Source organism: Meleagris gallopavo, chromosome 6 (genome assembly GCF_905368555.1).
Source record: "Meleagris gallopavo chromosome 6, MGAL_WU_HG_1.1, whole genome shotgun sequence".
In the NCBI taxonomy this organism is placed as follows: Eukaryota; Metazoa; Chordata; class Aves; order Galliformes; family Phasianidae; genus Meleagris; species Meleagris gallopavo.
The window spans coordinates 25,719,005-26,007,089 of NC_139409.1; the positions used below are offsets into that span (position 1 = coordinate 25,719,005).

The 288,085-nt window shown below is 36.3% G+C and overlaps 3 protein-coding genes and 1 long non-coding RNA gene across 4 annotated transcripts; 3 read left to right on the forward strand and 1 right to left on the reverse strand.

Annotated features, from left to right (window-relative positions):
- Positions 1-29,038: 29,038 nt before the first annotated feature.
- Positions 29,039-32,829, reverse strand: COXFA4 (cytochrome c oxidase associated subunit FA4). The gene is made up of 4 exons (XM_010712540.3): positions 32,517-32,829; positions 31,952-32,040; positions 31,559-31,619; positions 29,039-29,256 (listed from the first exon to the last, which is right to left on the reverse strand). Exons 1-4 carry the CDS (start codon positions 32,556-32,558, stop codon positions 29,200-29,202), a joined length of 249 nt encoding a protein of 82 aa, XP_010710842.1. The 5' UTR covers positions 32,559-32,829; the 3' UTR covers positions 29,039-29,199.
- A 2,514-nt stretch (positions 32,830-35,343) lies between these two features.
- On the forward strand, positions 35,344-38,012 carry LOC146544111 (uncharacterized). The gene has a single exon (XM_085227506.1). The coding sequence runs from the start codon at positions 36,138-36,140 to the stop codon at positions 38,010-38,012; it is 1,875 nt and encodes a 624-aa protein (XP_085083632.1). The 5' UTR covers positions 35,344-36,137.
- A 7,038-nt stretch (positions 38,013-45,050) lies between these two features.
- On the forward strand, positions 45,051-219,285 carry PHF14 (PHD finger protein 14). The gene is made up of 20 exons (XM_085226963.1): positions 45,051-45,189; positions 66,197-66,598; positions 66,994-67,104; positions 75,564-76,210; positions 80,715-80,859; positions 88,294-88,453; positions 94,127-94,238; positions 96,191-96,328; positions 98,108-98,254; positions 101,957-102,227; positions 102,767-102,873; positions 103,884-103,979; positions 105,500-105,603; positions 106,919-107,050; positions 112,882-113,050; positions 126,568-126,618; positions 126,785-126,906; positions 165,622-165,739; positions 185,503-185,616; positions 218,423-219,285. The coding sequence occupies exons 1-20, from the start codon at positions 45,051-45,053 to the stop codon at positions 218,495-218,497; spliced, it is 3,360 nt and encodes a 1,119-aa protein (XP_085083089.1). The 3' UTR covers positions 218,498-219,285.
- A 42,327-nt stretch (positions 219,286-261,612) lies between these two features.
- Positions 261,613-278,897, forward strand: LOC146544112 (uncharacterized). The gene is made up of 3 exons (XR_014884107.1): positions 261,613-262,159; positions 263,730-263,846; positions 278,466-278,897. It is a non-coding gene; the product is annotated as an uncharacterized LOC146544112 (long non-coding RNA).
- The last annotated feature ends 9,188 nt before the right edge of the window (positions 278,898-288,085 follow it).

Genomic DNA, 288,085 nt, shown 5'->3' on the forward strand with positions numbered 1-288,085 from the left:
GATTTACTTTAAACAGAACTGCAGTACTTCAGGTTTAAATCACACTAACATAAAAGTATGTTTCCTAGCCCATTAAAGCTTAAATTGTGCAGATTAATATACTTCTACTGCTACTGCTCTGTTTTGGAAAGTAATCAAATTGAAAATTCAGTTCAGTTTGAAACAAAAATATTTTTATTGTCATCATTGATACAACTGGTCTTGTTACTAACAGTATGTATTGCCAGTGTAATTTGAAGCAATTGAAACAAATGAGGAAATAGTTATGAGAGATAAAATATAAGACCTTTTCATTTCCTCTGTGAAATGTCAAAGTTTATAATTCTGGTGTCTAGAATAGAATAGAGTTGAGATAACCACAACACACACACCAGTTTCATTTGTGGATTAGAGACATTTCTTGATCTGTGCCAATAGATTACAGCAGTGTATTTTTAAAGGGAGTATCATTTATATAAAAAGACAAGAGTTGAAATGAAAATGTGTAGTGGAAAACAGTTCTCATAAAGCGAAAGAGCCCGAGATAGCTGAAAGGTGACATAACATCTATCAGTAAAATGAAACAGCTGTCTCAGGAAAGGCAGATAAAAAGCAAATGACTCCAAAGCAGAGAAAGTCAGGTCTAACCCTGGGTTCCTCTGTCCTGAAGAATTTTTGCAATGAAGAAAGGCTCTTTAATATTGAACATAAGATTTAAAAATCTTCTCCATATCTAGCAGGTATTGGAAGGCTATTGGAGTAGATATTGCTTTTATAGATTCAGTAATTTTTGCCATTATTTGTGTTCTTGGTATCCATAAGACATTTTTAGAGATGATTTAGTTGTACTATAGAATGATATTTCTAATGTTTCTGAAATCTTTTTTTTTTCCACAAAAAGGATTTGTTAATTACAAAGCGATTAAAAAAAAGTTATCTGTCTTACGCATAAAAATTCATTATAAAAAGTTGAAAAGTAGTGTTGAAAGCTGAAGTTGAAGTACTTTTGAGTTGAAAATATTGACATTCCAATTAAATGAGAAGTAGTGCTTGTTTCCTTAAAGTTTCCCTTGAAGTTAAGCAAGTGAACAAGAACTAACATAGCCTGGTTCTGAAAGGAAATATAATTTTTAATGCTCTGCAGCAGATCAAGGAAAATAATCCTATTTCAAACACTATGTCATTAGAGTTGATCAGGATGATTAGTTTCAACTGGGCAAAAAATAGCTTAACACCAAAGTAGATTACATATTCAGATGGAATAATGAAGAGAGCTTTAAAATTGTTGTTGGGTGCTGGGTATTATTTTTATGCAAAATGAAAATCATGCACTCATAATTTAGCTGTAGCTTACATTTCTCATTATCTGAAATCTTACTTCCCTCTTTTCACATGTGAACTTAAATTTCTTGTGTAGTTTTGAACACCTAGTGGCATACATGTTTATCATAGCCTGTATAAATAAAAAATGGGGTTCTTGAACTCTGCATAAAGTGAAGAAATATTTTGTTTATTCTGTTCTTTTCTTGTGTTTGTCTCAGTGGTGTCTTTTTCCAGTTAGATAGGTCCAAAAAACTTTCCATAAATACAAATATAATTTGCAATATTTAAGAAGTGTGATATATTCACATATAGAGCCAGATCTTACAGACTACCATATATGTATGTATTCACACCATCTGTCACATGGCCAATGAAGTCCTTAGTTCAGCACCCTCTCAGTCTAGATTTAATTCAGGCCAGGGAGCAGTACCAACCAGTAGAGTGGATGTAGCCAAACTGTTCTGAAATTTTAGGTTAGCCACAAGGATGTGACTCAAACCACACAGATGCTTTGACATCAGTGTGCTGTCTATAGTCTACTTTATTTATGGGTATGTTTTGCTATGCATCATGAAAGCATCCCTGAAAAATTCAAGTTAGGAATACATTGCCTCCAAAAGCAAAGTCTCCATGGCCTCACACCAAACAACGACCCCTTTTCTCTAGTCTCCATCCTTGGTTGTCTTGAAGGTGATGATGATGATTACAATGTAACTGTTCAAAAAGAGATACCAAGAGGGCACGCTGTAAAAGCTTTACATTAGGCAACTGTTTCACGAGCCAAACAGCAGCTTTGCTCCATAGTCAGCTTCCAAAAAGTCAATTGACAATCCTCCAGCCTTTTAATGCTCTGTGAGGTATGCTGTCCCTATGTGTTTAAACTGAATATTTAGGAAGTCCCTGCATGCGCCATCAGCATGTTAATCCTTAGAGGGAAAACTGCACCCCTTTTCATCACTCAGCTGCTTCATCAACATATCTGGGGCAGTCAGAAGAACTGGACATTAAATGAGCTTTGATGAACTCCTAAGCAACAGATAAAGGAGCAACATAGAGCAGGTAGGTCAGTTGTAGCGAAGCTCTACCTGTAGTAGAGCAGGTCATGCTGACTGACACAGTAGGAAACCTAGGATAAATACATTCAAAACCTAACTATGATTAGTTTTCTATGTGTGTATCATGGGAAATGAGAGAGTTGAGGAAGATTCTGAAGATCAGTGAACCGGTTTTAAGAGCACTGACAGAAATCACTCTTCCAGTTTGGAGGGAAATCTTCCCTGGTTCAATGAACCTAGACTTCTATGTCTTCCCTGAAAGATGATCACAACAGACATCAACAAATTTACTAGAAAGTACACTCCACTGAAATATTAAACATGAATTTTAGATGTAGACACAGGGTCGCTTCTCCCAGATTACTTCATGCCTATATGAAATGATGCATCAAAATGACGCAAGGTTACTGGGGACCCAATACTGGGTTACAAAGTATAACTGGAGATCCAGTTATATACTTCTTTTTCAGATAAAAAATAAAAAATTTCAGTGAGGCTTTTGCCATAGAAATACTAGAACTGAACCCAAAAATACTAGAACTGAACCCAAAGGGCATATAGTGAGCGAGAATTTTAATGACAACAACTTTATTACAGGCAGTAGACTATCCTGTCATTCATGCTCCTTGAAACAGAAAATAGTCTTCAAATTGTTACTGAATTTCAAGATTCTTCCATCAGATAAAAGACTGTTTATTTACCATCATGTTGTTTGCTAATGTCTTTCATATCCTGAAGGACAATTCATTGTTTTAATGCATGATGTAGTGTAATTCATCATGTAGCAAGAGCAATACTAATCACCCTGTTTGCATCAGCCATCACTCTTCAGCTCCTCTTCTATCTGAATCAATCTGAGCTCGTTTATATTAATCACAAATTGTTTATATAGAGAAAAGCCAGTTGCCCAGGTAGCATACTGCAAAGAAATACAGAGTTGAGAATTAGAGAAGATAAAAAGAGAGGATGAATAGCATGCCTTCTTTTCTTAGGTTTATAAAGCAAATAAACAGATTAAGCAAAAAGCACGTAATCAAATGTTACAGAGTAAAAATATTCAGAAAACTCTGATGTGAAACTCAGATAAGCTCATTTAAAAGAAATTGAAGAACTATCAAACTATCAGAACAGACTTAAAAACTCCCTTCTGATTTGCATTCTTGCAGTAGAAGCACGATGAATTGTTGTAAATACTTTTTCAATGGTCTCTAACGTATAGCTCTGTACTGAGTTAGATGCATTTGCATTGAGATTTATTAACTTTCTCTCCTACGAGGGCAAGCTGGACATTTATTTATTATCATTTCCATCATTAATGGCTTCTTTCCTTAAACCTCAGCTGCTGGGATGAGTGGGATATTCTATTTTTTTTTTCTTTGTCTATTTGGTTTACAATCGAACCACAATTTGGTTTACAATTGAAAATAATTAAATTCTTCTAATGTTTACTTATTACAAAAAAACATGCGTAATTTTATAGACAAAAATATTTTGCACTCAAAATAGTGTCATTAAAATTGTGTGCTATATCAGAAATGAACTGTATACTTAAATAATCCTCTGACTCATGGCTGCTATATTTTTTTGTGGACATAAATGACAGAATATGCCACTGTGTTTTAAAGATGACAGCACAAAATAACCCTACATAATATAAAATCAGAGTGAAAAAAAAGTGCTATATCACTTAGAATTAACTGCATAAAGAATTCTTTTTTTGTTGTTGTTGCTTAAATTTTTATATTTATTCAATTGTCAAATTAGATGCAAGTCAAGACTGCTATCCACATTTCTGCTAATGGCTAAGAAATTTTATTTATTAGTCTTGAGCCTTATAATGAAAGAGCTGATAACAGTTTCAGACAACAGTAGGAGTAACCTAAAAGCAGAGTTCAGCTACAGTCATACCTTTTCCTGAACAATCCCATTTCAACGAGTCAGTTCTCTTATATATTCAGAAATTCCATCTAATGCTAATGTCTGTTAGACATTTTGAAACCAAGAGGAGACTATAAGAAATCTCAGTTTAAACACTATGTATACTGATAAGCTATTGTAATGTGTAATGGAATATTAGCGTAAAAATAATTGCAGGGAACACAAGCGAGAAAATGCAGTATTTTGGCTGACATTTGGGTAATTAACTCTGGTAGTAGGACGTTAAGCACCTTGAAGATATTTTGATTTTCTTCACTTTTTGTTCACCAAATTCTCATAAGATTTTGTTCTTTCAAAGAATATATTTAATAGAATCATAGAATTGTTTGAGTTGGAAGGGATTCTTAAAGGCCATGTAATCCAACTCTCCTGCAATGAACAGGGGCACTACAGCTGGATCAGTCTGCTCAGCGCCTGGTCCAGCCTGACCTTGGGTGTCTCCAGGAATTGCTTCTCTAGGCAATCTGTTCCTGTACCTCACTACCCTTATTGTAAAAAACTTTCTTTTTATATCCAAACTAAATCTCCTCTCTTTTAGTCTGAAGCCACTTCCCCTTGTCCCCTGTCTGGTCACAACAAATTCTGCTAAAAGGCAGTTCTCCTCTTTTTTATAGCCCCCCAGCCTATTAATGTGCAAATATATGCAGCTAAGACAAGAATTCAAACTGGGGAAAATCAGAAACTGTTTACACTGAAAAAATCCTAGTGCTGCAAGTCTCATAATTGTATTTTAAATATTCTATGTATTTTTATGTTCTTTTTTTTAGTAATCTTCAACACAGGAAAAAAAAAATTACTCAGGTTTGTACAAAGCTGAAAAGTACTAGCAGCTGCCCTGAAAATGAGGTAAATGTGCTCAGGAAGCATTTAGACATTGTACTAGAGGGCATGGATTAGTGAGGAAATATTGGTAATATATGAATTGTTGGACTGGATAATCTTGGAGGTTTTTTCCAACTGCACAGATTCTATAATTCCACGATTCTAAATGCACCAGACTTGGATTTTAAGCTGAAAGTTTAGGAAAGCAAAATGCAAAAGAATTTTAGTCACTGCAATAATGTCAACTATAGGTTTCTGGACATTAATTACAGTTATTTTTCAGGCTGTTGAGAGCACTGTTTTCTTTTAGGAATAGTAAAAGCAGACTTTCTTCAAGTGAAGAAAGACCATTCGAAAATACAAATTATTGAACAAATAGGTGAATCATTAGATTGTTGCAAGACCCTAAAGTGTCTTTAAAGAGTTCATCCGTCTGAAACTGAATTGGAAAAATATTACTCAAGACATCCTTCTTGGGCTGCAAATATGTTCTGCAGTGTGATTTATGGAACAGGAATTCCATCATACTCTTTATTTTTCTGCTAGCTAAAAAAAGTCTCTGAAATGGCAGTTTTCTTCTAAAATTAAGATTTATTGAAGAGATAATCAGAAAGATTAGACTTGTCAATGTCTGCTGGATGTATTGTCTGGGTAACTCATTTTTCATTTTGCCAAACAATTCTTTTAGCTCGTAATAAGTTTTCTAAAACACACCCCTCTTTGCATGAAGCCTTTTTTTTCTCTTTTTTTCCCAAGAGTAACAATTCTGAGACATCAGAATTAAGCCAAGATTTCAAATTGCCCTATTTCTTTCAGGATTATAAAGTGAAAAATCACAACCTAATTCAGTTATTTTTCTATTTATTGTTTTATTCAAATGATTTGTACATATATATATATACATATATATATATAAAGCCTTGATGAAAAGCACATGCTGTATTACTCAACTGGAAGGAAATTCTACTGTTAGCCCTATTATCTGATTTGTTGTATAAATTACTAAGTCTAGTCACGTAGCAGAAACCCTGAAACATGACAGGGAAGTAAATCTCTCTATATTGTAGGTGATAGAGTATTTACATATTTGTCCAATTTTTCCTCCCATCTATAAACATATTAGTGCTTTATATGAATTTTTTCTGCTTTACAAGTTGCACATAATGTTTCTGCCTGCACATCAGATAAAAGATTATAGGAAGGCTTGGTGTTTTAAAAGAAAACTTTTCTTATGTAGCAGCAATTCATAATCCAAGCCTAAGACCTGAAAGCAGCTGCAAAGAAAGCAGTGGATGCTCTTTCTTTTCACTTGTTTTCTAGCTGTCATTTATTTTATTAGCAGCACTACAGGGGGGCAATTTTAACAAGAATAAACACGATACCTATTGGGTTTTTTTTCTTCTTTATTTGAATGCTGCATCTCCTTTCCCTCAATTTGAGTTTTTCAGCTGAAAACACTCCATGGTTTTGCCTACAAACAGGATTTTGAGAGCATACTTAGGGTGACAGTATTCAATGGTGCAGAATAAACTCAATCATAATGTTAAAATGGGTTTGTGTCTGCACAACTGCAAGACTTGGTGAACTTAATTCTGGACACAAGTTACACTACCTTTAAGAGAGTAATTGCAGTATTGCCATGTTTTGAAGACTTTGCCAGAAAGGAACAGCTTTAGTCAGTGGTCCCCTATAGAACTCTCATGACATGTACTTGAAATAAATAATAGCTGTGTCCATGTGTCTAGGTCCATTTTGTCAAATTTACACCCTCTGTCAAAGGCAGGGCCAAGGCTTTTCTTTTCTTGAACCATATGAAACTTATCTTGAATACTCTTACAGCATTTGTCTCACTATAAAAAGTTGGTGAAGAAGAAAAGCATCTGCTACAAATGGGAAATTTTATACCGTGCTACTGTCATTTAGCATTTATTCCTTAACATATTTAAAGACTTACATTGATCAGTTCATTTGAGTCAACCACAGATGATCTTCAAGAGGTTTAAAAAAACATAAAGTTGTTGTACCTAACTTGCAAGAGAAATGGAGTTATATCAGGTGAAGCCACAGGCTAGTGTGCATGAAAGCTTGGTGAAAAACCCATAGGAATGAATTGAATATATTAATGCATTTGATACTCAAAACACAACCCTAAGATTTGCCCTTGTCAGAATCACTCCTCATGGTTATGATTCAAGATGTTATTTTCTACTAAGCCCAAATACGAAACAGTATATTAAGTGAGCTGAGAATCTGGGAAATCATTCATACATCTATTCATATTATTTAACACTCTAAAGGATCTGTGAGAGTCTTATCTTTGTGCAGAACTTCGTATTTCTACTTGCATCTTTGTTTTTATTTTGTATGAAGTTTTCCTGCCTTTAATGCTTACATTCCCCAAAGTAATGTGCCACAGCTGCCTTACATTTCTGTAATAATGAAATATCTTTCTATTTCTTGTAGAATGCCAGTGTACCTTTCATCTGAGTATCAAAAAACAGTAAGTAATACAATGAGTTTTTGTCCTTTTTAAGTGGTATATCTTTTCCCTTTTCTCTGGAGGTATTCAAAGCCAGGTTGCATGGGGCCTTTGGTAACATAACCTAGTGGGTGGCAACCCTGCCCAGGGCAGGGGTTTTGGAACTAGGTGGCATTTATGGTCCCTTCCAATCAAAGACATGCTATGATTCCATGATTCTATGATTTCATATTTTATATGAAATTTGTATTTTATATAGATTGTATGCCCTCTGGGCAAGAATCCTTTCTCAGTCTGAAAAACAATGAACAGCACTATAAGTACTGTTGAAGCTATATGGTTTTGAATCAAAACTGGGCAGGAATAAAAGTGCAGATGGCATCATGGGTGTGGTCTACACATCACTGCTTTGAGTATAATCTTTTTCTGATGGTGTGTATGTTAGTATGCTAACACACACAGTTAACAATGTAGGCTGACAAATTCTGTGCTGATAATTGTATATAGGAAGATGATAGTCTTGCGTATTTTAGTATATTCAGCTGTTAGTTAATTTGGCACTTGCTTGAAAATGTCTGATTCTTTTCAATTTATTATAGTCATAAAAATATACTTTTTTCATACAAACTTCAGTACAAACAAGTGTTTCTATGTTAGTTATTTTTAAGTAGAATTCACATCTGTGTTACACAGGTAGTACCTCCTCACTTTCCAAAAACTAGAAAAGAGTACAGTGTTTCAAATGGTAGTTATTGCAATTTTACTTCCCTAGAGAATGAAGTACAAGGAAATTGATGACCTGCACTCCAAGTTAAGAAAAAAATAAGGGGAAGAACTTCACACGGTGAATTTATCAGATCCTTGATGATTAATTGTAGTTGAAGTTCTAGTGCACAGTGTTAGAAAATACACCATTTGGATTTCAATTCGTCTTTGGATTTCACCTAGTATCAGTTAGTCTAAGAGTGTGGTTAGGCAGCTAAATCTATACAATTGTGATACCGTGATCTTTTTTTTTTTTTTTTTTTTCTCAAGGAAATAAGCCACCAGCCTGATTTAAACAAGCAGAATTTTTTGCTTAATAAGTCTTCTTCATATATTAACAATCTCACCAGATGTTATCTTTTCGTGAACTTGGTAAGAGCATAGAAATGTAGTCACAAAGTCCACTTTCAGCTGTATTTTTATTGCACATATTTATGTTGTTTGTCTGAATCTTAGTAATTTTATAAAAGATTCAGATGATTAAATATATTTATGCCTAATAATTTATTATAAGTAAGAATGAAGAGATATCTGAGGAAATCTATGCAAGCTGTACTGTTGACTATAATCAATCCACTACAGGACTTTACAGAAGTAAATAGAAAGGCTCATTAATGAGTTCATTCATCATTCCCCAAAAGGCCCTGAGGTTAATACTGAGGAACTGCTTTTCACTATCTGGGTCTGCACGTGCAGTGCCCTGTGTAACTCCATCTTCTCCCTCAGTACAAAGACAAATCCCGATACAGAAATAGGAAATCTTCCCATGTACCTTACAAAGAGAACGAGCTAGATAAAAATGGCTATTTTTTTTTTAACAAAACACAGAAATGTAATTTAATACAAAAATACATATAATACCCTGTATAATGACTGTAGTTGACATCTATTAGACTTATTACAAAAAGTGGATTCATACTAACTTAAATACTAGGTAGCGACCCAGGAGATGATGTTTGTCTAATAAATACCTCTCAGTGGTCTTCTACACCTCTGTCACCCAGAAACTTATCACTGGCATGATCAGACAATTTTGGAATTGGCCTTCCTGTTTATATTTGCTTTTATACATCTGGCCATGCTCTTTAAAACCTCAAAGTTTCAAGAAAAGTACCTCTCACACTTTTTACTTATTTCAGAAAGAACAGCAGAACATTTAATTTGGTGTGGATGACTCCATGCGTTGCTTTCTAAGAAGATTTTAGCATTCCTTGGCTGATTTTGTTACTCTTTTATCTTAAACCTCTCATCTCTGAATTCTAGAAGTCTGTCTCACCTTAATATATGTAGTCTCAGGCTTGATGCAAAATATTTAGTTCATTTAGCATGTAATGCTTTTATTTCTGTCATTTCCATACTTCTCATTTTTATACTTGACAACAATTGCTACAGAAAACACAAATAAATGGTGTCTGATTTGATGACAATAATACTTGAGGCTTGCAATTTGCAACTTAGGGCAACTCAACCAACCAAAATTTCTTTACAGCCTGTATTTGAAAGTTCTTCACACTCAGTACAAGGCTTTAGTCAGACAATAATTAAATGAGAAAAATGTATTTGGTTTTAGTTCATTTTTCGCCAGTTTTTGTCAATATTACTTTATATAGAAGAGAAAAGATCAGTTCTGCTAAGGACATAAAAGACAAAGCAAAGGCTGTAATACACTGGCAGAAATCTAGAAAGCAGGAAATAATAATCTAAAGAAATGGGTCAGTGAAAACTAATTAATTAGTGTAGATTAGTTCAGACCATAACTTTACCAAGTTCTTTGAACTGCTTTTGCTCAGCTTCCTTAGTCCACAGTATTTTCCTGTCATTCTGGTATTGAGTTCACAGTGGCCTTTTCTGTGAGCATAACTAAAGTAGGAGTACTACTAAAGTCACCCTTATTTTATCTTATCCTAACTTAGTGCCTAGGAAGCAAGATTCACATGGTCCATATGATAAATCTAAAATATTATAGGTCTAAATTACATTTTTTTCCCATTTTCCTTTCAGTATTTCTTGAAAGAGGAGGAGGTTTGGAGAATTAAAAGCTCTGTACTGTCATGAGAATGAGATTTTGCAGTTTTTCATCCTTGAAAAATTCACAATAGATATTTTTAAAATTGTGTTGATTCTTTGAAAAAGAAAAGAATAAAGAAGTTATCTGAACACTGAACATTAAAAAAAAAAGCCTCTATTTGTAGTGTGGGCATGGGGTAAACAGAGATGCAGGGAATTAAACAAATGGACTTGGCAGTGCAAAAATGATAGGGAGTTATTCATTTAAATATGAACGTTTATTGCTATCATATAACACACGAACAAATTGCTCCTGGAATAAGTGAGCTTTAATAGGGTACTTTCAGAATCACGGAAAAAGTCAATTCTAACAGAGAATGGGGAAATGCATTAAAGTAAAAAAGGTGTTATTTTCCCAGAAACTAATTCTTTGTCTCCTCATCTCACTGCTGAAGTTCTGACTGTAATCTTTCCCACACCTCCTTCTCCCTGGATTCTTGCAGCAGTCTCAACACAGAGATACTCTGACTAAACTTGTTTGACATGCACGTCTTCTAGGAAAAATAATATATTTGAGAGAAAAAAGATAAATTTTTTTTAGTAAGTTTGGGTACTATTGCTAATATTGTTATTACCATTATGACTGCTTCATGCAATTTAAGAACTGAATAAATAGTAAAATAATGTCTAGGGAAAGGGAATAGCTGGAGAAGTACCAGGAAAGTATTTAGTCTTGCTTACTAAATGTTTTGTTTTTTTCAAATGATTCTATAATTTCTTACATTTTTTCTGATTTTTTTCTGATTTTTACATCAGTACATATAGAATGTCTATTTACTTGTGTTGAAACTTGAAATTCTGTATGTTGTGGTTTCGACTTTTCTCTTTCTTCTTTCCAAATGCTAAGATTTTTTTAATGAAGCTACTCTCATCTTCCTAACATGTTCTAATATAATATTATCTTCATTAACAAAAACTGGGGATTTCTGCCATAATGACTAAACTTCCAAAGAGTTACTTGGGATTTAGAAACACTGCTTTCATTGACTTTAACAAGATTAGTGAGACTTTACTGCGTGCAAAGCTTTGAAAATTTAGGTGGAACAGTTAAGAATTAATGACTATAATGGTTTGACTCGAATAAATTAAAACAATTGAGCTAATAACACCATAATGCCTCAGTAGAATTTTATGATAGATTTTTATTAAAAAAAGAATAACTCATCAAGGATTTTTTTTGTTCCTTCCATCCAATCTTTCTTTTTGATGTTTCCTGTCAGCCATGACAAATGATTCCCACAGTAGTGCTGCTTACTGTATCAGTGCTGTAGGGCTGGGTAAGCAGCTTTTTATTTTCTGTTGCTGATAGATAATTACAGGGCTTTTCAAACTCTTATAAGTTACTTGCCATTGTGGTATTATAGCCAGTTCCAGAATATCATACACAATTCATATATGCATACGTACATCTTGAACTCTGAGGAGACAAAAGCAAAAAGCAAAGGAAACATGAAAACTGTTAAATTTTTTCTGATAATACAGTATTTGTCCTAAAGTATTTTAGTGATGCGAATGGGAAAAGAGGTAAAGAAAGGATACTAATATTCAGGGCAGATAGAAAAAAAAAAAAAGAAATACTAACAAAACTGACCAGTTCTGATATACAAAAAAATAATGAATAGACTTCAATAGCTGAGAGAAGACCTTAAGTGATAACATCTGGAATAAGAGGTTTCTTGTGCAGAGATGCACACATCTCCCTGCATCATGGAAGGGACTAAGGCAGACTCCAACTAAGCTAGTGAGGTGAGTGTAAAAACCATGTTAATTCTCTTTTCTCTTTATCTCTACCAACTATAATTCTCTACCAACATTCCTATTTCACAGCCCATCTGGGAATATCTCCAGTAAAACCACGGCTATCTGCTGGAAGGCTCCACAGCAGAGAGCAGGAAGGCTCTTGTGATTTCTGCTGTTGTGGAAGACCATGTATGGTATCAAACAGTCTTCAGTAAATGTAGTTCAAGCAAAAAGAAGAAGACCATGACTGCTGTGCTAGTGTTTGCTCAGGTCTCCATTCTCTGCTGAAAGTATCACAAGCTCCTAATTGCTGCTCCTCCAGAAAGCTTTACACACACCTGTCCTACTGTCTCAGGCGAGTGTGAGCAAGCACAGCTTCATGTGCTGCTGACCAATGGAACTGTGAATTACTGTGAAGGGTGGAGAGAGTAGAGTCAAAGGAAATTTTCTTGGTGAGCTGTCAAAACACTTGGAACTGGCTGATAGAATGGAAAAGTCTACACACTGTATTATCACCCAAATCAATCATATATCCTCTGTTTTCTGAACTTTCCTTAAAAGGCATCTTAGCATTAGCTTTTGAAATAACCATAGAATGTTATACTGATAAAGTGCCTACAGGCTATGTCTTCTGCAGTGCACAGTGGCAGGCAGTTAGCAAAGATAATTTGGGGTGAGTAGTAAGACTGAGTTCTACACCATTTCAAGTTTCCATACTAAATGATCAGCTTTCTTAGCCTGTAATTCACAGCAAACCTCTATGAATACTTGTGATGGAATTCATTTGTGATCTACAGAGTGACTGATGAGATTCATGGTGCTTCACATTAAAACAGACTTTTTTATTCACTAATTTTGGGTTGGACTCAATGATCTCTGGAGGTCCCTTTCAGTTCATAACCCCTATAGTTCTGTGATTCTTTAAAGTTTCTAACTTCCCCTCTGTTCTTCAGTAGTTGTCCTTTAAATAAATAAACAAACTAACTAACAAAGAGCTTTGCTTTTGGACTGAATTTTTCTGTGATTTTTTGTCTTGAGACGCTTTTCTTAAAAAATGAGTTAAATTCTCCTCAAAAATCTTCTGACAGACATGCTGATGCAGTTATAACTGCAGCTTTGATAAGGAGACTCTAATTGATGGGGATGGATGGCTGCAAAACTGTCAGCTTAGCTCTATGGCATTCACTAAGCAGACAAAGGAGTTTCTATGTAAGCTATAGTACAAAGCAGTTTATATGTCAATTATTTCTTTTCTGGTTAGTTTCACGCTGACATTTATTTCCATTTGTACTCATTTTGTTTCTCACTGATTAAATTATTTCCCAAATCACCTTGTTTTTTTCCATCCTTCCTTATAGTTAAGCATCACTACCAAGTCCTTTTTTGCTCAATTTACGTACTAAATGCAGTAAAATGTGTTATCGCACAAGAAGTGCATGCCTCTGAATGTGACAACCTGAAAACATGTTATTTTCCATGTTAAAGTGGATTTAACAACTGCGAAATATGTCTCATTTTGTTTCTTGCTAGGCAGATAAATTCACTCTATTTCTAGTCTGCCCTGGTCAGTTTTTAAAGCAATTTCTTAGCATTTAGCTCACAGCAGGATAAATGCTTTATTTTACAAAAACTATGTGCATATGAAAATCCCTAAGTCCAAAGAAGTGCAATCTTATACAGATTAGGTGGTTATTCAAAATATTCTAACAAGTCTAATCTATTCTAATAGCAGTGGTGAAATTGCACTGACAACAAAGCAGCAATACTTTAATTTGGTTAGAAGCTGAAGAGAAAACTATGGTTTTTCTATAGATGTTAATGCAAGCTCTGACCTCCAAGTAGAACTCCCAATATTTCAGCTCATGTTAGCTAATTTGAGGCAAGTAAAAGAATTTAAAATGGGTAAAGATTACAGCCCCTTTTGCCTTGTACATGCATCTCAAGCAAGCTGCACTGAGACAGAGCCGAGATGAACAAGGATGGAGTGTGATGGATCTGCAAGGGTCTGCGTACAGGAAGAAGGAAACATACCATAGCAAAGGTATCGTGCATTTGCCCTGTTCTTCCATATGTTCTTCCATGCTTCCTGTGTTCTCCAGTGTTAATCCAAGTACCTAAGTTAGAGAAGAAAAATGGCATTTTGTATTAAATAGGCAGTAACTTTAATTTAGAGATATGTTCTCTCTTTAAACAACATGCTTCCTTATGCATTTGTAGAACTGAGGCCAATCTGAACCTCGGCTCCCTCTCTTTATCCAGGATCCCAAATACTGTATTCACCCTGTGTTCCTTAATAGAAATATGACCTTGCATAGTTCCTATAGTGGTAGTTAGAGTTTAAATTGAAAGTTAACAGAATACATCTACCATTTTCATAAATGCTATTTCTAATAACAAAATGGACATTAATAATGTTAACTCCTTTCACTGATTACACTAACCTTGGAGGCATTTAGTAGATCAGCAAGTTTTAATATAACAAACCAAGAAATATTTTATTGAGTCACACAGAACTACAAGCATGTGCTGAATTGATGAATATGGAAAACCTGCTCCAGGCAGACACTAATCACAGAATACACATATACTCAAGTAATAAATATCAGTAAGTACTAAAACCTAAAAAGAAACAAGAATGTTGAGTTTCTGAATAAAATGATTTATAGAGATCAGCTTTATCATAGTCCAACTGCTATTTAGAAAGAAAATTTAAATACGGTTACTTTTAGTACGGGATTATTTTGAGTTTAATCACATTCAAAATGCTTAACGTGCTTCATACAATTTATTAAGCTTTTGTGCTAACGTTATATTAGGAATATAGTTCCTTCTTCTGTATGAGATTAAAAAAAAAAAATATTTATTTAAACAACAAAATAAATTCTTGAAAGTTTTAATGTTACTTTCCTTTAAACCAGCATTCTTATCAAGAAGAAGTATACCTAAAAGCATTGCTTAATTAAAATTCAGTGTGGGATTCCTTGGGGATCACTCAAAGGAATGAAAATTCACCAAACACCTTTCAGTTTTTTCCATTTCTTTTACAAAAAGAGTCATTGAAATACAGTTTATCTGTTTTTTCCTTCCACACCTTGGTAGCTAGAGGAGATGGAAGAAAGCTCCTGAGCCTGGTTGGATGTCCAATAACATTTCTTACTCTGCAGTTTTCTTCTTTATTCTCTCCTTCTAGCAGCAGATAAGAGTAAAGACTATCCTCACTCATTTAGCATCTTTGGGGATTTCTTGTAGTGACTTTAGTTTTGTGCACCTTGTGTAAGGTACTTTAGGCTTACTATTTCTACTGAATGCTTGAAAAATTGCTCCCAGTTTTTCCCTCCATTTATTAACTTCTCCAGTTCAGACCCAGCAGATGGCATAGATGCTACAAGAAATTTTTCTTCATTGCTGGAAGACTTTCAAAAATCTCCATGTTCAATAACCATATTCCCTAATTTTTCTGCACTGATAACTGCATTGCTCTATAATGTAACAAGGCTTAGAAGGAAAACAAATTGCATTTTAGTACTTGAACATTTTGTGCTGGACAACATATAATTGTTTTCATTTTCGTCACAGAAGGACTTACTGTGGATGGGAAATATTGCAACAGAGGAAAAGCAAGTCTATACGAATATTTGCGGTAGAAATATATAAAGTTCTTTGTATGGGATTGTGGCTCTGTGCTCAGATATCTCTGGTTAAAATATGTTTGCTCTCATTTGACCTTCCATTTCCATTTACTCAATTAATTTAATTTATTTTATAAACTATTCAACTTTTGGTTTCCTCATTAGTACCACTGTCAGTAGTTAATTCCACTTAATGAAGCAGAGACAAGAATTTTGACTGCATACAAACCTTTCTCTTGATTTGCACTGTTAAGCTTGAGAGACAGTGACATCCTCAGAGTGAGATGCCTTTGTTTTCTTCTGTTGCCTCCAGTATTTCCAGAGGAATGGCCTTTTTCAGTGTTAGTAAATTGATAAAGAAATAAAATTAGTCACTCTAGCCTGAAAATCTATTATGTTTCATAAAATCAGAAGAAAGACAGGAATAAAAGTCACATCTGGATTATTCTAAGAACATGTGAATTTATTCTGCATTAGAGACTCAGCCATAGAACATGTGGGTCTTACGGAGATGTATGTATAGGCCACAGAGTGTGGCAACACTTAACATTGGGTAAGGTTTGTTTCCATCTAACCTTCACCTCAAAGGGCTTTACACAGTCCCATTTTCTCAAATAGCATCCCTTCTTATTCCTCCACAAATCTAGAAACCTTGTTTATCATCTGTGTTTTTTGTTGGATTTTGGTTTTCTGGTGATTCTGAAACAGCTTAAAATCAAGTTCAGAATAATAAAATACTTACTGGTTTCTTCTCTATTTTGTTTTCCCTTTTCCAAATTGGTCTGTATAAAACCCATTTCAATGTATCTTCCCAGCTCTTTTCATACATAATGTGAACACATCGTTTAGGGTTAAGGTTATTTTACAAAGATTTATCAGTTCCAAAGTTGAAAATAAATTGGAAAAACTTGATGTTTTCAACTTCTTGAGTTCAAAAGTGAGAATTATAACCAGCTCTGCTGGGGACCACAGATTCAGTGAACTCTAAGCTTTTCTTTGGGCAGGAGAAGCTATACTCGTGCTTGTCAAGGAGATTAACGAGAAATCTGATTGTGTCTGGAAGACTATTGCAACAGTGGATTACAAGTTTGATCTTCTTTTTTTCAGGGATAACTGCCTCAAGGGCTAGGACACGGGTACAGCAAAGCAGATAATATCACTGGCTGTGAAGAAAAAGTGTGGCCATATGGCTGGTGAAGCAACCCATTCGATGAAAGTATGGTTATGTTCTGCTATACAAAATTGTTACTTATATTTTTGCGTTTACAGATTAACATGTACCCTTTCTCCAACTTCCTTCTATCTTATTTATTTGGACTGCATATTCCTTGGGAAAGGGCAATCTAGTATTAGGAGTACATACTGAATTCTGGAGCTATTGTACTGCAAATGTTTAAAATCGACTCTTCAAATAATCAGATTAGAGTAAACATAGGGATGAAGATTTATAGTGCTGGTGGAGTGTGGAATTTCTAAAACTGGATAGTATACTACATAATAGGGAAGGAAACTCAGCTCGCGAACAGATGTATCCTCTAACTCTTTGATCTCAAGGACCACAGGAGTATTCAGAGAATACCAAACCAAAAATTTATTTAAAAAATAGAGGTTCTCACAAGCAGTCATTCTTCTTTAGGCTGCATATGCTATTGTTTCTTATACAGGCCAAATATGCAGGATTTCAAAGTTCATCTTTATAATATTTTATCATATTATAGAGATATAGAAAGACACATCATCCTTATATAAACACATTCACATATATATTATAGTCAATCTACCTACCTATACTAGAATAATAGTCCAAAAGTAGATTACAAATCCAAAAACATCAATTTCTGTGATAGCACATCTGCACTGAATGCAGCTTTCTCACTTTGCAGTGAATGCTTCCTGAGAAAGATCAAGCGAAGGGTTCTGATGGTTTTAACTCTGTCCTAAAGCAAGATGATCACTGAATCAGATAAACTATTAATCTCTTTAAAGCTTGTTTCTTTTATTTTGCCAAGGCTGAGATTCTTTGCAGCAAAAAGCAGCCAAGATGTTTCCTGCCAAGAAGCAGACATCTCATGCATGTTTCATAAATATTTTTCTCTGCTGAAAATAAAAGGATTAAGCAAACACCAGTTCAGTCTGCAAAAGTTTCCCCTAATGATTTTTAAATGACTCTGGAAGAAATCTTGTCCCTATTTAAATCAACCAGAAATTCTTATTGTCTTCAATACATCCAAGATTTTACTTCTAATTTTTAGTCATAGTGCAAACCCTTTCAGTTTCAAAAGAGACTAGTAATACAAGTACACTGAATATGGTGTGGCAATTTTTATTACAGTTTTTAAGCTTCTGAACAGCCAAACAGATGTCTTTTTACTGTTAAGTTAATTTTTATTAATATTTTTAAAGGTGGATTAAGCCAAGCTTATGCCTGCATTGCATTCATTGTAAATATTAACCAAGAGAAACTAAGCTGTATTATTTGTAATATCACATCAACACATTAAAATTTTGTGTGGAACAGATCAGTCCTGAAGGAAGCCCCTTTCAATGCAAGATTAAAGAGATTTCAACAAGCTAGCAATGTTGTATCTACAAGGCTGTTGATACAGAGTCCTTCTTTGCTTAGAAAAACAAACATTAGGCTGGAACAGAACACAGCACTCAGCCCTGGGTGTCCTGCCTGCTGCAGCCTGGTATGTCGGCCTCTCCCTGAAGGACCCTCAGCTGTACAGATTCATTGTGGGACACACCTAGGAGAAGAGCTCCCTAGGAGAAGAGCAAAGGCTATTAAATGTCACTGGAGTGGCTGCTCACACTGCAATATGTGTGAGTATATGTGTAACATACTGCCTGAATTGCAAATATTCAAAAGTATTTCATCTGTATATACTATACGTGCGTATAGGGCATGCACTGTGTGTACATGTATGTGCATACTTCAGTAGAAAGCATTTGTATAGCTGTACAAAAAATCACTTCTTATTCATAATGCCCATATTTCCACCTCTTTGTATTTTGCAGTGTGCAAGCACAACAAAGATATCCTCAGGCTTTTGTTTTCTCCAAAAAATCAAATGGTATCAAAAAATACCATATAAACAGTCTAAATCCTTTAGTCATGTCTTTTAAAATCTTTAAGTGTGTTTTAGTCCTTCTGCAGTGATGAGGCAGAGGGCAGTGCTGCACAGAAATAGCCATCCCAGGGACAGACAGCCGTCCTAGCAGCATGTAGCCGCTGCTGGCCCAGGAGTTACACTGTACTGTGTTCTCATGGCTATGCTGCTGGGTGTGAAAAATAGATCTGCTTGCCCTAAGTTGTACTACTGCAGAGCACAGCATTGTGTTGAACGTTTTTTCTTAAGGCTGAGGACATCCTTGAAAACATATCGTGTGGTCTGACACAAGCTGGAAGATCCAAGCACACCTCTCTTCAGAAATCAGAAATTAATTTTTGAATTAATTTTTGTTCTCTGTTGGAAGTTGCATGCACTAATTAGTGCTAAGAAAATGAACATAGCAAAGATTTCTTATAAAGAGCAATGTTTATTTGACTTTGGACACAGCATATAGTGATGCTTTAAAATCAAATATATTTTTATTATAGTCTGTGTGTAATGTGCTAGCATTTTTTTTGTTGTTGTTTAAATATCATATACTCAAATAATTTTTATTTTTCAATACTCAAACAACTCATCTTTTTCATATTTACTGCAGACTGAATTCCTAGTTTTTATTATTGTATTTGCCAGCATGCGATACAGAATCATGGAATTGTTTGAGTTGAAGAGACCCTTAAAGATAACCAAGTCCAACTCCCTGCAATGAACAGGGACACCTACAGCTAGATCAGTTTGCTCAGAACCCCATGCAGCCTGACCTTGAGTGTGTCCAGATGCAGGGCATCCACCACCTCTCTGGATATGTTCCAGTGCTTCACCATCCTTACTGTAAAATAAAACAAAATGAAAACCAAAACAAACAGAGAAAAAAAAAACCCTTCTTCTTTATGTCCCCTTCTTTCTTGTACCTCCCCTTTAGATACTGATATGACTCCTTTTTCAGAGACATCAAGCTTCCAACAGTGACCATGAGTCTATTGGTAGGAATTTTTTAAGCAAAACAGTTTCCTATAGCAAAATGTACAAAGTTTTATTTTGGTCACATAACTATCCTGCTTACTCAGAAAGCTGGTGTCACAACTGTAACAAGATGTTGATAGGAAAAGGCACTATTTCGTTTGAACACAAAAGCAGCTGATGACTGTAGCATGTCAGGAAATAGCAGAGCCCAGCAGAAGGAAGGCTTCTGACAGGCAGAAGATATATGATGGAAGAGGATTTCTCAGGCTAGTAAGCAGAAACCTGACTATCTAGCTGTGGAGAGGATGAGAGAATAAAGACTGAAGACAAGAAAAATGAAGACCATACACAACATATCTGTACAGATTTATATACTGCTGTCACTGAGCTTTTTTCATTTTCAATAAATGCATCACACAAACAAACAAAAATCCATCCAATTTTCTGTGTCAAAATTCATGTACGAAAACATTTTCCTGTGACAATAATTTGTAATGGAGGAATTCATTATGCTCCCTCTGTATATTTTACATCCTCTACTTTCCTATGCCTGACTGAGCTTACCACTTGTTTCTGTCTCTTCATTCTCCCTGCTTCCGATGTAACAAATCTTTTTTTACTGGGTCTCAGAAACCCAATTCTTCTCTCCTATACAAGCTCTCTGTAATGGCTGAGAAATGCAGCAAAAAACATCAAAGAAGAATTTCAGATGCACTATTTATTTTGCGTTTCATGTGCCCACAGGTAGATAATGGAATGTTAAGCTTAATATAGGATGGCTCTGTTGCTTCTGAAGTACAACCGTTAAAGATCCACGTGTGTGTGAATGCAACTGCATAACTCATTTGACTGCTGGGGCAAGTCTATTGCTATGTAATGTACTCCACAAATCAGATCTTCCTGTCTGATCCTTGCATGTTATGCTCCTTGGAGGAAATATTCCTTTTGCAAGATAGTCTGATTATGAGGATCACATTTTAATTATGTATTCCTCTATTCATTATCAGCTCAAGCTCAGGTTATTAAACAGTAGAACTTAAAAAACTTGATCATTCTTTACTCATCTACCAGGACAGTTTTGAAATATTTGATGTGATGGAGGAAGCAGGTGAAACTGGAGTCATCTTTTTGACCTCCCATGCAAGGCAGTCTAGTCAAGTTCAGTCTTCCATTACGGAAGAATGAACAAGTTTACTTCTTCAGTACCAAATAACAGTTCACTGATAAACCTATCAGTTATGCAAGCATCTAATTTTTATACATGACAAGAATAAAATGAGATTTAAAATTGAAGATTTTGTGAAATTCTTTCACTGTTTGAAAGTTTAGGATTATCTGCATTCAGGAACAGTGATGCAGGGTGAGGTATAAAATCTTAAGATTTTAAACAAGTAATACCAAATTAAAAAACATGCAGCTGATCCACGATTCATGTATATATTTTACATTACTTGAAACCCATTGGAATGCTTTTGTTTTTATTCTTCCTCAACCTAATTCTCACTGCATCCTAATAAGCCAAATATGAATATCACCTGTATCTAGTCACAGTATAGGAAATGAACAACTTTTGCATTTGCCATATACTTGTAGAAATGGCTGGGCACAAGCAGAGAAAGCTCCTGCAGTAAAATCAAGACCTTGCTGTAAGAGTTTAAGTACTGACATACCTCCTATCTATATCATCACATTCCTTTTTTTTTCTGGAATAATTCTTGAACTGATCTGGACTGTTACAAGTGGGAGGAAGAGGTGTGATTTGCACATACAAAAATTCTGACAATTATCTTCAGTTGTTTTAAGCACAATGTCTCAAGTGCAGAGATGAATTTTCTTCCCACAAGCCTACAAAATTCTAGTTAGTTAAATGTTTGACACATTATAAAGATAAGAACATCATCTGAGGAAAATTATCCCCTTAAGACTCCATCAAAATCCTGTAGACTGTCATGAGATGTAAGTAATAATAGAGTAAGAAGCTTGAATTTGGGACAAAATTCAGTTTATTTCCTGCTGGTAATGAGTTCTGCTGTAGGGAAAGGGAAATGGAAAGAGAAAGGGAAAGAGAAAGGGAAAAGGGAAGGGAAAAGGGTAAAGGGAAAGGGTGAAAGGGAAAAGGAAAAAAGAGAAAGGGAAAAGGAGAAAGGAAAGGGAAAACAAGGAAAAAATTATGAGTATGGAGGAAATCTTAATAGATTCAACCCATTTTTAAATGGCTAGGACAAAAATCTTCATTCAGACACATTGGTGCCACCCCATTAAATTCCAGCACTGGCACCACTGGTAGATAAAGAATGGCACACAGATTTTTCACCATTAAGTAATCTGTTTTCATTACCTTCTCAGCAGTTCGTTTCATTTGCCTGCAGAAAGGAAACTAAAATTAGAAAACATTTCATGTTCATAGTTAGTTTGCTTTCAATATGAAAAAAACACAAGTCTATAATTTTTTATTCTGGGTTATGTCTTGTGCAGTTCTACTAAAATGTTGTCTTTACATTATAGTGATGAACTGTGAATGGCGCAGTGCATTATTCTGTCTAAAGTAATTCAAATTAATGACCCTAGAAATATTATTTTAGGTGTCTAAGTTACAAAGCATTTCCAATGAACATTACCAGTAGAATTTTTATTTTTCTTTCTAATGTGTGCAGTGCTATGTGTTAATAAACTATTTTCTGATCATTTCCAGAACTTGCTATCTATTGCAGGAATTCCACATACCAACCTTGTATCAGATTCAGTAGGAGAGGAATGTCAGGTAAATGCTGGCAGCAAACTAACGAGAGATTGAATGCATTATTCTTGCATACTTAGTTCTCATTTCATATTACCTAAAGTGATACTGGTTTTGACTGAACTGAAAAGAGAGTAGACAAAAAATGGAGTAAGTCAGAGTGGTGATCTCATAGGATCTTCTGTGATAATAATATCAGCTTAGAAAGCAGGCTACTGTCCTGTCTGGGGATTTCAACCACTAACATCTGCTGGACAAATAGCAGAGCGAGCTGTGGACAATCCAGGAGGCTCCTGGAATGCACTGGTGGTTACATCTTGAACCAAGTAATAGACAGCTCCACTGGAGGGGGACACAGCGCTGGACCTGTTACTCACCAATCCAAGAATTGAAAGCTGCAGGGGCTGTCAGGACCATGTAATGGTGGAGTTCACACTACCAAGGAATATGGTACAGACAAGGAGTAACATCAGGACGCTAAATTTTGGAAAGTCAATTTCCAGCTCTTCAGGAAGTTAGTCAACAAAACCCCTTGGGAAACTGTCCTCAATGACAAGGGAGCAGAGCAGAGCTGGCAGATTGTCATGGATTTAACTAGATCAATCTATGCCCGCGATAGGGGAAAATGGGAAAAATGGGAAGGGAAAGGGAAAAGGGATAGGGAGATGGAAGCTGGGCTCAAGGAAAGAAGAAAAAACAGCGGCAGTGATCCATGGAGGAAAACTTATTTTACTAACTATGATATTGGCATGCAAGATAACACAATATAATACAATCTAATTGAAATTGAGACTAATAAATCAAATAAGATAGGAGAGAGAGAGAGTTCATGAGACCGAATCAAACCTGAAAAGCTTGGAATGGCTAGGAAAGCACCCTCCAGCACCCACTGCAAGGCAGTAAGAGACCGCCCCACCCGGAAGGGCCAGATCCCATGACTTCCATAATGTATAGGGATAGGTACCTGGAATTGGAGCATTAACACTTTAACTCCCAGTGCACTACATGATGTTATGATGTGGAATAATGAAAACCAAAAAACACAAAACTGTGACATGGCTTTCCTTTGGGCATAAGAGCTCTCCATACCCAGATGTAGCAAGTCAGTAAGGCAAAGGACCGGCATAGCTGAACTGGGACCTACTGGTCAAATTAGAGGGAGAAGAAAATGCACAGGCAGTAGAAGCAGGAACAGGTGCTCTGGGAATAGCATAGGGATGCTGCTAGGTTGTGTAGTAATGGGGTCAGAAAGGCCAAGGACCAATTGGAATTAGACTTGGCAAGGGGTGCAAAGAATAAAATAGGCTTCTACAGATACACAAACCAGAGAAGGAAAGTACAGGAGGACATACTCTCCCTAGTGAGCAATACAAGCAGGCTAGTAACAAAGGACAAGGAGAAAACTGAGGTATTCAACAACTTTTTTTGCCTCAGTCTTCACTGGTAACTGCTTTTCACACACCTTCCAAGTTGGAAAGGCAGGGGACTGGCTAATTTCTCTCCTGATGTAAGCCAAGATCAAGTTCATGATCATGTGAGGAATCCAAGCATCCATAAGTCTGTGGGTCTCAAGGAGGCCTGAGGGAACCGGCTGATACAATTGCTGAGTGAATGGGGCTGCTGAATCGTGGCCTGAACCTCTGATTGATCACCTGAGGCGAGCAATGAGTCAGCCATGGAGCATAGGTGAAGGCAATTCACCTGTGCTACAGGAAGGGGTGGAGCCTGGCTCCACCTCTCTTAGACCCATTTAAGAGCTGATTGCCAGTGGGGAAGGGTCTCTCTAGAGATCTGTTCCACCAGAGCCTGGGATAGGGTGAGTGTCTTTCTTTTCCTACTCCGATATAATAATTACATCAGCCAAGCTCCTGGATATGCTATACTATCTATATATTCATTGATTGTACACCAAGCCACTCCAATGATACTTGATAAGTCAGGAAGTCAGGTGAAGTCCTTGGTGACTGGAAAAGAAGGCAATTTTGCATACATTTAAGAGTACAGACTTAAGATAGGACAAGGGACAATGTCTTTGAAGTAAAACTGAAGATTTAGACTAAATATGAAAAAAAAGCTTTTTACAATATAGTTAATGAGGCGGTGAAACAGGCTGCCTAGAGAAATGGTGGATGCTCCATTCCTGGAGAAAATCAAGGTCATTCTGGACAAGGCTCTGGGCAACTTGATCCATCTGTAGATAGATGTTCCTGTTCAATGCAGGGGAGTTGGACTAGATGGCCTTTAAGGGTCCCTTCCAACTCAAATGATTCTATGATACTATGGAAGTATAAAAATTACTTCTTAGTTTGTTTTTAGTTTTTAAAGTTTACATGAAACTTTTAAAACTGTGAAGTAAGCAGAGAACTAGAAAATTCACTTAAGAACTTTTCTCTTCATTGAACACATACATACCTCCACAAAAAGTGGCAGCATTTCAGAACACTCATTCATCCTCTTACTCCCACGAGGAACAAACAAAAGATATTCTTCAAACTCTGAACTTCTAATTTGTAGATCATAACATAGATTGTTGGAGTTTTTTTAATTTATCCTGTTGTAGTAGAAAGAAAAGCTCTTCATTTTTCTTGACATACAATGTGTAAGCAGAAACCTGTGTAGAGATAATGTTATCAAGAAAAATGTGAGATTTATATGAATATTAGGCTGAATGCTAAAGAATGTTTCTCAAGAATGGTAAGAGAGGCTGTTTTCCACCACTGTACGAGCTGTTGACGTACTTCCTAAGAAAGTAGTAACACTTACAAATCACAGATACAATATTTCAAAAAGATTTAAAGTAAATAAAAAAAAATGAAAATTAAAGTCTAGCCAAGATTGATGGCACTAGGCAGCAATAGAGTGAATACTCTTTTGAGAAGCATGCCGTGATAGTGGTATCTAGAGACACAAACTCGTAAGAAGCTTAGTGATCAGAGGAGATTAAACTGTTTGGACTTCACAGGAACTTCTTATGACTAAACTCCAATCCCAAGATCACTTCTAAGTGAAAGCATGAAATCAACCAGCTTCTGGATTTCAAGAAAGTGGACTGAAGAGTAAACTTTTCTACAAAATAATTAAAAAAAAAAAAAAATCTATTACCTGTGGTAAAGATAAAATTGAACACGTTTGTGTTTTTTTTTGTCTTATTTTTCTGAGTTCTCACACATTTTCTGTACTTCACTTTCCTTAGTCCTGCAGGAAGGATTTCCAAATTCATACAGCTGCTGTCATAGTAAGGCCAGTCTTATCACCAGTGAGTAGAAACAATAACTGTGTGTACTTTCTTTCAAATATCTGATTTTTTTTCCAATAATTTTTTATTTCAAAGTATCTTTTTAAAAGTCCTGAAATAAGTTTTCAGCCTTTCTTTCTGACACAGTATTACAGTCCAATCAAAATTAAACATGTTTGCTTAGTTTTAAAGGTCATTCAATAGCCATGCACCAATCTATCCTTAAAGGTAAAGCGGATCTAAAATACATTTTCTCATATGACATTTGGGTAGAAATCCTATGCAAAATTTAAATTCTTTTAATATCAGATACACTAATCTAATTTCTTACTATTGGTTATTTTGAGCTAATTAAGAACTACGACATGAATTGTATTTATTGACTATACTAAAAATATAAAAAGAAACAAATTATGCTGTATGCAATACACGTTCACATGCAAAAAATATAGAAATACGTAATTCTTTCTATTCTAGGTGGACAGAACTAACTTCAGATTTGATCACCTTGCTTCTTATCTGGATCATTGATGAGGAGGTGCAGAATTACTGCATTAACAGAAATCTACAGCTGGATTCTAAAAATAATGGACAAAACTCCTGTGTGTGGCTCATCAAGAAGACAGAGGCCAGGCTTACAGTGATCACTCTGAAAAAAATCTACCTTGAAGAGAAGAACAGCAGCTGCATCAATCTTAGCTGAAATGTCTGACAGCAGAATATCAGTCTCTTTCGTATAATGTGGTATCTGCCCAAGTGAAGTTACATATCATGACATTAGTGAAAGACCTCAGTTTTCCTACTAATGATGGGATGTAATTATTTCAAAAAAGTCGGTAGCTAAAGACAAACACCAGTAGCTAGAATCCTAAAACCAACAGTACAGAAATCCAAACTGCAGTTTCTTTGTGCTGTCTTCAGGGAATACCATCTCTGCCTTTATGAAGAGGAAAGAGGAACTTTAAAGAAGATAGTTCAAAATTTTAATAGAGTATTGTCAAGCTGTGAAAAATGGTTCTCTTCTAACAAAATAGAAAGAAATGCATTGGCAATTGATAGGCCTCTAGCAAGCAGCAAAAAGAACAAAGCAAAGCATGTGCTTTAGTTTTATCTGGAATAAACGTTTCTTCTGTGCCCATGGGGAAACTCACAGTGGGTAGAGGTAAGCATACACTTAAGCCTTTGAACAAATGGAATTTCAACAATAAAATCAATACATGTGAAATATGAAAAGGGAATAATGAAGTATGTTTTTATGATTTAAAATAAAATCTGGAAGTAATAGTAATTTAATAAAACTGAATTACTGATAGATCCATTAATGAATAAATAAATTAGAAAATATTAAAAATCGTGGAACTTTATTTTAACAAAGATTTCACATTCTAATAACACCAGTAAGGTTTGTGGATTTTAATGCTTCTTTGTTCCAATGTTGAAGACTTAAGTGCTTTTATCCACAAAAAAATTGAATACAGACTTAGACTTGCTAGTGCAGCCTGAAGTTTACGTAAGGGTGAGTTCAACTCTAAAACACCTGCACAAAGTAAACAGAATTCTTCATTTCTTTCTGAAAATTACCCAGTACTTTCCAATTAATGAGCAGTTTAAGCATTAGAATGGAGAAAAAAATTCTTACACTTTATTAATTATAATTTTGGCAGGCAATTACAGCTACTGTCTGATTCTATTTAAAGTCTGATGGAAACATGCCCCAAATGCTCCAGAAGCATTTGCTCTTTTCTTTACTGGCCTTCAGAATGATGTTTTTAGTTTCAGCAGCAAGTATGCGACCATTAAGAAACAGAGGAAGTAGCACTGAATTAATGGCCCTCTTGTTTTCTAGTAAGTTCATGTTTAAAGCTCTAAAGAGCTTAAATATCTCTTAAATGTTTTAAAATGTATCAAAGGGCAGACATTTGGAAAAACAGGAACACATTCTTTTCAGCTGTGATGAAGAAGACCCTTGTCTCACCTTACAAAGAAAGAGGCTTATCTCCCATATATTAGTCTTTCTGAATATCCACAGAAATTATCTGTATTTGATGAATAGTAATATTAGTAAAAGCCTAAAGAACTACCAACTAGTGAATTACTAAAACATTTCCCATTTTTACATAACATACTTTTAAAATAGAGAACAAAAAGCATTGCAACAAAGTATTCTACTTCCCAACAGTACTTAAATATCAACCTTAGTCTCTAAGGACACTTGCACTTTGCCCATCACTGTATTAATCTCTGTTGTAATGCTCACCACACACTATGAAAGCCTTTCAAATAAGCAAATGAAAAAAGCAACTGAATCCAACGAAGAAGTTCACTAACAAAAAGGAAAACATTTTAAAGCACTGCCGAATTAACCACATCCAATTGACTTGCAAGATTTACTGCATAAAACATGAAATCTTTGCAGATATTTGGCATTTTGGAATTGCCACAAAATAATTTTTCTTCTCCAGTGAACATTCTTGCTGCTCAGGTTGAGTCTGCCCTTATTATATATTTACACTAACGGCTAAGGTTATCTGGTTAACTCCATTGTCAGTAGTTCATCTATTTCAAGAACTAGAAATATACCAAAATAAGGACAGCTGTATTAAGTTCAGATCCCTGATCCAGGGAAATACCAGCTGTGTAGAGAAAAGAACCCACCATAATAAATTACAGATGTGCAAATACTTTTTTTTCCTGCCTCTCCATAGAAAGGCTCAGCCAATTACCAAAACAAGGACACACTCTATCTGGAACTTTTCTGTAGTAATACAAAAACTGTAATAATTTCTTGAATCCTGTGCCTTTTTCTGCTGATTGTGTGCTTTATGACCTTTAAAATAATGATCCATTGGAAATTTTAATTACGTTTCTAGAATATTATTTTTTAGGTATTTAAGATCGGCTTCTTTCTTATTAAGAAACTATGAGTTAAACAAACAACAACTTCCACAGAACTTGGCTTTTTTATTTTCAGGAACATATGGCAATATCTGTTGCTTCACTGTTGGGCAATGACTTATTAGCACTGACTTGTCTGCTACATAAAGTAGGAACTGGAAAAATTTAAGTGCAATTAGAAATATATACATATGCACATTTAACTATTTGCTCTCAGTTCTTGTAGAGCAAATGTGAATTGGTGTTTGTTAATGTCAGGATGTTCTTATTTAGAGAAATCAAAGCAAACAGAAGACACTTCAAGTTTCAGACGTTTATTGAACCCCATCAAAACACTTTCAAACACATAACCAAGTGCATGAGGCATGTTTGAATATTTCCTGGATGATTAAGCATGGTAGTTGTGCGGACAGCTTCCGGAAGACCTTTCTGTGCAGCTCATGAAGACGTGCATGTTCTTTAGAAGTCAGGACGGTCCTTCTTGAGCTTACTGTAGTCTACATTAACTGAGTAGAACTGGCAAGAGAGATAAAATATATATATGTATATATATTGACCAGAATGAGAAACTCAATGATATGATATGTTCCATGGCATTTATTAAAAACATCTATCACCTGAACTTGTTAGAAAGCTGAAATAATTGAGTATCTATAATAAAGAATAATAAGTCTTTCAAGAGCATAACTTACGAAACTATCTTCATTCTGCAAACAGTACTAGAAACTCTAAATATAAGATGAGACAGTGCTGGAATCAAAAACTGAAGAAACACCCCACAGAATCTCTTAATTAATATCCAGAATTAGAAGTCCATACACTGGAAATTCAGACAGTACTGCTTGGTTTATCCTATCTTCCCCAAATTTCTGTGTTCTTATTTGCTGAAGGCAACATCTGGCTTGCCAAGTAGCATAAAGGATTGTAAGTGTGAAAAAGCAGCATCACAAAGGAACATTTAGAGCAGTGCTGCTAAAACCTAGATTGGATTAAGTAAACTTAAGTACTTTAGGTAAACTTAAACTACAACTGCAAAAAATAACTTCCTGAAGGGAGGTTGTAGTGAGCTGGGTTTCGGCCTCTTCTCTCGTGTCATTAGTGATAGGACCAGAGGGAATGGTTTCAAGCTACGGCAGGGGAGATTCAAGCTGGACATTAGGAAGTATTACTTTTCAGAAAGGATGGTCAGGCACTGGAATGGACTGCCCAGGGAGGTGGTGGAGTCACCGACCCTGGGGGTGTTCAAGGAAAGACTGGATGTTGTGTTGAGGGACATGGTTTAGTGGGAGCTATTGGTAATAGGTGAATGGTGGACTGGATGATCTTTTAGGTCTTTTCCAACCTTGGTGATTCTATGATTCAATGATTCTATGAAATAGCAATGAAGAAAGAAGGTAAGAGCAGGCATAAACACTTATTTTATATTAACAAAGTTGGATCCTATTACAGACCATTTAAAACAGTCCAAATAGTTACTGAACACAGTGAATTTACAGAGCAAAGGTATATTTTGGCCTCCAAGCCTGAATTAACATCAAGCACATGACTGTAAAGAAAAGCCCAGAACTGAAAAAGAAATTAAGATTCTTTTAATACGTTTAAATTATATTTTTTCTCTGCAACTCACACAATAATCACCAACTCTTTTCAACTCTTTTCTTTATAATATTGACTTCCTCAGTCTTTCCAAAGAGAATTTTACTAAGAAAAGAAAAAAGCAATTTCATCAAAAGCTAAAGCTTGCTGTTTTACCAGAGCTTTTTACTGAACTTTTGCCTCTTCATTTCCCACAGTACAGCCTTGGGAAAAAAAATCCACAATGATACACAAACCCAAATATGGTAAATTCTGAGGTTGTATTTGTATGCTAAGGCAGATGGGAATGCTAAGGCATGCACTTCTTAAAAGAATTCATGCTGCGCACTGCATTGAATTTGCCTCTTTTAGATATATAGGAAACAGCTACATTCCAGAAACGATAATAAAAATAATGTATTACATTCTTCTTAGAATTTTAAGGGAATCGCAACATATTTTATTCTGAAATGTTTTTTCACTTATCTGAATGACTGGCATACTAAGATACAGTGCTAAGTAAACACTAACAGAAAACAGTATGTTTGCTTTCTTAGCAGTTTGAGGATAGTTTTAGAACTGTTCTTAACAGAAGTCTTTAGTACATAGAGTGCCACTTCTGTTAAGCACAAAAAGCTTTACACATCCTCATCTGTTCCCTCACTAGTTCCCTGAAATAGGTTAAATATCACTTAAAGAAGCATCTTATTGCATCCAATACTAACAAGTAGTTTTCAAACAAGTTTTTTCAAACTGTACAATTGCCAATTAGAGTTTACATTAAAATTATTAGTAATAATTACTGGAGTTAATATTAGAATTATATTAAAAACTGACATTATTCTACTTTGCTCCCCAAGAGTAAAGGCCAACAGTTTAGAATTCTGAAAGCTTTAGTTCAGAACTTCAGAGATTTTGTCCTCCTCCCTGTAATCTTCTTCTCCATGCATTATGGAACTTGTATAACAGAGAGAGAATATACAATTCCTCTTTCTTACACTGCAGCATATATCTGACTAATTCTGTGCAAAGACTTTGTTTGCTCCACCATCAACTAATTGAAGACAAGGTTATGAAGCTCAAACAACTCCATCTGTTATGACTTTAAAAGACAAATTGTAAGTTGCACAGCAGAAGAAATGCATCACTCATTCAGCTGCTTTCTAATAAACTCAAATGTCCTAAAGCAGTAAGCTACATTTTTGGTACTATGTTTCCTACAAGTCTGTGGTTTTCATTTTACCTTGTACTGGTCATTGGGAGCCAGTTTATTCCAAGGTTCTGGATTATTTTTCTTGTCCCAGCTATTGAGAGAAATACAGAACATGAGAACATACTCAGAAAACCGCACTACCTTCAAAAGAAATAAAATTTATCTGTATACTATGGTTATTAGCCATGGACAGTCATCTATCTAAAGTTTCTGTAGAACAAGCTGCAGTTCTTTGTCAGCAACCTCTAAGTATTGTAACGTAAAGTAACAAGCAAACCTCCAAAGCAAGGAAATCTTGCAATCCATGGCAGTAATACTGGAGCTAGGTATACTAAGGCCTCCAGAAATAAAGACCAGCATTCTGAAGTGTACTTTCACATAAGCAGCAAGATGACTGAGCACAATAAGTAACTGTTTACATACCAGACATCAGGGTTGAACACTGCCAAACGCATGACGTACAGAGCTGCGCCAATGCCTCCTGAGCCAATGATCAGAAACAGAGGGATCAACTAGAACGAGAAAGACTTCAGATGACTGCAATGTAACAAGACAGTATTATTATGGGAATTTCTGATAGCAGCAATGACAAATCAAACAGCCAGCTTCTGTGCTCTCAGCTGTAGCACATGGCCCTCTAAAACCCTGCAAAAGGGCTCTGTGTGCTGGTTAGAAAATAACACGGAAAAACTGCTACTACATCACAGTCACCAAACATACTGTAATAACGCATTTCTCAGAAACACTTGTTCGCTAGGGAGAGAGAGAAAGACAAAACCAAGAAAGGAAGAGGTATCTCGCGTCATACTGGCACAAGCCCACACACAGCAGAAAAAGGCAGAAAAAAGCGACTGGGCCGCGTCCCGCCGATCAGCGGGAGGTGCCCACCCCGAGGCCGAGGCACGGCGGGAAAGGAGAGGGCATGGAGGACAGCGGCCCGGAGGGGCACAGGCGGCGCCAAGCTGCCTCAGCGACCGCGGGTACTCACACTGGGATGCCTCCTGGCGTGACTGACGATAACACGAAACATAGCTGCAGCGGGCGAAGGTCTACCCTCGCTACCCGGCTCCAGAGACCGTCCTCCCCCTTCTGCGGCCGAGCCCCAATGTCACCAGAGGCCCCCGGCACGGCAGGTGCCCGCTGCCCGGATGTAGCAGCTCCGGCGGTTGCCTGTTCGCCTGCCGCTAAGCCCAGCCCGGCCGGCGCCCCGCCGCAGCACCCGCGCTAAGATCGCCCATCGTGCCCTGCTTTCATACAGCCCCCGACCGCCAGGCAAGTAAGCAGCGCCTGCCGGGCGAGCAGGCACCTCCCGGGACACCCCGCGGAGCCCCAAGCTGAGGAGAGCCGAGCAGGCGCCAACACCGCCCCGCCCCGCTGCCGGGGAAGGTGTGAGCAGCGCCTGCGCCGGGGCCGTGAGGGCATGGCGGGAGGCGCCGCTAAGGGCCCTTGGGGGCCGCCTGGGGCCTGACCCGTGCTAGCCGTCTTGCGGCGTGCGGCGCTCCGCGCCGGTGGGTGTAGGGGCCGCCTGAAGAGGGTGTTGTGGAGGCTGCACGGTTTTGCTTGTGTACCTATCTCCCCAGTTATGAGGTTAGGAGGAGGTTAAAGTATGGAACAGGATGGGGTTTCAGCGCCTCGAAGAAAAACTATAAATTCGGCATAAAACGGCTGTGTTCGTGATTCCGCTGGAGTCGCCGTGGTGAAAACCAGCTTTGTACGCAGCTTTGATGGAGAGCTTTAACACTGAACGTACACATGATACGCTTTGGCAGGGATGTTTATAGCGAAATGGTACATGTATTGGCTGAGGTTAGGCTGGATTTTGTTCTTTGTTCCTTTGTTAGGTAAACAATTCCAATTAAACTGTGGGGCTGCTCGCATCGTAGCAGTAAGCGTTCCTACCTTGGCCTTGTGCTGTATTATCTTATGCTACAGAGAATCAAGACCCGAATGCCTATCATTGGGTGAGAGCACCAGTCCCTCTGACATATGGTTTCTTTCACAAAAGATATATCCAAAAGATAAATTTTTTTACACATACGTGTTAAGGAGTTTTGATTTGCTGGTTTTTTTTTTAGGTAGCAGGGCCATTGACATTTCTGGAACCTAAGAAAATGGGAGCGCATTTCCCATGTTAGAAGCAGGGTAACTTCAGGTGAATGCTAATGGTTTGTGTGAATGTGTACCAAAGTAGAATTTTGAAGTTAAATATGAATGAAATGATGGAGAACAAATATATTTAAGCACACGTATCTTTTATTTCACTTACTAGTTCCAGTTACTCACTTAGCATCTTACCATGAATCATCTTGGATTGTCCCAGTCACAACAAATTCTAAAAAATGCCAGGGTTCCTCGTCCATCATGCTGTAGTCCAACCCTTTCCAGTTTGCTAGAATCCGTTTAATCTAGCAAACAAATAACCATGCACAAAAACAGATGCTGGATGTTGGCCATGTTCAGTGCCTATAAAATACACTGGACAGATCACTGAGTCAATACAAGTCATGCTGTCGGTACAGTTCAACTGTTTTCCTTGGTGCAGTACGTTACTTATCTGCCTCATATGTTTCAGAATTGATAAAATAGGAAAGACCATAATTAGTGTACATCAAGATTTTTTTAACTACTTCATTGCATAGTGGGGGCAGAATAATTTGTGTCAGAAATAGTGTAGTTGGCAGGACTAAGGACTAAGAAGGTTTCTCTCTGTACTTGGCACTGGTGAGACCACACCTCAGGTACTGTGTTCAGGTTTGGCCCCTGACTACGAGAAGGACACTGAGACCCTGGAGTGTGTCCAGAGAAGAGCAGTGAAGCTGTGAAGGGCCCAGGGCACAAGTCTTATGGAAGGAGCAGCTGAGGGAGTGGGGATTGTTTTGTCTGGAGGAGAAGAGGCTCAGGGGAGACCTTATCACTCTCAACAACTACCTGAGAGGAGGCTGTAATGAGGCGGGGGTCAGCTTCTTCTCTCACGTAAATAGTGATGAGAGAGAATTGCCTTAAGTTGTGCCAGAGAAGGAAAAAATTTCATCTCAGGAAGAGTGAAGAGGAATTGGAGCAGTCTGCCCAGAAGTGATCGCTGTCCATGGAGGTGATCAAAGAAAGGGTTGTAGTGGTACTGGTTCAGTGGGCATGGTGATGATGGATTGATAGAGCAGATGATCTTACAGGTCTTTTCCAACCTTAATGATTATATCCTCCATGATTTTCAGGTTTTCCCAATGAAAATATCAGTTTGTCCATGCAGTTAAAAGTATTGAAAATAAATTGTACTGCTATTTCTTGTATGTCACAGAAATACCTGAAACCTCCAGGGTTGGCCTGGAAGGTTATGCAACTCACCCTTTAGTTCAATTTTGCGCAAAAAAAATACCATTTACTTAAGCAGCTGCAGAACAACCATGCAGAGACCAGGAAGGTACTCGGTAGACAGTCATTAGCCACATGGGGCTACTGAGCAAAACTTGCCTCACATTACAACAGTTTGCTTTGGGCTGTATGTCTGACGTTTGTCTAAGCAGCCAAAGCTCAGAAACTTTGAGAAGCCTTTTTTCTGACTTGCTAAGATCAGGACTACATTATTTCCACTAGGCATGTCTCAGGCAACTATTTTTAGGAAGTACATAATGTATTTTACGTGCTTGTCAGGATGACTTTTTAAGGATTTATACTTTTTGAGCTTTTATGAATTTAAAACCAATGTGTAAAATGTGTTATGCTTTTTATCTTTTCTTTGTATAGATTTTAAGCGTTGTATATGTCAGCTTTTAATGCCTGGGCCTGTACAACTCAGCTCGTTCATTGTTCATATACATACCTTGCTATTCATGTGTCATGGTTTTATATATTTTTTTTTGTTTTGGTTTGGTTCTCAGTATTCCGCATCAATACATCATGTAGTATACTGGGAGTTAAAGTGTTAATGCTCCAATTCCAGGCACCTATCCCCATACGTTACAGAAGTCATGGGATCTGACCCTTCCGGGTGGGGCGGTCTCTTACTGCCTGGCAGTGGGTGCTGGAGGGTGCTTTCCTGGCCGTTCCAAGCTTTTCAGGTTTGAATCGGTATCGGGAACTCTCCCTCTCTCTCTCTCTCCTGTTTTATTTGATTTATTAGTCTCAATTTCAATCAGATTGTATTATATTGTGTTATCTTGCATTCCGATATCATAATTAGTAAAATAAGTTTTCCTCCATAGATTGTTGCCGCTGTTTTTTTTTGTTTTCCTCCCTTCCTTCCCATTTTGTGGGCTGGGAAGGGGAGGGCAGGGGCCTACCGCCCCCCTGTCACGGGTGTAGATTGATCTCGTTAACTCCGTGACAGATTTTGGTGGAGAATGCGGGCATAGTTCTATTTCTTAGCTTTTAGAACGAATCTCTCTCTCTGCTCTTAGAGAGCTTCGTTAGGGAGCATTATCAGTAGTTTAGGTTTCTGTGCTGGAAAACTTGACCTTGAAAGACTAGGCGTGCTGCCAGTGTTCTGGGATATTTGTAAACTTTGAGCACTGCTCAGTCTGGGTAGTGCCTTTTTCTTTTTTTTTTTTTGCCTTTTTCCTCCTTCTTCTTGTCAGTTTCAATTCATTAACCCCTGTTTTAATAGACACCAGCAATGAACCCACTTTTCATTGTGGGGGTGTTGAGTAAAGGCTTACAAACCGTCATGTTACTCTCAACCTATTGGCAAATTGTCAAGGCCATAATTACTTGTTGTGGAATTATGTTCATATATAACTACTTAAGGGCATTGACGGAGACACCTGCATGGTACCTGTATGCAATGTGGTATGGTCTGAATTTTGACATTCACATCCCAGATGGAATGGCTAATTTTACAAACAGCACAACGTTCAGACCAGTCTCCAGGCTTCCTTATCGGTTTGTCAGACGGTTTTCGAATTCTGAATTAATACTCATGGGCGCGCTATTGCTTTCCTGGATTGTGATTATATTCCTTTACAAAGGGAAGGAGTCTCCTCCAGAACCAGAGAGTGCTGACTGGCAGGGAATATGGAGAGGTTTAGGAAAGATCTTAAAAGCAAGGGGACCCGCAGTGTCATGGGATTTTACACTTGAACATCTGTGGGATCCTGAGAAACTAAGTCAGTATTTGAGTCAGGGACAGCGCGGCTTACATAACTCTAAGGAGGTACAACTTATTTGGGGTTTGGCTTGTGCTTACCGCGCCCTATATAATACTATTCTGGAGAGAGAGAGTTTCCGAGCTGAGGTTCAGGCCAAAGTGGAGAATCTCCAAGTCAAATCTGATCAGTTACAAGAGACACCAGTAACAATATCAGTTGCTCCTGTGGAAGGCAAGAAATGGAAACGAGTGTCCACGCGTCTAGAACGGAAAAAAGAAGAAGCGGAGGAGGAGGAGGAGGAAGATCCAGGCGAGGGGCCCTCCTCAGAACCACCACCATCGCGAAAAGCAAAAGGAAAAACTAAGAGACATGCAGAAGAGACTGATGATGAGGACATCCTTATTACTATTCGTCGGCCCCTGAAGATGACTGAAATCCAAGGTTCAAGAAAGGAGTTCACACGGGGCCCGAATGAAACTATTGTTTCCTGGTTGGTTCGTTGTTGGGACCGCGGGGCCAATAGCTTGTTTCTAGATGGTAATGAAGCTCGCCAACTAGGAGCCATTGCCAGAGACCCAGCTATTGACCGAGGAATTGGTCGATGTTTGGATGAGTCTGCCTCCCTTTGGGAACGAGTGTTAATAGCCGTGAAAGAAAGGTATCGCTTCAAAGACGGCTTGAAGCCTGTGATGAAAAGATGGGATACAGTTGAAAAGGGTATCCAGTACTTGAGGGAAATGGCTGTGGTGGAAATGCTGTTCGACCCTAACTTTGTTCCTAACCACCCACGACAAGAACGCGATCCTGAGAGAGTGAGGACGACGCCTGAGATATGGCAGAGACTCATAACAACAGCACCAGACAGATATGCCGGTACACTACTGTCAGCTAATGACAGATACCGGGAACAAGAGAGAATACCCTTAGTTTTTGAATTGATTCTTACGCTCCAAAACTACGAACAACAGCTACCCCCAACTCACGCTTCCATTGCTGCCATCTCACAAGTAACGAACCAACTGAATGAAATGCAGGAGCAAATATCTCAACTGATTAATCGTGACAAACCTGTGCCAGTATCAGAAGTGCCCAGTGAAGATCAGGATAATCAAAAGAGTCTACTGAAGGAGCTGATCAAACTAATGCGAATCCTAACTAACGACGATGAACCTCCCTACTCATGGGCACCATCAAAAATCTCAGCTATTAAAAGCAAACGCTTTCCGGCTCCAGTGAGGAACAATACATCGCGAATTGCCTTGTGGCGTTACCTACGTGACCATGGAGAAGACATGAGAAAATGGCACGACCAAGCTACTCCTGTACTACGAGCACGGGTGAAAGAATTACAAAGCAGATCAATCACCAGTGCAGTTGCTCCACTTATCACAGGTAATGAATAGAGAGGCCCTGCCTTCAGCCAGGGGGGGGAAAGGGATAATCGAGTATATTGGACTGTGTGGATTCGATGGCCTGGCACGTCAGAACCACTGAAATATAAGGCACTGGTGGATACTGGTGCACAGTGCACTCTGATGCCCTCGAGTCATGAAGGGACAGAATCAATCCATATTTCCGGGGTGACTGGAGGCTCTCAAGAATTGACTGTGTTGGAGGCTGAGATAAGCCTCACTGGTAAGGACTGGCAAAAACATCCTATTGTAACTGGCCCAGGGGCTCCATGTATACTAGGTATCGATTACCTCAGAAGGGGGCATTTCAAGGATCCTAAGGGGTATCGGTGGGCCTTTGGGATAGCTGCTGTGGACACAGACAACATTAAGCAGCTGTCTGTTTTACCTGGCCTATCAGAAGATCCGTCTGTTGTGGGGTTGCTGCAAGTAAAAGAGCAACAGGTACCGACTGCCACAAAAACGGTGCACAGACGGCAGTACCGCACCAATAGGGATTCCTTGCTCCCCATTCATAAGTTGATTCGTCAACTAGAGGATCAGGGAGTGATCAGCAAAACTCACTCACCCTTTAACAGCCCCATATGGCCAGTACGTAAAGCCAGTGGAGAATGGAGACTGACGGTGGACTACCGTGGCCTGAATGAAGTCACACCCCCACTGAGTGCTGCTGTGCCGGACATGTTAGAGCTCCAATATGAACTAGAGTCAAAGGCAGCCAAATGGTATGCCACCATTGACATTGCTAATGCCTTCTTTTCCATTCCTTTGGCCAAAGAATGTAGGCCACAGTTTGCTTTCACATGGAGGGGCGTTCAGTATACTTGGAACCGTTTGCCCCAGGGGTGGAAACACAGCCCAACCATTTGCCATGGGTTGATCCAAACTGTACTGGAACAAGGCAGTGCTCCTGAGCACCTGCAGTACATTGATGATATTGTTGTGTGGGGCGACACAGCAGAAGAAGTCTTCACGAAAGGAGAGCGAATAATCCAAATTCTTCTGTGTGCTGGTTTTGCTATTAAGCGGAGCAAAGTGAAAGGACCTGCTCAGGAGATTCAGTTCCTAGGTATAAAGTGGCAAGATGGCCGTCGTCACATCCCAACAGATGTGATTGACAAAATCAGTGCCATGTCTCCACCCACTAATAAGAAAGAGACACAATCGTTCCTGGGCGTAGTGGGTTTTTGGAGAATGCATGTTCCAAACTACAGCCTCATTGTAAGTCCCCTTTATCATGTGACGCGAATGAAGAATGAGTTTACATGGGGCCCGGAGCAGCAGCAGGCTTTTGAACAGATTAAACAGGAAATAGCCCGTGCCGTGGCCCTAGGGCCAGTACGAATGGGACAGGGTATAAAGAACATCCTCTACACTGCTGCTGGAGAGAAAGGTCCCACTTGGAGTTTGTGGCAGAGAGCCTCAGGAGAGACCCGAGGCCGACCCCTGGGATTTTGGAGTCGAGCTTACAGGGGGTCAGAAGAGGGCTACACTCCAACTGAAAAGGAGATCTTAGCCGCGTATGAGGGGGTTCGGGCTGCTTCTGAAGTAATCGGTACTGAAACGCAGCTTCTTCTGGCACCTCGGCTGCCAGTGCTGAACTGGATGTTTAAGGGAAAGGGTTCCTCCACCCATCATGCTACCGATGCCACTTGGAGTAAGTGGATTGCGCTGATTACGCAGCGAGCGCGGATGGGGAATCTCAACCATCCAGGAATCCTAGAGGTGATCATGGACTGGCCTGAAGGCAAAAAGTTTGGAACATCACCAGGAGAAGAAGTAGCACGTGCAAAAGAGGCCCCACCATACAATGAACTACCAGAAAATGAAAAGAAATATGCTTTGTTCACAGATGGATCATGTCGTATTGTGGGAAAGCATCGCAGATGGAAAGCCGCTGTGTGGAGCCCCACACGACAAGTTGCAGAGGCCACTGAAGGAAAAGGAGAATCGAGCCAATTTGCAGAGGTAAAGGCTGTCCAGCTGGCCTTGGATGTTGCTGAACGGGAGAGGTGGCCAATGCTTTATCTTTACACTGACTCATGGATGGTGGCAAATGCTCTATGGGGATGGTTACAGCAGTGGGAGCAAAATAACTGGCAAAGAAAGAGTAAACCTATTTGGGCTGCTGAATTGTGGAAAGATATTGCCGCCCGAACAAAGAATATGGTTGTAAAGGTGCGCCATGTAGATGCTCATGTGCCCAAGAGTCGGGCTACAGAAGAACAGCAAAATAACCATCAGGTAGACCAAGCTGCCAAAATTGAGGTGGCCCAAATAGACCTGGACTGGCAGAACAAGGGTGAATTATTTTTAGCTCGATGGGCCCATGAGACCTCGGGTCACCAAGGGAGAGATGCGACACATAAATGGGCTAGAGACCGAGGGGTGGACTTAACTATGGACGCTATTGCACAGGTTATTCATGATTGTGAAACATGTGCCATAATCAAACAAGCCAAAAGGATGAAACCACACTGGGGGGAAGGGCGATGGCTAAAGTATAAATACGGAGAGGCATGGCAGGTTGATTATATCACCTTGCCACGATCTCGCAGTGGTAAATGTTATGTGCTTACTATGGTGGAGGCAACAACTGGGTGGCTTGAAACCTATGCAGTACCCCATGCTACCGCCCGAAATACCATATTAGGTCTTGAGAAACAAGTCCTGTGGCGACATGGTACCCCAGAAAGAATTGAGTCAGATAATGGGACTCATTTTAAAAATTCTCTTGTAAATACTTGGGCCAAAGATCATGGCATTGAGTGGATTTACCATATTCCCTACCATGCACCAGCCTCTGGTAAAATTGAACGATACAATGGGTTGTTAAAAACTATGCTGAAAGCAATGGGAGGCGGTACATTTAAACACTGGGAGAAGCATTTGGCAGAAGCCACCTGGTTAGTCAATACCAGAGGATCTATCAATCGTGATGGTCCTACCCAATCCAGCTCCCTACTTACTGTAGACGGAGATAAAGTCCCTGTTGTACATGTAAAGAACATGTTGGGAAAAGCAGTTTGGGTTCTTCCAGCTTCTGGAAAGGGCAACCCACTCCGTGGTACTGTTTTTGCCCAGGGACCTGGGACCACTTGGTGGGTAATGCAAAAAAACGGGGATGTTCAATGTGTACCACAAGGAAACTTGATGCTGGGGGAGTGCAGTCGATAATTCTATGTATATGTATATAGACGTGTGTGTAATGCATTTTAATCATCTTTTTCGCTTATATATGTATATAAATTAAGCATGATGTAGTGATGTAGAATAAGGGGTGGAATGTCATGGTTTTATATATTTTTTTTTGTTTTGGTTTGGTTCTCAGTATTCCGCATCAATACATCATGTAGTATACTGGGAGTTAAAGTGTTAATGCTCCAATTCCAGGCACCTATCCCCATACGTTACAGAAGTCATGGGATCTGACCCTTCCGGGTGGGGCGGTCTCTTACTGCCTGGCAGTGGGTGCTGGAGGGTGCTTTCCTGGCCGTTCCAAGCTTTTCAGGTTTGAATCGGTATCGGGAACTCTCCCTCTCTCTCTCTCTCCTGTTTTATTTGATTTATTAGTCTCAATTTCAATCAGATTGTATTATATTGTGTTATCTTGCATTCCGATATCATAATTAGTAAAATAAGTTTTCCTCCATAGATTGTTGCCGCTGTTTTTTTTTGTTTTCCTCCCTTCCTTCCCATTTTGTGGGCTGGGAAGGGGAGGGCAGGGGCCTACCGCCCCCCTGTCACGGGTGTAGATTGATCTCGTTAACTCCGTGACATCATGTTATGTAGATTATTGTATGTCATAATTAATTTTACAGTCAAAGAAGTAAATTGTGAAAGCAAGCAGAAAATAATTTTTCAGTATCATTTTAGAAACAGTGAGGATATTCTGAAAGTACAGCCAGACTAAGCATTGCTGAAAATGCAGTTTCACTATTGCTTGGTTTGGTTAAATTCTGAGTATAAACACAAGCAGCCTCAGACTGCCTTGGTGCAGGATCTGTCGTTCATAGAAATACTTGCCTGGCTTGTCAGATTTGTGTGCCTGGGCTGTGCACTTATATGCTTACGTGGGTACATACATGCAGTGTGAGTCTATGTATGTATTAATTTATAGTAATGAGGTCATTATATTGGTCTTAGTTGAAGTCTAACAGTTTTCTATTGTACGTAAAGAATCCACCCATTCCCTTAAAGAGAGTATATGATAAATAGAAATTTTAACCACCCTTTCATCTGCTCATAGAATCATAGAATTGCTATGATAACTAATCTGTTGCTTACCTACTCAGTCAGAAAGTAAATACATTTGTCTTCTTAAAGTTTAATGTCTTTGTTTTCATAGCTGTCAATCAATTTTATGATGCTTTAGTTAGACTAGTTACCTCCTTTATTCTGTCTAAAGTTACTTTGTGTAGGTTTCTGGTGTTTAAATAATCCTCAGATGTTTCAACAAGTCATTGTGATGAACCAGTCCATTAAGTTCAGCAGTGCAGAGAATCAAGTCCTTGGGTTATTTTGGTGCTTTATCATTTATTTTTTCTTCTGTACAGCCTCATTCATGCTTTCTGTCTACTGCTTATCTGTCTTTGCTTGCTCTTTATGTTCCTGTCCTTAGACTTAGGCTAACTTTATCTTTTGGTTTCAGGACTTTTTCCAGATGCTTTTTCTATTCTGTGGTCTTCCTGTTTCTAAAAGCTTTCTTTCCTAAACTTTATCTGTTACAATGAATCATAATAGATCATAAGAGGTTCCACAAATTTCTGGTGTATTCCATTAGTTCTGGCTTTATTGTTATTATTATTTTTTTTATGCTAAAAGTGATCAGTTTTAGCCACATCTGATCTCCAGAAGAATAGGAATATGAAGTCATAATAAAATCAAAGGCTATCTGAAGAATTGCACCCTTGAAGTTTGACAGAATCAGTTGAAAAAAACACAATTAGAGTCACGTTTGAAGTTACATATTTTAATTGGAGGAAAATAGGAAGGAAAGACTATTACATATGGTCACAGGTCAATTAATTATGTATTATTCTGTATCATCAAGAATATTTCTCTGTTAATCAGAACAATGAATAGACTGAAGATTTTCTGTGGGAGATAACAGTTCTGGTAAAAAGGCAAAAGCTTTTTGACAACAATTCTTAGAGAAAACAAATTTTAACTGTTGTAGTTTCCGTGGAAATAAATAGGAGGCATTACTTTTGGAGCAGTCTACATATATGGTAAAGAAATGTTCTGTTTCTTCTTTCGTTTAGGCCTGTCAGCAGTACAAGATGATAAAGTTTCTTGTCTCTATGCATTCATTAAAAGTACACAATAACCCTGGTACTTTATAAAAAGTAGGAAGGAATTTATTTATGTTACATAGCATAACCTACTAGTAACCATAGAAGTAAAATGTCTGTGAAATAGAGTGCTAGAGATATGGAAAAGAAAACAATTAATGACAGAGGTTGTATGTTCAATTACTAACGGAATAATAGTTTTAAAGAATTTGTAATCTGGTCAGTAGCTCAAAGAATAACATTAACACTGAGAACAGAAAAGCATTTTTTTAGTTCACTTGCTTTTCTGTCTATAACTTAAATCATTAATTTATATTTCAAAAATACAAACTGTTTCCTGGATTTTTACAATGCTATTTGTAAACTTAAAGTTATTAACCTTAATTTACAGGTTTCACATTGATACTCTTACTATTAAATAATAATGAAAGCTTAATAAAAGAAGCTATATAGACTGCTTTAGCATTAATGTAATTATAATTACTTTAAAGCAAGTAAATCTTCTCTTTAAAATAAGGACTTTTATTTTAAAGCGAAAATGCATTTTTACGTTTTACATTTTAAAGTGAAAATACATATCGTTTTTATACAAAGAGTGAATAAGTGAATATGTGCTACTTAACAAAAGTAAATTATCAGCAATAAAATGAAGTGAGGATTTCCTTTCTTTCCCTTTCTTGAAGTTAAGCATTTTCTGATGGGGAATACTTTTAAAATATTTAAAATTCTGAATTTGTGCCTGAACAGAATTTGTATAAAATCACATTTCCTTGCTGTCATAAATAGGTATCAGTGAAACTGCATTAAAAATCTAGAGGGAAGTTCTTTGTTTATAAAAAGAATCAGTGGGCAGGACATTTCTTAGACTAGAAAAGCTATTAGAGTGTATATTTCACAGGAAACCATGGGGCTATCTAGGTTGTTCATTATAGAATATTGAACTGTTTTACTTGTCAGCAAATAGATTCAAATCTGGCTCAATCCAATAATAAATGGAAGTCATTTCCTTCTCTGTAGAGAGAGATGGAGCAGCGTGGGCTGAGGCAGCAGCTCAGGTGACAGATCCCATAGGAGCAACTGAGTTAAAACACCTGTCACCAGCAAGGGTTGTGCTCAGGGAAAAAAAATACTTGAAAGAATTCCATAGTTACAAGATGAAAGGAAAACAGAAAACAGAAATAGAGATGTATAGGACTGATGGGACGTTTCAGAATGGATGAAAATATTCAGGTTTAATATACCAGTATTCATAAAATGTATGGTTTGTATGTTTGTTTAAAATGTAAAATTTCCTGACTGTAAAGAAAAAAACACAAAGCAGGAACAGGAATGACATAGCAAAAGCATAACAGCTGAGAATCAAACATCTAAAAGAAATAAATCCTGGTCTCTGCTCACTCTCTAGAGAGCATATCTCAAAAATAGCAGATCTTTCAAATGTATTGTAAATTTTTAACTTGACAAAACTTAGGATGCAGAAGCACAAATTCCACACAGCTTGCATCCTGTCTGACCTACGACCCCAAGAAGTCATTAGAACAATTTTCCTATGTTTTGCCAATTGAAGGGGTCAGAAGGAAGGGCACAGACACCAACAAAAATGATAGGCTTATTTTACTGTCTGTTTCAAAATAATATGAAAATAAAGCTGTACCTATAGTCAAAAGATAAGCTTAACAGTAAAGAAAATAAGCAAGGTAATGCATCTAATCATTACTATATGAGGTTAGCGATAATGATTAAGAAAGACATCACCAATTCCCTTATTGCTTTACCATCATACAGATTCACAGTTGCTGGTGAGCTCTGCTTGCAGCAAGGATCTGGAGAACGCATCCTAGCAATTGGGAAGTCTACAGCAGTGTGTCCACCCTGTAGGTGAGGTCTCCAAAGTTGCTGCAAACAGGTCCAGACTTTATACTGCTGAATGACCAGATCTATGTATCAGTCAGGTGGAACATCTGGTTTCCTCTTTCTCCTATTGGTTTTCCCCCAAAAACATGGCCAGTGTTCAAGGAGGAACCAAAGGAATTGTGCTATCTTTTTTGATGTACCATAAGCCTCTTTGGCCATCCAAATGTCTGCCCAGACCCCATGCAACATGCTTAAACGGGTAACAAACATTACAGCAGAGTTGCCTTATGATGAAGAAAGATACAGCATTAATACCGCATAATAAGCATCATAACAGAGCTTCTGTAGATAAACACCAGAATATACATTCTCATACTGACATGGCAAAATGTGGATAAATGGCATCTTATATGTGCAATTAATGCTGTACATTAGATACACTGTGAGGTTGTGTGGTTCATCTATAGGTCAACTTTCATTCAGAGCCTATTTCAGGCCCCAGAATTTCTCCCTAAAGCTATGCTGAATCACTGTTCTTTTACAGATAATTTCATACATACAGTTGCATCCATAGGTCGCATTGCCCTTTAAGTTGCTGTTGTTTGATTTCAAAAACTAGCAGACCTTTATAAATAAAAGTTCAATATATCAATTCCTAAAGCAAAAATCTTCACTAAAAAAACTTAACAGAACTGGTACTTCAAAGTGTTAAATAGCTGCTACATCAATTATTTAACAATATTTTAGACAAATTGAAAGTGTTTCTAGTGCTGTAAATGTCTTGACACTTTTGATCCATCATCTTAATCCGGGGGGTTAAAGGATTCTTTTTTATTTCTGCTGTGGAGTGAGGGGGATTAATGCTTCCTGGGCCATTCTGTGCTGTTTCTTCTACATATGCTTGTGAAGAAATAGTCCTTACAAGTCCTCTCCTCTGATATTCCAAATCCAAGCTAGCCTTCCTAGGTTCATTTTTTGTTTGCTTAGAGTTTTACTCAATTCTGATTTTTATGCGGGGGATCCATGCTGACTGGGATAACAGAGATGACAGATTTTCAGGGCTGGCCAGACAGTCAGGCTCAGTCTACTAAAAACTACTGTATATCATCTGCAGTTGCTACTTACAAAAAGCTGGTCAAAGGTTTGTTTGTTTGTTTGTTTGTTTTTTCTTCCCTTAAAAAAAAAACAAACAAACTATTATTTTTCACTGGAAAGAAATAATGTGGTATTGGCAGCCTTTACCAGGACATATTACTGCCTTTACCAGGACATATTGCTGCTTAGGAGAAATTGATGCAGCTGGAGTGACTTAAGCAGATAGTCTGGGAGCAGCACAAGCAGCTTATAAGTAGCTTCTAAAATGTGACAGTACAAAGAAAATGCATAATTGACTGTGCAACAGCTGTAGGAAATGATATGTGAGATTCCATGTTCACTATGTATCCCAAACATTAAAGAGAACAATTTAATGTTAACAAAGAAACATGAAAGCAGCACGCTTACAAAGTATAGTCTTACTGCTGTGGCATTAACTGCACAAGCTGTGTGTCAACAAAGGATTGCACAGTTAGAACAGTATAAATACATTTTGTACCGTAATTTATTTTTCTGTATTTTTTTTCTTTAACGGAGAATGTCAGTATTTTAATAGAAATACAATTTATAGAAAGAATAAGGCTCCAAATCTAACAGTTTCAGTAAGCCAAAGCTTGTTCTCATTTAAGACAATGACAGAACCCTTTGAGGACAGGATTAGATATCATTCGGAGCAAACTATTTTCTACAAACCTAGATTGGAGAAAATATCATCTGTCTTCCACTAACATGAGTCATCTGCTTTTGTTTTCTTTATGGAAAGGGTAGACAGGGATTTTTCGTATTTATGATCAGGAGGGCAGATACTGCTGTTTCAGAGGTAACTGTCATTTGTGTAAATTCCAGAGAAAATGTTATTTGCCTATGTTTTCTGCTGTAGTTTTTAGAGGAGAGTTGGTGTTTACAAAGTAGAAATGTTTACTGAGTACAAATTGGAAAAGAGTGTTTTGCAACTGTTCATTAGTTTTATGCACTGCAGCAAGGAAACTTCAATCCAGCTGCTAATACTAGATGACAGAATTATTATTGATTACTTTAATAGTAAAAGGATGGAAGTGAAGCGTGTTTTGCTGTGATTCAGTGAATGCAAGTGTGGGGGAAATGTATTTCACCAAATGTTTGACATCCAAATGTAGGGTTTAGTTTTAGCTGAAATCAGTAGAAAGATACAGGCAGCTCCCAGATGCAATCTAAAACAGAGCTAGAATGAATCGTTCTTTTAGGATGTCATCTGCAGCCTTTGCCAAATCACTTGAGATGCAAACTGATACACAGGGACAGACTTGCCTTGTATTTCAGAAAATGGTTAAAATTCAGACTGTCATTACTCCTCAGAACAAAACCAGGCTACCTGCAGTATCCTGGTGTGGAACTGGTAAGACAAGGCCAGCTTGTGCGGATCTAATGGTATCTGTTTCTTGATATTCTTCCATGGTTCACACTGTGCAAAAGTGTCAGTCTTGGGGTTCCTCCTACAAGGAGGATCATGATCTCAGACCCTGCAAGAGGTGATCATTTTTGTGAGCAGCCTGATGTTGCAGGCAGCTGCGTTTATAAATTATGGACAACTTGGCAGTGGTTTAAACGCTTTTCCTGGCTTTTCTATCTGAACTACAATTTAGACATAAGCAAAATCTCTATGGAGAGACATAGTGCCAGGTTCTTGTAAAGAGGCATGTAATGCATCTCCAAGGCATCACTTTTTTCACACTTACACTGTCTCCAATTATCACATTCACTTGAATCATTAGTACTTTCTGCAGGTAATTTCTAACAAAGCAGAATGTGAAATCTAGTCCCAGCTTGTCTCCTTTCTGGAATTTGGACACTAAAGGAATATACTGTATTCACTCCAATTGGGAGAAAGAGGATGGAACATGTTTTAGTCTGGACAAAGATTGGAGTGCTGCATTTTATGCTAACACATCTGCCACAAATTTTGAGAAATAATATTTTTGTCTTTATAATCATTTATCTAGAAAATATAAAATGTAACTGATGAAAAGATAAATTAATTGCTTTTCCTACTCTTGAATTTTACTCGGATACTTTTTGGAACCTCATGCTCTGTTAAAAACTATGAATTACTACAAGAGTTAGTATTCCCACATTATCATTTCTCTAAATGCAGTTTCATTTAATTGTAGAGAATAATATTACTATGCTTATGAGAGAAGGATAATAGCATATTTTGATGTGTGACTAAGTCCATCATCCTTTTTTGAAGGATATATATAGTATATCTCTTAAATTCCCATCACATGATGTCGTGAAATGTATACCTCTAATAAGACTTCTGAGAAGGAATTTCTTATGTTATTTGGATAGCAGTCTAGTCTGAACTGAAAATTATGTGAAGGGAAAGCTACAGAATATTTTGATATTATTTTTTACATGCATTAAGACAACAAAAATGTTCTTTGAGAGCAGACAGAACACGAAGAGTTAGCAGATTTAATTAAAAAGAAGTTTCATAGGGTACTTCTTTCTGTGAGTGGTTATTTTCATCTTATATTGCACAATAAATCAGATTAAAGCCAACAGAGTGTTATATTTGTTTAATTGCTTAGTCTAAAAATGTTTACTCCTGTCTTTCACTAACTTACATATCTGACTAACTTACAAGCTTGTATATTTTGTGATACTACTCCAATGTTGCCTCTGCCCATCTGTTTTTCTTCTTTGGGACTTGCCCTTTAAGAAACACCTCCTTCAGGCTGCCATCCTTAACGTGATCAAAACACCAGTATATGTGAAAGAGCTCTCCAACAAGCACATGTAGTCTTACTAGTACTCAGGCACTCAACAGTCTTACCTTTTCTTCATGGAATGCAGAACAGATGTGGATAAAATTAATACATTTTAAAATCACTATGCCCTGCAAGCATGCTTTTAGATGCTGAAGCTCTGAAAAGCAATGCCTTTGACAAAAATAAGTCTTATATGAGATACATTTTGCACAGCCCTCTACACAGCAGGATCGTAGCAAATAATAATAATAATAAAAGATCATGTAAGGAAGCCAGTCTAGAGATTAACTACTTGCTGAAGTAAAATAAATAAGTCCTTAAGAGAACTATCTGTGTTCTCAAACTTGGATTCATTATGTTTGTTAATAGGTTAAAATGAGCTTAAATTAAAACTTGGCCAAACTGAAATGATTCATGTGATTTTAATTCAGAAAATTCCAGTTCAATGAATTTGAAAAGAAGTAACCTTAACCTATGTAGATTGCTCTGAAAGTAATGCCTCTGATTTATTTTTGTGAAAACTACAACATAATGCTATTTGATAGAACAAATTCTCAGCTACTATTTTTTCAACATAATCACAACCATTTTTGCCAGCGATGAAGAACAGCCCTCATAGCTGCATCTTCTAAAGAAACAAATCAGGACAGCAGGATTTTTTGCTCCCTGTCCCTCCTCCTCTTGGATCAGAGGGAAAGAAGCATGACTTTGAAAGTGATAGGTCTTTTAAATCTACTTTCTGGTATACTGTTTCATGACTGGAATTTGGAAGAGAGATAAAGGTCATTTGAGGGACAACACAAAAGACTGTGTAATGTGGATTCCAAGAATCTTTTTCTGCTTTAGAGTCACCTTAAGTCACAGAATACAAACAGTGAGAATTCAGACAGGTATGGTTTTATTACATTCAACAGCGAAGGACGTACTGAATCACTAAAGCCAAGGTTACACAGCCATTTTAATCCACAATAAACTACTCAAAGAGACAGTTTCATCCATCCTTTGGGTATGCATGTGCCAGCACCAGTTTACATTAGGCTGTACAAAAGAGACGAAAAGGTTTCATCTGGATCAACTCCAGCTCATTGCTAATGCTAGTACACAGTGTACAATACTACTGGTGTAAAGGATGTGATTGTTAAAATAATCCAGGAGAAGGAAATGGGAGAGGGGCAGTGGGGCTCTGCCTTCTCACTGTGGCAAGACTAAAGTTCAGTGTGTGTTTCACCTGCTTATGTCCCACCTGATGTAACGTGAACTGCTACAGAGACGGGATTGTGCACTGGATATACTGGTCTTGGACTCACAGAACTTCTTCACTGGGTTGCTTTCTGTCATGTTGTCAACGGTTTACGGGCTGGTTCGGCCCGGTTCCGTGACTAGAAGGGCGGAGGGATCCGCGGATCCGCGCCCCCGTGGAAAAAAAAGAAAATAAGGGACCCCGAAATAATTGAAAACAGTGGCAACAATCTGAGGTAAAACAAAGTAATTTACTAAATATGGTATCAACAGAATTTTATAAGGAGAGAGAATGTGAAATTGATAGTGGATCGGCCTTACCACAACGCTGAGATGAGAAGCGCAGGCAGAGAAGCGCAGGCGAGAAGCGCAGGCAGAGAAGCGCAAGCGAAGCAGCGCAGGCAGAGAAGCGCAAGCGAAGCAGCGCAGGCAAAGAAGAAGAGCATCAGGTGACCTTGCCGGGAGTTATATCTCCTCGTTGACCGCAAAGCCCCCTGGGGAAACGTAGCTGCTCTTCTCCTCTGGACAGGCACCCGGAACTTGAGCATCAGCAGTCAAACCCCCAGTGCATTGCATGATGTTATGATGTGGAATACCGATAATGAAAAATCATGAAACCATGACATTCCACCCCTTATTCCACATCACTACATCATGCTTAATATATACAAACAAAATATAAACACACGCACTAGGAATTACTGACTGCACTCCCTCAACATCAAGTTCCCTTGCGGTACACATTGAACATCCCCGTTTTCCTGCATCACCCACCAAGTGGACCCAGGTCCCTGGGCAAAAACAGTTCCACGAAGAGGTTTGTCCTTCTCAGAGGCTGGAATAACCCAAACTGCCTTTCCCAACATATTCTTTACATGTACAACAGGGACTTTATCTCCCTCTACGGTATGTAGGGAGCTGGACTGGGTTGGACCACCACGATTGATAGATCCTCTGGTATTGACTAACCAGGTGGCTTCTGCCAAATGCTTCTCCCAGTGCTTAAATGTACCGCCTCCCATTGCTTTCAGCATAGTTTTTAACAACCCATTGTATCGTTCAATCTTACCTGAGGCCGGTGCATGGTAGGGAATATGGTAAATCCACTCAATACCATGACCTTTAGCCCAGGTACCTACAAGAGAATTTTTAAAATGAGTCCCATTATCTGACTCAATTCTTTCTGGGGTACCATGTCGCCACAGGACTTGTGTCTCAAGACCTAGTATGGTATTTCGGGCGGTAGCGTGGGGTACTGCATAGGTTTCAAGCCACCCAGTTGTTGCCTCCACCATGGTGAGCACATAACGCTTACCATTACGAGATCGTGGCAAGGTGATATAATCAACCTGCCATGCCTCCCCATATTTGTACTTTTGCCATCGCCCTTCCTCCCAGAGAGGTTTCATTCTCTTGGCTTGTTTAATTGTGGCACACGTGTCACAGTCGTGAATGATTTGCGCAATAGCATCCATAGTTAAATCCACCCCTCGGTCTCTAGCCCACTTATATGTCGCATCTCTCCCTTGATGGCCTGAGGTCTCATGGGCCCATCGGGCTAGAAATAATTCACCCTTGTTCTGCCAGTCCAGATCTGTTTGGGCCACCTCAATTCTGGCAGCTCTGTCTACCTGATGGTTATTTTGCTGCTCTTCAGTAGCCCTATTCTTGGGCACATGGGCATCTACGTGACGCACCTTTATAACCATATTCTTTATTCGGGCAGCAATATCTTTCCACAGGTCAGCAGCCCAAATAGGTTTACCCTTTCTTTGCCAGTTGTTTTGCTCCCACTGCTGTAACCACCCCCATAGAGCATTTGCCACCATCCACGAGTCAGTGTAAACATAAAGCATTGGCCACCTCTCCCGTTCAGCAACATCCAAGGCCAGTTGGACAGCCTTTACCTCTGCAAATTGGCTCGATTCTCCTTTTCCTTCAGTGGCCTCTGCAACTTGTCGTGTGGGGCTCCACACAGCGGCTTTCCATCTGCGGTGTTTCCCCACAATACAACACGATCCATCTGTGAATAGGGCATATGTCTTCTCATTTTCGGGTAGTTCATTATATGGTGGGGCCTCTTTAGCACGTGATATCTCTTCTGCTGGCGGTGTTCCAAACTTTTTGCCTTCAGGCCAGTCCATGATCACCTCTAGGATTCCTGGACGGTTGAGATTCCCCATCCGCGCTCGCTGCGTAATCAGCGCAATCCACTTACTCCAAGTGGCATCAGTAGCATGATGGGTGGAGGGACCCTTTCCCTTGAACATCCAGTTCAGCACTGGCAGTCGAGGTGCCAGAAGGAGCTGTGTTTCTGTACCGATTACTTCGGAAGCAGCCCGAACCCCCTCATACGCGGCTAAGATCTCCTTCTCAGTTGGAGTGTAGCACTCTTCAGACCCTCTGTACGCCCGACTCCAGAATCCCAGGGGTCGGCCTCGGGTCTCTCCTGAGGCTCTTTGCCACAAACTCCAAGTGGGACCTTTCTCTCCAGCAGCAGTGTAGAGGATGTTCTTCGCATCCTGTTCCATCCGTACTGGCCCCAGGGCCACGGCACGGGCTATCTCTTGTTTAATCTGCTCAAAAGCCTGCTGCTGCTCAGGACCCCACATAAAATCATTCTTCTTCCGTGTCACCTGATAAAGGGGGCTTACAATGAGGCTGTAGTTTGGAACATGCATTCTCCAAAAACCCACTACACCCAGGAACGATTGTGTCTCTTTCTTATTAGTGGGTGGAGACATGGCACTGATTTTGTTGATCACATCTGTTGGGATGTGACGACGGCCATCTTGCCACTTTATACCTAGGAACTGAATTTCCTGGGCAGGCCCTTTCACTTTGCTTCGCTTAATAGCGAAACCAGCACGCAGAAGGATCTGGATTATTTGCTCTCCTTTCTCAAAAACTTCCTTTGCTGTGTTGCCCCACACGATGATGTCATCAATATACTGTAAGTGCTCAGGAGCACCTCCCTGTTCCAGTGCAGCTTGGATCAACCCATGGCAAATGGTTGGGCTATGTTTCCACCCCTGGGGCAAACGATTCCAGGTATACTGAATGCCCCTCCAGGTGAAAGCAAACTGTGGCCTAGATTCTTTGGTCAAAGGAATGGAGAAAAAGGCGTTAGCAATATCAATGGTGGCGTACCATTTGGCTGCCTTTGACTCCAATTCATATTGGAGTTCTAACATATCTGGCACAGCAGCACTCAATGGGGGTGTGACTTCATTCAGGCCACGGTAGTCCACCGTCAGCCTCCATTCTCCACTGGCTTTACGCACTGGCCATATGGGGCTATTAAAAGGTGAGTGAGTCTTGCTAATCACTCCCTGATTCTCTAGTTGGTGAATCAGCTTCTGAATGGGGAGCAAGGAATCCCTGTTGGTGCGGTACTGCCGTCTGTGCACCGTTTTTGTAGCAATCGGTACTTGTTGCTCTTTCACTCGTAGCAACCCCACGGCAGATGGATCTTCTGACAGGCCAGGCAAAATAGACAACTGCTTAACACCTTCTGTGTCTACAGCAGCTATTCCAAAGGCCCATCGATACCCTTTGGGATCCTTAAAATATCCCCTTCTGAGGTAATCAATACCAAGTATGCATGGAGCCCCTGGGCCAGTCACAATAGGGTGTTTTTGCCAGTCTTTACCAGTGAGGCTGATTTCGGCCTCCAACATAGTCAGCTCTTGGGAACCTCCAGTCACCCCATGAATATAAACTGATTTTGTCCCTTGGTGACTCGAGGGCATTAGAGTGCACTGTGCACCAGTATCCACCAGGGCCTTATATTTTCGTGATTCTGATGTGCCAGGCCATCTAATCCACACAGTCCAATAAACTCTATTATCCCTTTCCCCCCCCTGGCTGGGGGCAGGGCCCCTCTATTTGTTACCTTCACTGTCTGCAGCAACTGGAGCAATCACCTTTTTAGAGAAGTTCACCTTGGTGGTTGATTTGTCTTGTAACTCTCTTACCCGTGCTTGAAGTACAGGAGTAGGTTGTTTATGCCACTCCTTCATATCTTCTCCATGGTCACGTAGGTAATGCCACAAGGCAAAACGTGATGTGGTCTTACTGTTGTCACTTGCTCGAGCAGGAGAACGTCTTCTTTTGATAGCTGAGACATTAGATGCCACCGGCTGGGAGGAAATCAAGTTGATCAGCCCCTCCAATAGGCTGTTTTGGGGATTCTGGTCCCCATTTGATGTATCCGTTACCTCCATGGATTTATCAGCTTCAGGCACGGTTGATAGTTTGTCTATTATATCTTCTTGTTTGTTTTCCATTCTGTCCAGCTTTTCAGCTACCTTTGTAATGGCTGAAACACAAGCTCGCAGAGGGCTTAAATGTAACTCAAAGTCTTGAAGTTTATTAACCAATTCACTTATAAGGGGTCTTCTTTCCCCTCTGCCATACATTGCTGCAAATGTGCTGGCGTACCTTTCTGGTGCGGTCTTTGTGAATGTACGCCACATGTTTGGTGTACACCTGACTCTCTCGGGATCATGCTCTTGGTCTGGCTCGTCAGGAATGAAATCGGGGCTATGTAGCATTTCCACCACAGCATATTCTCTTAAATAACAGATGCCTTCTTCCATATCAGCCCATTTCTTTTTCTCAGGCATCAGATCATCTTTGAAGGGGTATCTTTCTTTTACAGCTAACAACATCCGCTTCCAGAGGGTAAAGGCCTGGTTCTGGCATGTACTAATACCTCTGTCAATGGCTGAGTCCCTAGCAACGCCACCCAGTTGGCGAGCTTCTCTACTATCCAGCCACACACTGTTGGCCCCATTGTCCCAACATCGAAGTAACCAAGTGGCAATAGGCTCATTTGGGTGACGTGAAAAGTCTTTTCTCAGACTTCGAATTTCATTCATTTTCAGAGATCGATCAACAATGGTAACAATATCTTGCTCACCTCTTACTCTTTCGGGACTTCTTGTTGCCCTCATTGGCGCCGGTGACCGTGGTCTTACTGAGGGCCCCTCCCCTGGACTTAGGGGTGCTTCTTGTGGATCTTGGAGCCACTCCTCTGGACCTCTCTCCTCTTCTTTCTTCTCTTCTAACTGAGTCGAGATTCGTTTCATTTTCCGTCCTCTTACAGGGGCAAGTGACATCAATTGTGGTGCTTCCTGTAGTTGATCAGGTTGGTCAGTTCCAATGCTCTCATCCTCCAGTTCAGCTCGGAGCCTGTCTCGTTCGATTATGAGAGTATCTAGCTCAGATTGGAGGGTGTCTTGTTGAGATTGAAGACTGTTGAGTTTGGATTGCAGGGAGTCTCTCTCAATTCGGAGGGCATCTCTCTCAGATTGGAGGCTGTTTCTCTCGACCAGGAGACTCTCTCGCTCATTTTGCACTGTTTCCCTGAGACTCTCCTTTTCAATTTCACAAACTCTCTCCCTCTCCAGGATAGTATTGAATAAGGCCCGGTAAGCATTAGCCAGGCCCCAAACAATTTGGGCCTCCTCAGATCTTCCTGAGCCACGACATTCCTGTCTCAAATATCTGTTTAAATTTTCAGGGTCTTTCAGGTGTTCTGGAGTAAAGTTCCATGACACCGAAGATTTCCATCTCTCTAAAGTCTCACCCAGGCCTCTCCACATTCCCTGCCACTCAGTATTTACTGGTTTTGGGGCAGACTTCCTCAAAATATAATAAATACTAATAATAAGTGAAATGGTGAGCAGTACATTCATGGAGATTAATAACGTGATCAGGTGAGCATTGAAAATCCGCATAAAGAATTCAAAGGAGAGGCTGGAAACCTGCTTAAGAATCCCCAACCCTGTAAAATTAGCAGCTCCCTCTGGAATGGTATGCCACATAATATGCAGATGCCACATAGTTATTTCCATCCATGTTTTCAATTGGCTATATATACCTATTGCTCCATAGAGCAAAGTGGTGAACTTAATTAAGGCCCAGTATGTTTTTAGCATTAAGAAAGAGGAGACAGTGGCATGCAGCCCCTTAAAAGGCAGTTTCAGTAGAGAAAGCATTTTTTCTCTTTTTTTTTTTCTTTTACAGAAACAAGATAGCAAGGCTCAAAGTTTACAAATATCCTAGAGTATTGGCCGTCCGCCTGGACTTTTCAAGGTCACGCTTTCAGACAGTACTGGTGAAACAGATAAACTTTCCCAATGAAGCTGTCTGAGAGCGGAGAGAGAGATTTGTTCAAAAAGCTAAAAAGCAACTGTTGCCCGCATCCTCCACCAAGAATGTCAACGGTTTACGGGCTGGTTCGGCCCGGTTCCGTGACTAGAAGGGCGGAGGGATCCGCGGATCCGCGCCCCCGTGGAAAAAAAAAGAAAATAAGGGACCCCGAAATAATTGAAAACAGTGGCAACAATCTGAGGTAAAACAAAGTAATTTACTAAATATGGTATCAACAGAATTTTATAAGGAGAGAGAATGTGAAATTGATAGTGGATCGGCCTTACCACAACGCTGAGATGAGAAGCGCAGGCAGAGAAGCGCAGGCGAGAAGCGCAGGCAGAGAAGCGCAAGCGAAGCAGCGCAGGCAGAGAAGCGCAAGCGAAGCAGCGCAGGCAAAGAAGAAGAGCATCAGGTGACCTTGCCGGGAGTTATATCTCCTCGTTGACCGCAAAGCCCCCTGGGGAAACGTAGCTGCTCTTCTCCTCTGGACAGGCACCCGGAACTTGAGCATCAGCAGTCAAACCCCCAGTGCATTGCATGATGTTATGATGTGGAATACCGATAATGAAAAATCATGAAACCATGACACATGTAAAAAAGTAACCTGACTCACTTGTGCTTGGGTAATTATAAGTTTGATACTGGTATTGAGACTAGAAGATGGCAGGTTTCATGTGAAACTGCACACTACTACGAATGGGATTAGGGAGACATCATTATGGTTGGACATTTTGTAGTTCTGTAATTCTCACAGTGTGTACTTACTCTGTGTAAGCATAGAAATTAACGTTGTTATTGAATGATATTTAGCATACTTTTTTTTTTTTTTTTTTCATGGAAGATGGAGTAGAATCTTTTAACTATAAGCCTTGCTCATGTTTGGAACTGGACAGTTCAAGTCTTGGGGATTTACTTAACAGGCTCACCTCCAACTCAATACCACCAAAACCACCAAAGCTGTATATTTGCCTAATGCCAAGCTATGTTTTGAATAATGTACAATAAAATAAAAAAAAAAAACAACCCACCTCTGTGTTTTCTAGATGGAACAGGTCAACACTAAATGTCTGGCTCCACAATATAGCAGTATAGAAGGAAATCTGCTTCTTCTGCAGAACTTCATCTGCAGGATTTCATAGTCCTTGAAACATACTTGAAATTGATCCATTAATATTAAATTAGCACCTATTATTTCTCAAATGTTTTTGCATTGAAATACTCATTTCAGAGTAGTATATAAAACAATTACACAGACACTTCTGAAGGCCCAGCTGTAATGGGCTGTTCTTTGCTCTGCCATCTAACAGGAAGGAAGAATCTCTTTCCAAAACATGCAAAATCAGCTCACCTTCCCACATCTGCTTGAAGGAAGTTGTGCTTCTTGCCAGGCAGCTGATGGTCACTGGCCATATGACTGGCCTTCACTGTGGTCTATTTTCTCCTCTGCTACAGAATGAGATGAGATCTATCAGCTCTTGCTGCACTTCCCATGCAAGGTGCCAGTATTTTTGCCATATGCTGACAGTACCTTAACAAAGAAATGTCTTAGAGATTTTTCTTTTTTAAAACACAAAGAAAACTGTATAAATGTCATGATGAAGTAAGACTTTAGCATAACTGAATGACTTTTCTTTTGTAATAAATTGGATCTTAAATCAGCTCAAATTCTCAAAAACATATTTTCCAAGAAAAACTTCCATAATTTGACAAAAATAGATTAGTTCCTATAAATTCTGTGATAATAAAAGATGTTTTCTGTATTTTTGCCTCATATTCTGCTAATCAGTGAAATAATTAATATTAGAGAAAGAAGCAAATGGATTCCTAAATGTCACAATTACATTTAACAGAGGACATTAAAAGCAGTTATTTCCTTTCTTTATTGCTTACTGGTTTTATTATTTCATTATAATTTTTCATACAAATCCAAACCAGGCCAGCTCAGCTTCTTTTGTTTACAGATAATAACTAAATAGAATTTAAAAGGAAGCTACAGAACCCCCTTCAGGGGAATTTATAGCAATTCATAAAGATTTTTGTCAGTGCAGCTGAAGCATCTTTTGTCCTCGGTGAGACTGAAACAGGATTGTATTGGAAAAGCTTTATGTGAGAAGGGTCATTGACATGTGCAATCAAAGCAATTATTCTTCAAAAATTAATTAACTTTTTTTTCTAAATCCAAGCCCTTAGAATATTTCCCATTAGTAACAGCAGGTCTGTGCTTTTTATGTTTGTTATAGCAGATGTTCTTTACATCCCAGTTTTTTCAGAACACCACCACAATGACATGGTGGATAAAAGACTGGGTTTGTGTATCAGGCAGTGTCACTGAAAGTCTGAGCCAGAGCCCTCTGAAGTCACTGGGAATTGCTGGCCACATTTTTCATAGCTTGTTAAGAGGGAGTGAATCTCGATTATTGAAAAAAAAATAGAATGACATTCTTTATTTGTATTGCATGTAACTTTTTTCCCAACAAGAAAAAGATATTGGTGGAATAATCTATCATTGCACGTACAGATGCCTGGGTCCGTGACCCCAAGAGGCTTGCATGCTTCTATAGTGACTACCAGGCAGCAAATCCACTTAGTAAATAGGCTTCTAAAGAGTGCTGGGAAAATGTAACTGGCTATGGTGCACCAGAATGATAAAGGAAAGAACATTTAGGCAAATGAGAAGGAAATTGAAGACTAAGGTTTGTGTGACAGTATTCTGTAAAGTGATTTGCCTCTCATGAAACCATGGGAAAAGGCAGAAAAACAGACTTTTGTTATCTTGACTGGATGGTACAACAAGGAAGAATACAGGTCCATTATGAATTGAGGATAATTTCAGTATGAAGGGAGTACTTTATCTGAAATTCAGCTGAATGAGATGTTAGGGAGCTGCAAGAGGTGTTTGCTGTGTAAGGGAAGGTGAGCCAGGAGCTGATTGTGACAGCAAAGCAGGGATGCCACAGTGCCAGCAGAAAAAAAAGCACATGTGATGGTCAGAAGGGTCAGCCAGATATCTGATGATTCCAGCCAAGTACATAGCAACAGGCAGAGAGTCAGTGGTATAAGACCAATGAGGAACAAGATCAGGCACAGGCAGGCAGTCATTGTTCAGACAAGATCCATGAGTAAGAGCTGAGCTTAATGCTGCTTCAGAGCCAAGGGTTCGCTCTCCAGCAAGGATTCTCCTGAGTGTCTCTCACAGCTTTTCTCCAGAGTCTGATCCAAGATTGCAAGGCTGCACCACATTGTTGCTGGGCTTGAGCACGGATGGTTGAACTCCTCCAGGAAGAGCCTATATGTGCAGGCACTAACAAGGTGAATACTGTGTGATGTTTAGTTTGGCACTGTACATCTAGAAAGTGATAATTGAGAGTTTAAAACAGAAACAGTGAAGGAGACAAAAATGCACAAGAACATATTGTTATGCAACAGTGCTGCTGCTGAAAATGAAGTCTTCTAAGCTCTGTATTTTACAGTACCGGATGAGTTGAAGGATGTAATTATTACATGTGTGTTACATAAATGACTTCCCGAAGTGGGAACAACAGACAGGCACATATATAAATGCCAGAAGATACAAAAGTAAGCTGGGGAAACAGGAATGTCCTCCCTTGCACACACACACACAAAAAGGCATAACAGACTTTTGGGAAGAAGACAATCAGTGCAGCACTGTAATATTAAGACACAAAATATACATGAAATAAAATAAATTGTGCCTAGTGCAAAATATCACTGTATTTTCAAGAAATCAGAATAAAATGAAATGAACAAATTAACCACCTCTGAATATTTTAGATAACATGAGAAAACTTATTAATGACACATCTGAGCCTCTTTAAGGAAACAGGCATGTAAACTGCTGGAGAATACTATACTGGAATCACAGCATTACTGCTTAACACATATGGAAATGACAGTGAAAATGTAAAAGGAAGCTGAAATCACTCTAGCAAGGTAAAGGAGACTGTTATATAAAGGAAGAAATCCATCAAGTGACTGGAACTGTATTTAAAACAAGACAATGCAAAGTGTCATAAGCTCTAGTAGATTAAATAAAAATATAATTTTTTAGGTGGAATGGAAAAATGAATTCAGGATCCATTCGATGAGAGAACCCAAGTTGTTATTAACTCATATTTCAAAGGCAGCAAGGCACATGCCAGCATCCATCGGGACAACTGATGGTTGTTGAAGTGTGTGTACTTAGATAGGGAAATGAATTCTTTCCACCAGTGTTCTCTATGAAAAAAAAAAAAAGATGCTTTCTCTAGAGGGAGAAGGCTCAGCAGAAAATCTATCTGAATTTGAAGTTACTGTGGAAGCAGCTACTAATAAAATACTAAGAATAAAGATAAAATACTGAGATAAGATACTAAGAAACCACCACTAATGCAAGAATTCTGAAATAACTCACACATGGAACAGTTGAAATATTCTATAATAGGAATGGGCAGTAAATAAAATACCAGATGAAATTCAATCAAGATAGATGCAAAGGAAACAAAGTGTAGGGTAGATAAATGTAAAGACATTGATGATCCTGGGGAAAAGCAATCCTAACTTCACAAATGAAATGACAGACTCTGAGCCAACTGGTCTCATTTGAAGAACAGGATCTTAGAATTTTTTTCACAAAAGTGCTGGTTCAGTGCGGTGTAGCAGTCAGTGCCCCCTCCATATCTCAAAGCTAAAAAAGAATCTTAAAAATTACTAGGACAGGAATAGAGAACAAACCAGAAAATGTCCTTAGACAGCTGAATAAATGTACAGACAAATACATCTGACTGCATTTCAGTGCTGTTCCTCCTTTACAGAAGGGATGTACAAGTGCTGATCTGAAAGTAACGCCTTCTATTTCACTACGTTGGCCCATGACATCAGATAAGGATATTGGTGATACGGCAGTAGAAATTGAACCTTCCTGCCGGTATTCCGTTACATTTTCTTCCTGTGTGACAGATGGTAGCAGAGGGGCAGTCTGACAATGGCGAATGCCATGGAAGTGTGTATGAAGCAAAGATTTGTCATTGAATTTCTCAGTGCAGAAAACATTGCATCCACTGACATTCAGCAACACTTGCTGAATGCTTATGGAGACCAAACAGTGAATATGAACACAGTGAAGCAGTGGCTAGTAAAACACTATGAAACAGTAGGTCACCTCTGCTGGCACAGGAACTTGTTCATGGCTGATGTTTACTTGTTTAGATAAGCATGGTGCATATATTGAAACATAGTGTTTTGTAGCTGATAATTTGTTCTATCGGTGTTATTGTGCTCTTTGTATCTACTGTAGTTTCCACAGAAATAAATCAGAGGCATTACTTTTGGAGTAACCTACGTATTAAGTTTGAAAAAAACTCAAGGAAGGAAAACAAGAATTACCAAAGAAATGAAACAGCTTCCCTGTCAGCAGTGACTGAGGGGCTGGGATTCCTCAGCCTGGAAAAGAGAGGAGCTGACAGATGGAACAGAGCAGCATAAAAGCCAGATTCCAAACATGAAAACAATACTGTTGTCATACACAGGATGGTAGATTCATAGACAATTTTATGGAATTCTGTGCCAAATTATGTTATAAAAAAGATTCTTATGAAAAAGATTCTCAGAAGAAAGGTTCATTACAGGCCACTAAATGAACAACACACACCTGGATCAAGAAAGTCTCAAAGCTGAAAATAATTGGAAGTTGGAAAATCAGTAGAAAGTATATATATTGTTCTTTCTCTGAATCTGAACCAACACAACATCTCTACGGTCTAATGCTTTAATATTTATGTATTATTATTAACTATTATTGTTTATTATATAGCTAAATTATATACACTTAACAGACAAAGAAAATATCGCTTACTTGATGAGCTTGCTGTCTGAAAATCAAATAAAATTATATTAAAATGAAAATTTTAAACAAAAATTCTTACTCTTCCTTTTATGGCTTTTATGTGTACAGGCTTTAATCCTGACTCAAAGTTCTACTACATCACATAAATCATAGAGAGAAAAAACAATGCAAAAATGGAAATACTGAGTAATAAATAAATAATAGTAAATAATACTATTCCAAACAGATTTTGGAATGTAAGCACAGGACAAAAAACAGAAAGGGACAGCGATGTCAGAACAGTAAAAGTAAACTGTGAGACAATAGGAGAGACAGTATCCATCAAATCTTACAACATATTTGGGAAGCATGGTGGTAGAAGGGTGTTTTGAGAGGAAACACAAACTGAGTTTGCAGGTATTTACATGGAACACATTCTGAGTATGAAGGATGCCTGGAAAAAAATGGTTGTCTTAAAATGTAACAGAGAACAGGAGGCAATACACTGTGCAAAACAAATATGTATGTCAAATGTCATCTGCCATAAATAAATGGCAGACAAAAGAAAGAGTAATCTGTGAAGAGTATTGAAATCAGACCCAAGTAATTTATGACAGATGCAGCAGAGGAGGGGAAATCACTGGAGGGATAAAATGGAAAAGGAACATGGTAGAAACTGAAAAAAAAATCATTACAATAGATATAGCAACATCAGAATTGCATTTTCAAAAATCAGACAAAAGAATATTGATGTAAATGAGAAGGGAGATGAGTCTAGACATGATTTTTTGCTAAATAGGGAGCTAGGAAAGCTCCAGACAGATGTGTTTTGCACTGAATCTTTAAGATACGCTTTTAGTGGCAGGATCTGCAGTGAGGTCTGAGTTGAGGATAACGTCCTTTGCATGCATGAGTGGCAGGGGTGGTGTCACTGTGCTTGCAAAAGGAGACAAATGACCTAAGCGAAAGGAGGAAGTTCTCTGCTTTAGCTTTGTCAAGCTTGAGATGACGAAGATCTACAAAATGGCATTTTTATTAAGTTAAAATAAGCATTTGGTGAAGGAGCTGTAGGACTAGGACTCCACACAGAGGCTTGCTGAGGTCTGCATTTCAGCACTGGGAATAGAGAGTAGGAGTTGACTGGCTGTGAGCCTCCATTTGAGCATGGGCAACTTACATGAGACCTGTCTGCAGCAGAAATAGACAAATCCATCTTTGCCAATCCTTGGGTTTAACACCTGCACTACATACCAGCAAGTAAAAGGGAAAATGGGGCAAAGCTCTATCTAAATATGAAAGAAGACACACATTACTCTGTGTGACAGTTCCTACAGAACTAAAGGTATAAGTAAGCCTATTTCTAATCTTTCTTAATCTTGCAATCTTGCAATCTTAATGCTTTATTTATTTATTTATTTATTTATATTTCAGAAAGTTTTCTATTGCAAATATGTATGACCAATCTTTACTTTTCTCAGATCTTTTACAACATGAGTACCATATAATCAACAAAATCCACAATTAATCAAATGAGGCTGAGACTGGCTTAAGGAGTGCATGAAATATTGGTGTACATGAAGGGAACATTGCCGGCAGTATTTGACCTTGTAGAAATGTGTAGTTTATTCTTTCAAAGTCTTATTGTTCATAGACTATTGATGCTGATTTTCCTCTATTTGTGATTTAAAATAGGAAATGTATCTGATTCAGTCTTTTTCTCTTTATATTTTGCCATAAAATATGAGATAAAAGAGCAGAGATCACAGAGAGGTGCTTTCTGTAATGGTGCAGTTAAAGAGTGAAAGCTGGAACAATTCGCTTTGGGAAGGTACTTGAAAAGGTCAGTCTCCCTACTACAGATGGTGATGTTTTGATGGATAAAAAAAGAGTTTGCTGTTTGGATTTAGACAGATAGGTCATGGCTTTAACTGTCTGCTCACTGACAGGAAAAAAAAATAGATACAGTTCCTCATAATATTATTTCTCCATTCACAGTTGATGGATGAGTTAAAAACATATCTTTTCTTCAGTTTATTCTCTAGGTGAGGAAATGTTGTATTATTGTATTTCTTTCTTTGAAAACATGACACTTTCATTAAACTAAAGATGATATTTTAAAGTCAATTTATGTGAATACAACCATATTCTCTCCTGCTTTGGTATTGTATAACTCCCTCTAAAATTGTCTTTACAGAATCATGACAAAGATTCTTTTTTCTTAGGGCAAAGTACAGTTAGAAGATATTATTTTCCCTCCTTCTCTAGCAGTTGAAGAGTGGCACTGAAATAGAGATTCAGACACCTGCTTTTGCAGCCGACTGTGCACAGAAGTACAGACCTGGAGAGAACCATTGGAATGTGGAGATAATTGAAAGACCTGATGTATTTGACATGACCTGATATACTGAAGAATTTCTAGAAATTTTTTAGATGTTGTGCTAGTGATGGAGTTGCCATGACATTTTCATAATGGATGTGCTATTTCAGCTCCTTATAACTTTGCTCTAAAAATTACCTTTTAAAATATTTTTTGTGTGTTTACAAGAGTAGTATTCAAAGGCGCTAAACTGACAACACCATCTATTTAATGGGCATTTACAGTACCCAGCTGCCAGCAGTGTGCCATTAACACCTTATTTCTTGAATCAGGAAGCCAGCTGCATATTTTAATATACTTGGCTATCTGCTGAGATTGACAAAGGCCTTGCAAGAACACGAAGATCAGACATTTCCTCTGAAGGCTTCTTTCATTTGGAGCATGAACTCTCCTTTCTTTTCCCTTTATGTGAAACAATCTGAATCAACTAAAGGAGGTTAAAATCTATGAAGGGGTACTTATCATTCAATACGTGCTTTAATAGCCAGAAGCTTCCACAGAATAATATCACAGACTGTATGTAGTTGTTTTTTTTTTTCTTTTCTTTTTAAGCTATTTTCTATGCTATAGGTTTTATATACTTACAATTATTGAATTAGAAGAACTTGCTGCTAAGTCCTATCTTTGTAGTGCTCAGAAGCTTGAGGAAACAGTGAATAAATATTAAATACTTTACACTTCTTGTACTTTTATTGATGTGTCGGTTCTTTTTTTCCTGTTGATAAATGAGGATGAAGCATGAAAGCTGACTCAGAAGACAAGAAAGAACATGTATGATATTTTCAGAAATAAAAATAAGTGTGAATATTCCTTTAAAGGAGGAAAAATGGAGAAAGGAGAAAGAGAGATTTGAGAAAAGAAAGAGGAATTGCAGCTAGGTGCTGAGATAAAGCAGATAGGCTGAGAGGGCTTGAGTCATAGGAAGGAGGGATGCATGGCTGTGCACAGTGAAGCTGATGAACAGGAGAGCAGGCAGCCACATCAGCTTCTTCTGTGTCACCCTAGACTTTCCAGGCCCGTGCAGGTAAGAACTGGAATAGTACTAGCACAACAAGCTAGTACTGAATCAAGCTGATTCGAAACCTGGAAGATCCCTACTTTCTGATGTACATTTACTTCAACTTTCTCGCTTAGAGGAATTGAAAGATCTTCCACCACTCTACAGTGGTCTTTCTCCACGTTTACCTGTAATCTTTCTGAGTTATCCTGCCAGTTGTGGCTACATGTGCCAGCATGGGCCCACAGATGAAGTCCCTCTACTTGTCATATTAGGGTTGAAATTACATGTGAACTGCGATGGGGATACCAATTAACAGGAAAAAAACAAACAAACAAACAAAAAAACAACAGTCCAGGTGTGAAAAGCTAAGGAAACAGGAAGGTGACCAGAATTTTGAAGGGAACACTAGATTGCCTGGGTAGAGAGTGTATTTGGGTAGGCGTGATAGAACCAGAGTCAGGAATGATATATTCAAAGGAGGAAGACTAACCACGTAAACTCTCTGCGTACTTAGCACCGCTGTTTAATAATAACAATTTTCCACACGGGGGAACCGAGGGACACCCTAGTGATTTTTCTTGAGGTGCTCTTCCCAAACAGGATTTCGAAAGTCACGCCGTAAACGCGCATAGGATCCTGCCGCTCCGGACGGACGAAAGGACGAACGGCTCAGCCCGTCCCCAAACTCACGGAGCCCCCGCCCCCCGATGCAGAGATGAGGCTCCTGGCTGCAACCGGGCGGACTACGGGCAGCACCCCCCTCCTCCTCGCCTTCACCTCGCTACGCGCAGGCGCAGCGCCTTCGCACATGCGCTGTTGGGCCGGCGACGGGCGGGCGAGGGTCTGCATCCGGGTCGCCGCCGTGCCCATTGTCTGGGGAGGGGGTCCGAGGCTCAGCGGTCCGCGCCCGAGGGGCTGAGGCGGCGTCGCGCTGCCGCCGCCTGGACGCATTCCCACTCGCCGCCGCTCACCTGCGTAGCCTTTAGTAAGTGCTTCTCAGCGACTCCTCCCGCCCCTTCCCCGGGGAGAGCGCGGAGGCGCTCGGCGGGACGGGGGCAGCCCAGCATCTTTCAGGGATGTCGGGCGGGTCGGGTCCTCGTTCTCCTTCTACCGTGCCGTATCTCCGGCGCTGGATGGCGGAATGCCTGGAGGTGCTGCAGGGAAGCGGCTCCCTTCGCCAGCCCGGGCCCGGGGTGGTGCCGGTGCCGGCTATCCGCGGTGCCGTGCCTAGGGTGTGAGTGGTTCCCTCATCCCTGGCACGGTGAAGCCGGTGCCGGCAGTACTCGTGTGCGGGCTGCCCCGTCGGGTTAACGCCGCACGTCTAACCACCCTGCGTGTTCATTGTGCTATCTAATAGGAGTACTGTGCTTCTTTCTGCAGTGGACCGCAGCTCGAAGAGGAGACAAGTGAAGCCTCTGGCGGCTTCCCTGCTGGAAGCTTTAGATTATGATAGCTCTGATGACAGTGATTTTAAAGTTGGAGATGCTTCAGGTAAATATGTTTCCTCATCGCCTCTGTTGAGAATTACCTCATTTTTGTTTTATGGTTGCTCGTTTAATGTAATGCAGGAGATAGAGTGATACTAGTGAGCTGCTGGGATGTAGAGCTGCTGGAAGGGCTTCAGTTGGATAACTGGAGATTCTAGGCTGCAGATAGGAAGCAACTGATCAAGTAAAACATACAGTGCTGCAGTTGAAAATAAATTTTTCACAGTGGAAAACTCTACTATCAAATAAGTTTTGGCAGAAGCATTTCAGCAGTTTCTGTGCTGACTGTCAGGGCTATTTCTGTTGTTTTTTATTTCCTCAGTCTAAAGACAACTTTGGAAACTTTAGCTTCTTTTGGTATTGGAGTAACTGCTGTAAAGCCATTTTGTTTTGAATAAGTCTGGATAGTAATTTGTTGAGGACTGAGGAACCTGCCTGACTTCTCAAGGGTAATTCCACTCTGAGTGAACATCTTAAACAGAAAGATAATCTCTTCAAGTTTTTATTCTATATTATTATTGTTAATATTTTTTACAACAGACTTAGGGTGTCTTCTGTGATAGTTGTGCAGAAAGATGTAAGCATTTCATACCAGGAGTCCTTGCTTTGGGATGTTTTCATTTAGTGCTCTTCTCTGTGCGTTCCTCAATCAATGAATGAACATCCACAGAAACTGAAAGTAGAGAAGATGCTGAATAAATTGAGCTCTCCTGGAGGGGGAGAAAAGGGGCAGGACTGTGTTTGTTAAAAGCTGCATGCTGAATGTTTTACGTCATGCTCAGGGAAACAGGCAAAGAAAAGCAGTGTATTTAAGCTGTAAGAGAAGCATTATGACACCTTGCCAAAGAACTGCACTTTCTTCATTCTGCACTGGAGACGTTGATCTATGTTTTCATCTGACTTTATCTTGCCAAAATATTCCCCATCTCCTTGTAATTACTTTTTTTTTTTTAAATCGTCTATGAAGATCTTGTGTATTAATGAACTTAAGAAAAGCTTAGTGATCATTTCACCAGTACCAGTTCTGTGTGAAGTTTTGAAGGCTTTTCTTGTTTGCTTCTATAATTCTGCTTTGGGGTTTTTTGTAATCCCTCCTTTAGGTCCCAAATAAAATATCTCTATTTTGCGTTAGAAACGTAGGTTGCGTTTAAAGGAAAAAGAGAAGTGGAAATAGAATATGGAACATGGACATGTAGTCCAGAACAACGTATTATTTGATAAGAAAGCAGACATTCATTACTTAAAAGTACTGAAAGCTTTCTGTCTCAACTTTGGATGGATGGAGAGGACTATTTTGTTGTTGATGTTGATTTTTCAACTTTCAGAATATGTATGTGTGCAAGGGGGAACAGTGTCCACCTCTGAGAGTGGTTCAACTTCAGTTGCATTTTGATGAAGTTGAATCTTTTTTAAAGCCATGCTGAATGGACTCAACCGTATAATGGGAAAAACCCAATGTGTTACTCTTTTGTGTCTAGATATCTTGTATAGCTTCTTTTTGCATAATCAAACAGGACATTAAGTGAAAATGTTTTTGAAACAACTGTGTTGGACGTTTTTCACTTTTTTTTTTTTTCCAAACATTGTCTTTAGTGTGGAAGAAAAATGTTGTGAGGGTTTGGAGGAGTTGGGAAGTAGGCAGTTATTAAATATATAGCGTCTTAAACTGAATGAAAAGTTGTTCTTGTACAGTTCATTTGGATAGCTGCAGAATATTTGAAATAGGGCATCTGTGATGATTTCAAAAGAGGCTGGTATAAGATACCCTTAAATTTGTTTGTGCTTAATCTATTTCGAATAAGTGGAAGACGTACTAAAAGAAAGACACTTAGATAAATGAAATTGATCACTTCAAAGTTTGTATATATGTATGTATACTATATGTGTAGGGGAAAAAAAAAAAAAGGTGTACACAGAAACACACCTACCAGACAAATTCTGGATGGCTGTTGATAGGATACTGATAGACAATGTATTTTCCTTTTGCTTTCTGCAGGATTTAGTTTTCAAAGTATAGTATGTAGTTCTCCATTAGAGTCAGGGTTGTTGCTCTTTTCCTTCTTTCAGTGGGCTCCATGTTGCCTGTTGCAAGTCAGGATCTGTATACATACAGTATTTAGTGGTTCTTTGAGTTCAGAATTTCATTGCACGATTGGCTTACAGAGGGGAATAAATAAATAGGGGCACAGGTGATCTTTCTACATTGTAAATGAGCACTAAGTCTACCTATGGCTCAAAAAGATTCCTTATTTATGTTAATTCTACTGCTCTGTATTGCTTATTTTATTTGAGTCATAAATGCAGCTATAAGTAGCAATTTTTAAATTAAAAGAGAAGCGAATTTGACAGCTAAAGGTTCAAGGACTATCTAAACACTGAATTAAAATAGTTCTGAAGTTGTTTACTCCCTGCTGATTTTGTTGTATCCATATGTATGAGCTTAAGGATTTTAAGTGATATGTGGGAGTAGATGATAGTGTGCAAGTCTAGGAGGACTGAACCCTGAACATTAAAATTTCTATGCGTGTTCTATCAGATTTCAGGGAATATGTGATGCAGTAAGGATTTGATAAGTTGGTGTTTGGTATTTATAGGAGGGAATTATAATTGCTGAATTTTTGTATTCAGAATCCTGATGTCTCAGTGACTTTTTCATTACAGGAAGTATATTTAATAGCCTAGCATCCATTTTCACTGAAAAACTTTCAGTAGGAAATATGCCCTTTACGTACTGTGCTATTTTCTTGTGGGTTTATGTTACACCAACAGGCAATTATTGACTTTTCTATTCCAAAGAAAAATTATAACATCTGTTTAAGGGAATTGATTTTAGCACTGTTATGTTATTGTCAAATTATTTAATGGAAATAATTTCAGGCCTGTTGGCTTTGTATTATTTTAATGCTAAGTAATTTTTTTTTCTAGCTCCTGTTTCATTATTTCTTCATTAATTGTTTCTAAAGTTGTTCCTTGAACAAGCACGATACATGAATTTAAGGACTGAACCTCTTTCCCAGCATAACTAAGAGTATAGTTGAATTCAGCCTTAAAGAGCTGAATTCTGTCGCTACTTCTGCTAGAAGTCCTCTGGACTTTCATTTTTAGGGGCATTTATAAATGCTTGGGATTTTTTCTTTTGTGTTGAGTATAAAGTCTGACTTGCAGAAACACTATGTACTGTTATTGAGGTCGATAGGAGCTCTGTTTAAATCATGTGATGTTTTATATAAATGCATCTATTAGGTGTTCTGAAACACTTGTATTTGCAGCTTTTGATTTCTCTGCCTTTCTGTAATTTGTTTCCTCTTCCACTGTTTCTTTCCTGTGCAGGATGTTGTCATGTAAAAGGTTTGCAGAGCATCAAATTGCAGTTGTGATAAACACAACTGAAATATTGATGAAGAAACTAAAGAGTTTTGTTTTTGAGAATGGACTTGTAGAATGTTTTTGCAGACAGAGAGGACAAGATAATTTACTTAGTGATTAGCTCTGCTGTATTTTTTTTTTTTCAAGTAATTGCACAATATTAATTATTGTAATTGAATTTGAAGACTTAACTTTGCAGCCTTATATACTATAGCTATATACTATACTACATATAGCTGTCTACCAATCAGTGGTATTTTGGAGTGACTGGTGTTTTGAACTGGTTTTCTTTGGAAGTGCTGAGACTTGTGTTATTCCTTGTGTGTCCTGACAGTTTTCATGGCTTTCATTCTGGTAATTTAGGGGGTTTTATGATGAAATAACACTGTTTTTCTTTGTTTCCTCCTGCTGTTACTTTTGTGTCTTATATTTGCGGTAATGGTTATAAAACCATTGCTGGTTCACTGACTTGTACTTGTTCATTAAGACAGAATGCAAATTTGAATTGATGGTCTCCTACTTAGCTACTTAACACTTCTACTTTACTTTCTCTTGCATCTCCCCCTTTTTTTTGTGTGTGTGTGTATGCCTGTCTTGCATATTTTGTGCTGCTTAGCTTCTGAGCTTCATTAACTCAGTGGGATGGCCTGTTTACAGTGTGTCCACTTCTCAAGGAAGATACGATGTTTCAATCGTCAGCCATGTGCTCGTCCCAGTGCCTCAGAGACTTAGTTTCCATTTATCATTTCCCTCTTTCAAGAGGTGAAACTGCTAGGAATTCAACTGTATGGAATATTTAGCAGTGAAAGTTTGCTGAGGGAAGTCATGGTGTATATAATACTTCATCCAAATGAGTAAAGTGAACTGTCTTTTGAAGTTAAAAAGACCATACCTGAAACTGGGAAATGTCAAATGAATTCAAGAGGTTGAGTAACTGATTCCATCTGTCTTGCAGCAGTCTGAGGCAGTTGGGGCAGTGCCTATGGACTCAATACAAAGTTAGCAGCTTACAGTTTTGAGTGCTTTTAAGATTTGGGTGGGTGTCTGTGAAGAAGACGCTGTGATATCACTGCTGCTAGTGTAGAAGTGAGAAAACTGCTTATTGAAAACCTTTGTTTCTCCTTTTTTTTATTAAATAAATACATCTTCTGAAATGATTGTAATAGTGGGTAATTGGTTTCATTTCCTGGTCTCTCAGTCTCCATGTGTGGTTAGAGACTTTTTTCATCTCTTGTTTTAGAAATAAACTTCCCACCTCAGAACAGTAGTATCTTAATTGGTTGTGATTTTTATTCATTATGTTTACTATGTTTGTTCAGACAGTTCCAATTTTTTAATTGCCAGCATCACAATATTGAATTGCCAATAGACTACCTGGGTTTAAATATTTAAAGTAACTCTACCTCTGTCTTTTGCGAATAGTTTAGAAAAGCCAGTGTCATAACTTTGAAAAAGAGAATCTAGGTTTATGTTCAAAATGAAGTGTTAAGTCACTTCCATTCCAGCTTTCACTATAGCTCTGGGTTATCAGTTTGAGCATAGTGAAGCTGTATGATTGAATACTAATAGATAACTGTGGTCATGAGTTTACCAGTTGCATAACACCGCCTATGGCAATTCAAAAGTTCATTTACATTTTCATGTATGGTCTGGTTTTCCCTGACTTCTTCTATTCTGTTATTAATATTAGAGCTTTGTCATTAGTTTAAACATTTCTTTAAGGTATTTTGAAATCTTCAATGTTAATTTTAGTTTCTAGTTCATATATTTTGGAAATACAGCTTTTACCCATGTCTGATATAGCACATGTGAGCAGCTTGACTGTGGGTTTGTAGGTGTTGTAAAGTGTGATTCTAGCAGAGATATCTAGGTAATTTCTCAACTTCATGTAAAGGATTTGTTGTTCACCTTGTGACTGGGAGAAGAAGTCTACTAGGCTACTGATCACAGTTATGGTAACTCAACTGTTTTTACCTCCAAAAGAATGAACGTCTCCTGTAGCCCTTTTGTTGTTGTTGTTGCTGTTTTGTTACTGTCCTCATAAAGAGGATGGTCTGAAGCATAGTGCTAGATATCCTTGATATGCTAGATGACAAAAAAGAAAAAAAGAAAAAAAAAAAAAAAAAAAAGCCAGATTCTTCTCTTCTACTATCTGAAATTGGTTAGGCTTTGCCAGTGTAAGAGGCAAGACCAAAATTGAGTCTGTGATGTCTTTTAGCTAGCTTATCCTTCAAACTGCTTCTTACAGAGCTGTTTGGTAATCTTAACACTACAGTGAAGAATCAACCTGTCTTCTCTGAGTGAGTAGCCTTCTATTTCAGTAGTGTAGCACACTCTCAAGTATGTATGGATTTTGTTAGAATGAGTAGTGTTCAGTTGCCTGCAAAATGGACCTACAAAAATCCCGGTGTTTGTTTTTAAACTGCTGTAGTATCTTTCCTCTGAAGTCTTGAGCACAGCATGCATTTGAAAACTGCTGATGTGGAGCTGGTTTTGTTTACCTTTGTTTACCTTCATTACACTTTTTCTGATGTTAATTCTGGAGCATAACCGAGATTATATACTGGAGAATTTCTAAGTTACTGCTTCAGGGTGTGAGTGCCACCTGCTCCTGTGCTCAGCAGTTAAAGCTACAATTTGTACAGAAGTAAATATGCCTTTCTCCCAACTGTTATCTCTAATATTTGTTCTCAGCGGAACTCTGTATTCTTCACTATTTGACAGTGTATCTGGCCCAACCTTTTACTGAGAGTAGCTTGACTCTCTTCCATAGGAGATGACATAATGTGGTTGCCAATTTGAAAAAGCCATTCTTTAAGAATTTCTTTCAAGGAGAAAATTGTATGCTACAGCCTTTTTCTAACTGAAAGTGCATCTGACAGAAGAACAGCTACGAAAGTAGCTGTTATCACATAACCGTTATTTTTAGAGAAAAACCTATCACAGTGGATGCATTCAAATAGAGATATCCTTTAGTATAGGTATCTCTGGTATGTGCATGCATGCAGATAGAAAATACAAAATGTAACATGCAGGCAAAAGAGAATTTGAAGGTGAGAAGTGAATGAAACTTAAGTTTGTTTGCTTTATACTGTTTGTATGGCATATAGCAGTTAGAGAGTATTCTTAGTGCGGCAGTATGGATGTACAAAATTCACTGTTGGTTAATTTGGTCCTCAGACCAAAATTCCACCCAAAAATGAAGTGGAAACTTAAATTCACAAAAAATCTAAGCATGTTCAGAAATGCAACCGCACAAAGTGTCAGAAATCTTAAATTATTGTTTGAGTACAATACTCATACTATATATATATATATACACGTATGTATTATAAGGCAATAAAAACTTGTGAAAATAATTGTAACGTTGCAAGCTCCATACTACTTTGGCACATTGTCAATACGAGCCTGTAATACAAAAATTTGGTATTAAACATCCATCTGGCGTTTAATCTGTAGCATAAATGCCTACTGGAATAGTCTAACTTTGACTTACCTTTAGAGTGGTCATGAGATCTGGCAAATAGGAATCCAAAGAAAGCTAGTATAATGTAGGAATTATTTTCTATATTGCATTTCAGTTAATACTGCTTTTCTTTCCTAGAAAGTATTCCACTATTTCAAAATTTGAGTTAGTTCTGCTTGTACTTCAGTTACCATTATTAAGGCTGGTAGGGGTGGGGCATTACTAAATTACTCTTTGAGTAAAAGACTTTAATAAAACTTCCTTTTTTATCAGCTTGTAAGGGGCCTGTTGTTCACCTGGTACCAGTAGTGTTCTGATCAGTAGTGGTAGCATTGATGTACTTTCTCATGTTGATAATTATATGATCCTCTTATCGGATTCTTTCTGCTTCCACATATGGGTATACCCATCAAACCAAAATTGACCAATATATTCATGTAACAGCTGAATTACTGGTCAGTCATATTCTGTGGGTGGTAATACATGGCATGTGTGAAGTGTGCAGCGTGTTCTCAAAATGTACATGGCTTAAAAAGTATGTTGGCCCCACTGTTTCTTTATTTGGCTTTATAAAGAGGTGGTTATGCACAGAAATTCTCTCTTTGTAAGGTGATAAAATCAGTGTCATATTTATGTGTGGTAAGTAAAATGAATAAATATATATATTTATTTAATTCACGTACCAAAATGTTTCTTCTCTCCATCTATTTAATAAAATCTGACAGTGCAACGAGGAGTTGATGAAGGCTCTGAACAAACTGAAAAATGTAGCAGTTGTGCAGTTGATCCCTACATTGGATCAAGCAACTTAACATTTAATTTTTAAAAAAGTCTTCTCTTTGGTTTTTCTTCATTAAGACAAATACTGTAAGTGAAAAGCAGTAGGAAGATATAAGATGGAAGACAGTCAAGGAGGATGATCTTTGTAAAAATTAACAAGTTCGCTTGTCATCTTTTTCAATAATTCTTGTGTAATTTGTATTACAGATGCCTTTATTTTTGTGATTATTATTATTTTTTTTTTACATACGGATCCTTTTTTGTTCCTTGATCATGCACAAACTGCTTGTGTTAATTAATGCACTCGAAAAAATATCATGTGGGTTGTCTGAAGCTAGAATTCAGCGCTGTTGTGCAGACTTAATGCTGAATGAAGCATAGTTCATATATAGCTTGTAACTAATATTGAAGGAAACCTCAATCATAAAAATAAACCAATAACAGAAATGAATTTATAGGATTAGCCACATTCTTCTTTTTTTTAATATAGATTTTTCTAAACTTAGAAAACATCTCCAAAAATTAAAAACTGAATACTCTTTTATTAAAATGACACTTCACTTATTGTTAATATTAATAATAGCTGCAGTTCAAATGGACATTTAATGTTCATTTAATAAATTTTACCATCTTTTTTTGCCATTTTAAAATGGACTGATGTTTAACAGATTCTCAACATAGCACTTGAAATAGCAGTATTTGGAGACCAATTGGAAAAAAAAAAAAGGTGGATTTCCTTATTAGGGAGGAACATGCATCATTCTTTTGTTTAACAACTTGCTTCAACAGATTTTATTTTTGGGGGTACATTTGTTTCGGAACTTCTTTTTAAATTTTCATATACTCAACAGATTCTGAAGGAAGTGGTCATGGAAGCGAAGATGCATCAAAGGACAGTGGAGAAGGTTCCTGTACTGAATCAGAAGAAAATATATTGGAGGAGGAACCAGCAGAAGAGAAAGTAGAAGAGCAACAGCCAAAGAGCTCTGCTGAAGAAGTGCCAACAGCAGACAAAGAGATAATTAAAACTGAAAAGAAGGAGCAAGAAGATGAAGAAGAGAAGCCAAAAAAGAAGAAAGAAAAAGAGAAAGCAGCAGAAACTGATCCTGTGGCTGATGAACAAGCAAGTGAACCAAAAAAATGGAATTTGCGCAGGAACCGACCTTTACTGGATTTTGTGTCAATGGAAGAACTAAATGATATGGATGATTATGATAGTGAAGATGACAATGACTGGCGGCCTACTCCTGAGAAGAAAAAAGGGAAAAATGCACTGCGAAAAGAAGGGAGTGATGGAGATAATGAGGATGATGAAGATGATGGGAGTGGAAGTGATGAGGATGACAATGATGAGGAAGGTAACGAAGAAGATAATAGCAGCACAGCTAGTGATGGAGGATCCAAGAAGAAGAAGAGTAAAGTTCTTAACAGAAATAATGCAGATGATGAGGAACTGACAAATGATAGCCTGGCTCTTTCACAAAGCAAGAGTAATGAGGTAGTGCAACCAACTTTCTATAATATATCTCTTGAGAAATGGAAACTACTCCCCAGTGCTGTTCTTTAATTTGAAAAGTTAAACTGATTGCCTGGATTGTGTTTAGAGGAATAAACAAATAGGCAAAATTGGGCGCTCACTGCTTATTAAATAAACTTGCTCGGACCATTTGGCCGATCCATTGCCACTAAAGTCAATAGACAGACTTCTCTTGGCTTTAATGGGAAGGGTGATTGAATTAATTCTGAAGCAAATACAAGATTTGGTCTGCAAATCAGCATGCAATAGCAGAATATTTAGGTTAGTTGTAGGTTAGATGTAGCACATCTATAATGTTATAAAAATTAGAAACATCGCATTCTCATAATAGCTAAATAATAGGGTATTCTTTATCCCAGCCCTTCTTTGTCACAAACATCAAAGTCTGAATGCTAGAATTCTAAGTAAGTAAATATACGCAGTTGGGTAAAAATCTAAGGACAATCATTACAATTTATGTTGGTTTTACATATAATGCATACAAGTGAAGTAATTCCCTACAGTGTTCAGAAGTATTTGTGCACTTGATCATTGCAGTAACTATTTTCTATTTGTAGAATCTGAAAATATTATGGTAAGTGTCTAATAATGAAACTTTCTTTTCCAGTACAGTTACATAGAGGTTGTGCCCATGGAAAAATTAAAAGATAGTAGGCTACCAGGATGGCTGACTTCTCCTCCAGTAGCAAAATCTTAAATAGAGTAAAAAAAGTTAAAAGTTATTGTAAAATCTTCATTCTATTTTCAGGAAACAATTGCAGCGTAAATTAGACCTTCCCTAAATCGTAGAGTATAACAATTTAAAGTGTTGCTGCTTCATTTAGACTTTATTTTAATGAATAAGCATAATAACTGGAGGAATCAGTGATCTCTGTTCCAGATTTTGATGTATATATGTATGTATAATTGCAAACCAGATGTGCAGTTTTAATAACAAGAAATAATCAAATTGTTTAAAAATGCGTAGTTCTAGATTTTTTTTTTTAAAATTTTCTGTAGCTATTTACTGATAAATGAATGATGATGCTTAGAAATGTTGTTTACAACATTATATGCTGCTTGGAGTAGTAATAAGAGTAATAAGTAATAGTAATAAGAGAGTATTCTTATTTTTAAACTTGTATGCCATTTACAGTCTGCAGACTGTTTCTCTTTTGTTACACATCTAAGCTGGCCTGTGAAATGGTTTCATTTTGGCAGATATAAAGATCTTTCTATCTGATCAGACTACTGTTTATCTTTCATTATCAAGCTCTGTACAACACGGTTCTTGTGTTGTTACCTGTACTATCTTTGCTCAGGAGCTGAAGGGGCTTTGCCAGTATCAATGATGAGAACCATGTCATCACTGGGAGATGGGTTATTTCCTTCCAGTGTTGTTTCCCATATAAGAGTGGAAATCTAATCATAGATTGTTAGGGATATATTCTTCAAGATGTCCTAAATTTCCATTGACTTGGAAAAAGATGCCTGCTTCAGAGACTCAGAGCAGTCTTAAAATGCATCTTTTGGGAACCTTCTTAGTATGCATATATTCCTCCTTGAATTTAAGACATAAACAAAAGATAAAAATCAGAATTTGAAATTTTGCAATTCACATTAGAATTCTGTAACTGTGAAGCTGAATGCTGTTTGTGAACAGATCTTCTAGCTAAGAGTATTGCAATAGTATCTATACACTGGATTCTAGACTCATTTTTAGATTAATATTCAACTCTATTTTTAACAGTCAATACTGTGGGGGAAAAAAAAAAGCTGTCTTGCAAAATCTCATTACATTGCAGAAGCTAAGTTCTTAGAAAAACAGATGTCTTAAGGCATAATTACTGCGTGAAAGATTGTTCAGGTAGTTAACTCTGAATATTGTAGTATATGTTGTATATATTCTAGTCCTTAGTATGCATTCTTCAATTTTTTGCTGCCCAGTTCCTTTTTTTGATTGGTGTGCAGTTTTTATTTCATTGTTCTGCACTTAAAATATTTTGAGACGTGGATAGAGAGTCTTTTAACCTGTCCTGTAATGAAATGCTATGTGCTTTTGTACTGTATTGAGCAGAGGCAGACAAACGTAACTTTCTTTTGCAAGGTCAAGCATCATTAGAGAAATGATACTTTTGTGTTTTTATAAATTGCTACCACTTCATGGGATTCTCTTATTCCTAGTGAGGTGATTGTGATAATTACTGTTTTTTAAGATCTCATTAAGTTTATAAATAGGTAGACATATATCTTGAGTGAAGTCCTTATTCTCACTTGGATAGGGAACAGGAGTTGTTTGACTGGTTCCTGCCTTTTTCTCCAAGTCTGTGTCTATCTGCATGGAAAACAAAGCTATTTTGGTCTGCATTTGACCTGCTGGCTTTCCACACGTAATGTAAATCAAGATAGCTGTGAATCCTAACCCTAGATTGGACCTTCCATTACTTTTTTGTTTTGCTCATGTTTGCGTATGTTTTTTTTTTGTTTGTTTGTTTTTTTACAGTGCAGTTCTGTGCATTTACTATAATGTTGGGTTTTTTTTAGTTACCAGACTTTGGACTTCTGTGACAGTAGAGATTGCAAATGTATTTTAAGTTTATGTTAATGAACAAAGTACTAGTTTAAGTTGAAAATATAGTCAGAAGAAACTGATTTCTGTAGGCATGTGAGATGCTTCCAACAAGCTGATGGTACTGAACAGTTAGTCTGCCAAAGTTAGGGAGTATCTGCTATTTGAACTGTGTGTCTATTATGAGTAATGGTGTGACGCAATATTTTTGACAAATATGTGCAAGTTTCTTGCTTGACTCAAAGTACTTCATAGTTTCCTCCTAAAAGGAAGATGGAAGAAATGCTTAGTAAGACTGTATTCGTTAGGGGAAGAGCATGATCTTATGAACAATTATGTTGTCTTTCATTTATTTATTTTTTTTATTTTTTACCTCTAGATGAGGTGGAATTTTTTTGTTTGAAATTTGTAGGCCATCTTTCTTTCCTTTAGAGAATATAGATGGGAGATTCCAAAACCAGAAGTATCTTTGTGGTTCTCTACATCAATAACTTTCTAACAAGCCACTTCTATTTGGAATAAGCCAGTTGAGATCAGCTAGAAAAAGCAAAGATATCCCTCCCACCCTCCAAATACCTGCTCTGGATAAACCTGAAGTAGAAAAAAGCTTTATCAGTGATTCATTGAAAACTTTGAGCAGAGGCTGTATCAGATTGGCAGACTACCATAGAATAATAATTGCGTAGACTGGTGAAAGAATTTAAGATCTTTGAGAAAAAATATCTGTTTCATTTACCATTCATAATAATTTTTATCTGCTTTGGATATGAAAGCACTGTATTGGTACTATGTGTTTTTTTTTTTTTTATTCATAAATGGGGGGAATGGAGTCGAAAGAGGAAAAGAAGTTTGAAAGGAAACTTTCCACCTTAATTTTTTTCCCCTATTTAATACACTGCAGCATCTTGTAATATTCTCAGGCCTTTAGTGTGTTGAATGGATGCCATTTAGCCCTGAACTATCCGCATCTGCTCTAAAAGTCTTACTTTCTTCTTTTTCCTGTTTTTTTTTTTTTTTTCTTTCAGCTATGTGTCTAGTCCCTATAAACCTTCATATCACCAGCGAAGGTAGTCCATACTCTGTTTGCTTTTAGTATAGGAAAGAAGAAAATTTACAAAAGTCATGAAACTTTTGTATAAGAGACAGTCAATGTACCTCACGCTTGAAATAATAAGAAGCTGAGGTGATGGTTTTTATGGAAAAAGTGGAAATTCACATCCAACCTTATTTGGTTTGTGAGGCACTGCTTTGTTTCCTTAAAGAAACTCCTTTTAAGAAGAGTATTCTTTGAGTATTGTAATACACATTGAAGGTTGCAAAAATGAACATTGGATTTCCTTGCATATCCTATAAGAAGAAAATAAGTTGTTTTAATATATTATACAATTTTGCATAGAGGCATATACATTTGCAAGTAAAAAGTAAAACAACTGAGTCAATAAATTGTTATACTTTATTTATGTGTAGACTCATCAGGCTTTTATTAACTCTTTATTTTCAGGTTTTAATACAACAATATAAGAAGGTGGTTGGGTTTTTTTGTCCTTTCTTTTTTTTTTTTTTTTCTCCAACAAAGGGGATCTTCCTTTCTAAATATTAGAGTATTGAAGGTCACTTTTTTTTTTTTTTTGGTGGTGGTCTTTTCCTTTTTAGATGGCTTTCTGTTGTTTCTCTTCAGAGTCAAATATATGATTTCAGTACTAACAGAACTACAAACTTAGCAAGATCAGATTGTATCCATCCCAGCTTTTAATTTTGTGGATGAAGAGTTTGAATGTTTTGATAACAACAGAGAAGTATTTGAGGCTTTTTGTTGTTCTTTTTTTAAAAAAAAATTGAACAAATAACAGATCTTCTGCTTTAAATAAAATTGAAATTCCTGTTGTAATTCATGTGCATTCATTTTCTTTATATTAGGACTCCTTGATCCTTGAGAAGTCCCAAAATTGGAGTTCCCAGAAAATGGACCATATTTTGATTTGTTGCGTTTGTCTTGGAGATAACAGTGAAGATGCTGATGAAATAATCCAGTGTGACAACTGTGGAATAACAGTGCATGAAGGTAATACAATTCCTTCATTGTTAATGCATGAGGAAAGCATAAGCTTTACTTCTATTAAAATTTTTACTTGCTTCAAAAAAAAACTAAGCCTTTGAACTCTGGTGAGTAATTTTTTGTAGTGCCACATGGATTCTTTGTAGTATTGCATTCATCTATTTTAGGAAAGCTAATACAAGAAAGTACAGGATAGGTCATGGTTTACGTGTACCTGTGAAATTGATGACATTTTGCTAATGCTTCTGACTATAGATTGTATTTTCGAGACTTTAGGATTTAATATCAGATGAAATTTTGTCTTGTCTATTTCAGTATGCAAATTTGATTGCATGATTGGGTGGAAGATAGTGAGAATAGGAGAGTTTATAGGAGAAAGGGACTTTTGCTTGTATTTTTGCTGTACTAAAAAGGCAGAGAGATGAGAAAAGAATTGAATGTGGTATTTAACAGCTAGCCTGGGCCTCTAATTTTTAATGGCAATTTTAAAGTTAAAACATACTTAAATTGTTGATTTACTAATTGCTTTGACATCTAGTAGATGTTTATATTAAGTGTAGGAGGTCTTTCTTACAGTGTATTGGGGAGGATTCAAGAAAAATGATCTGATATTTTCTGTGAATACTGTTCTGAAGTAATAACTTGGTTGCAATTTTCTGTAATTTGTTGACATACTGGTAAGTTAAAAGATGATCTCAAAAGATGAGAAAAATAGGTTTCTATAGTCAAGTTTTCACTGTTTTTTTTTTTTTTTTTAAAGGAGCACTTCCTGGGTGATCATGAGATTAGTGTGTGGAACTTTAATGGCCCTTACAAGAATGATGAGACTGTATTGTTTTTGCTCTTTATCTACTTGATCTTCCATCCTCAAGAGAAAAATAGAGATAGACATACATATTTTGTTGAAATTTAAATTCTATATTCTTGACAACTTAGTTTTCTTTTTAATGAAAACTTTTTATTATTTCTGCTATCCTGTACTATTCTCTTTTTAAATAAGATAGGCTACTTAAATCCTTGAAGTTAAAAGAAGGTAGACTTTCATTCTTTAAAGGCATGAATGATATTTGTATAATGTATGTAGTTTATGCCCTTTTAACATTGGTTGGAGTTGTTCATTGGTGCATGACTTTTCATGTAGGAAATGCTTTTCCTTATCTGCTGCTCCACTTTTGTTTTCACAAATTTAAAAATGGTTTCAAAGCAATATTTTTCATATACTCATCTGTGGTTCAGTTCCTTGTTTAATGCCAATTAGGAAATGGCAGGTGGAATTCCATCCTCGTTTTTAGATGCCTACTGCTCAGTATTGAGATGCACTGTAACTCTTAAATTCCTTCACAGTCCAGATCTCCCTTCACTCTTGCTCCATGTAGTTTGACTTTTCTAGCACAGCTAGCTTTCCTCTGTGCATACTGCTCATTACATGTGCGCCTGAGTAATTGGTACAAGTACTTTAACCACTAGATGTAGTATTTGCCTGCTCAGTAATGATTGGCATTCCTTTTGATTTGCTCTCTTGCATTAATTGCACGATGTCTTCAATAGGAAGGAAGAGTGATAACTCATGTGGGAGTAACTTCATCAGAGCTCTGGAGAAACATTATTATTTGGCCAAGATGTATAGGGAGATTATAGTTTGGACATAAAATTGTGGGTGCCTAGTGAACTCTTTGTTTGCCTTACTGACAGATGTTGAGATTGCTAGAAATTTATTTCCTTTTAGGGCAACCCTGTGTGTGGTGTTCGTATCATATATGTGGCCTGCGTGACTCATCCTAAAACTACTTTTCTGTGCAGACAGCTTGTAAAAACTCTCACCTTTGAAGAGCAAATGACATTTTTTTTCTAGTCAGGAGTCTGTAACTACCCCATAACCTACGCAAGCAGCATACATGTGCATACTAATACCCAGTCTTATACTTGACATTTTTATGTCTAAAAGAAATCTTAAGTTCAGTCTGTAAATTATAGTGTTCATCAACTACATTTGTTCTCAATTCACATATTAATCCTTTTTTCTTAAGGGGAAAAAAAGCAGCTTATATTGCTAGGAAAAAAAAAAGTTTGAATTTGTAGTTGGACAGTTGCTTGTATATTTACTTCAGTGTGCAAATAATTATCATTTCTTTTTACAAAAAAAAAAAATCATCTTCAGGCAGTAATCTGTCACTTTGGATAAATGCTTTTGTGGTAAGATCTTGTAATAGCAGGACACCCCTAACTATGATGTCAGTTATTGTGACATATTGATTGCATATTTTTTGATTGCATAAGATATGACATAACTGTAGATAGTATGCTTGCCAGCTATTTCCCTTGTGTTATTTGCTGGGAATTAAATAAGAAAGAGAAGTTCCACTTTTTTCTAGCTGTTACTTTTCCATCCCCTCTGGTGTTTTTTTTTTTTTTGTTTTTTTTTTTACATTTGCATACTGGATATGGTGGGAAATAAAGCTTAACTTGCTAAAAGCAGCAGTGTAGTCTACATGTGCTTTAATTTTGATGCTTACCTTGGTCTTCTTATGTCTGGTGTAAACATTCATTTTTGTCTTGTTATGTACTCTAGTACTTTCCCTTAACTAAATAAAAATAGTCTTGTAGATTTATTGTGCATGGGTAATATCTTTATTCTAAACTTCTGAAACAGTTAAGGATTGAATGTAATGTATTTCAAATATTGTTATCTGTCAGCATTTATTTTTGGAAACCTACAGTTTGCCTAAGTTCATGCTTTCATAAGCTTTATAATTAGATCAGGATTTGAAATATACGTGGCTGTTGTTAGCATATGCAGACGTTCAGTTTGGCAAAAAATTATCCTTGGAGAGGATTAGTTCTCTCTTCCCTTTTCCCTCAGTGGCATACATTTCAGAACACTTGTTTTAATGCTAGCATTTTAAAGTGTTTGTAATTTCATTTTAATGATAATGCATAAAAATAAGCTAATGGCAGTATACGGTGGACTTAAATTCAGGAAATAAAGTTAGTTTTTTGTATGAAATTACATTCAGTAGACAACTGCAGTCATAATACGTAGATTCAGTTTGTGGAAGCGTAAATGCTAGGAGAATTTCAACTTCTTGACTTTCATGTATTTAAATTCATGGGCTTTGCTCTCGTATAGCTTTATTGTTTAGTGCAAGAAGCATTCAAGGAAATAGCAGACAGAGTGACAGAATAATAAGGAATACAGAAACGTGGACACATCATGAGCACTGATTGAGAAGAGGCTCTCATAGTCCAAAACTAGATTCCAGGTGCAGTAACTCCAATAACTGAAACCTATCGTTTTCAATACAAGAATTATCTTCTTCTTGTTAGCCTTTCAATCCTAAGGTAGTCACACCACCTAAGCAACTGTGCTGCATTGAGAAAGAACCTGGAAGATTACCTCCTAATGTTGCTTGTGAGATAGAGTGGTAGTGAGCTGTTACATTGCTTTCTGTTTCAAAAACCACGATTCCCAACAGTTAGTACAGGAGGGTCAGCTAGAACAGCTTTGTCATGCTTATCATAGTAATTGTTTAAAAAAAGTTTGGAAAGATTTGTCCAGCAGCTGTTTCATGTCTGTATGCCTATGCATTTTAGAGACATAAAAGTAGCACTGAGAACCTTAGTTAAAAGAACAATTTCGTTTTTCAGGCACTGGAGAGGAAGGCACATGATAATAACTTGAGCCACTGTACACCTCAAAGTTTTAAGGATCCTAAAATGAAATAGTTAGATAATTAATTGTCTGAGGTAGAAGAATAGTACTTTGGTAAAATAAGAAAATGCATCTGTTTTTAAAGACTGAACTTACAATCTCTGTATTGTAACTTTTTAGACAACCTTGGGGAAAAAAACTGCATTTAATTTTTTTAATGAAATGCTTTCTGTACTGTCTGATTTAATATACAAACTGTGTTTTAGGTCTGTAGTAGAAAACACTTTATTTTTCAACGTAAAAAATGATGTATGTCTTTTAGGATGGTTGTTAAACTGTTATTTGAAATTAATTGACAGCCATTAAAAGTGTGGCATAGTTTAGGACTGCAAATCCACCTTTTTCATCAGCGTTAATTGATGAATCCTGTTTAGTATATTTGCTTGTTTGTATGTACTTGATAAATTGTACACAGTTTGTGTGCATATAACATTCCATTAACTGTTTTGAAAAAGTAATATTAATCTGATCAATTTAGGCTTTCAGTTCACAGTTACTATTACAACTAATGATAGCAAGAGGAAAATATGAACTCAATATATTGAGAAACTTTGAGAAATGTTTTTTGAAAATGTTGTTGTTACTCAGCAGCTTTCTTTACCTTTGACAGAGTTTGTAGCTGTTGGACTTTTACTTAGACTGAAAATGAGAGTTTTAGCCCAGTCCATACATTTCTACAGTAGGGTTTTGTGCTTTTATCTTCTTATGTCAACTGAAGTAAAACTGAGAGGATTTGTTGTGTGTCTTGTTTAAAAAATAAAAAATGTTGTTACAGCTCTTCCTGTACATTTGACATCTTGATGCCAAATAACATCATTAGTGTTTTGTGTAGTATTTACTTTATTTACCAGCCAGTAGCATTCTTGCTGGATTTCCTTTCCTTCAACTCTTCTAGACAAGATTGTTTTGGTGTGTTTGTCGCATGCTGTGATTTAACTCAGGCAGCTTCGGACCACACAGCTGTTTGCTCACTCCACCTCTCTTTCCTGAAGGAATGATTGAGAGAATTAGAAAATAAATGAATACAAAGTTAAAACATGTGGATTGTGATAAAGATGATTTAGTAGGATAGAAAACGTAGGGAAATTAATACTGATAAAAGAATACAGAAAGGAGTGATGCACAGTGCAATTCCTTGCCACCAACTGATGATGCCCAGCCAGCCTCCAAGCAGCAGCAGTAGCCCGCCCTGGCCATCCCTTCCTCCAGTTTTATTGCTGAGCATGATGTTATATGGTATAGGACATATTGACTGACATATACTGACCTGTTAAAGATCTTGAAGTCTTTAAAGCTATCACTAAGACAGTTGTATGAATTAGGAAAAAATACTTGAGTTATAAATCCTCATGAGAAAATGACCTAGATTTGTGGTGTTACAGAAAAGACAATTTTGATGTCAATGTACGTGATAAGGGTGGAAATAATTACAGCTAATGCGTGTAGAAGTTTTCTAGGAAAAAGGAAGAAAACATTAGCTATAAATGAATTATAAGTGTAACTAGTAAATCCTTCAGAGTGAAGATATGACACCATTGTAATTTTAGTAGACTGATGACGATTTGTTTGGAAAAGCAAATCTAATTACACTTGATTGTAGAAGAGTCAGTGTTTGGAAGAAACTAATCTTATTTTGCTGTATTGACTGATGACAGTATTTTTCCTCCTATGGTGTTATGTAATTTTTAGTAAAATTATTTAGGGAAATGTTTTTTTTTTTTTTTTTTTTTTTTTTTTTTTTTTTTTTTTAAGTCTGCAGACTTCTTAAAAAGTAAATTTTTCATCACCTATATGATATCAGTGGGCTATGTGTTTGTACATTAATGTAATTGTTTAAAAGGTGTTTTGCTGGCAGTTATTCAACATTGTGGCATTACAATTAAAAAAAAAAAAAAAGGGCTATCTACAATGCTCCTTAAAGCTACTGGGATGCTAAAGAAATTCGAATCAGTTTATAAGTGAGCTAGATGGTATTTTGTATACCTAATGCAACTTGTCTGTGGATGCATTTCTGAGCATTATTTATCTCTTGATTCTGGAATACTACTTCTTATTTAAAACAAAAACAAAAACAGAACATACTTTTGTCTTAGTTTAATATTTATTGATGAACGCCATGCTGTAATGGGGGACTGTATTTCTTAAATGGTACCTATATTGTTTCTGATTACTTTCTGAATATAGTTTCAAATTATTATCTCTGTTGCTGTCATAAAGGGGGTTAGAGCACTGTTGCTGTTTTACTACAATCAGTAGAGAACCAAACTAATAAATTACATTTCTATTTAATTATAAAATTAAAGGATTTAACTGCTCTGCAAGCAAAATTGCTACTTGATCTCTCTTATCTGGAAAACAACTGAATTTAATCTTTCAGTAAGGTCTCTGCTTTGATGTTGACAGTGAATTTTTTTTTTTTTTTTTTTTTTTTTTTTGCACTGAGCAGCAGATAAATATTCAGTGTGGCATATGCAGAAGTATAGTTTTTTGATGATAAACTTTGAGTTTTCTTTGTCATTTAGAGCAGTAGTCATACCTCTCTTACTCTTGTCCAAATTTGTCCAAAATTGAAGTAACAAGCTTCTAAATCATTTTGAAGAAAAATTTTCCTGACCTCATGGCTATTAAGCATGAAGTGACACCTCAAAAACATAAAAACACACTGACTATACCAAAAAAAGAATTGAGACACAATGAATTTAATCATAATTTAAAACCAGCTAAAAACAGTGATGATGATTGATAAATATATAAAAATGTTTTTAAGTGGTCTGTCAAAACTCAATCTGTGCTTGTCAAATAATACTTTGATTTTAAAGTTACAAAAGGTCTTAGATTTATGTTTCAGGGGTTTTAAGAATACGTTTGGTTTTTCTTAATGTGTACGTTCTCTTGCTGAATTGGATATTGAATGTGAAGTGGAAAAGTGGAATGGATATTTGTTGTCTGCATACTGCTGGCATGATCAACTCATTTAAAAAAAAAAAAAAGACAACAAAAATGTTTAATTGAGAGTAGTGGGAGGGAGAAAGATAGGAACGTCTTGAACCTTAGACATGCCCTCAAACCTTTAACTCAATGATACACATGGATTCATCACATGCTGCTAGTATTATTGGAGAATTTTAGAAACCGTGTTATAGTTTGGTAAGACTGTTAATTCAACTGAAAGTAGAGTTTCCAGGCTGCACGAGAAGACGTATAGATAAGCAGAAGCTCTAGAATTGCCACAGTGGAGGAAAGATGTATAAAAGATCTTACAGGATATTAAATAAGCTGAGAATTGTCTAAAGACACTAAGGAATAGCATATTTCAGTATTTTATAGAATTTCTTAAATTTTTCCTTAGATGTTATATTTAATCTGAAATATATGTATTTAATTGAAAAAAATGCTTTGTTTCTTGCTCAGTGTCTCTGGGTTCATTTAAGTCTAAGTTTATTACTTCATAATGAATAGACTGAAAGAACAGGGTAAAGTAAACCTTCTCATTTTTTTTATTGCAATCTAAGACATTCCCATATACTATATCAAGTTTTAGAATTAGATCCTCTGTAAAAATAGAAATTTTGCATTAAAGTTACTCTTGCAGAAATATTGGATGCTTTCTTGGGATTTTCATTGTCATTAAGCTGCGTGTGTGTATATTTCCTGTTGAAAATCATAACTAAGAACTGTATGCCTACTTGTCTTTCCTTATATTTTCTTCCATTTTTTTTTTATGTGTGAAGGTTGCTATGGTGTTGATGGAGAGAGTGATTCTATCATGAGCTCAGCTTCAGAAAATTCCACTGAACCCTGGTTTTGTGATGCATGCAAATGTGGTGTCACACCTAGTTGTGAACTGTGTCCTAACCAAGATGGAATCTTCAAGGAGACAGATGCAGGCAGGTAAGGCTGAAGAAACTGCCATTTTAAATTGATATCAGCTTAAATTTAAAGATGGGATTTTGCCCTAGTCTATTCCTATAGGCAATAGGGTCATAAATTAAGCTTTAGTATTCTTTTTCTCAGTTCATTTTAGAGTGGGATGCTCACTGGATAGGCAGTCACTCAATCTTTTTTTTTTTTTTGCACACCTAATGTTCTAATATTCAGTTGGGAAGATGTTGTCTTAACTTGAATTTGAGCATGATGGTTTATTGATGTATAAGCAACAGATGTTTCTAAGTAAAGCAATAAATCACTACTTCAGGAAGTGATAATACTTGTTACCCAACATGAAATCACCATGTATTGTATGTGTAGAGATGTCTTACTGGATAGAGTAGATCTTTCTCATGCAATATCTTCCATTTCTTTATATTTAAAAAATAAACTAATATGTGAGTGTTAATGGTAACTTATTTTCTGCAATAAAGAAGGGAGCAGATTTATCAATTATCAAGTCTGTTTTTTGGCTAACGTTAATGAATATAATATTATTTAGATCACAGCAATTAAGTTATTTTTCCATACACTTTACAATTATGTAAATTGTAGGTTTGCAGTGACATATAAAACTTTCAGGTGCTTGATATGTAGGATTGCAAAAGTCTGCAGATGTCTTACTGACGATTGTGGATGAACTGGAAAAAATTCAGTTATTCAGTATTAGTACAAATGTTTTAAAATTCAGACCTTTCCTATTATTCAGTGTGAACCAGTAGATGCATTATCATTTACGTGAAGCAATATATTATGGTACAACGTATTTGGAAGTAGCAAATAGTGAAGTATAACCATATCCTTGGTCTTTTTCCATCTACTGGCTTGTAATGGTCTTCACAGTTTACTGTTTTTTGTACTTAAATACCAGGAGTCATGTTTAGATGACTGTAACTGTCTTGTAATATAAGCCAAAACATTTTTTTTGCCCATTCATGTCTTACACAAACTTGTACTATTGCTGACACTGTAATGGACAAATCCTCTCCTCATTAAAAGATCAGCAGAGCTCTGGATGGTATTTTGGAAAGCTTTGTTTAACATCATCTTTGGAGAGCAACTACCTTCCTGTATTGGATATACATTGAGCTCAGCTTCTCAATTTGTAGCTGAGATGTGTTTTACAGATATACTTGTTAAATCTTTTCCTCAATTCATGTCTTCTACATACATCCTATGCGGGGGAGCACTGAAAATACAAGAAAATGTACTGTTAGTGGGGGGAATTTATATAAATGAGTCAAGATTTGCAGTGAGTAATTTTGACAGTGTATTTGAACTTGTGCTTGTTTTAAAGTATTTTTGGAGTTCCAGTCCTCAATTTCTGATTAGTCCATCTTTCTTATATGTAGGATGCTCCAGAAGTAATGTCTCATATTACATGGAAATTACAACAGATACAAAGAACATAGTAACACTAATTGATAGAGAAAATTCTCAGCTACAAAACAGTATTTTTAGTATAGTCACCACCTTTAGCTATGCATTTCGTCCAACGAAGCAACAAAGACCAGCCTGCACGCTGAACTTGTAAAATTCTGTACCAGTGGAGGTGGCCCACTGTTGTCACTGCTGAAACACCATCCACTGCCTCACTGTGGATACTCTAGTATCCACGTATGGTCTCCACAAACGTTAAGCAGGCATTGATGTATAATGGGTGCCATTCCTTCCGCGTGGAGAACTTCAGTAATGCACCTTAGCCTCCAGTGCCTGTCAGACTGCCCCTCTACTGCCATCTGTTGCACAACATAAAGTGTAACAATGTATTCGCCAAAAGGTTCGGGTTCTATTGCCATACTGCCACCATCCACCTCTGATATTGCGGGCCAACGTAATAAAATAGGAGGTATTACTTTTGGAGCAGCTCTAGTGTAACTGTTACAATAACTGTTACAAGTTTAAACAACTTTTGCTTCTCTGTTCTTTCATAGTGTTACTGTGTGGACAAAATGTTACTAGAGACTGAAATCAGTTGTCTAACAACTTGGTAGTACTAGAATTAATATCATTTGGCAATATCTGTTTCAGTTTTTTTTCTCCTGCATTTTTTAAGGTACTTTAATTACTATCTATGTAATTTCTCATATAATTGTAATATAAATTACACAGCATTTTAAACATTATTGCTTGAAATTTCTTAGAAAATGGCAGCATGTTTTTGATTGACGTAGAAGTGTTTTATCTGTGATTCTGATACTTTGTGCAAAAGCACATACCTGCTTGGTTGACTGTGGACAGTAAAGTGTCAATTTATTATTCCTGCTATTTATTTTTGTGTTTGGATAACATGATACATTGTCATGAGTAAGTAGAGGTTTACTCTCCCAGGTGGGTAGGTTCATATACTAGAAAAAAAACAATGCCAGCCAATATAAATAATACTGTTCTCTCTTTTTTCTATTGCTTATTAATAAATTTGAAACCTTTAGGGAGTGGGACAATGCAAGATATGGATGTATGCTATGTCCATTGCTATGTTTCTTTATATGCATCATTGGCTGGAAATTGCAGTAAAGTGCAAACAAACCTATTCAGTTTCCCTTCATAATCAAGTTAGAATTATTTTTTTGTTCCTACATGAATCATTAGAATAATTAGATGCTTAGTTTCTCACAGAAGCCTTTTCACATTAACCTCTCAGTTTCATGAACATAAATGTGAATTTATGAAATTTTATTTCTCAAAATGCTATTAACCAAGAATATGAATTCTGTCCTTGTTATGGTGTAGAGTTTTTCTTCTTCCCTAATCAACATCTGTCATCATTGCTCTAAGCAAAATGGATGGTAAAGTAACAAGGAAGATTATTCTTCTTTGATTACCCAATTTGTCTTAATTACAATCTTCTAAAACATGTGCAGCTAAACAAATGAGCAGGAAAATATGTAGAACTGGTATTAAAAGCAACTGAAATTGCTTTTGCTGAGAACTTGACTGATTTCTTTATGTTTTTTAATAAAGATTCAGGTCTGAGTTCTCATAAAGGTTACTAAAGAAATGAGGCAGTTGTGTGCCAATCACACCAAAATGGCAGTTTACATCTCTAATACTGTAATACTTGGGTGATGTGTACTAAAACATTTTGAGAAGGTCAGTATGAAGTAAGTAGCCAGCTATTGGATTTACCATAGATAAACTCCTACCATGTGCAGCAGCATTTAATACACCACTGGAGCATGAAAAAACTATGCAAGTTAAATTGAGAAGCAGATGCTTGCAGAAGATGTATATCTTTGTACTGAACTTTGGAGGGTAAGTTTTAAGGCAACCAGTATCCTAAGCTTACTATCAAAATCTTCAACCACAGCCTTGTGTGTTTTTTTTTTTTTTTTTAAAGAATAGTAATTGTATGTGTAACTTCCTTTTATGCAAATTAATTTAAAGCATCTTAAGTCAATGAAGGTATGTAGAAAAGAAGCCTCACAGAATTTACCAGACTTTCATTAATATCTGAGTGATCTCTGTATTTCAAGGTTACGAATCTTATTCTGCATGTGGCATTTTTTGAGGGCAAAATTAAAAAGTAGTATCTTGATTTCTTTGTGAAAAGAATAGTTGTGTGTTCATGAAGATATTTCTTTTTGTAATATTTATTTAAATACAAAATCGTGGATGTGTACTCTTTTTGTAAAGTATATCAAGTGACTGTAGTGGTTTAGGCCATGCTCTAGCCAGTTCTGGATAAGTTAAGGAAGGGCAGAGTGAGAATCATAGTCTATACTTCTTGAACTTCAGTAGGCTTTGGGCTTTGACCACTGTCCTGGACAGCCTATTTCCAGGGCCCAACCATCCTAATACCCAAGCTGATGCTGCTCCATGCCATTCTTTGGGTCCTGTCTCTAGAGAGAAGAGATCAGTACCTATACCTCTGCTCTCCTTGCATGGAAGCTGTAGGGTCCCATGAGGTTTCCCCTCCGTCTGCTTTAGGATGAACAATCCAAGTCACCTCAGCTGCTCCTTATGGGACTTTCCCTGTAGACCCTTCACCATCTTTGTAGCCCTCATTTGGATACTTTCAAATTTTATATCTTTGTGGCACCCAAACCTGAACACAATTACTCAAGCTGTGGCTGCTCAGAGCAGACTGGTATAATCCCTTCCCTTTATTGGCTGTCAGGGCCAGGCCTGATGCACCCTAGGGTATGGTTGATCCTTTTGACTGCCATATGGTACCAGATACTCCATTGCTTTCCAGATGGGATCCACTTGAGGGTGCTGAGGGAGCTGGCAGAGTTAATTGACAAGCCACTTTTCACCATTCATCATTGGTTCTGGTCAATGGGAGAGGTCCCAGAGGATTGGAGGCTTGCCAGTGTGACTGCCATCTACAAGAAGGGTCATAAGGAGGATCCAGAGAACTGCAGGCCTAGTCAGGCTAATCTTCGTGCCAGGGAATGTTATGAAACAAATCATCTTTAGTGAGATCACTTGGCATGTGCAGGACAGTGGGAGGGATCAAAGACAAAGTAATGCAGCTACTGCATCTAAATTTATATTTCATTTCATTCACCCCCTCCATCAGAAGAAGGGTGGCCAGCAGGGACGGGGAGGTGATTGTCCCCGTCTGGAGTACTTTGTCCAGGTCTGGAGCCCCCAGTACAAGAAAGACAGGGAGCTGTTGGAGAGGGTCCAGAGGAGAGCCACAAAGATTATCAGGGGACTGGAGCACCTCCCCTGTGAAGCCAAGCTGAGGGAGCTGGGCTTGTTCAGCCTGGAGAAAAGAAGGCTGCGGGGTGACCTCGCTTCAGCCTTTCAGTACCTGAAGGGAGCCTATAAACAGTAGGGGAATCAACTCTTTGAAAGGGTAGATAACTGCAGGACAAGGGGAAATGGTTTTAAGTTGAGGGTGGGGAGATTTAGGTTGGATGTCAGGGGGAAGTTCTTTACTATGAGAGTGGTGAGGTGCTGGAACAGGCTGCCCAGAGAGGTTGTGGATGCCCCATCCCTGGAGGTGTTCAAGGCCAGATTGGATGGGGCCCTGGGCAGCCTTGTCTGGTATTAAATGGGGAGGTTTGTGGCCCTGCATGTGGCAGGGGGGTTGGAGATTCACGACTCTTGAGGTCCCTTCCAACCCTGGCCATTATGTGATTCTGTGATGTTTTTTGGAGTCTTGTGGAATACAACAGAATGAACTGATTGGTGCTAGGGCTTTTAGATTTACTAAGCAGTTCCTTAGAATGAAATGAGTTAATGACTTGTAGGTAGTTTTTACTGTTACAGGAATTTTTCTCTTACTACCTGTATAAATTTGTACCTCCAGCTTCACTTCCACCATCTCACCCTATCGGTCTGTCTAGGCTTTGTAGATAATGTCAAAATCTTAATATACTTTTCCTGCAGCATAAACAGTGATGTGAAACACTACTTAAGAACCATCAGAATGGATTCTGATGGTAACCTTCTTGTTGATCCAGACAAGCAAAGCAATCACAGTTGTACCAAAAACTGTTGCTCCTATTCATTTTTAGCTTTTAAATTCCAAATCCACATTCCCTCCTTGCTTCTAATTTTCATTTAGATCCTCTTTTTCTAGTATCTGTATCGTTTACACAGTACTTAAAAATCTGCAGATGGTGAGCGTAATGTGGGAACAAACTATTTATAACAGTAACCTAAATTTATTTGCTGTTTTAGGTGGGTCCATATTGTTTGTGCCCTCTACGTTCCAGGAGTGGCATTTGGAGATATTGACAAATTGCGGCCGGTAACGCTTACAGAAATGAATTATTCAAAGTATGGTGCCAAGGTAAGTTAAGAAGATCCATATCAGTAGCTTTATACCAGCTATATACCAGTAGCTTTATTTCATATTTTTACGTCGAAATAACGTGTCTTTTCAATCTTATTTTGTGTTTATAGCAGTGAGATTTAAGAAGGAAAATGTGATAAAATTCATGTTTCTTGTAACTTTGCTCATTCCTCCTCTTTTTTTTCTTATAGCTGTTTTTTTTCCTTATTGTTATTCTTTGTAATTTCTGTCACTCTTTGTCTGTTTCCCTTTTTTTTTTTTTTTTTTTACACAGGTGTCAGTTACCTTCTTTTAAAGTCAGTTAGTGGCAGATAGCCTAAATGTGAATGGAGAGAGAAGAGGATTTATGGGATGTGAAATGAAGGAAAGGAAATTGAGGTGGAGGATTTGAGGATTAAGAAAGATACAGATGTATATTCAGTAAGAACTACTTTAAGTTCTTTGTAATCATAAACTAGAATGCATAGGGTTGCTAGAAAGCAATATTAACCTCCTTCCACCACCAGCATGAAAACAACATAAGAGTACGGGACTCTAAACCTGAATGGAAAATTGTTTCTAATATTAAAATGCTTTTTTACATGTGAATATGCTCAGTTGTGGTCGAATGTGGTCATACACAAAACATACAGAAAATCATTGTAAAGGGCAAAGGCCAACACTAATTTGCTTAATATTGTTGCTGTAGCCCTGGAGACATTGCAGAGAATCTATATCTTCTGGGTTAATGTAAGGAAAGACAGCTGTGCTACTGCTTCTCTAATGCTTAATTTATGCATTGTAAATTTCCTAGGGTGTCAGTTTGTCAAGCTGAATACTAAATTAGAATACGTAATAACTGTTTAAAAATATAGAAACTTTAAAAGATAAGTTAAAGCACTTCGGGCTGTGTGTTACTTCTTTGTATTAGGAGCACAGTCAACATGAGTCCACTGGGGTATTTAGCATTGCTTAGAAATATTTGCTAGCTTGTTTGCCCCTTTTTTTTTTCTTTCCTTACAGAGTCTTACATCCTTATTGTTGCAATGAATCATATGTTTTCTTTTTATTGGCATTATAGAAGCAAGGTTTACTCTGAGTAAGATGATGAACTGCACATATGAGGATTCATTACTCTCACAAAGCTGTAAACTCTCCCTGTTTGCTAAATCAAGTGTGGAAGTTACAGCTTAGTTAGCTAAATTTCCCCCTGGAGTATCGGTTTAAAATAATAATCTCTGATTCAATTAGTTTCTTTTCTGTTATGTGTTATTTTACAGATAGAGTGCCTTTTTAAGGAAATGTATGCAGTGTCTCGAGAATCTTCTGTCATTGAATTTCATTTGCAGTTCCTTTCTGTTGTTGTTTAACTATCTGCATGGAGATAATTTCTGTAGGTGATACACAGCTTTGCTTCATACTCAGCATATGAGAGATTAAGAAATACATGGCTGTATAATTTTAAGTCATCTTTACGCACTGGATAGCAGTATTACTCCCATTTGCTTATTCCTGCTTAGACACTGCTTTAGTTTGCTGGAACAGCTATTCAGGTTGAATTTGTGGTGACTCAGACCAAGGAACTAATGTGGCTGAAAAATAAGTTTATATTTATATTGAAATTTACGTTTCTGTGTTACATTTTCATCCATTGTCACGCACTGGCTCCTCATTCATAGCTTATCAAAAGAAAGTTATGTGGTTATCTATGGCTTTCAGTCATCCAGAGGATGTAAGTTCATCCCATATGTTCTGCAGATTGTTTAAGCATTTTATCATTGCTTGTTGAAAATGAGGTCAGTTGTTGAGGTTTGGTATGTTTTATGTTAGCAACACACTTGGTTCCTGTATGGCACTGGAGTAAACTTACAACCTGTTTGATATTTCTATGTAAGAAGTAAACAATGAAATATTAAGCAAAATGCACCTGCAGTACTTACTGTGACATTTTTCTGCCCTTTCTTATTCAGGAATGCAGTTTTTGTGAAGATCCTCGTTTTGCCAGAACTGGAGTATGTATCAGTTGTGATGCTGGGATGTGCAGAGCTTATTTCCATGTGACCTGTGCTCAGAAGGAAGGCCTACTCTCAGAAGCAGCTGCAGAAGAGGTAGTTCTGGTGTACCTATGGAAAAGATACAATCAAAGGGTTGCATGAAAAGCCTGTGAGGAAAACCTGAAATGCTGCCCTTTTTATTCACTATTTCAGAGTCAAGTGGTAGGCCAAGCAAAACTATCCAGAGAGGGCTCTTTGTGAAATTCTCCAACTCTGACCATCTTTTGAAAAGATACAGTAAAAGGAATAGAGAATGTTATACAAATTGTGTAGATAAATGAGAGATGAACTCTAAATCTATTTATTGAACTTCACCTGGATTGACACTTCACAGTGTAGTATAGTATTCTGTGTTTCATAGACTGTACAACAGTCTCAAGAGTCTTAAGACATTTAACTGCATTGCTATTTTTTGTGCGTTTCTTCCAGTGTTTCTTTCAAATTGTGTATGACTTTCCTTGTAGAAAGGAATTCAATCCATTGCAAACATGTATAACTTACTGATAAATTTTTAATCCATGCTCTTACAAGTCATTCTCCTTTTAACATAATTAAAACAATCCTGATTGCCAAACTTCATTCTGATTTTTATCATTTTGATTAAGATTGCTATGTTCACATTTGCACAATTTAACAACTTATTGCTTTAGGAGGTATGAGAGGCAATGCACTTATAAGCACTACCTGCACTATTGACACTAAAGCTTTTGTTTATGAAAAAACAAACGACTTAATGGTGACTCTTAAAGGGATGACAAAATTGTGTGTATCTGTGAGATTGATACGTAGGAAGATTGCAGTTACCTCAGTGTTCCTTTCCCTAATAAATTATATTAAACATTGATTCTTCAAAAGCTATGTGAATTTTTTCTGGGCATATATATTTTCTTGTCTTTTCACCATTAAATTTTTTTTACGCATTTTCTGTAACTAAAATATTTTTAATCAAGACCTCAAAAAAATCTCATTCGAGGGAGCTGCTAATGTTTTAGAGTAAGTTGTTCTCACTCTGAGAATCTAAATCAAAATAAGTATTTGTAAGGAAAACCTGTACTGACTTTATTATTCTGCGTGTTGTAGGTGGAGTGAAGGAAAGTTTGATAGACTGATTATTTTGTAAGATTTTTATTACCTAATGTGGGAAGACTGCTTCAAGTTTTTTCTTAATCTTTGTATTTATTATGATGTTCCAGCAGTTTTGATAATATGCTGGCAATGAAATGTACTTCTCAAAGTGAATATCCTCTTGGCTCAGACATTTGCAAACTACTTGCAGTGTTTGCATATGCTAAAAGTTGCTATAAACTTTCAGCTATGATAATATGCAAATCTGGTGGAACTAAGTAGTAGAAATTGGAACAAAAAATAATTTGAGTGATTAATAATCAGACTGAAATCACTGAAAAATCATTTGAGGAAATGAAATACATTGACTTTGATATTATTCAGTTGTCAGTCCCTTGCAGAATTTTATGCAAAAGATGACACAGTGAAGTAGTGAGAAGTTAGCTGTAAATGTTATATGCGAAATGCATTTGCATTTTTTCTGCAATTTTTTTTCTTGGATGAGAAAATAGTGCAGAAATGAAGCAGCACTGAGCTAACTGCTTAACTCAATGCATTTAAAAATGTTCAGGGTCATGCAGTGAAAATGATGGAAAGCCCCTTTTTATGGTAAATTATATCAACATGACAAAATTGATTTAGAAACGTGCATACTTGAAAAAAAGAAAGTCTATTTGAACACATGATGCAATATTTGTGCTTTTTAGAGCCTTTTGACATTGTATATCTTATATTTTTGTTCCTTCTCCTTTGTTTTCTCTGAAACAGGATATAGCTGATCCTTTTTTTGCTTATTGTAAACAGCATGCGGACAGGTTAGACAGAAAATGGAAACGGAAAAACTACTTGGCATTACAGTCTTACTGTAAAATGTCCTTGCAGGAAAGAGAAAAACAGCTCTCACCAGAAGCTCAGGTATTATATTTCTTACACAAATGTGTTTGCATCAATCATCCATGCTAAACAAGAAAGAAAGGAAGAGAATGGGTAATTGCTATTGTTGTAGGGGAATTAAATGTGAAATGTATTGATGGCACATAGTTCACATATCAGTGAATTATATATAGGTTTGGGCTTCTGAGAACTATTCTCAATCAACTTATTGTCAGATTGGAATCTATCTTTGAAAAAGAATCTTGAAAAATTGTATTTGTTTGCGCTAAGATGGTAATTACATTTTCATTGTGATTCGTAGATTTTTTTTTAATGCTTTTTTCTAGAGCTAGACAAGAAAAAGATAAATTTCTGTATCATTATTCAGTGAAAATCTACTTTTGTTTTCTGTCCTAATATTTTGAAATTAGCTGAAGAGTTTAGCTAGCCTAAAAATTTTCCTTGCTAGATCACTTTTTCACTTATTGTAGGGCTTACTGGAATTTTATGTGTAGGTATTTTGTTTTGTTTTATATGTATTAAGTATTTCATCTGTACTACTGAGTAGGAGATACCTGAAAGGCAATATCTGTATTCCTGTCTACTGACTGAACCATACAGAACTGTTATTCCATAAGTTTAGCTGATATATGATGATATAAAAATATCAGTACTTCCAAGCGAATCTGTGTACCTGAGTTTGTTTAAATGTGTGTAGCTAATTTTTTCCTTTATCTGAGAAATTTGTGGGCTACTTGACTTTCACTACTAAGGCTGCACTGAATTCTGTGAACAAATAGTAGCTATGAAGAAAAGCAGCTTGTCATTTGAAGGAATTGTGCCTAATTTGTTGTTGGCCTTGGCAGATGCTTCGTAAATAATGGAAGAGTGAAATTATGGAGAGAAACTTTTTCTGAACGTAGAACTGTGGTATAATAACCAGAAAATAAATTTTCATATGATCAAAATCTTTATTTAAAAAAAAAAAAAAATTAAAATATATAAATATATATATATTTCTAGTTCTTCGAGGATATTTAAATAGGCAAAGAAAACTTAAATTTAAAATGATCCATGCATTTGAGAATGAATATGAGCAAGCACTGTCACAGAAGAATTTTGAATAAAATATTTCTGCGAGGCATTGAGCCTTGGTGTGACATGATTGAAAACAAGCTACATAAACGTGTAGTGCTCTCAGGTCTCAATTATATGAAATATCACTATGTACTGGAAACATCATTCTGCCGGATAGTATGCATATCACTGTGGTAGGTATTGGTTGTGCAAAATTAGTGTGGGTCCAGCAGGGCTCACACTTGCTCTATTTTTTTAGGCTTTTGGTTAGAGCTCAACATTTGTTGTATGGTGCTGCTAATACTAGTAAGTTCCCTGCATTTTTTTTCTCTTCCTGCTCTTTCCTCCAAAGCAAGACTCCATGAGTATGGAATTTTTATGAAATAATTGTTTGAGTGATTCCTATGCATTTTTAGAACTCCAAAGATTTCTTAATACATACCAGAAATGTTTGATTGGGGTGTTGACACAAAGTACATATAAAATCGTATCTTGCATGTGCGTACATACGTACATATGCATATACACACATAATAAAAACTTATTTCCATGGGGGTTTTAAAGCTTAAGTAAGGTTTCCAAATATTAATAAATGAGTATGAAGTTGTACAAATAAGTTGTGTGTTGCTGTGAAAATATATTTTTGAGGCACATTTCAAGAGGAGAAGGTGGTGCTTGATGCTTTCTAACCGTGACAAGAGTAGCTGAGCTGATGGTTTGGCAAGTCCTGTGTTCCAAAAGAAGGAAAATCCTTAGAAAGAATATAGGTTATATAACTGTCTAGAACTACTGTTAATTGCTGGAAAATATTATATGTTGAAATACTTCCTTTATATCAATAAAGGAAGTGTGCACTACTTGAGTAAAGTACGTAATTCAAAATTACTTAAATCCATTCTTACAGTTAAGAATTTTGTTTAAACTAGTCAGTCTGATCTATCAGCTATTTCTGGAATTGGGCTCTGACAATACAGTTGTATTGTCAGAATACATTAAATGACCTCAAGACTTTCCAAACCAAGCACATTATCAAATAAAGAAGCATCAAGACCAAGCCATCCTTGTTTGTTCTGGTGAAGAATAAAGCAGGGTGGTAAATGCTTGCTGCTTTTGTTCAAGATAAAAGCCTTTGGGCTTAAAACTGGCCTACAAGGCATGTTTCTCATGTTTCTTGGTCATTAATGTTCGAGACCTAGTAAGGTAATATATTAAACTGCATCTTTAACAATACCTTAAGCAATGTTGTTTATAATCAAAGATGTTTCTTACCCATGGCATATATATAAATGCAAACTTTTTTGCTTTTGTCTCAGGAGTATTTCATACCATACGGTGGGGTAGTAAGATTGGGTTAGCTGCTTCTTTATGCTGGCAAATGAACAACTTCTAAGTCATAGTCAGCTGAAGTTTTGCCTCTAAAGGTTTGTATATTGATGTCATTTTCTGCCAGACTTGCTGCTGCATAGAGTTCCCACAAGACAATTTTTTCCAACTGTCAGCAACAACTTGATTGATCTGGGTCTTATCTCCCAGATGGTCACAAATATACAGATGTCATCAACAACATGTATTGTGAGCTTCTGCTGATTTCAGTTCCCTTTGGGCTGAGACTTTGGCACATTATAATAAACTAGTTTAACATTGTAAAGAGAGAGGGCATTGAAAAAGGAATTCCTACAAAAGAATGTCATGTGGCAAAAATACTGTTCACCAAATTTTACTGCTCGCATAGATCTCAGAGTCACAAAGTTTGGAAGGGACCTCTGGAGATCATCTAGTCCAACTAACCCGCTAAAGCAGGTTCCTTACAGTAGGTTGCACAGAAAAGCGTCCAGGTGGGTTGTGAATACTTTAAGCCATGGACGTACTTTAAGTCCACAGCCTCCCTGGGCATCTTGTTCTATTGTTGTCACTCTCAAAGTAAATAAGTTCTTTCTTATGCTCATATGGAGCTTCCTGTGTTCCAGTTTGTGCCCATTGCCTTTTGTTCTGTTCCTGGGCACTGCTGAAAAGCGGCTGGCTCCATCCTCTTGGCACCCATCCAGTAGATATTTGTAAGTGTTGGTGAGATCTCCCTTCTGTCTTCTCCGTACTGAACAGTTGGAGGTCTCTCAGCCTTTCCTCATAAGGGAGATGCTCCAGATGCCTAATCATCCTTCTAGTCTTCTGTTGAGCTCTCTAGAAGTTTCCTGCCTTTCTTGAAGTGAGGATCTCAGAAACATACACAAGTCTTCATATGTGGCTTCGCTACAGCAGAGTAGAGGGGAGGATCAACTCTCTTGACCTGATGGCCATACTTAATGTACTTCTGGCAGGTCAGCCAAGGTTTTTCCCCAGTGAGTTTTCATGGTTCCATCAGATTATCATTTTTGGATTGTCTGAAAGCCAGCAATAATTCATGTTAATGAAGTAACCTCATTAAGGAATCAGTGAAATCCTCTAAAACCTAGTGAAAGGATAATGCTATTGAAATATACTTTTTGAAGTAAAATCAAATGTTTGTTAGTGTATTTCTTGAGTCAAAATGTTGTAATTAAAACAGTATTTATTAGATTCTTCAGCTTTTAAACTGAAAATAAGATGCAGTCTCTTTCAGAAACTTTGGAGCTCAAAAATGATTTTGAATTGTTCCCTTAAATTATTAATTCATGGAAGTTTTTGTTGTAGGCTCGAATCAATGCCAGACTACAGCAGTATCGTGCCAAGGCAGAGCTGGCTCGTACCACCAGGCCACAGGCCTGGGTTCCCAGGGAGAAGCTACCACGACCACTCACTAGCAGTGCTTCAGCCATTCGCAAGCTTATGCGCAAAGCTGAATTAATGGGAATTAGTACAGACATTTTTCCAGTTGATACTTCAGATACTAGTTCCAGTGTTGATGGAAGAAGAAAACATAAACAACCAGCCCTCACTGCTGATTTTGTCAATTACTACCTTGGTAAGGATCAAAATCGCATATTCTTCTCAGAGAAAAATAATCATTTTGCTGTATTTGTACTTTTTTTCTTGTATTTCTTTGTTAATAGCCAAATAGAAATTATTTTTTCATTTTTTTTGTCAGAAACCTTATTGCCCAGTATACAGAATGTTGATGATTTTTCTTTTTGAAGAATTTTGGGAAAAGAAAAACATCTTTCAAACACAGGCAGTAGTATCTATTTTAAGAAGGGATTGGAAGCTTAGGTGCCTTTATTATCTTTTTTATGCTTTTCTTAGTGTGGAATGGCATGGTTTTGACGTTGACTATCCTGTGGATTAGCTGATCAGAGATCACTGTTTAAATAACTATACTAGGTTATTATGCAGCAAAAAGTAAATGTTAAGAATGTTCATTCTGCTAAGGCTGTGTAATAAACCTATAACTGTGCTTTTTTTTTTTTTTAATGGTTTTATGCTCTTTGTTGCTCCACTTTTACAGTGTGTAGAACTTGAAAATATAGCCAAGGCTAGAAAATAAAGAAATTTTCTTTTAAATAGAGAGAAATATGCGCATGATTCAAATCCAGGAGAATATGGCTGAGCAGAGGAATATCAAGGACAAATTAGAAAATGAGCAAGAAAAGCTTCATGTGGAGTATAATAAGGTGAGGAAAAAAGGATAATAAACCATTGTACTGTTTAATATTGCTACTATTAACTTTGATAGCATTTCACTTCTCTAACAAAATGACTTAGAAAGAGAAATAGATAATATCCAGTTTTTAAGGAAAAGTAATATTTTAAAATATTCTTTTTTAAATTTTCAGTTGTTATTGGTCCCCTATCTCAGTATACCAGCAGAGTCAACACTGCCTGTGCGCTGATTCTTTAACTGTCCCCACAAATTGCTCCAGTAACAAATCACAGACAGAGCCCTCTTGTAAGAGCAGTCTTAAGGCTGTTCATGTTTTTGTTCTTCATATGCATTTCATTTGAGACTTTGAGACAACACATTTACAGTCCTTTTCCCCCTAAATTTCTAACATAGCAGTTGTGCATTTAAAAAAAAAATAATAATAATGTTTTAATTACATATTTTACTCAATAAATACTATTTCTGTAACATTTAAATATTTTAAATAGATCGCAGGAATGCTTTTGTAACAGATGACATTACAATTCTTGCTCCATTCAGTATTGTACCAACTGGTGATTACTGGTAACAAAAGATAGTGTTGTCATTATCTCTTAAACTGGTAGCTATGTGTTTTAAACAAGAACGTATGTAAATGAAGCAGCAGGCTCATATGAATTGCTGAGTTTGAAGGGAAAGGGAGACTGGAAGAGGGAGGCTTTTATCCACATGAATAGGTTGTATATGCTGTGTGGTTACTTCCTGAAAAACGTATCCCTTTTTTTCCTCTTTGCATCCTTTTAATAAATTGTTTCTCCAGTAGAGTGAGTGAAAGTTCTTCGGTATGGTAATTTAGAACATTTTCATTTTAAGTTGCTGAAGGATCACAGTGATCTCAGCTATTTTGACATGCATTCCATTTATTTTTTTTTTTAATGTTCCAATAAGGTAATGCACCTTTGATAGGTAAGAAGTTAAAGAAATTTTATTAAATATACCTTAATGATTTCTTTCCTGTTGTTCTTTCCTTTAACCGCTCAGCTTTGTGAATCTTTGGAAGAGCTACAAAATATGAATGGAAAACTACGAAATGAAGGGCAAGGCATTTGGGCTCTGCTGGGTAGAATCATTGGACAGGTTGGTTTCATTTTGTTTTTATAGTTCACAGGTGGACCCAGTTTTTCAAGAATGAACTTTTTTGGTTCTGCATGTCACTTTTATGGCCAAATAAATTGATTTGATCAGACCTAGGCTTCACTCTCTGGATAATGTTTCCTGATTGAAATGTATAGACTTCTGCAAACCACTTACTGGAAATCTGTAGTTTAATTATGTTGTAATAGCGATCTTGTTTACAGAATTCTTCTGTTTGTTAGAACTGATTGACCTGTCATCTTTGAGAAACTGAACATGAAACACAAGTTAATCCTACCATTTTTGTCTCAATGTTGTCTTTATTTACTGCAGGCTTCAAATGTTATGAGAACTTGGTGGCTTATATAAGATGCACTATGTACATGATGTTTTTCCAAGTGGACAGAGTAGAGTATTTGGTAAAATGAATATAAAAAGTAGGAGAACAGATTTTAATTACTTCCTGTTGCCAATAGTTATCTTTTTTTCCCTTTGATATATATGGAGAAAAGAGAGAACTGTAGATTCTTACAGTATTTATGTGTTTGATATCAAAAATATTAAATGACAGACATTTTAGCTTTCAGAGAGAGGTTGAAATGATTTCCTTTTACAATTTTAAAAAAGACTGAGTAAATTGTTTATTTTGAAAATGTAGACATAATTTTGTGATGACTTTGGCTACTGCTTACTTTGTGGTGCTGTTCAGAAAATGAAACTTAGCCTTTGTTTGTGGAGCTATAGTTCATACTATGTTGGATGTTCTTTTTTTCTTGTTCTTTTTGGTCAGCCTATTGCTCCTACTTCTGAAAAAAAATACTTCAAGCAATGCATTGCATTGCGTCTTTTAGATAAGGATTTTTTATCTCCTTTTTAAGACGGGTTTGAAAAAAGTATTCACAAATATATTTCCTGGTGCAAATATTACCAAAAAAAAAAAAAAAAGTAGAACTCATTTGCACAGCTTGCATGACTTTTTTTCCAGTTGGTTGAACAGATGCAGACCCATGGGGCTGCTGAGAAATGACTTTGATAGATGGCTGCTGTCTGGGAAGCCAGCGTACTGCAGATTACTAGAAATCCGAAGAGAATCTTGTCTGCTTTGTGGAAGGCTTGGTCCAATAAGATAATTTTTTTAATTAACCTATTGAGCATCAATGTAGTAGGAATGTTGGGTGAAAAGCAAACTGTCTTACCATTATTCTGTCAGTTTTGTGAATTTTGCTTTACTTATTTCCACTTAGTAGACCTATACATATTTGTCCTTCCTTCTGTCTTAAAGCTTGAAATGATTTTTTAAGTGGTAGTAGTTCATTGTGCTTACTGAATTGAAAAATAAATATAATATTACTTTACCCCAATATGAATTTGTATTGTAAACATCTGCAGTTGCTTTTGTTTGTAAAATAGCTGGCTAAGCTGTTTCCCATTCAATTTGAGTCCTGTGCTTCATGCATTGAGATGGAATGAAATTCTTTAAAAGTCCCAAGACTCATTGTACTGTGTTTGTTCAAATCCAATAGAAATTGAACATACCTGCAATTTTACGTGCTCCTAAGGAAAGAAAACCAAGTAAAAAGGAAGGAGGAACACAAAAGACATCTACGCTCCCAGCTGTACTTTATAGGCAAGTAATGAAGTCTTGACAGAATAGATACATTTTTTATTAAGTTGCAGCTTCAAAAAATTAGTAAGAGAAAATAGTTTGTTTAAATTTTGATTAACAAAATGTTTCCGAATTGTCTTAAATGCTTTACTTCTGAAGGCTATGTTGAGGAAATAATCATTTATTCCCCTTAGCATGCATCAGTGAGCTTTTCCTTTGCTAACATGATAGCAGTGCTTTGAGAACAAAGGTAACTTTACAACTGATAGTCTTTTTTTTTAATGCATGATACAAAAATTTTTAACTGGTTGTCTTGTGCTTTTCAACGTAATCATCTGTATTGATTTTGCGAACAGTGCTGCTACTGTTCAGTCACTGGCTGGGTGCATAATGTACCTATCATATCTTTATTTTTTATTTATGTTTTATTTGGACAGTCAAATGCTTTGGGCTATCTTGTTTTCCAAATTTCCCTACTTGTGCTTTTTTTTTTTTTTTTTTTAACTTTTTCCCAAGTAAACATTCACTTATTCTGTTACTGTACACTTTATTTCACCTGCTGTATGTTACAAAGCTACTGATGAGATTTTAAGTAACCTTAAAGGTGGATATATACTAGGATATCTCAGAACATGACTATACTCTTGAACATATTTATCTTGCTGCCAGCTGAGAAGTGGCAGTCAGTGGCTTATGGAGAGGGCAGCTGTCATTCCTCTAAGAGGCTGAAATCTTGAGAACATGTGAGAGGGGTGAGGATTTCACAATTTTACACATGTAGACAAACAATGGAAGTTACATTGGGTTTCATTCACAGTCTAGTCATTCATCTCCTCCTATAAGGAGATCAATAAACATCTGATTCTTTGGAAATAATTGAATGAAAATGTTAATTCCATTAAAATAATAATAATGAAATGTAATTTCCTACTAGCTGGTATATTGCCTACTGTAATAGCAGCGCAGACCTGTTTTGAGGTCTTTGCATTATTGAAATAAGTTTGATTACTAATACTGATAATAGCAGTATAACTTCTCTGTTTAAGTATTTGGATGGCAAAGGTAGTATTCTTTTCCATTTGCTATTGATATGTTTTGTTTGATTATCAAGCAATTACTTACTGGTTAAAAGTCCTTTAAAAATTAAATTGAAGATCTCTTTATTGTTAACTATATTAGGTGTCTTTTATGTTTTACTGTATATAGATAGAAGTTCCATAAAAGTAGTTATGCACTTAAATGAAAGTAGTTGCCACATGCTGATATTGAAACTGTCATTTGTTCTTTGTAATTTCAAATGTAATTATGATGTTTTTCTACTGCCTACATTAAAAAGTTGTGGAATTTGCAAGAAGAATCATGATCAACACCTACTGTTACTGTGTGACACTTGTAAACTCCATTACCATCTTGGTTGTCTGGATCCACCTCTTACAAGGATGCCCAGGAAGACCAAGAACAGTTACTGGTAAGAATGCAATTGGTGCTTTATCTTACATTACATCTGTACTTAAAGTAGAACATAAACATGAACTAGCTAGCAAATTGTTTGTTTTAAATTTTGCTATCTTAGGTGGATTATTGTATTTTCAGCAGTGATAACTGAAGGTAAAATGTAACATGGCAAAGATTTTTCATTAGTATCTTCATACAAATAGGTTATAGCTTTACTTTTCTTAGCTTTTGTGTTCTGTGATTACTGACAATGATATGTAATAATAGTAGAAAATCACAGGAAATGAACAACTTGGTTTTGTTTGTCTCAGGGCATAGATACACAGCTCTTCTGTCTAGATCTTTAAGAAAATACTTGTAAGTAATTAAAAGTAAACTTGTTAGTGGTAGATCATTTTATGGCAATATAGGAAATCACTTGAGTTAACTCTGTCTTCTGCAATGGCAAAAGCACATGTGTAAATGTACTTACTACAGTTACGTTTCCATGAATTAAAATTATTTTTGTGGGAGTGGAGCAAAACAAAAGCTAAGTGTTATTATAGAGAATTGCTAAAGTGTAGAGGTGCTGATTTCTAATTATACTAGAATTAGTGTACTACTCGAAGTGTGTCAGAAACAGTTTTTATCTGGAAAGAATTTAGTGTACAGCATCTCTAGGAATTATCATCACCTAGTGTGAATGTTAAGATAGCAGATGAGTATACTAAGAATTCCTTCTGAAAATACAGTGTAGTGATTATAATCAAGAAAACTCTGCTTCTATTTTTCTTAATACGTCACTTACATTTTTCTTTAGACTTCCAAAGAACATCTAAATAATCTTTTTTGCATTATTTTGATGACACATTGTGTGCAGATGGTGGCTGATACCTGAAATGGGAGGTCTCTTTTTTTTCTTTTTCTCTTTGATTTATCATAATACAATAAAACCTGAATTTATACTAGTAAACTTAATAATTTGAGATTTACTTGAAAAGCTGAAAAGCTTAGATTCACTCACTAAATTTTTTCTGGACATAGTTTCTCTTAAATTATTCAATACAGTCTATGATTTTGGACCTCTGGGTATTTTGAAGAAATTCTAATCATATCTTTGGTCAAATTTATGAAGCAGTTACATGGAAATTTTTTACAGGATGTTCTTGATTTTTTTTTTTTTTTTTTTTTTCCTCCTGCTTTTTAACTTGAGTTGAAAAGATTCACTAACAGCCATTGGTCAAAGATGTGAAACTATAATTGTCAATAGGTGTTAAAGACAGAATAGGACAGGTAGCACACACTGTTATTTCAAAGTTCTGACTTATCTTTGTTCTTAATTCATGCTTCAGTTATACCTCAGATCACAGAGTTTGCTTTTACTTCTAATTAGCTAAGACTTATTCTAGAGAGTGAGATTATAGCAGACAAATTGATCTGTATTGATTACATTCTTTTCATCATTTACATGCCTTTATGTATTCTTTTCAGGATCAGTAGAGAGCATATTGAATGAACCCTTAATCTAAGTTGGAGTTCAGCAGGTTTTTCCCTCCTGCTGTTGTGAATAAATTTTTAATCTTTTGATTAAGCAGTGAATAAAAATGTAGATTTTTTTGATGTACTTTTCAGATATTTCTGTAGAATATAATGTGAATTTAAGCAAAAGGGTTAAGTAAGAAAATGACTATTGCAGGAAATTCCTTGAAATGTTAGACGGGTTGAAATATTTTAAGTGATTAAAAGTATTGACTTTAATCCACATTGAAAATAGGAAATAGTTGAAAATAATTTTCTTGATTTTTTTTTTGTTTTGTTTTGTTTTCCATTTCATTATCACTGGTAATAATTTACTTTATAGTTACTAAATTAAGCCTTTATAAGAGGTTTGGCAACACATTAGCTGTCATATAATTTATGCCTTTATATTTATTTAATCTTTGGTTTAGAATGAGTTTATTCCATGTGCTTTTTTTTTTTTGAGAATACTAGATGATCCAGCTTATGTCTGTGCCACTGTGTTGATTGGTTAATTGTTCTTTATTTTTGTCCATTTCATGCTCACTGTTTTTTTTTTTAGGAATTTACATTGCGACTTACAAAAGTGGATTTTGGAATTGTTGAAATAAATCCACTATTAAATGTAAGAAAAAGACTAAAACCATGGTAATATTTAAGGGCTAATTCATTAAACAAAACCCAAATTATAATTTCGAAGTATTTCTAGATGTCTCCACAAAGATAATTTCAAAATGTTCCTTCTACTTGTTTTATTGGTAATGTAGGCCTTAAGTTTTTCATTTTTATCTATTTCTAGGTTCTATTCATGCTCTTATTTTCTAAACTTTGTGAGAAGAAAGCACTGTTTGGTCTTAAGGTGCTTATGCTTACCCTAAAGTAAAATGTTTTCATGAGATTTAAAACTTTTTGTGGTATGAAAAGCAACAACTTGTATCTGCATCATGGAGTTATGGTTACCATGGCAGTGTTACCTTTCTTGATGAAGGGAAATGTTTTTTGTATGACCAATAACCAGATGTCTGAAGATTTGAATAATGCCATTATTCATGGGAATGAGATCTTGCAGTACCTTCATTTAACTTTTGTTTAAATTTGGCATTTGTATTTGCCTTTGGAAAGATGTAGAAGGCTTTTTTTTTTAGTTGTTTTCACATAAAAGGAAGCAAGAAGGCAGCATTATGATCAGTGTGAAAGCTCTCAGAATTATGTCTTTAATGGTCATTTAAGGAAAGTGTAAAGTCATATTTTTGTTGAGTAGGTTTTTGTGTTGAAAGTGTTTTTTTGGCTGTCAAGTCTCTTGTCATGATTAGTTGATGTCCAATAATGTAATGGATTTTACCTTACTCATACTATGGAAATTTTTACAGTAAGTTTGGAAAAAGTACAAAAAAGCACATCTGAAACATAGGAAACTTCTGCTAAGCCATGCTGCGATGCTTTGGTGTAAGACATGGATAGTATGCCCAGAACATTATGTTCTGTTATGATTTCCTGTTTTCTACAGGGGGCAAATCTGTTTCAACATTTTAATGTGCAGCTTGGAGTAAATCACTTGCTGCTTTGTGGTTCACACTGTGGACTATGGAACATGGTTACTGCATTCTGCTCAGATGAGTCCAGAAGATTATTACATTTAACTACTGATTCTCCCTGAGGCTAGATTAAGCAAATCCAGAGTAAAAGCAAAACAAAAGCCATGTACAGAAATAGAATCTTTAGCACTGTTGTTCCTATTAAGTTACTTGTGCTGCATAGCAATACTTGCTAATTAAGACATAGTCTGAACAGATGGAAAGATGACCTGTTGTGATAGGTTCTCAATTCACTGATTGTCATTGAAGAGACAAAATAAAATGAACATGACTTTAGTATTGCCAGAGAAGGAATGGGAGTTCTGTGCTTTCTATGAATATATTGGAATTAAATAGCAGAATGGAAAAAAGGAGTGCTTTAAATTCAAGAACCATGTTGAAATAAACCATAATAGGAACTGAAAGTTAAAAAGATTGTTTCCAACATAGAAGACTGTATTTCTGTAATAGCTTTTCTGTGGGCCCTTGGGATCTAACAACAAAACAACTTTATAGCTTGACTGCTTTATAAAAGGGTTGATAAGATGTAGTTACCTGTGATAGTAGAGGCTATTTCAGTAAATTAAGAGTTTCCTTGGAAGTTCGTGTTTGTAACTTTTTTTTCCCCTTCATCTTTTGTGTATTAGTAAGGTTTTGTTCTGTCTGTTTACCCCCTGTCTCCCAACATGCTGTGGTTTTGCAGCTTTCTTTTTGTATAACTTCCTTTCTTCTTTGATTGCTGTGAGACTTTTACCACCTGTTTCAGAGTAAGCTTTGTCGTAGAAATGGAATTTCACAAACCTGCAAGTAGTATCTTAGCTCTTGGATTAAATGCTTATTATCTTCTCCATCAAAATTACAGTAACATATTTGTGTTTAAATAGGGCCCTAAATGATTTTAGTTGTGCTTTCCATATAAATGTGACTGATGCTGCAGTGTTAAAGAAGGGCTGACTTTCTTGTGTTTTGTTAATAAAATCTTCACAAGGTGATAACTTTCCTGCAGTCTGCCTTGTAGTACTTCTGTTTTTCTAGATCAGTAAATGCCACTAGCACTATCATGTATCCTGTTTTTAGTGGTCTGAAGTGCATTAACGATAAGAAAGAGATTAATCTTCATAACATTATAATGCAGCAGCAATTATTGTAGTTTTACACATAGAAAAATTAAAGCAGAAATGTGTTGATTTTACCAAGGTCACACTAGTAATGACTCCCTCAGTCCAGGATGAGACCCTCTGCAATTTAACTTGTCAGCCACTGGTTTGTCTAGCAGACTGCGATCACTGCCAGTAGCTATAAGTATAGTCAGATGTTTAATTTGATTTGATTCCTATTGGAATAGACTGTAAGACCATCAGTGGGATGGACTTCTTTTTTGTGTTTTTTTTTCCAGTTGGTATGTTTAAAAAAAAAAAAAAAAAAAAAGTTATGGAAACATGCATCAGAAGCAGCCTTCGTGAAAAATGCAGTATAAAGGCATTTTGTATGTAGTATTTGTGGTACTTTTCTGTTGAGTTGAACAGGAATTGGAATTAGGACTAAAAGCAATATACCATTAGTCAACAATGGCATTTCAAAATAAAGACAAGACTGTTAGTTTTTTAAGATCAAATGAGTTGATATTACAGGAGCAAAATTGTTTCTGTTGAACATTCATAGATAAAGAAATCAGTACATACACAACATTTGTTCTTTTAGTTTGTTGCGTGATGACCATGACTTCTCTCAAGTGTTCATTAACATTTAACTACAAATAACGAAGTACATTTATTTTGGTTTGTCTCCTTGCAGAGCAAATTTCCAACTTCGTTTAGATAATGTATGTATTCCTTTTAATGCCAATCAATAGCAGGACATTTTTATTTTTTAGTTGACACAATTAAAGGAATATTTTGAATATACAAAAACGGTGATGATTTAGAATTTGCTTGAAAGGATTTATAGTTTGCTGAATTGAAAAAGTATATGTGAGGAAAAAATGCAAATCCTTTATCATCAGTTTACCCATCCTCCCTCATGGTTATCATTTTTTAAATTTTCATTTAACATATTTTTAGTTACCGTCTGCATTTATGACTTTGTGTAAATGAATCATTTCTGCAAATGAGAACAAAACCTGATGACTTCCCGTCTTGTTATTTCTGTCTTGGAGCTTGCCAATAGCATTTCCTCAGACAAGGTACATTTTGAAATTCAGGTTGTGATTAGGTACTTTCTCAGAAATTCAACAGGCATATTTTTTCAAGATTGTTCAAAGATTGTTAATGCACAACTTTTTCTTAGTTTTAAAATCTTTTCCCTTAGGAAATAGTTTTTACAACTGATTTTCAAAATGGATATTTTTTTCTAAATCCCTGCTGCTAAAGACCACTCTCATCAGAATGATGTTATCAGCGTATCATTGTAGAGATTAAACTACAGCAGTGTTTTCAATAATTGATAGATTACAGATCAGTGAACACAGTTAAAAATAGGGATATGGTAGAATATAAATACTGAAACAAGATTATATTCTACTTCTAAAATCTTGGTACAAATACAAGTACTGTCAGGAAAGAAAAGCACAGCAACAGAGTGTTTTGCTGTTTTTATGCGCAGATGACTAAATTATCATGCCTTTGAGAGATTCTTTTAGTTGCTTACTGACTTCTTTGAAACCCAAACACTTCTCTCTTTTTTTTTTTTTTTTTTTTTTTTTTCCTACCTCAAAACATTTGCTTTTGCACTTTTGTGACTGCAGTTTTAAATAAAAAAATCTTTCACTTTGCAGGCAGTGCTCAGAGTGTGACCAGGCAGGTAGCAGTGACATGGAAGCTGATATTGCCATGGAAACCTTACCAGATGGGACCAAAAGATCACGGAGGCAGATTAAGGAACCAGTGAAATTTGTTCCTCAGGATGTGCCACCAGAACCGAAGAAAATTCCAATCAGAAATACGGTAAATAATAGCTGCGTTACTGTTATATGGCTTTATATTCATAATAGTTTTGTTTAAAATAACTTATCTTTTGGGCAACTTGAATATTATATAATAATTTTAAATATAAAAATATGCATATAATAATTTTTATTACTTATGTTGAATAAGGCTTTATTATGTGCGTTAAAAATGCAGTTTTGCTAAAGTAAATAATCATGTGTGATACAGAATTCTGAACTGAAGAGTTGCGCAAGCTTTTCCAGTCATCTTGGTCTCTAAGGCCCTTGTTAATTACAGAAAAACAGAAGGTTCTGTTTGCATTTAAGCTTATTCTTTACAAGTGTTTTTTTTTTTTGCCTTAATAGTGCAGGCACTTTGTTCTCATATGCTCAGGTAGATATACATTACAATTGAAAAGTAATTTGTTTTTTTGTGTGTGAATAACCTGCAAACTCACTGCATAGATTATCACAAGACCTTGTATGTCACTTCCTTGTCACTGTGTTTGCTCTTAACTTTCCTGTTGGATGGTGCTGTGAGATTTTTTTTCATTCATTTTTGTTTGTTGATGGGCTTTGCTTTTTTTTGCTTGCTTTTATTTTTTTTTAGAAAAACTGTTGCTTCTTAGGCTCAAGAAATATTTAACTTTTTTTACTTGAGAATAGAACTTAGCATTAATCTCTGTATTCCATTGTGTTTTTCTAGTGCTCTACTGCTTAAAATTTTGTTCTACTCATGCAACAAGGTTTTTTGTGTGATGTGTCACATCACTTACAAAATGTACATAAATGTTATCAAAGAACTTTTTGGTCCAGTTTAGGGAAGAATTCTTGTTCGAATGACCCTTTTGTCATTTGTAGTTATTTACATGTAAACTGTGGTACTTCCAAAATACAGCCAATCTTAGGATATACCTAAACCCACTCAATTTAGGGTTAGATACACTTCCTCTGACATGTAGTGGGTTACATTGGTTAGAACTTCATTTTCCTCAGAGGCATTTTCTAACTTCTGACATTTGTACTAATCGTTACACCACACTTAACTCATCTGTGTATACCTTGATGGGATTAAGTAGGTATTTTTCTCCTAAATGTTTGGTTTAAATAAATTTCAACATATATGGAATGTTTGGGCTGCAGACTTGTTTTACACAATAGCTTCCTTTTCCTAATCTGTGACTAAGAAGAGCTTTAAGATTAGAATCGTAGAATCATAGAATAACCTGAATTGGAAAGGGCCCATGAGAATCACTGAGTCCAACTCCTTACTCAAGCCAAAACAATTAATTTAGCTATAACTATTTGGACTATTCACAAAATTAAATTTTATGAATATCTGAGCACCTACAGAGCAGAAACTTTTTTTTGTTCCCTTTCTTCTCATTGACTGAAAATTCCCTTTTTTTTTTTTTTTTTTTTTACATGTGAGAATCAGTAGATTCTTAACAGTTGTCTGGATGAGTTAAACTGGCTGTGGTCATGTTCATACAGAAGAGGGATAATCTGGTCTTCCTGTTAATTGAAGTCTTTATATCTCTTATTTTTCTTCTTTCTCTTTCCCATGTCTAAATCTAATATAGTGGTCGGGGTTAGAGATTCATGATTATGGGAAATAAAACTAAAAGTATTGCAGGAAAGGCATTCCAACTAGGAATAGAAAGGTGATGTAAAGCAAGATTGTTTTCCTACAGAAAGACTATGCCTTATGTTGTGAGTTTATGATTTTTGTTATTGGTATTCCATGTCATGACATCAGTAGTGCACTGGGAGTTGAAGCTAATGCTGTAGTTCTGTGGATTAATAGTAGTTCCATGTACCTTTCTCAGAAGAGTAGGAATGAACTATAGTTCTCAGAAGACTTTATGATTCCATTTCCATTTTCCATTCAGAGGGAAAGATAAAACTGACTGAAAGTCACAAGACTGTTCTCTTTTTGCTTGTCTCTGTGATGAGTGCTCCCTAGCTGTCTTGCCTGTACCATTAGAGTAACTAGGCCAAACCGAGTTTATTACTTTGTTTATGTGATATTGGCCAAGTTTCTTCTGTGCTAAATGTAGAGAAGTTTGTGTAGTTGTTCTTAAGTGATGATCTGTCACTGGTGCTGCATGGGAATCTGGTACGTCCCCTGTTAATGCACATGATGTTATATAACACAGAGCTAAAAATTACTCTGAATGGGCTAATATGTTGGAAAAGTGCAACATTCCACTGCGGAGGAATTATGGTTACCTGTCTGATAAGTACTTTGTTCCTCTGTTTGAATTTTTAGGGTGTCTTGCAGTTCTCTACAGTCTTACTTTTCTACAAAACACGAATTTGAAAGTTATGGTATCCTGTTATAAAGTTACCTCTGATTTAGCTCTTAAGCTATGATTGTTTATGATTGTTTAGCTTTCCTGTACTGGGTTTGTTTGTTTTTTTTTTTTTTTTTTCTCTTTTTCATTTCACTAGCATTGCCTTTTGCTTAACTGTAGAAGAGAAGCTTCACACTCTTGATACTTTGCTTGTTTCTTTTTCTGAACTCTGCGGAATTCTTTAATGAGACTGATACATTGAGGTGGTGTAACAACATGAGAAGTGTTGATCTTAGAAGACATAGTAGACATTTCCAAGTTGTATGAGATTCCCAGCTACCTTCTTTGTTAGAAAGGAAAGATTTTATCTGACTATGGAGAGAACTTCTCTGTGGTATGGTTTAACAATGATGACCAGTTATTTGGTGTCTCTTTTGTGTATTTCTTTTTATATTTACTTGGTGTAAATATTTTAAAATACAGAGAGGAAAAAAAAAACAAATAATTTGAAAATATGTTCACTTCACAGTTCTTTCATCTTAATATCTCTGAACATTTTATTCAATTTAATTTTGTTTTGCAAGAAATTGGCAAACCCACTTACCTAGCAGTGTGTAATCATCTTTGTTTACAGTTATAATCAACAAGTGCAATTAGAAACTGTTGAATTGTGTATTTGCTGCTCTTAAGGGAATTTCTGTGTGTTTTGCATAAACTTATTTTCAATTGATTCAATTGTGAGAAGGCTTTTGTTTTGTTTTGGTGTTACTACATACCCAAGCAAAGAGAATGCATCTTACCTGTTTGGATTTAATTATAGCCGTTTATTACATTTGACTTTTTTTTTTTTTTGTTGACACAAATTGTGGGTAAGCTCTACTACTTTTATTTTGATAAATTTGGATTAGGTAGTATTAACTGATATCCGTAACAACTTTACATGCATGACAGGAATAAGCGATTAACTAATTCTGTAAGTTAAGTATATGTAATGCTATACTGTATTAAATAGACTGCCTTCTTTCTAAATTTTATTATTAATTTGTCTTGCAACTCATATTTGGTAGACATGATAAAATGCAGGCTTTTCCATGAATAATTGTAACAGGTTTTTTTTTTCGCATTTCCATCTGGCTATGAAGAATAAGATGACATTTGAGAAATATTAAGAATTATACTATTGTTTCTCATCTGATCTACTAATGTTTATTTAAGTTCTGCAAATATATATGCGTATGTATGTATGTGTGTGGATATATATATATTCTTTTTTTCCATCAAAGCTCCTGAATTCAGTTATATTGGGGATTTTATTTTCCACAGGGAAGTTCTTTTTAAAGGAAAAAAGAAATTTGTTTTTCCTTTTTTTTTTTTTTTTTTTTTGGTACACCTTCCAATATTTTTGTTTTGCATTATTCTTAACAATGACTAGTTATCTATTTAACTTCTGTAACTATCATCTCTTCTACTTTGCTTTGTCTGAACTTAGAAGTATTTTCAGGGTATTCTCATTTTAAGTGTCTTAACTGCTTAGCCTTAAGTCTGTCTCAAGATGCTTCTTAGCAAAGTTTCAGAATGGGATGCTTTGTGTTATTTTTAATGAGGTGCCATTTCTTTCTTTCTTCAGTCTGCTTGTGCAGAAACTTGGCTCATAACTGGGCTGGGAAGACCTGTGAGTTACGCTTTTTTTCCAACTGGTTGAGAGGGAGGTGGAGACTCTAATGAAAATTTATGTTTTCTACTAGGACTACACTGTTCAGCCTAATCTTAAATCTGAACCGAGAGGACCAGAGGCCAGTGGCAATTGGGAATACACTGGTATTCACAACTTCTATATAACATTGAGGACTCAATATCCCTCTAGAATTTGGAAATGAGAGAGAAGTATGACTGGAGAAGGCTATTTAGAGTCAGGATCACGCTTCTCGCTTGTGCAGTTCTCTAAATTTTGTCAGGACAGTATTTTGCATGTACCGTACAAATTACCTAATACCGTGTAAATTTTTAAAAACAACTCTGTAAATGTACTCTAATATTTCAGTCTCTTAGGTTTCATATGGTTTGGGGTATTTGTATCAAAGAACATTTTTATCAAGAGCAACGGTTTCCAAGTAAATGAGACAGCAGTGAGAATGTGCAGTCCTTTGGACTACATTGTTTTGAAGACAGTGCCTAGCATGTTGCAAGTGAAAGAGGAAGTTCATGAGAACACATTTCTTGCTTTAAACTTGCCTTAAAAGGTCATGTAAGATCATATATAAACGCTCAAAAGTAAATTTAAAAATCAAAGTTCTCTGAATCGAGGTCTAAGGAAGTGTTTATTGAGTGTGAATAGACTAGGTGTTAGGTCTTTATTCTATGGTATAAGAGCTGAATTTGCAGACAGAATATAAGCAGTGTTTTTGCTTATACAATTCAAGGCTTATTTAGTAATCTTAGTAATTGTTTAAGCAATTTTCTGGATTTCAGTAGATAACTTTTCAAACTAGTTCTATTTAAATCCATAATCCTTGTAATTCCAATTTCATACTTGTATAAGCTTCATAAATCATTATTGCTGCTGCTAGTGAATAGCTAATTTGCATAAACTGAGCTATCTAAGCATTGTTGTTGGTTTTTTTTTGTAAAAAAGCTGAAGATGTGTTTTAATGTTTGCTCTCAATCTATAGTTTTTTCATGTTGGATGTTTTTTTTACGAAGATGAAAAGAAAAGACTGTCTAATAGTGTATGTTTCTAAGAGGCACAGCTAATGCTTTAGAGCAGTAAGCTGAGAGATTAATGCTGTTCTTCTATACAATTATGTATGTTCAGTTTGAGAGCCCTCATAAGATTATCCTTATTAACACAAATCAGCTTTTTATAAGTTGCAACTTCCTTTGATATCCTCAAATGAAAAAGAAAACACAGGTCATTGTTCACCCAAGTTGTCATCAATTAAATAATTTTGGTAGTCTGGTATTGTACTTCTTTTCAAAATGAGTATGCCGCTTCTGTCCCTTGAAGAAAAATATCTCTAAGTATAATTTCAGTAGTTCTTTTACTTGAAAGTATCCAGTTTATCTGGTATACGTGCTGCCTTCTGGCAGTATAAAGGAGTTTCTGTAAGAAAGGTCACATCTTTTAAAGCAAAACTATGCAGCTGGGGCTGGCTGTGTGCTGTAAGAGGTGGTAGGGAATGCTTTTCCTTGTAATTCTGGGTTACTCTTAATGAGCATATTAGCATTTGTGTGTGTGTGTGTATTGATTCCATTTTTAGTTCCTTTTAAATGCAAACATTTGCCTACTGTTGAAATGGAGAAGTTGTCTTTTTGTAAAGGATTTAGGACATCGGATAGTTTCTCAAGGGATTTAAAAATGATTCCATCTTCTGATTTTCTTATTTTCATTACTTGAAAACTGAAAATCTGATAACTTTTTTTTTTTTCTGTAATCACTCTGTATAAAATCCAGTGAGCAGACAGTGGCTTTTCTGTTAAGCAGTAAAAAGTCAGTGTTTTGGGGAAAAGAATTATTTTATTTGCCGCTAGTATGCTGTTCGTTGTTTGGAACATGAAAGAAAACAAATCTGTGCCTGAGGGGCTACGCTTTTAAGTAGATTAGTTTTTAAAAGGAAATAAAAATACTGACAGAGCACCTACAAACTGTCTTCAGCTTAGGGAATTATTGTGTGCTTTGCTTTTGTTTTACAAATAAATAGTATAATTTAAGAAATATTAACTTATTCTGCTTTTGTTTGAAATACAAAGAGAGGAGTAATTATTTTTTTTACTACATGTATTAAAAGATAAACAATTGTTATTTGGTGTTTAACTGAAGTATTTTAAGCAAGTTCTTTCCAAATGTCTATTGCGTAATTTAATTACGTGATGTCATAGATACAAGTTTTGAATAAGGGATGGTTACAGAAAGAAAATAGGAAAAACATTTCCAATTTGAGTGTTCAGGGCTTCATAGAATCAGCAAACGATATTACAACTCTTATCTGTCATGTTGGTTGACATTGTCAGTGATTGATCAGCTCATTGAAGTTTGAGTAGAATTCCAAATGAAGCAACTATCATCAGGTAGCTGTGCCTTTCCAGTATTCACCTTGGAAGTTGCTGTTAATTGAACATGAGAAAAAACTAAATCAGGAGTTCCTCAGTTTTCTGAAACTACAGGTGTTTATAAGAAAGAATGTTGTAAATCACCTTTATTTTTTTTTTACCCCTCAATACTAAATACTAAAGTTCAAACCAATCTATGGCGTATCAGTTCAAACATGCAGAATCTAGACCTATCAGCCTGCCAAATACATGAATACTTGACAGTTACTGAGATAGTTATGAACTATTTGTTTGGGCTTGAAAGACACAAAGTAAAGTAGAGTAATGCAGCTCTTCAACAACATTTGAAGTGAATGCACTATATAAAATTACTTGGGGTTGAGGAAGGACAAGTTGTTTGTTTTTAATCTTTTGATTTACATTTTTTAGAAACAAAATTCACAGGTAACTTTTTTTACGTCTTTCCTATTAAAAATGATGGACATAGTCTAAATGATATTTGGATGATGTAACCATAGATATTTGGCAATTTTTCAAGTAAGACCTTGTTAAAGTAGGCATTTAAGTTAACTTTTACAGAAAAGGACTTTTTTCACATCAGCAAACTGACTTGTTTTTTCAGGTTTTTTGGTTTCTTTTTTTTTGTTTTTGTTTTGCCTTTTTGCCTTTTGGATGTGAAGTAGTCCTTCCAATTCTGAAACTCTTATATTGAGTTCTTAGAAACAGTAATTCAGTGTTAACTGCCAGTGATAGTATAGCTTCACATCATAGAGACAGGAATGCTGGAAAAATTTCCTACAAAATTTGTTGCAAGAAAGGAAACTAAAAAGGGCCCCCCCTTTTTAGAGGAAATTGGAAGTCTCTGCAATTAAACTTCGTGGTTGACTTGATTTGTTGTTTTAATCATATATTGATTTACTGCCTTTTTTTTTTATTGTTTGTCAGTTCTCTTTTTATTACTGTCAGCTTTACAGAAAATTAAATTATTATTCCAGAGATACATTTTGATGAATACCAAAATTTACCATTCAAGGTATTCACTTTGATCTGTGTTGAGCGAGTGTGCCATCTGGTGTCTAAATTAACTGTCCTTACCTTTATTTAAAGTAATTTTATGCCTCTGTGATTCCATCAGTAGCTTTTTTTTTTTTTTTTTCATTAAACAAAACAAAGTCAAAAGCGTTTTTCTGCAACTGTCTCAATTATAGCTTTTCCATTGGCAAAGGGTATTGGCAACGTTGAACTCTTAATGAAGATTGGGGGACATGGATTAAAAATTATTGTCTTTGTAAAATGTGGAAGATCACATTAGCTGGGAGCTTCAACTTTTTTTTTTTTTCTCAAGCTTTTGAAAACCTGTAGTTTGCTTTATGTGTGTTCTTATTATTTCATTAAGTTACTCTTCTTCTCTGAAAGTGTTAGAAGTTTTCCCAGTTCTTTGTTCAGAAAACATACTCATAGTTTATAAAACTCAGCATTCCTTTTTTACTCTGTAATGCAGTGTATTTGATAGCATTATTGAAGATTCATCAGTGATCAATGGTACTTTATGTTTATTAGTAGTCTTTTATTCATACCTTGATACATTTGTTTATGTAGACTTTGGATGTTAATATATATGATTTCCACATAGGATGTCTCCAGACTTGAGAAAACAAAGAAATTGTCATTGTACCAATAGTGTTAAGAGGCAGGTATGTGTTTAGTAGTGTATTTTGTAATGTGAACTCTGTGACTAGTTTTGAATTTCTTATATGAAATTATCAGACAAAAATGTATACCTTCCTAATGGTGCCGTTATGTGATACAGTGTGCCTCAAAACTCCAGGAGTACTTGTAGTAAGTACTGAACGAATTTCCTGTGCTCACCATTGTACAGAAAAGTATTATTTTGTGGTGCCATCACTATCAGTTATATTAGCAGCTTAGTGACAAAAGGAGCCCTATGAATACAGCAGTGTTACTTCTTTGAATTCTTTGACAACCGAGAGGTACAGAAGCAGCAGCATAGTAAAGAGCATAAATCCTGTCTACTAGCAGAAGCAGTGAATGCAAATGTAGTGAAACATAGTGAAATTTGCACAGATATAACTGCATAAGCAGATGTACTGGGCCTCTTTGCAGTGCTTATGTGCAAACATGAAGAGAAATTCTAACCAATTAATGTAGTAAGCAAAGGTGAAACTGAGAGCAGACCTTTCTTAAGTGCTTTTAAATGTCATTGTGCTCTCACCCCTCATGTTTAAATACATCTTCTCAAACAACTTTCTGGAATTGTCATTCAGAAATTGCCATTGATTTACTAAAAAATAAAAAATAAAAAATAAAAAATGAGCTGATCAAATCCAGAACCATTCTATTTTGCTTTCACGTTATGTATACTTGAACTGTTACTCTCCATATCTGCTGACCACAGATGATCCCACTGTTTCATTTATTTTCAATTTCTTTATAATGATGAGAGATCCTTTGTATAGAAAAAGTGACAGTGTAAGTTTTTATCCTCCTGTTACATTTCAGTAAATGCTTAGCATTTAATAGGAGTGCACATAGTTGTGATTTTTAGGGATTGCCATTTCCTTTTGAACAGTTCTGAATTCCGTTGATTTTCCTTTTCTTCATGGGAGAGCAAAACTGCTCCAAGAGAACATTCTTCCTTCTGCTGCTGTCTTTGAGCAGTTTTAAAGCGTGCATCTTGCAGACAAAGGAGTGAGGGATAATGATGTGGTTTGCTGACAGCCGTGGTGGTCTGGGGTCATGTATGCACCAGTTCTGTCACATTCAACGTTCTGCTTTCACATTTGCAAACTAACATAGCAGCTTGCTGTGTCTATGAGTGATGGCAGTCTATTTCCTTTGCTGCTGCGCTTTGCTGCTTTGTTTTCTTTACTGCTTTGCAAACAGATTATCTCCTTTCAGTGTCTGGAACTGATCCCAGGTATAGGATCCTGTAAGAATCCTAGACCTTAACAAAAGTATTTATTTCTTTCATGTATCAAATTCATTTTTTTAATGAGAATTTTCAAAATTGTCCAGTCAATATATTTCTTAATGTTCTTTATATTTCATATTGTTCTCAAGTTGTTACTGAGTTGCTTATAAATGAAGGAGCTTACTTGAAAGTGAAATTTAGCGAAATTTTAGCTTTTCCAACTTGATAATAGAAACTCCCACATCAGTTTTCGCTGAAGACTTCAGAGAAGTTTCTTCCCCCTGTTTGGTTGACAAACTGATCCTGTTGTTGGCCAAATTCTCTTTGAACATTTGTTGCTTCATTTTGGACAGGTTTATTAACTGTCTGATTTTGTAAGGAAGTGTTTTCAGTATAATACTTCCTTCTTTGGGTTGGAATCCACATTATCTACTGATTTCTTGTCTATTTTAATACCTTCTTAACATGCACTCCTAGTTCTGAATCTTTCACACATTTGTTTATGCACTGTACATTATTCATTCAATATGGCAGTATCCTGCTTTTTCAGCAATACATGTCCTGATATTTTGAATTCCCTAAGCTGATGTGTGTTTCCAAACCATGACAGTAGGCTGCTGCATACAATAGGTGGACACAAAGCACAATGATGGCTGAAATAAGCCCTTTTTTTTTCCTGTATCTTTGCCTATGATGGCATATAAAAAATGTTACTTGTACTTTTATTATTTAAATTTTTTTAATCTAATTTTTTACATGGCAATTATAGTATCTTCCACTTGGTTAAAAAAGTATTTTATCATTACTGAATTTGTAATCTATGTATTAGTTTTCAAAATGGCATTATTCTAATCGTACATATTGTCTTGCCTGCTTAAACATCTAGAACAAGGACACTGTATACTGGCATGCAATTTTATACTTTTTATTTTTTACACAGCTGCATTCAATGGGGCCTACATGGCTTGAAATTATTGGAGTTACAAATGTTCATAGAGCTCACGACAGAGGATGGAAGTAGTAATGCCGGTGGTTAATTTGGTTGGAGGAAAACTTTCAGTTTAACTTATAATTTACTGTGACTTTAGGTATTTGTATATAGATGATGCATATGCCATTTTTAAACATATAAGGTAGAAAATATTTTTATTGCTGTAATAGATTTTGTATGCACTGTTACACCAATATTTCTAATATTACATTAATTCAGATACTTGTAATGAATTGATTCTTTCAGATTTAGACTGATAGGTATATGCTGTGAGACAATTGCAAGGATTGCTCACGGATACTTTTCTCCTTTAAATTCATATTTTCTATGCTCTCCCCTTGGTTCAACCTGGAAGACTGTGAAATCTAGTGAAAAATGCATCACTTGGAGATTAAGGCGATTTGAACTGTGATTGTGCACTTTTGTGTAGAAAGAATTTGCAGTAATAAGCTTGGAAAAGTTGGTGTAGATGTGTCAGATATGAGAATAATCCAGTAACAGTGATCTAAGAAAACAGCTGCTTTTTAATAGAACGTTTTGAACTCCTTTGTTGTCTTCTGCTTAGATTTTTCATCCCAACATTTAATTTTAACAAACTTTTTAGAAGGGAAAAATAACAGTTTGTCATGAAATCAAGTTAGAATTGTAGAATGACTCAGTTATGGAAAGCAATAAATGTCAATTGTGACTGCATTACTAAATGTGTTTTAAATAATAATTCAATATAATTTAATTAAAAATATATTAAATAACAATGACTGTTTCAAAAGTAATGCCTCTGATTTTAATATGTTGGCCCACAATGTCAGAGGGAGATGTTGGTGGTATGACAGTAGAGGTTGAACCTTGCCACCAGTATTCTGTTACATTTTGTTGTTGTGTGATAGATTGCAGCAGAGGGAGAGTCTGACCAAGTGACTGACATGGAAGTGCATATGAAGCAAAGATGTGTAACTGAACTTCTCACATAGAGAAAAAGGGCACTCATTGACATTCATTGCTGATTGCTGAATGTTTATGGAGACCAAACAGTGGTAGTGAGCTCCCTGAGGAGGTGTGTGCTTCAGCAGTGGTGACAACAACAGTGGGTCACCTCTGCTGGTGCAGATGTAATTTTACTAGTGTGGCATGTTCATTGCTGACAAAAATGCTTAGCTAATGATAGTGCCTATGTTGAAAAAGTGTGTTTTGTCACAGAGAATTTGCTCTATCAAATAGTGTTACTGTACGTTTTGTATCAATTGTAGTTTCCATGGAAGTAAGAGGTATTACTTACAGAGTTACCTATGTGTATTTATGTGTTAATAGGCTGTTACTTTGAAATACCTAAAAAATGACTTGGAATACCAAGTCTCATGTTGTTATTGTGTCCTTAAATTTTTCTGATGGAATTTATTGTTGGAATTAAACACAATACATATGGCTGCAAGCTTAGAATATGAGAGCATTCCAGTTTATGTATCTTCATTTATCTGTGGAAAATAATATTTCTTACAGGGCATTTAAAGCTCTTACTGTCCTACAAGTTTTTAACAATTGTCCTTAGGGAAATGTGAAAGAAAATCCTAACAGTAGTTACTCTTTTAAGAAGACATAAAACAAATCAGTTGTACATTTCTTTGAAGCTCCTTTTACTACAGAGTTAATTCTTATTCAAAAGCAGAGAAAAGCTTTGCAAACACTGTGTAACTAACTTAAGCAGGTACAGTCTGCTTATATAGAGTTATATACTGCTGAAGTGGCAGTATTATTTACTCTATAGCCAAGTTTCAATGTGTATAATAATGTAAAGTACTGAACAATCTTATTGTGAAACTAGGAAAAATCCCCTCTAAGGAAAGCTAAGCAGGAAAAGCATTATATTATTAGCTTGTTGGATTTTGTTTTACTGTCCAGCTGCTTCTTAACTGTTCTGAGATTGTTCTAAGATTTTGTTCACTAGTGTTTTTTTGTATTGACATCAAAAGTAGCTGTGTTAAAAATAAGTGAAATGAAAAATTAAACAGCGTGCATCTTTTTTTGCCACATGGCAAATGATTTCATAGATGATTATTTTCTCCAAGAAAAACAAGCATTTTGAAGTTCTTTTTAGAATTAATTTTGAAGTATGAGACGTTGTTAAGTAGAATTGTCTGTTTTCTACGTCCTACTGCGTCTGTTCTCATTTTCTTAAATAAGGGGAAAGTGCGATACTACCAACTTAACAGCAATTTATATTGTTGCTGCTTCAGAGATAAAGTACTGAGTGAAACTAGATTTGCTTGTGAGTTGCATGTAGTTACTTACAGTTCTTTTTAAACCTTTGATTGTTGATGCAGTTTATGGATGTGTTACTTTTTAGAATGACTTCCTTAACACTGTAGGCATTTAATTTTTTTCGCGAAATGCAATACTGAAATTAGTTCTGCCTCTCACATTACTCATCTGATCTGTTTTGTACCATTTTTATGTTGGCATGTAGTTAATGCTGTAGATTTATAGAGTCATAGAATACTGGAGCTGGAAAAGATCTTCAAGATCATCTAGTCCAACTGTCTATCTACCACCAATATTTCCCTGCTAAATCATGTCTCTTAGTATAGAATCATAGAATTGCCTAGATTGAAAAATGATCTGCCTCGTAGCTGTTTTCATCTGTCCTACTGTGTATCTCAGCATATAAGAAACTAAAGCTGATAAAATGTATTTCAGAATTTAATTGTCCTAGTTAATATTGAAAACATTGTACAAAAGCATATCCTGTACTGAAATATAAATTAGATTACAAAAAGGCCAATTTAATAGTGTGTCGTGATTTTAAATGACCAATTTTTAATATATATAAATTAAAAAAAAAAGTCTGATATGTAATATTCCAATGTAACAAAAAAAAAAAGCTTATGGTATATGAAGTCTTGTGATCCCAGAAATTTCTGTGTACTCTGATATCATGTATTAATTTAGTGTAATAAAGTGTTCATATTAAATTTAAACTCATGCATTTTGTAGTTGGATAGTTCATGAAACATCTTCATGAGACTATTCTGAAGATAGTGTTCTTTAGAATTATATTTTGTATGCACAACTCAACAAAATTATTTATATTTTCTTTTTGGCCAATGCAGTACATTTCTCTAACATCTGATATTCTAGTTTTCCCTTAGTAGTTCTGTAGTTAATTCTTGAAATGATTTCATGAGGCATATTTTTGTTGATGTTTTGAGTAATAAATAAATAGCCGAAATGTTCTTTGTTACTTTATATTGAAATCTAAATATATTTTCTTCTAGAGAACTAGAGGACGAAAACGAAGCTTTGTGCCAGATGAAGAAAAACCTGAGGTTGGAATATAGTGTTTTGATTTTTTTGTTTGTTTGTTTTAAACACTTTCACAAAAAAAAATTAAACTTTGGGTTGAAATGTTACTTACAGTACTGTAATTGAAAATATTTGCTTTCTTCTCCTTCTTTCCCCCCATTCCTCTCTTTTTGTCTACTATTATGACAGGAACGGATTCCCAGAGAAAGAAGACAGCGGCAATCTGTTCTGCAAAAGAAACCCAAATCAGAGGACTTAAGGACTGAATGTGCTACGTGCAAAGGGACTGGAGACAATGAAAATCTAGTCAGGTAGGTTTGATGTTCTGACCTTGAGGAATTACAGTTCCATCTTCATCACTTTGTTTTCATGATTTTATTGAAGAAAATGTGCTTATTAAAAATATTTAAGAGAAACATTAGTTCAGAAACATTGACTTAATTCACTTATTGACCTGCCAAACATGTTTACACTGTGGATTAAGATGTAAATAACCAAGATAATCTGTTTTTCTAACACAAAGGAATTAATTTTCTCCTGCCAGGGTGAATTGTCAATGTTTTATAGCAGGTCAGAAAGATAAACCAGCAATTTAATGATAGTAAAGCAACAGGACTATCTTAAGACTAATTAAATTAGTATTATCAACAATTTTATGAGTTAAAGTTTGGATTATGAGTAAATCATGTTTTAAAAAGGTATTAATGCTACCTCCATTAATACAGATCATAAAAGGGTTTGATAATCATATTCCTTATCTGAAATAGAGCTGGAAAAAACCCTCTTGAGTGGTGTTCTAGTAGGTGCAGGAATCTAATTAAAGTGTAGAATAGCTATTCAGTGGCAGCTACTATTGACCACAAGTTTCGCTGATTTAAACTTTATATCTGGCTTCCTGACCTCTTTGTGAAGCTATAGAAACTGCTCATAACTGTTGAAAGAAGAATAATGGAGCTTAGCAACCAGAAAACAAATTCTAATTGAATCTACTGAACTTTCATTAAAATGATCTCATAATAAATTCAGATAAAAAATAGCATTATATTTAGGTCCTTTATGATTCAGATAGATTTTTATGGAAGAGGTCTCCTCTTTCAGGACAAATATAATTGGTATTTTTAACTGTAGGGTTTGTTCTAAAATGTATGTTTTCATTTCATTCAAGGAATCAGTTATAGTGAAAGTCAGAATCAGTGATAAATGCAGACAAAATGTAGCTTTAGAATTATGATATATCCCAGATACAGATGTCTTCTGCTGAGATAGCTTATTTTATATCGTGATTGTAGCATATCTCGTACTGTAAAAGTTGATGCAATTTTACAGGTTCACAGAATCATAGGGTTTGAAAGAGGCATCTGGAGATCATCAAATCCAACCACCTTGCTAAAGCAAGTTTGCTTCAGTAGGTTGCATGGGAAAGTGTCCAGGTGGGTTTTGAATATCTCCAGAGAAGGAGACTCTACAACCTCCCTGAGCAGCTTGTTCCAGTGCTCTGTCACCCTCTAAGTAAAGTTCTTTATGTTCGTATGGAATTACCTGTATTCCAGTTTGTGCTCATTAACCATTGTCCTTTTACTGGGCCCCACTGAAAAGAGGCTGTCCACATCCTCTTGACACTCATCCTTTAGATATTTGTAAGTATCGATACCATCCCCACTCAATCTCCTCTTCTCCAGGCTGAACAGTTCCAGGTTTTTCAGCCTTTCCTCATAAGGGAGCTGTTCCAGGCCCCTTACTTACCCACAAAGAGAGTCTTTGTGGACTCTCTCCAGGAGTTGTCTGTCTGTCTTGAACTGAAGAGCCCTGAACTGGACGCAGTTCTCTAGATGTGAATTCACCACGGCAGAGTAACGAGGGTGGGATAACTTCTTTCAGTCTTCTGGCCACTCTTTAACGCACACCAGGGTACCATTGGCCTTCTTGGCCACAAGGGTACGCTGCCAGCTCATCATCTTCTCTGCAGAACTCCTTTCCAGCTGATCAGACCCTAACCTGTTTCGATGCACACACTTAATTCTCCTAGGTGTAGGATTCTTTTGAATTGAAGTACTTCTAGGACATCAATAACTGTTGTGAAGGTACTTTACAGCTCGGTTGGCCTCCTAGTTCCTTCCCTGGACCAGGCTGAAAAACAGAAGGAGGATATCATAAGATCTGTTAACACAAAAACACGGTAATTGGTGGCAACAGTTTTTAACTCTGTGTAACAGGGAAATGGCTTTCTTCAGACCTGCTCTCATAACAGTTGGCAAGAAATCAGCAGTGCCAGAAAGCTGTTTGGTTATGGGAACAAATCCTGGAAACGTATACCATGCCTTACTGCAGTAAGGGTAGTCAGTTAATTTTCTTCATCAGGCTTATTCTGTAAGTCAGTACCAGAACCATATATTTAGGCTGAAAATTAAAAACACAGTAGAAATTGAATGGTATGTCTTGTTTATTATATAATACTAAGATTTTAGTAATAATTCAAACTGACCTAAACTAAACATATTACGTGTCAAACCCTAAAAAATTCTATTGTAAACTATCCTCCTAATTAGTTTTAGAAGCAAATTAGTGTTATTTTAAATTTAAGTCGATAGCATTTTTTGTAAGAAGTACATATTTTGCCACTGTTCGTTGTTACAGTCAAATGTTTCTCAGAAAACAATTATTTTTTTTTAATTGTCTGTCTCTCACTCAGCAAATATTTTGTCTTTACTGCATTTTGTTTTTGTCTTCCATGAAGAAAAGGCAGGTTAGGGAGGATGTTATTGAAGAGATTTTTTTTGAATGTGCAATTTGATCAGTAAGTTAAATGAGAATGCACAACTGCTGAAACTGCAGATTTGAAGAATAATCTTGATGGAGCCTTCCAGGTTTTGTATCTTATGTTACCAGAGACAGAGCTAATTACATTATTCATGAACAATCCATTTTTCAGAAATGTTATGTTCTAAAAGCTACATCGATGTCTCACTTTTGGCTGCTAACTGAGCAGAGATTAGAGGAAGATAAGCAATTATTTCTCTTATTTCAAACATTGCAATGCTGCACTCTTCCTCTCCTATGCTCGAAATGTAAATTGCTTTGTTTGTCGTGTGGAGGTTTGAGGTAATTCAGACCTGAGGCCCCTTGAATTTGCAATTTGGCAAATGTTTTTGAGTTGAAGACATCATGAAACAGAAAGCTGCTTATAATTAAGTGGTTTCTGAACTGCAGTTAAATGCTTATTGGCTGCTAATTTGCCAGCACAGTCTTTCAGCCACGGTTGAATGAGTTTTGTAAAATACACGTTTTGTGAACAAAGGTGAATATTTATTACTAAATCTGGAATGAAAAGTATTAAATTGCTCGACCAGCTATTACTGTTTGACAAATGGAGATTCAGTTTTTTTAATCTCAATTTTAGATGCTTATTTGCAGTATGGAATGGCTGCAGGATTATTCATTATCAGTGTCTTTACTTAACCTGTTGTTCATATGGATACAGAATCTTTAAATAATTATCTGTAAAATGGTTTGAAACTATTCCTGAAAAGGCAGGTTTCATTTGCGTAAATCATAATAGTTCATTAATTGGCTGAAGTTTACCTTATTGACTTCAGTTTTGTACTAAAAAATTGATTGAAGTTAGAATATCCATATTTATTAGCTTTTTAAAAACCATATTGACACAGTACTTCTGTGTGTGTGTAAGTAGTTGCCATATAATTTATAGAAATGTGAAGACTGTATTTTTAATCACTACTGTCCGATTTCATACATAGATGTTTCCAATATGAATATGGAGTATATTAAAAGTTCACATTTTCTGGTTTTGTCCACAAAATGAGTGAATCAATCTTGAAATCTTTTTGCAACACCTTTTTTTTAAATAAATTTGTTATATTCATTTTTGTGTATTATTTTTATAATTATAAAATACTTGCGCAGTTTTTTGTCTGTTATGAAATTAGTGGAACAGTTACTATTTAAAAGATTATTTGGACAGCAAAAAGTTAATCAAAGCAATCCGCTCAAATAAGTGTAGTGTATCATAATAATGAGGGAGAACTCATGGCCTTCCACTGTTTAAAGGAAGTTCATAAACATGAAGAAAATCAACTTTTTACAAGGGTAGATAGTGATAGGACAAGGGGAAATGATTTTAAACTAAAGGAGGGGAGATGTAGAATACTTGTCAGGGGGAAGTTTTTCACTGAGAGTAGTGAGGTGTTGGAACAAGTTACCCTGAGAGTTGTGGATGCCGCTTCCATGGAGGTGTGTAAGGCCAGGTTGGATCAGGCCCTGGGTAGTCTGATCTAGTACTTTTCTAGCAATTGGCAGCCCTGCCTATGGCAGAGGGGTTGGGAACTGATGATCCTTGAGGTGCCTACCAACCCAAGCCATTCCATGATTCAGTGATAAATGACCATAAGGAAGCCATATCATTGACTAGAGAATTGTGAATTTTGAATATCCTTTTATTCAAATGAACTGAATTTTGCGAAAAATTATAGTAAAATGTAGTGTTTTTTAAATATTTAATACAAGGTGCAGATAGATTTGATGTGAGGCATATGTTTTGTCACTGAGAATTTGGTAGAGGAATTTACAGTGGGCACTTTAATAATAATTTTAATTTAAACTAATTTTTATTTATAAAGTTCTTATGATATTGTCTAATAGCTCTCTTGATAATTTAACTAAATTTAGTAGAAACATGGATAAGATAAAGTATGACTCAGTATTTAATAGGTAAAGCTTGCCTTCTGTTTTGCACCGTTCTCCATGAGGAAGTAATTGTGCCACTATGCACAAAGTGCTTTTAACATATTATTGTTTATTCTGTTTTGATAAAATAACAAAATTAAGATGAACTGCTGCTATTCAAAACAAACAAATCTATAATTTTTAGCTTTTGCCTTCCCAGTGTGCTTGGGAAGCGTTTAGGAATATAGTATATTTAAAAATAAATTAAAAAAAAAAAAACAACCCACGACACAAAGCTAATATTCAAATACTTAATATGTGAAAAGAGGAACAAAATTAAGATGTGGTTTATATATGAGACCAAATCATAGTTACGTTGGCCAATTTAAAGAAATATCTGATAAAGTGTTGGATTTCTTTATATCACAACTTAGAGCAACTGTACTTCTGACATCTTATGTGTTGACTTTTTACACTTCACTGTCAGTTGAGTTAGATTTTCTCATTTCTTTTGATAGCATAACAGAGAATCTAACAGACTAGGGTTCTATTTGAAGAAAATATTAAACCAAATTTTTTGCAAATAGATTTGAGTATTGATTATTGTATTCAAAAATGCATAAAATTGATAAGTGAGCTCCTAAGCATGCATACAGTATTTGTTTTTAATGCAGATGCTTACTTAAAAGTAAGTAAATCTGAAAGTGATTGAAGTAAAACATGATATTCTAAATGTGCAGTCACTGTATCAAGGCAGGTCTTAAAGGGGAAGGTGAGTAATAGATGAAAACATACAGTGACAGATTTACTGAAAGAAAAAAAACATATCTGATACATCTAACTATAAAGTTTGTCATATCTCAGTCACCAAGTCACAAAATAACTGAAAATCTTGAAAAACTATACAACATCTGTAATAATGGTGCTACAAATGTGCATATTGTATTTAGGATAATTGACACTGTATAAAAAACTGAGTCCCTAGCTGAACAAAGTTGTATCCCTTAATTCTATTTTTTTGAACAGGAAGTATATTTTAAGTTCTTCTGAGTCCTCTGAAGATTTTTACTCTGAAACTGTTGCTCACCACATTTCCTTAATTGCATTTGTCTTGCATAAGTATGTCTTTATATCATTTGTTTCTCTCCTTTCTATGTGAGGTGCCTATCAGTCTTCAAGTTAAAGATTCGTTCCTTAGCTGTTAGTCAGCTGCCAGTTTTGAAGCTCTGCATGAGCTGAAGTTTTTCAGAACAAGCACATTAATAATTAATTACTTTAAATGCACTGCAACAAAATTAACAGTCTATCACAGTAATTGAAATAGTATGATTTACAGTAGTTTAAGGCTGTTAATGTAGAGATTAATTGTAAGGAAAATATTAGTTAATTTATCCACAATTTGCAACAGTCTTAGGTTTTACAAAGGATTATAAATGCATTATCTTACTGGAATGAAGTACTTGAATGAAGGGAAGCTTCTTGTTTAGTACTGTAGTTTATTTCTGTTACATAATTTATGGGGATTGCATGTTAACTGCATGTTGACTTTTCTAATTGCATAAGTTACCTGCCATATAATATTTTTTTTTCCTCTCATTCATTTTACTGCCTTCTCAAAGATATTTCTTTTGATGCTAGATAGCAAGTGAACACACGCACGCACACGCACACATATCTATATCTATCTATCTATTTATATATATATACACTTGTATTTCAGTTAGTCAGTCCTCTAAAGCTGCCTATACCTGCAACATTTGAAGTTTTATTGCAAGAAATCCATAGCAAACTATTGAATTAATTAGAAACCAATCCATTTAACTGTGGTAACTAAACGGTTTCTTTAACATGGATGTCTGTTGTTTTATAAAAATGAGAAAGCAAAACGTAGACTGAAGCCTGCATTATTTCTTTGCCCTGACATTGTCTAACCAGTTAGGTCTTGGGGAAATTCAACTCACTTGAAAATCTATACTCAGATTTTCAGATAACTAATTTCATTTTTCAGTGGTAGTTTAATTCTTGACACCATATGATCTTGATCTTAAAGGCAATCTGCCCAGAAATGACCTGAAACAGAAACTTTAGAGATACTGTTTAGATTAAGAGATTTGTTTCCATTCAACTCTTTGTTATTAGAAACAGGAAAGCCAGGTTAGGCAGTACGTACAAAGATGATCTAATGCTACTTTTTTCTAAATCATGCTATTAAATCATGCTTTTGCAAGACAGTACAAAATTTAATAGAAGATTATTCTACTTACCTGTGATCAAGTGCAGATACAGAAAAGAATGATCTTCGTACTTTTCAGGAAAAAGATGTTTTCTGAGAATTTCTTTTTTAAATAGTATTTACATTTTTATGATATTCCTCATGAAAATACTATAAAGAAATTAAGTTGGTTTGTTTGTTTTAAATATGTAGAGTAGAAGAAGAATGTATGCTTATATCTCTCACTGTTGCAAAGGTTTTCAAACCCTACTGGAGTATTATTGTAATGTTTCACAAGATTTTTCAGTGCTCCCATTACCAAGTGATTTTTTTATTTTTTATTTCCCAAAGTTATTTGTTTGTTTTACTTTCCTCTCCTGAAATCAATCAAGGATTAATTTTTCCTTGGCTACTTGTTTTTCTTCCAGTTATTTCCCAGTCTGTTTAGTGATCAATCCCCCCATGAAGTTCAGTGCAAGATTTATCTATCTTTTTATCTATCTGTCTGTCTCTCTGTCTACCTGTCTATTTAAAAGTCGTAGGCCAGTGACTCTCAATTACTTGTATACTGGGCTTTAATCTCTTTATTGGGCTTTAAACTTCCACTATAGAGTGGAAGTTTCTGCACTCTTCAGAGGCAAATTTGATTCAGTTGTTTAATTATCAGAAGATCTTGGTATTGGTGTTCAGTCTCTTGATCTTAAATGTTTGTGGACTTGTATCATGAATTTTCGAAGTAGTACATTTTTCAAGTAACTGCTAGTAAATAGAAATTCAGGCAGATCTTTCTGCGGAATTACTTTCTGTTCTACTAATAATATTTTACTTTTCTTGATGAGTGAATTTTCAGAAGTAGTTATCCTTTTTTCTGGTTGCAGCTGCTTGATTAAGTCTGTGCTGCAATCATGGATTTGTACATTAGAGCTTTATACTGTATTTGGCAGTTGTCAACTGATCCCAAAACTGCTCGATATTTCAGGATTTATATCTTATTTTTCTGGTTGTCTTAAGAAATACATAGATCAGAGGCCTCCATACCTTCTTCTTATTCCTGAGTTTCAAAAGAATTAAAAAGCATAATACTCAGGCTCTGTTGATTATCTTTCCTCTAAGTAGTGAGTTCTTTAGAGGAAAAAAAATACCCATGAGTGAGGTGCCTCTGCAGAAGATTAAAATTACTTTAACAAAACAATATGCAGAGAGTGTGGAATTACTTTATCTGTAACAGCAGAGGCTGATGACCTAGCGAAATATTTCCCAGCCTGGTTCCTGGTAATACATTATAGTTGCAACAGATTTAAATATTTATCTTGATAGGGTCAGTAGCATTTATTTCTGTGGTTATTCTTAAGAATTTTTTCTTAAAGCATCAGACGTGTATCAAATAATCCAATTCAGTTGGCATTTGTATGTGTCACATATTCCATTGTTCTGGCCAAACAGCTTCAGTAACTTTCAGTGCAGCAAGGTTATCACATCAGAGCATTTCATAGAACAGTGTTCAAAAAACAAATGTCAAATTCTTTATCAGTTCACTTGTTCTGCATTGTTAAACTGAGCCATAGCTACAGAAACCATGAAACTGAAGCACTTAAGAAATTTATAACTGAGAATGTTTGTGTTCAGATATTGAAAGAACATGGTAGAAGACAGTGGCAGGAAGCAATAACCTTTTAAACATTGCAGCCTTAATTTTGGCTTGACACAATTAGCATCAATTGAGCATCTATAGAGTCAATTTTCTAAAGTAACTGTCTGTCCACAGAAGTGTAATGTTAATTATGAATTGAGTATGCTAAATGATAATAATTTGTCCTAGTATGCAGTCGATTCTGTTTCTTACTTTTGTTACTGCTGCCCACTACTATTGCTCCTCTTTGATCTGTAGTTAGATAACCTGTGTGGGGTTTTAATAGTAAGAGCTTTGAGTTATTAGTGCAAAAATCAACTGCAATATTCAAAATTTGATGTGGAATCAGAGCGAACATATGTTTTGTTACTGAAGAAGTACATGAAAAGTAGATAAGAGTACTGGGAGCTTAACTCCTTTGAGTCTTTTTTTCTAAGCATCAACCACAGTTTTTATTGATGTGAGTAAAATGGCATATAGCACAAATTTTCATTAATAAGTTAATGGAGCAAAAGTGTGTGCAATTTCTTGTTAATTTCGGACTAAATTGAAAATTTTCTATATGGTGGAAAATGATGATCTCTGGACAGTTGTGGATAGTCTACTTGAATATTAAATATTATTCTTTTTTAACTCAATAATTCTGTAAACTAACATATATCACAGCTGGGGACTGGAAAACATACTTTTAGAACCACAGAGAAGGAAAAAAAAAACCTCTCCTTACAGTGCCTCTTTAGCACCATGATGTACTGTGTAAAGAAGGCTGTTTTGCAGCATATGTTAGAGGAGAAATTCATTTTTTGTAGTAAAACGTTGATATAGCTGAAGTGCTTTACACAAAATTTTCTAAAAGGAAGTTTGACAATTTTACAAGTTAATATTAATCTTCTAATAGAATATCTTTTTCTGAAAAAGAATATAGCTCTTGGTTTTAGTTTTTGTTCTTATATTTTGGCATAATATTACTATTCACTACAATTTTGCCTATTGTGGATGATCTTACTTTGGTTCCCTGTCCTTGCAGCCATTGAAATTACTGACTGGATAATCTGGAGTAATTATTCATTTAGTTGTTGCCTTTTACATGTATTTCACAATTGGATTTTTTTTTTTTTTAATCACATATATCCAAGGCTGGATTCAGATTTTGTTTTGTTTTACAATTAATAAAACTGACTTCTTAGGAGAAAGTGCGATTATTCCCATAACCTATATGTGATGGCTTTGCATTCTCATATCAATAAAAATTATTAATTCATATCTGCCATTCAAAAAGCCACAGATCTGGTTCCATAATAAGACAAGCATTCAGTATCTCTGCATTTAGCACATCATTGCTTTATAACAATCTCATTCTTCTACTTCTTCATGTTGTTCGTAGGCATTTACCTTTTGAAGTGATTTTTTTTTTAATACTTGATCTTTATCATGAAATATCTTTTTTTTTTTTTTATCTTATTTGAACAAATGTTTTTTGGATGTTGTCATATGAAGCTCAGAGAAAAAAAAAATAAAAAAAAAATTCAAGAACTTTGCCATGCTATCTTGAATAAGGTGGCAGCTAAATTTTCAAACCTTTCTTTGACTTCATGTTGAGGAACGCCTGGTAACTTCACTTGGCTTTTAAGAGAAAGACTGTAGAATGGGGAAAAGGAGAAAAAAAAAAAAAAAAAAAGCCTTTGTTCCCTTTTTCATATCAGTTATTGTAATAATGTAAAGGTCAAGCACTAATTAATTTTCAGTTCTCTGATTACCTGGGTGAAACTGTCTTTTTCTCGTTTCATTTTTATTTTTCTCATAATTGTCAGTTAAACTAAGAATAAAACACTCTTGTGTTCCACATGTATTTTGCTGTTGAGGAACATGTACAATAAATTTTTGTAATTCTGACTGAGGTCTTGATATGTTGTCATATTAGGGAAATACACAGTAAAATATAAGCTGACGCTGGAATTTGATGTCATAACTGACTTTTACCATTGCACGTAAACAGAGTAATTATTCTAAATCATACCATTGCTTTCAGCCAGATAACCACTAAAATCACTGCACAGTGGTTTCCTGAAAATGCCACAATCCTTCAACTGCCAAATTAAGCCTAGGGAGAACAACTATCAGTAGTGCCTGCACAGTTATGTAGAAAGATACGCCCTGAACCAACAGAAAAGATATTCTGGAAGAACAGTAACCTTTCCCATGATGTGTGCATTTTCCATTACATTTCTGACACAAAATGCTGTGAAATGATTTAATGGTGACATTTTGTTTTGCTGACTTTCCCTTTTCTCATTAAAAGAAAACAAAAGTTAGGTTAGGAAGGTAGAGGAAGGGTGGCCAAGCATTTGAATTCTATTACAGAAATCACTGTTCTCTTTTAAAGACAAAAACAAAGCCATTCTATGTGCATTGTTTCTCATATAGAATTTTACTGATTATCGGGGAAGGGAAATATATGTATCTCCAGCAACAATATTGAATGCCTTTTTCTGTAAAGTTAATTTATGTTGTTGCTCTGCCGTAATTGCATGCAAAATATAATAATTCAGGAAAGCGTCCTTTCTAATTAGCAATCACAGAGACCTTACACATGAGCTATACAGCACAGTACACTTATTTCTGCATGTCATTTTTGATATATATTATTATAAATTGTTGGAGCAGAGAGCAAAGTATCAGCAACTATAGTACACCGAAAGGTCAGCATTGTCACTTGGAAATGGATAAGTTTGTATGGAGTGAGAAAGCTTCTGCCCATCGATATTGTACAGGAGCTTGTATGCATCTAAGATAATAAATGTAAGTGTGGTTGAACAGGAAATGTTACTTGTCTGAAGTGTTGTTCTTGCATCCTTTGTCTGCTTTTGGAACTAATGAAAAATCATGCTTCTGCCAAGCACAGAATACGCTTTCATCCCTTAAAAATACAGTTTTGGTTTTTCTTTTCTTAAGGATGTATGGTTTTCTTGGCATGTCATTTTTTTTTTTTTTTTTTTTTTTTCCTTCTCCCATCTAGTTTTAATGTATTGAATGATTGTTACTGCCATTGTATGTGATTAGGTTTCCCTGTGGGGGCAAAAATAAACTTCAGAGGTGCAATTGTCCAGTGACTTGCAAGAAAAAACATAGGTGTTGGAGCACATTTGCTGTCACATTATTTATCGACTAGTCAAGAAAACGTGCTGTGTTTGACAAAAAGTCAGAATATTCTTCAGTCATTTCTGATTTGAGAGCCTCAGTTCTTTAATTGAAATCTAAAATGAAAATAATTTATTCAATTTAACTATTTGTAATTAAAAGCAAACAGAGACAACTAACCCTGTACTCTTCCTGGAAGCTAGTGTGTATAGTTGGGTTTTACTGATGGAACGTGTCATGAAAGCTGTAGCAATTGAGAGCATTTTCAGGACTTTATGAAAGCTTCAGCATCCTACATATGGTGAAATATGTTTGATGATGTGTTTGTATTTTTCAGAGGAAATTTTAATGATAATGATAGCTAAGTGGGTATTGATGCTTGATATGTTGTTCAGTTTTAGCTGAAGTTGATAGAAGTAAATGCAAGTATAATTCAGTGATATCAGTGGACTAATAGCTAACTTAGGATATATTAGAACATAATAGAATTTTCTCAGTTAATTGCAAAAATCCATCTGTATGTAACCTAATTGATAAAAATTTGTTGCCACTTACTTGACTATAACACCTAAACAGTAATTTCAGATCTAATTCTTACAAAAGGCAATTACAAATGAAATAGGTGTGATGAAGTTGTTTTGGCAGGCTTTAGGTGTTTGCAATTTCATACAGCAATAAAAGCTAGCAATAGCAGTATCAAAATTGCATAGCAGAAACTTGATTATAATTTGGTAAGAAAATACTGTATGAATAAAAGTGCATATTTCAGTCTAAACTGCAACTGTGTTTTATTCTTGGATTTAAAAATCTCATAATTTTGAAGACTTTTCTGAAGCATGCTTGTTAATGAAATTCAGTGACAAATTATACCTGATCCTGATGTTACCTAGGGAAATAAAGGGAGAGGAGTAAATCTTCTGTTTCGATATTATGTTGGTATTACGCCTTTCCAGGCCTCAAAATGGATGTCTCTTTGGATCTTATGATATGGACCGCTTATTTCATATCCTGTCTCTGCTTAGAAATTAAGGCAAATAGAATATAAAAGAGAATGGATGAGATTCTTGTGCATTTTTCCATCTAACGCAATGCATGCTGATTAGTATAACCACCAGGGAGAACTGACTTGTTTGTGCTTGGTAACAGGCAATTAAAATAAAGTTTAAATTCTGCCTTTATGACCTTGATAGTCAGTTTCAGAATTTCAGTGGACTTCTTGTTTCTGGTCTACCGACTGTTCTGGACATGACTTCCTAAGGGAGTATATTTTTGCATTACTATTCAACAGTGCTGAGATTTGGAGAACCAAGGATGAAGGTGTTTTGTGGGTGGAACACAGTGTAAGTTAAGAATCCACACCAAAATGGAATAAATGAGTTTTGAAGATAGTAAAAAAAAAAAAAAAAAAAAAAAAAATTACATTCAGTAACAGCATGAGAATTTTTGGTGAGGATAACCCTACTTAATAAGTTTTGAAGACTATTTAATAATAAGTGACAGATAAAGAGAGCAATTTCTAGATTTTTCTGGCTTGATGAAAAATAAGTAATTGTAACTGCCAAGCATGTGAGCCTGTAGAGGGATGTTAAGATATGCGTTTGAGGAAAAGATGCTTAATGTTCATTTTAAAAGAAAAGTTACATCTGTTGAGATTTTAGGTTTTGCATGAGTAAAATCAGTATTGCCAGTTTTAGCAGTCAGAGCAGTGCTCATCAGTCTAGTATTTAATTGACATTTTTTGCATTTTGGAGAGTTTATGCCATTACTGGTATATAAAAAGCAGCAGTTTGATATCTTAAGATGCAAAGCAGATGAAATGGAAAAAAAAAAAGTGTTATTTTGTAACCAGTCATAGTAAAATTATTTAAATTTACATAAAAACAGCCTTTCGTCTGCTGGTACCTACTGACAGTTCTTTTAATAACACTGGCTGTGAAAAAGAGATAAGAAAACCAGCGGGCTTTTAAAACTCCAGTGGTAATCTTAGTTTTTCACATTAAAGAACAATAAGTAAACTGTAGGACTTTAATTTTCTTCAGTTCTGAAAGGCTTGTCTAAACCATTTTTGCTTTTATAAAGAGCTGAATCACAGAGCAGCTGTGATTGGAAGAGACCTCTAGAGCTTAATCTCTAGCCCCTTGCTCAGAGCAAGGTCAGCTGGAGTAACTCACTCCACGCAGGGGCTGGCTGGGTTTTCTGTACCTCCATAGATGGGGTTTCTGCAGCCTCTCTTGTTCTGTTTGACCTTCCTTGCAGTAGAGCAAACAAACAAACGAAAAATACACGCACAAAAAAATGCTGCCGCTTATGCTAAAATGTGCACTGTTTCAATTTGTGTCTGGTTCCTCTTGCCCTTTCATTCATCACCACCAGGAAGTATGTCCCTTCCCACTTCATGCAAAAACAGGTCAGGTGAACTGGCTTTCTGTGGAGAGTCTTAAGGGTACTAATACTCTGATAGGGATCAAAGTTCTTTGAAGACTTGATCTGAACAGTTTCTGTGAGTTAGCCATTATTTTCTGAGTCAAAACTACTGTGGTCACCTTGTATGTAGCTACACACACTCACGTAGGTTTGCATAGATTGTATGTGTGTATGCAGGTAGTGGTCAGCAAGGGCAATTACAAGCTGTGAGACCTGTGCCATGCTCCTGTGTGCTACCATTTCATCTGGATTCTCCTCTTAAGGAAAGTACACTTTAGTTTGTGCTGACCCACTTCATTGCTTTATCTTTATAACGATATTCCGCATCTTTGTGGGAAAGGAAGTTTGAGTGAAGTTTATAGTACTTGGTACCTAACATTTTTTTCAGTTGGTCCTGCTTAGCGTAGAAATCACATAAGATTAAATTTCTGAAAAACTGGAGTCCCTTATTCTGAGACTTGAATTAGTAACTTATCTGCTTAGTTCTACTTAAATATCTTAGTCTCATTTTAGTTTTGAAAATAATATCTTCCTATTTCATTCAAGGTTAGTTTTACTGTTTCATGAGATGCTTAAGAAAAATTCCCATTCTCATAATTTCTGCGTCTAAATTTAATATTAACCCATGAGTACAAAATGATTAATTTTTTAGTAATGAAGATTGATAAAATTCTGAAATTAAGCAGCATGGTATTTTCAGTGTAGATTAATTTATATTGAAGTTATCTGAAGTACTTTTTCTCAGTCTACTACATATGAAATTGTTTACTTGAAGATAATAGACTTTATAAGTTAAAGTGATACAGTTCAAAACATTATTATTGTCATTATTATTATGTCATTATTATCAAATTAAGGAAAGTGATACACGAAGAAAAGGGAAACTTGTGTTTCTGGTTAAATATTTCTGCTATTGCCTTTTTCAGCATCTTGCATGTGTTCAGTATTCTCTGTCAGCCCCAGAAGTGCAAATGTTTCCAGACTGCTATTTTTGTTTTTGCCATTTCTTAAGATATACATAATGTTTTTGTTCAAACAGCTAACAGTGTTTGGCACCAGAGCTTTGGGAAAATAGTACTTCAGCCTCCCTTGATCATTGTATTTGAGACTTTTTATCTCTGTTGCTGTCACAGAATCTTTTCTGCGATTCACTGGAGAAGTCATTGCTGAATGTTTTTTTGAAAATTTTTGGAAACATTTTTAAATTAAAGTTTTCAGTGGTTCTTCTGGAATGATAGTTTCAATTCACTTCTTTCAAATTCATATTACTGTTTATGCTTCTGAAATTGTGCAACCTACCCACTCTGTTTCTCCAGAGTCATGAATAATGTATAGTATGCTTCTGTACAGTGACTGAATTATAAAGTGCTTGCTTACAGGCAGTGAAAAGTGAAATGGTGAAATGCTCAAATGAAATGTCTGTGATTGAAACACATCAAAACTTACTCTGAAGGTTTGTAGCTGGCCTTGAAGAGATGAAAATTAGATAAGCTAAGCACTGGTGATAATAGCAGTACTGGACCCTACCTTCTGTTCCAATCTATTATACTATACTCAAACTAAAAGTTTCTTGTATCTCTAGTGCACCTTCATTACACTGGATGTTTTTAGGCAAAATTGCTAATTGTTGATCTGTTTCTGAGATTTGGGCAAGTCTATTCTCTTATATGCACACAGGCTTTTAAGTGAATTGAAGAATTTGATCAAAGGCTTCCCTTTCTTTCCCAAGGACAGAAAAGAAGTACGTCTGTGTCAGTCTGATGAAATCTGGACTATTGGAAGGAAATCGTTAAGAGTATTGTAAGCAGATCAGATTCCTTGGAACTATGAGAGACTTGTTACAGCTGGTTTTTAGGTCTGTTGTCACCTGTGCTTATAGTATGCTGTGGGCCAGCTCAACATGCTTGTCCCTGCAGTTGCAATACAGTTTGCTACAGGACATGGAGAGAAATGAAAAGTGGAAACAAATAGCGTATCACTGATGTCAGTGATTGGTAATGGAAGCCTTTTTGATTCACATGCAAAATGGACATGTGTACAGGAGATAAGGATAAATGGGGGCAGTGAACTTGACCAGTGTTTCTCTCTCTACCTTCTGCATCATTTTGGACGTATTTTGTCATTGAGAGATGCTTGCATGATATACATGACGTAGGTGATTACATATGATGAAGATTAGCACATTGCTGGACTAACCTTGGTTTGAATATCAGAGCCAATGCAGACATCTGATGAATCTTTGAATACAAGCAGTCATTAGTAAGGTGAAGATGTTTCAACCCTTGTTGCTCCTTGGAATAAGCTGATCCTGATCTTAGTGAATTGCTGTTTTTATTTATTTTTCTTGTGTCAGTACCTTTTACTATTTCAAATCAACAGATGCAGTTAAATGCTTTAATTTCCAAGCAGTTTGAATTCTTACATCTTAACCTTGTTTACTTAGTAAAGCCAAGCCAAGCTCATGCAGATGTGCTGTATGAAACGTGGTCGTGAGTCCCAGGTGAATCCTTGAGCTGTGCTTGTATAGGTAGAAAGACACTGACTCATTGTCAAACTCAGAGATGGTGGTGAAAATGTGATGAGTGGGCTGGAGAAATGTCTGAGTTTGGATGGTAAGTGTGGAAAAATGGAATTGAGACAGAGTTGTGAAAAGGCAGTGAAAAATGCTAATTTTTCAAGCTTCAGGACTTGAGAGAAGTTAGTCTGCTTAGTGAAAGAAAACTATGGATGGTGGTTGGAAGAGACAGAGATACTGAGACTTTTTAAAGACCCTGCGAGCCAGAGTTGTGGATAGGAACCTGTGCTGAAAAGAGCATTTTGCAGTGTTAAGAGTCACTAGAGCTGAGGTGTGAGTCTCAGTGTTTTCCAGTGAGTGACTAGAAAATTACATCATATTAAATTTTCAGATACTTTGTGTTGCAGAAGATGTGTAGTATGCTTATAAAATTTCTCTTTGATACTGGTCCTTTATTTTGAAAATACTGAAGGTACTTGGAGATAAGAAATTAGCTTTTTGGCTGAACTTCTAGTCTCCATGTTTTTACATCTTTGATGTTATCTGGTACCTTTCATCTATCTTGAGCAACTAATTCAAAAATAGTCTAGGCCTCATTTGGAGCGTTTTCATTTTCCTCTTTTCCTGTAAGGAGAGATTTCAGAAATCAGTTTATCACAATTACAGATTTCACAGATTCCAGCGCTTAGCAATTTTCTTGAGATAAGTTCTTTAACTTCTTTGTATCCTTCTACCCCCCCCTTTTTTTTTTTAAAAAAAAAAAAAAAGCTTTTGTATATGTGCCATTCCAGTGCATCATTTGATGTCTATGTTGGTTGCTTCTTGAGAGGAAACAAAACCTGTGATAAGGAAGAGAGGGGTACAGAAGCATTACAGAATAACAATGAGCATTAATAAGGAAAAAGGCTACATTTTCTCTTTGTAGTTCTGATGTTATGCAGAATGGCATCCAATCTTCTCTTATTTAATACTTTTGTTCCCATATTCATGCTTTGAAGACAGAATTTTATATAGATGTATCATTAGAAAGACATTTGAGCCTGTTACTACTTACTTTAAAAAGCAGTTTCATTTCTACCTTAAGTGAATATTGAGGGATTTTTTTTATTATTTATTTTTTTTTTTTCATATTTCAAAGAGAACTGTAATGTGAAAGAGATCTGGCTAAGGATGCCACAGAGGTAACAAAAGCTTAGGGAGCAGCTGAAATGGAATAATGATTTGACTTGCTTTGCACCCAGCATGGCATACTTTGAGCCATCAGTTCAGTCTACTGGTTTGTTGTGCTTCAGATTTGTTTCATGCAGACTTTGCTGAAAAGGTGATATAATGAAAATATATTATTATTTTTCTGTCTGAAGAAGTTACCACATTTTAATTTTAACAAACCATTATTCAACTACGCTGTCTTGTTGATGCACTTTTACTACAAGTAAAAATCTCTTCCTTGTTTCTCATAACATTTTTTTTCCACAATTTGAGGAAAAAAATAGTGGTAAATGTGTTACAGTGTCCATCATGGTTTTATTTCACTGATTTTAAGTTTTCTTAGAAATGATTCTATAATACCTTGCATACAGTTGCACTAATACAGCATTTTCTTAGTACACTTTTGTTAATTATCTGATAATTAACTTATACTGATAATTAACAAATTTCTATTTAAAATGCAAATAGTCTTCATTGCTTTTAAATTTATGGATGATGTCTGAATCTTGTTTTTTTGTGCACTCTTAACCATGACAAAGAGCACCATATGACATATTTGAACAATTGTTATCCTAAATACTTTTCTGAATAGTTTTTCTTGTGATGTATGATTTCCGAACATAGCTGTATTCTGATGTAAGTGTATATTTATTTGTTAACTTGTGATTTAATTTGAAAAACTATCACTAATTATTGCATGCTCAGAAATGGTTTGAAACAGATCTGTAATTCTTGTGGCTTTAGTGCATTTAATTTTTGTGTATTCTACTTGTTTTTAGAAAGTTGTAAAACTGAAGACTGAAAACGAATTAACAAATTACTGTGAAATATATGGAATGTTTGCATTGTAAGTTAAGGAAATGTGCTTTGAAACACTTCTCGGCCTTTCTATATCAGTTAATAAGCCAATTCTTTATCAATCTGAGCAATACAAAAAAATATTCTGCCCTTTTGAGAAAAAAAAGAGTCCCAGCATTAAATAATGTGTGTGTGGGGGTGTTGTACAAATGAATATACTGCTTTCTCCATAGTTTTCTAGCTTACTCTGTATTTTATTTATAAATACATCTAGGGAATTTTGTTTAGGCTGTTTCAAAGATAAAGTGTATTATGCTACGTTTGTAAATATTCATGGGTAATACTAGTTTTCTAAGGCTTGTTTGTTTTTGGATGGCTACAAATATGCATTGTGTTTGGTCACAGTTATAAAACAAATTTTTAAAGTTTTAACATGCAATCTTTGGCTTTTAGTAGACAAAATGTTTATAGTTTCTAGCTTTTAATAGAATACAAAATCACTTTTCAGTCAAAGAGAAAGGCCTTCATTTATAAGTACCTTTGCATTTTGCGATGTCATTTTGCTACTTTTGCAAAATGAGATTGATTATATATCACTCTTGGACAACTCTTAAAAATCAAGTATTGGCATGTGGATGGTCAGATGCTTTCTTCAAGAGGGCTGCAAAAAAAGATTTAATGCTATTTGTTGCAACTGAAAGAAATCCACACACTGAGCATTACAGACTTTTTGTCAGTGTAGCTGCTTGCCATCCTGATCTCACAGGAGTCAGCAATACTTGGAAGTAATGGCTGATAAAGAGATTAGTCTGCTAACACTTGAAATAAAAGTGCTTAGAATATCGAGCACAAATTATCATAATTTCTTGCTTGACTGCTTCCTATATAGTAGCTTGTAGATCTGCAGGCTCTCTTCTGACCCCTTTATGTTGTTGTGAAACTGAGGTCACTCCAGTACTGGCCAGCTCCTGAGTTTGGCATTTCAAGGGACTAATGATGAATTTCCTATGAAAGCATTGGCCTAATGTCTCAAACTGAGCACGTGAAAACGAAAGCTACGTTGCCTAATGATTATCAAAACTGTTATGTTATTCAGAATTTAACTTTACAAGAGGAGAAAGATAGCCATATAACAGTTGTTTGAGAAGAAACTCTGGAGGTCATGCAGCTTTGTCTCTCTTTCAGAGAGGGAGTGGTTTTCCCAGCAAAAGAGGTGGTTTGTGGTTGTGATAAGCTGAGTCTTGAGTAACCCCTGAGCTCACTGCATAAGCTGTCCCAGTGCTGCGCTACTTAGAATGGAGAAGCTTTTTCTAATGTCCACTTTGAACTTGTGTCTGTCACGTTGTCAGTTGTGATGGGAAAAGTTTGGCTATGCTGTCATTGTAACTGCTCTTCAGATGGCTATGGGCTGCAGTTGGATTCCTCTGCCTCATGCTATAGCATCCTCTTTCCAGGGTAAATAAGGTCAGATCCTGCAGCCTTTGATGCCGTCTTGGTGAGTGTTACGTGAACTCCGTTTTATCATCATGACTCTTGAATTGTGTTGCCTGAAATTGGTTTGGTTATGGCATTTTAAGCTATCTTTCATTAGCATTGGGAAGATAGAAATAATGGCCTCCCTAGATTTGCTGGTTCCACTTTTATTGAATCATACGGAGTTTGGTATTTACTTTAACTTCCTTTTCCTTTTTGCAGAGCTGCTTCTTAGCCAGTTGGTTCTCAGTCTGTATGATGTGTGTAGTTAACCTTATGTGATGTAGAATTTCACCGTTCTGGATGAACTTCATAATATTCTCTTGGTCTAGACCTCAGATTTCTCAAGTAGATTTTAGATTGAAGCTTTACTGTTCAGTGTATCAACAACGCTTCCGAAGTTAGTGCCTTTCACAAATTTACAGGGGGTGAATTTATGATAATCTTTGATGAAGAAAGTGATCTGTATTAGCCTCCAAATCAACTTCTATGGTTCTTTATCTGTGGACACCATCCAGATTCCAAGCTGTTATCTTCTGCTCTTTGGGCCCAGCAGTCTAGCTGGCTTTCAGCTTATGCATCAAGTCTTGTACTTAACTGAGTATTGCAGATGCACAGGAGATTAAAATGCCTTAGCTGTACGTGTTTCACTATGTCACCACCACTTCTCTTTCCCCATTCATTTAGCCAATCATTTCATAATTGAAAGCAGTAAAAATAAGGTTAATAAGGTTAACCCATATATGCTTGGTAAGTCTTTTATAGCTGCTGTGGGTTTGTTTCTTGTCCTTCATGTGTTTGAGAAGGAGATTGTTATTCTTGGTCTTTCTTGATACAGAAGTGAGGCTGAGCAGCCTATGACTTTCTCAGTCCTATTTGCTACCTTTCTTTAAAGAGTATGTCTTAACTCTTTAAGGTGAGCGAGTCGTAGCATTTTTTGTGTTGCTTGTCATGATAATGTTTAGATTTTACACAGGAGCCTGATAGAGATATTAAGCACCCCTTTCAGAATCACTATATTGAAGTCTCCATACATTGGAATATATCTAACCTGAGCCTGACTTGTTTTCTTGTAATTTACTGTCCTTTTCTGTATCTTGCTGGTGTACATGGAAGTCTGGGAGGTGATTTTCACTGAGCAAACAGAAGCTTTGAGCTCCATAACATCAAAGTACAAAATACATCAGGTCCTTCTGTGTTATCGACTGAATTGCAATCCATATTTTCTCTGAACTTCTTTTCATTGCTAACTTTCTTGTAGAATAATTTTTTGTTTCTCATTGGGTTCATCTGAGATTATGCCTTCTGAATTTTGTCTTTTAAGTACTCAAATAACCTCTTAATACTCCTCCTATGCAATTTGCACTTAATTCCATTTCTTATGTTACCATCGCTCATTTTGCATATATAGTTGAGTAAAAAGCTTCTTGCTTATCCAAGCAGACCTTCTGCTGGATTTCCTCATCTCCTGCAGAGTGGAATGGGCAATCCTGAGCTCCGAGCAGATTTTATTTTAAAAATCAACCCTCTGTCATCTGGTAAGAGCCACGTGCAGGATTCTGCCTCGCACTTCCTTTAAAAAGTCAAGCTTTCTTCTTCAAAAGCCATAATGCAGCTCGTTACAGTGTTTATGGTGAAATAATAAATCTCTGTAATTTTTAAATCGTACCAGTGATAAGAGACTGTATTACACTTTCTTTGTTCTCTGGATGCAGTATTCCAATAAAGTTTTAGTAGTGTTGTTAAACCTTCTCAAACTATATAAACAAAAAGTAAAACCTTGTCTTGATTTCTGCTTTTCACAGTCACTGAATTAAGCGTAGGACAGATTTAGAACTCTGCTATACTGTACAGCACTTTATCAAAAATTGATACTTTAGAGACTAGAGAGGCTTACATCAGTGTATTACGTGACACCTGCTGCATACAATGGGGCTGCTCTCTTTGATAGAGCAGTTGAGCTGGAAACTGAAATCGAACTTAGGCTTGTCTTGTGGCACTCTGGTCATGTTTGGATCTTAATATTTTGAAGTCATAGAGAAGGATCTAAATGCTTCTCTAGTATGAGTAGCTGCTGACAACTGATGTCTAGAATAGTAGTTTAAGCCTCTATTTTCACCAACTGTGGTGTTAAAACCATACAACCCAGTGGCTCAGCAGCTCCTTTAGACCATGGTAGTGAGTGTTCATTGTTAAAACTTAAATGTTGCAATGAAATTTAGATTTTTGCTGTCTGAATTCATCTCTCCCCACTAATAAAATGGCAACTCACAAAAATGACTTTGTCTAATTGCCCATTAAAACAACAGAAAAATTCTTTCGACTTCGTTTAATGTACTGAATTGGAAAATATATACTTTTCACCTTTTTTCTCTTTCAGTCTATTTTTGAATAATATTTTTTTTTCCTCTGTTCATTCTTTATAGTAAATATTTTTAGGCTATGCTGTTAACTTTATTGATAGATGAAGTCTTAATTTTGCAGTTTTTATGCAAGGCATAATTTTGTTTAGAAGATACCCTTTAGTTATTATCATCAGCAGAAACCGAAGCCAGCTTAGCTTACTTTGGGATCAAGCAAAGTGCTTGATACTGAGTGTTGTATTTTAGGTTCTGCATGAAAATGTTTACAGATACATTTGGAGCGTGCTGCTTCAGGACAGCCTGAATGTTCCTGCTGCTATAGGACTTTTAGATTCTTAGAACTTTAAAGTGTATATAGATTAAGCATAAAAACTGAATTGCAGCTGAACTCATATTGTTTTCTGAGACATAAAAATTGGAAAGGCATGGAAGGACAGTCAGAATTCGATTTTTTAGCTCCTTTTTCATTGTTAGATTATCAGAGGGAAGCTCACAAATTTTATATTTAAGCTAGCTAGTCATGTTTAATTGGTGAAGCACGTTTTATGTGCACCGTTGAAGAAAATAAGGTAGTTGGTCAGTAAAAGCCAAGTTAATTCTTCAGTGAAAATGTTTTCCTAATTTTTTGTTTCATTTCATCCCATCTTCCTGAAATTAGAAACAAAAGCAAGGGGGAAAAGTGTAGCAAATCTGTGAGAAGAAATAACAAATAGCTTTCTTGTAAGGCAAAGTTTTACTTGTTTACTTATATGGGGGGTCAGAATTATCTTGAAAAAGATGTTTTGATTATTTAAGAAGCACAGAGTTTTGATGTAAAAGAGCAATTTTCATACAGTCAGAATTAGAACATTCTGTCCTTAAATTAAATTGGTGTGTACTTCCTTAGATGAAATAGTGTTTTGAATTTGTGTGCTTAAATTGCCTTTGCCTTTGCTTTTGTTGATTTGGCATTTTTGCATATTTAATCTATCTACTTGGTTGAAATAATTGAACATACTGTGTAACATTACTGTCAGGATAGATACACATTTAACACAGAATTGCATCTGTTTACTTTCAAAATCGAGACAGCAATGAGCTGAGAAAATTGCACATTGGGTAAAGAAGATACTTTGGAGAAGGTACTGTTTCAGGAGAATTTTAATTGTATCTCACTGACATGTTTATAATATGGTTATTTTGACTTATTTGCACTATTGTTCTATTGACAAATGTGTTGCATATCACATTATAATAAGGAAAACTAATATTAGTCATTTAAACAGGAGATTGAAAAGCATTTTAGAATATACAAGTATTCTTAAATATAAAATTATTTATCATAGAATCATAGAATGGTCTGGATTGAAAGGGGCCACAGTGATCATCTGGTTTCAACCCCCCTGCTATGTGCAGGGTCGTCAACCACTACACCAGGCTGCCCAGAACCACATCCAGCCTGGCCTTGAATGCCTTCAGAGATGGGGCATCTACAACCTCCTTGGGCAACCTGTCCCAGTGTGTCACCAGAAAACAAAGCAAAATTTAGGACTAACGCTTACTTTTATTATCATGTAATGATTGTTATTCATCAAAATTCAATTATTCAGGTTATTCTGAAAAAGTGAATGAGAGACAGAATTACTGAAGTTAAATCCTGATTTGGAAGAGGTTATAGTGTTAGAAGAACAATTTGATCCTATAGTGTAACATTTGAGGGTAAAATTATGATGTAAGCCTTTAAATATTTTATTATTACTATGGGAACTCCAATACTGACATTATCTTGCTCATTGGATATTTGGAAACAAGCAGAAGATTGTAACCAGGTCACGTGAGGAGTTTAGTCACAGTTCTTTCCGATTTTAAGATGAGTATTTGCATACAGTTTGTAAGTAATGGTGTTCTGTCTTCTAGATATAATTCTTCTTTCCTTACCAGCATTCTTAATGTTTTATAGAGCATTAGGAAGTGAACGTACTCAAATTAACCTCAATAAATAAATAAATAAAAGTTGAAAAAAATGTACTGAACTTTAGAGAAAATGCTGTCATAAGAGAATACACGTACATTCAAACCACTCTGAGTTTGAGGTTCGTATTACTGTCAGTCTGTTTTCCCTTTAATTCTGATGAAAAGTTACCAAGGTATCTGGTGTTTCTCAACACACCGTGCTGCACACACAGGATCTATAGAGACTCACACATATCTCCTATAGACTTTAACTCTGCATCTATGCCACCTTTTTTTTCCCCTAAGCTTTACATTGTTTAATCTTAACTTTGGTGTGAAGTTTCTCCTAATATGCCTTCTTTAAATGTTGTAAATCAAACTTATGTGGGAAGATTTGATTTCATGAATATTTGTGTTTATAAATTCATGTTCATTGCATACAAAGTAGTTTTTTCTTTGGAAGACATCTGAACTGAAAATATGCACAATCTGCTAAAGATTTTAGATTATATGGTACTGTACTGAGACTGGAATTAGTACTGGACTGTGAATTAATATGGTACTGTGATATGACTGCATGTTTTACAAACCCTAACTCAGTATTTCAGTAAGTAATAAAAAATAAGTTTGTTTTTCTAACTACTCGCGTATGTTGGCAGTCACAAGACTCAGTTAAATTCACGGCGTAGTGTTCAAATGAATATTTTTTTTCTTACCAAATGTACAGAGATTAAGCTTGAAAGTGCTTTCCTTGTGTGCTCATTCTAAATAATAGCAGGAGGAAAGAAGAGTTTTGCTTGAAGTGGAAAGAGGTAGTCACTCCTTGCACTTGCACACTAAATCAGATAGAGACAGCTGCAGAGGGAAGATATGCATTGCAAAAAACAAATCAATTGGATTCAGTCACATCCAAATGAAATTACATCAGTCAATAACCTTCCTTTCAAGTTACTGAAATCTTCCTGGCCCAAATTTCTCTTGTCAGGTTACTGAATTTTGCCAGTGATTAAAGTATCTTGAAAATTACTTCGATAACATCAAGGACCTTGTTGTGACAAGGTCTGTAAATGCAGTCTCTTAAAAGAGAAAGCTGGGTTTCATGTAGAGTATTGAGTGTATTGACTGAATTTTTTTTTTTCATGCATTCTCAGAAGCTTGTATTCACAAAGGCGTGGAAGAACGAAGGAAAATGACACTTTTCCTACCAAATGAAATAATTCGAGATATGTGATACTGATACTCAATCTTTTGGATAGGATATGTGGTTTGCTCTGAAATAAATTGAAATAGTGTGCTTCACTTGTTTTCAAGTGGAGGACTCTTGCTTACCTCAGTCAACAGTTTTATAAAGTGACCACTTCTAAATGTCACTGTTTATACTCCAGTGTGCCAGTTATGAGGATGAAGCAAATCTTTTCTGTTCCAGATGCTTTGGTGTTTTACCCTGCTGATAACTTTTTTGCAGGTTAACAACTGGGTATTAGAGCAAGTAGAAATGTGTAAACATTTATAAAACATTTGTATTTATAATTTGATCAGAACTGTGAAGAATCTAAGTAATTGATACTGTCTAGGAGACACTTTGCATATTATTTTTTGGGAGCCCTTCTCATCTTCATTTTTTGTTCCCCTCAACAAAGAGCTCTGTAACTCTCATGTACTTAATAGAGCTGTGGGTTCACATTAATACCTAAGATCAAGCGATGTATGTTGAGCAGACCAGTTCTAAAAATTCATACTACTTGTATCACCTTCAGATGGTTTGTTGTTTACTGCAAACACGGTTCCTTCTTTTCTAAAATTAGTCTTTGTCAGCATTTCCTCTGGATAAATAGCTCCACTTTTCTACCTCTTTTATTACTGTCATATTTCATTAGAGAAGAGTTTTCATCTGTACCGGGACTACTGTCTCAAATACCTCTAAGCTTGATGGAATTTCAAGGTGGGAACACCTTAATGGTTCAGAATTCATATGGCATGCTGAAACAGTTCTTTACCTTCAAATCTTTGAAAATAACTGAAGATAGATTGAACCTGTATGGTGATTGCAGATGTGTTATACTTGTGCCCACTTAACAGTGAAAAATGCTGTTCTCAGAACAGGCATTTAAATTGATGAAAGCAAGTATGAAGAAGGCTAAAAAAAATCCCAAAACAGCAAGGATCATCAAATCTTACTAGCATAAGCATTTGTTTGCAACATATACTCTTCAGTAACTTTGACACAAACAAGTAACAGCCTTTGGCAACTCTATTAAAAAGTCTTGAAATAATTTCTTGTGTTTCTTGTGCTTTAAATTCCTTTGAAAAGGAAATCTACACGTATGCGTAGAATCCCTACTACATAGTATTTGCTTAATTAAGAAAAAGGGAGGAGGCTGGCTATGTGTAGTTTAGGAGAAAAATGAGAGTTGCCAATGTGATTTACTCTCTCTAGAGCTTGATGGAAAGTGCTCCCATAGCTCTCTTTGTCCTGAAGCAAAGGACAGCTTTACGGTAAAGAACAAATTTTCTAAGAGACCAGACAACAAAATTGAGTATCTCCTTGTTGAAAACAGCTATTACTGTTTTGCGGGATGCTTTTTTCTATCAGATATTTGTTGCATCTACTGTTCAGAAAGACAGGAAAACTGTTCAGTTTTGCATGTTGTCTTCATTTCAGATTTTTATGTTCATAAATCCTTTTCTTAACTAAGTGTGAAAATGCGAGCACCTCTGTGTGCTGCCACCAGAAGAGCTGAGAACAGATGTGTAAAAAGCTCAATTCAGTGCAGAGCCTTTACAGTGTATTTAATCATAAATGACTGAGTGCTGGCAATTTGTTAAGAATGTAGGAATAAGATGTGTTCTTTGCATCTGTGAGGGCCAGAAACTGGAAAGTAGGGACAAGAAAAAAGCAAAAAATGAGAATGGAACAAAAGTGAAATGTGAGAAGTCCCTGGAAAAAGTTTTAGTAAGTAGTTCTACAAAATCAATAGTTTTATCAGCTGAGCTTGTGGGTTACAAGCTAAAGAAAAATGATTGTATTTATCCATTTATATTCCTTTGTCTTTTAGTAATCTGTTCCTGGTTTGAAACTTGGATAAATGTAGTTAGTATTGTTTCCCTACCTAAATTATAATCAGAAATGAGAAGAAAATCCTGAATCGCACACAGTAAATGATGTTGTTTAATTTTAAAAGCATGTAAATGGTAACATCATCCATCCAGTTAAAAAGGAAAACTCCTTTTAATATTATAATATCCATTAAAATATCTAAGCATCCTGGGATCTAGGGAACCCGCAGGGGACTTGGGACCCTTAAAGGTCATCTAGCCCTTCCAACTCAAATGGTTCTGTGATTCTATGTTGTTCTCAATAAAAATGAAACATAAAAAGATAACACAGAAATCAATAGTGTTGGTATTGTCTGTTTATAATTGCTAAATGCAACCACCTTATGCTTATCTTGAATTGTGTACTGAGGCTGTGCATCATTTTTCTGTTCTTGTATTCCCACTCCCATCAACCTCATTTGCTCTAAGATGATTCAAACCAAAGATGGTTGCCCTAGCTAAGGAAAGGGAATTGCAAAAAAATATATATATATACATATATATATATTTAAAGGTATTTCTTTTTTGCAGCTCAAATTTCAAAAAGTTCAAAATTGGAATATATATAGCAGTGCAGCTCAGTACATCTGATTTAAAAACAAACAAACAAAAAAAACTGATCATGATGCCAGTAAGAAATGAAGTAAGAATTGAAATGGATTTATATACACTACTTACTGTCCCTTTAATTCTTACTCTGAAAATCCTTACACTCAAATGTATTTTACAAAGACCTGTTGTAGGACTGTGTGGCAACTCTGTACCTGCTGTTCTTCAGATCATTACTTTTTTATTTCATATCAGTATGACAGTACTTCAGAATTACTTTAACTTACAATTCTAATTAATTCAAAATAGGGAAAAAAAATCAATGCAGACATCATACAGATCTTTCTTTGAAAAGCCGTGTATACGATACGCCAGCACAGCTCAAAGACAATATAATATTGACATTTTTTTCTGAAAATTTTAGTGTTATCAGTCATATTAATTTCTTATGTTATTTATAGTTTTATGAAGCTTAAATGTAAAATATCACTTCAAAATTGAAATTACTTTAAAAAAAACAAACAAAACTAAGCAGAAAAACCTTGCATCCTTAAAAAAAAGTACATGTCATGAGTGTCAAAAGTACAAAAAGTCAGAAGTACAAGCAGGAGAAAAAGCTTTGGACATTTTCAAATTATTGTCTCAAAAGCATCGTTTCAGAAATGATAAAAGTATTTTATGTATTGGATTGGTAAATTGAATTTTGAAACTTCATAAATCTTTAGCTTTAGTTTCTTTCAAAAGCTTTGCTGTATAATAAGCTTTTTTTTTTTTTTTTTGAAGTCCTCACATAGTAGCAATGCTTATTGTGTTGTCACGTAGTCAATCCCAAACATTCTTCTGCATTGCTTTCAAATATGAGGAAGATGCTAGTTTACACAATGAGGCCTACTTCTATTCATTTGTTGCTATTATTATTAAAAAGGAAAAAAAAATTAAAAAAGTCAGTTTTACATTGGACTGCATTTATGCTTTGAGCTGTATTGAGCAAAAATGAAAACAACGTTATACTTAATGTTCTGACTCTTACAAACTCTTGGTAGTTTGCTATGAGAGTCTTATACTATTTGGATCTGAGCATACACATTGCTTGAATCTAGTTTGATGTTAAAATGTTTCATAAGACAGCAGAGCTGCTATGATCTTTAAATGTTAATATTTTTTTCTTATCACTTTACTGTGTAGATACCCTTCATGAGACACAACTCTGCCACAACTCATCCTCGGAGGCAATCCTGGAAACCTCTTTTATAAATATGATTTTTAAATGTGGATTAAGCAGTCGATAGAGTACCTAAAGTAAAGGAGAACAGCTACCTTGTCTCTGCTATAAGCTTATTATGACAAAAAGTTGAGTTTGCTTGTAAGGCTTGGAGAGAATGTAATTGATTGGTTTGTTATTTGGACTGACAAGGTAGTTAATTTGCCTGCTTTTTTTTTTTTTTTCTCCACTAATCAGGAACATTTCTTGTGTGCATTGTTAAAAGATCACGGATAAATGTCTTGTCAGAATTGTCCTATTAAATAATGTCTTTCTCCCCTGTGCTTCCTTGATAAATGATGTTATACAATGCTTGAATTCACTGAAGAGTGACAGAAGCCTGTGGGACTTAAATATTGTGTGTTCCTCTGTGGTAATACTGAATGAAACAAGGTTCGCCATCAGCCTGCTGCTCTACTCATATACAATTTGAAGAGAACATTTCTATATAGAACATCATGTTGTACATAGACCCTACTGTAAAAAGGATTGTTTCCTCAAAGAAAAAAAAAAATGTTCAGTGATAATGAGACCTGTAAAACACTTGAGACTTAATATTCTCAAGGAATAGATTTGCCACGGAAAAATGGACTAATCGTATACTTGAGTGAATAGAACTATATCTATATTGCATTATGGAACATTTTTAAGAAAAAGAACATATTAAGGATAAACAGACATTGTTTTATTTGGTTCACTTCCCTGGCAGTGTTCAGAACAAGCTTATTTCCTCAAAATCCAAATCTGAAATTGTTGTGTAAGTTGGGGAAGGAATGAAGAACTGATCACACAGCGTGACTGCTGAGATCTTCGTCTTCGTCCATATATATCCTGCTAGATGCAGACATAGTATTTTCATCTTCAAATGGTACTGATCCAGTTCTAAAATCTACAGTAGCAATGTATTGACAACCTCATCGATTTCATCTTGAACTTGCTTGGAAAAATTCTGCTCAAATGCAATCAAACTTGTAACTTGATGGCATATAATCTTTGAATTTCTTGAGATATGGTGATTTTTGTCATCTCTGAAGGCAGGTTTTCATCTGAAAATATTTTTTAAACATAAGAAAGAAATTAAATGCTGTAATAAGTAATAGGAGAAATATACAAACCTGTGTATACTTACTTAAAGTCATCTCTTGCTAGGGCATTTCATGTTTGAATATTATATTGAATAAAATTAACCTGATGTCTAACACGTCGTTTTGTTTTAAAAGGGGAGGGTTGATGTCAGAGTAAGACTTTTGTTGAACCATTGCTTACCATTTCGTATTGGCAAGTTACACAAAGACACCTTTAAAGTAAAGAAATTGGCACTAGAAAATAGAGATTCATTCAAGAATTTATTATTATTTCTTTTTAGGGACTGCTTGTCCAGAATTTTGAAGCACAGTATAAAGTTTCATCACAACACTGTGTGAACAAGCTGGGGAAGAATATGGGTGTTTGCCTGTTTGATTTACTGTTTAGGTGGGAAAAAAAAATTAAAGTATATAGTGTGACTTATGGCCAGTTAATAAAGTAACTTATTTACAAGCATTGTGAAAGGAGAGAATGATAAATGCAGCATAGCTTGGCTTTAGTAAGACTTTGAAAACAATTTTTGTGTGATCTGGTAAGTAAGCAAGGGAAATATCCTGTTAATTAAGCTACAATGAAATATGTAGCTTATCAGGAAAGCAGACTAGTAACTGTGGATTCGCTGTCAAATTAGAGCCGTATTGCATTCACTGAATTCCACTAAGTCCTGTCCCGAATTCAGTGTTCCTGTATTTTTAATAAGTTTTGCTTTAATGTGTTAGGTGTTGGAATAAAGAGTTTGGTTACGTTTGCAAGTGACGCCAATATGATGAAAGGAACGATGAGGCTAGAATTTAAAATGAAGCTTTAAGAAACCATCTAGAAAAACATACCATGGAGAAAAGGAAAGGGCAAATCACTGTTTGTACAGTTATCTTACAAAAGTAAATATTTAGGAAGCGGGCATCCAAAAATGAAGGAATGGATAACTTTGGATCACAAGCTGATTCTATGAATCACTCTGATTGTACTTGAGTATGAAGAGTGATGTTTTAACACATGGAAGTACTCCCCATTCCTCAGATTGTTATTACAGCCTTGAAAAAGCCTCAGCTGGTATGTGCAGTCCACCTCAACAAAAGAAGTACAGAAAGTCCTAGGAAAGCAGAATGAATGATGAGCAGACTACAAGAAGCCTAAATAAAGAGGAAGGCTTAAAATGTTTGGATCTCTTTAATTTAGTGAGGACTGGGGAATCCATGTCTTCAAAAGTCGAGGTTCTTAGAGAGATGAAGACAGAAGTGCTGCAAACAAGGAAAAAAATAAATAAAATATTTTAGCAAGGTGACTTAGAAAAGCAATAGAAAGGATTTACATTAGTTGCATCTAATCGCGTTAGAGAAGTGAGGGAAGTTGAATAAATTCTACTATTGGAGGTTTTTAAGGCCAGACTTAGGTATGTTAAAAACTATTGATATTGTTGTTATTCTTGGGCATGTTTATTAACACCAAGTGGATTTTCAGCTGTATTTTATGTTCATCCCCCAGTAGAGTCTCTGTATAGAATTGCTTGCTTTCTTTGGCACTTTCTTCTGACATTAGGTTAGTTTTTAATCTTTCTATAATCATCTTCAGATTCATTGCATCATTTGCCTCTCCTTTTCTGGAAAGCCAGATGTTAACAGTCAATATTTCAGTTTTTGAAAGTAGTGTTGGCAATCTTTACATCTGTAATGAGGTTTCTGTTGCAGTTCACGAACAGTGCACCATTCAGTTTAACTAAGTGTAGTCTGAACACTTGAGAATGGCACCATAGCTGCAGTGCTATATTATTTGTCAGTGGAGGTAATTCTGATCCTATCAGAATTTTTATTCTTTCCAAGGGAGAAAGTATTTTGCACTTTTGGGAGGGCTGTAATTTGACTAACATTATCTTAATGCGTGTCGAAGGAATTGTCTTCACAGAAAGACTTAATTAGAACTTAAAAGTACTGTAAATATAAACTCTATACAGTAGTTCTAAATATTAACAAAAATAAAAACTGATCTAATACAGTGTTTTATATAGTGTTTCCTCTTGTTTAAGTGAGCCCTTAGTGAATTTTGCAAAATAATTTAATTAAGCCTTGTGTTTTGTAGTATTGAAGTACTATGAGAGAGAGAGAAGTGAACACTTCATGCTGAAAGGAAGCTGTTCACTTACAGGTATAGTAAATAAAGTTTCTTTATAGCATTCATGTAAATCATTGTTTGTCTGCGAACTAAGTTTCATGACACAGATGAATTGCTGACAATTCAGAAAACATCTGGATTTATATAGAAGTGTCTCATAGACAGCTAGTTCAGAGTCTAACCTTACCCAAAGTAGTCATTGTTTTTGGATTTTGCATTGTTTATTTTGGTTTGGTCTGACTCTTGTTTCTGTTCATTTTAATATTAAAAAACAAGTAGGAGAGGTGGCAGTTTTGGGTTTAGTATAATAAATTTAGCTATAGAAATCTATGCCAGGTAATACTTATTTTCTTTCACTCTTTTATGAATAGTTGACACTTTCTCAGTACTGCTAAAATGAAATATTCAGTACTTAGGTTACTTAATGATCAGCATCTTGGGCAGAAGGGGGGAGTAGACGTGACATGAAGTGCTATTTTTTCTTTCTGAATTCATAGATAAAATGTTTCATGTAGTTTTTTGCTTTAAAGTAGAACTTTCTCCTAACTTTCAGAGCCATAGAAATTCAATCTTCAATCCTAGGTAAATTTAGGGCATCTGACCTGACTGCCCGCTCAAAGCAAGACTGACTACTGAGGTCAGTCCTCAGAATTACATCCAGTTGAATCTGCAGCATCTTTGGAGTCACACAGCTGTTCAAAATCACCAGTTCTATGTTGCATGTAGCTGTATGGCTGAGCTATGACCTGTTTTATGTTCAGTATTCAGTGCATGTACACTCATTTCAGTGCTGGAATCTGCCACATGCCAGATGCTAAAGTCACCTAAAGCTTTATCAGTGTATGTGAGAGCACAATTCTAAATTGCTCTGATGCTAATTATTTCTTACAACTGTTGGCTAGACCATCCATTTTAAGCTTTTCTGCCATTGGCAGGCAAGGGATTTTTTTGTTTTATTTTTCTTAAACTTGTCTTGCCTGTTCAGTCTGAAAGCAAGAGTTGTGAAGGATCTAGACCTTATATTTGAAGTAAGAGTATAAATGAGCATCTCTTTTCCTTCATGTTTGACCTATATTGGTCATCTATCTTCTATGCTGACATACATTTGTCACAGCAAAGTGAAAGCAATTTCTGTCAGAATCCATGAAGCTGAATTGAAGAGTTTGGAGTAGAATGGCAGTGTAAGATACGAAGTCTTGAAATAGATTCTCTTTGTTTTAAGAGGTGTCAGAAGAGAAAAGTAAAAGGAAGAATGCTTTTTTTTTACATATTTTGTAATACAGAAATGTTTTGAGAGCATTCCCTCAGTGAGGAAGTAGAAGGATGTACTTTCCAGGCAGCGTTAATAGCTGTAGAGTTATATTACCATTAGATTTTTTATTTTTTTTTTTCTTTAGGTACGGGCCCCGAAAAGTGGCTTCTTTGACATCACATGTAGGATTTGCTGTTACAACCTCTTTGTTAGTACTCGCTCCTGCTACCCAGAATTTGTCTGTTGTTCCCATTACAATAAAGGTGTAATGGGAGTACTGCTTACCCTCTACAGTCTAAAGTCCTCATCTTGGATTTAGTGGTTTGAATTCACTTGAGCTTACTTTGGTGTTTTTTGTAATGGTTACATACTCAGAATCACAGAATGTTGTAGACTGGAAGTGACCTCCTTACCATCAGGTTTATCATACAGCCACTAAAATGAAACAGTGCCTTAAACTGTCATAGATGTATTTAAAATGTTTGTCTGAACACAAGAATGTGCTACAATCTGAAGTGAACTCTTTGTGCATGTCTTCAACTGTCTGCAATCTCAATGGCCCAACACTTGGGCATTGAGGAATTAAAGGGCCCGAAAGACCAGTGCCTGAGAGGGAGCATCTGCTCCTCAGGTCTTCAGAACCTTCAGTCAAATGAAGTCAAGCACAAGCCAACAGGGCAGGATGCATAGCAGTAGTTGTGTCAAATGTAGCCATATCTGGATTAGCCATTCTGTTGCATCTGACCCACTAATGGGAGGTTTAAAGCACATCCAACCCACTGTAGTTCTGAGAGTTTAAAAATTCTGCAAGAGGTCACTCCTAATTGTGGTCTAATTGTTTCTCATTTTGCCAGAATAACTCTTAAATGACAAGTTCTCTAGTAGTAATGATGATTTGTCAGTAATGTATGTTTCTAAGCTGTTGTGATGAATAGGAGTTAGTTCATCTGTTTTGTGTTTTGATCAGTATAGTACCTTTTGGCATGGCACTGCAGACATTGTGCAATGATGTGTACATACATGGAAGATTTTCCGTAGTCTCTGAAGCATATTTGTGAAGTTGTATTTAAAGATTAGCTTGTTAATGTTGTGTTTCAGGAACATGTAGGTAATTACTTTTACAGCTATAGATGTGCGATGCTGTCTTGTGAATGCAAAATAAGTTTCTTCACTCTAGCTGAGTCAGCTCTTTGTGGGTTTTTTATATTAACCATTGACTTAGACGCATGCCAGTGATGGGCAGGTTTTCCATTTGCTGTTCCTCTGTAAAAGCACAGTGCTCCCATGAAGATTTCTGCAGGCCAGCTGATAAGACTTGCTCCTGTGTAGGTAGATGCAATGTAATGAAATTGGATGTGTGTGTTGAGCTTTGTAAATAAAATGAGATTGACTCCAGCCATTATCTCATTTATCTCATTTACATTGTAAAATCAGCATCTACAGTATTGATTAGAGGATAATTAGTTAATTATGAACAGGAAAACAGAGTTATGTTGGGCTTGAGCACAGCCAGCTGTACTGCCTAAAATAATAAAAAAATCCAAGGACATGAACAGATGGAGATCATTTTATTAAAGAACAAAGCAGGCATACTTCAGGTATAGAAATGCCTAATCAGGCTTTCTTGCTGTGAAGCTGTAGCTGGTCTGCATTTTGTATTTTATAAGTGAAAAATATTTTCCTTTATTATTATTTAATTTGCTAACTTAATGCACCAGAATTCACCTTTCTTCTTCAGACTCCATTTGTTTGTCATGTAGTGGGCATATATCTATCCTAATTAATTGCTGGAATGAGGAACACAACAATTTCTAATTTTGATGCATGAATTGATTTCAGGGTTGTTAAAACATTGATAGTAAGCAATTATCTGTCAGTTAAAGATAATTTAGAAGGTTAGTTTAGCTTGTATTTGTGTGGAGCTCTGATTTTCATAAAGTTTTAGGTCCATTTGCTAGCCAGTCCACTGAAAATGACTGGGCACTTAATTGCAGTTATAGATTATAGACTTAACAATGACAAAAAAAGAATGTCCACAAGTAACATTTCCTAGTTTAAGGGCAGTTTTGGAAATGTGACCTTGAATCTTCAAAGGTAACAATTTTAGCTTGATCTTTTTAAAGTGGAAGAAGCTGAAGAGTTTCTTTGTTTTGATCTTTTTCCCCTCAGCCTGATAGTTTAAAACTGACTCTGTTAAACTATCCTCAGGATGGAAGTGGGTGGTATTTGTAAATGACAATGTAGTGCAGCCCCTTTGCTCTGTAAGTGTCCGAGTTGTGACTGATCTATGAGCACATCTACTGGAAGACTGTGAGGCTGTCAGCGTGACGCTTTTCGTGACCCAGCAATTTCAATCACTTATTTAGTTTGAAAGTGCTCTTTATTTTCTTATTTTCTGAATCTTACAGTGGATTTTCTGTCATTTTCTATTTCTAGACAACAGAACACAGTTGTATTTTTTTCAATGTTTAGTCTTAGTTTACTACTGCCATTTTTTAACATGGGCATAAAATTTTCTTCTGGAATTATGAGTTATGAATACCAGTTTTGTTCTCTGTAGTAAGATATGTTTAAGGTTCACTTTTTGTCCCAATTCAGTGTCAGCAAACAACAGGCTCGCCAGACAGCTGGCACACCATCTTTACCCACAGTACAGTCTGTATTCATCCAATTTTCCCAACATCATGCTCTAGGAACTTCAGGTTCTGTGAAGTGGTGTTCATCAATACATAACTGATATTCCAATAAAAAGCAATATAAAGAAACTGTTTCAAAATATTTGACATAGTCTCATTTTTAGCTATGCAACTTTTTATATTTTGAGAATGCTTTGTTGTTTGCATTTTCTCAGCTGTGCAAATGCAGATAGCAGCTATCTACTATCTGAAAGCTGTTTTGTATCTGTGCATTTTCATAAGTGTTAACTCATTCTAAGAAAATGCAATTTTTGTCCTATATATTACCCAGCTTTGAAGTAATGAAAGTAACAATATAAATCGAAAACGCTCAGTTTTAATGAGGCTTTTGCATTTACTTTCACCACATTCTGGTTATTTCAGCCCAGCCTTTGCTGTCTTCCTCAGCATTCTTCTGAAATGTGGCTGAAGGTGAAGTTAGGAAATATCACTTTCTAGGTACCAAATCTTATACACATGATGAAACATGGCAAAGTGTAATTCTGAAGGGGAAACTGTCTGTTGAACATAATATGTAACAGTTCTGTGTGTAGGCAATTGCTTCAGAAAAAAAATGCAACCTGAATTGCTGCTGTTTGAAGCCAGATGTAGGCTGTTTTTAGGATTAAGCTCTAAAATACTCCATGCTCATCAAAAATAGCATCGAGTCTTTATTTTATGTTACTTAGAGGATCCCAAACAGCTTACTAGAAGGGAAAGTTGAGAGCTCTGGTGAGCACTGCTCAAATGGAAGTAGGTAAGTGGACAGGATTATAGGTATGAAATAGGTTAGTAAAAATGTATTTACAAATGAGAGCACATTGAGGCTGAAAGGAAGTTTGGTCTTTTGTTGAAGATCATATACACCAGTAAAATACAGAAATATAATTGCATCTCCAATTCAACCTTTCTGTCATTTTAACAAGAAGTAAAACTACTTATATATTTAAATAGTTTATTTCTACATTAGAACTAAACAGAATGATTTTCTTGTATAAGTTTTCAGTGTGTTGTTTGTCCTGGAATTAGAATTATATTATTACTAAATAATCCAAAAGCTTTATGAGGAGTGGCTGAAGGAGCTGGGATTGTTCAGTCTGGAGAAAAGGAGGCTCAGGGGAGACCTTACGGCTCTCTATAACTACCTGAAGGGAGGTTGTAGTGAGCTGGGTGTCAGCCTCTTCTCTCATGTAACTCTTGAACAACTAGAGGGAATGACTTCAAGCTGCTCCAGGGGAGATTCAGGCTGGACTAATAAAAACAGTACAAACAGGACCTTTAAGAGTGCTCATGTCTTATGTACAATGTGTGAAAACAGAGGGCTTCCCAAGCAACACAGATTTGACAACAAGGACAAATGAGACTACTTAGATAAAGTAATTGTCATCGTAAAATAGTTACTTCTCTTTTATGTGGAGACTAATTCCTGGAGAAAAGTCACTTGTGTATATTCTTTTAATAAGCAAGGTGTTCTGTTACTTCAGTCCTTCTGTGATGCAGTGCGTGTTCTCTTTGTTGATAATTATAACACCTTTGTCTTCTATCTAATGGTGATCATGCTATACTCTTACTGCAGTTTTCAGAGATTTTGCATGTTTTTGTAGTGGAGAAATTGGTATCAAGGGAAGCAGAGAAAGAAAGCACAAGGAAATTCTTAGAGATTCTAATTCTTAAATCCTTATTTCTTATTTTTTTATTATTTACATTGGCTTTTATTCAGAATCTATTTCAGAAAGAGGATATTGCAAAGTAAATTTGAAAAAAAGCTTTATTTTTCATATGAAAGGCTGTAGGGGATATGCAAATAAAGTGAAGTTCTTTAAGATATATGAAAATACTATCTGCTTTTAAAATATTTTTCTCCTTTTGAACATATGATCCTTTTGAGCACTTTCCTTTTATAAAGAAGTTCCTATACTGTAGCATTTCTTCAATTCTGATACATTAAGAATAGGTAGCAAGGAAGTTATAATATTCATTTTGAGCTTCACATCTGGACTAAACATAGTACAAAACAGTAACAAAAAGATTTATTAAAAAAAAAAAAAGTGATATTTCTACATACGGCAGTTTTATAAATGAAAGATCACAGTGAAATATCACAGTCTTTTTAAATAGTCATCCCTTTCCAGCACATTGAAAGAGAATCAGAAAATGTTTTGTGCCTTTATTTATGAACTACATAGTTACAATTTAAAATACCTAATTTATAGCTGTAAATTATACTTGAATTATTGAATGTGTGAGCGTTTCACTGTTTGCCTTGTAAAAATAGCTAGGTGAAATGACTATGAAAAATCAATATTGCCGCTGTTTAAAAAAAATACCTGAATAAATGACAAAAATGAACTGGCTATATTCCATTCTTTGATTAGCAACTCTCTTAAATAATATCCTTTATATGAGATATTGATGAAGGTGATGCATGAGTGTCTGCATTGGAATATTCAAAATTTGGCAGAACATACTTGGCATTTGAAAATTACACTTGTAGAAAATTCACTTTTTGTACCATGACAGGGATCAAAGAATCTTCCGCTGAGAATTGCAGGGAAGCTCAGTGTAAAATAATACAGGAATACGATTTACATATACATATATTCATTTATTTTTTTCTTTCACAGATGCGATGAATGCAGACTCTGTTACCATTTTGGCTGTTTAGACCCTCCCTTGAAAAAGTCTCCAAAGCAAACTGGCTATGGATGGATCTGTCAGGAATGTGACTCTACATCTTCCAAAGTAAGTTAATTCATCCTGTGAAGTAGTTGGAGTTTTTGCCATCTCACAGCTGTTGTTGAAATGCTAAATTGATCTGCTCTGAAAAGCAGGTCATAAAATAATGATTTCAGATTCTCTGTAAAACAGGTTAAAAAAAAAACAGAATGTATGCAAAATGAAAATAATCAATAAAGAGAATTTTATTATCTGAGTTACATGTTTTCTCTTCGTATTATAGTGTTCTCTCTGAGAAAGGAGTGAATAAGTGTACTCTATCAGGATTGGCTACAGAGAAGTGAAAGTATTTTTGGATTGGTATAGAACAAAAACATCTAAGAACAGAGATAGGAAATATATCTTTGTCAAAATTAATGAAGATGGTTTGATTGAATAAATCTGTTGATTTTAGTGGGTTTTGTTTGTTTTTTTCCATTACTGGTAAAAATTGTGAAAGTTCTTAATAGTTTATATTGATGAGTATGCCTTGGTCAAATATATAACATTTTAAAGTCAGAATTAAAATTCTGACATAGATTTAGATTTTACCTCTTAGTATTATAGACACAAATAGTACTCCTCTGCAGTACTAACTTACTAAATATAAAGATGTGCTTCTTTGCTTTTCTGTACAGAAGTTTCCATAGTACTGGCATTCTCTTCTGTCATCACCTTAACCTGGCAAGAAATACTATGTACTTAATTTTTAAAATTGGATTTACAAATTCATCTGGTACATCAATGTTTTGTTGCGTTTTTTTTTAATTGTTTATTTGTTTGTTTATTAAAAAAAACCATTTTTAAAATCTGGAATTTTAGTTTGTTCTGCTACTTTCTTGGTGTTTGCAGAATATTTTCAACTAAAAAGGACACAACTATGCAGAGGTGTTGTCATAAATTATGTGTTGGCAGATGTGGATGTTGCTCTAAAGAAGCAGATACCAAATGTACAAGTATAGTTTTTGACTTGCGACTAGGAAGAAATGGTTCTCAGTTTCATGTGGTGGGGGAGTTAATTTAATTCTTCTGTAAGGAAATATGAAGACAACCATCGGAAATTAGCTGTCCACTACATTTTGGACATGAAGCACTCTTTCTTGAGTACCACTTACATGGAATGGACATTCCAAGAGTGAATTGAAATTATTGAAGTTTTGTCACCTGCTTAAACCAAAACATGTCCTTGATAATGTTAGACTTTCTGCCTCCAATTTGCTTAACTTCTTCTGAGTAAACAAACTCAAAAAAGCAGAGTTTGTAACTTCTAAATGTTTTTTCTTGTTCAGGAGATTAGAACGTTATGTACCAGATAAAAAATATAAAATACTTTATTGTGTAAATTAAGTATGATTGACATCATTTTAGTGCAGGGCATGTGTTGATTTTAAATTGAAAACCACAGTGTTTTGAAGAGTAAATGAAATTTACTGTTAGATTGACAATGTATTTTGTATTATGTTAGTGATACAAATTAAAAAAAAAAATGCTTGTTATTGTATCTGATTTTCTTTTTCATTCCATAGAGACTTCTAAATGAGTATATTTAAATAATAAAGTCATTTGCACTTTCAAATTTAAGCAATTTGAATGGTATTTGAATGAAAATGTATATGAAAGGTGCTGAAAAATTGTCTTATGAGGACTCCTTGTGGTTTTGGGTAGCCACTTTCACATCGCTTTTCCACAAAGCTGTACAGAGAAATTCTTTGAAAAAGCTGCATTTTTCTCTCTGTTTTAAAGTATTTTTCTAGAACATTTGTATGATTTCACGCAATAATGTGTTACAAATTCAAACACTTAAGTATTGAGTTACATTTGTTGCAAACCTTCCTTAAAGTGGACATGGTTTTAGGAGGTTAGGGCTTTATGTACTTCATCATTTTTGCATTCAGTTTTCTATGCAGTTTTACTATTGTGTTATCTATCACAATTTGATGAAACTTTTTCTGCCCCTTGCTAGAGGGAGTAGTCCCTCAGCTGTGTACTTAGAGATAGGGAGAGGAAATCTGTAGAGAAGTTTGCTTGTTTGCTGCACTCTGCCTGACCTATGGATGAATTGCAAGCTTGAGCTCCCAGCAATTTCAATCTCTCAGTCACTTACTAAATCCAATTTTTGGTATGTCACTGTGAAGTTTCTAGTACGGATTATAGCAGCAAAATAGGATTGAATTTCCAGCTTTTGCCAAGGAGACTATTGTTTAGTTTTCATTCCTTCAATGTTTTTCATCTGTTATGATCCAATTTAAATCACTGTTAGTGTATATGTTTTAAAACCCTGCAGTGATGTCTTCTGCAGCAGTCTTGACCCTTGGAAACAATTGGTAAGTAAATTATGCTAATTCAATGAAGAGAGGTAATAGTGCATTGCGTGTAATGTTTAATGGGTTTTTACTTCAAATTACAATTTTCAATTTTGTATGTTTGGGAAGATCTACATAGCACTGGCAGCAAATAATGTGTTTTTATTTTCAGGTTTTACTAAATACTTGTTGATGACCATGGTGTAAGAGATGTAATGTAGTGATAATAAACATACATTTTACATTGCCATCTATCAAAATTGTGGATGTTCTCCTTCTGTTTGCTCATAAGAGTCACAGGACTCTCCAGTAGTTGTGTCAGTTCTTCCACCAGCATGGAGGAAGAATTCCCATATTAACTTGCCTGTCAAACAACAGACAGGCAGAGACTGCTGTAGGGCATGTGGGCAACAGCTTCTCTGCTGGTAATACTCACTGTCACTTTATGGAATGGGTGAAACTCACTACTAAAGTCTGACAAGATCTCTCATCTCAAAAGCCTTGTAGATTTTGTTGCATCACACGAAAGCTGAAGTGAACCTATAGGCTCTCCATTTCTGTAACACCATCTATCTGCCTGGTGTGTGATGGTGTGTTTTAAGTATTGTCAAACAGCACTCTAAATCCTAAATGTCATGATAGTTTCAACTAGTGATATTCAGAAGGAAAATAGAACATTTAAAAGTATAATTTAATAAAAACCAACAACACAAATTTTTTATTATTGTGATGTATCATTCAGTAGGAATTAATGTGGCCTGCCCATGTGTTTATGATGTGATTTAAGGGCTCATTATGGGGTATCATTATTACTAAATGTGGCAATTCAGGAATTCTTTCTATTGCCTTCCTTTTAAAAAGTCCTGTTTGAAGTATCTCTTTCAATTTCAAAATTTTGCAAAGTACCAAGGCAGCAAAAACTTTAAAAATATATCATGCTAGTTACAATGACCGTAGTCATTGACTTCTTTGGTTTCTATTTGTTCATTTTTGTGTACAATCAATTTTGCAAAAAGCTGCAGAGTGTACATGTCAGGTCATCATTTGAGTGCTGCAAGATCAGCTGCCTTGCCTGTAGACTTCTGTTTAGTTTGCTTTTATTTCATCTTCTTACAGCATTGTGTTTTTTCAGTGGAAATAAATTGTCAGAGTATGTGCATAGAGTTTTCATCTAAGCCCCTCAGTAAATATTTTCTGGAACTACAAATCCATGACATACCAGCCCTGGCAAGTAGTATTTTTTGTACGCTTTTCATGTAGGAAAGCAATTGTGGACACTTTTACTTAGTAGCAAAGCAGCAGCACTTCTTTTGGTGTATCTGGCTTTCAAATCTTAATTTGGTCAGAAAAAAAAGGAAGTTAATTCTTTTTGTCTATAGAATTTTATGCTAATAAAATGATGAGAATTTTTAAGAAGTTCTCTGAGATGAGAAGTTTCTCATCTGTTCTTGGGTTGTCAATTTCATAATGTCTTTTTTAAAAATTTTTAAAATTATTCCTTTATCTCAGAGTGTGTTTTCTCACCCTTACATGTGGCTGTGTTCATAAATAAAAGTAACAGCAGAACTAAGAAATCCCAATGTCAAGCTCTCAGAATGTAGGAAATGCCCAAATTAAGATTGCATGCAGCACTGTATTCTTCCTGTGGCTGTGCATGAATTTATAGCCTGTAGTAAGTTCACACTGCTATTTTTTTTTCTATAGAACCTTATGCCTTCTCCCATTTAGCTTTTGGAGGTCACTGAAAGAGAACGATTTGGGTTGGGTGTTAAAAGAAAATACTGTCTTCAGGTTCTGCAAGACACAAAAACAAAAATGATCATTTCAGGGACAAAAAAGAAAAAGACTGCCCTTATGTTTGAAGTACGCTGTGACTGGAAGATTGAATTTTACCCTTCTCTCACCCCAAGCTCCTATGCATGCTAGACAAAATAAGCATTTTTAGATGTTTAGTATTTTTTTTTCTCATTTGCTGCTGCCTCGCTTGGATCCTTTGGCCTAACATGCAAAAATGCTGAATTCTGAGAGCTGCACCTGGTGATGGTGTAAACTGGTGTAAGCTGAAAGTCATCACAATGATGTGGTCTGGATTATTGCAACTGAGTAAAAAATCTATGGATTTGTTTGGGTCCATGTCTTAACTTCCTGTTTGTAAAATGCCATTACTGTGCCCTTATTTTAGACATTTTCCTTAAATTTCGATGGAGTGTTCTCTAGAACTGCTTTTTTCTATCCATGGTCTATAGGGGCTAAACAATTTAGATTAGCGAAGGGATTAGTCTGCGTGGGATTCTGTTTGCTTGAGTACTCGTAGAAGATGATGGAATCAGCATTACGTGGACAGACTTTATCCAGGCATTTACTAACATTCAGAAATATACTTTTCCAAGAAAGTGGAAATATTTTTAAAGTGGAAAAGTTTTTAGAGGTTTATATATATGAGAAAACACTATTTTAATATACAATGTGAGTTTGACAGAAATTGGTAATGTTATATTTGTGCTTAATCATGTCTTATATATGTTTTATAGTACTTCTGTAGGTATCACTCTGTGCAAAATTAGTTATATTTAAAATACATCTTTCCAAAAATATGCATAAGAATTTGTATTATTAAAGTTCCTTTGTATTAATTGAAACTTTTTAAAATTGTGTATTCTGACAAAGGGTGACTGCAGTGCTTGTAAAGAAGTTGTGACCCTAATTTAATCAGTGCAGTTTCTTTTGAGAACTCAACATACAAATAAATGTTCTGCCACCAAGGCAAACATCACTGTACATGGAAAATGACAAATGAATACTGCTAACAAATCTGCTCGCTGATAGCAGGTGAACACAAATTGAATTTTTTTCCATTATGCTTTATGCAACAGTTTTCAGGCTTAACTCAGTATTACAAAATAGTGAATTGCATACTGTAAGTGACCACATTTGAAAAGATGGAATCTGTTTTCATTTCTAATGGGTGTGGATATTATGACTTATATTCTTGTGTGTTGATCAAGAACAATACAGTCAAACATTTTTGTATTTGTTCATATATTTTAAAACTTTCTGAGTAGAATTGAGTGATGCTACATAAATCACTTTGGGACATGTTCAAACATGTATATTTGTATGTGCATAAATATATATAGATAGATAGATATAGATATAGATATGCTGGAAAATACACATTGAAGTCCTTGTCTTCATAAATTTGTGAGGAGCCATGAAGCCTTGGACACCATTGAATGCCAGTCTTGAAAATAACAAGAAAAAAATTATCCAAATGTTAAGACTGTGTGAAACTTTAGCAGTGCTGTTTTAAGAACATTGGTTTTGTCTGTCCAGACAGTCCAAGAAAAAAAGTCACATTACAGTGTAGATTAGTTCTTATCAGTTGGCCAGTTAATACTGCCAAGTGTGTTCTAGCATTTGCTCCCCATATTTAGAAAAATTAATTGGCGCAGCCTCTCTTATTTTCTGGCAAATAAATGTGAAAGATCTATCTATTGAATAATTTATATCATAAAATGTTCCAAAAATAATCAACCTTGAAATTAACTTAAGATGAAGCTTGATTTATGTAGAGAGGATAAGTTCAGGATAGAGTTAGTTGGTATTAAATCCAGAAATGAATCCAAATAATCAGATACACTCAGTTGCCAGAAGATTCCCATAGTGTATGTAGGAACTTAGGTTTTAGTGACAGAGAAAAAAAAAGTTTAAGAACTGTAAAATATGTTTGGAATGGATATTTATTTGAATTCTTCTCCACAACAAAATCAATTCTACCAGTTCCAAACACTCCATGTCACTGGATGCCAAATCCTCATCTTGGACTTCCAGTGCTTGTGCTTCCTACTAGGTTCAGTTTAATTGTAACCAAAAGGTATTGTGAAAAATGGGCAATATGCTACAGCGTTCTCTTTCTCTTAACCTTCTCTGAACAAATCTCTTTTTGACTGGTTACTCAGAGGGCAGTAGATCTAATGCCAGCCAAAATTAATGATGTGCAGTTGTTCCAAATGCAAAAAAGATTTCTAATTTTGAAGTATGACATTGGAATAGATCAATGAGTAATAATTAAAGTGTTTAAAAGATACGGCGCCAATTAGGAATGCAAAGTGAAATATATAATTTATTCTCATATTAAATTTTGAAAAACAAACAGGAAAACAGTTATAATAAGTTTGGTAAGAGCCTGTTGTCCCAGACTTACACTGTGCAGCAGTTTTAAATAGGTATTTTTGTTACTAAAACTCCACTTTAATAGTATTTGGTCCAAAAATTGTTCCATTTCCAAGATTCATTTTCTTAGCTAGGAGACTGAAGAAGTCCCTTGCTGCTTCACTTCATTCATATTCCTTCATAACCCAACAATTCAGAATCTTTTCAAAACTGAAATTTTGCATACCATTCCAACTTCTTTTTCTTAGTGGGGGGTCAGTAGTATAATCCAATACCTTCTACTATGTTGAATGTTTTACAATAAAAGCAGAAAAAAACGTGATGTTTCAAATAGTACTGAAAAGAATGATATTTCTTGATGCCCTGTATTACCTTTAAATTGAAGCAATTGGCAGGGGGATTTCCACTAGATGATCTTTAAGGTCCCTTCCAACCCAAGCCTTTCTATGATACTTATCCATAACTAATTTAAGAGGTTCCTGATACTAGTGAAGTGCCAGGCTTAGTAATTTGAACCACACAGTATAATAATGATACATTTTTAATGCATCTAATCTGAATAAACACAATCTAGTGTTTAAGCATTTAAAACTCTAGATGTGGTTTAGTTTTGATAGAGTAACTATTATCTAGTATAAAGTAATGATTGAGGAAAGAAAATCTCTTCACTGGGTAGCATCTAGAAACACCATTGCTCCTCCTTACCTTCTTTAGGTTATGCTTCTAACAAAATCTGCTTACAATTATGGCTTATCTGGAAATAGCTTTTCTACTGAATTATGGCTTACACTTCCTAAGCCACGACAAAATGAATTTACAGCCTAAGTCACTCACTACCACTCTACTGAGTGGTAAGGAGTCTATGCTGGAACCTATCTGAAATTGGTAAAATCCAAAAAGCAGTTAGCATCGTGTCTATAAAGCCACTAAACCTAGTTTTAAGCTAACTCATCGTAAGAGAATAAAAGAAAAAAAGGAGAGTACATTTTCAAGACTGAGCAGCACCCCAGCATAAGAAGGTTTTATAACTCCTCTCTGGTGCACATGCTTTCAAAGTACTTGAGAAGGCTGATGGAAGAGTACTGCCTGAGAAGGACAGGAGGAGTGCTTCTTGTAACTGGAAATTTTATCATTTGTGCTTTTGAAAATTAATCTCTAGATATCTACAGCTGTTGAGTAGCATTGTGATTGTAATTGAAGGTAATACACAGAAATGTAAACAACATGGAGATAGCAGTTTTAATCCAGGTTTGCTCAGTTTTACATTCCTTTCTAAATGAAGTAGGAGAAGGAAAATACAAGCATGTGAAAGTCATCAAATTTTAGCTGCCAAATTATTATAATTTACCCTACTGTAGAATTCCAAAAATAATGACTGAGCCTTTAAAGTATTTATTGGGGCTTTTTACTGACAATGGTGTCATCAACAAATTTGCCAATAAATTGTAATTGACCAATGCTATTTTCTGTTAACATGTCATTTGAAGATTGTGATTGTTATCTATTTTTTAGTGGAACTCACATTGATTCTGAAAACATATGGAAATGAATGGAATGATCTGTAACTGACTTCCTTTCAAGCCTTGATCAAATTTTTGGCCTTGCTGACAAGATGCCAGGAGGGCTGTAGTAAAAGCATATGCAGTATACATAATCTTTTATAATTTGAATATTCATTCAAGAATTGAAGACTACCAACAGAAAGTAGCAAGAGGTGTGTACTTTACAATTACAAAACAAACAAAAGGAATCCTGAGAAGTGCAAGTTGTATCTGAATTCTGGTTACATCCTCATCCACTCTAATTTTGCAAAGTAGAGTTCTGTTGCTGCTGAAAGCCTATTATGTATATTTCTTGTCTTATGTCTTGCACAGAACTAGAAAGCATGTAATTAAAGAAGAATTATGTGTCTTGATTTCTCACAACTAGTCTAAACTTTATTACTCTGAAAATTAACTTAGCACCTGTAATCAAATCCTGTATGTTAAAGAATTAGATCTTTAATTGTTAGTCTCTGGATAGGATCCGAACATTGTATTGTAGTTTCCTAATTGCCTACTCATGTTTACTCTCAAGACTGATTTTATTTTAAAGGCTTTCAAAGAAGTGCAGCCGTGTATGCCACTTTAAGTAACGTGTCACTCATCAGTATAAATTACTAATGCTGCCTATACAAAATCCAGTCATATTGAATCAGGAGAGAGAAAGGAGATGGGAGGGAAGGGAAAAAATAAAAAATCACACCACCAAAAAAAAATTATGAAGTGCTAAGCAAGTAATGAATTTTAGCAGAGTCAAGATTTGCTTTTTGTGGTAGTGTTAGATAGTGGTTGTGAGGTTGTTGCCATTCCCAAATAGAGATTCTTGTAGTGCCAGCCACATTTAATCACATTTTGCAGAAGACAGCTGGGCATTGCTGATTTGTGCTGTGTCAGCCACTTTCTGTGCAAAGGAGTGCCTCACCACTTGAATTTTAGCATTCTGTAGCAGAAAAGTTCCTTCTTCTTAAAATTGGCTCAGCAAATAGCTTGTGTGGGAATATAAGAGCATTATAATTAGCTCTACCAAGAAAGTGCACAAATACTATGTGGGATTTTAAGATGGCTTTTTAAAAGATTTTCACAAAACCTTTAAAATGCATATTGCATTGATAAATCCTGGCAGCAATTAAGTTTATCTCAGATTTTTGTAAATGTGTCTTTGGTAACAGTTGAAAATTATTATCTGGTTCAGTGGTTTGAAACACCTTTGAGCATGTTTGAGAAGTCTTAAGTGTATTTAAACTGCACTGAACTGTACCAGAAAGAAAAAAAAAAAAAAATTACGTATGGAAAGCCTTGGAATCTGTAGATATCAAGGTTTCTTCCAGCTTCTGGTCTTGTGAAGACTGACGGGCAGATGGTATCATTCCAAATGTGGTATAAATAGACACAGAAGAGAAGTGTCAAAAAGGAAATAAGAAGATAACACAGTATTTATGGAAGGCTCAGAAGTGTGCTTAGAGTGAGTAAATCACAGTGCAGGTTTATTTTTGGAAATAGAAGGGCATCAGCAGATTGATACAGTAATTGACATAATGGATGCTAAATGTGTAACCTGTCCTGTGCAATAAATTAGGGTACATATCAGATATTAATGTTTGTAAGTATATTATGTATCGAGTGAGTATTCAACTAGCCCTCGTTTTCTTCTAGTACATAATATCAGTGTCTCCATTGCTTGCTTAGATTGAAATTTTTGCAAAACCTAGAGCAACTTCAGAGCAAAAAGATATTCTAAGTACTTTATTGCCTGTGGTAAGGAATATTTTGAAGGTTATTACAAAAATCTTAAGTATCGCCCACATTTATAAGCTAGTTATGAGAAAATTAAAACAAAACAAAAAGGACATTTGAGATATGGGATATGTGATTTACTAATCTGTCATCATTCCTCACTGAAATGACCTGTAGACCTATTGTTGTTTTGCTTTCAGAGTACAGGAAAGATAGAACCTGTGGAAAGCTCCTTGATACAAAACAGTATTCTGAATACAATTTGTCTCTTTCCTTGGTTAATATAATTAATACACCCTGAGCCATTTTACCCAGTGAATCCTTTTTTTCCATGCAAAGCAATCTGCCTCAGCTAAAGAACAGTGAGTTAAGTAACCTCTAGATAAATATGGTTTTGAGCTCTCTTAAGCAGAAAAGTCAGTTAGGGTCCACATTGTGATTGTTCAATGAATGACCAGTGAATTTAGGGAAGCAATCAAACCTTTTCTACAAGTAAGGTATAAAATGTATTAATGTGTCTGTCTATTTTTATTATTTGGGGAGAAAGAAAAAAAAAAAAAAAGGGTTTAGACCCCACAGAGCTTTCAGTTTAGTGAATCTCACGAGAAGGAAGGAAACCTGATAATCCAGGGTTAACAAGATTAAAGATGGCATTTAAAATAGATAGACTATTATTCTGAACATTTCCTATTAGTAGATTCAGAAATGGTTCTGCATACGTGTGTGCTCATTTCAGGATCTTAATCAGAGGTATCTTAGTTTACATTTATCTTGGCTTTTTGGTTAAGATCAGGAATGCATTTTTGAAGCAAATCACTCAGTTGCCACCAGTTGCAACATTTCGTTTGCATTAAAGTGCAGTCTCAAGAGTGTGCAAACTGGGTTCTTTTCAAGGGACACTAAAACTGGAGATGGCCAGGTCTAGTGATATTCTGAAACATGTACATCACATTTGGCTGATCCTCAGTACAAGGACTGTTCCTGCTGCATGACAATAGCTGCCAGTGATGGCACATCTTGGCTGTCCCTGTGTGTTGTATTGAGACTTGGTTGTGTAATTCAATCTTCAGTCTTTTTTGATCTCTTGATGAGGCTTATCAATACTTTAACTTCAAAATATATTAACTTCAGAATGTTGTTTGAAAATGCGTTGTTTGAATATTCTAGTGCCAGTTTGTGCCTTCAACTTGCTTGCTTACTGGGAAAGGAGGATTGGGAAAGAAGGATTGGGAAAGCTCTGTTATTTCATTCAGTCAGGGGTTTTTGTTCATTATTTCTGACAGTTGTATTGCATTTCGTTGGTTGTTGAAAGTGGACTATAACGAAGCCCAAAATTTGTTTCATGGAACGCAGCTTTGTTTTGAATTCATCAGCTCCGTCATTCTAGTCAAGAATTTCTTCCATGCTCCACTGCCCACAGCAGTGCATGTCTGGCATGTTTGATTTGTTCCATCACGTGCTTTCCATAGTCTTGTTCATATTCATCTGGGCGGTGTGTGCCACCTTTCCCAGGTTGTGCTGATGCCAGCCATGTAGTCCTAGCTGATTCAGGAGGGGCCTTGTCAGCACTTAGGAAGTACGTTTGCATTTTAGAACATTCTCTTCTCTCACACAAAGCTTGGGATCTGGCTGATGTTTATCCTTGGAGTAGAAGGATAAATACTTTTATGTTTGATATATACGTTTCATGGAGATGTGAAGAAGCAACATCAAAAGAGAGTAATTTAGGCATGAAATGACTATTAAAATCACTCTTACATTTACTGTATCAAAGGTATTTGTGTTTTAGTTTCACTGACTACAAAAGCTATTCCATTCCTATTTTAATAGGAGATTTTGTGGAACTGCATATCAGTAGTCTCAAGGTAGAAAATCTAAAATTTAATACACAGATATATTCAGTTCAGTTATTGCATTTTATAATTTGCATGTTTGTGTAAGCACTGTGTGCATAATGTTTTTAGCTAAAACAACTTAGTCTTCATTGTTATTTAAGGAATTATATTGAAGAAGGTCTTGGTGTGTGTTTTTTAATACAGATTAGAAACTAAAAAATTTTTTGTTTTAAAAAGATAAAAAGAGGAAAATATGCCCCCTAAAAATAGAGAGTGAGATCTATATTTTGAGCTAATTTAGCCTCATCATTCCATATATCATTCTTGGTGTTCTTAATTAGAGAAGAATGAGGAATTTCCAGGCCTTTTTGAGGATGCCTTCAAGCAGCAGCAGTGGGTTTGACCTTTCAATTCCTGCAGGCTCAGCAAAAGATGGCTGATTAATGTCACCTCTGAAACTGTGTCAACTGGGCTGCTCCTTCCCGTTTAAGTAAACAGCCCATTGTCAGTGTGGCTCAGTCTGATAGAACAAAACATCTCTATGTTTCAGCTGGCTACTTTGCATTAATAAGAATATGTACTTCCATTAGTAGCTTAAACTTACTTGTAAGTATTTTTGAGTTACCTCACTCTGCTGACCAGCATGAATGAATAAATCAGGGGCACTTGCAAAATAAGATTCATAACATAATTGCTTGAAGTCCGTTGAAGGATATCTAGGATTTTTTTTTCTTTTTTTAACTTGGCACATTTTACAAAGAGATCTTAAAAGGAGAACATAGGAAATATTTTTATATACATGCTCAAACATAGATAGATTAATTTCTTTTAAAATATTTCATAGCTTTGAAGAAATGTTTTTGATCTCTGCCTCATCAGTTGTAAGTAAAAGATGATACCTTTTGGAATGGGGTCCAGAAAGAGAGAGAAACTAATGGGATTGCAGGAGGAGCCCTTGGCACAGAAGGGGAAATGTGAGCACACAAACATTCTTAAGAATCTGAAAGCTCTACACGGAGGAATACACAAAAAGCCTCTCAGGGGAGAGCAGAGCAGAACGAGTTAAAAACTTGGGCTGTGGTAAAGAAGAGGACACATAGAGCAGGATAGAGCAGTTACAAAGTGCTGAACCACAGGCAGATAAGTGGGTGCCATATGAGGAAAGTTCAGGGAGCTATACAACGTACGTTATAAACTCAGAGTGCAAAATGATGTAGTATGCAATCTATTTCCTCTTATTACTGGGGAAAAAAATCTGGAAGTGGGGAGATATGAAAACTGATTCTGTTTGATAACTAGCCTTTGACAATTTTGTGATGCTTTTGGCAATTGCACATTTTAACATTGCTCTATTTTGCATTATGTTGGGAAAATCTGGACTTCAAGGAGTTGAAAAGCAAGAATCGCTGCTGATGAAGATTTAAGAAGCTAAATAAATATTACTTTAAGGACATCTCAAAGGAAAGAAAAGCTTTGTGAATGTGCTGACCCTATCTTGAGAATTAAGTTAGATGGTACAATTTAAAGCTTTGTTCCGACATCTGACAGACACGCTCTGCATGCTGATGCATAGTATTGAAGATTGTGTGCTTGAAAGAAAGTCTTTTCTGAGCTACGTTCTATTTTTGTTCAAATAAAGCAGCTGTTTTTTGAGCAGAAATTTTCTCAAGTGCTCAGTCTTGTGGTTTGAGCAGAGTGTGAGCCGAGCATTGTGAGTGAACTTCATGTCTGCTTTCCCTTTGACTGATGGAGTGGTGTAAAGCAAACTGCTTGGGCTAGAAATCGTGTGGGTGAGCAGCTTGGCCCGAGGGGTAGGAGTAAATTTGCTGCTGTACCTTACTGCACAGCTAACAGTGCTGTGTTCCTAATAACTTGTTGGGCAGTAGTATGTGCCTGTATCCTGAATCATAGTGAGAAAAAATTACAGAACAATAGCTAGGAGGAAAGTAGTGTTGAGAAAAAAGGCGAAGTACTGAGTTTCTCTTATATGTAATGATAATAGTGTTGTACAGCAGTCTGACCAGTATATTAGTAGTCTGCAAAAAGGTATTAATGTAAAATCTGTTACATCAGATAATTACCACGTTATATGAGACACAGGGGATATAGCACAGGAAAGATAGATGCTGTTTTTTTCCTTTTATTCAAGAAATTCTAAAACTGATCATGCGAAAAGATGCTTATATCCTTACTTTTGCCAGCAGTTTGAGCCACAGCGTATCTGTGATCAGTGGCTTTAAATCACGACAGTAACAAGAAAGGTGTACTCCTTTGTCTTGTATACAAAAGATGAGGTTAGTGACACAAACCTATACTTCAGTGGTTAATCCCAGTTTTTACATATTTTTAAAAATAACAGCAGTTTAACAGCTGATTTCTTTAAGACTGCTCAGAGAGTTCAGGGTCATAAAAAGCAGGCATTGAAAGACAGCTTTCGATTGATGCAAGTGTAAAAGGGAAATATAAAAAAGTGGGAGAGTTTGATATTAAAAGGGAAGGATTCATTCCACAGAGAGGTAGGATTACCACAGTGACTTAATGCAAATGTGGAAAATGTGTTGATTAGAAAGGGAATGTGAATTCAGATTCCGGAGATGAGTGGTGATACTTTCAGAAGGTAAGATGTTCTGCTGCTTGCTGTTTCTATTTGCATAAGATAAAGTTGGAAGAGTAAATGTGAAAAACATTATTTTGAGAGTGCTGTTCCTACCTTTAAATATATGTAGATTGTTGGTGGTTTTTTTTTTTTTTTTTTCATTGGAAGAATGTATCCTGAGCAAACATACGGCCCTGTTTCCTGTCATAATTTGTTCAGTTTTAATAAAATTCTAGTAATAGTAACATCTTTATTTTAAACAGCTGTGAAGGGGAGTCACCCTTTGACAGCTGGAAATGTAGGCAGATTTTCAAGATACAAACTTGCTTTTGTCAATGCTGTAGTTTATTGAAAGCTAGAAGGATTATAAATTGAAGCAGATTGGTATTTAGTGTGAACATCTTGTAGCTTTATTAAGTCTTCTGTATTGCACACTTTGATAAAAAATAGCGTGAGGCTAAAATATGTAATGAAGGTCCTATATTTGGAAAACTGAGAATTATAAAAGATTTCTCTTTTGTCTCTGCCTTTAAAGAGGGCAGCAGTTCTAGATCTAAATTGAGGTTTGTTACCTGAAGTGAAGCAGTTGCTCGGCCATCTGCTGAGAGCCTGTTATCGGTGTGCAGACAAAGGAGTCATCGTGCCTTCTCAAGAGAGGGATGAAGCAGTGGAGAGCAAGCACGAGAGTACACCGGGGGTTAGCAGCCTGTGTAAAGGCTGCAGCTGTAATTTTGTATCTTTGGAGAGGGCAGGTGAAGAGAGGAAATGGTCAGATGTGAAACAAAATCAGCACGAGGAGAATGTCAAGAGGAGCATAGGAGGAGGAAGGGAAATTTTACAGATACAGAGCGTGGGTTTTGGAGCCTTTATTCTTACCTCATTAACCATTGCTGGGTAGAATGCAGGCAATGACAAAGTGATCTTGCGTGTGTAAGGAGATTGAAATAAGTTGAAATCTGTTCCTGCTGGCGCTTTGCTTTTTCCATGAACTGTGGAGAATTGCATATACCTTGCATTCACTATATTTTACCATATCCTACCTAGGATATCAAAAAGACCTTCAAAGTGAGCACGTGGTGATTAAGAGAGAGCAGGGAATGGTGGGAGCAGCTGGGATCATCTCCTGCATCCTGGGCTTCTCAGGGGCCCTGCTCTGACCAAGACAGGTATTTCCCATGTCTCAATGAATGTGGTGCTCTCTGAGCCTCACAGCACTGTGGCACTTGAGCAAAGATAGACTCATTTCTTCATTTCTTCCCGTAGTCCTTCAGCCTTAAGAAGCTGGCTTCATGCTTCATGTTTTGGAAAGAGCTTTTTTTTTTTTCTTTCTTTTTTTTTTTTCCTTTTTCTTTTCTAAGCCTAAAGAGGGGCAAATTTTTCTACTTTGCTACTATTAAAAGTCTTTGTTAGTAACTTTAGCTTCCAATTCATTACTGTAGCCATGTCCTCAGAGCCTGGTGTAAGAGATAAACCCTTTGCAAATGAAGACAGCATCCATTTTCTTTCAACCTCAGGCCACACAGAATTGATTGGGGTAATAAAATGACAGTACCATGTAATATACTGACGGCTCTTTAATTTGAAAACTGGTTCCAGGCTGATTCAAAGCTTGTTTAAAGCTAATTTATGGCTTGTGTAATTTTCAACTGGACCAAGGTAAAGGATGATACATGAAAACTGATGCAGAGTTAACATTATATATTCAAACCTGACAGCTTGAAATTATCTGTAAAAGGTTTGGGGGCTTGTGAGTTGGTTCATTTGGATTCTTTTTTGTTTTTGTTTTGTTTTAAAGTAGTGACAGCAGACTAGCTGATGCTCAGCTGGTATAAATACCATCTTAAAATGCTGTTTTTCTATCATCTTATTTCAAATGCAACTTCTCATGCTTTCTAGCAGTCTTTTAGGAATGCTTTTTTATACATCAGTTCTTTATTTTCTTCAAAATCAGAGGCTGCACAGAGCTTCTGTTTTATACAAGTTGACATCTGTTGTGTCTCTAACATAAATGGGTAAACAGTTACAATATTTCATTTCCATAATATTCATAATGAATATAGCCTTAGCAATGTACGTCTGTAAAAATGTATGCATATATATGGAAAATACGTCTACAATACATATGTGTATTTTTGTATGTATTGTGTATTTAAGACCTGTTCTTTTAAAGAAAAAAAAAATCCTCAAACTAGAACTTGAAAAACAAACAAGCAGAAAACCCAGCAACATCAGCATAGCATAAAATGTAAATATTATCCTCTGAAATTTATCACTTTTATGTAGCTCAAAAATGAAATCTCCATCTGTTCTGTATGCACTATTGATTTTTCAGTGTATTATATCACTGCTAATTCTGCACAGAACAGAACAGAAACTAAGATAACGATGTTTACTTCCATTTCATTGGATGCAAATAGCATATACACTCCAAACAGGATGAAAAAGAGGAAAAAAAATGGAGTACTTTGAGGAAATTTCATTAGAGTTGGATAAACCTTTGATTTTTCACTTTCTACCTTTGATCTCTACTGACTTGATTTAAAAAAAATAAAAAATAAAGTGCTGAAGGTCCAAGGCGTATCTTAAAATATATGAATATTTAGGTTGTGTGAAAACAGACATAGGTCAAGCAGATTTGCCTTTCTTGCATAAACAGTAGAAAGTCTGCACATGTGGTGCTTCCTCTTGTGCTGTTTATACATCTCTGAACAGTCACATCATTCCTGGCTATATTTGAGGCTTACAAATAAACAAGAGGTGCTGTTGACATCTTTTTCAAGATACAAGACTTTGAGAAAAGAAAGAGGTGGCATTTTTGCAAAGTCAATCTATATATTGTGGTATAAATAATAGGAAGAAGACAAGAAATTTATTTTATTTTTTAAGCACATTTTTCCACTTTATACAGTAAAATAATTGTTTGGGGTCAGTGAAACAGATGATATTCTTTTCCTCTAAAAAAGTAAACAGTGCTAATTTCAGGTGGTTTTATTTGTCCAAGTATAAGTCAGAGTACTAGAAGTGGTTAGTAGAAATATTGCTTATTTAGCTGTGTACTCATAACACAATGAGAAAAAGCTTTATGAAAGTTCTGACTTGCACTTTGTGGCATTTTAGTCATTGTACCTTACACAAATGGATCATGCTTCACTTACTGAATATGTTTATTTCCAAAATCTGTATTTCCTGTGTTGCTTAAGTACTTCATAACAACATAGATTGCCTTTCATGTAGATGTTTAGGCTTTGAATATTTTTCCTAAGAAGTGACAAAAGAGACGACAAAACTGATGTAACTGGACAATGAGAAGCATTTTCTCTGGTTGCTTTTTGTGGAACAAAGTAAATTTGATTTCTATCCATCACCTTAAAAATGGGCTACTGCGTTGGCCAGCTTGTCCTTTAGACAACTAAGAAGAGGCATGGCTTAAGGGAAAAAGATATTGAGACTTGATCAGGGGAGAGCGTCTGTGACATGCTGGTCCTGCTGAAGAAAAAGGAATGAAATGGGAATACACACTTATCAAATTACTGCTGCACTGATGAGTTTTGAAACCCATTTTTTTATTACTTTCAAAAAATATAAGTAAGAAAGAAGTGTTGCCACCAATATCTGGCCACAGGTATAATACCACAACATTTCTTAGGCACAAAAGACAGTCAGAATTCAAGTAGACAAATCACTGAACCAAAGAATTTGGACAAGTACGCGATTTTCTCCAAGCATATGTGGTTGTTACTTTTTTATTTGTAAGCAGCACAGGAGAGCTCTTGGAAGCACACCAAGCTGATAAATTACATAGCAGTGATTTAACTTTCTAGTCCTCACAAAGTAAACAAAATAGCATGGTTCAGTACTCTGAATCAGTTCATGGATAATTGGGCCAGCAGCAAGAAGAAATAGTCTTCTTGTCATTGTTATCCAGGAACCAAAATGAGGAGGCCACTGAGTGTGGGGATGTTTGCCTGTGCAAGTCCAGATCTTCTAAGGCAAAAGTAGGAACTGTGAGTGTGAACACAATGCAGAAGTTTTAGCTGGCAAAGATAGCAGTGAGCTTTCATGTAATAGATAGGGAAGGATCAAATGTTTACTGTCAGAGTGCTTGAGATGTTTCTCCTTGTAATTTACCATATTAAGTCATTATGTTGATATTCTTGTGAGTAATTGAGAAAACTGAGCAAAATAGTGTTTTACTGTTCTTGTCACAAAATTGGGATGGTAGCTCTACCAAAACGTCTCATTTTGCATTTGCTAATGCCTGTAAAACTGTTCAGTGAGACTTTGTTATTAACACTGATGGAATTCTTTATTCACCACTGAAAGCTGATTTTGCCTTTTAAGTCCTCCTGGCACTCAGCTTTCAACTTAAGGTGATAGACCACAAAGTGCAGCAGAATATTTTGAGTCACAAAGAGGCAATGCAACAAAAAAGTTGTAAATAGTTTTATTTGAAAAATTTAAGCTTAGAAGCTTTTTTTTTTTTTTTCAAACAGGAACTAACCTGAAAAGTTATATCAATTAGAGATATTGCATAACTCTCTCTTCAGGCCCAAAGAGATTTTCCCCGCTTTCTAGTCTCCAGCAACCTCATCTATGTATTTTACATCTGCCCTCTGATTCTCAGTGTGATTTTCAGTAATGAGTGTTGGACTACAGCATTCATTTTTCCTCTTCCAACAGTCCAAATGTATTCATTTGGCTAAACTGCAGATGCTGAATATTATTAGTATGAAGTTTCAGTTTACATTTTAGAAGTTGTTATGTCAAAAAACTTAATAATGAGCTTTGCAGCTTGCAGTTTCCAAAAGTGCAATCTTGATTTCCTTGCAATTAATGACTACAGGGAGAAAGTGGTACATCAAAAGCATATATTCTGCTTGCTAAGTGATGACATCTAAAATATCTTATTCCATAATGAGCATTACAAGCACAGTAGAGATAGTACCGATTAATGGATTTTTTCCTCCGTAACAAAATATCTCAATCTATGCAGATATCAAAACCACTGTGTGAAGCAGTGGAGGTATTAAAGTGATTTTTGTTTTGACTGATCTATTTTAGTAGAATTGCATCACAAATTCACTGTAAAGGTAATTTAGAAAATACAATATAAACTACCTACTTGTTTTTATTTTACTTACTTGATGGTAGTGTTAACACTGACAATCAACTACTACTTTTTCTAGCTTTAATATTTTTATGCGCTATATCAGTTTAAAGCAGTTGATAAAATCTATTTGTTTTGGGTTGTTTTAACATAGTCCCAGCTGTTTTGTGGAAACCTCCATCATAAATAAGGGAATGAAATGCAGGGGTATGGGCTAGACAAGCACGCTTATTCAGAACTTGATGATTCTGAAACGCTATGTAGCTATTTGCTAAGCCATAAAATGCTCTTGTGAATAAAGTATTAGCATTTTAAGAAAGTAAATGGCAGATATTTTTGTCTTTGGGGTAAAGGTGTTGGCCCAGATTAAAACAGGGTTTTAGACTTCAAGCATTCTTTGTTTCTCTGTGCTTAGAGCACGCTTCCTCTGAGAAGTCTCTCCCTTTTGGGGTACCACACCAACACGCTGCTGAGGGGTCTATTTGTCTCTGTTGCCCTCAGGACTCCGAGCCGTCAAATGAGGTGGTCTCAGAGGCCCCAGGTAATGTGGTACCCTCTACCTCAAGAAGTAGCTCTGAAGAGCTGATATCGGTGGCACAGAAACATCCAGAAGAGGTAGGACCTTCTGTGTCTATTCTGTTCCAAGGTTAACTGTTGGGGAATACACGTTTGCCTCTGTTTTTCATGCCTACTGTTGTTTTACTTGTAGCAGAGACTTTTTTAAAGCTAAAACTCAATTTTATGCTCCCATACCACTGACACAAAAGACAAGGGTAAATTTCCAGACCTTTGTTATGTAAGCCAAGTGGTCTTCAACTATTGCATTTTAATACTGTTTCTTATTATCAGGGATTGGGAAAATATTTTTTTTTCATTATTTCTATCTTTCACACACCCATGACAATATCAGGAAATCTGTTAGATTTGAGCAAATGAAGCTATATAAGACTAAAGAAACAGTAGCAGCATGTGTATATAGTTACATAAGTAGATGTAAAGTATTTGTCATCCTTCCTTAAACCTAAACATGGCTAACTGCTGGGTTGTGCAAAGGAAAGGTCCTTGGTCATATTACTGTGCCTTTCATTGTGACCTTTGTGTTCCAAAAAAATGATGCTAGATGATAATGATGTAGTGTGGGCATAAGGCCAACTCCCTGTTGGTATAAGAAGAGGTGTTGACTTGTAAGGTAGTTCCGTAACGTAGCCTGGGACTGACTTTTTCAGATCCCGGAGTGCATGCTTGTCTCAGTACATGATTTCTGGAGAGAGGGTTGTCTGCTGAATTCAGACATAAAACTTAATTTTATTATGAGATTCATCCTTTCAGGGAAAGGTTATTATATTTAATAAGATAAGTCTTTTGATTGGAGTAACCTTAATACGCCTAATCTTGGCTTCCTCAAGCAATTCAGTTATTGTTGTTAAGAATATGCCACATACAAGGTAATACTAAGGCTTTTTTTTCCCTTGGATTTTCTTTCTCTACAATCTTCCCTTTAAAAGAGAATATGAAATATTAGCAGGAGGAAATACATCCGTTACAGTGCCATTCACTATTTCTCCTGTGCAGCCTATAGATAATTATCAAATACCTTCACAGATTTCTCCTTTCCTCTGATGATCTTCTCACTTTGTCTGAAGAAGAGGCAAGTCCTCAGTGCAGGGCTGGGCGAATTAATTCTTAAAAGTATCTTGTGTTTTCAGACTATATAGTTATTTTGTACTCAGGTGATCGCATCTAAACAGTCCAGTGGAAAGAGTAATGTAAATTTTTAGTAATATTTATGTCCATTTTCTTGAGTAGCAAAGGGATCTTAGAGTACAGAGGGCCATGGATTCTGGCCCTCCTAAGTCTCAGCTTTTCCGATTTATCTGTTTCTTCTCTGGAGAAATTCAGAAGCAGAGCAGAAGTGATATCTAGAAAGAAAGATAAAAGAAAAGTAATGCAGAAAGAAGGATGAAGCATGGTTAGTAAAAACAGAGAAGGTGTCTATACAATTTTTTTATACAATGAAGAGTACAGCTATGCTGTGGGGGATAATAAAATTGAGGAAACATGAAAGAAGTGAAAGATGGAAATACACCTTTTGAGTTTTAGTAAATATCTCAGTTTATGGTGAAGCTGTTTTGCTTAACATGGGGCCATGAAGTATTATATATGTTTAATAACAGAATGAGACTTCTCAAAACATAATTAATGCAGTTTATATCAAAACAGAGTGAGGAGAGTCAGAAAGAGTTTTGTGGTTGGATTTGCAGGAAACCTTGAGAGGGGAGAACCAGTATGCAGAATTTCCAAATTCAGAACTCACTGTGAAACAACCCATCTAAGTTACATTTGGGTAAGTCAGCACAGTAAGCAAATGTTTGTGAAATTACATATTTATTAATTAATATTCAGAATTAACTATAGCTGTTAACTGATGCACTATTTCTGTAATAATGCATTTCATCTGAATTTGACCCAGAAGACAGTGCTGGGGAAAAGGTCGTGGTTGTTAATGAAATGATAAAATGCAGCCATGTATGAAGAAACAGGAAAGAAGTGTAAAGGGGAAAAAGCTATCAGACTGAAGATTGCAGGAGAATGGAATAGATGAGCAAAGAAATAGATGGAAGGTAGTGTTAAAGAAGTGTATCAGATTTGAAAATTTGAAAACAATTTATAGTAGGAGAAAGTCAGGAAAATCCCATGAATTTCTATTGTTATTTATATAATCCATTAATTAATTCCTGCTTATAATTTATTTTCCTCTTAGTCCCGTCTGACTCAAACACTCAATAACTTTGTGTGATGTCATTTGATCACTTAGATGAGGCTCTTTGCCTGTCCAGATGTTCTGCTGGTCAAGATGATGGCTGAGTGCTGAGTTCTCTTTTTTCTGTGGCTGCCAGAGGGCAGCAGGGGATTTGCTCCTGGTACTACCCCCTTCTTACCATCCTCCTTTCATGCTCTGAAATCAGACGTAAATGTGTGACACATGGACAGTGGCCAACGATGTAGCATATGGCAAAACTTGCTGCATAAGTAATTAGCATGTTGAGAGTTCAGCTTTCATATCTGTGAAATTTTTGTGCCTGCGAAAGATTCGGGAAAATGTGTGTACTTCAGATTTCAAAATACTTGGGACTGTAAAATAACCAAGCTGTGTTTGAAGTTAGGGTTATATATTTAGCCCATGTTTTCAAAAACTGCAATCCCTTGTGAAAAAATAATTTGTACAGATTTGAATGCTTGAATGAATTGGTGTCCATACTGTAAGAAAGAAGTTACCTGTAATGAGTTAATGCTATTTATTTTTGTTGTCATTTTTAATAAGAAGCATGCAACAGTGAAAAAGAAAGAAAAGCTCAACGCATGTGAAAAGGAACAAATATTTACCATCTGAATTTCATTGTCACCTAAGTAAACCTTCTTTGTAGTTTACTGGGAAAATGTGAAATAACTGTTTTTAGTAAAATGTTATACTAATTTACATAGTCTTTACAATTACGTTAAAATCTTAAATTATGTAAATATTTTGTCCCTATAACAATTTCAAAATTTGGCACCTCCCTATTGTTAGTATTCCCTGACTCAATATATTATTGTATTTCTGATACCACACATTCTTTGCCATTAGCTAATGAAGAAAAATCGCTGGACATGTTGATTAATCAAGTTTCAGAGCTTTTAAAATGCTTTGAAAGTACAAATGCACTTGCTTGAATTATACTGTAATTATAAAGGCTGGGAAGTTACATTTCCTTAGTCTTACTCAATGACTGTCCAACTTTTATTTTTCCTGAGCCTCAGTGAGTGAAGAAAAATGCCACATGGGTAGCTCCAAAAGTAGCCTGTTATTTATTTCCTTGGAGACTACAGCAGATAGAATGAGCACAGTAACTTGATAGAGAAAATTCTCAGTTACAAAACAGTGTTTTTCAACATAGTCACCCCCGTTAGCTGTACATTTTCAACAGTGATGAACAAGAGGTGGCACACCATGCACGTCAAAACTTGCACCAGTGGAATTGACCTTCTGGTGCTGTCACTACTGCTGAAATGCACCACCATGCTCTCATTCGCTGTTTGGTCTCCATAAATGTTCAGCAAGCAAGTCAATGAATCTGCACTGCGCCCTCCCCATGGCCTGGTTTCAGCCTAGGCAGTTCCAATAGCACACTGTTGTTTGGTTGTTGTGAGTGATGGGTGCACACCTGGCCACTCAATAGGGAAGAGCTGCCACCGGGGATGGGCCACACTGTGAGGCCTGCAGGCCACAGGTTGGACATGTCTTTTTGGTGTATTTTCTGGAGTCATTTGTACTGTTCATCTGGCAGTTGGCAGTCACAATGTATTTAGTAAATATATTACTTTGCAGATGCGTGTGCGATCACCTTGGATAAAGTGAAGTGAAAGTTTATTGTTAAAGTAGTTCAGCAAGATTGGCGGTCCATATTTTGATACCATTTACCATAAGCAGCACTTGAGTCTGCTGAGAGTGACAACATCTGGTGCTGGTTATGTAAGGAAGAAGAGACAAGTTTTGACAGTTCCCTTAAACCTGAGTCTCAGGAGAGGTGTATTCTCTTATTTAATTAGAAGTAAAGCAGAAATGCATGAGTTATGTGTATTAATTTCTTTGCTGATCTGGTGGCAAATCAATTAATCATTTTTTAATAGCGTAAACCTTGAGGCTAACAGAGTTGTCTTTCTAGATGGCTGCATTGCTGGAGCAGTGCAGATACAGATGGAATGCTGTGCCACTCTCTCTATGACATTTAGCTCTGCTCGATAAAACAAGTAATAACCAACCAATCCCTTTCCTGCATGGCCCCTCTCTTCCCCCTGAAAGCGTGTATGTATGGAGCACTGTAGGTAAAATATTGATGAACCTCATTGTAGCACATGAATGTGAACAGCCCATGTATCTGTGTTGCTTTCTAAAAGTACAGAAGTTGTACAAAAAAGCTGTAGGATTCTGAACTAAAGAAAGATTAATCTCTTCTGAGCTATTAGACATTAAGAGCTTGCCCTATATCTGAAGAGAGCACAGATTTTTCTTCCATTAGTAATGCACAGCTGCATCATGGTTTTGTTTTGTAGGAAAAGATGGTCCTATACTTAAGACATCTTAGTCTAAGTATGATTCGAGCAATTTTAAATCATTACATTATTCTTAGAAACTCTGGGAGAGACATCTACATTATTTCATCTGTGGGCAAAGGGAGCATTTGTTAGTTTTTATGAACACAATTTGCATCTGATTAAATATTTGTTTATTTATTTGTGAGTTATCTTTCTTCCTTGATCTCCAGGTAAGACATTTTTTCTAGCAAGTCCCATTGACATACTAAATAGATTAAAAAAAAAAAAAAAGAAAAAAGAAAGAAAGAAAAAAAGAAAAAGAAATCATAAACTTCATTAGCAGAGCTTCCAGTCCATTCTTTTGCAGCTTTATTACTCTGAGATGATTGCTTTATAAAGAAAGTATGATGTGACATGCTTTGAAAGAATAGAATAAAAGATAATTCCATGGCATAGCATGTAATAATCTCAGTCATTGCCTACAATAAACATTGGCTAGAAGCAAGATGAGAATTTGCAGTCTTATTAGAGAAAACACATATATTTGCATATCTATATATATATAAATACAAATCTGTCATGCTTGTTAAAAAAAAAAAAAAAAACACAACACCTGTTCATTCCTTACTAAACTTCGTAGGCTTAACAGTACTTTTCCTTTGTTCTGTGTAGCTGCAAGTTTCAACCCATTTGACAGAACTGTGGCAGACTGTTGTTGCTATAAATATGTTGTTCTTCCTGACACACTGTTAAATGAGAAAAAGTAGTTACCCAAATTGAATGAGTGGAATGCAGATTAAATCTTGAACGCTAATTTTTCTTTTAACTTAGTGGTCAGAAAAGTCATCACAAATTTCTATGCTGTACAGACCTAGGAAACTCTTAATTGCTGAATAAAAGAGCAAATGCCGATTTACTGGTTACTTGCAGTAGGCTGGAATCTCTATAAGTTTAGAATATTTTGTGGGCTTAAGTCAGACACATTCTAAAGAAGATTGAAATTTGCTTACTTGACTGAAATTTGGTTATTTGGCCTGTGTTCCTTGTGTCATATGAATTCCAACCGTCAAACTCATTTATTTAACAGAGTTCAGTCACCTATTCAGATCATTTGGCACTCAGGAGATTTGTTTGACTTTACCTTTTATGCTTTACAAGTAATTATTATGATTACTGTAGTTTCCATTAATATTTCATAGCAAAAGTGCTAAGCCATATGCCTAAAAAGCTTTAGAGTCCAAGTGTGTTAAAAGTGAATTAATAATGAGCAGAGAAGAGAGCATAATACCTTTGGCTACTGAAGTGATTCCTTTGTAAAATAAACTGGGAAATAGAGTAAGCATGCAAATGCTCTGAAGTTAAGAATTCATATTTTCTGCCTGGTCTCTTCACATGACTGTTTTATGTAATCTTCTTAATAATGAAACATAAAGGTTGTAAGATGGATGGAAAATATTGTCATGCAGCTCTGCTTTTGAAGTTAAAATTTATTTATGTATATTTAAGCTCTAAATGGCCTTATGGAATGAGGCTTTCTCTTGGAAGTACATCATTAATGTAAAAAATTAATTAGATCTGTTTAAAATTTCCACAAATCCAAGACATTTTTCTTTATTTAACCTTTTCACAGTCTCTGCCCTTCTTTAAAGTACATTTAGTCCTATATCATCTGTTACTCAGGAAGGTATTTAATACATGACTTGGCATCATTTGCATTATACAAGAAGATTAACTTTACAAGCTCTGCTATTAATCTGAGTAGCTCTACATATTGACCTATGAAAGAAGATAATTAAGTTAGCTTAATTAAGTTAATTAATTGTTACACTCTGATGAACTTACTATTGAGAGAAAATTAAAGGCAAATAGAAAATGGCATTCATTGGTTTGAAATCATATTTTAAAGGATTTTATAAAGATACATTATATTTAGATGACAAAACTATCTATTGTGTAATAACCAAAGCAGAGGCAATTAAAAATGTCAAAAGCTAAGAATCCCTGCAATATTCTCTTTTATTGCTTGACATTCAGCTATATTTCTAAAAGAATTAAAAAATCTGTGCTAGAAATGTGGAAAATAACCTTTATTTCCTACTCAAATAATTGAATTCAGAAATTGGCACCACAGTCTATAAACAGGCTGCACTCTATACAAGGTAGATAAATTAAATAATCTGCAGTAATACTCTCCTTTGGGGAGGAAAAAGATGGAAAATATCACCAGGCAGCAAGCAGTACTCAGGCAAAAGTGCATACTTGCGTGTCACTGTAAGAAAGATGTTGATAAGTTGAAGGGGAAGCTCGTGTCTGCTCCACTTCTTTGGTAAGTTTACTGCAGGAAAACATTCAGGATTACATAAAAAGGCAGCCTATCCACATGGCTTGAACATCTGTGACACGTTCACCATTCTTGGTATGTCATGATGAGTCCATTGGATATCATCAATTCAAGGTAGCTGTAGTTAATAAAAAGTAACAGAAAAGGGGTGAAACATGCAAAAAATGCTGGGCAATATACAATGCCAAATGAACATTCATCTGTGAGATTCATTCATTATACTGTGTCTTTAGTTTGAAATTAAAAATTATTAGTTCTGTATGACTGTTTTTTCCCTCTCAGATATATAGATACTCTGGATGGCAACTTCAGTGATTTGGGGATTTCTGCCTTTCTTACTGTTGTAAAAATGATTATTTTAAGTGAAGTGAAAACAGTATTTTCCCTGGGGTATTATTCTTTGGCATTTCCAGATCTTATGAATGGGTCATTGATCTGTGGATACATTCTTTAGAAAAATAGCAGCATTGAATGCGGGAAGCCAATGGCATTTAGAATTACTTGTGTACAGATTTGTATTCATATTCTGAATACAGATGAGTTGAAAATAGTTTCTTTTAAAGAGAAAAAAAATCTTTTCTTGGATGTTACCAGCTTCATTGTTATTTGAAAAACTAATATAAAATAATCTTAAAAATTAATAAGAACAGAAGAAACGATTAAATTAGAGCTGATGTATATTTAATAAGATTTATCATTTTTCTTTAATATGTTGCTCCAAAAAAAATATTTAAGTTTTGTAAATTCAATTTGAAGTTAACATGTTATATTTTATGTCTTTAGCATGCTAATCAATTGTTTGTATTTTAAGAAAAAAGGAAAGAAAAAACAGTAATTTTTTTAAGCTTAAACTACATAATGAAATCGTGAAAAAATGTTTTTAGTGGGAGGAAGGCAGTGAGAAACACAGTGAAAAATTCTAATGGAGCAAACTTCAGGTAGTTTTTAACGAACACACTTTTAACTCGAAAGTAATTGCAAATTTAACAACTGAAGTCTGTTTCCCTATAGCTGTATATTTTGGTAGTTGTACTAATATCGATGGACCTGAATGTACCCATATATGCTATCTGGTTGGCTGTGACTGGGTGTTTTGAGGCATTTGTGCAATGTTATGATGCCAGGTTGTGTATGATACTGTTGTCATTTGCTGAGTGGCTGAATGTGTGATGTACCATTGAAATTCTTTCCTGGGAGGAAGTAAATTTAACTCTTTTCTTCAGTATCTGTTTGTAAATAGTGTTTTATTTTTAATTTATTTCTTTTCTGAATGATTTGTTCTCTTATCTGTAACATTTGAATGAAAAACTAAATGAATATGTTATGTAGTCATTTTTATGTAGTGTAAATATTATGCCTTTCATCGTGCTGTGTAAAGAAAGCAGTGATCATTTTTATAGATCATATATAATCTCAGAAAATTCTGTTTTATTTTAATATGACAGGTTAAAAATATTAGGCTATTCTTTAAGTCTAGATTTCAGATGATGAACCTTGGGTACTGTTGGAAATTTCAATGTCATCTTTAAGGTAGTGAAGATAAACAGAGGTCACTCAGAAGTCATTAATAATGTAGGTTATATGGATTTTTCCCTACCTGGTTGTTTCAGGTTTATCTCTGAATTGCAGTGGAATCCCAGTAGTGTTGCAGTGCTGCTTTATCAAAGTATTGTTTTTTTCAATTATTCTCACTTTTAAGCAGAATATTTAGCAGGCATTGAGGAGTTCATAAAACCTAAGTATTTTAGCACAGTAGGATCAGTGATGTGTTATTTATTAGACTCACTCTTTCTGTTATAAATCTATATTTTTGTGATATCTATACATATTTTATCTTCCTTAATTAACAGCAAATTAAAACTGAATTTATGTTAATTTAACACTAAATGGCTATTTTCTGAAGACTAGATTAGCAAATGACATAATCTTTCATAGCCCTCATTGACCTGCTAAATCCTTCTTAGTTGAATGGTTTTCCTACAGTTAATCTTTTTTTTTTTTTTTTTGATGCATACTTAGTTGTCATAGTTTTTCTAAACCTCTGGATCACACAGAATACCCAGAAGGGTATAATCTATGCTCTAGTTATGAACTTTCTTCTACATAGAAACAGTTAGAACGTTACTGAAAGTACAGTTAAACCCAGAGAGACTTTGAACATGAGTAACATCATTGAGAAATTAGTTTTCCTATATTCAGCCCTGTTTTGTTGTTTTTTGTGTTTTTTGTTTGTTTTTTTGTATGTTTTTTTACTCAGTTAGGGTTATCGTTTAAATTGGTTTTAGCCAGCAACAGAAATCAACACACAAATTCTGCCTGTAAGGATATATTTGCATCCTCTTGTAACTTTGGTAATATTCTGTATTGTCCATATAAAGAAAAGAATTTGGGGTATGCCTAATGCAAAACTTAGCCGGCTGAAATTACTTGTCTAAGCCTCTGCCAACATGCCACTGTCCACTGAGAAAGATGCTGGCAGAAGATGTTTCAGAGCTTTCAAATGAGGCTTAAACTAGAGAGATGTGTTTTGATGCTGGCTCGCATGGGGGCGTGGAGATGCCCTGTGGTTCTGTGGTAGCAGAGCCAAATCTAGGGCCCTAGCCTGAACATTCTCTGAAAGCTTACTTAAGAGTAAACTTAAGTAGTAGGTTCTGATTAATGATTCATCTTAATTTACAGCAGAAATTCTAAGCTGAGCAGCCAGAGTAGAAAGCTGCCTTAAATCTGTATATGTGAATAACAATAGAAATGTTCTCCTTATTCTTGTTTTGTAGTTGTTGTTTTTAAGCGTATTAAATATTAATAATTTCAAGTTTATAACTCAGTAGCCAGTGTCTGTTGTGTATGATTTGTAGATTAGAAAGCCAGGAGTGATCATAACCATCCATTCCAATTTATTAAGTAGGATATATCGTAGTAATTTTGAGCATGCTTTCAAAAAAAAAAAAAAAAAAAAGTATTTATATTCATTTAAAACACTTCAAACAAAACAGAGTGAACTCAAGATTCCATGCTGAAGACTTCCAGCGATAAATCTTGGTTTGCTTTGTAGTCTGAATCCAGACTCTATCTACTATAAACCTTTGTCAGATAATTCAAACATTGATTTGTTTGGGATTTTCTTTTTCCAGTGTAACTTATGGACTGTGAACTAGTCATCTTCCACCTTGACATATGTTTTCAAAACCTTCGGTTGTAGTTGACTGCAATTTTCTCCAAATTTTCAGTAGGCTTTCTGCATGTAGGCACTCACTGTAGGTAAACTCAGTTAATCCAATATTGGTCACACAAGGTAGTTATTACAAAGATAAAAATCCATAATTTAGGAGGATAAAGATGGGCCTTCAGATATTATCTTCTTAATATATAGAAATAAATATAAATATAGAATATAAATATAGATAAATATAGAAAATTAAGCATAAAGTCAAGAACAAGGGTATTTTTATTCAGATGTAGTTTTGATTCTGGGGGTATAATACCCAAAAGAAATGACAAAATATGAAGGGGGAAACATAATGAAAATAGCACAGAATTTTTTTTTTTTAATGCATTTTAGGTACTTACTTTTGTTATCATCTTTGACATTCTTTATTTTTATAGGTAACTGTGCAAAAATATCTCAGTAACTCAGCATTTAAAAATGGAGTCACTCATAGAATATAATTTGTATGTATGCATGCTGTGTGCATGCAGAATTTTGGTATCTGCAAAGTGTTGCTTGTTTTAGTAGAGTCTTTGTGGTTGAAAGAGTGGTACTTGAAATGGGAATTGAGGCAAAAATGATGGCCTGTCATTCTGAATTTACAGATAATCCAGAAGTCACCATTGTTCTTATTTTAGCCAGATAAGCAGGAGAGTACCAAAAAAAAAAACCAAAAACAACAACAACAACAAAAACTAATTTTGAACTCATGTCATTATTTGAGAAAGCTTTCAATATCTGCAGAGGCAGATATTCAAAGTTATTCAAAAAAGGAAGCATGCAAAATTGCAAAAAACAAGCCCAATACCAGCAAGCAGAAAGATAGAGAATATGGAATTTCTTTCTTCACCACAAATGTGAGATCCTGAAAAATCTCTCTGTGTACTATGGAGATAAATTCATTTTCTCCCTCCACTCCTCCTTCAAGATGTTGTGTAGGAACATTCACAGAATCACAGACAAACATACTAATGATTAAGCACAGAAAAAGAAATTAATAAACTTTTATTTTAACTGTGACTATTTTATCTGTGATTGGAAAAGTAAAAGTATTTGTAGTGTTAAAATAATGTTATTTCTTGTAAAATCTAAGTTTTCTAAATTCCTTCAGTAATGCTGAGTAATTTGGATGAAATGTCTTTATCTCAATATAATTGAGGTAAAAGCTATTGTAGTTAGTAATAACATTTCATTTGGGAAATTAGCAAGGACAGATTTGATTTGCTTCTGCCTTCACCTTGCAGTATTCCCTATCTGCCTGTGACCATTGGAGGAGACAGGAAACTTAGTTCATAGCCACTGCAGCTTCCTACTTGTTTATGCCAAATGTTCACCTGCCAATGGATGAAGAACTGAAGTGAAAAATAGTGTCAAAAAGTAATACTTTTCAAATGCAATATTGCATATCTGGTGTGATTTCTGTTTTTTCTTCCAATTTAGCATGTATGAATTGCAATATATATTGTTCACTTTTTTAAGGAAATGCTCACACAAGTTGGCTTAGCCATTTCTTTTTCAGAGTACTAGACCTTCCAGATTATTATTTACTGAGTTTATTTTCACTTAATTTATATACATTTTAATTTGAATTTAATAAATGTATGCATTATACTCTTCTTGTGGTGACCTTACCCCAAGAGTTTGTCATTTTGATTTAATTTGAACTCCAGGATTTGTATTGTCAATTTGTTTAGATTTTGCATTCAAGGTTATATGGTTAAAAATATTCAATCAAAAAGAAAAGCTCTTTTTTTTTTTTTTTCTTTCTTTTTTTTTTTTTTTACGTCAGAGAACTTCCATTTCTAGCAAAAACAAAACAGACTTTTTGGCTAGAAATATAACAAAAGAACCCATTGCTGCTTTTTGACTTGCACATAGTTGTTTGGTTGTTTATATGGTTGGTTTTTTCTCCTTTCTAAAAGACAAGACTGATAATAAGACTGATAATATTTGATAATATTTTTTCAAATATTAGGAAATTTTACTTTTTTTCCCCTGCCGTCGCCATCCAACAGGAAAAAATATAGAATCACTTGGATATACATAAGTAATAGGAACAAGATGAAAGAGGGTGAACAGATCACTTAATTGAACAAATGAATTCCTGTCCTTATTGACTGCTGAACTTAAGCTGGGAAAATGTATTTAAAAGCTGGGGAAATGATAAGCTGTTTCCATAAATATTTTTCCACTATTAAAGCATGTCATTAATAGACTCTATCAAATCAGACCAAGGGTCTGCATCAAACAGCCTCATCATCCATGTAGTCATGAAGTGAATGTCATCAGAAATCACTGGGCTTGAACACTTATCAGCTCAGTGTGATAAAAGGACTGTATTTTTGTTTATACAATAACCTGGAATCCTCATATTAAAAAGTGGCAAATTTTTTTGCCCTTTTCTGTTCTAAGTGTGACACATGTAACAATTATTCATCATTCCATAATGGATCATTTTTATCAGAGTTCTTTGTCTCTTCTATATATATGGAATAAATATTTATGTTTTCTCATTTTTCTGAACTAGGAGATACTGATAGAATAGGTTTGAAGTGTCAACTATAATTCATTGCTTGCAAAGAAATGCTTTATACTGATACTGTGTGAAAGGAAAAGAATATCTAAATCATTTCAGCAGCAAGCTTATAACCAAGATAATATCAGCATTTTCCTTCTTGAAAATATATCTGCCATAAATTAAAGGAGGTCTTTGGTATTTTATTAAAATGCTTGTGACAAGTTTAACCCCATCTTCAACAAAAATGGATGTATGAATACAAAAATCTCTTTTTGAAAAAAAAGTGAAGGTCAAGTGAAAGTTAAAACAAGTTTGCAGTAAACTTCATACTAATTCTGCAAATGCTTTAACAGAACACTAAGAAATTTTGACGCTTATGTATCGATCTGAAGGTACACATTCTCTGTGGAGTAAGGTACACATGTAATATAGGGAGCATATATAAAAAAAATTTAGGTTTGGAATGCTGCCTAGAAATTTGATAATTGTTTTATTTACAAAATCAGATATTAGAAGACAGGTTGAGGTTGAATCTTTCTTTGTCATAACTGAGACACGTGGAAACAGTCCTTCATGTTGGAATTAACTAGTATGTTAGAACGATCAATAATGTAAAGATATGTATTTGTGCTTTCTAGTGACATGAATAAGCTAAGTGATCTTATAGTATTTGGTGCTGTTAAATTCTATTTGCATCATAGGAATGATAAGAATGTCATTAATGTGAAACAAAAATTAATTACTGTGATTAAGCAATAAAGTTTGTTTAATAGTGCATGATCAGTAGCTTGAAAGTTAGTTTTAATTTCAATTTTAAAACCTGTAAATATTTTCCGTTTCTACGAGCAATGAATTTATGATTAATAACAGTCTGAGTGGAATTTACTCTAAACCAGTCGCTTTGCAGAAACAAAGTGTTATGGCTGACTCAATTGGCTTGCCACCTGTTCTTGCTTTAATGTTGCACCATCCCATCCTGAAATCAATGTGCATTATAAGGGTGATGGACATTCCCTCTATTGTCCATGGAGTGCATTTGTGTAAGTAAATCTGTCTGACTTGGAGAGCTCAAACACAAGTATGAGGAATCCAAGTCATGGCAGATGAAATTGGCAGCTTTTCTGTGTCGAACAGATAAATGAATTGGTTAGCACTCTTCACATTTTGTTCGGGTTTTTAGGCTTTTTTATTTCAAGGTTATGTTGTTCATGTATACTGAATTTTTGTCAGTGTCCCCTTAGATAACACAGTACTTCAACCCACACAGCTGCTAACAGGTGGGTTGAGAACCTTCTTTAACTGATACATTCAACTGCTTATAAAAGAAAAGCATCAACAACATCTCTATTTATACATTCTACGCATGTCATTTATAAACACCATAACAATAGAGATATTGTTGAAGTCTGGACACCATATAAGTTGTATTTGTCCTTGTTTTGCAGATTTGCTGCATCCTCTTATGAAAAATGTTAGTAAATTAATAGTAATAAAGTAGTCAATTGAATTGATCTATTTTCCAGCTATTCTAAGTGAGATTGTAAACTTTTTTTTTAGAGTAAAATCTTTTCTCTCAGTTTTCTTTTCCTAGTCCAAAGAAAGACATCTAATGTTGAAATTCAACCTTAACTAGGTAGACAAAAAGCAATTCTGAATCATAAAGCTGAAAAATTGACCTGTCTGCATCTATATAGGTATACTTTTGGTCACTTGCACAGAATTAAATGCAAACTAAAGCTTAGAATTCATAGTGTTTTTTTCAAAGTGTTTTTTTCTTTGAATAATAAACCAGAAACAGATAGAGAGATACTATATGAGGATATGTGCAAAAGTTCTTTGAACTATGAACTCTGTTGGGAGTCAGGCTCTTGCATGTCATCAGTTTAGACTGTTATATGCATTTGGCTATGAAGATGCATTCTAGTGTCTTAGTATCCACACCGCATCTTTTCAGAGCATTAGCTTACGGATGTGTATAGCTGCACATTCCAGAGGCTTTTCTTGCTCTGGAAAAGCTTCAGTATCCTTTGTTCCAAGAATATGGGTACATTAGATGAATGGATTTCATTACAAGTTGATTGTTTTTCTTTGAAATTGAAGTACTAAGAAATGCTTCGTTGTCTTCATCCCTTTCTGAAGTGTGGGGCATATCTGACACTTGTAGAACAAGTATGATGCTTTCAGGGCAGACTGATCAGGCACACATAAATGCTGCTCCCTTCATAATTTTCAGGTGTGCCATGATACTTCTAAAGCAAGAATGCTATAAGATCATGTAGTCTTGTAGATTCTGAATGACTGGTGTTGACTTCTGAATTTCTTCATGAGCATTCATATCTTCGGAATGCTCTGTGAGGAGCAGAAAGCCCACCATTGATCAGAAATGCAATCATGTTACTCTTTTTTATGCATTCCAAAAAGCTGTAAGCTTAGAAATTTCAGCAAGTCAGCCAGCCAATCTTGTGTTTGAAAGTGTTATTTGAAGCCCAATGGAGCAATGGGCTTTCTGAAGTGTTAATTTTTGTTAGACTGTATATGTCTGAGTGCCTTTCTAAGAGCATGAAAAATGTTGTTGGCTGCAGAATATCTACTTTTTGATTTTGAAGGCCTTGATAGATAAGTGGTTTGTAAACATTAATGTAAAAAGCAGAATGATGTGCAAGCCAAGCTATTGAAGAGATATGGCATTTCAAATGTTTGGACAGGCATAACATTTTGTTGTTGGTTGACACTTATTCTTTCCTGCCATGGACTATAAAATAATATGCCTTAAAGAAAGGAAATTAAATAATGTATTTAACATTTCTTGATTACTGGGAATATGAAGGTGTTGTGGTGAAAGCAGAGTAAGTTAATCTATAGAAATTAATTAAAAAATTATCTCAGCTGCTACAAATGTGATCACAACCTGCTGTATTTCTCAGTAACAGCTGAGACAGAGGCTTCTGTTGTCACTATTAGTATCTGAATCTTTTTTCAGACTGATGAAATATTAGTATGATGAGTGTTCTAAAATATTTAAAAGTTTGGGTTATGAAACTGGTGTCCAATGGCAGACTTAACATTACCAGCAATTAGTCCACTACAATGAAACTTGAGTTCTCTGCTCCAATCCATCACAACTGCACTAAAATTTTTGGCAACTCCTTCAGCTTAAAAAGACAGGAAGTTTAAATACAAAATACAAATAAAGATAAAACTGGAATGAATGGGCAGCGATTAGATGCTTCTAAGCAAGGATTTGTGATTTGGTCATGGATAAATTCTCTACCAAAGGAGAGAATAAGAACTGACTTCTGACAAATGCTGTTATAGGCTACAGAATGGAGAGGTCGAGTGTTTAAAAGAAAACAAAACAAACAACAAAGAGTGAATGCAAAGTTGGAGAATTGTTTCTGTGTTGTATCCCTGCATCTGCAATGTTTAATTTTAAGATTCATAGTCATTCATAGTCAGCTGTATAAACTATCTTGCCGAACAGAATAAACCTGACGATAAATAAATTTTGTGCATTCAGAAAACAGGACTCCTGGCTTAGAAGGCCTTAACTGTGGATGAATGAGCTAAAAATAATATCAATGAAATATTCAATGCATATGTAAACTGTAAAAGTGGACATAAAAGGTATTGTTTTTTCTGGTTAGAATATATCACAGTGGTCTCTCTTTTAGAGCAGGCAACTGGAGCCGTCTTTCTTTTTCCCCTTGATTTCAATGCTATTTTGCTGTCCAAGCCTTTTAATGTCAGATTTAAAGAAAAAAAAAAAAAAAAAAAAAGGTTTTGTTGTTGTTGTTGTTGTTGTTTGTTTGTTTTTTGTAAGAAAGCAAACTAGTTGTCAGATATTTCCTTCTAGGAACATCTCCTCAGTCACCCTCTTTGACTGTATCTATAAATGGTAAGCTGTTAGTTCTACCTTGCCTTTGTAAAAGAGATGTTCTTTTAAAAAAGGAAATGGAGCAGAAATAAAGAGTGAAGAATTGTGTCTTAAAGGAACGGACAGCAAGATTTTCAGTTATCCTAGGAATCTTCAGAAATTTTCCCAGTTAAAGAGATGAGAATTTTGTGAAGTAGAATGTGAAAGCAAAGGCAGCAAAAGAAAGTAGCTTCTAAGAGAGAGTGCAACGTTCAGACATGTTTTGGGCACCTACTTTTGTCTAAAGCTATCAGTTCTAAACAACCAGGCTGTGTTGCATTTAATGAAACCATCCAGACAAAATAAAAACGTTAGCCCTCACCTCAATCACTCAGAGAAACAGCAAGAAAAAGACAATCACAAGTATAGGCTGTATTTTCAGATAGACTAACAATGCGAATCCTTTCCATTAAGCGAGCCCTACTAGCTTATTGCTGGAAACCAGTGCATCTTCTCACAACTTAATTTTGAAATGTTCTACAAGGGCAGCTCTGAAGTAATGCCTGCTATTTTATTATGTTGGTCTATGATATCAGTGCCAGCTGATGATATGGCAGTAAAGGTTGAATCTTTCCAGCAATATTCCATTACATTTTATTGCCATGTGAGAGATGGCAGAAGAGGGACATTCTGACAGAATGGTGTCTGATATTGGAGTGCATATGAAGCAAAGGTTTGTCACTGGATGCCTCCATGTGGGAAAAAATGGCACCCGCTGACAGTGATCAATGCTTGCTGAATGTTTATGGAGACCAAACAGTAGCTGTGAGCACAGTGAGATGGTGGGTGGTGTGTTTCAGCAGTGGCTGCAGCACCAGTGGGTTACCTCTGCTGGTGCAGATTTATACAAGCACAGCATGCAGGCCGTTCATTACTAGTGAAAATGCATAGCTACAGGTGGCCACCTATGTTGAAAAATAATGTTTTGTAGCTGAGATTTTGCTCTATCAAATAGTGTTACTGTGCTCTTTGTATTTGTTGTAGTTTCCATGGAAGTAAACAGCAGGCATTACTTTTGGAGTGACCTACATATATAAGCAAAGTCTTTATATCTTGTGAGAAATTGTGGAACTTGTTCAGAAGCAATTCAGCTTTCTGTGGAGTGTAAAACTGACAATTATGGCTATGCAAAATAAACTGCATTACAAAAATACTTCACAAATGGTACAAAATGCTCCATGGTTCCTTTTTCCCAGTGACATCTAGTTGAGAATTTAGCACGCATCCCCTATGATAGAATTAATTTATCTGCCCTTGGCTTTTATTTGTCATGTTTTCCCACTGTGAAGGCAAGTAGGAGAGACACAGTTTACTGCTGATGGTTGTGAGCTCTGGCAGTCAGTTTACTTACTTTGTGCTTACTGAAGATTCTGATTTGCAAGACTATAATCCATTAGTTTATTGAAATCTGCTTTTGGTTCGGGTCTGTATCCTGATTCTACCTAAGGCATGACTTAGACATGGATCTGTATGAAGAGATAAAAGTTTGGCTGGGATTAAAAGATATGGGGCACTGAATATTGTGATGGTAGAATCTGCATGCTGTACTTTCATCGTACTTAAGTTGCTTGAAGATAGTTGGGATTTTATTTTTAATTAAATAGCCTCTGGTGAATCTTACTATTCTGATGATGTTATGCTTTTTGAGTCATCACTGCATCTGCAGAACTTCTGCAGGGGAGACACTGTGATTTTTCTGGCCCTTCTTTGCCAGGATGCACAGTTGGCAAGCCCCTGGAATCCACAGTAATCTATTGTTTTCAGGTTGTCATCAAATTCTTATCTGTGATAAAGCAGTCTAAGAAAGACAAAGCAAAAACAGGAATGTTAATTTACTGGGAAATCACTGTTTTATGCACCTGTAAAGTATGTATAAGGCCTTCCTTAAATGGGCTTTTAGCTGCTGTGGTGGGCTATTTGAGATGCATATAAATGGTTTGATCTACAAAAAATTAGGAGATGATACCTGCTAATAAGGAAGCTATTGCTGAATAGGGTAGTTTATACTCTTAAAAACTGTTACAATATACAAATCTGAGCCAAGCAGTTGGGATAAGGATTACCATCAATTATTATTGTGACTTTCAGCTGTCTCTTCCTTTTCTTTTTGTCAGACTTAACCTCTTGCTTGCCCTTTTGAGTCATATCTATGTGATAATTGTATGCACTCATAGCTAGTTTTGAAAGCCAGTTTGTATGGAATATGTGTAGGTTAGACTTCTGTTTAATGAGGAGCTAACTGTGGGATTGGATTACTGCCTTCCAACACAAAACATTTCCTCTTTCAGTATTTTCACTACATTTTAGTCTATATTAAGGTGGAAATTGGATTAAAAGGACAAAGCGTGAAGTCATTTGCTGAGGCAAACAGTGTTAGTGCCAAATTTTGTATAAAAAGATGCTACAGAAAGGACTGCAGGGCTCTCTTCTAATCCACAGAGAATCCCTCCGCCTCTGAGTTTAAGGACTTCATTTTCAAATACAATGCACAAGGGGTACGTAAAGCCCTGTTAAACTGTTCATTTTGTGCATTCATCTCTTGTTTGTTTACGGTATTAAAAATGTTGTTTCAGCCTGGAACAATCCCATCCATGCAGAAATCACTTTGTAAATGTAAATACTGTATTAGTGACAGCTCTGTTCATAGCAAGAATTTTAACCTCTCAGGAAGTGCCAATTACTCTCTTCCTGTAAAGTTTTAAATATATGAAAGAAAATTCTTCATTCTATTTTTCTCAGTGAAAAAAAAAATACAGGAAAAAAAATGGTTATATTGGTACTGTATATAACAGTGAGCAATTCTCACTATTTCTGAAAATGATGTGTTGATAGAGCAGTGAATTTTGTCTGCTCCTGAGTGGAGGGACTGTTATATGTAAAGCTTCTGCTGTCCATTCTGAATATAGCAAAGTTTGAAATGCAAGCAGAAAATAGGACAAAAATGGTACCTTTTAAAATTCCCAAATCAGAAACTTGATATCCAAAAGTTTGCGGACACAAATATGTAATCTTGGGTTGCAACCTTAAAAATTGCTATCACTTGATGCAGAACAACCAAAATCAATATAATTCTGGTTGACCACTGTATCATTCACAGGGGAGGTACTGACTACTGCTTAAATGCTGTTCAGATATTAGTCTTCCTTGTAAAGCAGGTACTTGTCCTCCTGAAAAAGATTTGACATTATCAAATTCATTTGATCCCATTGGCTGATTAACTAGCACCCAATAGAATTACTTCCTTATTTCATTATGCTTTAAAAATTGCCTCTGTTCTCTTTTCATTATTCCTTACCAGGCACTTTTTTTTTTTTTTTTGCATTGCCTTCTGTGTGCTCTCAAAGCATATTTCCAATTAAATAATTCTTTGGTTAAAAACAAGTTTATGAGAAGTAGAGTAGCTTTTCATATACTTTATAGCATGCTGCATACTTTACTGAGTTTTGTATCTTGAAATTCGTGATATTAATGGTTGTTTACTTTTCCTGGAGATAAAAAAATAAGCATCAGAATTTAGAGCCAGACAGTTTCTTGCAATAAGTACATTCGTTTTAGATTTTCTATCCTGGTTTCAAAAAGAACATATGATGTTCTGCAGTAGAAAAGTTAATGCTTTTAAAGCCTTCTGTACTTTCTAAATGTAATAACAATGACAGCGCTTAGCACTTACATAAATCTTTTCATGCATGAGACTCCATCCTGACATGGGAAGCATTATTATTCACATTTTACCAGCAGGTTCTTTAATGTAGCAGTGAGTTCAGTTTCCATGCCCCCTCCTTCCTTCCCAGGCCAAAGAGATGATAGAGTAGGATGACAAATATCAGAGTTTAGCTTGTAGCTGAAGATATCCTCATCTGAATCTCAGACCTTGCTTTACTGTAGACGCATACTTTAATTTTATCTCAGTTTCTGTCAGCGACACACCCATAGATTATAAATCCTATTATGTAGCTCTCTCCCATTTCCTCCTCCCCTTCCAGTGACGTCTTCCAGCTAACCATACAGTTTTCTCAGATTCACATCGGGATTTCTCACCTTGATCTGAACTTGGTTCTCCGCACAAAAGAACAGCTCCACTGACTTATTCCTCAAGTCCCAGTGCTATTTTCCTAAAACACCTGCAAGAACTAACAGATTTTGTATGTCTGTTATGTACAGTTAGTTATTTTATAAGGAAATGTAAAATTATGTAGTAGCTCACTTACATTTTGGTGATGTCTCTTTATCATTCAAAATGTGTCATCCATACTCAGCCAAAAAAAAAAAAAAAAAAAAAAAAAAAGTGAGATACATGCCCATTATCCTGATTCACTTAGTTTCTGTGATGTTTTACTTCTTATCCTTCTTTCTTTCATAAGTGATTTTAGACTCTACAAGATCAGACTGTCCAGATGTGTTTGTACAATATGCTGCATGACTTAGATTATTAATTGATGTTAAAATTAATTACTATGCCAACGTATTACACTTTATCAAAATAAACTGCAAAATCTTGGAAAGAGGTAGAGTAACTTTCAACTGTAGCCATTCTATGATTCTATGATGAGTTTAAGTGTTTTGAAATGACAAGGGAAGCAACAGGTAACAACACTTCTTAGGTTTTCCTTTCGGAGAACCTCTCTCTTGAAAGATTTCATTGAAATTAAATGAATTAAAGATACTTCAGTTCAGTTCCAGTGAATACCACTGACATTAATGAAAGTTCTGACAAAGGGAAATATCAATTAATAGAAGAAGAACAAAATCCTTGATTTATTGTCTATCAAAATAGACAAAATGGACAGCACTTACTGTATTTTCTTAACATTCTTAAATTGCATTTTTTAATTGCATTAATATTTGAAGTAGTACAGTTACATGTCTGTTTCTAAATTTAAATGCTGATTTAAATGGCAGTGCTACCAGCTTTTGGAGTTTCAATATTTTACATTACCTAGGGTAATATAAGTTAAGACAAAGCGTGCCAAAAGAATAGTATCTATTGCTAGGTAATATTTGCTACAAGAGAGCATGAGCTTGTTCTTTACTACAGATATTTTTTTCCTACTACCTATTCTGCAGTTGCAACTAAGTAAAATATATATATATATATATAAAATATAACTAAGAACAAATATATAAGTATTTTCTACATACGTCCTATAGGTAATACCCATAGGTACAGCATTATTATGAGAGCAGCTGTTGCACAAAGAACAGAGCAGTAACTGCTGAGCATTGGGTGGACACCTTTCAGAGGCAGCAGGCTGGAAGCACTAGGACTTCAAGATAAAACAGTTATCTTAAAATAGCCTCTTCTTCTTCTTGAATACTCATAATTTAAATGCCTTGCTTTGTCTATTTAAATTCAGTATTCCATTCATAGAGGCCTTGTTCTGCAGTGTATTTCATACATAACTCCAGTAAACAGTATTGTTCAGTTCAATGATCAGATGACTTGAATGTAATGATGCATGTGTATGTGTTTGCATGTTGGGGCTCTTAATGTTGAGAAGAATATTATGTCTTGGAAGCACCATGGTACAACATAATAGCAGAATGAGGGGGGTGGGGGGGTGAAACACTATTTCCCAAATGAATAGTCTTCTGAAGAGTGAAGTTTAGTGTGCTTCAGCAGTTTCAACAAATTATATTGTGTGTTCAATATATTAAGGAAATATAGATAAATAATGATTTGTAATGGGAGCTCTGTAGTGAGCACTTTGACCATAAATACACAAAACACTAATTACTTATAGCCAAACTATCCTTGTTTTGGGAATCTTTTAGAATATAGCTTTTTAATAATTAAATTACAGCAAAATATTTTTTCTCCCAGTCTTGTAACAGAGTTACTTGTGGTGTGGTGGAGGGCAGGAAGAGATGGGGAAGCAAACTGTTGTCAAGTGTCAAGAGGGCTCTGATGTAGTGAACTGAAACAATACTAGATCTATCAGAAGAAAATGTACCATGAACCAGTAAGGGATCCTTTTTACAGTGACTGCACAGACAATAGTAGTAAGATCTGTCAGTTAATTTGATTCTAAACTCCTGAAAAGCAACTAGGCTTTATTGGTTTGTTTTTTGTTGTTGTTGTTGTTTGTTTGTTTGTTTGTATTTTTTGTCTTCAAAATATATAAATATCACTAGAGGAAAGGTTTTGGAAGGATTTCAGAGGATGTTTGGAGGCAGGTCCTCTCAGAGCAGATTTTTCAAGGTTCATTTTGATTATGGTATTACCTTAAATGGTTGGACATTGCATTACTTCCAGTAGGAAGAGTTTCATCAGATTATGGCTTCACAAAAGTGCAGTGAAACATCATTATTATCATGACAAATCACCAAAAAATCCCTCAGTGTATTCACTGAATTAAATAGCATTTGGCTTTAGAACCAGTGGTGATTTAACAACTGATGGACAACTCAGCCTTACTACACTGCTCTCCCACTCCTCCTCCTTGGAAGAATGGGGAGAAAATGTCGTGAGAAAAGGAAAACTCAGAATCAAGATAAGGACAGTTGAATTTAGAGAAAAGAAAACAACAATGACAACAACAAAGTTATCACAGAAGCAAAAGAAGAAAACAATTATTCTCTACTTCCCATCAGCAAACGATGTTTAGCCACTTCTTGAGAAACAGGACCTCAGTTGCTGGGGAAGACCGATGCTTTCATAATGAGAGCTCCCCCTCTTCTCCTTCACATGCCTTTTTCCCTTTGCCAGCTTTTATTTCTGAGCATGACTCCATATAGCAAGGAATATCCCTCTTGTCAGTTTGGATCAGCTGCTCTCACTATTGTGACCTCCCCAGCTCTTGCCCACCCCCAGACTGACTTGCAACGCCTAATGGCTTGGATTGAGGAACCAGCCTTGGTGCTGTGCTGGCACTGCTCAGCAGCAGCCATAATATTAGCGCTGCTCTAGCTACACATGCAGAGCAGAGCACTGTATGGTCCACTGTGGGGAAAGTCAGTTCCATTGCACCAGAGCCAGTGCCAAACCCCACCTGGAAATGCAAAGTGGAGTTTGAAGAGAATTCATTCTGCTTTTAAACATAATACATTAATCTTTCATTTAGAAGCTGACCAGCTTGAAACTATTGAAACATCAGTTTATTATGTTACAGTTTTGATTCAACTTTTACTATACACCTTTGATGCTTCAGATATAGGTGAGGTGCTCCTCTTTATGAAACAAGACTATATATGCATAATTACAGAATCAGAACAATAAGTGCTACCTTCAATACAGAAATAAAGTACAAATATAACAACAAATTTACAAATCTGTCTTTGCTGTCAAACGAACTGAATCCCAATTTCTGAACCACAGATTTATTGTCCCATTTGATGTAAGGTCCATAGCATTAATGTTTGAGTCTTACTGTGTAATTAAAAGAATGAATGTACATCTCATAAAGGAATGATTTTGACTTTTACGAAAGTCTGTAGTGCCAATGTTAATTCAGATTAAATTAATTATAACAGTAGGGAAAGTGTAGGTCTTCCATGAGGGACTGTACCTCCACTGATAGTGTGAAGATGTGGATCTGATCCTGGACTAGAGTGCTGTTTGGGGGATTATATTTACTGGACGTTGAAATCGTTGTCTTATAATTGAAATATTAAAGTGTTTGATAAAACTGTAAGTAATTCACATAACTGGCATGATGTGTTCATGTAATTAGAGGTTTGAATGTCCCTTTGTTTTTGGGGGACCTATGAAAAGGAATTGTGTTTAAAAACTGAAAAATAAAAATTCTCTACCAGGTCTGGTTTCTTTATCAGTAGCATAGGTATTATTTGTTGCCCTAGCTAATCCTGCTGTCTACTTAGAAAGCTTTTTCCATTTCTGTAATTTATTATTGGCAATTTAATGTCATTAAAAGTAGCCATTAGAACAAATACAAAGGTATTTTCACAACATTTTTTTAAAGCGCCTTTTATAAAATGGATGACTAAGATACAAGTATTTGCTCTGTTGTCCAATTGGCCATGTTATCGTATTAACTCCATTGAAAGATCCATCTTTTGTTCCTTGAATCTGAACAAAATATCGTGGCTGTATTCAGGTGAATTGCTCTGATGAAATATAAAATAAAAAAGAGAAAGGTTTCTGAATTGTTAGTTATCACATTATAGAAATGTTTTCATGAATTCCCAATTTATAATACTGCAGCACACTTTTAAAAATAAATTTCCTTTAGTCATAAGGAAAAAAACTTTTGTTGTGCCTTTTACAGTAATTTAATTAAACATTTCCTGTAAGTTCATTTCAGTATCTATCATGCTCGCTAAAGTTAGAATTCAGAATAGAATGGTAGATTAATTGCCCTTTGTCATTGATGAAATAAGAATTCTAAATTTGCAGAGTCATGAAATTTGTGTTCCTCAATTGCTTATTCAATGCTTTGGAAATCTGAATCAAGAAAGACTGAAAAAGAGGGCCAGAGGTTGTTAAATGTAGCGAGTAACACAGATTTTGAACTTTACTTAATGAACCGAGTGTTTATTACTATGAAATAAATGCACCATTTAAAGAATTATGGTGAAAATGTAAAACATTAAAACTCTAATTAATTTTGATCAGAAGCATGCAATGCACTCATCTTTCCTAAAACATTTTCATTAAGGTCGAGATTTTCTTTGTTATTGAGATAAATGTATTCTTTTCACACAACAGTTCTCTTTTTCTCTTCAAACCATGTACATCATGGATGTTTAGTGTGGTATATTTGACTCTAGGCTGTGGTTTGCAAAAGCATTTTTGTGGAAGTCATGTGTGCCTAGTTTTCTGTTATATGTTTTATATCACTTTGGGAACAAATAACATTCAGAACCCGTGATCAAAGGCTGTATGCACCCAAACTTATTTGTGAAAAAATAGTCAAAGCATGGGAAAAAATCTTCAAATATCAGTCAGTAATTCATGTGTAGAGCCTAACAATTGAACAGCAAAAAAAAAAACACCAAACCAAACCAAACAAACAAGCAAAAAAAACAAACCACATTTATTTCTTTGCTTATTATTGCACCGCACTTAGAAATAAAAATGTATAAAAGAACTGTTCATTCCTCATTGCTGAGAACCTTTTGTTCTCATGTTGTTATAAGAAAATGCTATTTTATTTCTCAGCATCTAAAAGTTTTGCTTCCTATAATTTGGTAAATGCATACTGTAAATATGGCAGGAATATAATGGTAAATATTGAAAATAATCCTGATTTGATTAGAACAGGCATTTCCTGGTCATGGAATTTTCTGTAGCCATATTATGAGTGTATATATATAGTGGAACTTTTTAATTCATAATTCATGAAAATAATGATTGCATTATGAAAATGTTATTGTGATTACCGTAAGTATGTTTATTTATGCACAGATGTAAGTGGTATAATTGAGCAGCAAATCTGCCTTAGAAAGGATCTTAATCACAATGAGGTCAGACAGGAATAAGAGACGAGCATGCATCCAGAGACAGGAGTGGAGATTAAGGAAACCTGTCCTTTCAGGTACAGACACAATACAATCAATCTCCTTGAAGTAGCTTTCCAGCTATTTCATTGTTGATATTTCAGGCTTGTAATATTTAGCTTTTGTAGATACACTGTAAAGTACATAAACCGAAATCTTTAAAGACTCAATTTGTTTAAAAAGGAGACATTTTCCTGTACTTTCTTCAAGGAGAACCAGCTGAACTTGTCAAACAATGGTTTGGTTTCAAGCACCACCTGCCCTGAAGAGCATCCCAACTGGAGTGGCAGGCAGCCAAAAGGGCCACTCAGTGGAATGGTTGCCTTCTAAAAGGGAAGGAAACAGATGGAAGACTGAAAATTTGGCATAAAATTCCACTTCTGTGCTAAACATTAAATGCAATTCTGCTGTAAGGACTCTTGCGGTGGTACATTTTTCTGTATAATCAGAATTAGAAACAAGGAAATAGAAAATACAAAACAGTGACAACCATTTCCAAAAGCCTTTAAGTTCTGTATCAGTACAAGTTAAAGGAAAGAGGCTGTGATAAGCATGCAGCTGCTTGCATCTTCTGGAGGGAAGCTGGAGTGTTGGAGTGTCAGAACTGTTCTCCTGGTTTTGCATTGCCACCTAGAGTGCAGAGCCCTGCACTGCTTCGTGAAAGGACCACCCCGCCCCAATCCCCCTTCGCCCCCCCGCAGTTCCAGTCGATGTATTTACAACAAAACGGGATGGGGAACTGCTTCCAGTTTATTGATGTCATGTTTACTTACATTATAATTCTTAGCTCGTTGATAGCCTCCATTTTTTAATGTTAGCAGATCAGCAGAGATTTCGTTGTAGGAACTTGGTGGGATTTAGCAGTAACAATTAATGGAGATGGCACATTAAAAGGTACGACTGTCAACTTGCCAGTGGTCCCACAGGGTGCATTTTCTTGATGGCTGCTTCAGAATACTTCATGAAGCAAATGTCAAACTTGTCGAGGCTGTCAGTATGAAAATGATCCATGCAGCAAGGGTCTCCTTTTCCTGGGAAACAAACAGCTGCCTTATCACTGCAGGGCTGCAGTGACAGAAAACTGTCATCCACCATAAGAAATTTATATTTGCTCCTAATATCCTTTTGTAAAGAACTGTTCCAGTTGTACTCTGTATTTTTGCACCACTCTTCTTTGTAAGGCTTGTCAGCAATACGTTTGAAGCACATAGCACGGGTTTTGGAAGAAAAATAACTTCTGATTTAGTATTGGTTGCTCACTTTTTGCTGATTTAACACAGAGGCTGACTTAAGACTCAGTTTGTAGTCCTGCAATCTCTTTTTTCCTCCAAGTTCGGCCTGTTGCATAGGAAAGCAAGAGCTTAACTTACACAAAGAAAAGCTGTCGTAGTTTCTAAAGTCCCTTTTTCCTGATGTATTTTTAAGAGTTAAGAATTTTTACCTATTTCCAGTTAGTGTTTTGCTCGCTAGAATCTGTGAGGTAGGTGATGAAATACCTCCTGTCTGGGCTGAGGATTTAAAAATGCTAGTATGCAAACATCCTCTCAGTGAGATATGACCTGTAATATCTATGAACTGTCACATTTTGATTGTACGTAGTGATTTTTCTTGTATTTATGAATTAGCCAATATTTAGAGTGATAGTTAGCAAGTATTTATGGTGATTGCTCTCCACCTACCTGAGTGTGGAAAACTGCTTCCCTGAGAAGAGTCTAGTTTTCTTTCTGCTGGCAGCAGGGACCTTCCTGGTGGTGTCTCAGGCACTGAGGCAATTTGGAACTTGCATGAAGTTTGTGATGCAACCAAACAAGGTACAGACTGCAATTTCAAGGAACTGCCCGTATAGCGAGTCTCACAGGTCTTCTGACCATGTTCCCACTGAAGAACATTCTTTGTTCTTCTGGAGATAATTATTTTTATTATGCTTGAGTACACAACAAACTCTTTTTCTAGTCATTATTTGCTGACAAATGTTTCAAGACTTCATTTTTAGAGTTTGACGTACTTGATGTTTCTTGTTACCAACTGCACACCCTCACTGAAGCTTAATATATTGGTCATGTTACAGCTCTTGTGGGTTAAGTTAATATGAAAAGTAGTAGTGTCTGAATTTGATTGTGAGTGTTTCTGAGATGGTATTTCTAATTTATGTGGTAGCATAGAAAACTCCTTAGTCATTTCTTGATGTAGTAGCATACTTTTTATATTGGTCATTTTCTAACCTATTCAGATGTTTGTTTACATCATACTGCATTTATTAAATTTATAACACGGCTTAAACTTCACACACAACAAAAACAGCAACTTTACTTTATTAAATATACCTTTTATAGTAGAACTTTAGAAATTGCAGGTGTGATGTAATGCACAGATCTGTGAAATTGTGCATTTCCTAGCACAATTGATTGATGTGTGATCTATTCTGTGTTCAGAATACTGTCAGATTCCCTGTAGAGTTAAGAACTGTCTCATTCACTGTTATCTTCCAGAATTCAAGTAACTAATGAAATAAAAAGAAATTCTCAGCTGTTTCAGATGAAGTTGGATGGAAGGGAGAAAAAGAAGAAAAAGGGATACTCAAGACCCTATTTCTAGGAGGGAGAAGTTGTTTGTTTTTATGTCAAGATTTGTCTACACGGGAATATTCTGGAATAATTACTATAAAAATAACTTTCCAAGTGGGGTTTCTTGTTCTCTGGTTGGAACATCATTTGTAGTTGACCTTGCTTACAAAGGGGATGAATTAACACAACAAAATTGTACTCTCTCAACTGTCAAATCAAAATTTTCAGAAATTGGAACATAAAAGTCAGTCATGTCCCTCTAGTTTTTGCCACCTAAACACATCTAAATTTCAAAATATTCCAATTAAGTTTAGCAGAGATACTAAATGCTCAATACTCTCATAATTCAAAATATTTATTTAGGTGGCAGACTGTGGGCTCTCAGTTTTAAATTCTTGGCCCTGTTCTGGTTCTGTGATCCACTTGTCACTGTTATTTTTGTAAATCTGAAAGAACAATTCTGAGACTAGTAACCTTAATGCATTTCAACATGAAAATATTCTTTGGGCTCTTGAATTCACTTTTTCAGTGAGAGTAGTGATAGTCTCAATAATACCATCTTGAGGGATTCACTTCTTTTTACTACTCTTACAAATCTCCAGATCTGTGTTGTTCTATACTTTGTGTGAGTGTATTCAAAATCCACTTAATGTTTGAATTGACAGTTGGCTGTAGTCAGAAAAGATACCAAGAGAGTTTCATTTGTGACATCTGCTAGCAAAATCTACTTTGATGGTTTAACATTTTAACAACAAAAGAACTGTTATGTTTCAGCATTCTTAGGGCAGAAAACACTAGTCAGTAGAGTCATAGGGTGACCAGAAGCAAAGTAAATGATAATGTAAAATAGAGATGTGAGAGATACTAACAGGAAAAATGTGAACTGAATTTTGTGAAACAGAAACTGGAGTTCAATATTTCACCTGCATACTCAGTAATATGTAAACCAGTAATAGCAGCTTTACACACTGCTATCACCAGTTATTTTTAACTTACAACAAAATTAAATAAAAGATTTTTCTTTATATTCCTTCAGAATTTAAAGCTTCATAATGGTAAGCGGTAATTAATAAAACAAATATATTAAGCATATTTAATCTTCAGTCAGCCACTATATCTTTATAATTTGGTTACATAGGTTAGTTAGCTGAAAACTCAAACATTTTTTAATGATACTAGTAACTTCAATTTAGCATTGTATATGCAATCATTGAGATTCCTCGAATTACTAACAAAAAGAATAAAAATTACTTAGAAATTTTGCATTGTCAGCAAACTGAAGGAATAGCGAGACTTTGCACCTTGAAGTATGGTCAGTGTATACACTCTATATTGCCAGTGCAAATCCTTCCCAAGTTTACTGCTGACAGTGATGTTACTTTTCTTGTATGTCATAGGAGATTATGTCTCAAAATCTTCTGGTAATTTTTAGTAATGAGCAAGTTGGTGGTTTTCAGGCCACCACCATCACTTTTTTTTTTTTTTTTTTTTCCTGGCAGAAAGCAGAATGGGTGTCAGAATTGTTAGCTCATAATTTCCAGTGTCCCCCAACAAGTCTCTTTTGTCCTGACACCGTTGTTCATGTGGTAATGTGCAGCTCAGAGAACTGATCTGGATGAAGATTCATGTACCAAAGAAAATATTTTCTCCCTTTGTTAATGCATACTGTTAAGAAAGATGAACCATCTTTCATTTTGCACAAATTACCCATCTTTGGAGATTCTAAGCTCCGATTTCCATTTCAAAATAATACGTGTTGCTTTCTGTTCTTGGAAAATGGAGATGGGGTGAAAGTGCCTCTACAAAAAGCTAAGATATCTGATGCAAAGCATGTTCAGAAAGCTTTTGTAGCTTTCTTTTTTCAGAAAGTGTCAAAATAGCAAAAAACAAGATAGCAGACAGGGCCCTTGATGACTTGCATGTAGAAGTCTGCCCACATAAATCCAATTTATACTCACCTACATTTTACTGGTTTGAATACATTTTACCTGGTTGAAGCAGCAGAAAATAAACAAAAGAAAGAACACTGATACTGCAAAATAACCCAAAGCAGATGCTTCTTTCTTTAGTATTCATGCAGAGCAAATCCTAGACTTCCTTTAACCAGTCAACCATCGTTTCTGCTTCTCAGAAAACACTGCGCACTGCAGCTGCTACTGTAAACTAGGAAATCTGCCAGATAGCAAGCATGACCTTATGAGCAGAAAATTAAAACATTTCAAGTCCACACAAAGCTAGTTTCTATTATAAAATCTTTTTCAATGGATAAAACCTTTTCCCAATAAGGCCCAGGAAGCCAATATTCAGCCTCATATCCCTTTGCCCTCCTGTAGTGAAGACAAGGCACAGGTCCTTTTCTCTGCATGTTTCCTTTACGACTGGAACCCCTAAACACTGGGAAAGAATTACCATGTAGGGTTTACATTGCCTGTATGAAGGAGGAGGACACAGACACTGAAATAACAGCAGGTTATATGGTAGAGAGGTGAATTGGTTGGCATTGAGGTCAGCAGAAATACAACTTCTATAGGTAATGACCTTCGGAGACATACAGACTTGCTGTTCCTTTGTTAACAAGCCTGACCTGAAGGAACCTTGCTGTTTTTCTGTTCTTTTTCTGCTTTTTTATTCAACATTTGCTGTATTCTGTATTTGGTGTAAGCAGGCATCTGAGCTTAGCTACACATTGCTTCTTAGTTGTTTCCATGGGTGTACTATATACATCACACTCTCTTGAATATATGCTACACTTGTGATTTCAACAAATCAATAACCTTAGGTTTCACCACGTGCGTAGACATGTTTTCACACCCAAAATAGAAGAACAGAGGTCACTATATGTTTTAAAGATAATTGAAAAGATGGCAATCCAAGAAGTTAAGAAGAAAGCATTTGGCCTTTAGTAGTCAGTCATAAAAATATTTCTCAGTGCCTACTCTATCCTGAAAGGGAAGAAGATTTGGAACTAAAATGATTTGGAGTATGCCCTTCTTTAATAGAACAATGAGCTATTCAATTTTACTCTAATATTGTGCAACATATTATTAGACAATATTTTTGGTCCTGTTCTATTTTGTGATGTTCATGTGATCTTCCTATATGTTTTGTATCTCTGAATCTTTATTATAATTATACTTATAAAACACTTTGATGCAGAGAAAGGAAGACTAAAGTGCAAGCAGATTTACATAGAAGAATGAAGTTGCTGATTTAAAGCAGGAAACTACACCTTTGGTTCCTGGGTCCCACCCAACATCCCTAACATTTCTCTTTCTCAAATATTGACTATTGAAGAGTGGTGTTATAGCAATCAGAATACTTTTTCACTCCCAAACATCTATTTGTTTGCTTTCCTTTAAGTTTCCAAAGTGAGGAAAATTCTCTGTATGTATTGTGAATTAAAATACATGCAAGAAAACTGGACATACTTTGAATGTGTGACAATAGCTGTTCTTGATGTGATGACGGGTTGCAAGTTGCCTTATGAAACAATTTTCTCAGACTTCTGTAATTTATATTTTGGAAGTTACGGTTTTGTACTGGACACAAAATAATATGAGTTCCTATGGAAATGGGCTTTATGATGTCACCCATCATTTTTTCAGTGTGATCCAGCTAAACCCATCATGAATTATGAGCCCAACTCTTGGAGTTGAAGCTGTAGAATATTGTAAGCATGCTGCTGCCTGACATGCTCATGTTTCCTATTTTAGACCTGACTGATCTTCAGATAACATATGGTGGTACAAGTAATTGGAAAATTGGCAGGCCTGTCAAGAAAATATGCTAGATGGGACAAAAATGCAATGCTGCAGCACATAAAGTGTCGCTGAAGTGAAATTTACTGTCTTTTATCAAAGGGTGAACTAAACGTATCTGGTCTCAAAAAAATGAAACATTTTTCAATGGCAGATGCTTTTCAAAAGTAATTTTTAGAACAATGATGAAAGTTCTTGCATTTGAAAATAATTTAGTGGAAACCTCTGGTCAGGAACAAAGGAAAGGTGTGAAGTACTGTCTGCTGCAGACTGTCTGTGTAGGATTTAGTAATTTCTTTATGTAACCAACCTGCAGATTGGTCATGCCTATAACTGAGACTTTCACTTCTTAAATTATTTTTCTACTGTGAATGTAGATGATTAGCCTTATTTAAATTTTGAGTGTTTTTATTTTTATTACAGCTATTGAGCAGAAACAAATGCTTAAATACATGATGTTATTTGCTTATTTTTATACTTGTTGGTGAAGAGAAGGATGGCAAAAGTATGTGCAGAACTCTATACATATGCATAAGTATAAAAAGTGTACTTCAGTAAATTGATTAATGTTTGGGTTTTCATTTCTTTTACAGGAAGATGAAAATGAAGCTGAGGCTGAAAATCCATCTCAGGAACTGAATTTGGAACAGAAAAAATCAAAAAAATAGGGGATTGCTGTTGCTGTTCTTGTTTTAAATATTTGCAAGTTGTGTAACAGTGATTATAGTTTCTCATTGTAAAATTAACAACAAAATTCTCAATAAAGTCATTGAAATTTAAATTCATTCTACACTGGGAAATTAATTATGTAGCTCCTGGTGATATTTGTGATTATATTAAAAGCTGAATTATCAAAACTGAGCACCAGACCAGTGAATTCTAAAAGCTTTTTGAACGTGGTATAGAAAGCTGATGGATTATTCATCACTAAAAACACTTCGTAAGCAAACAGTACATTATTATTATTATTATTTTTAACTCTACCAAGCAATGTTATCCTTAAAGGATAGTTATAAGTCAGACACATTTTGGTATTTCTGAGCAAGAGCTTTGATACTGAAAAGTGAGATATATGTTATGTTCTGAAGTTCTGAAATTTCTTCTGAACAGTGGTTAAAATAAGTGTTGCTGGGGATTGGGTGAAGGCAAAGATTTTGTGGTTTATACAGTGTATTTTCACATATAATTAGTTTTACATGTTTATGCCTTCCATGATTTCAAAGTTATTTCATATTGTATCATCATTTTCCTCCATGTAAAACCTTTCCATCTTCACATGATCTTTGTCTTTTAATGAATGCCACATTTTTGTCTTGATTGGGCCATCCCACCTGGTTCTAATTCCTTGGTAACAATTTTTGCATTTAAACAGCACAAAATAACTTCTTCCTGCATCATCAGATCTTAACTGAATACTGAAAATCTAAAATAATAAAAAAAAATTCTTCCTAAAAAATCTTTTTTGTTTACTTCTGCTTTTAACTCTGTATAGATCACTTAAGTGGGAACGTTAGCACAAGAAACTCAGATATAGGTTTATAGCTTGATACTTTCACTTGTTGCAATGAAGAAAACAAGAATATTATTCTGTTTCAGAACTGAAGCTGCATTTGCTCAAGTCCCTTGAGGGAATTTTATCTTGCTCTAGGAGAATTGCATCTTCTACTGAAGAAGTTTATGTGTTTTTCCCAGTGTTCCATATCATTATTGTTATTTCTGTATATTTACTGGTAAATCAGATTGGAAATAGTATCAATTTCAATTTTCTTGCTTCTATATAAAATATAGTTTTATAGTTAAAAGAAACATACCTATGCTCAAGCAATATATTTTATAAATTCTTTTCTGATTCATGAGCTTCAATTATGCATGTCTCTTCAACAAATTTCAAATTTGGGTTTATCCACCCAAATTATCATACAAAATTAGCAAATATGGTCTCAATCATGCAAAATGGTCTATTTTTATTCATTTCATGGCAGCAGTTTTCTCTAGATTATATGACAGCCTGAGACTGTATGGAAGGTTAAGATGAAAAAGGTAGACATTTGCTTTTCAATATTTTTATGAAAATACATTACTTGATCCTCAAACACCTGAATGAGAAAGACAGTACAGATGTTGAGAAATAGAGAAAAGTTCAATGTGTTGTATAATGCTGAAGAACTTAAAAGAAGTATTACTGTATCTTTCCTACATTCTTAAAGATTTTACATGAAAGAGCAATCACAGAAATCATACTTCTACAAAAATCCAGCATCTGTCACCAAAAGTCTACATTCAGGGCTGATAAATAGAAAATTGTCCTTAGGCTAAGTTATTTAATCCAGACAGTTATGAAATGCCAGAAATCAGAGTTTTCAACTGTAAAATAATAATAATTAGCACTGTTATCATAATCAGCTGGATTTGAGATTAAGCGAAAAAATGACTGAATCAAAATGCTGACCTAAATTCGTCCCTTCTAGAAAAATTGAGATTTGCTGACTTGTCTATAGCCAATTTTTCTAAACAGAACTTTTTTTTTCTCCTTTTTTTTTGACTGATAGAGGTCCAATAAAGACTATGCATAACAGATGAGTTTATTTCCCTTGATTCAGAGCAAATTAAAATCTGCTGCCGAACTGATTTTTTGTACAGTCTTGCATTTTTAGACTAATGGTAAGTATTCCATCATGCATTTTTTTACTCAGTATCTCAGTTGTGTTTTGGACACAATGCACTGGTTAAAGTAGATGGCTGCTGCCAGCCTACACTGTTACCACATGACGGCAATCAGTACTGTGCCTCAGGAGAACTAAGTTGAAAAGCTGGTGTAGAATATTGTGCCTTTTATTAAAGGTATGTCCATGCCGTATTCAGAAGCCAACTTGGACATCGAAAGCAGTCTTATCTCCTGTAGAATGAAGCTTAAAGCATATCAGAATATGTCCAAAGGCTGAGAGAGATGAGATGAGCAAAAGTTTACACAGCTTTAATTAAACTGACTGCAGCCATTTTTGCGGAGCAGTACATTCCTTAAATATAAACATACACTGACATACATATGTACTTGTGCCCGAGTAGCCAGCTTTAATATTTTTTTTTATTTTATTCTTCCTTCTCCAGTGTTGTCCTTGAATAATAAAAGCTGCTCTGAAAGTCTAGATTAAGAGCTATTTTCCCACTCCATCCCTGTCAAGAACGACAGTGATGATGGTTCCCAGTTGGGAATCTCAGTTTTCTCGTTTACCCCAGTAATAGCTATTTTAGGGTGGCTTAGGGGATAATCATGTTTTTCATGCTTGAGGAGAAACTGTCATTTTCCTCATATTAAAGCCAATTTACCACTTTTTGTACAGTTCATGATGGATTGCTGTTGATTTTTTATTCATTGCTCCATGTTTGCTTTTTCTCTCCTGTGGAATGCCAGTGGCCTATCTGGGGTTTTGTGAGACTCTGACGCTGTTTTGTTCTATTACACACAATCACTTCACTTTCAGACATGAGCAAATTTGTTTATTACTACAATTTTTGTTTTTGGAAAGGATTTCTGACCTTTCAGCTTCCTGGTAGGCCTGCCCCACCCCCATCCAGGGCAAGCACTGGGAGGTGTGGGAGCTCGTGGCAGACACACACAAAACAACCTTTCTAATTTGTAAGAATGTGTGTTAGGTTGTTTTGTGTGTGCACATGCAGTAGGTTGCTAGTATTTAAAATGGATTTCCTTAATACTCCATTGCTCTTGTCACACAAGCAGGATTTTCATTCCAAATGCTACACATCTGGCATTAGCTACAAAAGCAAAGCTGCTTTTGACACAGATGCTATTCATCTGAAATACCAGAACCTTAAATGTTGTGCAGTTATAAGGATACTCCACAAAAGGAAATATATTTTTACTATATATGTGTCTTCCTACTGGTTAAAATGAGGATTCACAGTATTATTGGTATTTTGTTAATGAAATATTGAAATGTATTACTACGCTGGATTTGTGGTGTTCATTTATGGTATTTCTCCTGAACAGAGCTGATTATAGTGCACTACAGGCATGAAATGTGATATACAAGAGCTAATCCAAGCACAATATTTGTTTTCTGCTCATTAGAGAACATTGTCATACTTCTATGTTAAGAAAGTGATTTAAATATGATTATTTATTCTCAGGAGAATCAGTGTTTATGCAGTGAGAAATTTTAAAGCAAAATAGAATACACTGAAAGAGAATTATATCACTTTACTACTTTGTACTTATTGCAGTCCCATAAGCCTTCTACCTCTGAGTTGGTTGCTCTGCATCACGCTGCAGAAACTAACTCTCCCTGACATTAGGCTAGATAGGTTTTACTCTCTGGAAAGTGAACATTGATTAGAAACTGGCTCTATTTCACATGACCTAAAGAAAACGAATTTTACATAGCAATGAATAGACAACTTCTTTTACCTATCTAAGACTGTAGTGTGAAATCATAGCAAGTTATAAACGTTTCCCCACAGTGCATTCAATGTGGATTCTACAGTGATGCTATCTGGAAAAGGAAGTAAAATGCTGAAGGCAACAGCATGAAAATTCATGCAGCTATGGCATAATTCTGATTTGTTTTAGAAGAACTATTAATTTCCTTGTTACAAAGCCAAGTAAGAGCAACCCTTTAAAACTGCTGAACCATGAAAGCCATTTCCTTACGGGTTTTAAATTTGGGAACAGACTCATGAAATTTATAGCTTTGATGAGATATTCTTTGCCTGCAGTCAAAATGAGAGCCAGATCATTGGTTTCCCAGCATGACACCTATGTATTCTTGTGTGCACTAGATATCATTAAACTCATGATAACACAGCTATCATCACATTAATGTCTAAAAGGTTCAGTGTTGATGTTTGGTTTAAGTCTTTCATTTATACCTACAGCATACTAAATAGCTGAATAAAAACAAAAGCTATACCATACCTATATTGTGCTACCATTCTACCCTTTAAACAAAAATGCTGTCATTTTATGCCTGATCAAATTTTTATTAATTTTGTTCTTGCCGAGCCATGTAGTTTTGAAAGAGCTGTAACAATGAACTAGTAGCACACCACAAATGCAGTCACAAATAATGGTACAGTGAGAACTTTTTTTTTCTGGTTCATGCTGTAAAAAGAGTAGCAAACAGCATATACATATTGATTTAATAATTTTAAGTTTTAGTATATTATTGAAAGTTTATGTACTATATCTGCCATGTTGTGATAGAAGAGAACTGTATTGTAACAAGCCAATAGCAGTTCACTACCTATATTCTTCAGGTAAGGTAATGCAGTCTGTAGCATTTTAGCAAAGCACGTGGGGTTAGAAGTTATACAAAGAAGAAATTGCTGCTGAAAGCAATTAATGTCACCAATCTGCTGCATGCTTATGCTGGTTTCTTCTGGAAATATAAAGTATATTCCTTTTACAATATAACATTACCACCAGATTTTACTGTGAATATCTTACTGTTTGTACCAAATGAGCTTTTCAAAGAGATCTACTGATAGAAATCAGTTTTCATTCTGCCATATAACTGAGCAGTTGGATAGAGTTTCAGAGAAATAACCTCATTCTCATAATGGAGCAAAAAAGCTTGAAGAAGCACCAGTATATAAAGGGTAGTAATTTGTGGCTTATAGACAAATTCCTTATTACTGTGATCTGAATAGCATTTGCTTGATCAGTGCTAGAGCTCTTATTTCTATACATGGGAGGTGATACCCATAGGAATTCTGACTAGAGGTAGTTTGTGAGTTGGGGCTGCAGTGTAAATTGACTCAAAACCAGCCAATTTCAGTGATCTGGAAAGAAAAATATATAGAGACAACTTCAATCTTTAATCATCAGTCTGTTGTGAAGATTTTACAGGCTACGTGATACAATCATTAGCTGGAGCTTAAAACCCTTGGGGAATATGAAACACTAATTAGCTGCTGAGGAAAAAAGATTTATAAATCCTAGATCATAACAGTTATATTACAGGAAAGACTTCAGGATGTTTTTATTTTAATTGTTTGAACTGTACACCCAGTTTCAATACTTAGTATTTATTTTAGGGATCGTTGTTTCAGTCACAAATGTCTGATTTTTCTTTACTCAGTGCTGGATGTTTTATTTTTAGCATATTGCTACAAAATATACTTTATTAAATAATTAATTAAATCTTTCCATAAATATTTTAATAGTTAATGTTTTTCATATCTTTATATATTCAGATAGTATGAGGCAACTATAATGCCTGTAATCCAGCGATCAGCTCAGTACTTTCAACAGAGCTTGATCTAGGTGGAAGCATGAGCAAGAATGATTTCTCTGTACTGTGACAAGACAGAAATGATGATGTGGAGGCTTGGGATCATCGTATGAATTAGCAGAAGTACCAATAGTTCTTTAGACTTGGCAAGTAAGTTTTTCCATTAACAATTTTAATTGACAACTAGATCTTTAGACCCATGTTTTCTAGTTATTGTTGATAATCTGGTCTGCCTTGGAACTTGTATTGTGATATTTCAAGGACTTTGATATTTAGGTAAATTTATTGTCTCAACAGGAGCATAATGTCATCAGAAAGTCAAATTAATATAACACACTTTCACTTACGAATTGTATTTCTGTTGCTTTTAGTAACAATGTTTTATCTATGGTTTGAGGAAACAAAACTGACCTTTATTTGTTTCTTCTACAAACAATTCCATGAGTGCTACTCCAAAAGTTATGCCTCTTATTTCATTATGTTGACCCAAAGCAACTAAATGTAATGGAATATTGGCAGGAAAATTCAACCTCTACTGCCATAGCACCAACATCTGGCTCTGCTGTCATGCGCCAACATAATGAAATACTTGCAGCACAGGGGCAGTCTGACAAAATGGCATCTGACATGGAAGTGCATATGAAGCAAAGGTGTGGAACTGAATTCCTCATGCAGAAAAAAATTGCACCCAATGACATTCACTAATGCTTGCTGAACATCTGTGGAGACCAAACAGTAGATGTGAGCACACTAGGGCCACAAAGATAAATAGAGGCTGGAACATCTCCTGTACAAGGAAAGGCTGAGACCTGGCTCTCTTCAATCTGTAAAAGAGAAAGTTGAGAAGGAATCTCATAACTGTTTATAAGTATGCAAAATGCAGAAGTCAAGTCATTAAGGGTAGACTCTTTTTGGTGGCATGCAGCAATAGAACAAGGAGTAACAGGCAGAAACTGGAGCACAGGAAGTTCTGTACTAACACAAGGAAGAATTAGTTACTGTGTGAGTGACATGGCTCTGAAACAGGCTGCCCAGAGATGTTGTAGATTCTCCTATTCTGGAGAAATTCAAAACCCATCTGGATGCCTTCCTGTACAACCCATTGCAGGGAACCTGCTTCAGCAGAGGAGTTGGACTTGATCTTGAAAGATCCCTCCCAAGCCCCTACAATTCTGTGAGTTTGTGAGGTCGTGGGTGGTGTGTTTCAACAACAATGCTGTCCCAGATGCTGTGACATGCAAGCTTTTATTCATCGCTTGCAAAATCGCATAGGTAATGGTGCTGCCTGTGTTGAAAAAATAGTATTTTGTAACAGAGAATTTGCTCTATCAAATAGTGCCACAGTGTTCTTCTATCTGTTGTAGTTTCCATGGAAAAAATAGGAACCTACTTTGGAGTGAAATACACAGTTTTAGATCATAGACCCAATATCTGTCTTTTAATAATTGATACCAAATCTGTTTAAACAAGCTGCTTTTCTAACTCTCTATATCAATGAAATATAGTATTTATATATTTATATAAATTTTATTTTGTTTCTTTTGCTTTCATAGATACATAGAATCATAGAATCCCCAAGGTTGGAATATATAGTTGGTACATATTTTATGCAGACTCCATTCTTATAAGAGAAAACGTTCAGCAACCTGGTCTGATCTCAGGCTGACCTTTCTTTGAACAGGAGGCTCAATTAGAGACCTTCTGAGCTGCTTTTCAAACTGCATTATTATATAATTCTGAAATAATCATTTCATGTTTATATTCTTGACAGCTTGTGTGTACAAACAGAAAGGGGAAAAAAATGCTTTGCTTATAAACTCTAAATGTATCTTTTTTCCCCTTGAGAATATGAGGGAAATGTCACTTTCCACTGCGTAACAGTAAGCTTCATGCTGCATCCCATTTCCCAACTTTGAGCTGAATCCAGGCATTGCCTTGGTCTCTGGGTATTGAGGAAAGCTCTTGGGATTCACATTTACACTATATTTTAAAATAAAACTCTGTGCAGCTGCTGTTCATTCTCTAAAAATGATTACCAGATTTTACTACTCTCTTTTTGTGCTTCAGGAATCGGTGTATTTTGATTATTTTTTTATTCCTTCAGAAATATATGACACTAGAAACAGGTTGTTTTTTGTTTATTTTAAATATATGTATATGTTCTCTCTTCATAAATTTTCAACAACTCAGATATGTACCGATTTAGTTGATATGATGAAGCATCTGTGTAGCATTTCCTCAAAACCATTCGTTTTCTCATTAGAGTGTTCCTCAGGAATTCAATTCTAGTCATTTAAAATTTCAACTTCTATTTGAGGACCACTTTTCTCATGGATTTTCTCCTGAAACAAGGAATATTCTCTCACTCTCTTTTTATTTCAACTGGGGCTTCTGTCACCAAAGTTACTGTCAGAAATGTAGTGTTTCTTCTAATTTACTCCTTACCCAGGCCACATTTTTGAGGGTCACTATGAAATCTCCATTACTTTTTCGCAAGGGAGGATAAGCCACTTTTACAAATTAGGTATTATGATTTTGTATTGCTCTTGTTTCCTCTATATTATATCCCTTGTCTTGCTCTAACTGACACAATTTAATGTCACTGAGTTCTGGCAGTGACAAGAAACTCAAGGACATTTTTATTCTTATTCTTAGGAATAAAACTGTGCTCTTCTTCTGTGCAGAATTGCTGCTCCACTGACGCCAGTTCTATATCTCTGGAAAGTGACTTACCTCTGGACTTTATCACAAACTACACAAGTTTGAACTTGCAGGATGAAACATACATGGTATTTCTAAAAAATGGTGAAGAAATCTCCTAAATATACACCGGAAAGAATTTGTGGTTTTGAGTTTATGGCCAGAGAACACTGATAAGGGTATACTTTTCTTGTGTTTATCTTTTGTTGTTGTACTTTCATGAAGGTAATTATTTTTTCATATCTTTATATCTCAGCATAGATGAAGCATTTGATAATTGCCAATAAAAAGAATTTCAGATAGAAAATAATGTTTTAATTGGTGTTTTACTGATTAGCATTGGCTGAAGAATTTCCTGCATATCCTTTTCTTCAGAAGAATGAATGTAAGCTATTCTTCTGTTAAGAGCTGCCTGTCTCACCCTGTGCTGTGTTGAAACTGCTGGCTGCGGAGCCCTTCTAGTAGCTTTCACTATTCTCTGCTTTTGTGGATGTTCCTGCTTAGTGTTCATTAAATCCATGTAAGGCAAATACTTTGTTAGAAATACAACCATCCCAAAATGTAATCTACAGTGTTTCTGTGAAGGCTTGTGAGCTAATTTTATCTAGGAAGGAAGGAAGAAAAAGAATAAATGACATTATAAAATTGTATGTGCTGTTTTAGGGTACTTGTTATATAGTCTCCTTTTAAACTAAGATGTGTTCATCTTTTGACAGTCATTCATTTGAGAGTTCATGTGTATAACATCTTAATGAAGCCTAAGGTTTTACTGTTTGTTAAAGAACAGCAGTAAGACATAAGGTGGTAATTCTCCAGTGAAGCTGTAGCCTCAGAAGCTCTGATTCAGCTGAGGCTTCCTGACATCTTTCCCTTGGGTCAGGTCAAGTGAGACTAAAAGCATTGCACATGTCACATATGGAGGGCTTTTGAAGACAGAAGTGACATTTATTTACAACCCTTTGGTGCCTGGCTTATCTTTGAAACACTATTGAGTACCTCACGAGGAAGAAGCTGTATATTCTTCCCCTTCTGCCAATGCAAGGTAAGTTATGTGAGCACAAGTAATGGAAGCAATGAATTTGGGGAAAAACAGAGCCATGGGTGAAGTCGAGTACAACAGACACTGATGTCAAGAAAGGTGGAGTGATAAAAAAAAAAACAAACCAGGGAACAATCAAAGCTGCCAAAAACTCCTTGGAGTTAAACCTATGCTAACATGGCAAGCAGTGGAACCTTTCATATGACAGATTATTATATAAACTGTCTTGTATTGCCATACTAAATTATTCTGTACCGAGTCCTATGAAAAAGATAATTTGCTGTGGCACTGTTAGTACACCATGGCAGAATGGTTCTAGAGACCTGTTGGTTGTCATTTTGCAGGCTTTGCTTAGCAATCCACTGCTTTATCACAACATGCTGAGCAACAACATCATTAGGAAACCAGGCGTCCTGCCCCCACTCACTTTCTTACTATGAAAATATCATATTCACCAGTAATCTTTCCTACCCTAACAATGAGACTCCATTCACGTGGTAGAGTTTTCATCCCCAGTGCATCAGCCATAACCTAGATCTCATGCTTGCTCCTACTGTATTTTTATCTGCTCCTGCTATATTTTAGCAGAATAGTGTTTATGCTAGACAGTTGTATGAGGCATGCTAAAGCATTTGGGGTTGGGATAGAGCACCGCCAATGTCCATCTCATCTGACCTTCTCTCGCCACTCTTCTCCCTGCACTTGGTGGGTCTGTTCCTGACAGAGCCCACAATTTTTTCTGAGACAAAATACCAGTTTTGTTATCATTTGAAAGAGTACTGAGCTGACAGGTAAGGGCAACATTTTTCATCTCTAGTCAATTTATTTCTAATTTATTAACTTATGTTAAGTAACATTGTTTAGATAAAATGCAGCAAAGGCTGCATTTCTTAGTGTAAGGGAAATACTAAGTTGTGGCCTGAACCTGTGATTGAACACCTGGTGGGAAGGAAGGGCCAACCCAGAATAACTCAGGTGTATACAATGCACCTGAGTGACTGGAAAGGATGCAGCCAGGATCCACCCCGTTCCCAGACCTCACTTAAGGGTTGGCAATGGAGGCAGTGGCAGCTTGCTGGAGATCCCTGACTACTGGAGGTATTCTGAAGGTGAACTGTTTTTTTTGTTTGTTTCTTTCTTTCTCCTTTGTTTCTGTGCCTGTAGCTGCTGTGTTTGGGTTTGTTCTCCTTTGTTGCAGCCTGGGATTGTTCCACTCTGCTGTTATTGTTGTGCTTTTCATCACATTGTAGCATTACACTTCTCTAAATATTTTACATATTTAAAGGAATCAATTCTGTCAATAGAGCATACATGTATAGTCGTACACTTTTTTTTTTTCTATTCATTGATAGCTTTTTAATTTGAATCAACATAGTGAGACTCACAGTTCTGCTCTTGCTTCTGAATCCAAATCTGCAAAACCTTTTCTGCCATGAACTACCCTGGAGTAGAGACAAAGATTTCATTCTGAATTTCCATGACTGGAAGTGGTTTGCAGTGCTAATGAGTGTCTACACAGAATTAGGTGTTCTCAGATTCACAGTAATGGGAGTGTGCGTGAGATTACACTAAAATGTGTGTATGTGACCATTTATTTGATTTCTATTTAACTTTATGCCACAAAATATGTTAGACTATATTGTTTTTAAAGCGTGTTATAGGGTGACTTAATTTGCAGTAGGAGCTAGAATTTCAATTTCCACTGTATTTAAAAAAAATAAAACTTCTCAATTTACTGATATGGTTGTCTTCATGAGGAAACAGGAGCTAACAGAAAAGTTCTGCTTTTGTAGAGATGCTAATGTAGTGCCTCAGTAATAATAAAAAAAAAAAACATACTTTGTAACATCATAGACAGTGGGTATTCATTTTAAAAATATTTAAGAATGTGGTCAAATTACGTTTATGTCATAAAATGAAGTTGTTCTATGAAGAACTCTAATAAAATCACAATATCTATTTGGCATAAAAGGTAATTTAAAACTCTTGCTGTTTGTCATCTTAACTTCGCTAATTGAAGGAAATGGTTTGTATGTCCTTTATGGGATATACAGAGGATGTTTCCATTGCCAAATCAGTTTTTTTCAAGGCAGTTACAAGTGAGATTGTAGTGGTTATTGAAGGATGAACATCAAAGTAATTCTTCTGCATTTAAAGACTACCTCTTCTATGTATTTTCTTGTGTAAAACCTAATCTAACTTGTTGATTCAGTTTATATTGATGACAAAGCATAGATTAAAAAACCTGGCAGGAAGTTATTTTTGTATGTTAATTATGTACTGTGACCAAACAGCTGCATGTAACTAAGGACAGAATATGCTGGCTCTCTGGCTAATTTACTTATATTTATTAAACCTATTCATAGCAACTTTATGAAATAATAGGTCCACAACTATGAGAAGTGGCATATTACAAATATTCAGTTTGTTTAGCATATAGTTCACAAGGAGAAATAAAGATGTGAGAACTTTGCTTGCGTGAGGTGTTAAGGAAATAGCATGTTTCTTAGTGCGATTCTGATTTTATTTTCTGTAAAGTTCAGACTTAAAAAAAAAAAAAAAAAAAAAAAACTTGAATCTTCTATTTTGGCATTAGGCATTTCTTAATTGTATTGGCCATTGCACAAAATAATGTTTTCTTTTTTTTTCCATAAAAAGACTTCAGCATATAATGTTGATAGCATCAAGTACTAAACCAAAACATTTTGATTTCCATACTGCCACTATATAGTGCAGCAGGAAAGCTCTTATTTCTGAGTTCCCATTGGAACTAGCTCTTGTACTTGCTAATTGCTACATCACTTCCCTGAAGCTCATCTTGACTAAGATTTAAGTTACTAGCAGAGAGGTTGACTTTGAGTGAAGCTCAAATAAAGGATATTTTTCACCAAAAATCGGTAAAGTGTGGTTCACAATCTCAAGATGCCTGTTATGCTGCAGGTACTCAACCATGTGCATGCATACTGTAATTACACCTGAAAAGACATTCAAGCAATACTTACTTATTAGCTACTTGGAATAGCACTAACAGCCACATTAAAGAGCACATAGAAAGTATGCAGTCAGATCTTACGTATCAAATGATGAAATATATGACTTTATTTGAGCATGTGATAGGGTGATATATTTTTCTATCACTTACACATGTGAGGAATTTAAACAATCGTAAAGTTTAACTGTGAAGATTATTAATGTGTGAAGTTCGTCACGTCATACAAAATCATAGAATCACCAAGATCATCCAGTCCAACTGTCCACCTATGACCATTTTTTCTATTAAAATGTGTAAATGTTTCTTAAATACCTCCAGGAACCCCACCACCCCGCTGGGCAGCCTGTTCCAGCACATGACCACTTCTTTGGAGAAGCAGTATTTCCTAATATCCAACCTGAATTTCTCCTGGCATAACTTGAGGCCTTTCTCTCTAGTCCTATTGCTAGTTACTGAGGAGAAGAGGCTGACTGCCACCTTGCCACAACTTCCCTTCAGGTAGTTGTAGAGAGCAATAAGGTCTCCCCTGATCCTCCTCTTCTCCAGTCTAGATAATTTCAGTTCCCACAATCGCTTATCATAAGGCTTATGCTCTGGACCCCTCACCAGCTTCGCTGCCCTTCTCTGAATATTCTCTAGGTCCTCCATTTCTTTCTTGTATGGAGGGGCCCCAAACTGAACACAATATTCAAGGTTGTAGGCAGTCTATTTTCTTTGCTCCGTTCTCAGTGCAAGTCAAATCCTGCACAAAGCACAGGCCCAGGTTGTTTCTGAAGCACATAGCAATTCAGTTGAATCCTGTCACATCCCTGCACAGTAGATATGATATCATATGAAGATTTGACTAGGGGAGGATGTCTGCTGGCACCATTTCTTCAACTGATTCTGATGGGTTTTCCTTGCTCTCATCACCATTTCACCATGTTTCTCCCATTACTTATGGATGATTACCTGCAACCTTCTCCATTTTGCTTTGGCTTATAAGCCATTTTCTCTTTCCTCTGAGAAAATAAAATTACATGTTTCCTGTAGTTCTATAGTGTCTTGGCACTTAGGCTTATCTGAAGTGTTACTTAGTTTACTAAATGAGATTTTCTCATTTGGATTATTCTTGTTTTAGAGAACTTCTATATTATTCTAAAAGGAGAGTTCGGGTAGAAAATCAGGGAATTAGGGAAGTTTCTGCAGTCAGGTTACATCTGGGGGCTAGTCAATACCAGCTATCAAGATATGACTTCTGCAGTCTTCTTTGAATATGTAATGAAATGCACAAGACCTGTACTCTGGGAAAGGTGTTTTGGATGGAGAGCTTTCTTCAGCTGCTTGGCACCAGAGCCCCAGCAACATCATCTCAAAGGCTGGAGAGACTGGTTGTTATGCACTTAATTACTGATAATAGAAGAAATCTTTTCATATCTCTCTTTGGAGTACTGCCTGATAAATAACTGTATATTGTGTTTTAATGGTTGAGAGAACTTTTTTGTTAGGTAGAATTTTTATTTTCTGCCTGTTGTTTAATCTTGTCAATAAATTATTCTTTATTGTAAAAAATAAATAGAATATTACTACTTAATTCCTCCTCTGACTAGAACGTTACCATTACCTTTCTACTTGTTTCACTGGTCCTTAGATGACCATTTTAATGTGTTAAAGGGTTGTATTGGAGAACTTATGTATACGCTGCTTATATTCTGTTTAATCAGTAAGCATTTTCTACTTTGAGGGCTGGACTTTCTGCACCACTGATGTGATCAAAAAGATGGTTAATGTGCAGTTTCACGAGCAGCTAGAGAAATCTTACTCAGGTTTCATTCTTTGGATTTGGTCATCTTGTACACAAACCACTGAATTGTGAAGGTATTTTTTGATGTGTTTTGAGCATGGACATCTGTCAGTGCAGTCACATCAACTCTTTTCTCCGCTGCTAACACTGCACTGACCCATGCTGATTATTTTTTTTATCCTAACTTTATAGCTTTGAATGTTTGTCTGATACTGTTTAAGCTTGCTTGTATTTTGTTTGTTGCTGTGTTTCAAAGTGGCTTTGAAGAACAGATGAATGTATCAAATAGATAGATGCTTTAATAAATGCTTAGAATAGGCTGTACTTTCATCCTTGTTAGCAAGCTTTGCTGGATGACATCTAATTCACCATATAAAACACCATTCCATGTGCTGGGGGATCTTATATAGGTATGGATTTGTTCCTTTTCTTCCCTCAGAGAATAAGTTGTAAGATAGATATTTATCAGAGATATTTTGAGGCTATTACAATTTGTTTCATTTGCCATCTTCTTTTTTTTTTTTTTTTTTTTTTTTAATCCAGCTCTTGGGTATGACTGCAGGTACAAATCAGTTAAATTCCTCCACTCGTTTATACAGAAAATCATTCTATTACCATAGATTTTCACTCCAGACACAGGCATGAGGTTTGTCTTACTTACATAAATTTAACATTGGGTTTCATTGGATAACTGAACTTCCAAAGTGGCTTCTGACATTTGAGGATATGAATAGGGCTCAGAGAAACAGTGTTTAGGTAACGTATGGTGTGTTTTGCCATTTGCAGGTTCCAAGCCTTTCAAGGATTTAAATGATAAATTTAAATAGGCAGCTCACTAACTTAATTGCATTTAAAAAAATTATATTAGTTTTTGCAGGGCATTGATTTTACACACTATCTGAAGCATTGGAGGATTGCAGTTTAAGTGATCATTTGCACAGCTTTCCTAGGCACAAGTCTTTTGAGATAACACACCTAGAAGCAAGGAGAACTGTGTTTCAAAACAACACTGGCACAAAGGGGTGAGGGATTACTGTGAGTGATATTGCCAAGATCATTTCAACAGCATGAAAACAGCTGATAAACACTGTGGAAAAAACTGCGGTCCCCAGTTCACGGAGGCCTGCTTGTCCAGATAGGCTTGAACAGCTGCCAGTGGATGAATCAGATGTCACTTGGGTTTGTGCATGAGGAGGAGACAATCTGTTCCAGCAGTGCGGGAGCCTGAAAAGAGGGAATGAATCAACAGGAAGAGACTCCACACACAATGTCCTTTTCATGTTACCAGGAAAACCAGTTTTATGCCAAATTACCCTGGGATCAGGATTGTGTCATTTACCTTATTGGAAAGCAATAGCTCCCCTTTATCAGTCTGTACAGTACTCATTTTTATTCCCATCTTTCCTTAAAAGAAAAGGATATGGTTTCTTTGAGAATAATGTTGAATTGGGTTTCATTCTATGAGAGCATGTAACTGTTGACAAATAATTCAATTTGCAGGCACATGAATCACTGTTGTTTTCATGATAAGGAGAATTTAGATTTTTCTTTTGAATTATTGGAAATTTTACGGGTTGCAGGCTCTGTTCTGCCCCTGGGGCACTGTCTGCCCGCTTATAAAATGCCAAATTAAATGAGAGAAAGCATATTAATCTCAATTCTGTGGTCTGAAGCTTTTTTTTCCTCAGAAACATGTACATGAACATGCACAAACAGGCACTGCCACTCTGAAAGGTGGTTTTGGTCATTTGAAGGGCTACAAATGGCTTGAATTATTTAAAATGTCTGCTGAGGGATCCAGTAAGCTTTTGTGTTCAGCAGTGGACCTTTACTGTGTTCATTCCTTAGCTCTAACACTCCATCTTTTCTGTAAAGTTTTGCTTTAAATGATTTTCAGGACTCTTGAACATATTCATTAATTTTCTCCAAAAGTAACCTTTAAATAATGGCCTGTATCTCTTAATCTTTGTAAAATTTGTATGTTGGGTCCAGTCACAAAAGAAGTACTTTTAATAATCTATCCTGTTAGTCAGTGAACAGCCATCCCTGGGTTTAAGTTTCCGAGGGGAATGGTTGTAGCTGGGTGAAAACTTTGCACTTGATATTAAGCAAGAGGTATTTGTAAGAAAGCAGCCAAGATGGAAGACAGTGGTTCCTGAACAGGCAGACATGACACAAGAAGAATCTCGTCTCACTGCAGTTCTCTCTTATCCATTCCCAACATACATCTTCCTAAACAAGTTTGTTGTTTCAGGTAGCCTGTTTGCCACTCAGAAAATATTGCTATTAGGGCAAAATTGAATGTTATGTAAAATAAAGGAAAGCTTATTATTTTATTACACCAAATTAATCCCTTTACATTGTTTGCAAAATATATTTTTTTCCACACACACTGAGATGGCTTTCATAGCATCATCTCTTTTCACTCCTAACAATTGCATCTCACCCCATCTAGCACTTCTCAAATGTGTTAAGTGCCCCCTGTGCTATCCTTTTTATGCATATTTTGCCTCTGATGTTAATTTGAGCCATAAATATTTGAAAAACCCGTAGGTTAAAAGAAACAATCAAAGATGGTGTTTGCTGTCTCCATAATATTTAAAGACACTAGTCTGAAATGGCTATGGGAAAGTTCTGGAAAAGTAATCATCATTATATTTATTACAGAACTGCCTCCTTTATAATTATTACTGTTGTTGCTATTGCTATGACCGTTGTATTATTGCACCCTTGTTCTTTTAGATGGAAGCCTGTCTTAAACATGCAGGAAATCTTCTATTTTTTTTCTAGAGTGCATAAAATACTGAGATGTATTAGGGCTTAGCTGCACAGAGATATTCCTGTGTCTTCCAAATTATTGTTTTGCCCAAAGGTTGTAGCTTCGCTTTTGGACAGGTGTAACAGAGCTTGTCTGTAGCACTGAGCTGTGGGTGTGTTCTGCCCTGAATGTGGAGAGTGGGACATATACATGAAAAAGCTGAGGGCAGTGACCACATTGCTCTCTTGATTACAAGCACGAGTGAGTACAGCAATAGCAGTCTTATGCCCTCTATGGCCTCCAGCTATGAGGTTTCCAAAGCGTATGGGTGGCACACAAGAGATAGTAAGCAATTGCTATTCCACCTCTTTCTTGACACTATTTCTGGCTTCAGGCTTTCTATGTCACACTCATGACTTCAAACACTACCATGAAAAACTGAATTTCCTTTAGAGTTGCATCTTCATACTGTTATCCCATTTTAGGAAATGATTATGAATTTGGAACACCTGCATAAAGGGATATTGTTGGCATGTTAAAAACGCACATTCCTTTATTGTTACAGCTTTTTTTTTTTAATTTTCTTAGAAGTAAGCTCCCAGAGACTACATTGGAGTTCAGAATTGAATACTCATTAATTTTATGCCTCAAAATTAGGTTTACTTGTTCCAATTTTGAGGCTTCACAATACAGATGCTGTGAGACATCAGCTGCCCAGACCTCAAGAGCAGTTCTGCCCCAGCTGGCTCAGTGCAGTCTGTGTGGGCTGTCTACTAGCTTGGAGCCAAATGCACTAAGTTATATGTAGCTCTGCTAGCTCTGACTGTTCTTAGCTGGATAGCAGCAGTAATAATAATAACAATAATAATGTGAATTTTATTGCTCTGTGGCAGGGGGACCCGACAGATTATGAATTCTGGAAGGTTTCTCTGGATTTCCCCCAGCATGCCCTTCATTGCCAGCAGTGAAGACTGCAGCTCAGGCTGTGCAGTGTCCTGTTGGTGGCAGGTTATATCCAGAGAGACTTTTGTGTAAAGCTGTCCCCAGAACTGTGGACCTTAAGGTCAGAGATGGCTTAAGCCTCAGAAGTACCAGTAATGCTTCCAAGCTCAACACTTACAAAAAGTTAGCAATTTATTCAGATTTGCTAGCTAGAAATATTTAAGATCATAATCGGAGGATTGTTGTGAATATAAAGCCTCAGAATTTTCTGTAGGTCTGTTTGGAAGTTTATGTAGAGGGAAGTGTCCAAGAAGGGGATTATACATAGTATTCTGACCCACAGAAAGGTCAGTGCTGTTTTTTTTTTTTTTTTTTTGTGGCTGTTCTTGCACACCAATGCATTCACCTGTTAGCAGAGCTGACCAAACGTCATTTTCTTTTCATAAAATGATGAGATTGGGTAATCTGTTGTACTTTCTCAATTAGTTGTAATGAGAGACATTTAACTAAGTTATTGGGAAGTTAATATAATTATTGGATACTATGTTGGAAAATTCATAATGATTTGAAGCTGCTGGCAACATTTAATGAGATTTCCTGTTTTGCTTTCATTCATTCAAGAATGTCCTTTAGAAGTCAGATTTGTAAAGGTTGGTATATATTGGCATGGAAGAGTTCCTTTAAAGTAAAATTCATATATAGTGGGATCTGTTTATATCCCAAACCTAATCTGAACCTAATTATTATGGAAAATCTTTTTTCGCTTCCTTTTGTTTATCTTTTTCCTCATAATTTTTCTGACATAAATGATGAGAAAACAGTGTTTTTCCTGATATCAGATTGCTGTTTAACTTGCAAATACATTTTGAAAGAAAAAGCATAGTGCTCAACTGGGAAGTTTTCATACTTAAAATCTGTTACTGAATAGGGGGCGGGGGGGGGAAGAAAGATGTTTAAACAAAAAAAAGATTCCACAATATTTGTTGGATGCACTCTTGACTTTAAGCTTTAAGTAGAGGTAGGAACTGTATAATTCTATAAGACAAATTTCAAAACAACATTTGAACAGAATAGTAACCCAAAACAAAAATATATTTATCCTACTTTGTTAGGAAAATGACTTGTGAAGAATAAAAGCTGTCTATAGTTCTAAGCTTTGTCTTTTACTGTAATTCTGAAATAATTATTTTTATGTTGTATAATATGACCCAAATATTGTATTTTTGTCCGCATGTCTAATAGGCTGCTCAATACCCTTGTTCTGTACAGGTCATTAAGCCCATTCATGTTCAATGATATACAGCATGAATGTTCATGGGTAGTTTGATACATCTTTAATAGTAGGTGAAGGAAATGGCGTAGGTTTATTTTTTGACCTTCTAGAAGTGTTTTCCCAGCTGAATGAATTGCACTCCTGGTCTGATCTATGGAAAAAGAAATTCTGGAGAAGAAAATGTTTAATTACTGCAGATAAACCTCTAAGAACTGCCCAGTCTTTTCCTGTGATTACCATTGTAAAACAAATTAAAGGAACATTTGTTTTAGATAAATTATTGTACAAAGTGAAAGGTCACTGTGAGCATTTTCGTTTCACTTCTGAGTTCTTGGATTAGTTTATGCTGCTTTAATGATCTCATCTCTACCCTCAATGCAAAATACTCTGGAAAAGTCATTCTGGTCAGGGCCCTTTGCTTGATCCTAAATGAAAGCACTGTGAATAGGATCGTAAGTAATATATACTAAAAAAATATGCCAGTAGATATTAAAAATATTTAAAATTGACAATTTGCTTTTTAGAATGTAGTAATGTAACTTACAAAATTGTGATAAGAATTAATATGAAGATAAAAAAGTCTGTCTAGCCAGCAAGGTGCATATTGAATAGATAAATACAAGAAGAATCCTGAATGTGTAGTTGAAAATGATAACGATTCACTTTGTTAATATAAAATAAATATTATCTGTGGGCATTCTGGCCCATTTTAGAATACCAACTTGCTCAAAATCAAATTAATGAGACCCAGGACAGGCAGTCCAAGTATGTTCACCGTCTTTGGTGGAGTACCAGCACTAACCAAGGAAAAGCTAGTGGCCATTACCCGAAGAATGAAAACACTTGTGCTCTTTGGCTTGTCAACAACTGGTGAGAGATGGAATTATTGGAGCAACCTGGTGATGTGTGACTGTCAATCAAACAAACTGGGATCTCTGTCAATCTCTCCATTGAGGTGCAGGGGTGATGACCCTGACCTTATGTGCAATAACAGGAAAGACAAATAGATGCTTCTTCACAGGAGCTCTTGAACACAAAGAAGCGCTTCTGTGGTGCGCAGATTCTGAAGAACTGGCATAGGCTGCCCACAGAATGTGGAGATACCTCCTTGGGAATCTTCACAAGGTGCCTTAACATGGGCCTAGACACTCTGCTCTGAGTGGCTCTGATGGAGCAGGGCTTGGCCAGATGGGCCCTGAATATTCTGTGGTTCTGTGATTTTATCTTTCCTAATTTTGCATAGCTATAGTAGTTAAGGATGTTGGCTGTAGGTACACCAAATGTCGGTGCTCAGTCGTGTTAGAGAGCTCTCTGTTTCTTGTAGCATCAGAATAGTTCTCAGAATAGTTCTCCTTTATTGTGTTCAACATACATCTTATATACCATTCACTTACAAGCCAGAAATTCCTGTCCCTCTACTCGGTTAATTGGTCTAGCTTCTCCCAAGAAACACTGATAAAGGATGAAAGGTTTCTTAAGTGTGATAAGGTTAACAGTGCATGCAAAAAGACCCTTTGTTTACCCTCAGATGCAGACAGCTGCCATTTGCTCTCTGTCTCACACTCCAGACTCCCAAGGTTTCACAGTGATAGGTTCCATCAAGGAGTCTGATAAACTCTTTGCTGACTTGCTCACAGTTACATCTTCCCCCACAACCAAATGAACGACTTTCTGGACTATGTGTTTCAGAGGTCCACTCTCATCAGATGTGTGTGGTGCAGGATCCATGGGACTGAAGTAGTTCTTTTGTCTTGCCTTTACCAGCCAAGTTACTGATTTGGTTCAAATCCTTAACCAAAAGACCTTTTTATGGCCCCAGGGACTTAACATGTATGTAACTGCATGCCAGTCTCTTTTCAGTGGTACGTGGAGACAGGACGAGGGGAAACAGACATAAGCTGCAGCATAGGAAGTTTTGCACGAATGTGCGTAAGAACTTCTTCATGGTGAGGGTGACGGAGCACTGGAACAGGCTGCCCAGGGAGGTTGTGGAGTCTCCTTCTCTGGAGATATTCAAGTCTCACCTGGACGCCTACCTGTGCGACCTGGTGTAGGGAATCTGCTTTGGCAGGGGGGTTGGTCTGGATGACCTCTAGAGGTCCCTTCCAACCCCTACAATTCTGTGATTCTGTGATCATTAAATATATGTCACAAATGTTTTCTGTTTCTCATTCCCTAGCTATTTTTTCTTACTTTATTTCACAATGCAGTTTTGGTTGGCCACATGCTGAGTTTCTCACTCATTGCAGCATTTAGCAAGAATACTCTGGCAGATAGACTTGGTTTATGAATTCATTTTCATAATGTTCCAACATTCACATCATGGCTTTTTGCTTGACAAGTGGGAAATTTAAAAAATAATAATGAAATATAAGCACATTATAACACAGCAGGAATTATTTTTGCAAAGTTAATGCAAGAACTGCGTAGTGGGAGAGTTTTTTAGGTCAACGTAATTGAGCTCTTTGTTTGGGTTTTGTTTTTTTTTTTTTTCTGCTATCATTTGATAAGCTATGCCATTTCGTACTGTTTCACAAAGGCATCATAAAGAGTTATCAGATGCAGACGATGTACAATGGTGGCTAACAGAAGAGTGTGTATGCTTTGCCCGAGTGCAGTGACTGTCCAGGAAGAGTCAAACATTCAAAGAAATTACTGTGTAAGATCACTTTTCTGTCTGTATTTTAGAAAAGCTTGCTGATGCTGTGTGGGGGAGTTAATAGCGATCATATTAAACAGAAGGACCTGCAGTGCCCAGGCTGGAGAGATGCTGCAAGTTTATATCATGCACAGGAGAAAACGACATGATTATCCTCACAGGCAGTCTCCTAATATATGTGGCACTCATTTTTCTAGGGAATGAAGCCACATAGAATGGGGCTAATTAAGATTTTTCAGTGTTTAAGGAGATTTGCAAAGGCTTTCACTGATTTATAGGCTTTTTCTCTTACTCAGCAAATCATCAGAGACTTCCCTTCAAACCTGCAAAGCATGAGAACCTACCAGCAAAATCTGCGCTGTTAGCTATCCCTGCCACAGCCTAAGAATTGCTGAATGGCATATTTCTACAAATTGGCAGCTGGATTTCTCCCTTCTCAATAAACTCACTAGAATCTGACTGGAATAACAGACAACCTGTCTCCCTTTCAGTGCCTCTGGCAGGATAAGCTACCCAGAAATATGTTTCCCAGGCTATCATCACGCTGTCAGAAGGCATTACAAAAGCCTAAGCAACTTCAGAGACCATTATGCAGGGCAGCACATGTGCACAAAGTCATCAGTTGTGTCTAGATCCACTTATAGTTTGAAAGACACATTTGAGAAGGACATACTTGCAGAATGTCTTTATTTTGATAATGTCATAGTCTCTTTACTTTTATATGTGCAAAACACATATGGCGTCCATACATGTAGTTTTAAATTGTTCAATGTCTTGCTCAAATCAGTGACTTATAATATGGTATAGTGTCATATTTATTTTGAAGGTATTTATTCTCTGTTATAGAATGACTGTCACAAATGGTTATAAGTAATGAGTTATGACCTCCAGTGGGACAACTTTGATAAAAATTGTAAACAACGTGTTTCAAGAGACAGATAATTTTGCATTTTTGTTGAAATAAATATGTTCAATATTTGTTTTAATGACAATTGAGATTGGTGATGCAAACCATGCTAAAAACTTCATTTGGTTGAATGGATGTTTTTCCAGCCTTTTTATCAAGAAAAAAAATTTGGACTGCAGAGAAAGTATGAAAAGATTCGCAGAAATGTTGACAGAGTAAAGTGTAGAATAAATTTATGAAATATGTTGGAAGTAATAAGGGTTTGTACACTGTCTTCATTACAGATACTGTAACTCTTGAAATATTTAGATGTTTTCATTTCATCATCACTAATTCTCTAAATATTAGACTACTTTTTATTTCATTTCTAAACTGCCTTCTTGATAGCCAGCAAATAGGCCTTTCAAGTCTGAGATCTGAAAGGCATTCCATCTCTACCCATTCCAAACCCTGATTGGACTATATAGGAAATAAATATAGGGAATTTGGTGGAATTAAAAGCTCTGTAACAGAGGAAACATTTTAAGTATGCATATGTAGTAAATGCAGCAAAATCATCCCTTATCCTTTGGGTTTCATGCTGGCATACAGTGAAAGAAGCAAGAGAAAAAAGAGAGAGGACGTTCTTGTTTATTCAAAATTATGTATTTTTCTAACAGAAATGCTTCAGCTAACCTATAATATTGTTTTTCTGCTTTGTGGGTTAAAAACAAAAAATACAATTATAGACAATAAGGGAAATTCCAATTTATAAAGTAATAACTGGGAGGAGTGCCACTGCTTTCCATTCTGTAGTAACAAAGATGACACTCCCAAATGGCATACTCTTAAAACAGAGCTTTTATGCACGCAGGGCTTCCTTTATAGCATCCAGCTCCCACTAAAAATAGAAACTGAGAAATTAGGCATGTAGTCGTCTTTTTGAAACAAACTCCTGTCACATGAATAATTCATGAATCTTTCTACACAGATGGAAGTAGGAAACAAAAACTTTCTTTGGCTCCGTAAAATGAGCTTTGGAATGTGAGTCACTGGGCTGTTTTCTAGAAACCTCACAAAGAAAGTCTTGTGCATATTTCTGAAGAACAGAAGACCAAGCATTGAGCATGCTCCCCCAGTAACTAAAAGAAAATTACCGTTCCTTAATAATAGGAATAATCGTAACAACTTGAAAATAGGAGTTTCACCTTACATGTGTACTCATTGTAATTATTATGTGCTTCATTATTTTATTCTATTCCACAATAATTAAAGCTGCTCGTATTTCAAGTGCTGGTAGAGCGATTTTACCCGTAGTTCAGAGATGATAATAACAGAACTAAACTATCTGAATATTCACCGGAGTTGTAAAAGATTGAAATATCTGTTAATTCAGAAACAAAATATGAAAATGTTAAGTATCCCAAGTTTACTTCATCTTTTTGTCACCAGGAAATCTGTGTTCGCCTGAGAGAATCCCTTATATAGTCTTTGTCAAAATCAGTGTATTTCCTTTTGTCTAATTAATTGAACTGACATTTTCAGCCTGAGATAAAAATTACCCCCCAAAATTTTCCCAAGCAGCAAGAAGTATATCTTTAATGTAGGAAAAAAAAAAAAAAAAAAAAAAAAACACACATAATGACACAAGTCATATCTAAGTAACTCATACTACCTTGATAAGGTATGTATTTTTCTTGTAACAACAAAAATAAGCAGCTGAGATGCTACTGAAAGTGGAAGAATAGTTATATAGAAGCTTATACGTATTATAGAGGAAGCATATGCAAAATAGAGGCTTGATAGCAGAAACTGTAGAAATAATTTAATTGTTGAAATAATTTAAATGTTGAAACAGTTCTCTTAGTATTTTGGAAGATCAAGAAAATTTCTATTTAAGATTGATTAAACACACAAAATTCTGCTTTGTGCCCAATCCCATCCAACTGAGAAACATCTGGCTTTGAGATATTAGAGATCATAACTGTGTTAATAGAGAGAAGATTCTGAAAGCAGTGAGGATTATTTAACATTTGTCTCTACAAAGAATGTGAATTGTCTTTTCTTAATGGTATTTCTGCTTCAACAATTTACAAAAAAAAAAAAAAAAAAAAAAAAAAGTTTGAATAGATAAGAGACAAGAAAGTCCAGTACATATACAAAACTTCTTTGTAGTTCTTTAGCTACCAAGGACAAGTTTTGCCATTAAGCCATGAGCAGAAAAAAAAAAAAAACAGTTGCAGTCTGATGAGGCCATCTCAGGGCAATAACAAAAATTTCACACCATTTAAGTCCAAAGTAGGACATAGTGAAATTAATCTCAGGAAGTCTGCAGACTCTTGAAGGTTTCAGAAATTGTTGTCTGTTAACATGCAGTCTTTACAGACATTTTTTATCCATGCTTCAGCACAGTCACTCTGTTATGATCTGTCTTAGGACTAATATGAACTTATCTTTTGGTGCAAATGTTCTTTATGTAAATTGTACAATGGAGAACTGAGAATTTTTATATTCTTTTATTGCTTGATGCTTCATAATATGGAACAAAGGTTTTATACTGCATTTAGGAGATGCTGATACAAAGTAAAGGATAAGGAAGCAAATGATTACATCTTTAACAGTTACAGTAATTTACAAAAGGACAAAGAATCGATGTTTGTTTCATTGGCTTTTGGTAACTAACAAGGTTTTGTAAAATGATTTTATGTTTCCTGTTAAGAGTCAAGTATACTCTCATTCTATTTTCTGCTATATTGGTGCTGCAAGTTCTCTGCAAGAAAAATGTCATTTTTCTTCCATAACCTTTTCAACATTTAGAATTAAAATACTTTTTAAGGTAAAAATTAATTAACTTTTCATAGTTTCAAAGTATTCTGTAATATACCATAATTTTCCAAATGCTTCTGCCAATATCTGTTGAAGCTTAATCCAATCAATGTTATAGACTAAGACAAAGAATACTTTAGTCCTTGGCACCCATCTGGAATGGTTTGAGTAACGTATTCTCAGATGCTGCTACTATTTAATGCAAGAGTTATGTCATTATTAACAAGTTATTATTATACGTTGTTATAACTTTTTGAAAACTAATACCTGGATAAAGAAAGTATATGTTTCCAGATCAGTCTGAAATGGTTTTGTCTGTTTCAATTCTTCTGCTTGATTCTTTTGTTGAATGTATTGTCAAAATTGTTGTATTGAACCTCCTCAGTAGTTTTCAAACTAATGATTAAGTCTGTAATTTTCTTCTACTACTTCATTGTTGTTTTTGTTGTTTTCTAAATAACTGGTGCTTTAGAATCAATAGATGATGGGATAATAGTACTGCATACTAGGCTAATATTACACTCTGCTAAAACCACGTCTGCTTTCCATGACATTTATTGACAATATTGCCCTTTATTGCCAATGGGCATGCATTTCAAGTGCCTTCATTAAATTAATAAAACTGGCAGTAAGTTGGTCCCACTGAGCTTGCTACCTAGTGCCCTGATCTCAACATGATAATGTCTTCTCAGGGTCAACACTTGGATCAAGAATGGAACTGAGAAAAATCTCTGCAAGGTTGTTTGATGCAAAGAAGAATAAAGATAAAAAGTTGACTGAAATCAATAATGGATAGGAGTGCCATTTTAATAGAAGAGTATTTTCAAAAACTCCTCTTTGTTACATTGCTGTTTCGTATACTGAGAGTAATTAATCTTGATTTAGGCCAATATTTTTGTGCTTAGGAGAGTCTTCAGATGGTAACAGAACATATTGTGTAGTATGCAAGGACTGCATGGAGGACAGCATAGAGGATGCATAGGAAAAAGTTTAAGAAGAACATTAAAGGATAATAAGTATGGCATGGTTAATCTTCAATATTTCTGACCATATGTATATCAGTACTGAATTAACATTATTGTAAGATTATAATGACAAATACATTGACATTATCGTGACAAATTTTTGTTGTTACTAACAAATACATAATTATAGACTTCTTGTTGTTCATACTCTGTTTTAGATGTATTGTTTGCAAGAATGTTGTTCAAACCCCTCACTGTTCTTCCTTTGAAGTGTATGGAACAAAAAAATATTATACTCTAAATCTTTAGATTTATTAAACCCATTTGAAGCTTGCACCCAGGGGAATTTTCTATCATACTTCTCAAAGGAGTTCTATTTGTTCTGCCTAGTTTAGTTTTTTTCCTACTTTGTGGATAAAATGAAAGACTTTTCTATTAAAAGCAATTTTCTGAAATCCTCTACAGAAGTCAAAATCAGTGGGTTTAATGATTCCTTTGGCAAATGGCTCCTTAGGCAACAATGTAGCAATTATAAATAATACCAATATGTTCATCTGATGGCTTCTGATAACAAGTCAATTCACCATTCCTTTTTTCTTTTTATACTATGAGGCACTGGTTGTTCAGAAAGGCAGAAATATTTGTATGAGAATATGTGTGAGAAAGAAGAGTTGATTTGCATACCAACCTACAATATGTAAAATATTGTACAATACGAGTATGTACAATATGAAAAGACAAGATTGGAAATTTGTTTTAATAGACTTATAGAGATGTTATCTCCGTCATCTCTAAAAGAGAATCTCACCAAGGAACTAAATCTAGTTAAAATGATTTGCTGTCCTCTACAAACAATTTGTTTGAAAAATGTAATTAATGTATATAATATAAAGTGGAAGAGTGTCATAACTAAGGTTTTAAGAATTAACTTGAATACTTCTATACTTCCTTTTATTTATTTATTTTTTTTAATGCATCTGGAGTTATCTCCAAAGGCCTTGATCATTTGCTACGGAGGCAGTCATAGATTCTTGGCTATTGTGCCTCAAATCTGACTGACAAACGAGTAACTGCTAAATAACTTCATAAAAGAGGGAGAAGAGAAAAGCTTGAAATCTATGTTTGTGAACCTGTAATTGTATCATGTTTGCTGCTAAAGAAGCATGATGATGATTGTATTTGTCCAGAGCAGGGTTGTAGGTGGATAAGTTTCATGCAGTTTGCTAAAAATGACTCAAGTGTGGGATAATCCAGAATGGATAAAAAGTGTTAGAAATGTAAAGCCTATTTTAAATTATGTTAGAGAACAGAACACAGATAAATGAATGTTCAGACTGATTTCATATAGGAAAGTTCAGCTTCAAAAATCTGTAGTATAAAGGAGAACTGTCTCCAATAGTTTTATATCATCTTATTTGAAAAGCAAAGGATTTAGTAAAACCAAAATACTCCTTAAGCAATGTTGCTGAGTTTTCCTTTCAGTAACTGTTGTAAACAGTAAAAACCAGTGATGATGTTGTTTCTTCTCATGTTTGGATTTCAAGTACTGCAAAGGAATATTTATTTATTTAAAACCAGGTGTTATCTTTTGATTGCTGAAGGTGATGGGAAAGAAAGAGAAATAATTTTGCTTGTCCTGATATCATAGTAATAGGCACTGCAATTTCCTCAGGAAAACAACTAAACAGGTTCTTTGAAAGCTTTTAAAGCCAGGCAAGGGATGATTTGAGGCTTTCAAGATCTGTGTGAGATAAGAAACTGAGAAGTAATGTGTTCAGAACCATATAGGGGAAAAAAAAAAAAAAAAAAGATTCATTGCTATTTATTACTGCAAGTCATTCTCAGGACATCATCTCCAGCCTCTCATTCTTCTCTGTCTCTTATAGACAAATGCTAGTTACGTGTTACAGGATACAGAACCCACAGATAGACCTGCAGAGGCTTTTGCTTCAGTGCATGATTGAGACACAAAGAAATCAGGAAGAATGCTTTAGCAACAAGGAATATGAATGGTTGAGAGGACAAATCTACTCCCTAGTCAAAGAAGGAAAGAGGAATATATGTAGAAGTTGGAGAGTTTATGAGCTATAAACTAGAGATATGGATTAGTTATGGTGAGTCAATTAAACAGAAAAACAAAACAGCAATGTGGAAAATACAGAGGTTCAGGGACTAATGTGCTTTTGCTAAGTATTTTGGAAGTAATATGTACATCAAGGTACGTGTGCTTGACAACGTATGATTTCATGTTTGTATGGAAAAGAGATGAAGGAGATTACTGAAGAAGCATAGAATCTGGCTTCAAATAGAGGCTGCCATGTGGTAGAATTTTGGTTCTGAGACAATTTGTGAGTATTTGGTGGTTTGTTACTGTCTTCGCAGAAATTGCAAGAATTACAGGGTGTATAACTGACTTAATAACCCAGTTCCCTTTCAAACTAAATTAATTCCAAGAGGGGTTCTATCTAACTAGATTTTCCAAAAATTATTTATTTCAGTGAAAAAATAATAGTCTAATTTAAGGGGTAGACAACAGTGTGTGTTATCTGTAACTTGACAAGCCCATCATACGCATGAGAATGCAAAATTATGTTCTATCTATAGCTAGTGGTGTTAGTTAACTGTAAGACACAAACTGTTGTTTGAGTCCTAATTTACACATAGATAAAATATATTTGGAAACTCTTGTACTTCAGCCAACAGTTTGTGGTACTACTATACATAGACATAACTAATATGAGTGGAACTAAATTTCTTGTGAATATATTGTGTCTGAGCAGAGCACAAAAAGTCCAGTAAGAGTTTACTCCCATTAGCTGGGATTGATTTATTCAAAGGGATTCATCTACTGACTTGAATTGCAATCTCCTCTGCAGATGGAGAAAACCTGCTGTACATTTCCAGAGAGAATACCTTGTAAGAGAAATAGTTAATGTAATTGTAAAGTCTTGTTTGTACATTAGAGTCTGTATATAAAGAGACTAACTGACAAAAGCTATGGCATGTCAGTAAATACCTGAATTAAATTTGACCAGTGCAGTGGTACTAAACCTGCAAAAGTGCTCTCAATAGTAGATGTTGAGCATGCTGAAGCACCTTCACAAATTTCATCATACTGTCAGGCCCAGAAGGCACATCCTTTCTGTAGGAAATTTCTGTAGGAATAGGCTTTTCAGTTCTTCAAAAAGGTGGTAATACATTGGAACAGGTTGCCCAGGAAAGTGGTGGAGTCATTGTCCTTGGAGTGTTCTAGAAACATGTAGATGTGGGACTGAGGGACATGTTTTAGTGGGCATAGTAGTGATGGATTGACTATTGGTTCAGATAATTTTAGTGGTCTTTTCCAACCTTAATGATTCTATGACTCTATAATATAAAGGCTTTCTTTGTTTTTGTTTTTCTTTTTAAAAAATAAAAAGATGATGTTTCACATCATTATTTGAATGCCACAGTTTACTAGATGACTCCTTGATTAAACTGGGGACCATGTTAGCTCTCCCCATGACCCGTCAGAAATAAAGAATTTGTTTACTGTAAATTGCTCACCACTCACTTCTATGCACCATCTGCCGCACTTATTCACAAAGAGCTGCACTTCTAATAATAGCTCTTTTAGGAAAAATAATACAAGATGTCTCTTGTACTTGCATGGGATATAACTACAATTTTAATCTTCCTGGTTTACTTTACCCTTCCACATTAAAAAATGATTTAGTTTCAAGAAATCAATTTATTTTTATACATGCAAAATTTGTATATTAGTCAAAGTTTTGCATCGTCAAAGCAAGTAAGGAGATGGGTATAAATTTGCCCCCTAAATTTGCCTTAACTGAAATGATGCATATATTTAGATTTCATTAGCAAAATAATGCTTTTTAGCCAATATTAATATTTTTTTCACACAATATCTGTGAGGCTGTATTTTAGGAACAAGGGGACAGATATGAAGAGATAAGCACTAGATGTAGTAGTTTACCAAATGTATGCCTACAACTTATTTGCATAACAAGCGGGTACTTGATCCTGGAGCAGGATCCAGGCTAATTTAAATGCCAGTTGTGTTTAGAAATGGGAGCTGATTTGGAATCTCAGAAAAGAATCTTCCAAAATGACAGACAGTTCAAAATCACTTTACTATAAAGGCCACGAAATAGTTCTGTGCTTGAATCCTTCTTCTCGAAATGTGCTCACTATCTATGAAGCACTTTTGAAGCCAAGAATATACCATTTTTTATATATATGAGAACCTTAATAAAATAGTTAGTGAATGTGAAAGGTAAATCTAGAAGTCCTGGTGTTGCTAGTATTGATCATTCATAATGGCTGCTTATCAACTAGTCTGTTTTGTTTGTTTGTTTTGTATGAACAAATTCACAATATATATATATTTTTTAATAATTTGTCATTTTTGAAAATTTCCTGTTATAGAGAAGACTATTTCCCAAGAAGAATGAGTGTCTGCAATTATTTAAAGCCATTTCAGTTCCTTCCAAATGTGGTATTACTCAAAAAAGAGTTTGCATGAGACCTGAGGCCCATCACGGAGGTAAGTTGGCTCAATTAATTATCCCAGTAGTTACTGTGCAGTCTGTTCCTCCATTATTCCCAAATTCATGAGTTTTTTTGTTGGAGTTTAACTATGGAGGTTGCATCCATGGTGAAAAAACAAGCATGTAGCTTGTTTTATTTCTTGGTATATTTTTCTAAAAATATGTAGAATTAAATGTATAATTCTTGATGTGCTAGAATTTGTATAAAATATTGTTGAGAGTGGTTGTTTTGCCTCTCTGATTTTTACTTTGTGTGGTGGAATGAATTAAAATAATTAAGTGTATTCATATAATGAATAAACAAACAAGTTTTCTTTCTGTGTTAAATAATTCCAAAATTATGAGTCTTTCAGGTCTGAACACAAAACATATAAAGATTTAAGTTACTTTATTATATTCCTAAACAAGTAAACCAAAATCTACTAGCTGAAGGCTACACCAGTACAGACCAAGAACCAACTCTGTAATTTTCAGATGAACTCAGACAAGTTCCTGTCTTGCTGTGTTGATTGAATTAGTTCCTATCGCATTATTTTTGACTTCTTACCTTCCCTTATTACCCTTTCTAATTGACTTGGTTGCTATGGATTAGGAAAAGTAATTCTTAATGAGTTAAAATGTAATTAATCAAGATCTGATAGTAAAAGAGAAAAGCATAAAGAAATAAAATTATCTCTTAAACCTAGCTTATGAAAATAATTCTGAATTTAATAGCAAGTGAGAATGCATAGACTGGTGATCGGGTCCAATATGCCTGTGAATTCCCATTTTTAAAGGTAATGCAATTAAAAAATCCATATTAAAATACACTTTTATTTCTTTTTTACTACTTTAATACTTAATCTGTGTGATTTCTTACTTCTTTTGCGAACCTTGTTTGTAGATAGCATTGGTGATCTGCAAAGTCTTATCTTTATATTTTACTACTGTAGATCTACTGATAAGTAATAGCCTGTAGGATATATTTTTAAGGCATTTGTCATCCAAGTTTCAATACACACATAATACAAAGAACAACCTATTCAATAACAGTTAGTGAAGTCTTACATGAAACTACTCATTTGTATTTATATTTCTTTGCCTTGGTCTTCATGCCCCTGTGTGTAGAATGGTATAATTCAAAGACAAAAAAAATTAAATAAAGCAATTCAAGAACAGAAGGATGCATATATATGAAATCCTAATTATTTTTGTAACTCCCGTGTTGCATCCTCGTGAAGGGAAAAAATCTTAGGATATGTTCCTTCAATGGATTGACAATGCACCCTTTCTTTGAATGACAGAAAGTTCTGCTTGTGCTATAGCCTGACAGTACAAACTACAGAAAACCTGATAAGTATTTGACAAATCTCTTGGTACAGATTTTTCAGAGGGAAGAGAATGAGGAATAACCTGTCCTCCCTAAAGATGTTATCATAATTTATGCTGGAAAAAGTGGCTAAAACCATGAAACGTGACACTGCATAACTTTTCCAGTTACTATTCTTACCATTGAGTTATTGTTGTGTCTATATGATCTATCATGATTACTGTATGTTGATCTTTCCCATAGTTAATATCAGCAATCAGTTGACCACAACTAATAGGTCTGTTCTACACACTATTTAGATAGAAAATAATCTTACTTAGATTTGACTGCATCATTATTCAATTATTTCTTTTAATATTCTCCCAACATTGCGTTACTGAGGGTCTCCCATCTTCTCTTCTTGCTATTGTCTCGTCTGTCCTGATGGCTCAGGATTTTCTGTAAGCTGCTGGATTTCTCAGCTCTCTGGTTGATCTGGAGGATGGGACAATGTTATGCTTGCAGTGCACTTGTTCTTGATCATCATGCTCAATCTCTAAGTTCTTTCTCTGCAGCTGAGAAGAAAAATCTGTGGAGTTCATATTCTTTCACAGGTGGCTTTAGACAACCCATCTGTATGAAACACTGAAATGTTGAAGATGTCAGCCTTAACCTCACTAGCATCTCCATCACCATCTAGACTTAATAATGAAGAAAAAATAGTTGTATATGGCTAAAAGTATAATTATCAGTTATAAGTTTGGAAACAGAAGGCTATCAGAAAGCAAACAAAACAATTCCAGCTGTCTGGATACTTGGCCTTTTGTGAAAACCCCTAGAATTTTGCCCCTGTCCACTCTCCCCACTTTCTACCAACCTGGATTCTTGCTCACACGTACACTATGTTGATGAATTACATCATGTTTACATTGATTTTTCTGCTCTTGGAGATAGATTAATTGGGTATTTATAGGTGACTTCCTAGCTCTGTTACACAGCTAATGAGACAAATGACCTGCTGTTTCTCACTCATTTTGATTTTTTTTTTCTTTTTCTTGTAGGGCTGCTTGCATTTCTTTTTAAATATGGTATGGAACATCAGTTATAAATAAGCTATTTCACTCTTTTGATTTCATTTCTCTACTAGATTCCTATAGAAATCATGCATGATGTTTACTAATACAGATGTCAACTTTAGCAACAAATTGCTCTTCTATCTAATAATGTTTATGCCCTTTCTTTTAATTCCTGTATCCAGCATGATAGCACTCTTTATTCATTTTCTGTTATACGTTACTTGACATTTTCCATGTTTCTAGTTGTTTTCTTCTATATTCTTCGTACAGTGCATGAACACCCTTCACACATTGGCCTTGGGTTGGACAAATCTTCTACCATTTGGCTGTTTGAGGGAATAAGATGCAAAGTTTGATCCAAATTGTGTTCAAACTTCTCTTAGCAATCCTAACTCAGTATTTTAAAAAACAAGACAGACCCCAGATGCAATCTGGGTTGTGAGATACTGGAACAGGCTGCCCAGAGAGGTTGTGGATGCCCCATCCCTGAAGGGAATGTTCAAGGGCCAGGTTGGATGGGGTCCTGGGCAGCCTGGTCTGATATTAAATGGGGAGGTTGGTGGCCATGCCTGTGGCAGGGGGGTTGGAGATTCATGATCCTTGAGGTCCCTTTGAACCCGGGCTTTTCTGTGACTCTGTGGCTGTAACACCCTCCATATAGTGCTCATGAATAGAGCTCCTGTATTTAGAAAAAGAAATCTCATACAGCTTTTCAGTTCTGAATGGTACAAATGTGGGGTAAAACAATCAAACAAAGAAAAACAAAACAAAATAAAATAATAATAATAAAAAAACAACCTGATCCATCAGGCACTAGACTTTTGATTTTGGGTGTAATTCAATCAAGATGCCCAGATGTTCAAGGATGGTTTTTAGTATTTAAATATTCCAGATTTTACTTTAAATCTGGCTGTAGTATATTTAGCTAATGCATCAATTTTAAATGTTTCTAATGTTTTTAATATGAAGTAGATACAATTTTTAAGTATATACAAGAATAATATTACAGCATAATTATGTGTTATATATCTAATTTTTAAATCTAAATTTATATATGTATATATGTATTTATTTATGTGAAGCCTCTCCTTTTGAATTTTGATTGTAACATCTGGATTACTTTTTTTTTTTTTAACCTTCCTTCTACAGTAGAAGAATGCTAAAAATATACTTCCGTGCTTTCTCAAGAAAAATATCTAGGAGATCTCTGATAGTCTTTTAATTATACTTTAACAACACTTTTAAAAAACAGTTGCGTATAATCACTGCCTTTGCGATTACAGCAGAATGTTCTTTCTCATTCTTGCTGTTTTCTCATTTTGCTGCAGGTTGCTTATCTGTAGACTCATTCTAAAAAAATAAGCTGCTTTTCATTAAATGATTTCCAGCAATCAAATATGAAAATTAAAACAAGTAGTCTAAAAATATGTGGAGATTGGGAGAATTATTAGCTATTTTTCTTTATTTTACCAGGTTCAAAATGGGGAAACTAAATTTTTTTCCAAAGAAAATGCAGTATACACATTCTTCCAAAGGAATTGTAATTTTTGTTATGCTATTCACTTGATTTATTATTCACAAAGAACCTTTGAACAGAAGCTGGCCAATGCATAAGCCAAACTACTAACTTTAAAGAAGTTCTTTGGTTCTAGTTCTTACTGCGTTGTGCAAATCAGTAGGGAATATTGAAAGCATGTTAAATTTCGTATCTGGAAGTTAAATCAGATAAGTATAAACCTAGCAAAACATATTTTATAAAATGAAATCAAACATTTCACTGATATTATGTGTTCTTTTTGTCCCAAGTGAAGCAGGAAATGTGTTCTACTCATTCTCTCCTATATTTTTCATTGTTAATATTTATTTACTGTTTTTGTAGCTTGGAAAACAAGTAAGAAAATTATTCAGTTCAATCTAACTTAATTTTAATATGGCTTAATATAATGATTGCCAAAGGATGTTGATTACAGTTACTGAAATAGATGCAACATCAAGAAGGAAAATAACCTTATATAAAAACCTCTGAGACAGAACGAAAGCTGTTGTCTTTTCTTCCACCTTGGGGACAAAGTTCTGCCTTCTGAGGTAAGTCACTTACTCCTTACTACCTCAGTATTCTAACCCTTAAGTAAGAAAAGTTTGCTGCTGTGTTTTGGAGAGTGTGAAATACATGCTTAGAAACTCTTGGAGGCCCTTGGATAGAGTATGTTCCAGTTGAACAGTGCCCTCTTTTGTCATTGGTTGATGATAATTATATCATCAGAGAGACTGACAGCGTATGTGCTAAATTTTCAGTGATATTATTTTTTGTAAGGTTTTTTTACAATGTTCTTATAAAAAGAGAAAGATCTGATATCCAGACTTACTTTCTTCCAAAACCACTCTTACGCTAGCTTTTTTATTTTTTAAATTACTTTTTTCCTCCAGAAACTCCCACTAACCTATCAGTGATGAGGAGGTAAAGTGGCACCTCTGGAGGATACAAATTGTACCAGAGCCAGCAAAATCGCCATTAGGAAGGTGCAGCCTTACAGCTAGTTACTCCAGTCACTAGGGATGTGACTTTCTGTGGTCAGTCTTGCTTCAAGCCAGTCCTAATAAGTACTGAGGAGAGAGTTGTTTTCCTCATGATGCGTTTTTTTTTCTATACCTGCTCCCCATAGTAGGAGGTATTAAATTGCCTTAATTAATAAGGAAGCAGTAATAATTACTTCTGGAAAGTGAAAGTGCAGGTGACTAGGCGATTACATTATGATTTTGAAAATAAGAGTTTTTATTGTTTTGTTGTTGTTGCTTGTTTCTGAAAAAAAACAAGTTGAAATTATATTTGCATTTAGCTGAAATGAGTCTGTGTGACTGGTTAGGTATTTGATTATTTCAACATCTGTCTTTAACAGCTGAGAGTACTGTTGCCTTGAGCAGAAGTCAGTGAGGTGAGAACAGATAGTGGAAAATAGACAAAAATTGCTCTCAGGCTACTTGTCACACTAACAAGAAGTCTAGTTAGAGAGGACAGAAGGTGTTGGAATCAAATGGTGGATGTAATGGTAAAATCAGAGAGATCCACTGCAAAAAATACTTCTGCAAGTAGAAATAATTCCAAGTAATAGCCATTTGGTGCAAATTTTTCCCTCCCTAAGAATCATGAAGGTAAACAAAAACACTGATAAAGGAAAGTTGAGACTTCATCAAGCATCTTATGTTTTCCCCCCTTGCAATAGTCTCCCATGTATGTAAACATATCTTTTCTTTAAGCAGAGCCCTTTAAGTATAATTTATTCTATCTAATTTCCCCTAACATTTTCAGGACACAAGACCTCTGACACCAGTATCCTAAGAGATAAGTAAGATAACAAACTTTGACACTCAGAGGAGAAAAGTGATTTACTGTTATATTAAAATGTTTCTAAAAGTCTATGTTTTAACATTACTTTTCAGGTTTTTTTTTTTAGTAAACCCCATGGTTTTTCTATTCACAGAGCAGATGATGATTCTGCCTGTAGCATCACCTCCTTCCAGTACTGATCACTCATCACTTAAGTGTTTCTTTTTTCTTTTTTTTCTTTTTTCTTTTTTTCCTTTTTTTCTTTTTTTCTTTTTTTTCTTTTTTTTCTTTTTTTTTTCTTTTTTTTTTCTTTTTTTTTTCTTTTTTTTTTCTTTTTCATGTCCTACCCTTGCAAAACTAAATAGAGTGAGGAAACTGAGAAGTGCAGTCAGGCAGCCTCTCATAATAACTTGAGCCCAGAGCTCTGCTGTTAATCCAGTCTCTCACAGATATGCCCTTATTTGCCCCCAGCTAGGATTAGGCTGGATACATAGATCACAAATGTGACATGGGAGGTAAGGGTGCAGGTAAATTAGTGATGTGTTAGATCAAATGGAGGAATGCTTTGTTATCTTAGAAGAATGAAGTAAAGAACATAGAACATTGCTGTTGCTATTTCTCATACAGAACAAAAACAAAGCTATAGTAGATGATTGGCATATGATCCCAAACCTCCTAGGTGTGGTAGGAAGACAAGGTAAAACTTTGTTGCACAACTATTCAAAAGATTTTCTTTCCAGAAGTAGTGAAGGACAACACCTCCATGACTGAGCGTATATGCCGTCTGCCAGCCCAGCACCTGCCTTCTGGCAGAATCCCCAGGACCTTAACCTTCAGAAGCCAAAATATCTGACAGAGAGAACATTCTCCTCTTAGTAAGACAGCAAGCATATTTGAATGATAACTACAGTTTCCTTTTATACTTCATATAACATAGATATCCTGCATCAAGAGAAAGGACAGAGTTTCTCAAAATAAAACAAATGATGCATGAACAGCAAGTGAAATATGCCATGTCATTTCTCTCCAAACCTAGAAGTGAACCATGCTTTGTTACACAGCGTGGTCCATTTCTTTCATCTCCTCTTGAAGAATGGTTAAAATACGTAAAATACAAAAGAAGCAAAATTAGTGTCCCCAAAGCCTCATCTTTCAAAAGTACCACAAAAAATAAATGGCTCAAATGAGACTCATTTGGAAAAAGTTTGAAGCAGTATCTCTCTGTTATACAAAGAAATGGTGTTTCTATTATTTGAAAAGCTATTATTTCAATGTCACTGTAAGTTAGAACTAATAGAATCTAATATGCAGACATGAAAATTTTCTCTTAGTGAATGTATGGTCCTGTACGTATGGGTCTAGAGAATAATGAATTATGGTGCTTTTCTTTTGTTTTCCTCACAGTATAACAGACTATCACAGAATATCTGTGAGTAGTAGAGTAGTAGAGAGGATTTTTGAAGAAAATAGTTTAACTATGGCCACTACTCAGCCTATTATGGGCAACAAAGGAATGAAGATGCCTTTAACTGGGAATATATGTGTTAAACAGAAACAAACCATTTTACTATCTTGAGAAGATTGGAATTGATTGGAAAATAGATAGAAGGCAGGTGGGAAGTGTATTACCTACAATGCAATTTTATGAGTGTCAAACGTGGACAACTGCCCTACAATCCTCTAGCTAGTTCATATATTGTCCCCACTGAGTGTCACCAGCCCAATATATCTCTCAGGTATCGAAGTTCTCTTGCACTCAAGTCTTGCGAATGCCTGCAGTCTGTCACAAATAATGGGGTAGTGAAATAAGCCATTAATGATGGCAAAAGTGAGGTAACTCATGATATAAAGTTCCCTACAATATGTAATGGAGCTCTTTAGTTTTTCTGAAAAAGGAGGATTATGAAAAGCAGATACACTTTTCAACCATAAACATTCAAGAGGAAGAGAGTAAATCCTACCAGGGACGTATAAATGATGGCGATATAACATGAAATTTTTTTATCAGATATTTAGAAAACTTCATTTTAAAAATTTACTGAAGAGAGGAAGGATACCAGGGACCCTCTTTCTTTGCATTTGAAAAATACCTGAATTTTGCAGATTTGAATTGATTTTAAGAATGAGGAGTGAGATTTCATGAATCATTACTATACCCTTATTGTTGTTTTAAGTATCGTGCAATTATGATTAAAACAAACAAACAAAAACAACAAAACAACAACAACAAAACCACAGTAACTAACTGAACTGTAGGTATGTGCTAAAGGCCCTGTAGGTCTGTGCTTTCCTCTGCTGCTTATCTATGGTGAAACTAGGTGACCTAAACACAGGTAGCACAAATCTTCTAGATCTTGTTAGTGATCTTGGATTGGCACAGTGCTGGCACTGAAAGAAGCCTTGAGACAAAAGAAAAATAAAATAATTAGTATTTAGCAAGAAAACAGTACCATATATAAATGTATGTGTCTGTCCAGTTAAAAGCCCTTTCTGGCTTCTTCTAAATCCCGTCTTTAGGCTGGGAGATGCAGATTACAGTTATTTGCATCATTAGTTTCTTCAAAAAATGATATGCGGCAAGATTTCTGCTGGAGCATAAATCTTATCCCAAATTTCTTTGGTGATGGCTGTCTCTGAAGTTTTGAGATTTTGTTTCAAAATGGCAACACTGTTCAATGACTAGAGCTGTCCAGATGGCTGCTTCTTCACTGATGACACCCTTCTTGCAGCACAGTTCCTCTGCTGATTTAGGAAAAAAAGGTCAGAAATGCCTGTTTTATTTCCTCTGTAGTTCTACCTTAACTGTTCATTTGATTGTCCTGGAAGTTAATATCGAACAGAGAATCTGAAAGACACATAACAGAAGGTTTGTCTCTGCAGGTGTAAGGGCCAGGAGGGATGCCTGTGCAAGTGTCATACCCAAGTAGTGATAAATACTATGATTTCTAAAAGCATTGAAGGGAATGGAGAGCCCATGTGTCATCTGCAGATGTTTTACAGCTGGTCTGATGTTAATTGACATCCTTGATAGCTAACTTTAAATCACTTTCAAAATCTCCTCATTCACCAGGCACTCTAAGTATTTAAATATTTACTCGAGGGATTTTTTTTTCTCACTGCCTCCCAGCTTCTTTCTAAATCTCTGTTGAACTGGGCCTGTCTTAACACAGAACAGGGTAGTAGTGAAAAACCATGTTCAGCAAGCAGTTCATTAACAGTAAAATGCTAACAGTCAGACACGTCGTCTGCTTCAGTGTATATCAAAAGAATATCAGCCATGCTTGACATGGCCCCTTACACAGGCTCTGCCAAGTCAAGGCATCAGTGTTAGACATGGACTGTTCTTCTAGGTGCCAGGGATTTACTTAATGTTTAATCTGACTTCTTACCCTAAAGATAGAGCAAAGTAACCCCCAGACACCTGAGTTTCTCTCATTGTCGTTGCAACCACTAATGTGTGTGTATGTTTTTTTTTCAGGTGTGTAAGGAGGATTCTCTTCTCCCTTGTTGCAGGATGACACAGCAGAACTTCTCAGGTAATTCTGCTTTGCTTGAGTATTGGAAATGTCATGGTGCAGACCTGTAAAGTTCTCACATGAACTACAGGTTTTTATGGAAGCGCAGAATGCAGGCAGCTAAGGGTATTTGTAAAACTCTATACAAGCCTATAGATATACCCATCTTTTTGAGGATAGTTAAGGTAAAACTTGTAGTATAGTAAAACTGCAAAACCGATTTTATGCATGAACTGATAATGCCCTCAAAAAAAAATTCTTTCCCCACACACGCTTAATTTTTACAGTGCTCTTGAGATAATTACTGAACTATTCTACCTAAAAGTGTGTTCTCATATTCAGTGCCTAAGTATGCATTTAAGTGTTCCACAGAATATCTGTGATACCAGTAATAAAAAAGCCATTTCTTTCCTACGAGTGAATACATCTCTAAGTAGCTGCATGGCGAACTATATTTCACAATTTTTTATATAACCTTCCCTAATAGTTACCCTGTGCTTCATGTAGCTGCTTTCTACATTGTTAGCTTGGAGCAGCATAGCAGCCCGGGCTTCCTGGAGCTGCTCTTTTACCCACTGCCTGGGCTTGTTTGCATTCATTACCTTTTTGGAGCGAAATAATAAGAAAAGAAGAGGGGAAAGGATGGCATATGAGCAGGTCCGTCATTTCTTTCTCAAAGCCAAGTGCATACTGCCCTCCTGTGGAACATTTTGGGTATATATACCAGCACTTGATAAAGGCTTTCTGACTGTTTCATTTTGCCCCACTGAATAAGGGATATGTAGTTCATATGACGTAGCATTTCCAACTCCCTGATATTAATGCCAATCGTTCCTATTAACATAATGTGTGTGTATATATATATATATATTTTTTAATTTACCAGTCAGCACCTATTGTTGTCATAGCTCCATGAGATGCTTTTGGAATTAGGACAGATTAATGCTGTTTTGCAAAACCAAACAAATACCAACAAAAAACCCACAGGTATTAGTATTAGAAAATTGCCTTTTCTATAGGTGACACTAAAATACATTTGTAATTATTTCTTTTTCACTCTTTTAACTCAACTCAGCAAGAAAACAAGTGATTTAAAAAGGAATGAAAACCTAGGGGTTTGTCTTTATGATGTTATTACATAGGTGTGTTGTCCTCATTTAGGACTTTAAAGTATGTTAGGAAACCAATCAAAGAATGCAATTTATAGAAGAACAATGCAAAATGCATTGACATCCATTCAATGAACAGAGGAACTCTGGTCACAGAGCTGTACCACCAACCCCTCTGGACTGCAAGGAGCTCCACAGGCAGAGAAACTAATGCCCGCTTTCCTGAAGACTTCTCCAAGAGGAGAGAGCCTCCTTATATCTTGCCATTCATTTCAGGCATGTAGTTGAGGTCGCCCTTCAGTTAAGTGTGGTCAAAAATGTTATTTGTGATTGAGGAACGAGGTGGCAAAGCAGTTTTATTACTTTGTTTACAGACAAAATTTGAGATGGATGTACTTGGACATGAACATCCTCTATATCTTATATATAGTACAACACGTTTTATCCTAGAGGAGTATACTGGCTAAGGACTAAACAACCTTCTGGCTCCTCCTGAGAACCTCTATCGCAAACTTTATCCCCGATCTGTTTCTGGAAAGGCTGCTTAAATTTGCCAGTATAACACACTCATCCCCCTCTGCTGAGAAAATAATTCAGCTTAGCCAGAGCACTTATCCCTGTGAGCACCAATGGTTTGGGGGTAAGTTATGTAAGAGCATCATAGTCCTTAAAAACAGTTTTAAGCAGACTGAGTTTCCTCTAGCAAATTAAGTCCTGCTTAAAAAATTGGGTAGGAACTGGGCATTTGTTTCAGTCCTACCCTAGGAGAAGTACAACCCCTATCCAGAACAAAGTATATAAGGCCTTAGAGGTATCTTCAGTGCAAACTCTGCTCCCAGGAACCACTGCATAGCAAACAAACTGCACAAACAGAAATGAAGGCCCTAGCCCCTGCACACCAGCCTCTCTGTGTAGACAAGCCTTGTGCTCTCTTGCTTGTCGACAGGGTATTCTCAGGTGAAAAGAGGGGATCTGAAGAATCAAGTCATAATCAGCACGCTTTTGTGAGCTCCGTGAAATAGAGTGAGGGTTACAAAGGAAAAGCAAGTGGATTTTGAGTGTACAATATTTCAAGAGAGATTGGAAGAGGGCGTTTTTACGATATTCTATTATGTCGCCTCTTTAGAGAGAGGCAAAGTCAGTGCCAAAGGAATAGTTTCCCGAAGAGCTATTTGTTCACAGGATGGATAGGAGCTGACAAGCCGACTGTCAGAACGGTTTCTTTGTCCTTGGAGCACCAGGTGGTTTAACAGTGTAGAGAAGTTACGTGTTTTTACCAAAATGACTGCTCATTCCTTTTTAGATGGCTTTCCAGCACATTTCAGTGTATTTTCAAGGGCTTTTAAAGGAAAAAAAAAACAACAAAGTAGTGAGGGGAGGGTGAAGAAAAGAAAGGCAAGGTAAGACTGGGTATGTGTGGTACAGAGAGGGTGGCTTTTGCCATGTCCAGAAGAATGCTCAGGGGAAGAGCTAGTATAAATATTCAGAATACTGGTAAGAATTGTGGTAGAATCATGGTTATAAACAGCTTTCCTAGCAGCAGTATTAACAAAGCTGTGCACTTTCTGAAAGCTTATTTAAGGATGTAAATAGCAATGTTAAAATTATGTTTCAGAGACCTACAGGATATTTTAATATAAATATAATATTATATTTATTTGTTTAATAAAACATTTGAAATCTCAGCCCTTCATAGCAGGTAAAGCATCAGGCTGGAACTTTTTTGAACTTTTGTCCTTCACACATCCAGAAAATTTTGGCTGTATCTTCTTTAGGACCCTTTTTTGGGCAGAGGAGTACTGCAATTAGATTCTCTGTCAGTCTTCTTCTCCCCAGGCTCAATAATCCATCTCCTCAAACCCTCCTTGAAGCCTTGTCGTTTTGCTTTGTCTTGTTTTTCATTGAATTCCTCTGAATTCAATATAAGAAAGTAAATTACTGACTGCATTTATTCTGGGGACAGAAAAATACGTTTCTTCAACCTGAGAAGGTTATGGTAAGTGGAGGAGTACTTTCTTCTTATGGGATGGATGGATGAAAGGATGCGTGGGTGGATGGATGAACAGCTAACTAATTTGGGTTTATAAGCAAATAAATAAGGTCTATTTAAGGCCACAGAAGCTTGAATCAGATGGGGAGACAGATGTTTGCTAATTCTTTTTTTTTTTTTTCTTTTTTCTTTTTTCCTTAATTTGAGAGTACATAACTAGAAAACGAGCTGGAGAACAAATGGTGACATTGAAATATAAGATGTGCAGCTGGAAAAGCTGAAGTGTGGCAGTAAAGATGGACAACAACAAAGACAAAGGGGTGTGTTTAACTTCACTGCTTCTTGTGCCAGGAAAGGGCGGTGCACTGATGTGGAGTGAGGTTGCAGCAGGATGAGTGATATGGTGAGCATGCTTGTGGTCCTTACTCCCTTCTTCCATTTATTTAAGGAAAATACTCAGTAGTTCATATGATTGTTCTTGCTCTTAAGTGGTGTGAGCTCTGCTGTGCTGTGCTTTGTACTATTCCTTCAGAAAATTGCATTCTGTTTCCTTCCATCTTAAGACATCCAGTTTTTTGAAGTATATTACTGCAGTCTTTCCTTGAAATTGCTGTGTGCTAAGTAGGCTTTCACCACGTGCGCTGATCTCATTTCAGAAGGGAGATGACTGCGTATTGGTGAGTTACAAGCAACGTCTCTAGGCGTTGCTGAATCTGCAACAGAGGAGCAGAAGGGCTGGGGTGGTGTCAGTGGCGATAGCTACAGCCACAACAGCGGCAGAAGCACTGAGGCGGCGGGGTGACAGTGACGGGGCTGCACTGAGTCAGTGGCAGAGCAGCAGCGCCACCTCGCGGCACAACGCCGCTACTGCCGCCCGCCCGCTGTTGCTGTGCTGGCAGCAGCTGTCGAGATGCTTGCAGGCGCTTTTCCTTGAGGCATTGAGACGGTGGGTGGGATGAAGCTTGACAACATTCAAACATGCAAGCAACGTGTAGTATTTTTGTGTGTTTATTTAAGTTTTCGTTTTTTTCATATTTGTTCCTTCTCAAAGCACTATAGCATACACTTCCCGGAGTCTGAGCTCCATCTCTTTATTACTTTATTACTGCCCAATACTCTTCTTTCTTCCTAGCTAAGTCCAACATACAGTTCAGTGTCAGTGCTGCGATGCCCTGAATAGTTTGGCAAAATTCATTTTAGCAGATGCTTACCGTAATTTGTTGGGGGAGATTGGAGAGTATTCTTTTGTTCAAAAATGGCTTTGCAACCTAGCAAAAGCACAGACACTGTTTAATTCCTGTGCCCTCTCTAGAGAAATATAAAGCAGAAATAACATGGGCAACAGGATGAAAGATGAAGGGGAGGGCAGACTCGTCAGCTCTGTAGTTTACATCTGAATGTGTGTCCCGCTCATTATTCACACATCCACTGCGGGAGGGCTCAGACCCGTTACTAGGAAAGAACGGGAAATAGCTGATGTTCTTTGCAGTAATGCTGGCATAAAGAAAAGGTAACAAAACTCTGGAAATAAAGTTAGTAGCTGTAGCTGTACGAGCATATGTTTTGAAAGAGGGTGTCAAATTTATTGTCTCATATGTTTTTCTTTTGTGGACCCACTGTAAACCTTCCTAGGTCTAACCTCCAGCAAAAGGCAGCTGTATCCTTTTGCCCGGTGACTGTCCCATCTCACCTTGCTCCAAGGGAGGTCACTCCTTGGTCTTAACTTTAATCCTGTACATGTCAGGCTTCCGAATAATCCCAGTTTAATCACTGTGGCTTTTCACTCTGAATTGTACAGTGCTTAATACTGGCAGTAAAAAGAGATGTTATTTTGCTTGCTAGTGAATTGTGGTTTTATTTCTGAGGGATTATTTGATTTGTGAGATAAGAGAAAGGTGCCTGTAAATGTAGGCAGAGCTTCTCACTGGTAATGTGAAGCTTAAAAATGAAAAATAATCTCCCTGCCGTTTCAGCAAATGACCAGCAGCTTGTCCTGTGGATGTGACTATTTTTCAGGCCTATAAAAAAACTAGCCAGAGTCAAGACTGCCACTGGATGCCATGCCTAGACACTGGCTGCTTCCTTTTACTGTAAGTATGAAAATGTGGCTATTGTTACTATTAAGTGTTCAAAGGGAAAGCAAGCACCTTTGAAAATGTGTTATTATTAAGAAGATTGTGGATGCTCCATCCCTGAAGGCATTCAAAGCCAGGCTGGATGTGGCTCTGAGCAGCCTGGTCCAGTTACTGGCAACCTTGCACATAGCAGGGGGGTTGAAACTATGTGATCATTATTGTTCTTTTCAATCCAGATCATTCTATGATTCTATGATTCTGTGATTCTATATCTCAACACCTTCCCGATGTTCTGTGCTTGGGAATTTGTCTTAGGTCTCTGAGACCAACTCACTAGCTCTAACACCTGGTGGTACTGTTTGCATTTGCTCATATAGCTATTTATTAAATGTGTTATTAGTATAGTTTCCAAAGCTAGTCTCCTAGAAAAAGATGTTGGACATACACAGACTAAAACCAATTTACATATGTAGAAATATTTCTGATAAAACAATTTCTTCTTCCTCTGTGGCCTTGTGCCAAGACATTATAACACAATGATAGTTCCAGTAGCCTAAAACATAGATCAGATCAGTTCTAAACAATAAGTAAAATTTTCAGCAACAAAATAATTGCTATAATTAACATTTGGAAAATTCTGCAAAGTTTTCTACAATTCATGTTTTGGTGTATAAAGCCTGATGTTTATACTAAAAACTCTGCTAGAATCTCATTGCCTTCATTTGCACCTCTACTTGATTGATCAGTTTTCTTGGACCATTACTTCATTAATTATGATCCTTTGCTCTTAATTTAATGTCTTTGATGTCCCACTTTGATTCAAATAAGTGAAAGTTGGATGGTAATTTTTGAGAAGATGCTGTTCCTGTTAAATGGTGAAGTCATTCTGGTTCAGTTCGTTCAGTGATATTTCCCCTTTTGGATAATTGGCCTGATGAAATGTAAAAATGGCTAATATCAATCAGAAAAGTGACAGATAAAATGTACCCTTAATTTGTTCTAGTGCTCTGGTAAACTTTTCTGAAGTTTTTCCTTTCGTCGTCGTCTTTTTTTTTTTTTTAATTGAGCTGAAAACATCAGAAGGAAGCTTTATTAAATTGCTTTTACCTCAAACTACAGGGGGCTTTAATGGAAAAAGGAAAAATGTTTGAAACTGTTGAGTCTTTGTTCTTTTTATAGGGCAAGAACATAGATAGTCCACACAACAGGATTTTAATAACTGGGCTTATTGCCTTCACAGCAATAAAAAAGGCCTGGGTAGTGGGGTTTACTGAACTGCATTAAAGGATATTGAGCAATTCCATACATTATATATTTGAAAAAGCACATTGAAGTCTAAATATGTGATTGTCAAAAGGTTAATCAGTCCTATAGAATGTACGTATGAAATCTAAGAGAACATTCATGGATTCTCTCTATGGAATATTTTGCAGACTTGTCAATACTACAATGACATCTGGAAAAGCACCTGCATTTCTGAGAGTGCCTGAATCACTAATGCTCTCTCTGGGGACTTACAGGTCCTTCTGAGCTGCTGACGAACCATGACTAGGGTATCTTCTCTAGGACTGAGAATATGGCACATTTTATATTCAGAGTGATGCTTTTTCTCCATTATCTCCATTAACCACCACCAAAAATGCCCTCAGGGCCCAGTCAGTCTTTGTGTTTACTGCCCTGTAAAGGATGTGCTGTGCCTTCCTGCATGACTAGGTGTTGGGTGGGGAAATCCTGGCTGCCTCAAGGTCCTTAATAGTCAGTGCATGACCTCTGCCTGCACTTAAAAGGTGTTGTACACAGCCAGGGTACCTGGTTCACAAGAACAAACAAGAGAGCAAGGATACCTGGTTCACAAGAACAAACAAGAGAGCAAGGATATCTACATTATATAATTTTTATAGTCAATAGTGGTACACACTTTAGAAAAATTCCTTTTAAAATTACAATTAATTCTGTTATAAAATCAGGCAAAGAAGACACTCTATGGGCCTTGATTTTTTTAATGACTATTTCTTCCCTTCTAATTGGAATAAATGCTTCATTTATTCTGTCTACATTAAGCAGTTGTCAAGATACCACAATATTCTCTGCAGATTCCATGTTGCAATCACAGATGATAAACCCAAAATTCTCTGACATTGCCTCTGGTGGGGGAGAGCTGTGGATTTTGCACGAGCCTGTTCTTGTTCTTACTACTCCTCACTGTTCCTTTTCTGACAATCATTACTGTTGGACAAGAAAAACATGCAGTCTTGAGAGTTTTTTTTCTGTCAGGCTTTCTGCCCAATTGGCTTTTCCCACTGTTGCTTCAGGATCTCATAATGCTGTTGCATCTTCAGAGCACAATGCTCATTGAAACTGCAATTTCTAGTGCATGCTGTAAGATAAAAAAAAGAGATTGTAAAAAATTTGGTTGTCAGTTGTTTCTTTTCTCACTTCATCTGTCATTTTGTTTCCTGAGTCACTTAATGTCTTCCCAGCCTTGTATTGCTTTAGCAAATTCTGATGTTCTGCCACGTAACCAGGCATTCTCATTCATTATTTTTTTTTTTTTTTTAAATCAACAACAAGCAATCTGCAACATCTACTGAGTTTCATGCTAGAAGGCTTTGTAAAGTGTCTGTGGTTACCTAAGTGTCTTATTCTCTAGCTTAGTAGTAGTCAGGGTAAACCATGAGTTTTGCTCATCCTTAATTCACTGAGGCTGACATCTCTTTCATCCTTACAGTTTTCAGCTATTATATGCTTTCCAGAATGTTTTTACTTTTTTACTGACTATATGATAACTTATAAGTTGTTCCAGTGTTTTGGCTGTAGCTTTATGCTCTGTAGGCTTACACTGATGTCCAGGTGTCCAGTGAAAAGTACTTGGATTTTGGTGCCTGCATAATCAATGAATATTAAGATGTTATAATTTATGAAATAAACAAGAGAGTTTGGCAAAGCAGATTATAATAACAAAAAGAGAATAGATAGAAAGCTTACCCATGTCCTGGGCTTGCTGCAAAGCTCCACAGGAGGGATCTGCAGAAGAGATCCTTCCCCACTGGCAGTCAGCTTTTAAATGGGTCTAGGAAAGGTGGAGCCAGGCTCCAGCCCTTCCAGCAGGGCAGGTGAATTGCCTTCACCTGTGCTCCTGTGGCTGACTCATTGCTTGCCTTAGGTGGTTAATCAGAGGTTCAGGTCATGATTCAGCAGTTCCCATACACTCCACCCCTTCACGGCATGAACCAATGATTAGGTTGACTAAAAGGTTGAGCTTTTCCTAATACAGATATGCGCTATATCACAATGCTTATACAATTTCCATCACAACACATGTTGATACAATTCAAGATGAGTGAAGATCGGTGAACACTGATATTCTTTTATGGGCCAGTGCTCGATGGTGTTACTGGAGGCATGCAGTCGTGAGGTGCAGGTCCATCCTACATTCCATCAATCCCATGTAGACCATCACTGGGTATTGCACGTGATCTGACAGTAACACTGGAACGCTCTGATGGCATTTCATTCCTTCCGGTGATCCTGAAGGCTCAAAGACTCATGGGAAGTAATACAGATGTTTCAGGGGTACCAGGAGGGAAGGTCTGCCCTCCAGGGCAAGATACTGGCCTATTTCTATTCTGGGTCAACACTTGAACTTGTACAGGGGCATGTCCTGGCCACCTGTACCACACCTTCTGGCCAGATGTCTGCAGCTGCATAACTATACCAGGCACCAAAGGAGATGTCCTGATATGCCATAGGGACATGATGAGAGTCCCTTTAGCAATGAAGATTGGAGTGTTGACCACAATATCAATAGGCCTATTGCTGGAGGGACTACTGAGCCTCCCACATCCAATTATCTTCCCCAAAGTGAAAATAGGCCACACCACTTAAGTAAGTCCTACCTGCACCTTCCAAGACCATTTTATTCTATGGGTACCTGGATCTAAATTCTCAGGGGCAGGGAGCAGAAGATTATTTTCATTACCAATCTGGGGTCTTACCTGATTATCAGTGCCCATAATTTGGATCCTAAGCAGAGTAGCCCATGTTGTCTGCAACATTCTCAGGGCACTGGGTCTGCCATCTCGGGGTCTCTCATGGTTTCATACAGTCTCTTCGTCCACCCCTGCAGGGACTGGGAGTCTGTCTTCAGGGCAGCCTTAAGAATACCATTATAATGTTCAATGAGGCCTGTTGGATTATATGGCAGATGAAATCGCCATTCGATGTTATTTTCTTCTGCCCAGCGCTCTATTGTTGCACCAGTAAAATGAGTCCCTTGGTTGCTCTCGATGACTTGGTGTCCTGTAGGCAGACCTGAGTTTAGTGAGTGACTTGATAGTATGTGCCTGGTTTGCTTTTGGCACTAGATAGGCCTGCAGTAGCCCACTTGCAGTGTCGATGCAGGTTAGGGCATACCTCGCCCCCTCAGACTGATGAAGGGGCCCGATGTAATCGACCTGCCATCACTGAGAGGATTGCATCCTCTAGCAAGATGGGCTGTTGTTTCGGACAACAATCTCAGTCTCAGAGCAAGCGTCGCATGCCTGGACAATGTAAGGTAGCTGTATGGGCAGTCCCCGTGCTTTAGCAGCTGCCCACATTGTCTTTTGTCCCTCATGCTGTAGCTTCTGATATAACCAATGGGCGATGTTCTCAGATGGTGAATTCTCAATCCATCGAACTCGGGCCAGCATGTCGGCTTCATCATTTCCTAGTGACTGTAGGGGCTGATGACCAGAAACATGGTAGACACATATAGTCCTGTATTTGACTGTATTCCATATGTCTAACCACATGTCTTTGCCTCGGATTGGTCGGGCATGGATAGTCCATTCTTGAGTGGCCCACTGTGCAATCCAAAGAGTGAGCCCCCTGTACACAGCCCAACTATCTGTACAGATATTCAGGATACCATCACCGGGTTCCTTGGTTATAACCATCCACACAGCTCGCAGTTCTGCCCATTGGCTGCTCTGACCATCCCCCTTGTCAAACCAGATTGTCTTGGTGGAAGGATGGTATGCTATTGCTCTCCACTTGCTCAGGTTGCCCTTGCTGGATTCATCTGTGTACCAGGCATCTTCAGGGATAGGATATTTTCCCTCCTGATCAGGGCTCTTCTCTGGTGGAGCAACCAATGTTTATTTTGGTGCATCACTGTGATATGTTACTGGGCCTAGGATCTTCTGAAGTTCTTCTTTCAAGGGTGATGAAGACATACTATTCCTTTGGCTGAGGTAGGCGACCCATCATGCCACTGTTCGTGCTTGGGCCACCCCTGTCTTCGGAAGGTGGGTCAGATCTTTCACCCATCCCTGAATCGGCAGAGTGGTCTTGACTATAACTTCAGCCGTTTGAGTTATTGGCTCTACTGCCTGTAATGCAGAGTAGGCAGCCAATAACTGAATAACAGTTTTTTCAGTCATACTTTATCTTTCTTCTGCTCCATGCCAGACCTGAGACCAGAAACCAATGGGGGTCCAAACAGAACTCTGGTTATGCCACAGGCCCCAACCAAAGCCGTCTTGAGTAATGTGAATGTCCAACTCAGCTGGGAGGGTAGGATCAAATATGTCCAATGCCTGGGCTTGTTTTACTGCCAGTTTTACCTGTTGGAAAGCATCCTGTACTGTTTTCCCCCAGTCCCACAGATGCCCCTTTTTTGTGAGTCTGTACAGTGGCCTTAGCAGCTGCGCTAGGTGAGGTATAAAAGAATGCCAGTAACCCAGTATACCTAGAAACTCCTGCAGCTGCTTCAATGTTGTAGGGACTGGGAACACCTGAACCTTATCTATGACTGCACTGCATAGTACTTTGGTCTTTCCTGACCAAATCACACCCAGGAATTTTATGGACAGGCCCAGACCTTGCCCCTTTTGGGGATTTATAGCCCATCCTCTCTGTTGCAAATAGGCAGTTAATGAATCTGCCACCTGCTCTACCGCCTCCAGTGAGTCAGATGTCAACAGGAGATCATCAATATAATGATATAAGTTAACATCATCAGGCTTTTTCCAGTTTCCAGGTCACACGCCACTAGATTGTGGCAATACGTTGGTGAATGCATGTACCCCTGTAGCAGGACCTGAAAGGTCCACTGCCTGGCTCCCCACGTAAACACAAACTGATGTTGCGATTCTTCATCAGTTGGGATACTGAAGAACACATTTGCTAAATCTAGGACACAATGATAGGTTTCTATCTCCTTACTTAATGTGTCCATTAGGAAGGCAATATTGGGTACGGCCGCATGAATAGACGGCGTGACCTTATTTAATTCTTTGTAATCTACTGTTATTCTCCACATGCCATCCAACTTTCACACTGGCCATGTGGGGGAATTATATGGGCTGTGTGCAGGTCTTATAATGCCCACTTTTTCCTAATTCCTGCACTGTTCTCGATATTTCATCTTGCCCACCCGGGAGTCTATGCTGCCTTACATCAGTAATCTGGCATGGTTTCGGCAGGCAAATAGGCCTAAGTTTCACATGGCCTCTTAATATTGCCTGTACTGCCCAGATACTAATATATCTCTGTCGAAATCTGAACTCTCCCACAGTTGTCTGGAAAGCCAGACCCCATAGAATATCTATGCCGAAGATGTATTCCTGGGCTGAGGCAATAAACACCTTATACTCCCGGGGTGGAAGACTCCCACTCCCCAGTTTCAACCATGTTTGGGTGACAGGAATAGTCTGTCCCCCAGAACCACCAATCATCACTCTGTCTCCATCAAATTTGGTCCAATCTCCATAGATAATTGGTGTTTCCACTCCAGTGTCCACTAATGCCATAACTCTGAATGTTTTTTCAGGACCAGTAAATCATTAATACTACATAGGGCCTCCGGTCCCATCTGGAGGCCCTAGGGGGCTAACATCCTTGTCACACCATGAATTGTGCTAGGGCCAATTCTTTTGCTTCTGGTGGCTCAGGCATCATGGCCTGAGACACCTCAGGCGGCTTTTTTTTTTTTTCCTATTAGGAACAATGAAATCTTCTAGGTTTCATGTCTTTGTTGGTATTCTCTTTAACTCTTACCCTTGGTTTCTTAGTTCTGAAGTTTTTGATTGTCCTTTAGTTGTCTCCAAAGCTGGAGAAGGACATGGTTGGGCTGGCAGTCAATCTTAGCAAATTGGACCCCAGCCTGAATTAAATCATTAAACATATTTTTTTGGGGAGACCCTTATGGGTCCTGATTGAGAAGCTCGAGTAGCCGGCATTTTGGTTTTAGTCATCAGCAGGACCTCAGCTTCTTCTAATGTCTGAATGTTGTGCCTGGTCTGCAGGTGTTCTGTTTCTCCTAGATCAGCCACTAACTGGGCAACCTGCTGAACTACCACTTCTGAGGCCACCAGGGGATTTAATATAGAGACCAAAGTACCAAACAAATGAGAGGGAGCTTGCTGTAGAATTAAGTCTCTCATTCCTGGTGAGAATTTGACCATATCAGGGCCATCAAATGTGTCTTCATAAATTGCTTCCCTTATGCCTAGTTCATGGATATAATTTTGAAGGTCCTCCATGGAGGACTACATCCCTGTATGTAGATGTATATCAGATTTATTCGGCCATACCATACGGCAGGCTGGCATTAACCATTCTATTATAGAATGGTTTTCATTAAGATATTGGGTACCCACATATAATCTCTGCCTGAGAGCTGGATGGACAGTCATGGTGGCCAACTTGGCTATTTCTGAGCCATTCACCAAAACACTTTCTGCCCCAGAATCCCACAGACTTAATAACCAAGGTGGCACACTTTCTCTAGGCTTCTGCCGAAGTCGCTGTACTGAATCCATCAATTCCGTTGCCACGTATGGCCGAGCTATTACGTGCAAATGAGTCTGGGCAGGGGGCCACTGATCAGGAAGCACCCCTGCTGGTCTGTCCTGTACTTTTTTTGTTTTCTGAGTTATAACACGACAGACTTCTAGTGGATTTGTCAAAATTGGAGATTCGAGATCTAATTTATATTTTTTGTTTTCCTGATCAACAAAGTCTGTTGATTCAGGAATCTGGTCATTGTCTATTGAAATGTCACGAACTTGACCTATTGGAAGATGCAGAATTGATTTCTTCCCTGTTAATATGCCAAGTTTTTGCTCTAACTTTTCGATATGGTCTTTCAAAAGTTGGTTTTCATTCTCTAAAGTATTATTCCTCATTTCAGCGTGATTTAAAGCATTTAACAGTGCCATGCCACTGTGGAAGCAGCTAGTTGTCTTTCTTTTGTGATCAGTATATCTTTGCTAAGTCCCTGAAAGTAATCTGCCATGCAATATGGGGAGGTATTTCCCATAACACGTAGGGGACCCCATTTTTCAATAATTGCTAGTTCATAATAGGGAGATCCCCACAAATCTTGGGATCTGTCCAGCAATCATTTTATCTATAAAGGTAACGTTCTCCCCCCCCCCCCGACCCATTTATAGAAATTCCATAGAGAGGACATAATATAGATTTTGGTATATTTGGCCTGCCTGGCTCACCAAGTGTATAGGCAATGAATATTATGATGTTATAACTATGAAATAAACAAGAGAGAAACAAGAGAGTTTGGCAAAGCAGATTATAATAACAAAAAGAGAATAGATAGAAAGCTTACCCATGTCCTGGGCTTGCTGCAAAGCTTCACAGGAGGGATCTGCAGAAGAGATCCTTTCCCACTGGTAGTCAGCTTTTAAATGGGTCTAGCCCTTCCAGCAGCACAGATGAATTGCCTTCACCTGTGCTCCTGTGGCTGACTCATTGCTTGCCTCAGGTGATCAATCAGAGGTTCAGGCCATGATTCAGCAGTTCCCATACAATGCCCAACCACTGTGTCATTGCCCTGTACTTACCAGACCATAGGGAAATTGGTCTGAGAAACCAAGTTGTGTGGATCTATTCGGCAACTTTATTTTGCCTCAATTTACTGTTTACTTTTCCTGAGAGAAAAACACATGAGAATCTGAAGCGTTAAAGAGGACTTTATTACAAGTGGTCTGAGGGTGAAACCAAACTAGGAATTTAACATCTTACCTTGCACCATTAAAGAGAATAACTGAAGAAACAGAAACAGGCTTCCGAGTAGTTGCTGTTGAAAGATCATGACATAGGATTGTTTTTTTGCCATGGTGTCTGTAGCAGAAATGCTATGTCATGGCTTGAACCAATGATTGGGCACCTGGTGGGAAGGCAGGGCCACCACAGGGGAGCTCAGATGCGTTGTATGCTCCTGAGTGACCAGAACGGATGGAGCCAGGACCCACCCCCTTCCAGACCTCATTTCATAGAATCACAGAATCACAAGGTTGGAAAGGACCTACAAGATCATATAGTCCAACCATCCTGCTATCACCATTACTACCATTAAGATACTAAACCATATCTTGTAGCACTTCATCCAGACACTTCTTGAACACCACCAGGGACAGTGACTCCACCACCTCCCTGGGCAGGCCATTCCAGTGCCTGACCACTCTGAGAGAGAAAAAGTTTTTCCTTATGTCTAATCTAAATCTCCCCTGTTGCAACTTGTGGCTATTTCCTTGGGTCCTGTTTGTTGCCTGGCAGAAGAGGCCAAACCCCTCCTCATCACAACCTCCCTTCAGGAAGTTGTAGAGTGCTATGAGGTCTCCCCTGAGCCTCCTCTTCTCCAGACTAAACAATCCCAGCTCCCTCAGCCACTCCTCATAAGATTTGTGCTCCAGACTCCTCACCAGTTTTGTTGCCATTCTCTGTACACATTCCAGGGCCTCAATGTCTTTCTTGCAGTGAGGGAATACAATACTTGAGTTGTGGCCTCACCAGAGCTGTGTACAGGGGGATGATTACCTCCCTGCTCAGGCTGGCCACACTATTTCTAATGCGGACCAGGATGGCATTGGCTCTCTTGGCTACCTGGGCACACTATCAGCTCATGTTCAGCTGACCATTGACCAAATTTAAGGGTTGGCAGTGGAGGCAATGGTATCTCACTGGTGATCCCTGTCTACCTGAGGCTTTCTAAGGGTAAGCAGATTTTTTTCCTTTGTTTTTGTGTCTATGGCTGCTGCATTTGGGCTTACTCTCACTTGCTGCAGCCTAGGACTTTGCTACCCTGGTAGTGTTGCTGGGCTTTCTGTCACATTATAGCATGTCATTCGGATTTAGCTACATACTTTTCTTCTGAAGTCTCCAGGAAAATTTACATTGTCTTCTTAGATGAAGATAAAGGCCAAGACTGGAAAACTAACATGTTGGCTGAATTTGTTAGCTTATTTACTAATGCATCAGATTTCCCATCCCAGAAGTCTCACATATGTTTGTTATAAAACCAGTGTACAATGCGTGAAATAGCCTGCTCTAATTATAGTCTAAACAATGCCAGGAAAATTGAGCTAATTCAGATAAGCTACTATTAAGTCATCGTAACATGGCAGTATATGCCATGAGGTAAAATTGCTTGGATGTAGACTGGCAACAAGGGAAATATTATGTGGCAGATCATGCCATTTTCCTTTCTTCTTTCAGCCAACAAATTAGAAGCTCATTTAAAAAGTCAGTTTAATTTGATATACTGATGTGGTGATGCCAACTTGGATAGCGTTTATCTTGCAGGGAGCAAATCTTGTATAAAGGAATCTCAGTGGTGGAATGTAGTTATTTTTCAATCCTATTTCATTTCAATACCTAAAAATCTACAGCTGATGTAATAACATCATCAGCTTGTACTTTCACTTTGTTTTAGGTCTGTCTTACATACTAAATAATGATACTTTCATTAGAATAGCATATTGTAGAAATTGACCTCTTTAGTCATTTGAGAATCTGGCAATTGCTTAGATACGAAACTGTCTAGAATTATGCACTAAATGATATTGATAATTGATTATTACAACTCTCTTCTCTGTTTTTGCTTTTCAATTTTTATCCTCATACCCCTAGATTTACCTTTCCTCTTATCCATAATTCTCTTAACCTTTTGCTGCTTTCTTGATGTGCCATGCCAAAGAAATCCTGCAGGAATTCATCTTCCAATGTTTTAAGAAGTTTCCAAGGGATAGATGGGAAGAAAAAAAAAAGGATAGAGGTAACTGAAAAATGCTTTTATAATGGTAAATTTTGCACATCTTTCTCAACAGTGTAGCACTGCCTAAAAATGGAGGCTTCAGTGCTTTTCCTAGCTAGCAGCACTGCCTGTCTCAGGCCATGTTCCTCTGCTACAGGCATTTTGTTGTGAATAATTCACCAGATGAGGCTTATATTAGTTTCTGGAAAGAGTCTACTTTAGTTTTAGAAATCAAAAATATTTATACAGACGCTTTCTTGTCCTGGTGTTTTAGAGGCTGTATGTCTCACCCATATATCAAAGTCTTTTTTTGTTTTCATGCACTTCTGTTGCATGTTTTTGCTTGCCTTGTTCTCAATATAGACTGAATATTTGAATGCGCTGGAATTTACTTCTGTTCTTATTTCTCATTCCTTCAGATCCTTCTTTCAAAAGACTGCTGTTCAGCTGTCTTCAGTGCAGAAGATTCTTTCCACCACGCTGCTGGTGGGCAGGCAAATTTCATCTGCATGCTAAGCTACCTTTGATGCCCAAGGAAAAACCACACAATGAGGAAGGCGAAGGCAGGAGCTGCTGCTTCTCATCTTTTATAAACATACAGCAAAGATGTCCTCTGTAGACATATCTTGGTTCATACTCATGCACACTGGAACCATTAGAAAGCAGTGGATGCTAGGAGAGGACATAATTTCAAAAGCAAGTTGGTCTCTATGGTAGAAAAATGTCACCTATATCTGCTAGATACATAGGCTGACATACAGCTGCTCGCCCAGGAAGTCCTGTGCAGAATACTTGGCTTGACTGAATGCATGAGCAATCCTTCTGGATGTTATAAAAACTAGCATTTTTAGTTGTTCCTCAAACAGCTGTTTCAAATTTCTCACTTTTTAGCTATTTAGTAAGAAGAGGCTCTATATCACTACTAAGTAAGTCATTCCTTGCTTATGATGTCCTTATCTTCACCAGTTCTTTGGTTCTGTACTTCAAGGCTCTGTTTGATTATTTACCATTGCAGTTGTAAGTTATTTTGAAATAATTCTGCTTTGCTCTTAGGAGAGGGAAGTTTCACAGCACGTGCTTTATGTCTTTTATCATATCAGATCTTGCTGTGGCTCATTGCTTTATGATATATTTTTTCTTACTCTTTGTCCCCCATTTCTATCTTGCAGTATTACAGTGACTCTCAGTGACTCTTTAGTTCACTCCAGGCACTTTTTGTTCCAGTTGTTCAGTAACTAGTCCATAGGTTTCTTTTCCACTTCTGCTTAGGTGTTTCTTTTTGTTTCTTCTGTGTGATTATTATTATTATTTTTTTAATAGCATTAGCAAATTCTGCATCCTTATTAAATATTTTTCTGGATTATTAGTGTATTAGTTCAGTTGTGATACACTGTGAGAACTGTTCTTTGTTTTCTGGCTCCAAGATTGCTTCCTGAGGCATTTCTTGTGATAAGACTCACTTATCTAGGAGATGAGAGGTGGGTGTTGCCATGTGGCAATCAGCTTCACTGTCTGAACAATTTTACATTTGAAAGCATTTCTTTGGAGCTGTTCGCCTTCAGAAGGGAGTGCTCAGCACTGTTTACTGGTGGAAGATCTATCCTGTGACCAAATAACTCCTGTTTGCTATGGGAGATAAGGGGATGATACCATCGTATCCTGTGAAAGCAAGATACAAGTAGGTGCTTCCATAGTCCCTCTTATGTGCTGGCAAGGCCAGGGAGATGGGAACAAAAGGAGTTCCTGCTGAGATCCAAAAGCCAGAAGCTGTCACTCCAAGAAGACCTGACTCAACCACTTTGGACTTATTTATAAGTTTGTACTGCTATTGAAAATCATCACCATTGTCGCCATGGTCACTGTTGTCATCAACTGAACAACAACGCCTGAAGACCCACCACTAGTGAAGATCAATGACTGAACTAGGAACCACACTGGATCCATGGTGGTGGCTATCTCCCTCTTGCTTCCTAGAAAGATTCCTTTTTTCATTCCTATCTTTTCTATCATCCTTCTTCCCTTCCCCATCACCCTAATTCGTAATAGTGTCTGTCCTCCCCTTCCCCATCTCCCTGATCAAGATTTGTAATAAACTGGTCGGACCAATATTTGAACTGTTGCTTCTTAACCTCACACCAGGTATACGTATATCAAAGAACTTCCTCTCCCTCCAATAAATTGGAGCGAGACACACATCATCTGCTATCTCAAAACAGATAAAAGCCTTGCTTATGGCAGTGCACATTCTAAGTATTTCCTACATCACATTTCAACCTTATCAACTTTTTATTCTATTTTTCTGTCATCGTATTTCTTACACATAGCCCAGATTTGGTAATTTCTAAATTTTTGCTTCTATTCCAAATTAAACTATCTTTAATTTTTCCATTAAAAATAGCAAGATGTGTCCCTCAGGTAATCTTGCTTTCCTTTTACACTTTTCTCTAATAACTTGAAGCCAGAACATTTCTATTTCTCATTCTTTTCTGTTTCTTATTTAAATTTGATATGCCAAGAAAGCATATTGATGTATATCAACTTAAAAATGTTTGAAGACTTCACATATTCTTTTCTCTCATTCTTCTGCCTGAGAAATCTACTTGCTGCTGCAGCTGAGTTGCTCTCAAAACTTCCTTGTGGGAAAAGAAGATGCACACCTTTTAACTAAGTAAAGCCAAAATCTTATTGTTAGTATAACTGAATTTGAAGCAGCTTGACTCTCAGTACTCCAGATCTAACCATTTAAGAACGTTGTACAGACCTGTTGACTCCTGCTCCCTTCTCTAGTGTTATGCCCATTTCTTCATTGCTGAGCTTGGTGGTTTCACACCGGTATCAAAAGGTGTGTGTGGAAGGGAGAGGGGAGTGGTAATGGGGAGTTTATATTAGTGGTAATGATCAGCTTCTGGAGCTATTTGTTGTGAAGGATATGATGTTCATGTTGATAGCTTCTTTATTTCACTGTAGGCTTGCCTCAGGTCAGTTTTATGTCTGGCAACACACTTTCATGCCTTTGCTTATTACACCTTAATTTTCTATATACAGTGTCTTTTACACAAATTGTAACTTATTTATTTGCTGTTTTACCCCTAAAACCAATTCTGTTCAGTCCAGCTCTCAATTTCTTTAACTGCTCGTAGGTGAGTTTCTTACAGTTGTGGGGCCTCCAATGCCAACCCTGTGCCCCTTTATTTCAGCATTGCCCACTCATAAACCATTCTCTGCATCCTGTCTTCACTGCTCAGGGGCTGTGCTATTCTACCAGGCCTGTCTTTCTCTCTACTACATTATCACGTTAGAGTCATAAAACTTTTTACTTCTATTTATGTAAAACTGTGGCTGTACTACAAAAAGAAAGACAATTAAAACCAATTAACTTTAGACATATGATTCTGTTCCTGCTAATTCAACTTATGCTCCTCTGCTAATGCTCTTCTTAATGAGCGGTTCAGCTGGGTCGAAAGACTTCCAGGACATGAGAGTTAGAAACATGGGTGTGGACATGTGTCTGAGGGCCTAGCTTGTACTGCATTGGCAGCAAGACAAAAGGAGAAAATTGTTTTCATTTTTTTTTGTTGTTTGCTTTTATTTTTTAGGAGGGCTAAAGAAATATGAAGAAATGCAATGGTCTGTGCAAAACTTTCACTGAGCAACTGAATGTAGAGTGAACAAATTCCCTTTGCTGACCTTAGGGACTGTGATGAATTGAAGTTCTTTCCTTTGAAAAGCAGTGAGAATGGGAAGATTTAAATGTGCACACAGTAATTTAGATTTTTTTTTTTAATAAAAAAATACATTTTTTCCCCATTTTGATAGTAATTTAGTGTACAGTCAAAGTACAGAAAATCTGCTGGAGAAATTATCAGTCTTATTGAAGATGTTTTTTATACACTTAGTTTAATGTTGTTAATGTAGATCTTTTGCATGGTAAATAGCAGCTACTAATGTAAGACTTAAAAGATGTAAACAATGGAAATAAAATGTTTTTATCAACCACATATCATTTTCTTATCTCTGTAATATTACCATAGCTACATCAAACCTTAAGTAATAGCAGAAATTTTTATATGCTATATCAAGTTTTTAAATATAAATACAGGCTTTTGATGAGGCCATGAAATATTCTGGAGAAACAAATTGCATTGCCATTTCATTAACATAAGGTGGCAGATGGAAGTTTGTACTGAAAAGAACCACTTCATTTTGAGAAAGCATTAACAGGGGTGATGAACAATTATTTGTAATGTAGGTAATATTTTCCCTTTCTGAAAAGGCCCATTTACAGTTTTGAGGAATTACACTTTTGCCCCAGCTTCTTTGGCTCTATTAGTGAGTGGAGAGCAAGCTAGAGACTAACTAGTAACTTTTTGCTTTTGCTGGCAGAGCTTCCTTTTATGTTTCAGTAAAATCAAACAAAAGACTGCTACTGATGTTTTGCTCATCAGCTAGTAAGTGGAGGCCATTTAAGACAGACATGTAAAGCTTAGCTACATCTGCTGTTCTAATGTTGCAGAGAGCTTTTGCTGCAGTTCATTAAATTCAACTTCAGGCAGTCACAAAACTGCCAGCTAATTATTTTTTTTTCTTTCCTTTGTTGAACGAAACCTTGTGTCACAAATTTCCATTCTTAAAATTAAGCTGCAGAGCTCTTCATACTTGCAGGCTGAAAAAACAGAGCACTGAGAAAGCAGCAATGTAATCCTTAAAATAACAGGTACTCTTAAGCCAGAGAAACTATTTTCTCTCAAGTTTGGACCAACGTAGAAGTGATGTTTTTTTTATGGGACATTGGTTCTTTGTTAGTAGCTCACAGGGACAGTATTAATAATGAGTACTTCATGGTTTGGGGCTAAGAACTAGTCTTACTATCTCTGCCCCTCAGAGCCTGTTTGAAGATAATGATTTTTGCAAGAGCTGGTCCTTTCAGGAGAAGCCAATGAAAAGGAGAGGAGTGCATGTCTTCCTCAGCCTCAGCAAGTTCAGCTCTCTAGTTCAAACAGAGAAAATCTATGACTCAGAATTACTATTCTTCAATGGTGAGTAGCCAGAGTGTTTTGAACTTTATCTTGTTTCAAATCAGATTAAATGATGAAAGTATTTTACCTTTTGTGGTATATTAGTGCTATAGAATCATAGAATTGCCGAGGTTGGAAAAGACTTTAAAGATCATCGAGTCCAACCATACAACCCTAACAACCCTCTGCTAAATCATGTCCCTGAGCACCACATCCAAAAGGTTTTTAAATACATCCAGGGATGGTGACGCAACCACCTCCCTGGGAAGCCTATTCCAGTGCTTAGCAACCCTTTCTGTAAAGAAGTGTTTCCTGATATCCAACCTAAACTTACTCTGGCGCAACTTGAGGCCATTTCCCCTCGTCCTGTCACCTCTCACCAGTGAGAAGAGACCAACCCCTCTCTCGCTGTAAGCACCTTTCAGATATTGGAAGAGAGCAACAAGGTATCCCCTCAACCTCCTTTTCCCCAGACTGAACAGCCCCAGTTCCTTCAGTCACTCCTCGTAGGGCATATTCTCCAAGCCCTTCACAAGCCTTGTTGCCCTTCTTTGGACCTGCTCCAGCACCTGTCCTTTCTGTACCGAGGTGACCAAAACTAAACACAGTACTCAAGGTGAGGCTTCACCATTGCCTAGTACAGGGGCAGGATTACTTCTCTAGACTTGCTCACCACACCATTCCTGATACAAGCCAGGATGCCGTTGGCTTTCCTGGCCACCTGGGCACACTGCTGGCTCATGTTCAGCTGACTGTCCATCCATACACCAAGGTCCTTTCCCATCAGGCAGCTTTCCTTTCCCATCAGGCAGCTTTCCAGCCACTCCTCTCCAAGCCTGTATAGTTGCCTGGGGTTGTTGTGACCAAAATGCAGGACCTGACACTTGGCCCTATTGAAACTCATACAGTTAACCTTCGCCTATTGATCCAGACTATCCAGGTCCCTCTGTAGTGCTTTTCTCCTCTCTGGCACATCAACACTCTCTCCCAACTTGGTGTCGTCTGCAAATTTATTGAGGGTGCACTCAATCCCCTCATCAAGATCATTAATAAAGTTGCTATATAGAAGTGGCTCCACTACCAAGCCCTAGGGGACACCTCTCGTTACCAGTAGCCAACTGGATTTAACTCCATTGACCACAACTCTTTGGGCCCAGCCATCCAGCCAGTGTTTCACCCAGCGGAGCGTACACCCATCCAAACCATGGGCAGACAGCTCCATGAGAATGCTGTTGGAGACAGTGTCAAAGGCTTTACGAAGTCCAGATAGACGACATCGACAGCCTTACTTTCATCCATTAAGCGGGTCACCTTGTCATAGAATGAAATTAGGTTTTTCAGACAGGATCTAGCATTTGCAAACCCATGCTGACTGGGCCTGATCTCATGGTTGACCTTTAGCTGGTTTATGATGGCTCCTGAGATAATCTGTTCTATAATCTTCCCTCCCTCAACTTAAAACCATTTCCTCTTGTCCTGCATCTACCCTTGTAAAAAGTTGATTCCCCTCATATTTATAGGCTCCCTTTATGTACTGAAAGGCTGCAATGAGGTCATCCCACAGCCTTCTTTTCTCCAGGCTAAACAAGCCCATCTCCCTCGGCCTGTCTTCGTAGAGGAGGTGCTCCAGTCCCCTGATCACCTTCGTGGCCCTCCTCTGGACCCTCTCCAACAGCTCTCTATCTTTCTTGTACTGGGGGCTCCAGACCTGGACACAGTACTCCAGATGGGGCCTCACAAGAGCAGAGTAGAGGGGGAGAATAACCTCCCTGTCCCTGCTGGCCACCCCTCTTCTGATGAAGGATAGCATTTGCTTTCCAAGCTGCAAGAGCACACTGTTGGCTCATGTTAAGCTTTTCATCCATCAAGACCCCCAGTTCCTTCTCCGCAGGGCTGCTCTCAAGGACTGTTCTTTCCAGTCTGTATAGATGCTTGGGATTCCTCAGGCCCAAGTGCAAAACCTTGCACTTTGCCGTGTTGAACCTCATTGGGTTCACCTGGACCCACCTTTCAAGCCTGTCGAGGTCCCTCTGGATGGCATCCCTTCCTTCCACCGTGTCAACCACACTCAGCTTGATGTCATCAGCAAACTTGCTGAGGATGCACTCGATTCCGTCATCGATTCATTGAAAAAGATGGAGCACCAGTCCCAAGACAGACCCCTGGGGGAAGCTGCTCGTTACTGGCCTCCACCTGGACAAAGAACCATTGATGACCACCTTCTGTCTGCAGCCTTTCAATCAATTTCTTATCCATCGAGTGGTCCACCTATCAAATCCACATCCCTCCAATTTGGAGATAAGGATGTGGTGGGGGACCATGACAAAGGCCTTGCTCAAGTCCAAGTAAATGACATTGGTCACCTTTCCCTTGTCCACGGATGCCATCACTCCATCATAGAAGGCCACCAGATTGGTTAAGCATGACCTTCCCTGGTGAAGCCATGCTGGCTGTCTCAGATCACACGCTCCTTCCTCATGTGATCAAGCATGTCTGAGGATCTGTTCCATGATCTTCCCAGGCACAAAAGTGAGACTCACCGGCCTGTAGTTCCCCGAGTCCTCCTTGCTCCCTTTCTTGTAAATAGGAGTGACGTGACCCTTCCTCCAGTCATCGGGGACCTCACCAGACAGCCATGACTTTTCAAATATGATGGAGAGCGGCTCAGCAACCACTTCAGCCAGCTCCTTCAGAACCCTGGGATGCACACCATCCAGTCCCATAGACTTGTACATATTCAGTCTCATGAGCAGGTCTTGGACTTGCTCTGCCCTTACATTGCGGGGGATTTCTGCCCCGGTCCCCACCTAGAGGTTTAGGGATGCAGGGCTCAGGGACATGAGAAATACTAGAATCTTGGCTGCCAGTGAAGACCGAGGCAAAGAACTCATTCAGTACTTCAGCCTTCTCTTCGTCTGTTGAAGCCAGTTCTCCTTTTACATTTACCAAAGGAGGTACACTTGCTTTGGCCTGTCTCTTCTGGCCAATGTACCTGTAGAACGTCTTCCTATTGTTTTTCAACTTCCTCGCCAAGTTCAGTTCTGCCTGTGCCTTGGCTTTCCTGATTCCATGTCTGCAAGTCCGGAAGGCATCCCTGTATTCTTCCCAGGTGACACACCCTTGTTTCCGTAGCTTGTACGCCCCCTTCTTTGCCCTCAGCATGCCCAGCAGGTCCTTGCTGAGCCATGCCAGTTTCCTACCTCCTCTGCCCGCTTTCTTATTCAGAGGGACGGAGAGCTCTTGTGATCTCAGGAAGGCATCCTCGAAGAGTAGTCAGCTCTCCTCAAAATCTTTGTTTTTAAAGAACGCATCCCAGGGGATATTGGCCAACAATCCATTGAACAGCTTAAAGTTCGCTCTTCCAAAGTTCAGGGTCCTGACTCCACTCTTCGCCAGGCCCACATCCCTTGAGATCACGAACTTGACCAGGGCGTGGTCATTGCAGCCCAGGCTGCCTCCAACCTTAATGCCTTTAATGATCTCCTCCGCACTGGTGAGCAGCTGGTCCAGAAACTTTTCACCTCTTGTCGGTCTGTCCAATACCTAGATCAGAACGTTATCATCAATGGATTTCAGGAGCCTCCTGGACCTCTTGCAGCTCAGCACTCTACAGTGCAATCCATCCAGCCCCATGGACTTGTGAGCATCCAGCTTTCAGAGCAGGTCCAAAACCATCTCACTGTGGATTATGCAGGGCCTATTCTGTTCCCCATCCCTGTCTACCAGCGCAGGGGGCTGTGTTCCCAGGGAGTCTTACTATTAAAGACTGAGGCAAAGAAGGCATTAAGAACCTCAGCCTTATCCTGATCCTTGGTCACCAAGTGGCCCTCGGCATCCAATAAGGAATGGAGATTCTCCCTAGCCCTCCTCTTCCTGTTGATATATTTATAGAAATATTTATTGTTATCCTTTACCTTAGTGCCAAGTTCAGTTCTAGCTGAGCTTTGGCTTTTGTAATTTTCTCCCTGCACAGCTTCACTATGTACCTGTAATCATCGTAAGTAGCTTGCCCACTCTTCCAGACCATAAACTTTCCTTTTGTTCTTGAGTTCCAGCCAAAGGTCACTGTTCAGCCAGTCCAGACTCCTTGTCGTTGTCTTGTCTTCCATGATTTGGGGACGGTCAAGTCCTGCACCTCTAAAATAACTTCCTTAAAGGCTTCCTTAAAGCCTTCCTGACCTCCCACTCTCTCCAAAACTACCTCCCAAGGGACCCTCTCAACCATGGTCCTAAAGAGGTTACAGTTGGCCCTCTGGAAGTCCAACATGGCAGTTCTGCTGACTCCCCCTCCATGGTTCAACAAGGATTGAGAAATCTAGCATCTCATCACTATGCTCTAGACTATCCTCCAACCTTTACATTCCCTACAAGACCTTCTCTGTTAACAAACAGCAGGTTCAGGATTTTGCTTCCCCTCATTGGCTCCTTCACAAGCTGTGTCAGGAAGTTATCTCTCACACACTCTAGGAACCTCTGGGACTGTTCCCTATTTGCTGAATTATAAATCCAGCAGATGTCTGGGAAGTTGAAGTCCCCCACAAGAACAAGGGGGGAGAGACCTTGAGACCTCACCCAACTGTCTATAAAGTGTCTTCTCCACCTTTTCATCCTGGTTGGCTGGCCTGCAGCAGTCTCCCACTATCAGTCTTATTGGTCTTCGCTTTTATTCTGACCCATAAGCTCTCAACCCTATCATCACCATTATTAATTTCCATACATTCACATTCTTTCTTAACATAGAGGGCCACACCATTGCTTTTCCTACCTTGCCTCTTTTGAAAAGTTGGTAGCCAGAAGTGAATGGAGTTGTGAATGCATAAATACATAATAATAACTAAACAGACTCAACATTGAACAGTTTATCACAGAATCACAGAATTGTAGGGGTTGGAGGGGACCTCTAGAGATCATCGAGACCAACCCCCCTGCCAAAGCAGGTTCCCTACACCAGGTCGCACAGGTAGGCGTCCAGGCGAGACTTGAATATCTCCAGAGAAGGAGACTCCACAACCTCCCTGGGCAGCCTGTTCCAGTGCTCCGTCACCCTCACCGTGAAGAAGTTCTTACGCACATTCATGCAAAACTTCCTATGCTGCAGCTTATGTCCGTTTCCCCTCGTCCTGTCTCCACGTACCACTTTAAAATATTACTTCTTTGACTATAGAAAACAGCAGTAGACAATATCATGGATTATGATCATATAACTATATTTTAGCTTCATTATAGTGACAAAGTGAAGGGCTTTTTTCTTACCCACACTACATGTCAGTGTTTACCCCATATGCCCACAACTGATGACTGCAAATATAAGGCTGCCATAAATCTAACTTGAACTTCACAGCTGAGGTGGTTAGTTTGAAACTAATGTAATTGCTGTGCTTTGGTAAAGTCAATCAGCCCCTTGTAAGTAATTTCTGTGGTATGAATGGGAAATATATCTGAGAAGTTTGCTAGGACAGTTCTAACACTGGTCATTGCCACCATATGATTAAGGAAAGGTAATGGATACCACACTGAAACGGCTGACAAGCAGTCAGACTGACAAACCTGTCACTAGCATTTGTGCATTCTGAAGTACTTTCCACAGAAAAAAAAGATCCTACTTTTTCTAACAGGAAATTCGTCCATTTCACTGTTAAAAATCCCCTACTGAGATGAGGATTATGAAAAATACTGCAACTCACAGATGGCAAACCACTTCAGGGACAGCTGCAAGAGCCATTTCAAGATATGTGAAAAGAAACTGTACTAAATATGGACATTCAAATATCCAGCAGGAAAGCATTAACTATTGCTAAATAATGAATGCCAGAACCATTCACCATTCATCAGCAAAAGCCAGGACAGCTGAGATTTTTAGGAAGCAATGAAATGTCAGTATCAGAGCACGCAGGCTCCATGCTGGACCCATGACAAACATCTGCTAAGACCATGAAAGGGTAAGTGCCATGTACTCCTTGCAATCTCCTCTAAGCAGTCCTGTGCTCAGGAATCTCACAGAGAGCTATGCTCAGAAAGAAAAGGCACTGAGTGATTGAGAGTCCTTAGATATAAGAGCACTCACGGCTGAGTTCTTGCTTTTATGCTCCAAAGTAAATTGCATTGTTAATGTGGAAGCAATGTATACTTCACTTTGGAGGTAAAAAAATTATTCTGACGGTACATCTCAAGTGAAATTATTGAAGCAGTTTCAGGAATTCTAGCTCCAATTTACTTTGTCAAGAATAGGAATGACCTGAGGTGCATTAAAAAGAAGGTCAAGAGAGGTGATTATTCCCCTTCTATTCTGCTCTGTTGAGGCCACATCTGGAGTCCTGTTCTGAGCTCCACAGTACAAGAAAGACATATACAGTTGCCTCTCTTGCTGCCAGCCTTTGTGATAGAGGTTTACATAGTTAGGCATGTTGTTCACTAGAAACTTCTGATGCCTTTAGGTCCTTAACCACAATGTCTCCAGCAGGGCCAAGAAGGAGGAGGCAGCATCTAACAGTATCATCTTGTCAAGGCAGCTCAGAGTATTAATAGCAGAAATGCCTCGCACACAAGGCTAACAGGGTCAGCTTGAAGTATAGCCATGCTTGGGTACCAGTCGACCAATGTTAATGCTATGCCATTCAGACCACAGTGCTCTTGTGAAACTAAACCATCTCCCAGTGCAGAGTTGCCAGACAGCAGAGTATACTAGGAAAAAACTAGGAACACTAGAAATCTGCCAAATGTAGCCAAAGGTTTGCCTCACAATATGCCTCTCACCTTTTAGATCAAACCAAGACACAGGAAAACTGCGAATTTCTGTGGGCAGATAGGAGATTCTTCCTATCCAGCATGTCATCAGAGAACACCACTCTGCCAGATACACTGCCCAAATGAAGGCAAGCAAAATAAATCAAATGCTCCCTCTGCTAAACCATAAACAATTAAACAAAGACAAAGGCTAAACACAAGCCCTTCTCCTCCTGCCCCCAAAATTCAAATTGTTCATTCATCTGCCTGTTCACTAGTTGCTATTTGGATACTCATTTCAGCTTTGGTGTGTCAAAGCAAACAGCCAGAAGATGCAGAAATAATCTTTTACTTAGCCAAATTACTATTAATGATGCCAAACAGATCCCAAATGTCTGCTTCAGCTCAATCTTATTTCAGCAGGACAAATTCCTAGAATCACTGCCATAGATCTTTATATTAGTAGAAGGCTAAAATATCTGCAATGCCTATCTAAGGCATTAGTTTCCTGATTTAGCTCTTGATTCACCTCCTTTCATTATACTTGTATAATGAAAATTACATTCTTCTAATATTTCTTAAATAAATATTTAAGTCACTACTCTAGTGACTTAAATTGCCAAAATTCTCTCAGAAGTTTTTCTTTACTGAACATGAAGAATTTTTGATTTTCTTAGGATGCAGCAGGTAATTCTCTTCCACTGACTTGAAATGAGAATTTTACTTTTGTTCTTCCAAGTATCTTTCTAAATTGGTTGTAAAATTCTGCCTGTACTGGATTGAACAGCTTTGCATTATCTAAAATCTTCAACAATTAAATTGCATGTGAAAAAAACAAGTTTAAAATTTCTATTTTACTGTAGATTCCAGCAAAAGAAAATAATATATATAAGAGGAACTTCTGAAAATCCTGAAATTTCTCTAAAATCAGAGTTGTGTGCTCTCAAAGTTAAAACTTGTTTAGGGTAAGCAGTGAAGGATTACTGGAGAGGTGATTAATAAAATTGGACTGGCATGTAAATATATGCTGCAGAAATTTACATGACAAAAAATAATTTGGAGAACACAGATATAGAATTTGAACAGTTATGAGAAAACTGAATTCACTTTTTTTTCCTAGTTAATAAACCACAAAATCCTGATTGTAGAAAAAAAATAGACTGAATTTGATACTGGCTATTCAACACTGGGAGATAAGTGACAAATTTATTGAGAGCATTGAGCATGTTTGTTCATTTAGGAGAAGGGGTTTTTGTTATCTGTTCTTTTTCTTATAGGGACAGGGACAAATTCAGCTTAACTGAAATGAATAGTTGTCTCAGTGAAATCTAGATTCACTGCTTATCTTCCACACACAGGTTGTTTTTCCAGACCTAAAAATGGCAATAAGGTAAGAAAATTTAAAATACAAATGATTTATTGGATATTTATTGATCAATTAAATATGTATTGTAAACTCTTATGTCAACAAGACTGCA

Bases quoted from the DNA above. Each gene is read 5' to 3' on its own strand.
- LOC146544111 (XM_085227506.1), top strand. From the start codon at position 36,138: ATGAACCCACTTTTCATTGTGGGGGTGTTGAGTAAAGGCTTACAAACC.
- PHF14 (XM_085226963.1), top strand. From the start codon at position 45,051: ATGATTAAGAAAGACATCACCAATTCCCTTATTGCTTTACCATCATAC. The intron at 94,239-96,190 runs GTAAGTTAAGAA...TTTCTTATTCAG, and splicing joins ATTCAAAGTATGGTGCCAAG to GAATGCAGTTTTTGTGAAGA. The intron at 126,907-165,621 runs GTAGGTTTGATG...TTTCTTTCACAG, and splicing joins GACAATGAAAATCTAGTCAG to ATGCGATGAATGCAGACTCT.
- COXFA4 (XM_010712540.3), bottom strand. From the start codon at position 32,558: ATGTTTCGTGTTATCGTCAGTCACGCCAGGAGGCATCCCAGT. The intron at 32,041-32,516 runs GTGAGTACCCGC...TTCTCGTTCTAG, and splicing joins ACGCCAGGAGGCATCCCAGT to TTGATCCCTCTGTTTCTGAT. The intron at 31,620-31,951 runs GTATGTAAACAG...TTCTCTCAATAG, and splicing joins GTGTTCAACCCTGATGTCTG to CTGGGACAAGAAAAATAATC.